The following is a 288358-nucleotide window of genomic DNA, read 5'->3' on the forward strand; positions in this document are numbered from 1 at the left end:
GTCACATCCACATTTGGATTTATGATCAACTATATGGGATACTCTTCCGAATATTCAAATGAGACTGCTAATGTATGAAAGCAAGATACCAACAAAAGTGAGCAGCAAGGCGTATAGAAGTATTCTCAGACCAAAATGAAGATAAGAAGTCAAACATGTAACAGATGTCTCCTAGGACTCTGGAATAAGATGCCAGTCAAAGAATCATGCAACGTCCATTTCCTTCGACGAAGAATATCACTGTCATATATATCCATGTGTATCTAGTACTGATTGGGGAGGAAGGTTAATAGAATCAGATGGAGATGGTAATGGAATAAGAGGGAAACATTGCAAAGAAAGGTGGATAAGACAAATCATAAAATGAAAGTAAGTGAAGGGATAAGGAAGATGGAAAAGACGGGAATTCATAAAAAACGTTTGAAGTGATTCTGCTGAGAAAACAAAAGGAATAGGAGGAACTATATGAGGGAGGTGACAATATAGGATCAGCAATAAAAGGACATAGAGTAAAAACAGGAATATGAGGAGATTCAAAAGGAGTAAATGATAAAAGAGGAATAGTATCAGGGCTAGAAGAAAGAAGGGAAACATATAAAGGAAAGCAATAGGACATGAGAGAATAGGAAAGAAGATCAGTAGGATCCAATGGATAAATAGAACAATGAAAATTAAGAGCCTGGAAAAAGGAATCAATAAACAATGAATGATCAACAATATAGCTCAACAATTGAGTTTGCAATGGTTGGATATTAGACTTATAAAATACACTTTGTAAACGACTATGTTCTAAAGCATCATCCTCCAAAGGCAGATGCCAAGCATGCACTTGACACCAAAACGCCTATGCTGATGATAAGTTTTCAAGCTTTCTCCTAAGAGTTCCACTGAATGAACATACAAGACTGCTTGCAAAATCACACCCCCCATAAAAATATTCAGATCCTCCTCATTAGGAATTTGCAAATGTCCTTTGAGATACATAAAAGAAAATAACTGGGTTTCATGTGAAAGTAGCTCATCCGCAAATCTATTAAAGACAGCTCTAAGGAAATCTGCAGACCATAGATTTGACCACCCATCCACTGGAGGTTCCAAATCCACATTGCTTAAGGAAATGTACAAGGCAAACCTCTGCTGATTATACTTAATCTAGAAGGAGGGGGGAGGTGACACCAACTTAGCATAGCGAGTAAAGTCATCCTGCACACAGTTCATTCGTTGTAGAAGGCTTTCTACCTTAGCAAAAAACCCATCACACATCATAGCCTTTTGCTGCAACTGATCAAGCTCCTCTTTAGAAGATAAGACAGAAGAAACTACCAGAGTTGGAGGAGGAATAGAGAGAGCATCAATTTTTTGATTAAGATCTTCAATAAGGTTCTTCTAGGATTCAATAGTGTCTTGGGAATGTTGCAATTCACCCTCATAAGTACCTAGCTTACGAGCTGGCTCTATCATGTCCTCAAGAGATGCATTCTTTTCTTGAGTTAAAGCCACATTCTCAGCTTTCAAAGTAGCTACTTTAGTTTCTAACTATTTGATTTGGGTTTGCTAGGAATCCATCAAAGCCGTAGCATCTTTGCAACACACCACAGAAGACAGCGCAGCGCCTCTTTGTGGCGGCACCCACCACAAGGCCCAGCAATAGCCCAAAATCACGCCAATAGCACCACAAAGGCCAAGGCACACTCCATCACACAAGAGAGGTCTCTCTCTTTTACTTGAGAGAATAACTATCTCCCTTTCACATTTTATCCTTAGTAAATTACTTGTGGCACTCTGCATGTGGGATAGAATCCCATTTTTACTAAGCTTGTGAGCCCTCCATCCCCTTGTAAAAAAAAAAGAGGGTGTTTTCTCCTCTTTCTGAGCACATTTTCTGAGATCTATAACTTCTTAGTACGACATCCAAATTACAAACCGATTTGTACTTTCAATCTTGTCCATGTCTACTCAAGATTGTGTTTATGAGTCCAAGTCAATTAATCTTGGAACCTAATTCACTCAAGTAATAGTCAGTGTGTCTAGTCTTAGTCATCATGCCTCATTGACTTTCATCCTCCATAGCTAAACCTTGCTCAAGGATTTGTGTTTCTTAACATGGTATCAGAGCCATGGTGAGCTCATTTTAGCTCAACTCAGTGTTCTTTGAGCTCCCTACAGCCTTTGGTCAACTCAACTTTATAAGATGACTTCATCTCTCACTCCATTTTTACTCTACCTCTCTTAACTGCCATATCTAGCCAATACCTTACTTTGTTGGAGCTCTTAGATCTTTCAATACAGGCTATATCTCTACATTATTCATTATGGAGACTCCTTCCACTACTTCTAGTGCAACTTCTTGGCACATCAATTCATGACATTAAGCTCTTAACAACCCTACATTTTGGTTTTTTCCATTTGCTGTCCAAATCTGTGCTAATAATGGTTGTATAGCTATCACCATGGATTCAGGTTTTGGGATCAGTCTTGTGACCATAGGACAATGGTAGGTTAGAATATAAGATCTCTCCTCATCCAATCTTTAATTGCTTCTATGAGCTTCTCTAAGTGAAAAATCAGGTCCCTATCTAGAAACCCTAAAGGCAGCCATAACCAATTTCACCCAAGCTCTTTTTTCATTCTAGGCATAGTGCCTCATCACACAAACATCCGAAAGCTCCCCTCGACTGATTGTCCCGGCTCCACTCTGCGACTCTCTTACACCTCGAGGATTAGCCCTAAGATGTGTCGCTCCAACATATAAGCAATAATGTAAAAACTCCACTCTTTTCTTGTTTTGTATGATCCAAGAATATATAAATCCTCACCAAACAGTCCCAAGGAAAGTGTACAATTGACCTACAGCAAAGGCTCCTTTCCACTCAGCGTATAAGTCATGTCCTAGGAAGAAAATTACTATGCAATCCTAAACTGATACCATGTCATGCATCATGCATAGTGCATATGATCCTAGTGCATAAACAATATTTAAACCATGCCACAACCATATCATCATTATTAATGTGAAAACAAAGTTGAAAGAAATTGCCTATTGACTATGGTACTACACATGGCCTTCTTAGCAACTCTGCAACCTTAAGCTAGACATCAACAAGAATCGGCAATCTATTTGTGTCTCAATCTTGCTTTATCTTGAATGGCTCCCTCTTAAGATTTCTTTGGTCCTCTTCAATCGTTCGCATCATATTACACATTTCATAAAATCCATTGGCTATCATACACGGAAAGCTAACTTTGGATTCTCTTTCTTTGACGTTGTTGTTTCCTTGACCCTTTGGCCTTTTGCTCCATCATCTTTTGTTGCTTTGTCCTTTCCTTTTGCTTGCGATCCACTCTCTACAACCACATCATCATCTACATCCGTGCTAGGAGGTGTCTACCCTATATCAATATCTACTGCACTTGGAACTTTAATAATTTTTTGTATGGCGCCTAGAATAGCATCCAATAGTATGGCCAACTTGACGGCATTGACCCCATCTCTCCTACTAGTTTCTTCTCATTCTTATATTGTTTTTTCAAAGTGTCAATTTTATTTTAGGCGGTCCATATTGCATCAGTCATCTGTTTTTGAATGTCACTGAGGGTAGCTTTTTCAAATGCAAAGTCCTCCAAAGCTTTGCTCATCTGACTAGTTAGGGAATCAACTTTGTCTTGCAATGAATTATAAACCCCAGTGTAAGGGAAGTTTCCAATGTAGACACGACACCAAGAATCAACTGGGAAAGTAAAGATCTAGCCAACATTGTCTGTAAAGAAGAGGGAATCTACTGATCTAGCTATCCATTCCTTTGGGCAATAAACAAGTTAGGACAAGACATGAATGAAGGGAGGGAACTGCTAGGAAGAGGAGGGGTAGTGTCTTGTACAGGAGGATCTACACCAAAACTGAAGCTGAAGAGGGAACTACTAGAAAGAGGAGGGGTAGTGTCTTGTACAGGAGGATCTACACCAACTGAAGCTGAAGAGGGACTAGGCAGCCCTGTGTTAAGTCAGTGTTTAGTTTGAAAAAACCTGGCAGGGGTACTCATTCTCCATATTTGAATTCGGTTGTAATGGAGGAGGAGATGGAACAGAAGGTGGAGGTTGCTTAGAAGAGGAGCAGGATCAGCCACTAGCACACCACCAAGAGGAGGGGCAAAAGTAATAAATTTTTGAAGCAAGACACCATAAGAAACATTACTATCTTGACCTTTTCGGACTCTCTAAAAATGTTGATCCATCTTGGCCAATATAAATGCAGTCCAATTAAACTTGGCTCCCTCAAGGATTCAAACAGATGCGGTAAAAAGCTCCTTGGATAGACATTTGCAAGCAGGCTTTTTGGACATGAATCTGTCTTGTAGGAACTCGCATAGTTGCTTCCACACCGGAGAGGAGATATGAGCAACAGAAACCCCAGAGCTAGTAATAACTTTGCTAGACACCAAAAGGGGAGATGTCTCCTTCTGAAGAAGTGAAAGGATCTCCTCGGCGGTCAATAACTGATTGCCACTAGGGACAAAGGAAACTGAAAGAGGCAGACATAATGCTTCACTGATTATTGGCACTGGATAGGCAGAAGCGTCGGTTATAGACCAAAACTAGATTGTTTTTTGTATGATGCCAGGAAAGAGTAGCAGAGCTTGTTGTCCACTGGCGGAAACGTAAGCGCTACAAATGAACGAAGACTAGCACAACGAATACAATCCACCTCCAAGAGAAGGGAATAGTCATGCACAGGCAATGGCACATGCTGGATCACATTCAGGGGAGTAGAGGAAGATGCCATTTAGACTACATAGGATATACACACACACAACCAAGAAAAATAGGAAAATTCCTACCAAACCCAAACAAGCCACCACTAAGAAAAATATCAGGAAAAAAAGAAGAAGAACAAACAAGACTGGACCCACATCCTACGTAAAAAAATCGATATGACCTACACACTCATGCAATCGAAAGCTTCATGCGATGCAAATAACAGTCATGCACCTTGAAACCCCGTGATCAAGCACTCCAAAGAATAAAAAGTCAAGCACACCGTATCCCAGACACTGACTACATTCAAAATAGAATCACAGATTCGGACCATAAGAATAAACTCAGACAAATACTACTGACAACTTTGATTAAGAAATCCCAATCCCCGTAATAATGTTGGCGGATACCTAAGGTGCGGTGAAGTGAGCGGGTGATCGCTATCAAATTCATTTTTTAAATGATCAATTAAGCTCGGGTTATTATTAAATTAATCCGTTAATGCAAGGTGAGTCGTTTGCGTAGCCCATCCCCACTCATTTTGACTTGACTGGACTAGGGGTCTCTGCTAATGCAATTCATTTTTAGAAATTACATTATCTTTGGCACAATGCGCATGCATGCGTGACTTTGGGAATTCATTTTTGATTACAATGATTAATTTTGTTTGAATAACCCATGTGCACGTGCATTGTGGAGTAATTTTAGAAGTTAGGTGGGTTATTGTGCCAAAGTGCACGTGCAATGGTAGGGATTCCTTTTACAATTAACGGTCGGGTTACTCATTTTAATTACAAATTTAAGAAAGTGCATTGTGTAAATTTTGTGGGTGCAACGATCGGGTTATTTTTAATTACAATTACTTGTGTGTTAACGTGTATGTGAAGGAGGGAAAGAGGAAAACCTGGCGGCATTTGGACACCTGCAAGGTTTGTCGTCCAAAATCCCACTTGTAAAGTATCCAAAAGACAAGAAAAATCCTTGTATACAACCAACAAGGCGACAAAGAACAATTGGCCTCCTGGCATTTACATAACACCACATCCGAATATTAAAAACGAACAGGGACAAAAGAGAGTTTGGCATTTAGGTAATTATGTGTTAGGTTTGTGGGTTTTGTTGTCTTTGTTATTATTTTGTTTTGTTTTGGTTTATTTTGAAATAAAGATATTTGTGTGTTTTTGTTCTCTTAATTTTATTTGATTTTGAAAGGGTTGTATGTATGTATTTGGAGTTGGGCTAGGCTTAAATCGGTTATAAGGTGACTGTGTGATTAATATATTGTGTATTTCTTTTTTGTTGTTATTTTTTTAAAAAAATTGTTTATTCATCCAGATATAGGTTGAAAGCTAAGCAAAGCGGTCCAATAAAATTTTAAAAAATTTCCAAACTTTTCCAACCATGTTTGAAGTGGAAAAAGATTTTTAAAAAGAATTTACATGAAAAATAAGAGTTTTTGTATTCAATTAATTATTTCTAATTAATTGTAATCATTTGAGCACATGTAAGTGATTCAAAAATATAAAGAAATTTTAATATGATTTTTTGAAATTTTATTGAATTTTTTGATTTTAAAAACCATTTTTCAATCATTTTTAGGTAAATTTTCATGAAAATAAAAGGTTTTTTATTATTTTCTATTTTTTGTTTACATTATCAGCTTAAATTTTTTTGAAAATTTTCAAAAAGTTGGTAAATTATTTCAAAAAAATTTCAAAAATTTTCCATAAATTTTGGCATTTTTATGAATTTTTAAGGTTTTTATAAAGTTGATTGGGTTTTAAATATTTTTTGACTTTTATTATGTGTTCAATGGGTTTTGAAAATTAAATATTGAATTTTCAAGAATTGAGTGGAAATATTTTGATTTTTATTGTCATTTTTAATATTTTAATGATTTTTTATTTTTATATATTTTACCAAAATTTTAATGAATTTTACAAGTTTTCTAATTTATGGGAATAAAATAATTAAAGTTGGGACAATAAGGTACCCGAAAGCAGCTACGTGCGAACGACAACACTGCAGCACGGACGAAACAAGACGCGTGTCCTCGTGCGTGAACGAGCGCTTGAATGTCACACGTACGCAACCACATATGCACAGCGCGTGAACAAGCGCAACCAACATGGAAAAATGTCCAGCACACCAATACGCAATCTAGCACGTGAAGAGCACAAAAAACGATCCAGCACATGAACAGGTAAAGGGTATAGTGGGTGGGTAGGGGAAGGGGGGGGCTTAGGAGGGGAGAAGGGTGGGTTTATGTGGGGGTGCGGGAAAGGGGTGAATGCGGGGGTAATTGGGTGGCCGTGGGAGGGGATAATGGGGGTGCGGTGGAAATGGGGGGGGTAGTGTGGGGAAGGGGGGTTTAATGTGGTGGGATGGGGGACTTGGGGGTGGAAGGGGAGGGAGGGAAAGGGGGCTTATGGGGGGGGGGGGGGGGGTGTTTGTGGGGTTGGGGGGGAAAGGGGTAAATGGGGGTGGTGGGGGAGTTATGAGGTGTCAGGTGACAGGAAGCCCAGAACGTGGGAGTAACTAGTGGGAGCCAGGAGCGGCGGGGGGCAGAAGTAACCAGTGGGTGGCAGGACGGAATAGGAGGAAGAGGAGGAGAATGAGGTGGAGAGGGAGGAGGAGGAGGATGAGAATGAGGCAGAGAAGGAGAAGGAGGAGGAGGAGAATGAGAAGAAGGAGAAAGAGAATGGCGGAGGAGGAGATTGGGAAGGAGGGGAGAGAGAGAGGGGGGTCGGGGAGAGAGGAAGAAAGAAAGAGAGAGAGAGAAAGAAAGGGAGAAAGAAGAGGGAAGAAGGAGAAGGGGTGAGGGGACACGGGAGGGTGGTTAGAGGGAGGGGAAAAAAAAGAATTAAGAAGAGAAACGGCCCCCTCCTCTCCTGCGTACAAGCGCAGGCAAGGGGTTAAAAAATTTTTGTGGTGTCGGGAAGAATGGGGAGCAAATGCATGGTGGATGACAGAACGAACACGACATGTGCATCGAAAGACGGAAATGAGGGCGTTTGCACACAAACCCGCACGACTTTGGGAAGCAAAAAGAGACAAAAATGAATTAATTGTGAAAAATCCATCCAGTTGAATGAAGTGTAGAAAAAAGGAAAAATATTTGGAACGACGTGCCAGACATGTCACTCACATCAGAATGCCATTCCGACAGAGAAAGGACTCGTTCACGTGAAAAAAACCAGAAAAACATTGCCGAAACGGAGAATAAAAATTAATACAAAAAAGATTCGACAGTAAAAACGCGATGAACTGAACACGAAAAAGGTCCGTAGGAATAGAGCGGACAGTATGGAAAAGGTCGAATGTGGTTCCGAGGATGGAAAGGTGCATTCACATGGGAAAAATGGTAAAAACACAAAGAAAAACGGAGTCAAAAATCAATACGAAGAAATTCGTGCATCGGAATAGAGGGCAACGAAAAGAAAAAATGTTAAGGGAAGGGAGTGGGACAGGCTTGTTTGGTCAAAACACAGTTTCGAGGGCATTAGGGAAGCGTTCACATGGAAAAAAACACACACAAAAAAATTAATAAAATAAAATCGGTAGGTTGGAACAAGAGGGAGAAAAAAGAAAAAGCAGGCAGGGGGCCAAGCTGAACAAGGCTTGCAATCAAAATTCAATTCGGAGGTAATTAAGGCAGGTTCACATGGAAAAATAGTAAAAAACACACACAAAAATACCCGAATTGACAGAAAAATTAATAATTGATAACCCATACATTGAAATGAGAGGAAATAAAAAGGAAAAATGTCCATGGGAAGGTGTACAACAAGGTTGGCTCATTAGATTGTAGTTTCGATGCAAAAAAGGTACATTTGCATGGAAACACATAAAATGGATAGAAAATTCTTCAAAAATTAATAACTCATGATCCGTGGCTTAGAACAAGGGGTTGTAAAAAGGAAAAGTAGCCAAGTCGAAGAAGGGACAAATAGGGCTATTAGGTTGGATAAGCATTCCGGTGAACGGAAAATACATTCACATGGAAGAACGTCAAAACAAGGAATAACGGGAACCAGAAAGGGAATGGCCGTAGGAAGGGGGTAAAAAAGGATGGGTGGGTCGAGAAGGGACCCCCATCAGAGTAAAATTGAGACATGGCAGACATGCATGAGCAGATCATGGTAGATGCAAAAGGGTATGCAACATAGACACACAGGGATGCGTCCCCATACTTAAGATCTTACCGGGAAGGGTAAACTAAACAACAAGGACCTAAGACCACACATCAGACCATACCGCGGATGTCCCCATACTCAAAACATGACCATTATTAAAAAATAGAAGGTGTAGGGTTAGGAAAACTCGGCCCATGTTGTCGAGAATTGAAGTTGATTGTGGATGTCACGTGATGTGTCATCGTTAGCGGGGTAGGAGGTACCAAAGTGTCTTCACAACACACATCTAGCGTGGCAGGGACCATGCAACAGCACCTAGGGAGGCAGCTCTATTGAGGGAATCGTGAGAAATTGTCGATGGCGAAGGATAGTGCATTCGACTCACAGTTATGCAAATTGGAATGAAAGAACAATACTCGCCCCACAATGGACATCACTCAATTTGAATACTGATGGAAACCCAGTCTCACACCCAGTTTAGAAATCAGCAAGGGAGATGATTTAGAGGGAGTATGCCAGTGTGCACAGTTGATGCTGCATGAGTGCGTCCAATCTCGTTTGGTATAAGTGCAAGCAAGAAGGCTAGGGAGCCTTGTAGTATAGTGTATAGAACAGGGTGACATGTCCTAGGGTGATGGTAGAGACCCATCTCGTATATATATAGAGAAACGAGAACATACCTTACGCTAAGTGTCATAACATCCCTCAATCCACACCTCTCAATTAATTATTTTAGGAAACATCATTCATGCTCAACCTCCCCTTTGTCTCATGCTCTGTTGATAGATACAGGAGGGTAGCCCATTCTTGAAACCCCTTGATATAATCCCCATTGTCACTTGTGTAGAGGGTGTATGCCTTATACACAATTGATGGTGCAACTTTGCATCCCGCCCTATGTCGGCATATGATGCAAGAACGAAGGCCAAGGAGACTTATAGTGCCGTGCACATGAATAATTTTGTGCTTTGTGCATTGAGAAGCCCATCCCATGCGTGCAACTCTCCATTCACACATCTCACCTCTCTATTGAATATAAAGGGCAAGGATTGGTCACTCACCCCACCCTCTGTCTCACACTCAGTCGATGAATATAGAGGGCAGCCCTTACTCACATCCCATCCAGTTAGGATGAAAGCTCACAATACTCTAGGTTTGTTGATGAGGATCAGCTTCATCGGGTTAATCATGTCAATGTGGATTGGTTGATGAAGAGGCATACCCATGGAGGTAGCCAACACGTCTGGTGCTTGGATTGCATAGGAGAAACAACGTTTGTTGGGGAATCAGAAGCGCTTGATGAAGTTACAGGATTCAGTGCACCAAGGGAGAAGGCGGCTTCGAAAACTTCTTCACTGCAAAGGTTATGCTAGTACTTCAGTTGTCCTGGACTATGGGGTGTTACCACCTTTTCCATAGCCAGCTTCTCGTCCAAGGGTGTGTGCCACCTTTTTTTTTGAAATGAGGGATGTTATGACATGGAATTTCTTCCTTGGAAAGGGGTTTGTCTTGTAGTAGTAGCCTTATGGGAGGTTCTATATACCCAGAGGGCCTCTGTAAGTTGATCATCCCAATCATGACGATGTGAGGCTATTATTCTTGTCAGAATCGAGCAAAGGATGTGACTGGTAACTTTGGCTTCCATGCATTGTAGGGCCATCCTACAAATCTCATCGAGATACTCCAAGCAAAGGAAGCTTCTTCTCACGACTCAAGATACCAGGGGTATATTGTTGGGTTGACAGGAGGTTGGCTATGTCTGCGTACCATGGGGTAACTGTTTCGACTAGAAAACAAGGAAGCATCAAGAAGGTCTGGATCATCTTGCTCCTCTTTTTCATTGCTTTAATGGATTCACAATAGATGATCAGTCTGAACATGAGAGCAATCAGGTTTGGTAATCACTTCAAAATCAAACTCTTGAAACAAAAGGAGCCATCTCCCTTCACATCGGCCATTAGGAAGGACAAGGCTTCATGGTCCAACGTAGAATTTGAAGTGTGTCGACAGCAGATAGTATTGGAATTTCTCCAAGGCAAACACCATTGCTAGACACTCAAGCTCCATCACTGTGTTGTTTCAGTTCCTGTCGGTTACTTTTTGGCTTACATAATAGATAGGTTGATCTAACTTAGAGGGGTCCCTTTGGCATAAGACTACACCTAGGCCTTCAATTGATGCATCAATGTGCACATGGAACTCCTTCATCCAATCAGGAGGCTGCAGGATGGGTGCTTTAATCAAACATTGCTGTAGGGTGTTGAATGCCTCGTCACAATCAGTGGTCCATGTGAACTCTGCATCTTTTTTTAGGAGTTTTTGCAAACGGTTGCCTTTGTCTCAAAATGTGCAATGAATCTTTTGTAATAGTCCACATGGCCAAGGAATCCCCTCAATTGTTTAAGGTTGGTCGGGGATGTCAAGGTGACAATCTTCTCAATCTTGGCAAGATCTGTTGCGATCCCTTGTGTAGAGACAATGTGACCTAGAAGAACTCCTAAGGAAACACTGAAGACACATTTGTCGAGGTTAAGAGAAATCCCATACTCTCGACATCTGTCAAAACACTGCTCTAAGTATTCCCAATGGTAACGGATTAGACTATAGACATAGAAGTCATTGAGGTACATCTCAATGAAATCATATAGATGGTTATAGAAGGCAGCCATCATCACTCGTCGGAAAGTAGCAGGAGCATTACAAAGCCCAAACGACATCACTCTATAAGCATAGGTTCCCCATTCTATTGTGAAGGTCATTTTGGATTGATCATCTTTTGCAATTATGTGTCCAATAGTTGGTTTGTAAAAGGGATAGGGAAATGATCCTTCTTTGTCTTGGAATTTAGCTTTCAGAATTCCACACATAATCACAGTTTTCCGTTCTTCTTGGGTACTACCACAATGGGCGAAACCCATTCACTGTTAGCCATTAGATAAATGAACTTAGCTTCAAGGAGGTTCAGTAATTTGGCCTTCACTAGGGCATAATAATTTGGATTCATGAGCCTTTGTCTTTGCCTCATAGGTTTCACATCAGGCTCTAGGTCGATGTGGTGTTGGCATACTGTGGGATCAATCCCCTTTAGATCTTTGTATGACCATGCAAACTCGTCTAAGTTCTCCTTTAGTAGGTCTTGCAAGACTAGTAGTTCTTCTTCTGGAAGATTTAGACCCACCTTTAGGTGACGTTCAGTACCATCAACATTCATGAATGTCAATTGCTTTTCACCTTCCACTTTGCAGATAAATGTCCCACGGACTGCTTCTGGGTAGAGATTTGACTCCTTCAAGGGAGTGGTCTTCTCTACTGATAATTCACTAGAATTGATGTCCTCTTTTAATGGAGGCTTAACTCGCTCTTTGGGAGGATGAAAGGGTATCATTGCGGTTTTGGGTTTGGGTTGGGGATGAGTTACTTCTTGGTTTGAGGATTCATATTCTGAGGATGCATTAAAAAACATCACATAACAGGAACCTTTTACGTTCTGTTTAAACTGCACGACTGGGGGTTGTTGGCAAGGTGTATTGTCATCATCTTCTCATAGGAAGGGTAACTTTGGGCAACAAGAGCCACTACTGAAGGAAAGCCTATTCTTCTTAATCCATTTCTTATGGAGGCTTTGCTTATGATGTGACTCATTAATCAGTCCAAAGGGTACCATAGTCATTCTGTCGATGAACAGAAAGGGATCTTTTGCTTCTGATGCTTCAGGAACTGCAGGAACTTCTTCCTCATCTCTACCTTTTGCAAGTAGGATAGAATCTTCTAGCTTGTTTTTATAATCTTCTTCTGCATTATCACTTTCATCCTCTTCAGATTCTGTTTTTGCTTCTATGGGGGCTTTGTAAGAGAAGAAAAGACTCTATGTTATGTCTTCTGCTTCAACTTCTACCGATGTCTCTGTCTCTGGCTCTCTCTTTGTGACTGCCATGTAACATAGATAACAATATATCCATGCTTCTATCTCACTATCGGAGATGATTTCAGAAGTCAATTCGGGTTCAGGTAGGAGGTAGACTTTACTTCTTTCGTTAGTTGGCTTACAATGCTTATTATTAGGGATTGTGCCTCTACTTTCTTGGGTTAACGACCTCTTCATCTCCTGATGTACCATCTATTACTTCATTGGAGGAGTCTGTTACGACTTCAATGGACATGGATCCATTGCCTTTTTGTGATCCATACAACTTCAACACCACTTTGCTGGGTTCTCTACCTAGGATTAGGGCTCTTTTAAATTAATCCGTCCTTGCTCTTGCTTCAAAAAGCCAAGGTCTTCCCAATAGCAGAGGGTATGAGGTCCTATAGGAATTTGGTTTGACCACTAGATATGTCAGCCAATACTCTCTTCTTGTGAGGGTTGTCTTTAAGTATGGGAGAATACCCAACAATTTGATTCTACTTTGATTTGGCAATATGATAAGGCAATGCATAGGCTACATTCCTGGCAAGCCTAGATCTTTCATTGTTACATCCGTCATTATATTCATTGACAAGCCTCCATCAATCAATGCGTCTGATATAAAGCATCCTTCAATCCACACGCCAAGCTCTGGGGTCCTTGGATCTAGGAAGGCATTAGCCACATCTACTTCCTTCACGAGTTCTGAGATTCTGTTGGACTTGGTTGCCACGGAGGGAGCAATCCTTAGGCCTCTTCTTCTTGTTAGTATACTTTTGAATTTCTTTCGATAGCTAGGAGACAACAATTGTCAGAATGTTAAGTTTGGTTTAAAAGTGTCTAGGTATTTGACTAAATCATATTCTTTGATAGGATCTACAGGCTTTTCCAATCGGTTGGGGAATGGAGCCACGCCCACTTTTATATTCCCTTTTTCTTCTAGGAACAGCAACATCTGCACTTCTTCTCCATGAGGAGGTACTTCAACATCATCTCGACCTCTGGTTCTGTATTTGCAACTGTCTCTGTGGCTCTGTAGGGCTCTATACTACATTGTTCTATGCTGCATTGTTCTGTTTCTCCTTAGGAAGGTTGAACTTCGTGGTCTTGGTAGAGGGAACGTTCTCTTTTGGAACTACAAGTCCTCCTTTCTTTACACGCGTTATTGTGGCCACTTCCAATTCCACCAAATTGGAAGCAGGTTCTTGGGTCTTCTGTTGGGTATTAATAGTAGATTTCACAGGAGCTGGACCTGGATAATCTTTTGCAGTGTGACCTTCTCCTTTGCATCAATTGCATAAGGGCTTGTAATCCATAGACCTTCTAGAGTTTGGATAGTTTGGTGAGATATAACCCTTTTCTCCACATCTGTAACACTCCACTTCTGATCTTTGGCCACTGCCAGACTGTCATCCTCTCTGTAACTCTAAGAGGGAAACCTCCTTGGACGAAAATTAGGACCGAACTCCCTAGGCTTTGGTCCAATGTCCTGTGTTCTCATTTTGGATTCCAGTGAGTTGAATCTTGCATCCTTATCTTTCTTTCTTCTTTTGTGTATCTCTTTCAGAGAGCATATATCTTTGTATGGTTCTTCCCCAAACAGTATGAACAGAAGGCTCCAGGAATTGTTGGTTTTCGGGTACATTCAGTGGCTAAATGTCCCGCTTGATGGCACTTTCCACACCATGTATTAGAACACATCACATCCCTCCCATCTCCTGCAGCAGTGGATATATTGGCGGTATTTATCTTCAGTGTCTGTAACTGTTCTGTAATCACATCCATAAGCTCTTTCTTGATACTTGTGACTGAGTTGTATATGCAATTCTTCAGATTTTCATCTCCTGGAGAACTTGTAGTAGGGTTTTCAGAAGCTTCTGTTATTACTGCATACACTGGTTGGGTTGATCCAGAGGGTCCTCTATTCTAGTTCTGATTCGGAACTCCTATTGAGACTTGGGGTTGTTGATTCTAGTGGGCAGGATTCCATAGTTGTTGAGTCGCCATTGGAGAAATTATTTGAGGCCACAATTGTTGTGGTTGAACCATCATTTGAGGCATTGTCATCTGCGGGGGCCACTGTGGATTAGATGCACTATATTGTAGCACTGTTTGCATCTTGGGGTAGGGGTAGGGAACTATCCCTGGGATTGCATTTGGTGGATATACCATTCCTGGCATGGGAGGAGGTAAGACTCCTCTTCTTGAGGTCATTGACAACCTTGCTTCAACTTTGTCATACAGTCTTGCACCTTTTACACTGTAGCTTGCAGATTGATTGGTCTTCTCAATTCCACGAACTTGCGAACTTTTGGTTGTAGGCCTCTGAGGAAAACTCCCTTTTGGATGCCTTCATCCAAGTGACGGTTGGTCCATCTCTTCAGTATAGATTCCATTCGTGAGACATAAGCTTCTACTCTTTCTCCAGAGAATTGACTTAGGTTCATGAACTCCTCTCACATCCGCTCTTCAAAACCTTCACACTTGAATTTAGTGATGAGGAAGGTCAACTTTGGGTCCCATGTGCTAAAAATTCATGCTACTTGTCTCTCATATCACTGAAATGCTGCCCCTTTGAAAGTGGCGGGGAATATTGCTAACCAATGCTTAGGGGTTCTGGCATTGTTAGCCACACATGTTACCATAAACACTGCTATATGAAGATCATGATCTTCATTGTACTCTCCCTTAAAAATGGGCAATGGGACTACATTCGTTGGCCTATCATCAATATTTCCAGGACAGATTTGACTAGAAAGAGGACCTTGAGTTGCCATGGGGACTTCTGTAAAGAGTGCTTTTAAGGCGTCAAAGGAGGCTTCTAGTGTTGCAAGCTCATTCTCGGCCTTGATTTTTGCCTTCTCTTTTCTCATGTACCTTTAGACTCATTCTAGTGCTTGCCTCTTGATTGCGTCATTCATCAGAGGGTTGGCTCCACCCAATTGGTATGTACTCAATAGAATAGAATCAGAGGGGGGCTTCAGTCTTTGGAGGACTCTCTGGCTAACATGTCTTCTACTTCTTACTTTTCTATGTCTCTAAATTTAGCTTTCAAACCACTACAGAGATGAAGGTATTCCATTCTAAAGGTATCAAAACTCATTCTTCTGAGGATTGTTGTTGTGCCATCATCATAGTAATGCCAACTTCTAATGGTTTCAATAGCATAAGTTGTGAAAAATACTCAGTCTACCAACTTTTAGTGGGTTGCTAATTGGACAAATAGGAGATTGTCAGTGCATCATGCGTCCCACGTGTCCTACTGTTGAGTATCGATGAACAAATTCCAACTCTTTTCTTTCTTGTTTTCGTGAACCTCCACTGACCACGACTCTTAAAGCTTCTTCACGATCTCCCACTTAATGATGATTGGAAACTTCTCAATGAATGCCAAATCTTCGATGGATGGTCATTCTCTTTGTTTTTGCACTTCAGTTTGTTTCCAAACAATTTGCCACCAAGATGCATGTCTCTATTGCTTCAACAGAAAGAGGAAATAGTCCACCACATAGAGCCTACATCATGATGGTAATATGTTTCCCCCATTGTGGGATGAACTTCTTGTGGAAAGTGACTTTGGCAAAAATGAGAATCTCCAATTCTTTCGTGGTAGAAGAAACTTTGCAAATATCCATCGAATTCTTCTTCTCTTGGCAATGCCATTCCTTCATTTTTAGCCTCTTCTGATGCTTGTTGATGGTAGTTTTCCTCAACTGTGCACAAAAAACATGGAGCCCCAAAAGGAACACCAAGAAAATAGGGCTTCTACTATAAGAAAATCTATCTTCTAACATCAACAACCATCTCTTTCATCTTTTATATGATCTCAATAAAGAAAACAACAATAGGAACAAGAAATCTTCACACAACATAAAAACAATTCTCCCACGGTTTTATCTTTAACAAAATCCATCATTCTCTTCATATTCTTCATAGGGTTGTTTGATAAATAGGAAATAAAAAAGAATACTCCACTTTGAATGGAAAAATATCACATATGATTCATTTTCAAAGATCTCATAGCTTTCTCTCACAATCTCTCATATGTAGATACATTATTTGACATAGAATTGGCTATTTTTGACTCTCTCTTTCTCTCTCCATCAATGGTACATCATCTCCTCACTAAGATACTCAATAATTGCTCATAATAACCCTTCTTTTGTTGTGGATACTCCTCCCAAGAGGTGTGTCTGATATGAAAGGTCACCAGAGCTACTATAGTGACTCCTCATAGCTCATTACTGTCACATCACTCTAGACTTCTCTTGAGTCTTCGACAGCTTCTTCTTCCACTTCCTTAAGCTCTTTTGAATTTACATTCACCTCTTTCCAAAGCTAGAAAACTTTTCCAAAGTCACACACACATTCCATAGAACACTTAGAGAAGAATATAGAACAAAACAGAACAGGGACAGAGGCTATATAGAAGCTCAACAGAGGATTTATAGAAAGTCAACAGAAAGCATCAAAATCACATAACTCATACTAAAACCATTCCAAACTATAAAAAACCATTCAATGGGCTTTCAAAAAACCTCAAACTTCATCAATCATTACTCCATTCCATACTTTCGTACAGAAGAAAAACATAACAAAAATCATTACTCCATGCATCCATACCGAAGAAAAAGAGAACAAAATAGAACCTAAACAAAAGCTATCAGAACCTCAATAGAACCTATCACAACATCATAGAGCCTCACATCTTTACTGAAAATCATCATGAGCTTCCAAAACATAACCAACCTCATCCAAAACACTCTCAAACACTTCTAAAACAACTAAACATAATTTAAAATCCATCAAAATTCAACCATTCAAACCTCAAAAACAACAAAAATCATCCAAAAAACCAAGTCATTTTAGCATTCAACACAAAGTAATGAGTTTTCCACGACCTATAAGCAGAGTTTGTACACATAGAAGTCTCTTCCTTCATGTGAAGGTCCATCAATTTTTTCAGCGAGTACATTTGAGATGCATGACTTTGCTTGTCATAAAGATTTTTAATTAGTGTCCAAAGCCCATATGCACTCTGATTATCAATTACAACATTGTAGTAAACATGCTTAGAGAGTGGTAAAATGATCATGGGCTTGCATAGTTCATCCCAATCCTCAGTTGCAATGTTTTCAAGTTTGGCACTCCCATTTTTGAGTGGTCGAAGTTGCAATTTCTACACTAAAACCTACCATACCTGGGTCTTCTAATAGCTATAATTGATCCCATCCAATTTCTCAATATTGAAGATAGATTATCATAAGAACCACTAGCTATAATGAGACCAAGCAAGTACATAGAAGGGCAAACATCAGGCTGATGTAAAACCTTGCAAATCAACCCCAAAACCACTACTAAATCAAGTGGGAGACAAGAGATATTACCAAAGTAATGAGCTGTCTATTCTTCCATTATTCTTCCATCATACTCACTGAAAGAGAGTTACTTATATAGGTATGACTAACCAAGACTAACTGTGGTTGAGTCACTAACTACACCGACTTATTGAATGTCACATGTGTACAACTGTATCCAACTAATGTCGGTCACACACATAAAGATAGACTGAGTGAAGAGTAATGGGAGATTCTAACACTCCCCCTCAAGCTCAAACCATATGATAAACTCCAAGTAGCTGTCTGAAGTATATGAACCTTTTTTTACTAAGAGACTTGGTAAATATATCTGCTACTTAGTCTTCAGTCTTCACATGAATCAAGTCAATCTGCCCTATTGCTTGATAGATATTCTCTTTATTGTTTCAAGGACTGCAAGCACACATCTCATACACCGCTTACCCAAATTTCTATACTACCCACTCTTATCTCTCTCACATTTCTATGTCTCTAAAATCCATAAAAGAACGATGCAAAAGAAAGAAAGTAAGAGATGAGATATAGATTCACCACTACCTCTTCCTTCTTTGGTGTAACTTATGTGATGAAGGAGATGATGGGGAGCCCAGCTTGAGGTGTGCAAACTATCAAAGCCCCTCTTGAATTTGTTAGCCATTAATCCATCACTAGCACTCCTGCAAGTGAATAAAGGAAGAATAAGAGAAGATGAAAAGTACAAGGTAGGAAGAAGTCTCTCTCTCTCTCTCTCTCTCTCTCCACACATGCACACATATAGAGCTATGTAGGTGGAAGAGAGAGGAGATAAGAAATAGGAATATCTCCAAAAATGCACACATAAGAATGAGTTATTTATCAATATTTGTGCTTAACCTTTCCTGTTATGTCCTACGCATTACAATGTTTGTAGGTCTTTGCACCTTGCCCATAGGCTGTAGATCTAGAGCACATGATTGCCCAAAGACTTACAAATATGCCCTACCCTTGGTGTGCCTAGATAGCCTATGGGATTAAAGAAAGGAAGCCAAGAGTTTAGAGATGGAGCTGATAGATTGAGGCCACCAAGCATATCTAAATAGAGATATCTAGAGTTGTGTAATGAATCTGCATGCAATTTTTTTGTCTTATGTTTGCCATTTACTTTTTTCAAAACTTGGAGTGCCATCCAACATCATACATCACGCCTTTAACTTTATTTACATGAATTTCAAGTACAAAAGCTAATAGAAATGATACCTTTCATTATTTGGCTTAGTATATACCAAAGATTGTGCACAAGAGAATGAGAGCTAAGATGACAACATCGTGACCTTAATTTCTATTTTAAATTCTTTGGATCCTGACCTTTTGTTATGTGAGCTTTCATTTTTCATAAGGCTTCTTATGACCTTTTTGTAGAGCTCCCTATGACCTTGTGTTATTTGAGCTTTCATCTTTTAGTTCCATAATCATGCATGCTTTTGTTATTCTAATCTAGACTAAACTAAAATATAACCTTGAACTTGTTCAATATTTCATAAATTATCGATCAAATCAATGCATGAAAAGAACTAACAGTTCCTTAACTATTGCTTTTGGGCCATCTAGATGCAAATTACATCTCATGATTGCCAACAAATGCTACTGGTAATGGCCAACTTAATAGGAGCTTTGGGATATCTATTGATTGGATAATAGTGCAGTAGATTATTTCATGAATGTGAATTATGATCTTAACGATTAGGAATATATCTTGTTTTGTGAGGAAGCAAGGTCAATTATTAAATGTGTTGGATGCCCAAGGAAGCTAGTGTCTGCTTGTGTAAGTTGGTCATCAATGTGGTGTCAAGCTATTCACACCATATGTAGAAAATAAATAATGTTGCATGGGCATGGATTGCGACATGAATAAGAGTTGCTAGAAATAAATCCCCATATATGAACCTCAAGCAATAAACCATAGAGATTTTTGTGAACCAAATATAAATTCAAGTATTTTTAAGCTTATGACTTGGATTATTTTGGGCATGTGTTCCACCTGCATCTTGATAAAGTCATCCTTAAGGTAGATAGGATCCCATGGAAGTTTGCGTAGCATGGCTTTCCTCATGAAGGCCATCTTCTCCATTTCATGTTGAAACCTCAAGATGAGTGAGTGCTTTTGTGGGTCCTTTCCAACTCTCTAGGCTTTTGTAAAGGGGTGTGCTTTGTACTCTTTGTATTCAAGGTGTATGCTCGTTTAGGCATCAAAATATGAGATGTCTTATCTTAGAGTTTTGTCAACAAAGGTGCATTATTTCAACAAAGGTGTATTATGGTGACACTCTACTAGTCCCCTTACCCTAGGGCCTCCCTAAGCCTAAATGTGTAGAAAAAGTGCCACACACACACACACACACACACATACACACTCTCTCTCTCTCACACACACACACACACACACACACACACACACACACACACACACACACACACACACACACACACACACACACACACACACACACACACACACACACACACACACACACACACACACACACACACACACACACACACACACACACACACACACACACACACACACACACACACACACACACACACTCTCTCTCTCTCTCTCTCTCTCTCTCTCTCTCTCTCTCTCTCTCTCTCATGCAAAGGAAACACTTAGGGGTGAGGGTTACACCTAAACTTTTGCCTTAATAGTGCGATGTACTTGCCCATAGACTTTCTCAATGATCTCAACATTATTGCCCATAGAATTTCTCAATGATCTCAACATTATTGCCCAAACCAAATCAAGAGTCAATCCCATTAGGAGGAACATTTGTAAGAGTTTGCAACTTGGACATAAAGAATGTGATTTTGAAAGACTCACTTGCCAAAGTGCTTGCACATTTGGCTAAGTTAGAGGGAAAATTGGCACAACTAAGGTAGCCAAAGCTAATAAGAAGATTGAAGATGAAGTCAATGAAATAACAACCAAAATATAACAGGAAGTACAGAAGAAAATCAAACAAGGAAGGGTGCAAATAAGCAAAATATGATAGACACTATCTTTAGAGTAGTAAGTAAATCTACATTGCACAAGAAGACTCTACTTTATGCATGTTTACGATGTCTCCTTGAGGAAGAGGTTGCCAATCTGGTTGCTTGGTGTCACATTCCTAGAAATCATAGGACTTGTGCCAATTGATTTTAAGCTGCTAATGCTTTTTTGAAAATCTTAGAGGTGCTAGAAAGGCTCTAAAGTTGCTCTCATCCTTGTCTACATAAACTGCTATGTCATTTGCAAACTCCACATCCATGAGCTACTCTAACTTAGGAATGACCTCTAAGAAATCCCAACTCGGACCTCCATGTGCCTTCTCAAAACTGAGAATAAGCATGACGAGTTCTTGGTTCCTAGAGTAGGCAAGAGTAGTGGAGATTTGGAATACAAGATGTTACACTCTTTTGACAAAGTCAGTCTAAGTCGGATGAATAATTTTTGGCATCAAGGGGCCAATCTAAGATGGTATGATTTGCAAGGATCTTGTAGGTAGTTCCAATCAAAGTGATTGGACTCCATTGTATAATCTCCAAGTTTTCCCCACAATCTTGAGGAGGAGATGGAATAAATCCCTAAGATAGTCTCTATGACATATCTTTTGATGCCAAAATCTCCTAAAAATCTATGGTGAGATTTTTATTGATAAGATCCCAATAGCTGAAGAACTTATCCAATCATCTTCTCTTAGACAATTGTAAGGGGAGTTGTGCTTGGAGTGCCTGCTGTGATGATCCACCACTTAATGCTTTACCATACTCTATATATTTCTCCTTTTGTAAGAGGTCCATTCGTGAATCCTTACAAAGATGTAAGGCCCTTGTGTTATGTATATGTTGACTCTATTGAGTCCGTGCTTGCAATCCCTATTTGGGATATCTAGGCCACATAATAGAAAGATTGTCCATTAAAATTGTGTCCTAATTGAGTCTGTAAGGAAGATCATAGGTGAAACATGCTCTAATGATCCTTTACTTCTCTAGAAGGCTTCTATGTCCTCTCATCAAAAGTCTCTAGCTACCCATCTAGTCGAGAAAGTTCTAGACCCTAATCGACGAGGCTGCTTCTCTTGCAAGCTAGTCATCCATATAAAATTGATCAAGCTTGAAGACACTCCTAGCTTGTGCTGTCCTTTCTCTGTTGGCAAACTAGAGCAAGCATGTGGATCTGCTAGACTTTGTTTTGAACCACGGAGCATGTCCTCTAAAATGAAGTATGAGATCCTCCCACATAGTTTGCTCTCATCCTTTAATGATCTCTCTAGATTTCCCTCTCCTATACTCCAATGCCTCCACCATATTAAAGTCATCATCTATTACCCAATGATCAACTTGAGATAGGACCAGTCCAAAACTCTCATCTCACTGGCCATTCAAGGCATTGATGACCAGTGGATCAATAATTGCATCATCCACTCTCACAAAGGCCCCTATGGCTCTTCTTAGAATTAAAACACCTACCTATATCTCCGTGGTGGCACCCATGACCATGTATAGCTTTGCCTTGGTGGATCCTTTTTGCTAGGATAGGGTGCTCTTATAACATGAGAAAATTCGCTGATCTTGCCACTAGTACTCTACATGTCTTGTTTCATGAGGAGAGCCCTTAACTTTTTTTCCTTTGTAGCCTTGTAAACTCCATGAGAGGATCCTCATGGGATACATCAAAATCTCTTGGTTGGTGCGACTTTGTGGTCCATGCATCTTTCCATTATCTCTTGGTTGGTGCGACTCTCTCTTTTGGTACACCCTATCAAGCTTTCTCTCTGCTAGCTTTGTTATCTTAGACAAAGGGACAAAGTTCTTGAAGTATACACAATAGAGTCATTTGTCTCCTCACTCTCCTTTGGGATGGTTGCACCCCTCAAATGTTGAGTGTTAGGGACGTGATGGGATCAACTTAGAGGACTGATCTTAGTCACTTGAGGAGGCTACATAAATCAATCCATCAACCCTATTATCTCCATCTCCTAAAGGGATGCTGGTGCTTGGGCAGTCTTTATGTCAAATGGTTGCTTTACTTTGCTTAAGGGGTTGCTACTTTTTGGGATTGTGGCATCTCTAGCTCCTTAAGGGGTTGCAAGGGGGGGGGGGGGGGGGGGCAAGGGGTGGGGGTGGGTTTGGGGGAGGGGGAGAGGGGGTGAAGTGTCTTCATTTAGAGATCATAGGTGACTAAGGTGATGGTGCAAGGGCTATTGATTTGAGGTCTTTGACTACCCTCCATCATTGCTCAACTTCTCAGCTGCTCTAAGCCTGTGCCTTTATCTTTATTAGTATCAATACACTCTCATTGTCATTATTGTTGCCTCCTTTGCTTGACAATATGCTGCTATGGTCGACTACCTTGCTTTTGTGACATTGGGGCCTCTTGTCTCCCTCATCTTGAAAATAGTTTACCGCTAGCATGTCTTGGGATATGAGACCATCCTATAAGCACTAGCTTGGGGTAATACCTATATAATAAACTTGAACAAATAATTTGGCAAACCATTCAAGGCATAGATGACCAATAGAGCAATAAGTGCATCACCCACTCTCACAAAGATCCCCATGGCTCTCCCTAGAATTAGGATACCTACCTATATTTGTGTGGCACCCACATCTATTGCCCAATGAGTATATTGTTGCCTTGGCAAAAGCTTCCCATAACATCGGGATATCCTTACTACAAATATGTGGCACTCTTGTAAGATGAGCAAAACCATTGATCCTCCAAATAACTATATGCATATCTTGTTTCATGAGGCTCCAACCTTGTGTGAACATTTGTCATTTGAAACCCCTTAAACTCCATGAGAGGATCCTCATTAAATACATAGTGTTCTCTTGGTTGATGGGACTTTGTGGTCCATGCATGTCTTCATTGTCTCTTTTAGTTTTCCTTACCGAGCCTTCTCTCTACTAGCTCTCCTTTCTTCATCAAGGGGATGAAGTTCTTGGCATATGCAACATAGTCATTTGTCTCCTCACTCTATATGGGACAACTATACCCCTCATATGCTAAGTATTAGAGACCTGTCATAGGATCAACTTAGAGGACTCAACTTGCTGACTTGAGGAGGCTAGAGACGTCTATACATCAATTGTGGTAACTGCATCTCCTAATGGGATAGTGGTGTGTGGTCTCTACGTCAACAACTCCACTAGCTCTGTTGGTGGAGAGGTTGCTACTTTGTGGGGCTACAAGATCTCTAAGGGCGAAAATAGTCTTTGTTTAGAGGTTGTAGGTTACTAAGGTGATGTTGTATAAGGTACAATGATTTGAGGTTTCTAACTACTCTCCGTTTTCCCTTAACTTCTCTACTACTTTGAGCCTCTGCCCTTTTCGTGTCCAATAATTGTGTGCTATTGCTATCATTGTTGTTGCCTCATGTTCTTGACAATGTGCCAATTTGGCCCTTTGCTTTACTATTGTGAGACTGGGTCTACTTCATCCCTCATCTCAAAAGATAGTTTATTGCTAGCATGTCATAGGATATTTTGATGGTATATCATACCATCTAGTGAGTACTAACCAAGAAGAGTTGAACATGAAACCTATTGAACAAAGAATTCTCTATCAACAAAAGAAATCCTGATGGTTTGAGTGAGGGTGTCTCGAGACTATGGGGGCAAAACTTTGAGTGATAAGTATTGGTGGGGATACATTGTGAGAAAATTTCTCTTTGTATGACATGGCCAAAAGCGCTTCCTAGTAAATCACTCATGTACTATTTTTAAAATTTTATTAAATTGATTATATGTTTGAATTGCACTATTTGCATGTTATTAGAGTTACTTTGAATTACTTGGATAATTATCATCATTATGAAAATTCATTCTCAATTGAAATAAAATAATTCAAATGAATTTTATAATTTCCTCAAGTGAATGTAACTTGGCTTTTGTTATTGTGAATGGAAATAATGAGAATAATAGAAAATGGAAGGTAAAGTGAAAAGTCTAGGGGATAAATTAAGTGTGAAATGAATGAAAGCTTGAAAGTCATGGCAATTGAACATCAAGGGTCATGCTAAAGGAATGGTAGCAAGTCTTAAAATGGATTACGAGACTCTAGAGACATGATAACAATAAGGTTTAAAAGATATTTACCAAGGAATGGAGACAAAAGAAACATTAAGATATATAAACCATTAGATCATAAATTCCCTTTTGTACATAATGTACACATAATGCTAGTATCAATGCCCTTTTCTAATCATCTCCTCAGATATTTTTACTAGTCACTTTAAAGGTTATGCACACTTTCTTTTAAGGAAAAAAAAAAGATGCATTAATATGATGCTCTCCATCGCTTTGCCTTGAAAATTTGTTTAGTTGGGGCCCGTAAGCAATTTTTAGTGGAAAATGAAAACATGGAAACTAAAGCTATAAAATGTCTCAACGAATATAAACTCTATTCAAATAACTAAAAAGAGAATACAACTAGTACGATAGAGTCTACAATGCAACTATCAAGAACCCATATTTAATGAAACTCTCTAAGTTAATGCATTGTAACATTTCACCTTATAATATACCAAGGCACATGGACCAATCCGAACAACGTTATAAATGATTCGTTGGACCCAAAACTTGTTATTGTTATTGTATCGCTCAACTATAGTCATTGGACATGAAAATATGGAAAACTGCATGTGATATTTACAAAGTTCATTTGCAATTCTATTTCATCACCTTATTGTATGCCAAACATTTGATGAATTTGGATACACATGAGAGTGGATATTGCTAGTCAAATGCTTATTATGTAATAATGGCCAAACGTTTGTGGATTACAAGGCGACACTTGTTTGGCTACTAAGATTGGCAATTAGTAGCCACTTATATATGATGTATCACTTTCTTGGAAAGCGAAAAACTAGGGTCAACTCATAATGCATGCTATCACCAATCTCTTAATGTTGGTTAGAATCCTAAGTTGTACATATCTAAGAATGAAAAGTTGGTTATTAGTGGACTCTTTTATTTTATTGGCACATCTCATATCATCATGTTGTTGTGGTGGCAATGCTAGTTAACAATGAGTTGAGGATGTGAATGATCAAGCGAGCTTGATTAGCAATTATCTTGTTATTGGTAGTGGAGGCACTGGGGGACAAGAAGCAACGTTGGAGGTTGATGTAGAGATTCTCCAAGAGAGGGCGCATGTAGGTGGGATCCATTGCTAGTATGGTTTGCTCCATCCATAACAATTCATCCAACACATCGCTGTGTCCACCAAAGTTAAAATCTAAAGAACCAAGTTGTTGCAATAGGGCTACCAACACCCCTTGGCTTAAAGGTGGCCTTCTATTTGCGAATAAAACCTTGGGATCTACCTAGAAAAGCCAAAATATTATTAGTAAAAGACAACAACATAAAACTTGGGTCTATTATACATGTAACATGTTAAAATAAGAAATAGAAAATCATTATAATAGGAAATAAAATTATACCTAAAATGTTTTTAAAGACAAAGATTGTCACTACTAAAGCAAACCAATGGTTGAGGTTTTGTTGATCATAGCATAATAATGACTCTACACAGTAATGTGCTTTGAACAAAGAAAAAGCCAGTATCCCGTCCCACCCATCGAGGTTTTAACATAAGGGGTCTCAATGTGAGTAGGCAGGACCATATTTTCATTCTATCAATATCCTTTATGTATTGAACATTCATCCTACTAAGTTCAAAAGTAAGTAATGTGAGAAGTATAGCTCTCTATTAGAATACTTTCTATAACCTTGTATTTTCTAGTCAATGCAAGAAAATGTATTAATAAAAAGCACAATGGTATAAAATTAGAAGTAAACAAAGAATGATGTGTGAAGTATAGTCAATACAGGTTTGTGTAATAGATAAGTCAATATAGGTATGTGTGAAGTATAGTCAATATAGGTTTGTGTAATAGATGATAAGTGCTTATACATACTATATTAAAACCCTACAAAACACACCTTTAGATGTCAATTTCATCATGCAAATTAAAAACCACCGATGAGTTAGTCATTAATGTGCCCTAAATGACAAGTTATGTACATATGCATATACACAACCATATAGCATGTAAGGCACGCCATACATATGTGCTAACAAAAATGTGCATATATCTATGTATATAATATATACATAGTATGACCACATCTAGATAGGTATATATGTATGTATGCATGTACATGTATATGGTAAGGAAAAGCCACATCACAATGCCTATGACATATAGATTAAAAAAGGAAAATTCCATTTCAAATATAAAACAATTTAAACCACTCATAAAATACCCATAAAGTGATCTAATCTTCCTCCTGATCACATAAAATGTACAATTAAGCTAGTAGAAAGAATAATAATCTTGTCTTAGAATATACCCAGAATATTTATGATCCTATAAGTGCTTTGAGCAAAATCAATCCTAGACATTTCCAAAAATAAAAGAGTTACATAATTGCTAGTTCAAAGTTTCCTTTAAACATGTGTGCATTTATGTGTGAAAACATATGTTTGCATCTAACTTGCACTTATAAACATTTCCATCACCACTCATTACAACTATGCGTGTGTGTCTCGAGCACTAGATCATGAACAATAATGGAGGAAGATCATGAACAGTAAGGAAGAAAACATCTTGCTTGTAGACCATGACTAAAGAGTAGTAGAATTAATTGCTTTTCTTGAGAGGTGGAAAGGTTTTTGCATTCTTATTACTAATTTCATGAGCCACTTACACGTGTGGTAGCGCACGTGAATTAATTTCTTTTCTTGAGAGGTGGAAAGGTTTTTGCATTCTTATTACTAATTTCATGAGCCACTTACACGTGTGGTAGCGCGCCTGCGCGCGCACGCGCGCACACACATTCTCTCTCTGACATTTAAGTTTTAATGAGGGGTGAAGGATACACTTATATAGGCTCTAATATGCAAGTGTCTATGATAGGAACATTGTGATCCTAGTCAAATCAATAAAACACTAGCATATCCAATGATTTTGAACAATAAGTTCTTTCTAGGGTATAGAATCATCAAATGTAGATATTTAACCTTCCATTCAATATGCAACCTAGGGTAAATGGACCACTCTATTGGCCTCGGTACCGTATCACTTTTGTCCAATGCCTTTTTTTGCCAAAAACTCCCCTCTTCCTTCTCCTTCCCAAAAAGCCCCCTTAGACCCCAAAACATATGTGCATGTGCACACATTTCATGTGCATGACCACAAACATGCACCTTGTTGAGGATGCATAATGAAGTAGGTAGCTAATAGGAAAACTAGTATAGCACCACTTTGAATGTGGATGACCCAACCTCTCAAACTCTCATCTCTCTCTCATAACAAAGCACACTTGGCATGTGGGGCATGCGAACTAGAATGTTTAGTCAATGGGAAGCATGTAACAATGACATCATAAGGGCTACCATTTTTGCAAGCACTAGTGTATGATAACTTTACACCTTGGGTGAAGTTAAAGATTACAAAGAATATGGGGCAATAGTAAAGTTTGAAGCATTCAATAGTATGCAGTATAAATTGAAGGTTTTGACCTTCATTCAACAATTTGATACAGCCTACTTTGAGGGCAACTTTTCTGAGCATTCAAAAGTGTGAAAAGCAACCACTGAATGCACTTCAACAGTGGTGGAGAACCCTTTTGATGCAAAACAAAGGCACCAACTTGGATGCATTTTAAACATGTTTTCTCTTACCGACGACTCATAAATACTTTTAAAAATAGATGTGATAATAATTTGGAACAAATTGGATACAATTATTGTGTTGATTTGGAAGAGTATATAAACAAAATTTGGGCAACTTTGTTGTGAATTAGCTTTTTTCACGAGGTCACGATGGTTTGACCAAAGAGAGACCTATATATTGAACAAAGACAAAAGTGACTAACATAGCACAATGGATTGAAAAATGCAAACACAACTTATGCATTGATGAAATGCCATGTCTTTGGACTTTAGAGCAAGGAAGGTTGAAAATAAGGGTAGTAAGACAATTTTTTTGGGCAACAAGTTTAGATCCTCAAAAGAGGATCAATAAATTAAAATCAATCTAAGTCCTTCCTTGTAAAAGGTAAACAAGGTAATAGATAATTTACTAGTGCCCAAAAAATGTTGAAAGGAAGGCATTATATGATGCATATAAATGTTATTTTAGTGAACAAAAGGGGGATATATCATGTGAATGCCTAGAATGCAAGTGAAAAAACCATAGAGATGACAATAAGGACTAGAAAGGCAAGAAACATAAAACTACAATTGGATTGATATAGAATGTTTTTTGATGAACAACCAAATATAGATGCTTTAGAGCTATACCATTTATGGAGCAACATGCTTTAGTTTTCTTTGACATAGGTGTCCATACCAACTTCATTTCTCTAGAATTGGTAGCAAGTTGGACATGAGAGATGATGAGATGTGTCCCATGTGTAAGGCTAGTTTTGCATGACTTGGATATGTGGAGCCAATCACCCCTCTCATTTGGAAACTTCTATTCATTTGCAATCATTTGGATAATGAGGATTTTCACATTATGCTATTAGAGGATTATAATATATTACTAGGTATTCCATGGTGTCATAGAGTGCATGCTACAATTGATATATATAAAGGAAAACCACTCACTCACAAAGGAAGGCAACATGTTCTTGGTGTAAGTATTCATCTTGTGTCTACTTCAACAATTTCTTTAGAAATGAAATGCGTACTTGGTTTTTGCAAAAGATGTTAGTAAAGAAGTTGCTAAGTCTAATGTTTCAATGTTGAATAATGAGTGGACAAATATCTTAAATGAATTCCAAGCTTGTTTTTTTGATTCATTGCATGAAAAATTACTACTTGAAAGGCCAGAGGATAATTCCATTGACCCAATGCCTGGTAGTAGGCCTCCAAAAAATTCACTCTATAGAGTGAGGGCTACCTCATAATAGGACATAATGAGTCAAGTTAATGGGATGTTGGCAAAAGGATCGATTCAACCCAGATAATCACTCTTTTGCTCATCTATACTCGTCGTGTAGAAAAATAATGGCTCATGGTAAATGTGTATGGATTACTACACCTTAAACAAGAACACCATGACAAATAGATTCCCTATCCCAAGGATTGATATCCTTGACCTGTTAGAGAAAAGTGCCAAGTTCAACATGATAGACTTTATGGTGCGTATCATAAGATACATATAAAGAAAAAAGATATGCACAAGTTAGATTTTAGGACTACTTTTGAGTTATATAATTTCTTAGTCATGCCATTTGGGCTTACAAATCCACTTGTGATGTTTAATTGCGTAATTAGATGATAAAAGAATTGCTATATTTAATAAGTTGGAGAAAAGCTTACTTCATATCTAATGTTGATCTTGCCACATCTTCAAAAAGCTTTCATTGTTCAATGTGAGGTCATGTAGAAAAAACATTGGAGTAGTCCTTTGCAGAAAGGCTATGTGACATATAAGAGTAGAATTTTACAAGTTGCTAAGAAAAATTTGAAAATACATGAGAAATAATTTGTTGTTGTAATTCATGCTCTTTCCACCTTGAAACACTACATGCTAGGGGGGGCCTTCTCGTTTACTTCTTTAGAGCGGCATTGGTAGAGGCACGCGCTTGTATAGTGATCATAGAGACAACGTACGCATGTTTTAGAGATTGCAGAGGAGATAAACGTGGATCCACAAGCGCATCCATGGTTTTGTCGCTTTGGTACATCAGGCCTACAAGTCACTAAGATGCTATGCAGATCAGAGAGGGCATGTGGCTTTTGCTTCTCCCACTTGCTGGAGGAGTCACTTGTGAAGCCTTTATTTTGGTGGCAAAACTTTGGATATGCATTGGAGACCCTTTAGCCCTTAACCGTGAGGGTTCTTACCCAGGATTGCTCTTCGAGCGCATGTGAGAGAAACTAGGAGTGCCATTCATACAAAGATTCATAATTGGCTTAACACACAACAGTTAGAGCGGCTAGTCTATTGCCACACTAACTTACACATGATGAGGGCTATGATGAGCATGGGTAGTCCGAACATTTAAAATTTATTGTTTTAACTTTTAAACTTTGAAGTTTAAAGTTTAAAGTTTATACTTTACAATTTAGACTTTAGCATTTACAATGATCAATCTTACATGCATCACTGCATTGTGTAGGTGAATGTTGATACATTCAAGTTCACGGGCGACACTCTTTCGAGTATACATAAGGAGGTGGACGAGGAGGAGATGATTTTTGCAGAGCTCTATAGAGAGCTTATAGCAATAGATACTCATGACACTCGCAGTAAGCATGCTCGTGGGCGAGGAGTTCGAGTAAGTGGTAGCACGGACATGGTCATTCGATGCCCTCCATCATCAAGGAGGGGTGGTTCGTGTGGCTTGCAGACATATGTGAGGCGGGGCTCCAATAGCTCACATCCTATGCCTCATGATGACATCCCCCCCCTTGCCTACACAGCCGCCACCTAGGGAGCCATCATTTTGATGATGATGGTAACCTCATCAACAAGGATGAGTATGAGTGTGTCTCATGATAGGATGTCGAGGAGTCATCTTCAGACTCTCTTGATGAGCACTCAGATGGTTTTGATGATGATGATGATGATGATGATAGTGATGCCTCATCATAGATTCATGACATAGGTCTCTTTTTTTTTTGTATCAGATATACTAGACTGTAGTTGTATCGCATGTTTTGGATAGCCCATGCGATTGCAATGGTCACCCTCATGTATTCATCTTATTCTGTAACGAAATGGCTATTTCCACTTTAAACATGTATTCTATGATCTATCATTTAATGATTTATGATTTTTGTTATTTAAAAAATCATCTTAATTTTTTTTCGTACTAATATCATACCGTCCTTATAAAATCATAAGGTACCAATTAGTACCGTATTTTATCGTACTGTACCGTAATGTACCTTTCGTACCTGACAACTATGATTTGTATAGGCTCTGCCTCAAAATACTCAATAGGTAAGAGAAACAATAGGAGGGTTATTTTGCTCTGTGTTGTTAATGGCATATGCAATGCATCAAATGTTTCTCATCAATTGGAGAAGGGAAATGAGAGCGTTGGCCATGGAAGGCTTGGTATGTTGTAAAAATCATGTATTGTTGTTGTTGAAGGATCAATATACAACTTGAGCTAATAGAAACTTTGAAGGATTCATAATAGCACAAGCAATGAAATTGCAAGTTTCTTGGGAAATGAAAAGATGCTTTCATGTGGCTATGTTTCATGATCGCATAATCCAAGGTTTGTGCAGCTCCTGAGGTTCTACAGGTCTTGATAGTTTTGTGGTGTTTTACCAGAGAAGTGTATGCTAAAATACATGCTTCTCCATGTTGGTACATGGATCTAAAATAAAAAACTGTTTGTTACTGGCAATTCCGCAGTTGCACAGTCCTTGAAGTGGCATTCACCATTCTGCAGCAGGTTCTGAAGCTTCATAGTGTGTATCCGGGAAGAGCAAGCTGAAATATATGTATTTTCATGCTGAATACATATCTAAAATGAAAAGAAATAGTTTGCTGCCAGCAATCTTGTGTCTTTTGCAGTCTTGCAATACCTGCAATGGACCTTGAAGCTTTGTAGTTTCATCCGGGGAAAATCTGCTGAAATATATGTTTTTATAATGGAATACATGCATATGACTAAAAGAGGCAATTTGCTGCCTACAGCTCTATAAACTTCGCAGCACTCCGTGTTACCTAGCAGTGCAGTAACCTGCAGTGGTGCAATCACCTCCTGTAGAGGCAGTTACCTACAGTGGGTCTACTCCTAAAAAAAAAGGAGACTAGTAAATCTGAATATTTGGGCTGTTATAAGGCTGAATTGAGCTCTCGGTTGAAAGAAATTGGTGTAGGGAACCTTGTTTAGCCTTATGCGGCATCGATCCAAAAACTTTTGTTAAGAGAGATTGTTGGCTTTTGTCTTGTGGTGTTGTCTTAGGAGTTGATAGAGGCTGACCACTCAATTCACCTACCAACGTCTTTCTTGTCTTCTCTCAAATAGGTGGTTGTCACATTCAATTGCTTAAGAGAGAAATTCAATAAGTGTATGCAGATTTGACATAGTGAGCAAAAGATCTTTAACATCGTCTATCAATCCCCAATCGAATTGACTAATAAAATAAACATAGTACCATGTTAAATCGCATGTGAGTTGCCAAAATTTTGATGCATATATTGAGGCAAGTCTTGACCCTTGGCGTAGATTTCTAATCTTTGTTTCAGCTACTTTTGCTTTGTCTACTTTTTCAAATGTGGCAAAGAACTTTGTACAAAGGCCTCAAAATTATATAGCAATGGGGATTCCTTCTCAAGCAAGGGGAGAGAGAGCTGTACTTGAGAGAAGAGTTCCTATGAGGTCGACCCAAGAAGCATCATTTCAACAATGATCTGGTTTCATATGTATAAACAATCGTGCCTGCTAGAGGAAACCTCTGAATTTTGACCTCATGCCATCAAATTTCTCTGGAAGACTAACCTTTGGTTCTTTCTTACATTGATCCTGAAGGATACTAGTAGCAGATAGATCTCTTGGTTGATGTAGGTTTGTCTCTTAAATTTCTTGAAGTTGTTATTGTAGGTCTTGCATAGCTAAGCCCAAAGCTTGTGGTTGCTCACCTTGTAGCCTTGCATTACTTTCTTGAAGCTCTTGGATTTGCTATTGGACGCTTTGTAAAGAAGCAACAATTACTTTCATCATGGACTCCACAACAACTAGGCAAGATCGTGGTAGGAGTATTGCCAAACTGCTATTCGAGAGCGAGAAGATTTCTCTCACAACTTGTAATAGAAAAACTTGAAAGAGAAATTGAACTAGAACTTGATTGCAAGATAACTTCACAAGAGAATACTTACAAGAGCGTGGCTTGATTACAAGATAAGACTTGATACAAGCATAGTAGCAAGGAAATAGGAATGAGAGGTCTTGGGGGGATGGGAATGGGATCCTAGGGGGAACAAGAACGTGAGGGCAATGATTTCTATTGTATACATAATACATATATGCCTAAATTTATTTATTCATATATATCTTACAAAAGCTCCTAAAAGAAACATGTACAATTTGCATAACATGATAGTCTACTTCATACATCAATTATATCCAAAAGGAACATAAGACCCAAAATAAATGGTAATCTAAGAACGAACTAGATGAGAGAGTCAAGAAATCAAGATAGCTGAAAGTGGCACAAGTTTGTTGGGGGAGGCGGGGCACAGAGAGAGAGAGAGAGAGTTGCATACTGATTTGAGTGCAACAATTGGTCCATGCATATGACTATGGAGGGGGGGCAAAAGAAATGGTGCACGGATATCCAACACATCTGAGATTTTTTTCTCTTTCCCAATAATTAACAATTAAGTCCCACATTCCCCTTTGGTGGAACGCCTACTTGGACATTCCCCCCATTCCCAAGTCATTTTTAGGGGGTGGAGCGCGTTCACTCGTTCCCAAGGGGGTGGAACGGTGTTCCCTTGCTACTATGGATACAAGACAAGACTATAACACGACAAGAATTGCAAGAGAATTTACCTCACTAGACCCTCAACTACTGTTGGTGAGATTGAAGGGCTTGTAACCCATGACCCTATTTATACTATAGCCTGAGGCTAAGGGAAATACATGTTGTTACAAGAGGATGCCACATGGCATGACATACACAGACGTCGACACATGGCGTGATTGCATACTGACCCATGGCATATTGACATCAGCGAATGACATAAGCGATGATGTAGATATTGTAGAATCTTCTAGAAACTTCTTGGAGCCAGAGGTCCATCTCTTCCATACAAACCAAACACTGTCCTTACTTGAGCGTCCATTACACATTGGATGCTTGTTCTTCTCCTTTCAATATAGGATCCAGGTCATTGTCTTGCTATCTTCATTCCTTTGTATTGTGCTTGGAAAAGTGAGCGATTCCTCGATGAGGGAATAGCTTACGTGGTACCATTGCATTGTGTATAACATTCCTTGGCTATACTTCTTCACCCTAGCCTTGCCGTACACTAATTCTATTTATGGAGAATACTACAACCTCCCCTTTTGTCATTTGATAGCCATTAAAAACAAACCTTGGACCCATTACATTGGGTTACTTGAAAGAACATACATTCGTCGCCTATGCAATCATGGTAGTCCCTTGGGGAGCCCATTGCGGCACCCTTGGTTGCTTTGGGGTAAGACCTTTCATGTAAAAAGATGAGAGTGGAGACATTGCCTAAGCACCCTCTTGGACACAATCCTTTTTGGACCTAGAGAGGGGGTGTTGAGCCACTAATATTAGGGCTTGCGCACAATCATAATCATCGTAAATTAACCCCTAATTTACTCTCCTTAAAGTGGTCCCAAGAAGCAAATAATGCTAAATTCCCAAAAATAAATGACTTTTGAAACAAGGACAAATGCACCCCCATTCTTTTATACATATGATTCTAAGTTACTACATCCTCAATCCCTCATTACACCAGACAGCCTTCAGCTGTCTCTTCCTCACACTGCTGCCCATACCCCTTCTCAAGGACATTGCTCGTTTGAGGAGGTTCACTCGAGTACAGCCCGTCTCTCATGAGGATGTAGGTGACCTGATTGGGAGCTATCCTATTGCTACATCTTCATTATCAGCTGCTGCCTTGCTGCAAATGAAATTATGCCATCTTGGAGACCTGTTTCAGACTTTTCTACTCTTATGTTTGCTGATCAGACCAGCCACCCAGCTGCCAGGCATCATTCAGGAGTGGTTGACACCACTCCAACTGTTGCATTTTGCTGTAATACATCTGTCACAACTGTGTTTTTTCACCAGGCAGGCCGCCCTATTGTTCACCCAGCCGGCTGCCTCATCTCAGACCACAAATGTCAGCACCTTGTGAGCCAGGTCTGCATTTTGCTATCTTTGGACTGCACACACTGCTGCCACCTTCATATGAAATCATCAGACATCTATGGACTACTGCTGTTGCATTTTTGGGTCTTGGGTACAACACACTCAACTTCATCTTCAGGCACCTCTTTACTAATGCTACAGACACTGAGGTTCAAGGCTCCCTGTTGTATCATCTTCATTATCATTCAACATTCTACAGATTGTGTTCATCGTGCTATTGTATACCTTTGGATTTTCTGTATTTGCTATACCATTTCTTTACACCCTTGACTCAAGACAAGAGACTAATTCCTTTCCAGTTGAGGTTCTGGTCACATCCAGATTTCTTGATTGGCTTGATTCATTTCTGCACATGTTTGCAATTCCAAACAGCCTGTGCATGTGTTGCACACAATGCGTCCATGGACCCAACAGCCTGTGGGGCGAGATAATCATAGAAGCTCGTGCATTTAGAGCAAGAACAATAAGTTATCACTTTACCATGTTGTATGTAGTACAACGTGCTACAAAGTAACATACTAACTAATGAGACATAAAACATACATTGCTTGAAACTTCTCACCTCCCACTAGCTACTGCCCTAATGGGTAATGCCAATCAGGGTTCCTTAATAAAGGGCTTTTGATTGTAATTAATAGGCCCCTGTATTTGATGTTCCAAAAGCTTCCACGTACCCATCTCAGACTTAGAACCAATCAAATTTCTTATTTGTGTGCGGAAACAATAAGCATACATTTTTTTAAATCTAGCAAATTCCCCTTTGCAAAGAGTTTGAGGTGGTGGTGGATGCCATCAAGATCAGCACAAGTGCACTTTCAATTTGGAGCACCCCATTTGAGTATGTCTTACTCTTTCTATAATCTCGTCTTAAGGTTACTGTCAAATTTTACTTAGCATAGATGTTTTTTCCATATTAATGTACACCACATTATTTTTTACTTGTAAGTGGAATGGTAAATAAGCTGACACACACATGGAGCACAGCCTACCATGCAGTGTTAGTTTCTTTGATAAGACTGGCCAGTTGAATGTTGAATTGGTGAAAAGTGAAGCACTAACCTGTTTACATATCCAAGAAACGACATCTCTACTTCCTAGTGATAAAGCAAGACTGAAGGCCTCTTCAAAATGTCCTTGCTGCAATAATCTGGTTAACTCTACCATAATGCTGATTGATTTATCAGAATGGTTGAAGGAAAATTGCTGCATTGCAATATTTAGAAACTGTCAGGTCTTCTGTACAATAAAATAGGTCACAATGTATGTATTGATGTTCCAGTTGAATTACTCCACTCAAGGCATTTACAAAAGCATTAGCATGTCTTATAAATGTGTTAGAATTGCATATGGAAAACATTAAGGACACTTTCCTTTTATCATTAGCTTTCTTCCACTCATATCTCTCTCTCTCTCTCTCATGCATGGGGAATGGACAAAAGTAGGGGATAGGGTCGGGGCATCAGGATGACAGCAAAGTATACAAAACACATTTCAAAATACAAAAAATTTAACATTAAGCTCTGAAATTAATAATGTTGATAATCAACATATCACATCAATTTTCCAAGTATCATGCCATGATGATGATAAATGGCTGCATGGTGTACACAGAGAGAGAGAGAGAGAGAGAGAGAGAGAGAGAGAGAGGTGAAACAGGTGTAGCTCAGTTGGTTAAGTTGAACAGGGTGGTGACTAGAGGGTCTTTCGTTCAACTCCTGCATTCTACATGGTCATTTAGTATAGGCCTTACAAAAAGGAAGAATTGAACCTCGGTTAGTGGGTTAATAAAACAAGTGACTTGCCACTAGGGTAGCCACATGATTATGAAAAAGAGAGAGAGAAGGGGGGGGGGGGGGGGGGAAGAATCTTACAATACTATGGCTTCAAGCTCTTTTATGCTGGTGTTTCAAATAAGAACCCATTTCAATGTGTTGCTAGTTGTTAGAGAGAAATTTCAACCAATAATGATCAAGAGAGGTGGGTGCACGTACAACAGAAATTGCAGCTAAATTTTGGAACTTCTCACGTAATGTGATGTATTTGCCCTTGAAACAGCTATAATCAGTTGTAGAGTGCTGTAGCACAAGGTTTAGTGCTTCTGCAAATTTATTTGCAGGTCTGAAATTTCTGCTTTTACGTGGTTATTTATTGCTGGTTGGTACTTGTTTGTACCTTGGTCACTTGTGTGACAATTTAGGCCTGCATTTGCTGAATTTTTTGGTCACATTTGGATTGAAAATCATGGCTGGCAGCAGTGACAACAATCATCTCATGCACATTAAGAAGCTTGAAGGAGCACATAACTTTGCAATCTGGCAAAAACAGTGCTATAATATCTTGTTGCAGAAGAAGCAAGCAAAGCCGATTAAGACCAAAGGGGCAAAGCCCGCAGATATAGAACAGGAAGACTGGGATGAATTAAACGAGCTTGGACGCTCAACCATCGAGCTATCGATTTCTGATGCCTTGCTATTTAACATTTAAGGTTTGGATTTTGCCTTTGCTATTTGGACTCGACTGGAAGATTTATATGCCCAGAAAAGTGCCGCAAGAAAAGTTTATTGGCTGCACAAACAGCCCGAAAGAAGAGAGGAAGTCCGTAGGGTTGTATTCTGGGAGGAACAAATACCTTTTGGAAAGTAAAATGTGCCCGTTGTATAGCAGCAAATACCTGATGTAAATGAACCTCCAAATGCAGAAAATAATGCTGGAAATTATCAGCCAGTCATTGCCCACAATGATGAGCCATTGGATGTGCACGAACAGCCAGGACAGCAAGCTGTTAATGCTGATTTACATGCTGAAATGCCAGGATAGCAAGCTGAAAATGGAAATTTGCAAGCTCAACAACCAACAAACAATGATCATTGGATTAGGAGATCATCTAGGGCTACTAGACAACCTGATAGATTCATTCTTGGTGCAAACAATATTGCTGATTATGTCATGTTGACAGACTGTGGTGAACCATCTTGCTTCCAAGAAACAATGGACAGATAGGATAGCAAGAAATGGTATAAAGCCATGTTGTTAGAGATGGAATCTGTTGAGAAAAATGGCACTTGGGACTTGGTGCAGTTGCCTAAAGGGCGGAAAACCCTTCCATGCAAATGGGTTTACAAGATGAAAGTCACTTCTGGTTTCTCGCCAAAGTACAAAGCAAAATTGGTTGTGAAGGGGTACAAGCAAGAACATGGAGTTGACTTTGACGACTACATTGAGAACCACTGTGGGCTTGGGTGCAGTTGAAGATATGGAGCTCATACAGATGGATGTAAAGATTGCATTCTTATATGGTGATCTACATGAAGATATATATATGTAGCAGCCTGAAGGGTTTGCGGCAAAAGGAAAAGAAAAGATGGTATGTAAACTCAAAAGAAGTTTGTATGGGCTGAAACAAGCACCAAGAGAATGGTATCATAAGTTTGATACATTTATGCAGTCTCAAGGTTTTCATAGAAGTCAAGTGGATCACTCCTTGTACACCAAGGAGGCAGCAGATGGCAACTTGATTATCTTGGTTCTGTATGTTGATGACATGCTGAGTGCTGGTAGAAATACTCATGCCTTGGACTCACTGAAGTAAAGTCTTCATGGCACATTTGACATGAAGGATCTTCGTGATGCAAATCACATTCTTGGTATGCGAATACTCAGAGATAGGTCAAAAGGATTACTCTATCTATCTCAACAGGAGTATATCTCCAAGTTTTTGCAGTGTTTCAATATGGAGGGGGGGAAAACAATTGGGGTTCCATTACCTCTATATGTGAAACCCAGTGCAGAGGACAGCCCTACATCTAATGATGAGAAGGCTGAAATGGCCAATATACCATATGCTTCAGTTGTTGGCACTTTGATGTATGCTATGGTTGCTACATGTCCTGACATTGCCTTTGCAGTGGGAGTTGTAAGCAGATACATGGGAAACCCTGGTAAAAAGCATTGGGAAGCAGTGAAAGCTATTATGAGATACCTCAAAGGCACAAAGGATTTGTGCATCTTCTTTGGAAAGCAGAGGGCATCTGTCGTTGGCTTTATGGATGCAGACTATGCTAATCATGCGGACTGCAGAAAGTACACTTCTAGGTATGTGTTTACCTTCACAGGAGGAGCAGTCTCTTGGATCTCCGGGCTACAAAAGTGTATTGCATTGTCTACTACAAAGGCAGAGTATGTGGCTGAAATTGAGGCATGCAAGGAGGCTTTATGGCTTTCACATCCGGTGGGAGAGCTTGGCATTACAAAGTTACCTATTCTCCAATGTGATAGTCAGAGTGCTATCATGCTAACACGGAATCCTGTCTTTCATACAAAGACGAAGCACATACAGGTGAAGTATCACTTCATTAGAGATGTAGTTTACAGCAAGAGCATTGAGCTTGTCAAAGTGCATACAGATGATAATCCTGCACATCTTCTCATGAAGAGTCTTCCAGCAAAGCGGTTTGCTCATTGCTGACAGATGATTGAAGTTGGATAGGTATATGTATTTCAGCTTTGTACATACCTAGATTTAGTTGATTCTTTTCTCCTCTTAAGATACATTGCCTTTAGATGGGAGGTTGTTGGGAATAAAGGGCCATCGTGCCTTTTATATGTGTATGGGTGTGAACACACCCTTAACACATTTATATTTTCATATATATCTATCTAAAACCTAAAGAGGTACTGTCGTCATTGTATCAAACAAGAAAGGTGTCGTGCTCACTCTCCTCTCTACTCTGCACACACACACACACACACACACACACACACACACACACACTCTCTCTCTCTCTCTCTCTCTCTCTCTCTCTCTCTCTCTCTCTCTATACCATGAGAAAGCATTGCGTGTCTCGATCCTCGCGCTCTCTACCATAACACGTTTCAACTCCTCCTTCCTCAAGCATCAGATATTTAATGGCTATATGCAACAATTGCTACATTAATTTTCATTGGACCTTCCATCTCAAGGGGCAACTTCCCTCTATCAGTTGATACACAATGTGCAAATAGTTGCTATACAATATGGAATACATCATGCTATTCTATGCAGGCAATGCTTGCAAGCTACCAAGCAACTCTTGGCTCTGACACACACTATTTTGATGAATTTGTCCCCAAATAGCCAAAATCAAGTTTCTAATATAGTAACCCGTTGCCCCTTAATCAAATCACGTTTTTTATGAATAACTAATTAACGACCTGATCATTAATCATAAGTGAGTTGCTCACTAGACCAAACTTAAGCTCAAGGCCTGTTTAATAGCTCAAGTGCCCTAAGTGAGTTGCTTATTACTGGGCGAAACTTTCAATGTAACTTGATTCTAAAATGCAAGCTAAACATTGCATCTTGTTCATTTTGCCCTATTCTTGTACTACATAGCCTCTACACTTATCCATAGTATGGCTTGCTATTATTCTCCTCCTACTAGTGCAATGGTTACTAGGCCAAGAGCTAGGGGTACCAGAATTGAAGTTCATTTTAATTAAATCATTAAGCCCATTTGCCATTCTGGTTACATGGCAACCTATGGGGAGCTAATCTCGATTGGTTAGAGGTCAAAAATAATATGAGGATTCCCTTTGTTCTAGTGTGGAAGATTTAGAAAGCAAGATGCACCTAATTTAATGAGAATCCCTGGATTTATATTGCACACATTGTTAGGAAGATATGAACAACTATTGGAACAACTGTACATACCCCTAAAAGGGGACAACTTGGTACCATCATATCCCTAAATTGCTTAGAAATCCTTCCTAATTCTAAAGAATAATATCGTGGCTCAAGTTGACCATTGTGAATAGCTTCTCTGGATGCTTACTTCCTTTCACTTGAGATTACAAGAGGCATAAAGACCTGCAGAAGGGGCCAGAAGGGTTATTCCTTGCTTGCAGAAGCAACCAGTCGTTGGCAACAGCTGAAAGCATTTATATCCGACAATGGTGACACAATTGCTTGGTTAACTCAACTAGGCCCTCTACTTTTGGAGGAACCAATTAGGATGCGGCTTATGTGGGGCATGACGGAAGAGCTAGAAGATGCTCTCTCCAGGAGAGCTCCTGCTAGTCTTTATCCCAGCCCTCTTGGTAGATCATTGCAAACATTACTGAATAGAAGATTGGCAAAGCATGATGCATCCAAGTCAGATCATTGCCAGCATTACTGCCTCAGAAACCTTAATTGTTTTAAAGGTTTTGTATGTAAACTTTGTTTTGTCAATAGAAGTCTTTATTGAAAGGGAGAAAGGACTTATTATTTTCGGCCATGTACATATTCAGTGGTGATTCAAGCTGCAGATCCATTGAAAGGTCTGGAACAGTTTTGGCTTGCTTGTAGGCCATTTAAGCCATACCTTGCAGCCCACCTCTCTGAAACGGCAGATCATGTGTTTTCTTTTAACTCTTAGGGAAGTTCCTGGTTTTTGTGAAATTTTAAATGGCATGAGTTTTCTACAAAGAAGGCTATTGAATAGTAACTTGTGATGTAGAAGTCTGGAAAGTTTTCCAGGTGAAAGGCAACATAAAGAGGAAGAACAGATAATTTGAACATAAATTGCATGAAATAGTAAGGTGTAGCCAGGAGATTAGAGAAGCAGTCCACAAACAGATTGAATTGGTATTGCTGTCTTTTAAGAATGCTTAACTTGCTCATATCAAATTTACAGTTTCTGGTTTGTGAATGGTTTCAAAAAATGACATGTAAATAGAAGATTAGATTACCAACTTACATGTTCAATAGTCTTGTGTAATTGTCCCTCTATTTCCTGAACATTTTCCTTGAGAGATGCTATTGTCGACGACAATGAGACCAGATTTTCCTGAAAGCAATCCAGTAAACAATATGACTCATTTCATCTCCAACAACCCTATCTTTACACTAGCATAACAGCTAATTAAAAATTAACTCTTTCCTGAAAATTCACTTTATAAGGTTCACTGCTGGGTCACAAATCTTTTGTACGTAATTTGTATGCAACCATTGGGGCACCGGGGATATGATATCTTTTTTCTTTTTTTTTTGCAAGTAAAATGTGGCTAATTATATTACTCAAAAAAACCTGATTACAACGGAATCCTCATGCTCGACACACTAGCTCGAGCTGGTGCAAGGTCATAAATACATCATGTGTACAAGCCTCTCAAGGCGGTTTGGGGGGGATGGGGGAAGAAGCCTTTTTATTTATTTATTTATTTATTTTTTTTGGGGGGGGGGGGGGGGGGGTATATATCACCATTTGGGGCTGCCTACTGCCTGCATCATCAAGAATAGGTCTTGGCCGCCCAAGATGCGCATGAAGTGAAAACAGAGCTCCTGACGAGCTCAAGACTCACCCTGCACCTGGTCCCATCCACCACGGAGGGAGTGGATGATGGAGGTCCAGAGCTCTACCAAAGTCGCATGTACTAAAAGACACTCCCCGCCAAAAACCTCTTGACAGCATGCCTTCCAGATGTGCCATCCAGTAAGACTCCCTACGATCTCCCATACCTTCGAGCGGTCTGCTGTGGGCTCCAGTACCTGGCGGATGGCTGACTGCCTCCTAGCAGAAAGCTCCCCATGAGATATATCCAAGGCTGCGTGCTAGATGGCGGAGAATGTGGCATGCTCCTCTCCACATGAGTTGCGCCGCTTCACATGACCAAAGGCAGTGCTTTGGAGTTTCCAGAAACTGCTGTGTGCGGCGTTTACACCCTCCATCCTTCTGCATCTAGGCTAGCCAACTCCCCACCGCCAGGCCTCCATGTGCCAAAAGCCATAAGAAATACGATACCCTCCTCGCCCTCTAGCTGTCCCATAAGTGGCACCAGAAAGTCTGACGGAAAGCGTCCCTGATGTTGTGCTCCGCCCAGTATCTGCTAGGCGAAGGCGCCCAATCCATGTCCTCTTGCATCAGTACGTGTCTGCCAATCCTGGTTGTGTACTCCAAGAACCTCAGTGGCTTCTTGGTAACCGCAGTGGCCGGCCATAGCTACTCTCCAGGGTCCCACTCTAGCTCATCGAGTGGCCTGCTCTCCCATATCCAAAGACGCCACTCCCAGAACTCCTAGAACACAAACGGGTCCAGACGCCATGTGTTCCCCTGAAGGTCAACCACACAAATCCTCCTCCACAGAAGGACAACGATCCCCTCATCTTGCTGCCCTCTGTCAAGGACAAGACGCCCCTGCTCCTGCATGGTGAAGAAAGTCCGGTGTGGGGCACCACCCACTCTACCCACCACCTATAGGGGGATACCTGTTGGTGAAAATCTAGCAGCCCATACCTCACCAGGCTCTATCGGCTCTCGTATCGGGGGGTCAGGCCACACCTAAGGTATCGCTCTGTCAATCTCCCTTCTCCCAAGCTCAACTCCTCTTTGACAACCTCATGCTTGCTGCAACACCTCCTCGTCCACCATCCTGCACACCTCCCACCATGTCTTGATGGTACGAGCAAGGCTGGCCTCCCAACTAGCCTACTGGATGCGGGGGTGCTTGCCAATCTGTATCCCATCCCGATCTCTGACCTAGGGGTTTCACATCACTGGTTGTCGGTCTATCTCCTCCTGGCAACCTGGGGGGCTCTGAATTAGGGCCTTACGGAGGCCTTGCCACCCACAAAGTAGGCTGCGGAGGAAGAAGGATCTTTGGGGGGTGATCTGGGCCATCGTGAAGATTCATCTCAAGGACGGCCTTCAATCACCACCAAGCCTCGGCCTACACTCCTAGAGACCCTCGTGGAGTAGGACCTTTCAAGTCTGCCCTTCTGGTGTGAGACTGCGGACTACTAGCTTGCTGAAAAGGGCCAGGCTCTGATACTCTGAGTCTATGATCCCAAGCCCTCCCTCTAACCGATACCGGATGATGGTTGCCCACGCCACCTTGGCATGAGAGTCCCTGGAACTGTCTGACCTGGCCCAGAGAAAATTCCGCACTAGGTGGTGAAGTTGAACTACACAAGACAAGGAAAAGCACCAACACGAGGCAATGTACCAAGCCGTCGCAAGGAGGACCTACTTGACCACCAAGAATTGGCCCGCTAAGGAAAGGCGAGCAGTACTCCAGTAGGCCAACTTCTGCAAAATAGAGTTAAGGACTGGAAGAAACTGCTAGGCAGGAGTGATGTCGAGTCCCCCCTGGAACCCTAGCCCACTCTATCGCCTCAAAGAAGGTGAAGACATTGTTTAGGATGCTCCTATCCTGGAGAAAACCTATCTATGGGTCATGAATGATGTCTGGAAACACAAGGCAGAGTCGCCTACCAATCATCTTGGCCAGAGCCTTATAGACCGCTGACAACAGGGTGATCGGTCTCCACTTGGATAGCTCCAACCAGTCTCCCCCTTTCGAACCGATCTGCCCCTTTGGGGAGGAGACTAATAAGACCTGCCGATAGACTCCTTGGCATCTGTCTTGAGCTGAAAATCTCTTGAAAGGCCAGCAGCAAGGGGTTCTTCACCACCTCCCAGTAGGTAGTGAAGAAGGCCTTAGAAAGACTGTCCTCTCTTGGGCATTTCTGCCCGTCTTGTGCATGGAAAGCCTCCTTTAGTTCCTTCTCTATGAAGGGGTCTTGGAGGGAGCATCCCATCTCCTCTGTGACAAGGGACGAGATGTGGTCCCACACTTGCTGTCTATATCGTTGTTCTCTGGTTGAGGCTGTCTCCTGCTGGAAAAGATGTCTGTAGTACTTAGTGGCAATCTCCATCACCTCATCTGAACTAGATAGAATCCTCCCATACTGATCCCGGATGCTCCGTATTTGCTCTCTTGAGGTGCGGGGCTGATACACCTGGAAAAACTCCTTGCACATCATGTCCCCCTTCCACACCCAAAAGGTTGCTAAGGTGCGGAAGGAAAACTTAGAGCGCCTGTCCTCTAGGCCGGCGAGGGCTGCTCGTGTGCGCACCTTCTGTGCGTGGAGAGTGGGATCCCTTGGTGCCTCTTGGAGTAGTCTTTGCGTGGCTGCTAGGCCCCGACACAATGCTCTCTCCTCCTCCCAGCTCTGCTGCTTGGCCTGTAGGGCTGTCTCCTGGCAGATACTGCTCGACTCGGCTAGGACCTCTACAACCTCCCTTGCGATCCAGTCCCTTCTATCCCACTCCCTAGTCCAAAGCTGCTCAATCTATCTCTTCACCTCCTCCCTCCTGTAGATCGAGTCAAGGATCCGACAAGATTGTGTGTCTAGGGCAAAGGCTGAGGGATCAAGTGTCACGAGAAGCGGGCAGTGATCAGACAAACTGGTGCCAACCAACTGTCCTACCTAGCCTCCACAAGAGCATCCCCACTCTCCCACATAAAACCTGTCCAGCCGCTCTAGCAAAGCTTTGCCTAGCTGCCTGTATCCCCAAGAGAAGTTCAACGACCTCTCCCTCCTGTGGAAAGCTCGGTCTCTCCAAGCATCACGTGCTCCTATTGCGAGTAGGAAGACCTCTCATGCCTCCTACTCCTCCCTAGCCATACCCTAGTAGTTTCTGCCTCTACCTTGTTGGTCCTCTAAGGCCTCCAAGTTGTTGAAGTCTCCTCCAACAATCCACGAGTCCACCTCTGGGAGTCTTGCTACGATCTCCACCCAAAACCTACTGTGTGCCCTAACCTCAAAGGGGCATAGACATTGAGGACTCCAAGGCACGAGTCCCCAATATCCGGTCTGATCCATAGAACCCTCCTTGCCACAATTTTCTCATGTTCACGTACACAAGCAGTGAGGCTTGGGCCAATAGAGGTGCATATGCCTCCACTCCTGTCGTGGGCACCGATGGCGTGCTCCTAGTAAGTGTGTGAACTGCCTGGGAGTACCTTCCCTACCTGATGGGCCTAGGCGGAAGTGAGCTTGTGCTTCTGCAAAAGTAATATGTCAATCCGTTCGGCAAGGGCAATCTGCAACTCCTGCCGAACAATCAACTTCCTGGAACCATGTGCCCCACTGTAGTGGAGATTGTTTACATTCCAGGATGCAAGATGTAAACTCATGGGGAAACTTGTGACTGACCGAACAGATATCTATTCGGTGTGGAATCTGCTAATGAATAAGAAGAGCTATGAAGCATGTAGATAAGCTTTGTTGCAGGCCTCGACGGTAAACTCCATTCCCCCATGGTAGCTCTCGGGCGGTGGACCATGGGAGTGATAGATGCTCCTAGTGGTACCACTAGGGCATCTATCAACCAAGCTGAAAAGCGTGACTCTGTACACTGGTAGAAACGGGCCGCTTATGCCAGGGGCCACTCAATCACATCCATCGGTGCTCTCCACTGCGGAGGGGATCGAAAGATAAAGCTCAAATATGGGACCTCGTCACCAGCCCACCAGTTAATGTCCATAATGCAACCTGGCCACTGCTACGAAAAGAGTGCTAGCCCTTCTCCTCCCATCCACTCGGAGATGTGGCATGGCATTTGACTCTTCACCTTCTCCTCTATCTGTGTCATCGCCAAGTCTCCTGTATGAGAGATCTAAAGGAAGAAAGCATAGTTTGTTCCATCCAGTGGTGCTAATAGATGGACCTTGCCGCTCCTTGACTTGCATACCACGAAGATCCCCACCTCCAGAAGTAGTGGGAACTCTCCGCGCTCCGCAACTCTCAGGTAGGACCATGGCTCACTGTGAAAGAACTCCTGTGGTAGCAACCACACCTTTCTCAGGAAAGTGTGATGGGCGGTGGGGGCAGATGAGCTAGTGGTTGTGTGTGTTGGGGGCGGGGGGCTAGGCTGTTGGTGAGTGGAGGATGTCGGCGTATGGGGCTCCTCACCTCCTGTGGGTAGGGGGAGGATGGGGGGGAGGTCACCTGTGCTGGGTGGGGATCAGGGAGATTGATCGGTAGGGGAGATGGTGGGGAGGAGGAAGATCGAGGGATGGTGGGGTGGTCGCACACATGAGGCGGGTGTTGGAGGGGAAACCATGGGGGGGCAGCGAGGTGCTCTGCCGAGGGGCGATGCTCGCCCTCCTGCTCCTTGCTGACGTGGTTGTTTGCGGGGCTGATTGAGGCCCCCCTTGCCGTCTCCCTCTCTGTCGTTTCTAAACCCGTGTAAACTGTCAGCATCCACCTGTGGGCCTGTCGGCGAAGCCGCCTTGGTTCAAAGTGCGTGCAATTTGCTGCCTGATGCCCAAAGTCACGGCAACGTAGGCACTGCCCTAGCTGCCCCGTCACAATAACCTGCTGTCTGAAAGAGTGCTCGCCTGCCTCAATCTCCAGAAACTGTGGTATATTCTTTGTATCTTTCACTGCCACCCGTAACTTTGGGACTCCTACAATTGTCACTATGCCCGTTTAGGAGGCGCGAAGGACAGTGCTGAAGAGCCGTCCAAAGTCCTCCACTAACTGGTGATACTCTACTGCCAATCCAGGAAAGAGTAGGCTGACTGGATGCCTAAGAAACCTATTATGGAGCGCGAATGCCTTCACCGTGAAGCCATTGTACCAAGGAACCATGTAGATGATCCCCTTCGTAGAAGCATAGGGTGAGCTATCCACTAGTTCACGGGTTGCATCTGCCGAGGTAAGTCGTACCATGAAGATCCCTTGACCCATGAGAACCGCCTCCGCAATCTGCACTGTGCCAATGCGCAGTGTGGAGTGAAGCCAACCCCAAAGCTGTGCCCTAGATGGGGAGTGTCCTACAACCCGACCAAAGATCGCGATGTTTCTTTCAGCTCCAATTTGTGGCATGAATGGCTAAGAGTTGTTCCTCAGAGAGAACGATGTGCAAGGTGTTTGACTGGGGGCACTCGCAGAATGCACCAACATCTGCCCAGAGGTTTCCATTGCACGTCCCTAGTGAGAATCTACCAATCACATTGCTGTGCTACCGGGAGGGGGGGGGGGGGGGGGCGTGCAGGGCCTTGCCTGGCGGGGGGGGGGGGACAACAAGGCAGGGTTGGGTAAGACGGGGGTGGTGTGGGGGGTTGGCAGCGCAAGGGGGCTGGGTAGGAGCAAGTGGGACGGGCCGGCACGAGCAAGAGCAGGTCGGGCAGGAGCAGGATCAAGAGCAGGCGGGGCAGGAGTAGAAGTAGACGGAGTGGGCAGAAGCAGATAGGGCGGGCGCAAGGGAGCAGACGGGGGTTGGCATGGGGGAGCGGGGGGGTTGGCGCGAGGGTACAGACGTGGGCAAGGGCAGCATGCACATCGCGACGGGCAAGGAGCCGTTTCTTCGAGTGGCAACAATGTCAAAAACCTCAGGCTGAATAGATTCAGGGATATGATATCATTAAAATTCAATCTGCACGGTACCAGCTGCTAATCATCATGATTCGTATGTGAAAATTGGGACCTATGATTCATATGTGATTCGTGTGTGAGCATTGGGGCCTATGATAGGCACCCAAGAATTCGAGGCCGTTGGAAATCATCATATATTAATATGTCTAGGAGAACATCCCACATGTGTAATGATGTGTAGGATGGCTATTGTGAAAGATGACTTGTATATCTAGGCTAATACAAGAAACCTCACTATACAACAGAGACCAACAGAGATACAAAATATACTATGCTTCTTGTAGCTGCTTCAATTGAAATTGTTCACACAATCGCAGTGTAACTGTAACTTTGTAGAAAACATTTGCTGAGGCTGAGGTCACAGACACATTCGAGCACTCTGAGTGCCCAAATATCTCCTTTAGTATGAAGAAACAATTTGACACTCACCAAACTTCCACGAATAAAATTGTATCTGCAACGTGTGTCAATTTTGGAGAATTAATAATTTTCGCCTTATAGAACCCAAGGCAAGGCAGTCAGAGTTTCTCTACTGCACTTCATTAAGGCAAGTTGTCCAACGACAGTCGTAATCCTTACGAAAGTTGTCATAACTTCGGATCCCTATTTTGAATACTATGGACAGGATCACTAAGAGAAACATGTGATAGCTCAGTTGCATTGCAAAAAAAACTAACACCACAAGAAGTGTAGACTAGACTTCGAATAACAAAGGGCAGCAATTAAATAACATGTAATCCTTTTAAAGATACCATGCCTCCTTTCCCTGCTCCATGGCTCTATCACCTAATATGTAGAAACTGCAGGGACGACATTGTAGGATACATATCCCATTATTACAGAGAGACCAATCTTGTACTCAATCTTGATCCTATATAGGAGAGAGAGAAGGAGAGAGAGAGAGTGTGTGTGTGTGAGGGGGGAGAGAGAGAGAGAGAGAGAGAGAGAGAGAGAGAGAGAGAGAGCGATGGCGGCTTTGCTCGTGACGGGACGTTTCCTGCTGCCGCGATCTTCCCTGCGCCTCCTGCTCGTCTAGGGCAGCGCCTCGACCCAGGTTCGAACGACAAATGTGCACACAGAGCGAGAGAGAGAGAGAGAGAGAGAGCGAGCGAGGCGGACGGTGCTGTTTCCCTGCTCGACGTCGCCCGTCTGCATCCGTCTGCCTTGCCGTCTGCAGTCCCGTCGCCCTGTGGTACCTCGGACGCCAGCCTGCGAGTCGCCTGCCCCGTCGATTGCTCTTGACGCCTCTCGCCTGTCCCGTCGCGTGCCCCAGAGCCTGCCCCGCCGCCTGCACTGTCGCCTGTCTCTGAAGCCCCGTGGGCTCTGCGCCTGCGTTTCGCTTGCGCTCCGTCCTTTTGCCCTGTGCGTTAGGGTTTCGGCTGACGCCTGGCCCCTGCCCTGCGCCCCAGACTATTCCCCTTTGCTATTGACTGCCCGCCCTGTGCTCCACCCTCCTGCCCTTGCACTGTTAGGGTTGTGCCCTGCCGCGAGCCCTCTTGGGACAGGTCGCGACTGCGGAGGTCAAGGTTGCGTTTCCCGCTCTCCACCGCGCGTCAGTCCTCCCTCGAGATCCAATCGTGATACAAGATGGCTGGTCTGGATCTGGATTTCATAGACCAAACGGTGGCAGCACTTGGCCCGGATTCTGATACTGAGGAACCTGAGGATATGGTTCCGTGCACCGAAGAGATGCTCCTTGGTCCTGACATCCAGCCTGCGGGTAAACATACCAAGCATACTTCGGAAGAGACAGGGGTTCATTAGGATCGTTCCTATGCTCAGGTTGCTTCGGATTCTGTGGACTCTCAGGATGTTGACTAGGAGCATTTGCTGGAATTTGCTAATACTCTGCTTGGCGATTATGTTCAACATAATCAGGAAGTCTTTTCTGACTCTGCACCTGATGATGTTCTGGAAGCCACTGTGGACCCAAAAACTGTCCTACGCTCCTTTTCGGTGTTTTATGATCGCGCTATGATACTCTTCTTCACTGGTCGAATCCCGCTGCTTTCCCGTATTCGCCAGTGGCTGCACAGTCTGCTACAAGGGGAATGTGTTGAAGAGATTTTTGTTGGGCCCCGAGGTTTCTTTGAGGTCCTGTTGAAATCTGAGACGCACCGTGCTGCTCTCTTGTCTAAACTGCCTTTGTTTTTTGATCGCCGGTTGGTTCATGTTGTTCCATGGCGCCCAATGGCCGATTTTTAGCGTCTGCTACAACGTGAATGCCCTGTGTGGGTAGAAGTGGAAAATTGTCCGGCTGTTTATTGGCCACTATTGAAGGATGCTATGGCCGCTGTGGGCACTGTTCTGGTCCCTCCAAGTCTCAGGGCTGTGAATCGCAACCGCTTGTGTATGTTATGGGACACTGCAAGGAAAAGGCCTGCTTGGTTACGTCTCAATTGCTCTGGCATGCATCCGTTACACTTTTGTTTGAAATGGGGCAATTTTGTAGGACATTGCTTTTCCTGTGGACAATTGGGGCATTTTATGGCCGAATGCCCGGAGCAGCAACACACTTCAGATGTTGGCCATGTTGCGCCGCCCATGGAAGATATGGTGTGTGATGCTCCGTCGCTGGATACTATCCACCCACCTCAAGTTTTGGACAAAGGTAAACAACAGGTTTCGGGTTTGGATTCTCGTGCCACTGATTGGGTTGAAGTACGTGCAAAAAAAGGCAACAGGGTTGTTGCTGGCATGGAGAATACTATGCCTACTACCTCACAAGATTCCATGCGTACATATATGCGCAGGAAGGAAATGTTGTCTTCCAAGCGCTCTGCTCCTGCTATGGTTTCCTCTGCCCCCCGTCCTCAGCCCGCCCGGAAATGTATTCGGATCGTCCAAAGGGTCCACCTGCTAAGCTGGCTTTTAATACCAGAGGCAACGTCATTACCCCATGGGACCGTCGTTATCCCCGTTCCAACCCTAAGCCAGCAGATATGCCGTCTACTTCCAAATCTGGTCCTCAGAACTCTTTTGCTGTGTTGGCGGATTACTTGGACGAGGGAGTCCTGGACATTCTCGCAGAAAAAGTCAAATCGAGGCAAGTTGTGCCTCGTACCTGATTTTGTTTTGAATACACATGAAAATAGCCACGTGGAATGTGCGAGGAATTTGTTATTGACACAAGCAACATGCCATGTGGACTGTATTGCATGAGAATCAGTGGGATGTCCTGTGCGCTGTTGAGCACAAGAGTCATGGAGAAGCCCGAAAAGTTGTGGATTGCATGGCTTTCGTTTGTTCTATGCAGGGACACAGGCCATGCATTATTCGGGTGTGCTCATGATTGTACATGACAAATACCATCCTGTTCTTATTAAAAATGATGTACATGGCCGCTTTCTGGTGATTGAAATTTTATTCGAAGGGGAGATCTTATGGTTACTTGGCCTCTATGCTCCGAATGATCCGTTATCTCGTCGGGAGCTTTGGCAGACTTTGCAGACCTCCTCGTCACTTGGTAGACGGGGCTTCTTCATGGGGGATTTCAATATGTGTGTTGATTCTTCCCAGTCCACATCGGAGCATTCGGTAATGGATGCGCCGGAAAGTTGTATGTGGCATGAGTTGGCTCTTGCCGTTCTTAAGCAAGATCTCTGGTCCTGGCTACGCCCGTCTTCTACAAGGTTTACTTTCCATTCTGCCCAGTATGCAACAACATGGTCACGGTTGGACCGCATATATATCATGCAGAATGATGATTTTCTTCCCGAGATGCTCGAAATAAAAGTGTTGCAGCAATATGCCTTGTCGGACCATTTCCCTCTGCAGCTTGAGCTGCTTGCACAACCCATAGCACCTTTCAAGCAATTTCTGGAGAGACTCCCTTTGCGTTTCAACTCGTCTTACTTGAAGCATGCAATCTTTCAGGGCTATATGCAGCAATTGATTGACAGATTCTTCTTGGACTTCTCCTCTCAGGGCACTGCTTCATTTGAAAGATTGCTCTCTAATGTGCAGCGGGTTGCTCGGCAGTATGGGATCTATCATGCCTCTCTTTGTCGGCGGCGTCGACAGGCAGCGGAGGACCTGCTGGTTTTGGTTCGTTCTCTGTTGGTGGACACTCCGGATGATGCATTTCTGCTAGCACTGGCAATGCGGGTGGCTGATCTTATTAAAGAGTTCTAGTTGAAATCGTATCATCAGGCCAAATTGCAACATCTGACGGAGACTTTGCAAGATAGTGCGTGTCAGAACCATAAGTTCTTTTGAGCTCTCCATGCCTCGCCTGCTTGAGAGAATATGACCAGACTCGAGGATGCAGAAGGCCACCTTATCTTGGATCCGCAGACTATTGTGCATATGTGCAGGAATTATTTCAGAGACCCTCTCGGTTCCACTTCTCCACCTTCAGCCCAAATTACTCAGGCCCGTTCGGTTTTTTATGACCTGGTCCGCAATCAGCTTCCGCAGGACATGCAAGCTACTATGGAGTCAGATATTTGTGAGGCAGAGGTTATGGACGTTTTGTTACACTTGCCCAAGGATAAAAGTCCGGGTTGGGATGGTCTCACCAATGAGTTCTTTGAAGCTTTTGCTACCCAACTGTCGAAACCATTGCAGGCTTTGTTTCAGCAGGTGTGGGAAACAGGGATCATGCCTTCCTCATGGAAAGAAGGACTTATTAAACTGCTTCCAAAGGTTCCTTCGCCATCTACGTTGACACAGTGGCGCCCAATTTCTTTGATGGGTTCTATGTACAAAATCTTTTCCAAAGTAATGGCGAATCGGCTACATAAGCATCTCCCTGCCATTGTGCACCCTCTCCAGTATGGTTTCATTAAGGGCCGAAATATTCTGCACAATGTATTGAATGCACAACTGGCAATTGATTATGCAAGGCATTCTAATCAGGAGGTCGTACTGATTCAACTAGACCTGCAAAAGGCTTTTGACTATCTGGACTGGTCTTTCGTTGCTGAACTTATGTCTGCTATGGGCTTTGGTGCTCGGATGTCTCGTCTAATCTACACCATTAGCGCTGCGGCGTCTTCGCGAGTCATGCTGAATGGAGGTGTTACTGAGCCATTTGTCCTTGCCCGCTCTGTCAGACAAGGGTGCCCTTTGAGTCCTCTCTTCTTTGCCCTTGCAACACATCCAGTTCTTTCGATGTTATCTCATATGGCAGCCTCTACTCAGTTGGCCGGATTGTCGCTTCCTACAGGACAACACTTCATTAGCCAATCCCTGGCAGATGATAGCTTTATGATTTTGCGTGCGGACAAGGATAACCTTCGAAAAGCATTGGATGTTTGGGGTCTCTTTGGTCAGGCGTCCGGCCTCATCAATGCGCTCAAATCAGCTATTCTCAGCTGCACGGAGTCGGATTTGCAGTCCTTGGACTGGCAGGGTCTGGTTGTTCCTCGTGGCTCCATTGTCAGGCATCTTGGGTACCCTTTGGGTGTTGATGTTCCCCCAAAGCAGCTTCTGCAGTGGATTTCTCAGAAAATGGTGGCTAAGTTTCTGTATTGGAAGTCTCAGGCCTGGCCCTTCCATGCTCGCCTCAAAGTAGCTCAGACAATTATGTTGCCAATGCTCACATATTTCTTGCCATTGTTGCCCTGGACTACTACGACCCTGAATGCTCTTACTCAGTCTATTCGTTTCATGCTATGGAAGAAGGACTCATTGCATGCAGGTATTTCCTAGATTTCTTGGTCGCATGCGTGCACCCCCAAACGCATGGGTGAAGGAGCTATTTTAGATGCCCAAACACACATGCTGGCACTCCGTTGGTCTCTTTTCCGCGCCATGTGCTCGGATCATCATCCGTGGGTCGTTATAGCTCGTTCTTTCCTTGAGAACCATGGGCTTCTGCATGGCAATACCCAAATCCGGAGTTCGTGGTCGCATGTTCTTAATGCTGATTCGCGGTTCTCCAGTTCTTCTTCATCGCTGCTTACTCATTTGGTATGTTCCTGGAAACTGGTCCTCCAGAAGGCTCACTGGCATCCAGCGGAGGATCGCTTAGCTACTAACTCTTTTCAATTGGAATTGCTGGCAGTCTCGCGTTTACTTTCATGGGAAGGTAAACACGAGCTTAGACCACAATTCAACCGGATGGCACGTTTGAGCTTGTCTTCAGTCATGGATGCCACCCTTGCCAGTCGCAATGTGCTAATAGCGTTTCGTACAGCTAGGAGGCTTTTCAGGATCCCTCGTGGATATAGGCATTTATGGGAACAACTTTTGATGGTGCTCCAGAGCAGACAACCCTTTCCTGCCCTTGCTTCGGATCATCCCTGGCAGGATTGGGACTTGGAAGGCCGGCTGAACTTAAGCAAAGCTTCTGCTAACCAAGTGTATCATCTTCTGATTAAGGATCATCAATGGCTAGTTACTAAAGCGAATGCTTTATGGGGATTGCGTAAATCCCAGTCATGGTGGAGGGCAACTGTGATGGAGGGCTGGTTGAACAAGACCCCCTTCAAATATAAGGTCTTTCTTTGGAGAGTGATGATTGGTGGTCTTCCGCTTGCTTCAGCTCTTTCCAAGCGACGAATCTCCAATGGCAACTGTTTCTTTTGCACCACTACTGTCGAATCCGCCCGGCACCGATTTATTTCTTGCCCCCTCGCTGAGAAAGTCTGGTTCTTTTTGTCGGGTGTTTGGCGAGGGGTAGTTGGTTTCACCTTGCGCCCCTTTGATTGGGTTTTTGGGCAGCCCAAATACCCCACTCCGGCACAGCCACATATGAAGCTCATGTATCACTTTCTTCGATATTGGGGATGTTGGCATAACTGGACCATTCGGAATGCCTTTCTTTTTTATTCCGCCTATAATGTTCAGCGGCATATTGCGAGGCTTAAGGGCCTCTTGTATTGGCAGTTAGATCTTCTCCAGCATTCTGACTTGCTCTCTAGGGAGGACTTACGTCCCTGGCATCTGGCAATTTCCTCCGCGTCTTTGCCATGACTTTGGAACTTGTAGTACTTGGAACCTCTTCACATGATGGCTTAGATTGTCATCATGTATCTTGTAATCAAGTAATCTTGTAATTTTTTCGTAATTAATACAATTACCTTTTACGAAAAAAAAGAAGAAGAGAGAGTGTGTGTGTGTGTGTGTGTTCTTTATAGGATCTGAAAAGGCAAGCTTTCTCTCAAATGAACAATTTTCATGCGGCATTGTCTGCTTGGTGCACGGGGAGATAGGGTTGTGTAATGAGCTAATGAAGGTTTAATGCCTAATGCACCTTTTCAAGCCTAACACCCCCTCTCAAGCCTAAAACTAGAACCAAGAGGGATTGCCAAGCAAAGCTCACCCCAGTTTTCTTTTAGAGGTCCCGCCCCAAAGCAACCAAGGTATCAATCAAACCTACCAAGACTACAGAGGCGATGGTTATCTTGACTAATGGTTCCAAAGGGCCACCCCAAAGAGGCCAAGGCATCAAACAAAGGGTGCTCATTGGCTTTAGAATCTTTGCTAAAGTGGGAAAAAGAATTATTCATCTAAGTGTAGGTGCAGAAAAAGTGAAAGAAAAAGCAAGTGAATAAGTGTGCTATGGAGGACTAATAGAAAAGATACAAAAGAGCAATTGAGCCTATGGTAGCCTAAAGTGGCCTAGGTATGCTATGTACCTTGACTTATGTATCCTAGCTAGCCTAAGGATTCTAAGGGTAATCTAGGAATCCTATGAAGCTAGCTTAATTAGAGATGATGACCAAACTAGTTAGACAAGACATTAGGTAATGATTGAGGGGGGGAGAAAAAATCCACCGCACCAGTGGCCAAAAACACGAATACTAGGCAGTGGAGAAATTGCGCTACCTCCTTGGGAAAGAACCTCTATTAACCTCCTTTGAGTGTCTCTACTAAAAAGATTGAGGTTGGTTTTGGGACAAGTAATAGGTTAATCTTTGTGTGAGTAGAACGCTCACAAATGTGCATGGTTTAATTTTCAATGTGGGTCTAATATTATTGGCCTTTAATAAAAAATTGTCATCTACATGGGTGTAGGTAGAGCAAAATGTGCAAAACGTATTCTTTTCAAGCAAGTAATGTCCATAGTCACCAAAAATGTTTTGTCTTGTTTCATTATTCATTAAATCTAAAATTATTGTATATTAGAAATATTAGAGGAAGAAATAGATCCATAAAATAAAATGTCTCATTCCATCTAAATCCTCAAGTCAAAAAATTGGAGCCTAAAATAAAAACATCAATTTCGCCTACTCATTTAGAAATTAGCATTCACAATTCACAAATCACAACACATAGACTACAACATATGCACAATACCTAATGGTCGAGCATCCATTGCTATAGCCATATAATCACTCATCATCACTAATAACCACAGAAATATCACAAATGTGTTGCGCTTCCATTATTGCAAGGCATATCCCTTTCCGAGGTCCTAGAAGCTATTTGTATCATGCATCTAACTCAAGGAATGGAAGGCATTGGTCTTTGAAGAGATCACCCAAAAAAAAAAAAAAAACGAGCATATGTTGTCACGCAAATCCCGAGCTAGAAGTGAAAACTCATAAGTGGTGTCCTTGTGGGGAGGCATTTGTTGCTTGACAAGGTGGAAGCCCAAGGAAGAGGAGTGTGTGAAAGAGATGGAGAAGGAAGAGAAAGAGATGAGGTCATAGTTGCATCTGTACATCACACAAAACCGCCTATACGATATGATCCATATTGTACAGTTCAGTACGTATCTACATAATTCCATACGAAAAAACTCGCACGGTTTGGCCGCTACGTCTAGGTGCATTCCCACATGAATGTTTCGTGTTTTGGCTGCACGCTTTTTGCTTGTTGTTCCCTCTTTGGCACTTTTTGGACTTGGTTCCCCTTGGATAGCATAGCCCACCACCTTTTCCAAATGTGCACACCTCCCCCATGCCCCTTGGATTCCAGCCAGCTTTTCGTCACTTGACCCTTCTTTCACAATTTGACTTCACAAACTTCAAGCTCCAGCATTGGCCCTTGAATTTCATCATTCTAGCCCTTCAACCTTGGATTCCAACCATGATCCTGTTAGAAGTAGTGCAGCAATGGAAACATAGACAAGTGATGAAATAAACTGCTAAACACAAGACAAAAGAACACTACAAAGGAAGAGAACTTAGAGATGTGCTCGGGAAATGGAATCCATACTGCGCTGCAGAATCGGAGTCGAAGTTTAAGGAAGAGGATGACACGTCGAAGAAGTCCGTATCTCGCCGCTACTTCTTCTTTCGTGAGGCTGCTAACTCCTTGCAGTCCTTTCGCAAGTGACCCTTCTTACCACACTGATAACACTGGGCCTCGACTTCTTCCTGTCACCCCCTCTCTGAAGATGTAAAGGCCTCATTGGATTGGCCATAATGAGATGAGAGCCTACCTTGTAAACGCAAAGATGCCTCATACTCGAGCAACATCAAGGACATGTGTGTAAAGCTCACAAGAGTAGAGAATGTCTACGCCCTCAAAGTATTTGCCACTCCATCAAACTTCGAGAGGAGCTTGTAGAGTACCATACCCATGAGATGTGCCTCTCGAAGGGCAGAGTACGTGTGTCGAAGTTGCTCCTGTACTTGTGTAACACGGAGCAAAAATGACTGAATGGTATCCTTAGACTCAAACTTCATCTGGTAAAGTTGTCCATAAAGGGTCATAGCAAGTAGGGGGAAGGTGCCTCATACAACATCTGAAGCTTTGACCATATTTCTGGTGATGTCCAACAAGAGAAAATTGCCGGTAGAACTTCTTTAGAAATACAATGAAGTAGTACAAAATATGCACGGGTATCGTCCGAATCCCATGTAAGCATAGCTTCCTCATGATTGTCCTCATCAAAATCATCGAGAAGAGGAAAAGGACCTTGAGGCCGAGGAATAGCTCCACACACAATGTACCAAATCCGCTTCTACACAAACCAAGCTTTTATCATAGCTCTCCATGTAAGATAGTCAGGTCCATGTAGCTTATCCTCTGTAGAAGTCCACAGAGGAGCCATCTGGAGAGGAGAAGAAGAGAAGATAGAGGCTATACAGAGGGGATATAGCCAAACCAACAACAAAGACTTCACAAAATGAGAGTTCACATGCAATGTGACCAAAAATCTGATAAGAAACGAAGATCAAGCCACGGTAAGGGGCAGAAAACCAAAAATGCAAGCTGGTGGAGATTGACTGAAATCCAGGCGCAGGCTGAAAACCCAGGTTGCTGGTCTGAAAAATGCCGGCCTGATCAGCAAGGGAAAGAAAAACCTATAATCAGCAAAAAAATTGCAGCAAGAATTGAGATCCTGCAATTTGATACCATGTCAGAAGTGGTGCAACAATGGAAGCATAGACAAGTGCTGAAATAAACTGCTGAACACAAGACAAAAGAACAAGAGAACATTGCAAAGGAAGAGAATTCAAAGATGTGCTAGGAAATGGAATCCATATACCAAACATGAGAATGACGCGTAGAACAGTGAGTCATTGGCTGTGTGGGCACCGGCACTGGCTCCTCTCTCCAACAGGAAGACCACCTGAAGAATGATGATGACTAAATAAGAAGAGGAAGAGCCACTGAATAAATAGGCCCAAACTATGCCAAATATGGCAGCTCGCAGCCATGCCTAAATCATCACTCATATGACCACTAAAAAATGCCTAAATAACCCAATAATATCGGGCCTAAATAACCAAACTGCTGGGAACACACAACAACGCACCCTCCAAGAGTTCTACAAACCCTTAGCCACCCCCTCTACAACGAGGACTGCAGCCAACCAACCACCGGCCCCACCCCAAGGAGTCACCTTGGATAGAGCTACAAAGAGAGGCAAAGCTCGCCGCCCACACCTAGCAAGCCCACGCCCCACAGGAGACATCACCTGTAGATACAGCTGATACTACAGCGCCACCAAGAAGCCATACCCCGCTGCTTCAGCCTCTCCATGCTAGACATGCCCATGCGGAACATCTTAAGACGACCATGCTCCATGAGTAGTTCCACACTGCACTTGAAGTGCATCTAGATTGTATCGAGTCTGTATACCATTTTGTACCTACTAAGTTGGTTCACCATAACACTACATACTAGCTTTACTAGGACTTGGAAAACTTCCCAAACATTTTGCATGTAACCCTTTGGTCTCATAGGCCAACTTGGCCATTTGTAGACGTTAATATAACTCTCTCTCTCTCTCACTCTCTCTCTCTCTTTTCGTGAAGATAATTGAATTAAGTAGTAAATATTTACAGCAGACCATCAGGTCAGCATTCTCTTTGTATCTCTTACTTTCTGTTACATCAAACCATTAGGAGCATACCCTAGCAGAGGATAGGACTTGCCAGCTTTGTGGTCGAGAGCCTGAGACGGAGGAGCGCTACATATGCAGATGCACAGTATACTATGACATACGAGGACGGTACCACTACCTCTTCCGTGATGGATTTGGACCTCTTCGTCGTGTCATGGAGTATGAGGACCAAAGATGCCTAGGTCTTTTCCTCCTGGAGCTCGAGAGACACCCAACTGCACTACTCTGAGACAGGAGGCCAGCTCATCCAAAAGGACGCACACACAGAGCAGTGACAGACTTTTTCTACAGAGCCAACCCTACTGACACTACTAGCCTAGCAGAGACAGTGCCATCCTGCCAGACACCTTACAAGCCACACCGTGGAGTCACATTGGATAGAGCCATTTCCCTTCGTCGAGCATGACGACCCCGTCTACCAGGACCCTGTCCGAGGAGGCCACACCACCGTCGGATTAGAGCCATTATCACAAGACACCAAAGACTCACCACCAGGCATATCAGTGAAGTAGCTAGGGAACGCATCAGAGCTGAGATCATGTGCAGATCTTGAGATCAACTACAGCCCATAGTCTCCACCACACTTTTGTACATGGCTCTATCAGATCTAGTTCTCCTTTCCTTTCCTTTTCTTTTCTATCAATGAAACAACACTACACATGGTTCAACCCTAGTATAGTCCCATCGTATAGTTATTTTCAGTATATTTTCAATATTGTTTCATAGGCCACCCACTTATTTGTAATGTTATCTTTACCTTATTGATGAGATGACTTTAGGCATGTATGTACTCTGGATTTTGTCTCATAGGCCACATTGGCCTTATGTAGACGTTAATATCTCTCTCTCTCTCTCTCTCTCTCTCTCTCTCTCTCTCTCTCTCTCTCTCTCTATGTGTTTACATTCTATTGCATCAGACCATCAAGTCCTCAAAGAAAGTGACGAAAGACTATTAGGACTAAGTCACAAAGAGAAAATCACACTACTAGTGTAGAGCGAACAATGACCAGCCAGTGGGCAGCAATGTCAGGAAGAACCAGGTCAGCTCATATCATGGAAGAAATCTACCATAGCACTAAACCTCGAATACGGGCCACATGACCATGGATGCCTAAGACTGAATAAAAAAGAAAGGCATTCCGAGTTCGCCAAATATGCCACAAGGCAGTCCATCTAAGGAACTGGAACAGACACAAATAAACAAAATGCAAAGAAGGCAAGGAGGGCAGCTTTCCCATAATCCATGACCGGGCTGTTATACGGAGCTGAGTTATCGAGAGCCAGATACAAGAAATAAAACACTAGATCTATCGCGCTACTAGACAAGAGACAAAAAGATGAAGCCATGTTTCATCACATGTAGTGCAAAATACACTACGACCAGCACAGATCTTTCGGGCACGCAGCACCTCTCCAGTTGGAAGACCACCAATCAACAATCTCCACAAGAAAACTTTCCCCTGATAGGGAACCTTAGACTTCCAAAGCTGAAGGAATCTTTCCTACCACTTCTTTTTGCCATCCCTAACATGCCATAATTTATTCACCTTTGTAGTAACCCATCTCTTGGCCTCCACCATCTAATGGTATATCTCGTTAGTAGACCTCTTCTCAAAATCATCCGAAATCACAAACTTCCAATCACACCATGGATACAATGGCTGTAGCACTGGTAAAGGAGAAAACCTCTGAAGTGTGGCCTGTATGGATGACCAGATATCACAATATCCACGCGGTACCCGAAAGTGTTGACGAATATGCCGAAAAGAGTAAAGACGGTACTGCCCAGGAATAACACCATCACAAACTGTTTGCAATCCCAAACGAGCAATCCGATTAAACTTGAGTCTATGCACATCTTTGTCCGGCCAATCCAACATCTAACAGGGCTGCTCCCCCCCATTCATTTAGGTGTAGTCACATGTTGCCCCCCCATTCGTTTAGGTGTAGTCCAATGTCGCCATGAAATCCAAACTTGACCCAACCGATTCCCTTCTTTTTCCACCACATAAACCTGATAGGCTGAACAAGTTCCAAAAAGACTTCTTAGTCTAGGGAAGGAGTGGCAAAAAGAACGATATCATACTGATCGTAATACTTCGAGCAACTTTCAATCTGACATGTAAAGGCCAATCTTGAGATTTCCAGTACATGAACATGTCATGAATCTGAGAGGCCATCCAATCCAGTAAGGCCCAGGGTGCTACCTCCACCCCAATAGGATATCCCAAGTGTTTGGTTATATTTCCCTTTGGGATAACAATTCCATGCCAGCCCAAGGCCTGCAAATCAGTCTCCGTACAGGAGACAAGTGTAGATTTCTGCGTATTAATATGAAGACTAGATGCCAAAGCAAAAAGATTCCATGCCACCATTGCCCGATTAACATTAGTGTCATCGGCCTTAAGGAACATAAAAGAATCATCTGCCAAAGATTGACCCACAAGTTGAGTACCACTGGGAAGAGTCAAGCCAACTATCTCGCCTTGATCAGCCAACTTGTCCAACAATGAGACCATCAGGTGAGTGACCAAAGCAAACAGCAAAGGGCTGAGAGGGTAGCCTTGCCTAAGAGATCGAGATAAGGCAATATCTTCCGTGATCCCTCCATTAAGAGCAATACGAGCGACAACTCCTTGAATAATAGTGTCAACAAGAGAAACCATGCGAGGGCCAAATCCCATTGTAGACAATAATTGCTGCAAAAAAGGCCAGCTAACATGATCAAATGCCTTCTCAATATCGAGCTGAAGCATTACTACTTGCTATCCTGAAGCTTTAGCATAGTGAATTCCCAGTTGAACATTCAAGTTGTTATGCATGATATTCCGACCTTTAATGAAACCATATCGACGTGGATGAACTAGGTGCGAAAAAACTTTCTGCAATTTGTTCGAAATGATTTTGGTGGAGATTTTATATAACGAACCCATAACGGAAATAGGTCTCCATTGTTTCAAAGAGGTAGGGGAGGGAACCTAGGCCAACAACTTCTTTCACTTCATCTTCTGAAATATCCGCCTCCATTAAGTCCACCCATTCTAGTTTGACCTGGTTGCTTACCAACTCGCAAATCTAGCAGCAAGCAGAGAGGAGGAGATCAGAAGAATTCTCTTGCGGACCCAACAAGGACTTATAAAAGTCGACACACATACGAATGATGGAGGCTGGATCCATCACCATAACACCCTGTTCATCCACTAAGCGCACAATATTTTCCCTAGCATATTTTTTGTTCAAGCGAGCAAAGAATTGATGGGATTGGCAGTTATTATTGTATAAACCTTCTGCTCTAGCCAACAGTTTGTATTTTGCATATTCCTGTTCTTGAAGAGAATGAACCCTGCCTTTCAACCATTCAATGCATGTGATCAATTCATCATTAGAATCCCCTGATTGACTTAAAGACAAGGAGTGGGCCAATAAAGATTGGGCATTTTGCAATTCAGCTCGTAAAGAGGAAGCCTACTGAATACCATACTAACGGGACAATTGTCAAGCATTGTCCCTAAAAACAGCTCATGCATCCCTCCCTCCAGATAGGACCTTCAAGCTAAAGGAAGCGATCAGTTGCTGAACATATTCCAAAAACTGATTCTACTGCAAAAAAGATTGATTAAAACAAAGTGGCAACCGAGTAAGAAGAGCCTTAAATACATGAACAGGTCTATAGGTCATGACCAAGACCAAAGGGTAGTGATCTGATAAGACATGCTATCGTTCCACCCACATGTCAATAATTGCAGGAAGAAAGGAATCACTCTGACAAATATATATCTGATCGAGTCTGGCCCAGGTGTTAGGATGTTGCAAAGATCAATAGGTATAACCACATTGTGATGGATACATCCAAGACCGCATGTCCTGCTTCAAAGTTCCAACTGCAAGGGCATCCCAAGCCTGTCGCTTAGGATCATCCATAACTAAGTGCAGAGAAGTAGCCTGATCCCCAGATAGACATGCATTAAAGTCGCCCATGACAAAACCTTGGAGAGCCATGGAAAGGCAGCGCAGGTCATCCCAAAGTTGACAACACTCCCTTGCCGTGGAAGGAGCATACACGCCTACCAACCACAAAACCTCTCCCTCATAAACTATCTCCAGAATTACAAATCAACCTCGAGGGTCTTGAGAAACCATCGATGGCTGCAGACAGGATTTCACAACCAACATAACTCCAGATTTATATGGAGCTCGACCACTGAATAAAACAACATAATCCTTAAAAACATAGAAGGATCCAGCCAAAGCATGCTGTTTATGCTCCACCGCACAAAATACATCCCACTTTCTAGCAAACACAACTTTCCACAACCAATACTGCTTGCTACGCGAAGAGATACCTTTCACATTCAACAAAGCAATTCTCATAATAAATAGGAAATGAGAAAACTATTGAACCAACCAACGAGAAGCAATTCTCATAACAAATAGGAAATGGGTGGGCAGGAGCCGAACGAGAAGCTTGTCTTGCATTACGTCTAACCACCGATACCCAAGATTCTTCCCGAGAAGACACATTCCGGTCAACCGGAAGGGGAGTACGCTCACTTGAGGAACCTCTTTTTTACCTTCATCACGACCATGTTGGGGAGGTATCTCACGATCAGCTTCAAGCTGCTGATGTATGTGGGGAGGATGGTGATCTTGCATATCCATGTCTAAATCTATAGATTGCTGCAAAACCTCAGGATTTTCATCACATTCCGAAATAAAATGGCCCAATTGGTCTCATCGGAAACAATGTCCTGCAAAAGTACCCCATTTCAACTCACAAACCAAGGTTTGCAGTCCTGGAATCTGAGAACAAATTTTGGGCGGCGGGGTTTTCCTGTGTCCCAAAGCATGCATGCCCTATTCTGATTGCGGGAAGCCAGCCGAGGCTCTACCAACACGTCGCCTAAGGTTCTCAAGACCAAAGGGAGGAGTCTCCAAAGATGCGCCGGGAAATCAACCACCTCCACCCAAATAGGGCATGCCTTCCTCAACACCTCCTGAAACTCGGCCATGGGCCTCCAAGGGACCATGTGAACCATCTACCCATCCAAAAACACAGGGATGCGTTGCATGATGAATGACTGCACTTCCGAGGAGCGAAAAAGCACCTCAAAAAAACCCTTGGGACCATCATAAATCTCTTCAACAAGAGGAGCCTGCACATGCCATGGAGCATCTTCTTGGCACTGTTGAACATTTACAAGCATAGACAGTAGTTAGGTACGAATCCTTGTGATCAAGGGAGTCCTTCCTGTAAAATAAAAGATGGCTGCCCTCTCATGGAAGGCAGCAATCTGCTGTAGAACCAGTTCCGTTCCCATGATTGCATCTACATGATCCCCTTTTGGAAAAGAGTTAGCTTTACTCTCATTAGGATGAACATAATCGGACATAAGATGATTGCCACTGGCCATCATGAACTGAAGAGACCCATCAGCCTGGACCTCTGGCTGAGGCAAATTTAGGGGGCCTAATAGCAGATCTTCAACCAACATCTTCTGACGTTTACCTGTCTCATCCCCTTCTGCCAATTGACCGGAATCCTCCGCCAATGAATCACTGTCTAAATCCAACAGAAGTTGGTCATTCCCATTCCCTAAATGTTGGTCGAGAAAGGCCACATCGATACCATTTGTCTCCTGTAGATTCTCCATCACTGATCTAGATGCTAAGCATGAACTGCTTTCTCTCCCTTATTGCAGGCTTGAAGACCACAAGTCTCTGTGTGTGTGTGTGTGTGTCTGTGTGTGTGTGTGTGCGCGCAAGCAGTGAGCACTCTGATCCGTGTAGGGACGCAATCACGTCCTGCCAAATAATGTCTCTCTCTCACTTCTCGGCACAGCAGCGTGCACACTGTGGTGCCCAGGGGCAAAGACGCAGGGCTGATGTGTAGTGGGGCAATAGGTGCAGAATACGTGGCCATGACCTGGCGCTTGCTGTCGTTGTCAAAAACAAGTGAGAATAGGGTTCGCAACGCCTGTGCAGATCAAGAGCAGCACGAATAGGAGGACCACAAGCCAATAGGGTGGTCGAATCAGATGAGTGTCTGCAACGTGGCGCGAAGAAACGGGGCAAGCGACTGACACAGGTCTGTTCTCACAGGGCGCGCACAGGTCCAAGCGACAACAGAGACGCGTAGGCCCAGACGATGGCAGGTGACGGCAGCGACGCACAGGTCCATGATGGCAGGGACACGCGGGTCAAACAAGCGGCTGAAGGGCTTCCATCTCTGTCGCATTCTCTTCTCCTCTCTCTCTCTCTCTCTCTAAGTAATTGTATTAATTATGAAAAAAGTACAAGATTACATGACTACAAGATGCAAGATGGCTCTAGGCCATCGTACATAAACACGCTTTACAAGAGACAAGATAACTAAAAGAGTACAAAAGTCACGGCAAAGAAGCAACAAAGATTGTCATATGCCAAGAGACCAAGTCTTCCCTCGAAAGGAGATCAATGTTGAATAAGGTCAAGCTACCAATGTAGAACACCTTATAACTTGGCAAAGTGAGTATGCACCCCAAATGTGGAATAAAAAACAAATGCATTATGGATTGTCCAATTGTGCAAGCAGCCCTAGAAACAGAGAAATGGAAACCAAATCTTCATATATGGTTGTGCTAGAGAAGGATTTTGGGCCGACCAAAGACCCAACCAAAGGGGCACAATGACATGCCAACCATTTCCTGCCAAATAGTAGATAACATCTCTCTCTCTCTCTCTCTTTCTCTCTCTCTCTCTCTCTCTCTCTCTCTCCATGAAGATAATTGAATTAAGTAGTAAATATTTACATTAGACCATCAGGTCAACAAAGAAAAAACAGACACAAATGAAAGTCTACCAAGACACTAACACATAAATATCACAGAGAAAGAACTGCTAGTGGGGAACAAACTATATCCAGCCAAGGAGCAGCAATGTCAAGAAGAACTAGATCAGCTAACACCATAGACGAGATCTGCCATAACACTAAACCACGAATGCGCGCGACATGACCATGGATGCCCGATACTGAATCAAAAATAAAGGCATTCTGAGAATGCCAAATATGCCACAGGGCTGTCCATCTAAGGAAATGGAAGAGGCAAGAATAATTTGAATGCAAAGTAGACATAGAGGTCATCTTTTCCATAATCCATGAATGAGCTGATATCCGGTGCTGAGTCGCCGAGGACCACACACGGGAAACAAAACTCCAAATCTGTCGAGCAACAAGGCAAGACACAAAGAGATGAAGCAATGTCTCATCACATGCAATGCAAAATACACGACGACTAGCAGAGATCTTGCAGGCACGCAACACATCCCCAGTTGGAAGACCCCCAATAAGCAACCTCCACGTGAACACTTTACCCTAATAAGGAACCTTAGACTTCCAGAGTTGGATGAATCTTTCTTGCCACTTCTTTTTGCTATCCTGAATACACCATAATTTATTAGCCTTTCCAGTGACCCATCTCTTGGCCTCCACCATTTGATGATATATCTGGTTGGCTGATCTTTTCTCAAAATCATCAAGAAACAAAAACATCCAATCATGCCAAGGAGACAACGGTTGTAATGCAAGCAAAGGAGAGAACCTCAGAAGCCTGTCCTGTATGGAGGACGAAATGTCGTGATATCCTCGAGGCATCCGAAAGTGCTGATGAATATGCCGGAAAGAATAAAGATAGGGCTGGCCAGGAATGACACCATCAAGGACTGTCTACAACCCCAAATGAGCCATCTGCTTAAACTTGTCTCACTGCCAATCTTTATCAGGCCAATCGAACAATTTGGAGGTAGCCAATACTTCTCCTTGCAGCAAATTCTCATCATTACGAAAATCAGGAGGGCGCCAAACTGCCAAACATAACATCTCTTGCCAAGTTGCAATCAAATGAGAAAGGAGAAAAGATTGGGAGACCTTAAAACGCCTCATGGAATTAAGCACATGCTACCAAGAAGCATGAATAACTGTGCTACCATGAGAGATGCCAGTCCATTCTATGAAAAATTTTGCAATATCTAACCAGGGATGACTCTCTACACATAGTGCCTACAAAAGAGCTAGCCTCAAAGCAGCTATATGCAAATTAACATCCAATAAAGCTGCTCCCCCCAATCCTTTTAGGAGTAGTCACATGCTGCCATGAAACCCACACCTGGCCCAAAAGATTCCCTTTCTTTTTCCACAACATGAATCGGATCGGCTAAACCAATTCCAAAAGAGACTTCTTAGTCCAAGGAAGCAATGGTAGAAAAAACGAAATCATATTGATCATGATACATTGAGCAACTTTAAGTCTCACACGAAGAGGCCAGCCTTGAGATTTCCAGTACATGAACTGATCATGAATACCGGATGACTTCCAATCAAGCAAGGCACGGGAAGCTACATCCACACCAATTGGATAACCCAAGTGTTTGGTTATATCTCCCTTAGGAATCACAACTCCATGCCAGCCCAAGGCTTGCAAATCATTCTCTGTACAAGAGAGTAGTGTAGATTTCCGAGCATTAATATGAAGTCTCGATGCCATACCAAAAAGATTCCACGCAACCATTGCCCGATTAACATTAGAGCGACCAGTCTTAAGGAACATGAAGAAATCATCTACCAAAGATTGACCCAAAAGTTGGGCACCACTGGGAAGAGACAAACCAACAATCTCAACTTAATTAGCCAACTTATCCAACAAGGAGAGCATCAGGTGAGTGACTAAAGCAAACAACAAAGGGCTGAGATGGCAGCCTTGCTAAAGAGACCGAGACAAGGCAATTTCATCAGTGATCCCTCCATTAAGTGCAATATGAGCCATAGCACCCTAACTAATGGTATCGACAAGAGAAATCATGCGAGGACCAAATCCCATGGTGGACATTAGTTGCCGCAAAAAAGACCAGCTAACATGATCAAATGCCTTTTCAATGTCAAGCCGAAGCATAACAACATGTTAGCCTAAAGCTTTGGCATAATCAATCCCCAGTTGAACATTCAAAATGTTATGCATTTTCAAAATCTTATGCATTTTGACCTCATAGTGAACCTTGGGAAGACCGGAACCATGGTTTTCAATACTTTAGCAGCATGGGTGACTAGATCTATGTACCAGTTCACATTTGGAGGAGACATACTGGAGCATGTGAGGGAATATGTCTATTTGGGAGTCACCTTCTTTGGCCCACGTTTTTTGTTGAGAGGGGCATCAGAGACACGTCTGGCACGTGGATACACAGCACTAGGGGCACTCGAGAGTCAATGTCCTCGCATACAGTTCTAGGAGCCCCGTACCAAACTTTGCTTGTTTGAAACCCTAGTCACACCTACATTACTATATGGAGCAGAGGTATGCAGTTGCAACTTGTACCACAAGCATCTTAGCCCACTCACTGATCAGATTGGAGTAAAGAGGGATTATTATGATGGTTGGGATAGCATGGAAAGGCCATTGATCATGATGATAGCATGCATAATTAGGAGTAAGCCCTCCCCCCACATCCCATTGTTAGAGCAGAGCTAGGGGCAACAGCTATAGTTACGGAGGCACTCTTCAGGACAGTGACCTTTTGGCACAGACTATGGGAACTTCTACACCATAGATACTCTAGATTGGCACTAACCTCATCTAGACAACTAGCAGGCAGGAGCCAAGAAGAACTGTTGGTTTTCACAGATGGCTATTTGGATGAGCCTACATGTTTTGGATATTGATCATCTCCCACAAATGGATTATAGCCTTGACTGCCCTACACTTTCTCTCAACCAATCAGAGTTCAAACAGGTGATCAGAGCTGATATCTTGAGGATTGAGACAGCAAGGACATGGATCCATCCACCACTCCTTCTAGGATCGAGGATGGAGTTCTATAGGAGTCATTTCTTGTGTCTCTCTGATGATGGTTTCACTATTAGGTCAGCATATATGGACACCCATCTCTCCCATAGTGTACGGATTGCTATCGGACAGATTTACACCTCCTCACTTAGGCTTTAGATGGAGACAGGCAGATGGACAAATACCCTAGCAGAGGATAGGACTTGCCAGCTTTGTGGTCGAGAGCGTAAGACGGAGAAGCACTACATATGCAAATGCACAGTATACTATGACATACAAGGACGATACCACTGCCTCTTCTGTGATGGATTTGGACCCCTTCCTAGTGTCATGGATTACGAGGAGATGCCTAGGTCTTTTCCTCTTGGAGCTCAAGAGGCGCCGAACTGCACTACTACAAGACAGGAGGCCAGCTCACCCAGAGGAACACACACAGAGAGCAGTGACAGACTTCTTCTACAAAGCCGACCCTACTAACACTATCAACCTAGCAGAGACAAAGCCACCCTGCTAGACACCTTACAGGCCACACCGTGGAGTCACATTGGATAGAGCCATTTCCATTCGTCGAGCACGATGACCCCATCTACCAGGACCGCGTCTAAGGAGGCCACACCACAGTCGGATTAGAGCCATTATCACGAGACATCGAAGACTCACCACCAGGCATATCAGTGAAGCAGCTAGGGACCGCATCATAGTTGAGATCATATGCAGATCTTGAGATCAACTACAGCCCATAGTCTTCACCACACTTTTGTACATGGTTCTATCAAATCTGGTTTTCCTTTCCTTTCTTTTTTCTTTTCTATCGATGGAACAACACTACGTATGGTTCAACCCTAGTATAGTCCCATCGTATAGTTATTTTCAATATTGTTCCATAGGCCATCCACTTATTTGTAATGTTATCTTTACCTTACTGATGAGATGCCATTAGACATGGATGTACTCTAGATTTTTTCTCATAGGCCACATTGGCCTTATGTAGACGATAATCTCTCTCTCTCTCTCTCTCTCTCTCTCTCTCTCTCTCTCTCTCTCTCTCTCTCTCTCTCTCTCAACCTAAACTTCCAGGCTTGAAGCCTCCATTGGCATCATGATACGTGAGAAACATGAGGCCTTCAATTTGGGCATCATTCATGTGGAGAGGGATGCAAAGAAGTACAACTCCCACTATTGGACATGTAAGTATTGCGGGAAGCAATACACAACTGGTGCGGTCCGCCTTCTCCAACATCTTTCCAAGTTAGGGGGCAAGTTGCTTCATGTAAGGAAATTCCTCAAAACATTGCAGATTAGATTCTTGCCAAAATGAGAAGGGGATCTAGTAGGAAGGAGGAGGAAGTGGCGCATCAGTACCAACACCTATGGCTACTTATAAGGAAACCTCCAATGTAGTCTTATCTTTCACCGGTATCTCCACCATTGGTGATCTTGACTTCACATCCATGTCCCACTCTAGCAAAAAGAAAAGAGTGGAGACTCATGCAGCACTAGCGAGGCAATCCCTTCTCTCCCAAGCCCCCAGTCATGTGCATGGGTCGCAAAGTTGCAAGGAAACGTGTTTCCTACAAGTAGGAAACGTTAGAAACATCGAGGTGTTTTTAAAACATAGCAAAGCCTTGAATTTAAATTTTGGTCCATCAAGATTATAGCTAGTCTAGTTTTGCACATGGAATAAAATTGTATTTTTTGCCTAGTCAAAGCTAGGCTATAGAGAGATAGATTTCAAGTTTAAACATGTTTAATAGAATGTTTTATGGTTCATGTGACATGCAACATGCGACATGGTCCATGGATTCATTTTGAGTCTTACAAATGCATGGATCATTATTGATTGATTACAGTTTGAATATTTAAGTAATTTTTAATCTATGATATTAAGTTTTGATTTATCGAAGGCAATGACTTGTAGACATTGAGATTGCATACATCCTGATTGAGTGCAATCTTGCATTTAATGTCCTAAAGCAAGAGCAATGAAAGATTGCAAAAGCCAATGTGGGTCCATATGAAGAATGGATTGGTGTCATCTATAATAGCATGCGGACCAACAAAATTGATCAAGAGAAAGAGAGGATTGATGGAGAGATGGAGTGACCATAAAAAATTGGACATCAATATTTTCATGTCATGTCCACTAAGCATCTTCTTTTTGGGAGCTATAGACATAGCAAGAGAGGGAGAAAAACAACGGGCACATTCACCTACCACTACATTTGACTAATCATCATCTAGATATACATTGAGATATATAAATTGGTGAAGAGAAGGAGAGGATTGATAAAGAGATGGAGTGACCATATCATGAGGATGTCAAAATTTTGAGATGCTTTAATCTTACCAATAACATTTCATTAAGTTATTAATCAAATGTACAAGGTTGTTTATCACATGGGATGCACATGGCAATTATTTCACAATAGCAAGCCAAGGACCCTTAAGATGCAATGGGTGCCAAAGGTAAAAGTTCTAATAAGTTATGCCTAATATGTACTAGGTCGTACTCGGTGCCAGATTTTGGCCTACACCAATTTATTAGCCACTGATATCAGTGGTGACATTAGAAACTAAGCATTAATTAATGCAGGTCTAAGGGCTAATAACTCCTCAAGGATACTTGAAAGATGAATTGGCCTAGCCAATTTAATTATTGGCTAATGAAATTAATTTTTTGAGAACTAGACTATTTAATTAATTAATTTTATAACTCAATATTTTGAAAATTAATTTAATAAGTTCGATAATACTTGAAAATGGGATTAGAAGGCTACCACTTGGTAAAACTTGCCCATGCAAGTGGAAAAAACGTTTTTAGGGGCTGATTGAAGTCTATTCCAGTCATTGTGACAAAGAAGGAGGTTGTTAGAGAGCAAGGAGAGACTACTGATGTGATTTACAACCACTAAGGATCAATCCTATAGTGTGTGACAACAATTTGACACCCTTCAGGAGCACGCCATAGCAGCCCAAGGTGCTTTTGGTGTAAAAGACAACATACAAGAGGGGGCAATAATCTTTTTGGTGGTCCTAAGTTGTACGTGATAGCTTCCATGGCTGTTTCAACAAGGCAACATCGGCTTTTCAATGTTTCTCGTGATGAAACTCTCAAATTTCTCTCTCTATAGCATTCTCTCTCATCCCCCAGCATTCTAACAGACGCCTCAAGATGCTACTCAAAATTGAGTGCCTAGGACTTAAATTCCAGCTAAAATCAAGGAATTTCAAGGAGACTCTGTCTTTCAAGAAGCAAGATGAAGGGCAATTCCCAAGTAAACCAAGGGGCAAAATCAGTTTGGAAGCTTGCTGGTCAATTTTGACAACAAGAGGCACTCGGATTAGCAGAGGAGATCAAAGTATCTCAATTGTACTCCTTTCATTTGCAATATAAAATAAAGAAATACCGCAAAGGGTGCCAATTTCAGGGCCAACAAGGTGTCCAATATCCAAGATTAAAGTGGTAAAGTATGCATTTTCAGTTTAAGCGAATTTTATACTTACTCTAATTAGTGCTTAATCAAGTTATTTACCTACCTATCCGAGTAGGAAGGCTAGTTTCACACCATAAGAAATTGGGCATCAATATATTCATACCATGTCCACTTAGCACATTGTTTTTGGGGCCCATCAATAATTTATTAAATAAGTATGATTTATGAACTCTCTCTCTCTCTCTCTCCACGCAAAGTATTTTGCATATAGATAGACTCCTCAAATATGATACAAATCATCACCAACAATGCATCCAATTCTTGGCAAATGAGGTGCTTGCTTGTTGAGGCCGAATTCCCATGATTGTATGGACTCCATGTCCAAGTCATTGTTTGGACTTCCTCATGGAGTATATCAAGAAGCTTAAGTGAGTAAAGAGGGTGTTGCATACAGCTACATTAGTTATCACATTATTCATGGTAAAGATAAAGGTGCCTGCAACGTACCACAACAAAGTACACTTGAGTTGAAGAAGCCTTGTTCAACTCGATTCGTTGTTTCTTGTTTTTGCTTTTGGGGCACCTTTATAAGGTGCGGTCCGCCAAGCAGTGGTGTCTATTCTATGTAATGAGTGGAATGAGAACGTGACAAAGAGGGCCAAAGCCATACAATGCTTGTGCCTTAATAGACATTTTTGGCAAAACATCCATGTTGTGAATCTTGTCACTCTCTTTGTTAGTGTTACGTAATGAGTGATTATTGTGACTCCCTTTTATAGAGTGTTGCATAGGAGTGATTGCGTGAGGCCTTCTCGTTCACTTCTTCAAAGCAGTATTAGTGCAGGTGCACGCTTGCACAATGATTAAAGAGACATAGCGTGTAAACCTTATAGAGGTGGCAAAGAGGAGATGGATATGGATGCATAAGCCTATCTATGGTTTTGCAGCTTTGCTATATCCACAGCCAACAAACTGATGGCCATCATGGATGATAGAAAGCTCCGACCACATCAACTTGCATATTTGACTCCTATGCATAGTACAAGAAAGTTTCAGAAATGGGGAAACGAAAACAAGAAAAACTAGAGTTTCGGAGTTTGGGCCAAATTTTGGAAAGAAGGAAATGGTGTCACGGGTACGTGAAATTTTGAGATGCTCTAATCTTGCCAATAATATTTCAATAAGATATTATTCAAATATACAAGGTTATTTAGCACATGTGATGCACATGGCAGTTATTTCATGGTAACAGGCCAAGAGTTCCAAGGATGCAGTGGGTGTCAAAGATAAAAGTTGTAATAAGTTAAGCCTAACAAGTACTAGGTCATACCTAGAGTCAAATTTGGGCCTAGACCAATTTATTGGGCAGTAATATCGCTGGTCACATTAGAGACTAAGCATTAATTAATTAGTTAATACCAGTCTAAGGGTCAATAACTGCTCAGGGATACTTGAAAGACAAACTGGTCTAGCCAATTTAATTATTGGCTAGTGAAATTACTTTTTTGAGCACTAGAATAATTATTAAATTAATTATGCTAAAAATTAATTTAATACGTTGGATAATACTGGAAAATAGAATTAGAAGGCTACCATTTGGCAAAACTTGCCCATGCAAGTGGGAAAAGCGTTTTTAGGGACTGGTGGAGTCTACTCCAACCATTGTTAGAAAGGAGAAGACCGTTAGAGAGCAAAGAGAGGCCGCTGATGTGATTTTAAGTCACTAGGGATCAATCCTATAGCATGTGAGAGCAGTTTGGAGCCCTCCAAGACCAAGTGACAACAACCCAAGGTCCTTCTAGTCCAAATGATAGCACACAGGAGGGGGGATACAAGAGGGAAAGAAAGCTATAGGTTGTAAGAGGGGTTGCAAAGTAAAACATAATAGACATGGAATTGTGAGTATGTACAAAGCAAGACTAGTTGCTAATGGTTATGCACATGCTTATAAGATTAATTATGAGAAGACACTTGCTCGAGTAGCAAAGATTGAAACAAATAGGTTTGGAGGCTTGTTGATCAGTTTTGACAACAAGAGGCACTTGGATTAGCGAAGAAGGTCAAAGGATCTCAGTTGCACTCATTCCATTTGCAATATAAGATAAAGAAATACCGCAAGGGGGCCCAACAATTTTGGGGCCAACCAGGTATCCAATCTCCAAGATTAAAGTGGAAAAAGTGTGCATTTTCAATTTATGTGAATTTTATTCTTGTTGTAATTAGTGTTAAATCAGCTTATCGGCTACCCTATTCAAGGAGAAAGATTGGTTGCAGGTTTTTTGGACAGTAGAGCATGCATGCAACTATCACGTAGCTAGGTTACTTTGGTGGTCGCACTAGTTTCCATGCTATGGTGGGTTAGGGACTGCATATAGGGATGTATGACACAACTCCTTATCATATGTAGCAACTAATGCGTGGTGTTTAAGGCCCAAGGTATCTAGGTATAACTAGTAATATACATAACCCCATGTATAGCAATGTTGGCATGATGTGGGGGCACAAAGTTGTAAGTTTGACATAATGTAGGGACACAAAGTCGTAAGTTTGGCAATGCATATATGCAGCCCACTATGTTTGGGACTCATGGTATTAATGTTGGTCATGCAAATGCTCCGTATAGTGTTAGTTATAAGGAAAAATGCTGCTAGTAATGCATACAATGTATGGAAAAATGTATCTTGATATGGTTGGTAGTATGCAAATTCTCATGCACAATCACATTGCAGAGGTCCAAAGTATGCAAACAATAATGTTTCCTTATGCATTTGGTGCTACTAGCATATCAGGCACACATGAGGGGCAACTGGATGCAATGTTGCATATTAGTTAAGTTGAAATTGCAACAATGTGAAAGTATAAAGCATCTCGACGCTTAAGGGGAAGAAAGGCCTAAAACTTAGTGGAGGTTTGAGGCATGTAAAGTTAAGAGGTAAAGTTTCCATATGCTTCTTGGTGAAGATTCAACATTGTTTTACCAATAGACGCAAATTGGATGGAAGAGGATGACTTGGCAGACGATCCTTAGTTGTTGCAACTTTATCGAGATGCCTTTTAGTTACAACGAACTCTAACTCGGGCTCAGTCAAGTTCAGTAGAGCAGGCACTCAAAGTATTACTTGATGCTCAAGGGGGAGATAGCACTTCCACTCCGCCCGTTGTGAAGAACAGCTCTCGTATGTAGTGGATCTCGGATGTATTGGATATGCATCCAAGGTACTATGCTAACAGTATATCTACCATGGGATCACTACTCAATGTACTAGTCACTATGAGATGTATGTATATGAGTATGGTTGTTACCGTGGCTCTGAGACTATATTTTGCATCAGTTTATGATCCGTTTGGCATGAGCTTTTGCCTCAGTTTTGAGGCAAAAATTCTGATCAGTTCAACTTAATTTTTTATCCGTTTGAAAACTATTTATGGTCACTTTTGCGATCAATTTTGCATCACTTTCTGATTGGATTTTGTAATCAGTCTGTGATAATTGCTTAGATCAAAAAGTGATCAATTTATAATCAATTGATACTCAATTTTCAGAGGTTTACAGCTGGTTCCATGGACAGTAGCATGTGAGTAAATGCCATTGAGAGTTTCAGCCACGGTTTATGCTAAAAATTATGCTTTACTATAGTTTTGAAGTCAAAACAATTAAGAAACATGAGTTATGAATGCATCCAATGGGTTTCTAGCAATAGTTCTGAACTGTTTTTCAATTTTATGTTATGTATTTATTGGCTTGAAATTTTCAGCAAATTTGAGGCATATGGCTTGGTTGGACAACAGTGGCCAATGTTATGATTGTGATGGCTTATGGAAATTCCAATGCAATTTGCTTTTCGTTTGGCACAATGCAGTACAATTAAGGACGATTGCAGGGATTTCAAGGGGAAGGTTTGTCACAAGGACGTGAAGTTTTGAGATGCTCTAATCTTGCTGATAACATTTAATTAAGATATTAATCAAATGTGCAAGGTTATTTAGCACATGTAATGCACATGGTAGTTATTTCATGGTAATGCGCGAAAGACCTCGAGGATATAGTGGGTGTCAAAGGCAAAAGTTGTAATAAGTTATGCTTGATAGGTACTAGGTGGTACCTAGTGTCTGAGGTCTAGACCAAATTATTGGCCACTAATGTCGGTGGTGACATTAGAGACTAGGTATTAATCAGTTAATTAATGCCAGACTAAGGGTCAATAACTACTGTGACATACTTGCAAGACAGATTGGCCTAGCCACTTTAATTATTGGCTGGTGGAATTAATTTTTGGGACATTAGAATAATTGTTAAATTAATTTTCAGAATGATTGTTCTAAAAATTAATTTAATAAGATGGATAATGCTAGAAAGTGAGATTAGAAGGCTACCACTTGGCAAAACTTGCCCATGCAAGTGGAAAAAACATTTCTAGTGGCTAATGGAGTCTATTTGGGCCATTGTGAGAGACAAGGAGACTCTTAGAGAGCAAAGAGAGGCTATTGATGTGATTTGCAGCCACCAAGGATCAATCCTACAACATGTGAGAGCAGTTTGGAGCCCTCCAAGAGTAGGTGACAGCAACCCAAGGTCCTTCTGGTGCATGATGACAACATACATAAGGGGGTACTTGTCTTTCTAATGGTCCATAGTTGTAGATGTGAGCTTCCATGGCTGTTTGAGCAAGGCAACAACAGTTATTCACTCCTGATGAAACTTTGAAAGAGCCATCAGAGGAAGAGATTTCAATCAATCTTTGCTGTAAACCCTAATTTATAGTAAAAATTAGGGTTTTGATAGCTCCCTCGGGATGTATACTTAAAATTAAGGGCCTAGGACTTGAATTTCAACAGTTGAAATTGGGGAATTTAAGAGAAATTCAAAAGGCTAGCCAGTTAAAATCAAATTTAGGGCTGAATTTGTCTTTCAAGAAGTAACATGAATGACAATTCCTAAGCAAACCAAGGGGCAAATTGGTTTGGAGGCTTGCTAGTCAGTTTTGACAGCAAGAGGCACTTAGATTAGTGAAGGAGATCACAGAATCTCAATTATACTCCTTCCATTTGCAATACAGAATTAAAAAAATACTGCAAGGGGCGCCAGTTTTGGGACCAACCGGATGTCCAATCTCCAAGATGAAAATAGTAAAATGTGCATTTTCAATTTATATGACTTTTATGATTGCTATAATTAGTGTTAAATCAGGTTATCTACCACCCTATCCGAGGAGCAAAGCTAGTTTCAAGTGGCATTCCAAATGTACACTTAAAAAAATATGTTATTAGATGGATATGTAAATATATCAATCCTACGACGTGTATCCAAATTTATACAAAACTTTTGAGTCTTCATGTCATATGATCAAAATCATGATTGATTATACATGTCACGAGTGAAGACTCAATGGTTAAGATAGTTTAACATAGTTAAGACGCAATTTTCAAAACTTTAAACAATAAAATAAATCATAATTTATGACTCATGAATCATCTAAAGACTGATATCAAGAACAGTGAAACCAAGATGCATAATAAGCAAAATCAAAATACATGTAACTGTGTGATGTAAATAATCTGCCCAAAGTTCAGTTGGCACTAAGTACGAATATCTTTTCCTACGTAATAACTATCAACATCAACAAACAATCATGATATCATCATGTGCATGTGATATGTATAATGCCACTGGTGAAAACATGTAACTAGCAACTCCAATGCAAAACTGACTCTTGACTTCTGAGGTATCATGAGTCTAGTCTATAGAGTCTAGGAGTCATAGCTCGTCCGGATTTTTTGATCCATGCACTATCTTCTCATGTGACTTTGAGGACCCATGTATCCCTTGATTACATTGGCGTGCCTCCAAAAGAGATCTAGCACCATGATAAGGTAATGCCAAATAGGAATTCGCAAAGAAGTTAAGAAATAAAAGAAGATTGATGAGAAGGAGGAGGGAAAAAAATAAAAAAGAAGAAGAGTGGAATAAGAAAAAGAACTTAGGAAAAAGGAAGGAAGGAGAAAAAACCTAAAAGGAAAAGGGAAAAAAAAAAAGAAGAATGAAATTTTTTAAAAAAAGGAGGAGGTGGCAGTGGAGTCCAGAGCTAAAGAAGGTAATGTGCTACAGAAGACAGGGTGCCAAAACGGTGTTTTCCTACTTATGTTTTCGTCTGAAACGACTGTTTCGTTTCGCAGTCCCTTGAAACGCCGTTTCAAGATACTATGCCCTATGGTGCCTATGGATGACCACAATGTACTGCTAAAAGAGCTTTTGGTACTATGTAGATCAAAGAGGACATGTAGCATTTGCTTCTCCCACTTGTTGGACGAGAGAGTCACTTGTGAAGTCTTTTGATGACATAAGTTCAATAACACACTCGAGACTTTTTAGCCATTAGCAATGAGAGTTCTTGCCCAAGATTGTTGTTCGAGTGCATGTGAGAGAAACTAGAGTACCTATTCTCTCAAACACACACGAAAATTCGCAATTCACTTAGCATAAGATAGTTAGAGTAGCTAGTCTTTTACCACACTAACTTATATATGATGACTGTCGTGCTTAATATGAGTAGTCCAAAGTAGATAAATACTGAACCATAAATCATGACTCATAAATTTAAAATGATAAGTTAAGTTTTGACTTGTTATTTTCAACTTTATGCTTTACAATTTAGTATTTACAATCTTTATATGCCTTGTTTAGGTGAATGTTAATACCTTCAAGTTGATGGGTGACACTCTTACGAGTGTGCATCACGAGATTGATCATAAGAAGTTGATCTTTGCAAACCTCTACAAAGAGCTAATGGCAGCTAACACTCATAACACTCACAACTAGCATGCTCGTGGGCAAGGAGTTCAAGTAGGTAGCAACATGGTTGTGGTCATTCGGTGCCCTTCGATATCAACGAGGAGTGGTTCAAGTGGTTTGCAAACATATGTGAGGTAGGCTCTAGGAGTTCCAATCACATGCCTCATGATGACATTGCCTAGGGAGCCATCATTACCATCCGATCCCAACAATCAACTTCAGACTCTCTTGATAAGCACTCCAATGGTCCTAATGATGATGATGATGATGATGATGATGATACCTCATTCTAGACCTCTCTTTTTTATATCCATTGAGCACTCCTACGTATAATCTATCCATATATGATGTACTACTACACGTTGCACATGTGACTGCCAAGGCCTAGCATATGCCAATTTTGGCTTGTAACCTCATGTATCCATCTTATTTTATAATGGCACTTGTATTTGTCTTTAAACATGTGTTCTATAATTTGTAGTTTTAAAATTAAGTTTTTTTTTTCCGATTTTTGGGAAAAAAGAAATGCAAGCTGAAAAAGAAAAACAGTCCAAATGTTCTCTTTTTTAAGAAACCATTCAAACAAAATTCATTTGACGCAAAGAAAAAAAGTTTTGCAAAAAGAAATGGAACCTTTCATATTCTGGGGGTTTCACATTTTGTAAGGCTGAAATGAATTTTTGGCCAATATAGTACTAATGCCAAGAGGATCTTTGTGATGTTTTGACTTTACCACTTTCTTTTTCCTTCATTAACGAGGCTAATTATCAACATAAGATCATGTTTCATACTTAGGATCAGCTGAAAAGGCTGGGACTAGGGATCAAAGTGCCCAAGGGATTCCTTTCCACTTCCTATTTCTGTCAATGCATGAAGAGACTCATAAACACAAGAGAGGGGTCTATGCATTTGAGCAATTGGAAAGGATTTGCTATCACAAGGACGTGAAATTTTATTACTTTGCTTAGCATTTGTGCTAATGTGACATGTACATGTGAGGTGCAAGTCAATTATTTCATGGTGTGGGACCTAGGACCCTAAGATATCAATTGGTACCAAAGACAAAAGTTGGAGGTACCCGATGTCAGATTTGGGCCTAGACCAATTTATTGGTCACTATGTCAGTGGTGACATTAGAGGTTAGATAATGCTAGTCTAAGAGTCAATAACTGCTCAAGGATACTTGGAACACGAATTGTTCTAGCCAATTTAATTATTGGCTAGTGGAATTAATTTTTGAGCACTGGAATAGTTATTAAATTAACTTTTAAAATCAATATTCTGAAAATTAATTTAATAAGCTAGATAATACTAAAAAATGAAATTAAAAGGCTATCACTTGGCAAAACTTGCCCATGCAAGTGAAAAAAACGTTTTTAGAGGCTAGTAAAAGTCTATTCCAGTCATTGTAAGAGAGAAGAAGGCTATTAGAAGGCAAGGAGAGGTTGCTAGTGTGATTTGAAATCACTAGGGATCAATCCTACAGCATGTGATAGCATTTTGGAGCCCTCTAAGAGCACATGATAGCAGCCCAAGGTCCTTCTCGAGCAGATGACGGCATACAAGAGGGGGTAGCTATCTTTCTGGTGGTCCTAAGCTGTAGGTGAAAACTTCCATGGTTGTTTGAGTAGGGCAGCAACAATTCTTTAGTGTTTCTCACAATGAAACTGTGAAATTTCTCTCTTTACAACATTCTCTCTCGAGTGTCATCCCCCAGTCATCTCTCAAGTTATCTCAACATTTTTCAATAATTTGAGCCATCAAACGAAGAGATTTCAATCAATCTCTGTTTTAAAGCCTAATTTACAGCAGAAATTAGGATTTTGACAACTGTCTCTGGATGGTGCTCAGAATTGAGGGTCAAAGACTTAAATTCCAGCAACATAAATTATTTCAAGAAGATTTAAGAGGCAAGCTAGCCAACATCAAATTTGGAGCTAAATTTGTCTTTCAAGGAGCAAGGTAAACGCCAATCCCCTAGAAAATCAAGGGGCACAATGGTTTGGAGCCTTGCTGGTCAATTTGGTACCAAGAGCCACTTGAATTAGCAGAGAAGATCAAAGAATCTCACTTATACTCCTTCCATTTGCAAAATAAGATAAAGAAATACCACAAAGGGCACCAATTTTGGGGCCAACAAGCTATCCAATGTCCAAGATTGTATGGTAAAGTGTGTATTTCAGTTTTATGAACTTGTTAGTTCTTGTAACTAAGTGTTTAATTAGAATATTTACCACCCTATCCAAGGAAGGAAGGCTGGTTTCAGTTACAGTGTGCTTGAGGGGGATGTACCACATGACGAGACCAAAGAACAAAATGTTACTCACTCACGAATATGTGAAAGGTGCATAGTGCACAAATGGCATTCCCGGTAACAAAGCACCAAGGTGCAAACTGATACACATTGGAGTATCTCATGATGGCCTAAATACTGTATATGAATCAAAGACAATGTGTACTAAGACTTGATACCCTATAGTAGGTCTAAAAGAAGGGCCTAAAGTTAATGGGTATGAATTAAAAGATGGACTTAAAGTAGTAGGGTAAGGCAAACATTGTGAATATGAACCACCAAACTCATACTCAAATGAAACAAAAGATATAAAATTACCATTTGGAATATCTGTGATCATAGAGTATTCTTCAAATCTATACTAATATGGGTCTAGATATCCGTAGTGATTTAACACTCGGCTCCTCCATAACAAGAGGAGTAATATAGACATAATCAGGATCACACAAAAATGGATTGCATGAACTGGCCACCGGCCTTTTCTATGAAGACTTTGGACTTTCGATTGTCTCCCCAACAGAAATTATTTTCTCAATTTAGAGGTGATCTCATCAATGAAGTGTCCCAACTGAGAAGCCCTTTGTGAAGGAATATGAAATGAAGAAGAGTTGGGCTTTGGTGAATTATCCCTAGAAAAAAGAATAATAGATCATGATCATGGAGCGTTGTCCTTCACATCAAGACTATAATGCCTTAGCAAGGCCTCCATCGAAGTAGTGTCCTGAGAAAACAATAGAGGATCCCAAGATAGAATGGTCTAAGCCATTGTGAGTCAATACATGGCATATAGTGTAGTCAAGAATAAAATAAGCAATCCATAATAGTCTCAAGATACTCTTTGGAAAGCCAATCAAGAACAAACCAAGCACTCCACAATAGCCTGAAGATAATCTTCAGAAGAGCTCTAGCTATGATATCATGTGAAGATATGCTAGGGTTTTGCACTAATAAAACACAAAATATACCAACATAACTAAAACACAATACCTCAAACAAACACACATAAAACACAAAAAATGCAAAAGAGTATAATCTAATGATTGAATTAATGCTGAATGTAAATGAGTGAATGTCACAATGCTCAAGGGTAGAGCACTCCAACAACCAATGACTCTCGTGGGAGTGCTCTCGTGGGAGTGGATTGAGGGAGATGTCAATGTATGTTGTCCACTAGAGACAGATCCTTAGTGCAGTACCCACCAATCCAAGTAGAGGATGACGTAGAAAAGTGCCCAAAACTCAAAAATGACCTGTTGCAAACAATGACCAGTAGTCACATGTCAGCTAGAACAGCCAAAACATGGGTGGTGTTGATGGTGACAAGGGATGGAGGACCTGGAAATACCAAGGCAGACTAGGCAGCAGCTGCTGGAGGATATGGCAGAGAAAACACACATACAGCAGTGTGAAAACTCCATCAAATCATGTCCACAGCAAATGGGCAGCTGCAACAGCAGCAAACTAATAGCATCAGCAAGATGGAACAAATGCAGTCCACCACATGATGAAGGGCAGCTATAGGATGTCCACGGCAGCAAGTGGAGATGGAGGGCAGCAGCCGGTTGAAGAAGATGCCAGCCACTAAAGGGGGAAGAGTGAGGATGCAAGGGATGCAACTAAGGTAGAAGTGTTGATAAGGGATGCAATTGGTCTAGCACAATCTCTATTTATGAAGATGGAACCAACCAAAGGTGGGGGAGTTTGCTTATGGGACACTGAAAGACACGAGTGCATCTGAGTTTTGGGGCTGTTTTATGAGCTAATGAAGGTTTACTAGGTAATGCACCTTTTTTGCTTAGCAATGCCTTGCCAGTGGAAAGCTTCCTTGAAAAGCATAGTGTAGAGGATCGACTTGTGTATGCTGTGTAGCACCTTAGTAAAACCATGAAACATTTTTCTGAGGCTGCCCCATCTCACACTCCCTCCCACCTTAGTAAAACCATGAAACATTTTCCCGTCAGCTCCTTTAGGGAACTTCTAGCTCTTGGGCATTGTTTCTGTTGCCTTGTGACCCCACTTATACCTCATTGACTAGGTAAGATATTAGGATTTATGGGCAGTTTGGGAACCTCTCAAACATGTTTTGAGTTTTTGTCTTTCATGAAATTGAAATTCACCCTCTTGGAGCTTTTGATGTGTGTTGTGCTGACACTGAATACAACATCTACTATACATTGACATAATATATCCTTTCATAACAAAACATTTATGTCTGTGAGTGCCCCATTTTTGGACTGGTCTTTGGGCTCTTTTCAAGAATCCTATGATCTCAAAGAGCTTTCCCTCCAGCATCTAAGGTGCTTTCTTACTGTTTTTAGCTGCTTCTACTAGATCCATCAACTCTTGGTGGCTAATATTAATAGTTATTCCAGAAAGCAAAGAGTGCATATCTGAGTGTATATGAGTGATAAAGAACACTGGTTTCATTTTAAGAAAAGTAGCTGGGTCTGTAGCACACACACACACAAACATACGCTCAAGTGTGTGTATGGGAAGTTGGCAACAAACAAAGAAAACCCTCTTCAAAACTTCAAATATTAGTGAAGAGGCTTACCTTCAAATTCAAAGCAAGAGACAAACTTGTAGAAAGATGACCTTGCTCCTCAAATGTAAGAGAACCTAGTATTTGATCAACAAGTAGCCATGCTTGCTCTGACATGTTATTTAAATATTTTTGAAGTGCAAGAAAGGCTTGCTGTTGAACACAAGTATAAATATGATCCTGCCACCAAACATGAAACAAAAGGAAATGAAACTATCACTTTTATACTAAGAAACTTAAGAAATTTAAGAAATAGATTACAAAACCATATGCTTTCTCTCAAGTAAGAAAAGTTGAAAATTTTGTACATGTGCATTTGTCTGTGTGCATGTGTTCAACGGTGCCTATATCCATGCATTGTTAGGAATACTAGATCATAAGACTTTTCTTACTAAGCACAACTGTACAAACCATCTCTTCCTTCAATTCTAGTTTTTCTAGTATAATAGCCAGTTCATGGACATCAATCTACTCCCATAAAGGCGAAATTGTTATACTACTATTTCTAATGGATTCAAGTCCTTTAAGATAGGCTAATAGCTTAGTCAAGATTGTACTAGCTTTCTCTGGCACTAAAACAAGCATTAGAACTACAAATCCTATACCTTAGTCTATCCAAGCTAAGCTTGAGCTCAAAACCATAGATATGGATTGCTAACCTACAGAAGGGATAGAATAAAATAATATATATTCCATATGTCAAAACATGGTTGATTAGTCAACAACTATAATAAAGGTTAAGCTATAGAACAATGTACTCACCTATTGCTAATAAATCAAGCTCACATGTCCAACCCTTACATGTTTGATTCTCTTTTTTTAATGTATTGGCACAATGCCGCAAACACTCGACAATGAGACATTGGACAGACTCTTATCCTTCCAAGAGTTCAAACACACAACGACATGACCATCTCTTACATAGTCGGCCTCGAAGCCATTCACTCTCTCCTCACAATCCAATGCAAGCAAGAGAATCTTACCTTCATGAGTCATAGTTCAAATGCCTTTAAAGGTTCATCGGCGGCTTCACGATTCAAGTGGTGCTTCTCAAACGGCTTCTATTATGCCATTGTATCCGATGTGATCCATGAGCGGTCCATCAAAAAGAGGAAAAGTAGAGAAGTAGAAGTGTCTCACACTCTACTTCTCACCCTCCAAGCTATGGAAGAAAAAGGGGAAGAAGAGAACAAAGCAAATAGAGAGAAGAGCTTCACTGTCCAAGTCCTTCACTCACACTCTGACTCTCACTCTCAACAAGCTACACAAGAGGGTAAGATGGAAGCTCCCAAAGTTACACACGTAAGAATGAGCTCTTCAATTCACTTTTTAGCTTTAATACATTAGGATTAGGGTTAGGGTTTCCTCCAATAAGTTAGGAACCCTGCCCACTTTTATAGCTCTTTAAACCCTCCTTTTTAATTCATGCATACACCTTATGTTAACTTGACCATCACTACCTAAAGTGAATAGAAAATTTGTGCCCACAACCTCACATCCATTGCAAGTCTTCCTAACTAGTTTCAGGATAAGTTACAATTTGCATAGGAGCAAGCTCTGCTCTCACGTGATGTTACCAAAATAATAATGCGACCACAATAATATGTTGGAAGATATTACAATTGCGCATTGTGCATGATAGTGCCTAAATCAATATAACAAAACTAGACAAAATAATCATTTTCAAAATAATTCTGGCACATGCACACTTCCACTTCAGTCCCTTGGCACTCACTGTCATAGATAGCATGCTTTGGCTCGCGCCATAGACATCAAATAATTGGTATCTTTTTTAAGTGCCTCTTCGCCTTATTTTCATAGTTGATTGATGGCATTGGGTAAGGAAAAGTAGAGAGAGAAGAGTTTTGACTCGCACCATAGACATCGTAATTGTTATCTTCTTTAAGTGCCTTTTTGCCTTATTTTCATGGTTGATTGATGGTATTCGATAAGGAAAAGTAGAGAGAGAAGAGGGCAAGGGCTTAGGGAGACAAGACTAACCATAGGTGAGTTGAGCTCCCTAGGTGTGTTCTACCCTTGTGCATATTAATTCTTCTCTTTTTTAAAAAGAAAATATATAAAATATCATACATTGAGACTTTAACCTTCCATGGAGCAAATGGAACTAAAAGGGATTGGTAGGCTATTTTGTCAATAATTCTGACCTTGATATTGTTTGTGCATTGAATTGCATAAAGTGAATGTTGGGCCAAGATGATTGAAGCATGAGCTTTGATGTCGAAGCAAATATTGTTAATAAAGAACCACAATTGCACCTTGAGAGTTGTCTTGCATTCACTTGATGAAAATTTGAGAGCACATGCAGTTCAATCTAGCTCCTTAAAAAAAAAGAGAAATAAAAAAATCTTAGGTGCCAGTTGATAATTTTACACCTTTACCTTGTACTATAGTTTGTAGCTCTTTTCCTCCCCCACACAAGAAATGATGAATGCTTCTAAGCACTGCAGGGCTTCTTCTCTTGTGATGTGTGTAGATTTTCTTTTTTTGCTTAGAAATTATTCAAATGAATGCAATAAATTGTTTATTAAGTTAGTGGACTAGAGAACAATGTCACTCAGCCTTGGAATAAAACATTCATAGAATTCGGAATTACATTGTAGCACGACATGAGCATCAAGAAATAGTGGTACTTGTAAAGGAAAAATACATAGGCAATGACATTAAGTGCCACATTTCCTTGGCCCATTCTACTAGCAATAGACAACTCTTCTTCTATGAGGTTTGTCATGCAAATGGTGATGTTGGCTGGTTCAAGCAACTTGACATTTTGTACAATTGTGAGCACTCATAGGGAAGTGGAAACTATATACATTGAATCATTCTCAGAATTCTGTATAGCTCATATTTGCTCAGCAATAGTCATTATTCAACTCCAAGTCTTGCAACTGAAGCCCACATGGTGTATCATTTCTTGTTGAACTCACTTTATCCTCTTTTTAGGTCCATTGCCTGTACTTCATCCATGCTTTTCGCACAACTCTCAGTACAGAAAGAGGGAATCAAGTAAAGCTTCTCAAATTCATCTTTGGTCGTATGCTTCATGAGTACATCAATCGTACACATGCCATGCTCACAAATGCATTTTTGCTCTTTCAATATCAACAACCATTTTATGAACTTTTCATATTCTGTAGCCAGATATCTAAGGTGAACATTATCTTTTGCCATTTCCATGACAGATCTCTTGATCAGCTTAGGCTTTAAGTTTGATGGAGCCTTTGGTCAAGAAGAGCATGTCTTGTAAGTTGTTAAGTTGGTTATGCTCATTATTCTAGAGGTTGTATCCCTTTTGGTTGAAGCATAGGGAACTTGTTTCTTGGCTACAATGAGAGATTTCATCGCAACTGGAGGCTGTGATAGGTTGGGTTCCACTTCAGCTTAGGCAATAGTATCTGCAAATTCAATGGATGCAGCATGTGAGCTATCGAGGATGGTTGCTTACTCTAAACCTCGGATTGACCAAAAGTAGTCATGGTCTTAGAAGTTTTAGGCGTCTTTGTGACAACACTCCTAGAGGAAAAGCATCGGTCCTTTGGTGTTTCCATGGCTACTACTAGTGGGTTTCTCATTTATGCTTGGATGGCTAATGTTGCTTAGACTAGGGAGACTTTAAACGTTTGGGTGGACTAGCAACTACCTTTGGTTGTTGCTTGGCAATGCTCGATGGTTCTATTGTCCCTCTTTTTGGATTGTCTCATTCAGACTAAGCGATACCGCACAAATTCAACAATTCTGTTTCTTCTTTTGGGGAAGCAATTTCCTAGACCCCTTCAATTTCTCTTGCAAGTCAATATCTTTAAGTTGTTGCTCCTCTATAGTTGTAGGAGCTAAGGTCTTCTTCCAATAGATGAGCACTTGCTTTTCAACAATTGAGTTGGGTGGTTTCGATTCCTTGCTCCACTTATTTTTGACCCAAGTTTGTGTTTGAATCTAGTTCCCCTCTTCCTTGGATTAGATTGCGCCTCGGTTGAGGTTAATGGAGGTGGTCTTGTAGATAGTTTTAGTAACCATAATCATCGGCTACTCACATAGTACCCTGGAGCATACAGTAGGGCATTAGGAACCCATTGTTGCTTTGCACTTGCTCTCTATCGATACTTGCAATTATCGGCCCTAGGTCTCCTCTTCCATCTAGTTGGAGATTTTGGGTGCCTAGGCTCAACAACCTTGGTGGCTATTTTAGTTCTTAGCATTGTTGGTCATCTTCTTTGCTCTAAGAGGAGTTATGCTGAGTGGCTTTCTCTCTTCATCTTGTGTTTCAGTGAGCTCCTCAAGCCTTATATAATTATTAAATATTTGGACACTAGGTAAGCTTAAGTTTATCCATTGTAGTCAAGCATTGCATGTAGTCACATACTTGAAAGGTCTTACAAGTAGGACTTTTTCTCTAGCATCTTCGCAATTGGGTAGTATGTAAAACACGGTTAGCACACTTTCAATTCCAATGGACATGAGGATTTTGCATTTAATTAGGAGGAAATATGGAGCTCCTCCATAAGGATTAATTATTGAATTCATCAAGAGAAAATCCAATTGCCCGATCTCAGCCATGTATTGTAGGAAGTAGTATTAGATATCCATCTTCAAGCTCAAAATCGGTGACCTTGATCTTTCGAATTGAGATGTTACATCCCGTACCTGCACTTTGGGTACATGTGGATGCCTAGCCTTCAAGACAATCGCCATACATAAGAGTAATAACACACTCATTGCATCTTAGGTCTGCCTAATTTTCATCCCAAGGTTCTTTCTTTTTGGGGGACTTGTTTGACATGTGCCTTGGTTGGTCACAATTCCAACACTCAATTGTTTCTCATGGATAGTTCATGCCATATGTAGTGTAAGGACTTCTATATTCCTTCTCATCATATTGTGTGTCAATAAGATACACCAAGAGGTTGTTCGGAGGATGTGTTATGATTGGCCCTCGTGGTTTGGGCATTCTTGATGGATTAATCTCAGCCTTGATTGAAAAGGGCTGCCAATGCTAAGTAGGTGATCCTTTGATTGAAAGAGTCTCTACTAGATTGTTGGTATCCAATATATATTTGTGGAGTAGGATACAAGAGCCTCCTAGGGGCTCAACAATAAATTGCGTCATGGCTAAAGCGGCCACAATTGGAGCATACTCGATTGGGTCTAGGACATTCCAAAGGTAAGTGATCTCCATCCAATAGTGTGCAACATACATTGTGCCCTATAAACTCTGGGCTATCTTACCACTTCTATGAGCTTTGAGAGCCCAAGTTGTTGTTGTTGAAGGGCAGCAAGGAGTTTTTGTGTCCAACAAAGCTCTACACTACTTCGATTTAGTTGGATGTATTGGTTTCTCTTCTCTTTATATCTTTGCTCCTCTCTTTGAAAAGATCATCAACTCTAATCACCTCATTAAGTATCTCAGAAATATTGGATTGATTCATGCTTGAGTTATTGGCTATGGCCTCGTCAACTTTCTTGTCTTGGATGCCTTTAGTGAATCGTTTACTTACGACCTTCATGCTTAAGCTTCTACAAGAGGGATTCTTTTGAATAGACTTCATACTTTGGCCAAAAAAACTTTAATGTTCTCTCCTTCCTGTTGCTCTTCATTCATTAGCCACATAATGAAATTATCTCCATAACCACCTTCAACAAAGCATATTATGAAGAGGTTTTAAGAGTAGAAATGTGTGACTTCTTTGCACCATCCAAGACTATAAACCAAGTTTTCCCTTTTTAACCTAAGCACAATCTCAAGACCTACACTTTTCTCAAGTCTAACGTAAGGTCACTAGCCTCACATACCTACTAAAATTGTTCTATTAGTCCATATGGATCATCTCCTGCTCCATATTTCTCCACTTGTTTGGCAATGAGAGAAATTTTGGCTTGCTCTTACATCCCAATAATTCTTTCTAGACCCGTCTAAAATGTATTAGCTGTGGTTTCCTACTTGCAGCATGTTGGAGTTATCAAGAAGTCCATGTTGTAGTAAGACCAAGGGAAGCATTAGATGATCCTATTGCTCTTGAGTTCAGAATCAATCTCTTGATATTGTCAACCTCTCTTTGCATTTTAGTTTGTTCTTTCTGTGCAGTTGCATTTATTTCTAACAATTGATGGGGAGTATCCCTCTCTTGGGTTTGAAGATTTTGCGGTTTTTCTAGTTGCCACCAAAAATCAAAAATGGGCTTAATGACTAGTTAAAATGCACTCTTGTTCTGATACCCCTAGTTGTTGATACGATGACCATTGCACTAGCAATGAAGGATTTGATACTGAGGCATGTAGTGGACAAGCATACAAGCTATGTGGTACAAGAATAGGACAAAAGAAACAATGTGCAATGTGAAAATTTCATTAATTGAAAGTTTGCACCTTAGGCACAATAAGCAACTCACTTGAGTCAAAAAGCAAATCCTGAGCTTAAGTTTGACCCGGTGAACGACTCACTTATAACTAGTGATCAAGTCATTAATTAGCTCTTAATCAAAAACGAAATTGGATTAAGAAGAGAAACTATCGACTCATTTAAAAAGTGGATCTTGGCTATTGGAGGTCTCTCTCTCTCTCTCTTTCTTTTTTCTTTTTCGTAAAAGGTAATTGTATTAATTACGAAAAAAATACAAGATTACTTGATTACAAGATACATGATGACACTAAGCCATCATGTGAAGAGGTTCCAGTACTACGAGTTACAAAGTCATGGCAAACACGCGGAGGAAATTGCCATATGCCAGGGACGTAGGTCCTCCCTCTAGAGCATGTCAGAATGCTGGAGAAGATCTAGCTGCCAATACAAGAGGCCCTTAAGCCTAGCAATATGCCGCTGAACATTATAGGCGGAATCAAAAAGAAAAGCATTCCGAATGGTCCAGTTATGCCAACAGCCCCAATATCGAAGAAAGCGATACATGAGCTTCATATGTGGCTGTGCCGGAGTGGGGTATTTGGGCTGCCCAAAAACCCAATCAAAGGGGCGTAGTGAGAAACCAACCACCGCTCGCCAAACGGCTGACAAGAATAACCAGACTTTCTTAGCGATGGGGCAAGAAATAAATCGGTGCCGGGCGGATTCCACAGTAGTGGTGCAAAAGAAACAGTTGCCGTTGGAGATTCGTCACTTGGAAAGAGCTGAAGCAAGCGGAAGACCACCAATCATCACTCTCCAAAGAAAGACCTTATATTTGAAGGGTGTCTTGTTCAACCAGCCCTCCATCACAGTTGCCCTCCACCATGACCGGGATTTACGCAATCCCCATAGAGTATTCGCTTTAGTAACCAGCCATTGATGATCTTTAATCAGAAGATGATACACCTGGTTAGCAGAAGCTTTGCTTAAATTCAGCCGGCCTTCGAAGTCCCAATCCTGCCAGGGATGATCCGAAGCAAGGGCAGGAAAGGGTTGTCTGCTCTGGAGCACCATCAAAAGTTGTTCCCATAAATGCCTATATCCACAAGGGATCCTGAAAAGCCTCCTAGCTGTACGAAACGATATTAGCACATTGCGACTGGCAAGGGTGGCATCCGCAACTGAAGATAAGCCCAAACGTGCCATCTGGTTGAATTGTGGTCTAAGCTCGTGTTTACCTTTCCATGAACGTAACCGCGAGACTGCCAGCAATTCCAATTGAAAAGAATTAGAGGTCTCTCTCTCTCTCTCTCTCTCTCTCTCTCTCTCTCTCTCTCTCTCTCTCTCTCTCTCTCTCTCTCTCCGTAAAAGGTAATTGTATTAATTACGAAAAAAATACAAGATTACTTGATTACAAGATACATGACGACAATCTATGCCATCATGTGAATAGGTTCTAAGTACTACAAGTTACAAGGTCATGGCAAACACGCGGAGGAAATTGCCATATGCCAGGGACGTAAGTCCTCTCTAGAGAGCAAATCAGAGTGCTGGAGAAGATCTAACTGCCAATACAAGAGGCCCTTAAGCCTCGCAATATGCCGCTGAACATTATAGGCGGAGTCAAAAAGAAAAGCATTCCGAATGGTCCAGTTATGCCAACAGCCCCAATATCGAAGAAAGTGATACATAAGCTTCATATGTGGCTGTGCCGGAGTGGGGTATTTGGGCTGCCCAAAAACCCAATCAAAGGGGCGCAAGGTGAAACCAACCACCCCTTGCCAAACAGCCGACAAAAATAACCAGACTTTCTTAGCGATGGGGCAAGAATAAATCGGTGGCGGGCGGATTCCACAGTAGTGGTGCAAAAGAAACAGTTGCCATTGCAGATTCGTCGCTTGGAAAAAGCTGAAGCAAGCAGAAGACCACCAATCATCACTCTCCAAAGAAAGACTTTATATTTGAAGGGTGTCTTGTTCAACCAGCCCTCCATCACACTTGCCCTCCACCATGACCTGGATTTACGCAATCCCCATAAAGCATTCGCTTTAGTAACTAGCCATTGATGATCTTTAATCAGAAGATGATACACTTGGTTAACAGAAGCTTTACTTAAATTCAGCCGGCCTTGCAGGTCCCAATCCTGCCAAGGATGATCCGAAGCAAGGGCAGGAAAGGGTTGTCTACTCTGGAGCACCCTCAAAAGCTGTTCCCATAAAGGCCTATATCCACGAGGGATCCTGAAAAGCCTCCTAGCTGTACGAAACGATATAAGCACATTGCGACTAGCAAGGGTGGCATCCGCAACTGAAGACAAGCCCAAACGTGCCATCCGGTTGAATTGTGGTCTGAGCTCATGTTTACCTTCCCATGAAAGTAAACGCGAGACTACCAACAATTCCAATTGAAAAGAGTTAGTAGCTAAGCCATCCTTCGTTGGATGCCACTGAGCCTTCTGGAGGACCAGCTTCCAGGAACATACCAAATGAGTAAGCAGCGATGAAGAAGAACTGGAGAACCGCGAATCAGCATTAAAAACATGCCACCAAGAACTCTAGATTTGGGTATTGCCATGCAGAAGCCCATGGTCTTCAAGGAAATAACGGGCTATATCGACCCATGGATGATGATCCGAGCACATGGCGCGGAAAAGAGACCAACGGAGTGCCTGCATGTGAGTTTGGGCATCTAAAATAGCTCCCCCACCCATGCGTTTGGGGGTACACGCATGCGACCAAGAGATCCAGGAAATACCTGCATGCAATGAGTCCTTCTTCCATAGCATGAAACGAATAGACTGGGTAAGAGCATTCAGAGTCGTAGTAGTTCAGGGCAACAATAGCAAGAAATATGTGAGCATTGGCAACATAATTGTCTGAGCTACTTTGAGGCGAACATGGAAGGGCCAGGCCTGAGACTTCCAGTACATAAACTTAGCCACCATTTTCTGAGAAATCCACTGCAGAAGCTGCTTTGGGGGAACATCAATACCAAAAGGGTACCCAAGATGCCTGAAAATGGAGCCACGAGGAACAACCAGACCCTGCCAGTCCAAGGACTGCAAATCCGACTCTGTGCAGCTCAGAATGGCTGATTTGAGCACATTGATACGAAGGCCAGACGCCTGACCAAAGAGACCCCAAACATCCAATGCTTTACGAAGGTTATCCTTGTCCGCACGCAAAATCATAAAGCTATCATCCGCCAGGGATTGGCTAATGAAGTGTTGTCCTGTAGAAAGCGACAGTCCGGCCAACTGAGAAGAGGCTGCCATATGAGATAGCATCGAAAGAACTGGATGTGTCGCAAGGACAAAGAATAGAGGGCTCAAAGGGCACCCTATCTGACAGAGCGGGCAAGGATAAATGGCTCAGTAACACCTCCGTTCAGCATGACTCGCGAAGACGCCGCAGCGCTAATGGTGTAGATTAGACGAGACATCCGAGCACCAAAGCCCATAGCAGACATAAGTTCAGCAACGAAAGACCAGTCCAGATAGTCAAAAGCCTTTTCCAGGTCCAGTTGAATCAGTACGACCTCCTGATTAGAATGCCTTGCATAATCAATTGCCAGTTGTGCATTCAATACATTGTGCAGAATATTTCGGCCCTTAATGAAACCATACTGGAGAGGGTGCACAATGGCAGGGAGATGCTTATGGAGCCGATTCGCCATTACTTTGGAAAAGATTTTGTACATAGAACCCATCAAAGAAATTGGGCGCCACTGTGTCAACGTAGATGGCGAAGGAACCTTTGGAAGCAGTTTAATAAGTCCTTCTTTCCATGAGGAAGGCATGATCCCCGTTTCCCACACCTGCTGAAACAAAGCCTGCAATGGTTTCGCCAGTTGGGTAGCAAAAGCTTCAAAGAACTCATTGGTGAGACCATCCCAACCCGGACTTTTATCCTTGGGCAAGTGTAACAAAACGTCCATAACCTCTGCCTCACAAATATCTGACTCCATAGTAGCTTGCATGTCCTGCGGAAGCTGATTCCGAACCAGGTCATAAAAAACAGAACGGGCCTGAGTAATTTGGGCTGAAGGTGGAGAAGTGGAACCGAGAAGGTCGCGGAAATAATTCCTGCACATATGCACAATAGTCTGCGGATCCAGGATAAGGTGGCCTGCATGTCCTGCGGAAGCTGATTCCGAACCAGGTCCTGCGGAAGCTGACTCCATAGTAGCTTGCATGTCCTGCGGAAGCTGATTCCGAACCAGGTCATAAAAAACAGAACGGGCCTGAGTAATTTGGGCTGAAGGTGGAGAAGTGGAACCGAGAAGGTCGCGGAAATAATTCCTGCACATATGCACAATAGTCTGCGGATCCAGGATAAGGTGGCCTTCTGCATCCTCGAGTCTGGTCATATTCTCTCGAGCAGGAGAGGCGTGGAGAGCTCGAAAGAACTTATGGGTCTGACAGGCACTATCTTGCAACGTCTCCGTCAGATGTTGCAATTTGGCCTGCTGATATGATTTCAACTGGAACTCTTTAATAAGATCAGCCACCCGCATGGCCAGTGCGAGCAGAAATGCATCATCCGGAGTGTCCACCAGCAGAGAACGAACCAAAACCAGCAGGTCCTCCGCTGCCTGTCGACGGCGCCGACAAAGAGAGGCATGATAGATCCCATACTGCCGAGCAACCCGCTGCACATTAGAGAGCAATCGTTCAAATGACGCAGTGCCCTGAGAGGGGAAGTCTAAGAAGAATCTGTCAATCAATTGCTGCATATAGCCCTGAAAGATGGCATGCTTCAAATAAGACGAGTTGAAACGCAAAGGGAGTCTCTCCAGAAATTGCTTGAAAGGTGCAATGGGTTGTGCAAGCAACTCAAGCTGCAGAGGGAAATGATCCGACAAGGCATATTGCTGCAACACTTTTATTTCGAGCATGTCGGGAAGAAAATCATCATTCTGCATGATATAAATACGGTCCAACCGCGACCATGTTGTTGCATACTAAGCAGAATGGAAAGTAAACCCTGTAGAAGAGGGGTGTAGCCAGCACCAGAGATCTTGCTTAAGAACAGCAAGAGCCAACTCATGCCACATACGACTTTCCGGCGCATCCATTACCGAATGCTCCGATGTGGACTAGGAAGAATCAACACACATATTGAAATCCCCCATGAAGAAGCCACGTCTGCCAAGTGACAAGGAGGTCTGCAAAGTCTGCCAAAGCTCCCGACGTGATAACGAATCATTCGGAGCATAGAGGCCAAGTAACCATAAGATTTCCCCTTCGAATAAAATTTCAATCACCAAAAAGCGGCCATGAACATCATTTTTAATAATAACAGGCTGAAATTTGTCATGTACAATCATGAGCACACCCGAATAATGCATGGCCTGTGTCCCTACATAGAACAAGCGAAAGCCATGGCAATCCACAACTTTTCCGGCTTCACCATGACTCTTGTGCTCAACAGCGCACAGGACATCCTAATTCTCATACAATACAGTCCACATGGCATGTTGCTTGTGTCGAGAACAAATTCCTCGTACATTCCACGTGGCTATTTTCATGTGTATTCAAGACAAAATCAGGTACGAGGCACAGCTTGCCTCGATTTGACTTTGTCGGCGAGAATGTCCAGGACTCCCTCGTCCAAGAAATCTGCCAACACCGCAAAAGAGTTCTGAGGACCAGATTTGGAAGTAGACGGCATATCTGCTGACTTGGGGTTGGAACGGGGATAACGACGATCCCACGGGGTAATGACGTTGCCTCTGGTATCAAAATCCAGCTTAGCAGGTGGACCCTTTGGACAATCCGAATACATTTTCCTGGCGGGCTAAGGACGGGGGGCAGAGGAAACCATAGCAGGAGCAGAGCGCTCGGAAGACAACATTTCCTTCCTGCGCATATATGTACGCATGGAATCTTGTGAAGTAGTAGGCACAGTATTCTCCATGCCAGCAGCAACCCTGTTGCCTCTTTTTGCACGTACTTCAACCCAGTCAATGGCACGGGAATCTAGACCCGAAACCTGTTGTTTACCTTTGGCCAGAACTTGAGGCGGATGAGTAGTATCAGCGATGGAGCATCACACACCATATCTTCCATGGGTGGCGCAACATGGCCAACATCTGAAGTGTGTTGCTGCTCCGGGCATTCGGCCATAAAATGCCCCAACTGTCCACAGGAAAAGCAATGTCCTGCAAAATTGCCCCATTTCAAACGAAAGTGTAACGAATGCATGCCAGAGCAATTGAGGCGTAACCAAGCAAGCCTTTTCCTTGCAGTGTCCCATAACATACACAAGCGGTTGCGATTCACAGCCCTGAGACTGGGAGGGACCAGAACAGTGCCTACAACGGCCATAGCATCCTTCAATAGTGGCCAATAAACAGCCGGACAATTTTCCACTTCTACCCACACAGGGCATTCATGTTGCAGCAGACGCTGAAAATCTGCCATTGGGCGCCATGGAACCACATGAACCAACCGGCGATAAAAAAAAAAAGGCAGTTTAGACAGGAGAGCAGCACGGTGCGTCTCAGATTTCAATAGAGCCTCAAAAAAACCTCAGGACCCAACAAAAATCTCTTCAACACATTCCCCTTGCAGCAGACTGTGCAGCCACTGGCGAATACGGGAAAGCAGCGGGATTCGACCAGTGAAGAAGAGTATCACAGCGCGATCATAAAACACCGAAAAGGAGCGTAGGACAGTTTTTGGATCCACGGTGGCTTCCAGAACATCGTCAGGTGCAGAGTCAGAAAAGACTTCCTGATTATGTTGAACATAATCGCCAAGCAGAGTGTTGGCAAATTCCAGCAAATGCTTCCAGTCAACGTCCTGAGAGTCCACAAAATCCGAAGCAACCTGAGCATAGGAACGATCCTGATGAACACCTATCTCTTCCGAAGTATGCTTGGTACGTTTACCTGCAGGATGGATGTCAGGACCAGGGGGCATCTCTTCGGTGCACGGAACCATATCCTCAGGTTCCTCAGCATCAGAATCCGGGCCAAGTGCGGCCACCGTTTGGTCTATGAAATCCAGATCCAAACCAGCCATCGTGTATCACGATCTGATCTTGAAGGAGGACTGACGCACGGTGGATAGCGGGAAATGCAACCTTGTCCTCCGCAGTCGCGACCTGTCCCAGGAGGGCGCGCGGCAGGACACAACCCTAACAGTGCAGGGGCAGGAGGGTGGAGCACAGGGCGGGCAGGCGATGACAGAGGGGACAGTCGGAGTCGCAGGGCAGGAGCCAGGCGGCAGCCGAAACCCTAACGCGCAGGGCGAAAGGACGAAGCGCAGGCGAAACGCAGGCGCAAAGCTATAGAGACCGGCGATAGTGCAGGCGGCGGGGCAGGCAACGGGGCAGGTGCTGGGGCACGCAACGTGACAGGCGAGGGGCGTCAGGGGCAGGCAACGGGCAGGCGAGGGACGTCAGGAACCGCGGGAGGACAAACGGGTAGGCGACGTGCAGGCGAGACTGCCGACGGGCAGGCAACGTGCAGGCGAGACTGCAGACGGGCAGGCGACAGGCAGACGAGGCGTCAGGAGCAGGCGACGAGCAGGCGACGGGCTCTCTCTCTCTCTCCCTCGCGCGCGCTGTGTGCACAGTCGAACCTGGGTGGAGACGCTGCCCTAGACGAGCAGGAGGTGCAGGGAAGATCGCGGCAGCAAGAAACGCCTCGTCAGGAGCAGAGTCGCCATCTCACCTCTCTTTTTTTTTTTTTTCGTAAAAGCCATCTCACCTCTCTCTCTCTCTCTCTCTCTCTCTCTCTCTCTCTCTCTCTCATAAGAGAAACACAAGTTTAAAGACAATCAGTATTCTCTTCTTAGCTGCAAAAACTGCAATTTTCAGCCATGGAACATAAGCTAACAGCGCATATAGAGTGAGGATTGTTGAGAAATCACATAATTTAGTACAGTTTGCCTCCTTCATTCCAATTTTTGGTTTCCATTTACAGCCCCAAAAAGACTTTCTAGGCACCTTTCGAGAGAGTTGAGGCACCACTCGAGAGACTTCAATGGACGACACTCCAAACAATCTGCGCTTGTGAGTATGGTGTTGAGAAACCCTTCACCCACAGTTTGCATTTTTTGTATTTCTGTGTTTTCATTTACGGTTTGCGTTTAGGGTTTACAGCCCCAAAAAGGGGCGCCACCCTAGACCGACCGTGCCTATTAATAGGCCACTCTCTCATTCATTCCTTACGACTGATTCATTCGGTCTGTCACCTCTTCTCTCCAGCCTCTCCACTACCCTCACACCCCTTCAGGAGGACATTGCAGTTCGTGGTTCGTAGCAGTCTTCATCATCTTCCTTATGCTATGGCACCCTTGTTCCCTTATATCACATTCATTCCATAAAACTTCATCATTCCATTCATCAAAGTTTCTTCTCTCCTCTTCTCTTCTCCATGTTTGCCAAGTTCACTCCGTGTTCCTCCCCGCAAACCCTACTGTCTCGCTACTATGTGATCTTTTGACATGGTATCAGAGCTGGATCTGTTCAAACAGCGGCAAAGATCCTCCATTCTAGTGAAGACAAAGACCGGTGGCGAATTCGACATCCACTTCTCTTCTGCCGTTGCATCAACATCCTAACTGGCAGTTGCTCGCTCTTGCGTTTGCTATTTTCCAACCTACGTTTTTAGTCTTTGTAGACGCAAGCTCACGCTCAACCGCCAAGACCCACGGACCGCTTATTGTTCAAGTGTTTCAAGCAAGCACTAATGGCTATCTCTAACATAGTCGACATGCTACCCTCTCTACGAGTGTAGTGAGCTTACCTTGATGCCTGATTGAGTTGCTTCCTCTCTCAAGCACTCCGATAGCTCCACAATTCTTGATGCAAGCCCAAGCATTCTCAAGCCTCCACCTCCATGCTCCATGCTCCATCCTCCATAGCCATGGGCGGAACAAGAGAAGAGAAAAGAAGAGAAGAGGAAGAGAGAAGATGGCGGAGAGCTTCATCTCCTTGAGCCCTCACCCTCACATTCTCACACTTCTCTCTCAAGCACACACAAGCAAGCAAGGAAGAGAAGAGAAGAGAAGAAGAAGAGTCCACTTTTCCACACACCAAAGAATGAGCTCTTATTCATTTTTTGAACTTTATATACATGCCCTAAAATTCCATGGGCATCCATCCCCTTTTTGCATGGCTGGCCATGGCCTAGACCCTTTTTTCCACTGTCCTATCTTCCTAGCTTTCTTCCTAACACCCATCTACCTTTACAATTTGCACGGATTCATGGGATACAGTCGCTACTTGACCGGTGTTGAGTCAAGTGTCACGAGTACGTTGTGAGTCACCACACTCGGGTCTACCCCTTTGAGCTCTTCTAGAGACCAAGCAAAGACGTCTATATATTCTCGCAAGAGAGTAATGAGACTTGCTTCATCTTGCTCAGTCAAGTCATCGACTATAAAGACAAGTCGTGGGATGTCTCCTTTCTTGGCTAAATTGACCTCTTTGACCTTGGCGGGTCCCTCGATCGGTTCACTTGCTTGCCCCTATCGTTTAGCTCCCAGCAAGATCACCACCCTATCTCCCTTTTTGAACTTTGTGAATCGCTTTGGCAGGTCTTGCGGTTTTCATTGCTCTTCTATCTGCGTTTCTTTAAGCAGCTTTCATCGTTTCTCCCTTAACCGCCCGCATCTTAGATGGATGGATATATCCCCCTTAGTGCATCTAGTCTTGGGAGGTCGAGGTATCTTAGGATCACTCTCCGTCTTCGCTAGAAGAGAGGCTCTCTCTTGATGGTTGTAGCTCAGAAGATGAGTCTATTCGCAGCAGTGGTGCAACACTCAGTTGGGTTAGGCCCGCCTGCTCGTAGTCGATTGCACTTGCGTGCTCCAACCATGTTCGATCACAGTCCTTGTGTCTGACTCCTTTCTCTACTCTAAAGATGTTCTGCTTGTGTGGTCTAGAGTCTACTCGTATTTATTCAATTATACGCCTCTCAGTGCCGTATTCTATAGTATCGATTTCCCTTTCGCTTTCATCACTGAAGGAACAACAGTCCTCGTATTCGTCGTCAAAACCATCTTTGTCCGGTTGCTCATCATTCTCCAAGTTCTGATATATCTCCTCTTGCTGGTCGAGGATTAGAGCCCAATTGTACCTCAAGTTTAAATCATGCACCTTGGACCATCACCATTCAGCTCATCTAAGAGATCTTGGAGAGGCTTGAGATTCATTGGATTGCCATCCTACTTGCCTGTCAGATATTTTAGAATCTCCAAGAACTCGTCTATTGTTTGGGACTCGAAATGTGAAGGGGTTGGGTCCTTCAAGTCGGCTTCCAACCATCATGCAGACTGATACTAAGGGTGTGTCCTTGGGCTTGCCAGTTGCCTTGATGGCTCGCTCGTACTTCTTATTGTCTGAGAACGGCAGGTCAATGGTAGCAAGAACATGCATCTAGTCTCGCTCGTCCTCCAGGCACGGGATATACTTGATAAGGGCCCAATAGGATCTCCTAATCTATCCATCACCCTTCAGCATGGTGGAGATGGTTCCTAGGTCAACCGGCGTAGTCTTCCAAGTGTCCACTCTACTCTTACAGCCTCCGTTCGATTGCCTAAGAAGATGAGACCATTGCCCCAATCTTTTAGGACTCGCGTTGCGCATCTAGGGTCGACCTAGCAAGATATCATAGTCCACTCCCTTCATGGCTATAAAGTCAACATAGAATTGGATTCATGCAATCTTCAATGGCCAATTTTTCAACACTCTGAATAGTCTCACCTTCATTCCGTTAGCCAGTGTGACGTTGAACCTAGCAATCTCAACCGGTGGGTTACCCCAAGTTTGGAGTACTGCATGGCTTCACACACTCGCTCCTGCCCCTGTGTCTAGGATCCCCTTTCTTGTGACATCCCCCAGAGCTAAGACTGGCAAGACTGCATATATTTCCATGCCTTCCCAAAAAGCATTGACATGCAAGGATTTAGGCATGGAGTGTAGCGTCAGCCTCGGTATTTGCATTTCTGCATCATGTTCAGGCAAGTCTGTGGTAACTAGCTCGTCTAATTCCTCGACCCACTGTTTCAGCTCCTACCAAAGCGGTGGATATTGCCTAAGCAGGTCATCTATGCTTAGAGTCACAAGGGTGGTCACCAGTGTATTAAGGAGGTTGCTAGCCGCTTGCCTTTCTCCCAATGTTGCGGTTCTTGGCGAATGGCCCTAACTGGTTTGCTGGCGCAGAGCATTTAGACTTTGTCTAGGCGGCCCTGCTTGTGGTGCCATCACCTCCCTTGATCTTGGTCGTGGGAGAGAGACTGGCGTGCTTATGCTTGAGAGATCATCGATCTCATCTTCTAGTATGGCTCAGCGTCTCTTAGATGCTCCTAGGCCTCCTTCACCCACTCTTTCACCTTCTTGATGGCTTCGAGTTGGCGCTTCAGGTTGGGGTACTCCCCAACCTTAGTACTTCAGGTTGGGGTACTCCCCGACCTTAGCGCTTCGAGTTGGCGCTTCAAGTTGGGGTACTCCCCGACCTTAACACTTTTCTTTTTGGCCGTCCATGGAGCTGACGTTTCTTCCTCTACGTCAATGACTTTTCTTTCAATAAGTAGTCTTGTGGCACTTTCGGTTTTGAGAATGACCTTAGCGTCTGGCCTTTTCTTTCTCTATCTTTGACTCTTCTTTCCAACTGAGGTTGCGTCAAGGTTACTCGGCCCTGGCAATGATATGCCAGCCTGCTTCGTCTGCGCGCACGTAATGACATGCAATGGGATAACTAGCAGGCCATCTTGTTGATCATCATCTTCCGAAGTAAAGTTCGTAGATGAGAGTCTTTTTCCTCAACTCCAATGGCATCTAAGGACTACATTCCGCTCCCTCAATAAAAGTCCTTCAACTTCAACATACATCTTTGCTATCCTACTGCCTGAGGACTGTGTTTGACTGCTTTTATTGTGCAGCTTCCCTACAAATACTGCCACCTGATTCAGATAGGACAATGCAGTCATCTTCAGAGCTTCGGCTCCAACGTATCAGCTTTGTTCAGTTAGCATGATTCAATTCTTCATCTTCTTCTTCTTCTTTTGTGTTTTCTGAGTTTCTCTTCTCTCTTAGTGTTTACCGTATACACTATGTTTCCTCCCACAAACCCTACTATTTCTCTAATTTGCTTTCACAGCAGTCATTTCTTAACATGGTATCATAGCATTCCTCATTTCCTCACATGATATCAAAGCCAAAGGCGCTTACAATCATTTCTTGACATGGTATCATAGCATTCCTCATTTCCTCACATGGTATCAAAGCCAAAGGTACTTATAGAGCCACAAAGAACCTCTTTAACGGAGAAAGAAAAAACAAGTTGCAAGTTCAGCATCATCTTCTAATTTTCCCTCTTATTTCCCCTACATCATCAAGGGATACCGTTCTCTTCTTCTCCCTCGCACCCTCCCTTTTCTAGGTTGACACATTGGTACCATGGCTTCTCTCCCGCTAGATGGAAATTCTATTGGGTGCTCCTACTGCAACAAGAATAGTCGTATCACCAAAGACTATTGACTTTGACCATTGCTCCCTACACCATCAGAGCACGCATCTACCACCATGCATTCTTTGTGCCACATCTCCCTTCCGAGCCATAAAGATTGTTCTACATTGGCTATCAGAGCATTACACTCAAGGTAATGAAACACATCTTATGTGCACTAAGTCCTTACAAGCAAAAGGAGAATCATCAGGCGCCATGACCTCCTAGAGACTGCCACAATGCGCTATGGAGGTTTCCCCCTGCCTATTTTCAAATCCAATGGCTTCCACGGCTACAACCTACGGTTCTGCAGTCTGCTCCACGGAGAGAGAATAATTGTTGGATAACATATTCTTGTCAGTCCGCTCATTTGAGAGGCAGAGACTATTCAACTCCTTCCTTTTCTTCGCGTCCACACTCCGCTCCATTGAGAGACAATGACTATTGTCCACCCATGGCTCCACAAGAGCTATCTATTGCCTCCCCTCCATTGGATTCCTCCATAGACAGTGATTCCTATTTTTGGTTTCCATTTAAAATCCCAAAAAGGCTTTCTAGGTGCCTTCCGAGAGAGTCGAGGAAGGCACCCGTGAGACTTCAGTGGACGACACTGGAGATAGTCTGTGCCTATAAATACAGCACTGACTCCACTCATTTCATCCCATTCCACATTCATTCCTTCCAATGTTATGTCACTCTCTCTCTCTCCATTGTTGCTCACACCCCCCCCTAGAGGATTGTGGTTCGTGCTCTACATCTCTCCCGGCACCAGGCACCCTATCTTCCACACCTTCCAAGCTGCATTTTGGGTTGTAGATTCTCCTCCTCCACTTGGCGACCATCATCTAACGCCATTAGCATCCGTACAAGCTTCTACTATAACTACCAAACAACAGTCCTCTCTCAAATTAAAGAGTCTATAGATGTCATACAATAGCAATTACTCATTGTCATTGATTGGACAGGTCCGCAAACAAGGTATAATAAGGGCTTAAGGATGACTCGGATATTTCACGCACCTCAACACTACTTTCTTCAATAATAGTCTGCACTTTAAAATGACCAGCATCTAAAGTCTTTGCAATAGATGCCTTCGTTTGAGGATCAACTTGCTCCTCTACATCCTTGTCAACCTCCATGTCCTTGTGCAGACAATAGTTAGAGGATCTCATTGTCTCCATCTATTGCTCATCAAAACTCACCGGATACATTACAAGGGAATACACAATGAATGCAACAGACTTCAACATAAGCCTACATTTTGCTGGGTGCAAAGAGCACACAACATCTAAACAACAAAACTTCTCCAAAGAATGCCTTGTACACTTTTTTTTACGAATGATGCCTTCTCTATGGATAACTTGCCAATAGGTTTATGTACAAGAAGTCCACTTGCATACTTGGCCCTACTAAATTTTCAAACTCTGCATAGACCTATATACAAAAGCCTTTGCAATAATTAACTACTTGATCAAGATCCCATTCAAGATTAAGTATGTCCTTGGCAAATGGAAAAAACGACAGGTCAATGTCATTCTCAATAAGGAAATCCAAAAGCCTCTCAGAGGGAGTTATTTCTATGATTTGAGAGAGGCTTGGGGTCCTCAATGGTGATTTTCCTTTGCTTGATGGAGTCCTCCTTGAAATTCTTGCACTGTTATGCAGTTGATTACAAAAGACAACCTATGTGTTCACAATCTTGCAAGCTTCAATCATAAATTTGTATTCAGGGCTTTTGCATATCTTGGTTGGCTACCTTTGTACACCCAACCTATTGATCACAATTTGAGCTCTGAAGATGATACACAACTAATATGGGAATGGGTGAATCTCTCGTAGTGGCAGCTTCATATGTTTAGACCTCTAGTAGGTAAAGCATATCCTATGCTGACTTTGATAGCTGAATCAGATGCATTCTTGAGAATGTATGGTTGCTTGCAGTCTATAATTGCAAAGCATCGACATATTCATGTTATTGAGAAAGTTGTCTTTCTTTGGCCAAATTTGAGACAACAAACGGATGCTTTTGTAAGAAATTGCATTGCCATGTGGCACTTGTGTTTCTACAACTCTGCTTGGTTATTCGATAGTACGATAAGCACCATTTTGATGGCCATGGATGTGAACAATTGTAATTGGTTGTTTGCTAGTGCACTAACTACCATCTTGCACAATTGTACATTGTAATGCCTGGAGTAGCAATAACACGCTTGGTTACTTGGAACCATATATAAACATTTATACATGTGCTAATATTGAAGTAACAAGAGTGTACTTTGTTACTTGGAACCATATATAGACATTTGTACATTGTCAATACATGGAGTAGCCACAATGTGCTCAATTACTTGGAAACATGTATGGACAACTATGTGTTGTGATTACATGCAATAACTACAATATGGGGTTATTGGGAAACATATATTAGTCATTTTGTATGTCATGTTGGATGTTAGGTGCGTGTAATTGGGGTTGCTTGTAAGTTCTCATCCATTGTTATGCCAAGGTATTTCTAGCCAACACAGTGTTTAACGACCTCACCACAAATGTTGAATTGTTTGGCCATCTATGTATGTGAAATTTAAATGCCCAATTGATGCCTCTTTTAAAATAATTTTTATGGTTTTCTTGAAGCCACGATTATATGTATACTTTGTAGTCACGTTATTTCATATTTAAGTACCTTGTAAATGTGGACAGAGCTCTCTCTCTCTCTCTCTCTCTCTCTCTCTCTCTCTCTCTCTCTCTCTCTCTATATATATATATATATATATATATATATATATATATATATATATATATATATATATATATATATGTACGTATGTGTGTGTGTGCGCATGCGGGTGTGCGTGCACACACACACACACGCACACATACACATAAAAGATAGTTCTCTAAGCAAATGCTCCTTGAAATTGGGCTCAAATGTTGGCTGTCATTTTTAGGGTTTTACACGCTTAAGTGTCCATGTGCATTAATGAACACATATAGTTGATTGACCAACATTGAAGATGACAAGGTCATAGTGCGCCTATGGATCAGTTGTGCCATGTGAAATGGCTTAAATACAACCATTCTATTGCGGGAAATGCATGGGAAAATTATTGAAATGCAAGGCAGTACCTAATGGAATATATTACCAAGATTAGAGCAACGGCCTTCGTTTTCGGAAATAAATTGAATGCTGGTTTGTTGTGGTAGCAATGTGGATCTAAAGTGTACATTTGAATTCACTCAGTTTGACAGTGAATGGGTGTGCACACATGCGAGGGCAAAGCACTAAAGATTGATGCATGAATAGAGTCGAGGCTTCGTACAACAAATTAGATTGATTTGGAACTAATATCTATGTGGTTTATACATTCTCTACAACGTGCAACAATGTGGTACTAGCTTTGCATCCTGAATGTCGATTTCGCACATCATTGGACTATGGACAGGATGTATCCTTATGCATTACACTTGTTGGAGTGCGGATGGATAGATTTGTTGGGCATTTTGTCAAGGTGAAAGCAGCTAAGGACCCCACACCGGATACAAGTCTGGGATGATTCAAGAGCAAGGCACATGGAATTAGTGGCATTAAGAGTCCTAGTTTGTGATAGCAAGTCACTTGTGATTTGGGCAAGCTTTGAATAATGATAAAGAAATATCGAAAGGGGCCCAATCTTTACCGTCTATTGTGTGCCACCTACCATGCAAGAGCATTCTAGCTCTCTTGTTCAGGGAGTCTTTTGATTATTTGCTGATTTATTCATGTGTACAAGTTAGTTTATTATCACTTCCCTTTAGATTATCTCCAAAGATCGATTTCACTAGTGCAACTTTAAAACAAATGCTCTACCACAAAAAACATAAAAACAATTGTATGACAAATGCACAGAATGGTAAAAAACAAAGTTAGGGTTAGGGTAACCCATAGACAATAAACACAGTGAATAATAAAGAATGAATATCGAATAGAATACAAAGCTCAATGCAGTGGAGACACTATGTAGTGAAGAATACCGATCCTCGAGCTCCCATGTCTTTAGGACCAAGTCAAACAATATGAGCTACAAAGGGTTATACTCTGTCGGATCCCGAAACGTAGCAAGCAGCCTCCGTGAGTCTCTTGCAGCAACAAATGCAACTGTGGATGCCAGATCACTAACAAATGGGCAAAAGAGAGACCAAAGACAATACTAGAGAGCTCCCATGGCTTGGTGGGAGTTGAACAATCAAAACGCAATAAGGATGGTGAGGTCTAGGGCTAGGTGGCAACTATATGTGCAAAGTGCAGCTGTCTTGGATCAAGTAGACAACAGCCACCTCATTGATTAACAGGTAGATGAAGTTTGGAAACAGTCCATATCTACCAGGAATGGCTAAGAAAGAGGCATCTGATGGTAGAAGACAATGGTGGAAAGCTTCCGTTGAGATATCCTTTGTGTATGGAGTGTCGACAACAAAGCTCTGGCACCTACAAGCTGCAAAAACAAGATTGTAGATGAGTGGAGGGCAACATGCGTATTTATAGAAAGTTTGGGTCCTCCCAATTAGGGATTCGGGTTTGTGCTTACCAGACAAAGACATTCTCTAGCAATGCATTTCTTTTTAATAAAATGTTTAATTCATTATTTAACTATGTTTTGGGGCTAATTCAATAAAGCTAATGCATCCGTAGCTCAACACCCCCTTAGACCCAAAATTGGAACTAAAAAGGGATTATACTAGACCAAGCCCAAATTTTCTTTTTTATTTCCCAAGGCATCCCACCCCAAAGCAACCAAAGCATCGAGCACAGGGTGCACGTCGGCTGCCCAATGACCTACCAAGACTATAGAGGCAATAGTAATCTTAGCAAGGAAGTCCAAGTGACCACCCTAGAGAGGTCAAGGCATCAAACAAAGGATGCTTGTCAGTTGCCCAATGGCCTACCAAGGCTTGCAAAGGTGGATGGATCATGGAACCACAATGGGCTTTGCTCTTTTTTTTTTTTTTTAAATCTATGCTTTTGATAGTTTTGAATAGATTTAACTATAAGTGAGGGTTTTCAATCAGTTTTCATCCTGTTCAGTAATATGTGCCCATTTAGGCAAATTAAAGGGATGGTCATTGTTATGAGAACGTGAAATTTTGATGCTTTGCTTAGCATTTGATTAAAAGTTAACCAAATGTGCAAATGTGACGTGCACATGTGAGGTGCAAGTTAAGTATTCCGCAATGTAGGACCCGGGACTCTAAGATATTAGTTGGTGCCAAAGATAAAAGTTGTAACAAGTTATGGCTAACAAGTACTAGGTGGTGCTCCGTGTCAAAACTTGGCCTAGAACATTTAAATAGCCAGTAATGTCAATAGTGTCACTAGGGGATTGCCATTAATTAATCAATTAATGCCAATTTGGGGCTAACGACTACTCAAGATCTTTTAGGTGATAAATTGGCCTAGCCAATTTTATTGTTGGCCTTTCTTAAAAGATTATAAATAATTATTAAATTACTTTTCATTGGTTTTCAAAATTAATATTCTAAAACTTAATTCAATAGAGCTGAAAATTGTTTTGGAAGGCTACCACTTGGCAAAACTTGCCCAAGTGGAAAAAACGTTTTTGAGGCTAGAAAAGAGTCATTCCAGATTTGTGCAAGTTGAGAGAGAGAGAGAGAGAGGGCTGCCTACAATTGCTACTGCAACAATTGGCATGCCATTTCCAACTAGCAAGAGACCCTTCAAGAGCTGGTGAGGTCCCAAAGAGACTATAACAGTAGGTGACACCAATTTGAGAGTTGTTTCAACCAACCAACATCATACTCGCAGTGTTTCATCAATGGAGACACCTTTCATGGCTACCTAGACACGACATCAACTGATTTCTTCCATTTTCTCACGATGTAAGTCTGAATTTTCCCTCTCCTTTGCATTCTCTCTCATCCTTGACCCTATTCTCATCCTTTCTCAACAATTTCTAGAAAAATCAGCCCTTGCAGGTAGAGATTTTGGACTAATCTCTACTATAAACCCTAATTTACAACAAAAATTAGGGATTGATAGCAACCTCGAGATAGGTGCTCAAAAATTGAAGGCCTAAAAATTAAATTTCGGTAACTAAAATTCAAGCAATTTCAAGAGATTGAATTGGCCATTCAGCCAACAAATTGGGGATGAATTTGTCACCCAACGAGCACAATTCAAGGCCAATCCCCGAGTAAACCAAGGGGCATAGTTAGTTTGAAGGCTTGCTGGCAATTTATAACAGCAGGAGGCAATTGGAGAGCAAAGGAGATTTAGAGAATCTCATTGTATTCCAACCAGATTGCAATTCAAGATAAAGAAATACTGCAAGGGGCGCTCAGTAACTAAAATTCAAGCAATTTCAAGAGATTGAATTGGCCATTCAGCCAACAAATTGGGGATGAATTTGTCACCCAACGAGCACAATTCAAGGCCAATCCCCGAGTAAACCAAGGGGCATAGTTAGTTTGAAGGCTTGCTGGCAATTTATAACAGCAGGAGGCAATTGGAGAGCAAAGGAGATTTAGAGAATCTCATTGTATTTCAACCAGATTGCAATTCAAGATAAAGAAATACTGCAAGGGGCGCCAGCTTTGGGGTGCAAGGGGAACCAGCTTTGGGGCAACCAAGCTATCCATTGTCCAAGATTAAGTGGTAATATTTGCATTTTCCGTTTATGTGAATTTTATGCTTGCTGTAATTATTGATTAATCAAGTCATTAATACCCTCTCCGAGGTTGGGTCTCATCTTGAGTAATCACTAAACCAATCTAAGAGTCTATGACCTCGACTATGGTCGCTATAAAGAAGACTGCTCACCTCAATCAGCGAAGGTGCTGAACAAACAATAAGCACACCAAGTTAAGGGACATAATATACATCATCCAAAGTGAGATTCTATAAGAGTACACAACGGGAGAAGAAACACGAACACAAAGACAATGAGACAGGAGAAGAAAGAAAGAAATCTGCACTGACTGAATAATAAATGTTGAATACAAAGAGAGGACTCATCAGCCCCTACACACAGCCCATAGTGTCAGTAAGGGCACCACATTAGGCTAATAATGATGACAACACCAAGCAGGGAGGAGACTCGAATGTCAAATTGGACACCTGCAATGGAAGAGAGAAGAATGTGTCTGCCAAGTGGGAGAAGTGCCAAATATATAAGCACAAATCATAAAAACAAGCCAACTGTAGCAAATGCACAAAAAAAATCTTGACAATAATGGACAATGTCCAACAGGTGTGTCAAAAGATGACGTACCAGCGAGACAATAGGGTTTGCAAGGAGGAACACGGAGTGAACTCGACAAACATGGAGAAGAGAAGAGAAGAGAGAAGAAACTCTGATGAATGGAATGATACAGTTCTGAATCATGGAGCGAATGTGATACAAGGGAACAAGGGTGTCGTAGCACAAGAAAGATGATGAAGACAGCCACGAACCACAAACCGCAATGTCCTCCTAAAGGGGTATGAGGGTAGTGGAAAGGCTGGAGAGAAGAGGTGATGGACTAAATGAATCAGCCGTGAGGAATGAATGAGAGCGTGGCCTATCAATAGGCACAGTCAGTCTAGGATGGCGCCCCTTTTTGGGGCTGCAAACCCTAAACACAAACCCTAAACGCAAAACACAGAACCACAAAAACACAACTACAGGTGAAGGGTGAAGGGTTTCTCAACATTCCATCTCAGGCCCAAAAAGGGGAAGAAGAGAAAAGTGAGGTGGAGATGCAACGCTATATGCTGAAGAATGCTCATTCAGCAGGTGCTACTTAGACAGTGTCCCTCGTGGAGAAATTGTTCACTTGTCCAAGTGCCCTACTACAAAGATGATGAAAACACGCAATGCAGAGGGAATGTCAAACTTTGTGTAGTGTCGAGAACCATAAGGATATGCTTGTACTCGATCTCGGGAGTTAGCTCCATGCTAACCAAGAGACCAAGGCAAGAAGAAAAGAGGAGGAAGAAGATGTAGAGGATCCCTAAGATCCAAGATTTCCATCGGAAAGGCAACCTGCAGTAAAGAACAATAGACAAAGTGAACTGGAGAACCCGAAACTCAACCTCGGGAGAGAAGCCACTAGCTCTATGCATCCATGTTGGAAGGAATACGAAGGCCTCATCACCAAGTCACAGTTGAACCTCCAAGATCCTAATCTAGGTGGTACCTGGATGCTGGAAGGAATACGAAGGCCTCATCACCAAGTCGCGGCTGAACCTCCAAAGTCCCAATATAGGTCGTACCTAAAGCTCCTGGGATCAGCAGAAGAGATGACTGGTCGAAGACAGCCACCCCAAGAAAGTAGAGGATAGGTGAAGAACTTCATGTGGAGTAGGTTCCCCCTCTGAGGTGGGAGGTAGAGGAGCCCCCGTTAAAGTCGAAGAAGAAGTAGATGCCCCCTCTGAGAGCAAAGAAATAACATCCTCCTCTGAAGTAGATAGGGAATCCAAAAACTCATGGATCACGGACTTCGAAATGTCTGATGATGAACGAAGTGCCGCCGGTGATGCCGAATAAGATATCTGGGGTGCCAAAGAGCTCCCAAAGGTAGCCTCTCGACCCTCAATAGGCGAGGGTGAAAGGTGGTGCTCTTACTGAGCAATGAGTTGGCAACAATCGTTGCTTCTCAATGGAGCGGACCGGGAAGCCGAAGAACAGGAAGGAGTTGAGTAGCCACTATCTCTCAAAGGAGCGGATTGATCAGGAGACAATATCAAACAATCATTGTCTCTCGATGGAGCAAACTGCAGATCCATAGATCGTGGAAGCCACTGTACCTAAAAATAAGTGGGAGAAGATTACCGTTGGCATTGCGACAATCTCGAGGAGCTCATAGCGCCAATCAATCCTCCATGTGCTTGAAAGGACTTAGTGCGCATCAGATGCGTCTTATTGCCTTGAGCATAGTACTTTTGGCAATGACAACTACCGCAGAGAAACCTGCATAAGAGAAGGGGAATGGAACTTGTAAACCCCGCTCTCCTGCCAACCTGTGGCTAAAACGGCTCCTAAAGAAGAATCCTCAATAAACACAACCTTCTCGATAAAGACAACCTGGGTACCACGTCTAGTCAGGCCAAAAACTGAGGAGTGGAAAGCCCAAGTCTGGAACATGTAGGACTTCCGAAAGGGAGCGCGAAGTACAATCTCACAATAAAAGGAAAATGCCAACACTACTAATACGCACCGACCAAATGTCACCAGCCGTGACTAGACCCTTAGACAATGGACCAAGTTCCTATAGCATAACTCCTCAGGAAGTCGTATGACTTGAAGAACCATTGTCAATGAGCCAAGAGCTCTCTAAAGACGAGTCAACCACTAAACAAGGCTCCTCCAACACATGGATATAAAGCAACACGGACTCATGGGTAAGAGCTAGTGTAGAGGTAGAGAAAGGCTCTAATAATTTAACTCCATCCTTCACTCTTGAATGAAGGTGAGGGTACTTCTTCCAACATTTTTTCTCTGGATGTGTCCCCTTCCCATAGGATAGGCATTTAGGCTTCTCCAAATCGGAGTCGCAGCCAGAAGAACTCTTTTGTTGTTTAGCGTTTGGCTTCCCTTTCTTCTTATTCCCCCCTCTCGAACTTGCAATAAAAGCTTTGGTGGACTTGGACCCATTGGCTACCTCTTTGGCTTGCTCATCATGCTCCAAAAAAAGCAGGGCAAGCTCCTCCCATAGAGACTTGTCGCAGCCAGAAGAACTCTTTTGTTGTTTAGCGTTTGGCTTCCCTTTCTTCTTATTCCCCCCTCTCGAACTTGCAATAAAAGCTTTGGTGGACTTGGACCCATTGGCTACCTCTTTGGCTTGCTCATCATGCTCCAAAAAAAGCAGGGCAAGCTCCTCCCATAGAGACTTCTCATGGGTCCTCAATGTAAGAAGGCCGATGTAGAAGACATCAAACCAAGTAGATGTCAACTGAGTCAAAAGAATCATGGCCATATCCTCTAAAGAAATCATCCGGCCAAGGGATACAAGCTCGTTCCTCATATCCTCCAACCTATTGATATAATCCTTCAGGGAGGTGAAACCAGTCTTCTTCCTCGGATAGGGCGATAAATAACCTGATTAAGCACTATTTACAGCAAATAACAAATTCACATACTGAAATGCACACTTTACCATACAATCTTAGACATTGGACAACCTATTGGCCCCAAAACTCGCGCCCGTTTCGGTATTTATTTAACTTCATTCAAGAATAAGTTGATATACACTGGGTAAATGACAAACTTTCTTCAGTTCTTTGCGAAGAAAGTTTGAGTTTTCTCTCTCCTTAGCATTCTCTCTCATCTCCCAGCCTTTTTACAGCCTTGCTCCAAAGATTACAACATTGAGATTGCCAGAGGCTAAGAAATTTCAAATTTCTTTGCTGAAAACCCTAATTTACAACAGAAATAAGGGTTTAGCAGTAGCCTCGGGAAGCGTGTCAAAAATTGGAAGGTCCAAGTCTTGGATCCAATAGGGCTGAAGCTGTTTTCAGTCAAATTCAGGTGGAGGGAGTGGAGTAGCAAATCAATGAATTTGGGGCATTTTCTATCTCCATCAAAGCGGGTGAAGGCCAACAGACTGCCCGAATCAAGGGGCAAATCGGATTGAAAACTTGCCGGTCATTTTGGACATCAAGGAAAGTTGGAAAACCAAAGGTGTTGGGAGAATCCCATTGTACATCAACTTCTTCTTCAATGAAGTTAAATAAATACTGAAAGAGGCGCGCGTTTTGGGGCCAACAGGGTGTCCAATGTCCAAGATTATATGGTAAAGTGTGCATTTCAGTATGTGAATTTGTTATTTGCTGTAAATAGTGCTTAATCAGGTTATTTACCACCCTATCCGAGGAGGAAGATTGGTTTCATGGTTAAAAATTAATATTTAATTATGGATAATACTGAAAAAACCATTTGGGAAGACTGCCACTTGTCAAAAATGCCCATGTGAGGCTGCAAAACGTCTTTAGAGGTTGGAGAGAGGCATTTGAGTGGATTCAGCCTGCAAGAGAAAGGGAGGAGATGCTGCTAGTCTAATTTGTAGCCATTGGAGGACCTTCTAAGGTAGCTAGGCGCAGGAGAAGACCAATCAACAGCAGGTTACAGCATCTACAGGCTGTTGAGACAAGGCAGCAATAGTAAATGACTGATTTTCTTCAGTTCTTTGCATCTACAAGTTGTTAAGACCGGGCAACAACAGTAAATGACAGATTTTCTTCAGTTCTTTGCGGAGAAAGTTTGAGTTTTCTCTCTCCTTAGCATTCTCTCTCATCTCCCAGCCTTTCTACAACCTTGCTCTAAAGATTACAGCATTGAGATTGCCAAAGGCTAAGAAATTCCAAATTTCCCTGCTGTAAACCCTAATGTACAGAGCAGAAATTAGGGTTTAGCAGCAGCCTCGAGAAGCATGCCAAAAATTGGAAGGTCCAAGTCTTGGATCCAATAGGGCTGAAGCTATTTTCAATCAAATTCAGGTGGAGGGACCAGCAAATCAATGAATTTGGGGCATTTACTATCTCCATTAAAGTGGATGAAGGCCAGAAAAAAATGTTAGATGTGCACAAAAATATCCTAACAAAAATGAACAATTCCCAGCAAATGGAGACAAACTTCAAAATGTAGAAACTGCCCTAGCACACAGAAACCCAACTACTCCTCCGTCAAAACAAGTGACTCGGTCAGATAGAGTGGACCTCTGCAGCGGTCACCTTGTCACAAGGTAACTCGTGAATGTGGATAAAACTTGAAACTTGCGATGTCTCCATGGAAACGAGGTGAGCCTCATGTCTGGCAAACCAATCTGACATGCCCTCTAGAGTTGAGAATGATACTGACTGTGATAGCTAACTAGTAGCACTGTGGATCTAGCCTTGCCACTATCCCTGATTTTGGTTGCCACCACCCAACCTCCCTTGCTAGGGATCACTTGATTGAGGGAAAGGGATCTAAGTCTTTTTGGGTTGCGTGCCTTTGGCCTTTGATCGACACTCATTATCAAAATGGCCTGCCTTCTAATAATGTTGGCAATATCGGTTCTCACTAGCTTGGTTTTGTTTTAGATTTAAGTTTTGGTTTTGATTTTGTCTTCGGTTTTGAGTTTGATTTTTCTTGCCTTGCACTTAATGCCCCTGAGAGAAAACAACAAGAGCCCCCTCTATGGAGAAAGCACTATCAAACTGACTGAACAATCGAGCATAACATAGTAGCTCATACACACATGTATACAAGTGTTCGACGTCATCTTCCCTTCTATAATTCTTGCTTCTAAGATGAGCTTTCCAATGAAGGACTAGCTTTCTTCAATCAGTATCTAGCTTTGATACCATGTAAAGAAATGCTCTACCACAAAAAACACAAAAATAATCATAAGATAAATGCACAGACTAATAAAGAACACAATTATGCTCAATGTAGCAAACACACTACCTATTGAAGAATATTAACCCCCCAACTCCCATGTCTCGAGGACCGACATAGAGAGTATGAGCTAAAGAGTATGTCGTACTTTGACAAATTTGGAAAATAGTAAGGCAAACTCCATGAGTATTTGCCAGCAACAACAATAGTGGATGCCGGATCAATGATGACAAATGGGCAAAAGAGAGACAGGAGACAACAAACACAACCCAAGATGATGACGTGGCAACTGGTCAACTAGTTGATCAGCAAAATGCAGCATTAGAGAGCTCCAAACAAGTCAAGAGATAACAGAATAGTCAAAATGCACGAGATATGCTGACATTTAGGGCTGGGCAGCAGCTGTATGTACAAAACATACCTGTTCCTAGCTGTCACCAGCAATGGTCCCTGCATATCTGACTGAAACGCAAGAAATATGGCAAAAGCATGATTGTTTGTGACCTTTCAACATTAGATTGAGTTTGTGTGTACTTGTGCATCTCCACCAATTCTTGCAACTTCCGTTTTGTCAATTTGTGGCTAACTTGGTTGGAAGGTTGTCACATGCGATGGTGTCCAATTAGTACCGTCCCATACTAGTATGGTACTAATCGGACTAATAAATCTTGGACCTATGTCCAATGCTAAGTCCGATGAAAAAAAATTGTACATAAAGTTCCAATGCCTAACCTTTTTTGTTGGGACTTAAAATAATACACTTCAAACATTTAGAGACCTTATACCAGGAGTTTACATATTAAGAGCTTGAGGATAGAGAGGATGGAGAGTTTGAAAGTGAAGGTAGGGTAGAGATAGGGCGGAGATAGGCACGCCAGTTGCTGCCCTGACCTACCCGCCAGGCACTGTACCCTGCCCTGTCAGCGGCTAGACCTAACCTGCACTCCAGTTGCTGCCCTGACCTGTGCGCCAGACACTGTACCCTGCCCTGCAACTCGTCAGCCCTGATCTGCATGCCAGTTGCTACACCCTGCCCTAACTGCTACATGCCCTCTTTCTACAGGCCTACGCAACCACAGAGAGAGAGAGAGAGAGAGAGAGAGACGTGGCAGACTGTTCCTGGCCTGCTCATGCCTGTCCTTCTGCCAGACAGATTGTTCCTGGCCCTGTGGCCTTGCCTTTTGGTGCGCCTTGCTTTGCCTTTTCTGTTCAGGGCTGATGAAGATTCAAGGACTGCATTGAATTACCTCCCACAGCCAGAGATCCAGCCATGGACGTCGAACATGGCACAGCAGAAGAAGATATGGTTCCTTGCCCTGATGAGCTGGCTTTGTCACCCTGTGACGCCCAACCTTCTATCAAACGCATGAAGAAATTTCAATTGCACCTGAGACCCCTGATCTGCATGATTCTCCACTCCACTCATTTGCACACATGGCCTCTCCCTCACAGGATTTGCAACAGCCAAATTGGAATATTCGTTATAGTTTGCTAACTCTCTTTTGGAACAGTATGTCAACCATAATCATTGAGATATTCTTGCCTGCACAGAGGAAGAGATCTTGGACACACGGGTGAATACTTAGGAGGTTCTCCGCTCCTTTTTTGCCTTTCATGAGCAAGGTATTATTCTCTTCTTCACCAGCCAAATTCCCATCCTCACCAAGATCTATCACTAGTTGGTATCTCTTCTCTAGACAGATGGCGTGGAGGAGATTTTCACTGGTCTGCATGGCTTCTATGAGGTTGTGCTTCATACTCCCTCCGCATGGGACTTTCTTCTCCACCAGCAACCCCTATTTTTTGATAAACAATTGGTGCGCATTGTTTCTTAGCATCCAATGGCAGATTTCCAATGTCTACGCAAGCAAACATGTCTGGTATGGGTGGAGGTTGAGCATTGCCTGCAATTTATTGGGCCCTCCTCAAGGATGCTATGGCTGCAGTGGGTCATGTATTGGTCCCCCCTAGTCTGAAGGCAACCAACAGAAATAGATTGCATGTCACTAAGACGTGAAATTTTAAGATGCTTTAATCTTGCTAGTAATATTTGATTAAGTTATTAATTAAATGTGCAAGGTTGTTAAGCACGTGTTGTACATGGCACATATTTCATGGTAAAATCCAAGGACCCTAAGGATGTAGTGGGCGCCAAAGGCAAAAGTTGTGATAAGTTATACTAGCCGAGCTTTGGTGGTCAATTGGTTTCACTTTGGACCCTATGACTATTTTTTGGCCATTAACTATCAGTGGTGACATTAGGAACTAGCATTAACTAATTAATTAATTAATATCGGACTAAGGGTAAACAAAGGTTGGGGACCACTCCATGTTGCAAATGACCTAGGTAATTTAATTATGGATAGGCACTCTAAAATTTGGGCAAGGTGACAAGGACTGAAATTAATTTTTAAAATTATTTATGTTACCGTGTTTCCGATCGCGTTACCGCAACACAAAGGAGCGGAAACTAGAAAGAAGGAAAAATAGCAAAAAAGGCGCAAAAGCAGAAAAAGGCGCCTTGACTGGCAACCAATCCCTGAAAAATTCAAATGTTCGGACACGACCCTCAAGAGGCTTCGATGTTGGGCTGTAAAAGAGGAAAAAGGGGATGACCGCCCAAAAGGGATTTAGGGTTTTGTATATAAAGTTGAAAAGTGAATGAGAAGCTCATTCTTTGGTGTGTGGCAAAAAGAGTCTTCTTCTTCCTCTCTTCTTCTCTCCTTCTTGCTTGTGTGTGCTCTTGAGAGAGGGAGTGTGAGAGTGTGAGGGAGTGAGAGTGTGTGAGAGTGAGGGATCAAGAGGGTGAAGCTCTTCACCATCTCCTCTTTTCTTCTTCCCTTCTCTTCTCTTCTCTTCTCTTGCGCGTGTGGCTATGGAGGATGGATCTTGGAGATGGAGGAGGCTTGAGGATGCTTGAGCTAGCGTCAAGAATCGTGGAGCTACCGGAGTGCAAGAGAGAGAAGGGTACTCGATCGGGCATCAAGGTAAGCTCACAACACTCGTAGCATCGACGACGCGTCGGCTAGGTGAGAGATAGCCATTAGACCTCGCTTGAAACGCTTGAAACAATAAGCGGTCCGTGGGTCTTGGCAGTTGAGCGAAAGCTCCCACATTTTGGTTCCGTTGCCGGGACTAACGGATTCAAGCTTGAGCACTTGCGCGCCTCACATCAAGCATCGAAGTAGGGTATTCATCCCCGAAACGGGGCTTGAGATAGGTAGGAAGTTGGGTGCTTTTAATCTTCGGAACAAGTAAGTATTTTGGGATATTTTGGTTGTTTGATGATTGGAAAGCATGGAGGATCTATTTCAGTTTTTTGCCTTTGGTTTTTGTTGCATTTAGCGTAGGTTAGAGTTAGGAAATCGAACCGGAAAAGGGTAGGGTTCACTGTTTCAAAACAGGGCAAAAATAGGGAGAAAATCGTGCAAAATGCGCAAAATGCTCGCTAATGAGGACTAAGATCGACAAGAGAGTGATTGGGGGCGTCAACGCCACAGCTGGGAAGGCATATAAGAGCTAGGAGGCCAAAAGAGAGCTCATTTGTGCCATTTCAGTGTAAGAAAGAGAGAGAGACAGAGAGAGCTACAGAGACCCAGGCCGTCTAATTCGATCGCATCACCGACGCACTCACCGACCCATTCAGGTAGATGAATCCCTCCCTCAATCCCCCTAGATAGGATCTGGAGGGTTGTGCTTGGTATGATTGTGTAAATCCCAAGAATCGATCGAAATCGACATCGCGATGTCTCCGTCGCGCCACATTCAGCCCGTCCGAGCGGTTGCCTCTGGGCCGAGTCCCAGAATCGGCCCTCGGCCCCTTGACATTCGGCCACTCGGTCCGGAACCCTAGTCGGCACTCGGACCGTCCGAGTCAACCCGTCCAAGTCAACCCATCTGAGTAACCCCACTCGGACCGTTCGAGAGAGAACTTTTTGACCACGTGGCACATTCGGCCTTGCGCCGTTCGGCTCGTCCGAGCGACCCGTCCGAGTTCCAAATTCGGAACTCGGCCATACCCGGGATTTGGCCCTCGGCCCTGTGCGGTTCAACCCGTCCGAATTATCCTGTCCGAACCTGCCGTTCGGCCCGTCCGAATAAAAATCGTCCTAGCCAGATCTGGAGATTCGGCCCTTGACCTTGTGCCATTCGGCCCGTCCGAGAGACCCACTCGGACCCTGCAATTCGGACCAGTTGGTCCGAATGCAACTTTTTGTCAAATTTGTCAGAAATTTGACCCAATCCGGCAAACACGCATTAGCGCAACTTGTCGAAACCCTTCGGGCGTTCAGAACGTGATTCTGGCACACGGGATAAGAGAAATTGTAGTACACAGCCGCTTAGCAGTGGGTAGTAGACAGTTGAGGGACCCAAGGATTAGAACGCGAGCCGCTGAACCACAAAGATCTGATCGATCGGAAGCAAACAAGAACACATACAAGGAACCCTGAACCTTGACTAAACGGCCGGAAAATGGACCTACAAGCCTATCAGGCCAGAAACGAGCGGGAGTGAGTGAGGCGCCGAGGAATTGCTAGCTACACTCACATTGAATTTTTGCACTTGAAGTACACTTAAGGAAACTGAAAGCCTTATTGGGCACAAGTGCACGAGGAACAACACACTCACCTAGTGACCATAAATTGAGGTTTGTATTCAATAATCGAAGGAACTCATTCAGATGAGTCTCTCAAGGAACCCACCAATAGAAGCAGACCCAAGACATAGACAAACACGCGAAGCCCAGGGTAGAACCAAGCAAGGAGCGCCAGCGACGAGGATCCGTCGCGACTCTTCGACCTAATTAACAGTACAGAGGGGCTCCAGAATTCAACCATGACAGAAGAAGGCTCAGACCATCGGTCTAATGAGGAGCTCGATTTGAGTGTATTCCCGGATGCTATACAGCAGATGGTGAGCAGCTACGACGCGCACGCCCGCTACAAGCACCGGGGCAGGACAGCAGATGCAATCATTGCAGACCTAGAGGAGGAGAGAAGGCTAGCCCGCAAGGCACTGCAAGGCATAGCTGATTACAATAGGGATCAACAGGCTAGGAGCCAAAGGCAAAGCATGGAGCTGCATGAGGTACAACGAGTGCTAAACTTGGCTGGCCGGAACCGAACGGACCATGAGAGAGCACTAGAGGAAGACTTGACGCTGAGCGAGCTCCTCATGAAATGGCTGCTCGATAATACCGCAGTAGAGCAGAGTGCCACTGCACTAGCGACATCTCTGCTTGCAGGATTAGGGGCAAACCAGGGCTCAAAGAGCCAGGCCAAAATATCGATTGTGGCCAAACAACTCGACAAGTACCAGCCGCATGATGACCCATACAGCTTTTGTCGAGCAGTTTGAGCAGGTCTGCGAAGCCAACGGCCTCAACGACCAGACCCAACGTTCGCAAGCATTCGGGCTTTGTTTACGCGACAAGGGTAGGACGTGGTACACAAGCCTGGATGCCGTGGAGCGAGCCAACTTCACTAATCTCAAGGATCTCTTCGTCAAGAGGTTCGCCGAGCCCGGATACTCCAATAACCTGCTAGTACGCTTGATGAATGTCAAGCAGAAAGAGAAGGAGGACATCCGCGACTACGTGACCCATGTGAGGAATCTCTTTAAGAGAATCCCTCTAGGCGAGTGACCGACTGACAGAGCAGTTTCAACTGTATTCATCAGCGGAATTAGAGACGAGGAGCTGTATAAGGCATTGGCAGGCAATTCAAGCTTGCAGCGAGACGTAGTGGCTAGAGATTTTGAGAAGGCCATCAGAGTCGATGACCAGCTGAGAGAGCGAAGCTCTAAGAGCTCAACTCTAGAAGAGACTAACCCGCAAGCTTGGAGAGAACGTCAGCCTCTAGTGAGCGGTCAAACCCATCACCCCAAGATATGGGGAAGGCTACCGAGACAGACCAAGGCTTGGCTGAGGTCAAGATGGAATTAGCCAAGATACACGACATACTGAGACGACCAACGCGCCCGCACATCCAATGCGTGTACTGTGGCGGAAACCACTTGCCAGCCGAGTGTCAAGACCCTAGGTCGAGACCTTGCGCTAACTGCGGTAGGTTCGGCCACGATGCCGCACATTGCAGACTACCACGAAGACTTCCATACTCGCAACCCTACGGCCAACCCTATCTAGCTACCAGGCCGCAGCCATTCTTCGGAAGGGGAGCCCCATTGGCTCTACCCGCGCCTAACGATATGAAACCAGCTGTCCCTAGAATGGACATAAATCCTACCGGCATTCCTAGACCGCCTGGTCCTTATGGTCACCCACCGAGCGACGTTCCAGTACACTACGTGGAGGAGCCTAGTGACGAAGAGACCTACATATGCCCTTACGTCTCGCATGACGACGAGGGCAACGCGGTCCTCATGGATTATTGACCCGTGCCGGTGATGGCGTTAGGACGAGGACGGGGTAAAGGCCTAGGAGGGCAGCCACAGGATCCGGTCACTTGTTGGACTTGCGGTCACCCCGGTCACGTCTCATCACCCTGCCCTGAAAGAGAGCAGCAAAACAGGGACAAGGCTGACCAAAGGTGCGCAGAGTGCGGAATCACCCATCTTTTCATAGATTGCCCAAAGCGGAAGCCGCCCTCTAGCTCAGCTAATGTGCCATCCGTCCCATTGGGGCTGTTTGGTGTCGAAAATCCCGACGAGGAAGCCACACCTATTCCCTTGCGAGTTATAACCTGAGCCCAAACGAAGCAGGCCGGCATCTCTCTGCCAGGACCTAGCAATATTGACGTTGCCTCAATAGGAAAGAAAAGCCGCAGGCGGAAAAAGAAGAGATCGGAAGCGAAGGTCGCATTGAAGACCGAGAGTGCGACGTCTTTACCTACTGGGAGGAAAGTCTCAGACGCGGAGGCAGCGACTTCAGCCCCTAAGACAGCTGAAAAGGGAAGCGCTAAGATAGGGGAATACCCTCATCCAAAGCGACAATTGGAGGCCATAGAAAAGGTGAGGGAGTGGATGAGGAAGGCTCAACAGCATCTCACAGACGCTGAACCTATCAGAGGATGAGATCGACGACCTCTCCAGTGTGAGCACGCCAATGTCATCGCCTCAACCTAAGTCGGTCGAAGCCACTAAGCCACGAGCAGTGCCCCTAAGACCAAATCTAGACGCAACACAGCCGCAGCCATTGCTCCGGGCAGCCAGGGCTAAAGGAAGGACGAGTGTCTAACCACCTCTTGACCACTCTAGTGACCACCCCTGTAACACTTAGCCTAGGAGATCTACTTAGGCAGCGCCCTACCCTATGGCAGGACCTTAAGCAGTGGGTAGAGGGATCGCAAGAGCAGGTCACGGCAGACCCTCAAGACCACGATGCAGAAACGCAATTGCCAAGTCTGACGCTGCACTCTGTGCCTAAATCCTTGCACGTCAACGCCTTTTGGGAAGGCTCTGAGATGCACGCAGTCCTGCCGGTCCTAGCCCTGGGTGACACAACAAGGAAGGGAATTGTAGACACAGGAGCCGGGGTTAGTGTGCTTAGCCACGCAGTGCTGCAGACTTGGGGGAACCCGCCTGTCGAGGCTGCTCGGTTTAATGTCACGCTAGCAAACGGTATGAGAGTGAAGCCATTCAGGGTCTTGAAGAATTGGCCAGTGAAGATCGCAGGTGTCCAGTTCTCTGTCGACTTTATAGTCATGAAGGGAGTGGACTACGATGTCCTATTAGGCCGACCCTGGATGCGCAATGCTAGAGTCATAGAAGATTGGGGCAACGGCTTAATCTTCCTTGGCAATAGAACTGACGCCGTAAGAATAGAGATGGACACTTGGAAGACCTCACCGGTCGACCTAGACGCCATCTCTGCCATGCTCAAAGGGAACACTCAGGTCAGGAAGCCCTATGGGCCCTTGACGAAGTATATCCCATGCCCAGATGATGAGCGGGATTGGATGCACGTTCTCGCTACGATTGACCTACCATTCTCTGACCATGAGGCGTATGAGCAGGTCATCAAAACAATCGGCAAGATAAACGAAGCACTCTCCACACCCGTCTACATGATGGTAGCAAGCCTCCATGGTAGGCCTAAGCCTGTTACCTTCCAAGTGCCATCCAACAAAAGGGAACTCCAAGGGGTACTGGAATACCTAGCGGACCAGCTAGCGGGCAACCCGGCTGCCAACTTCAAACCGCTCCAGGATCTTTTAGAGGATCCTAAGTGGTGATGGACCAGGGTGCACGAGTTGAACCTCATGTACAACTGGGCCCTGATTCCAGACCAACGACGCGGGGCATACCAAGCCCTAGGAGACGATGGGCAGTCAAATGACAAGGATTCCTGTGATGAATACGAAGACTGCCAATCCTTCAGTGATGGAAGGAGGGTGAAGTGGATATCATAGAGTATGACACTGAAGGACGAGAGATTGAGCAGATACGAGCAGACGCCAAGCCGCAGAAAAGGCAGACCCTTAGATTGGAGCAAGGAGTCATGCGCATGAAATGTGATCGTGCGTGGTTGGAATGTATGGGGGCCATAGACCTTGAGCAAGCAAGCCTAGCCCAATCAAGGACCATATCAATACTTAGAACCGAATCGCCATCCGAATTGTGGCACCAGGGGAGACCACCTCTTCCAGCGAAGATGAAAGGTTTGACTCTGAATCGGAAGTTACTTCAGATAGCGACCCAGAGATCCCTAGGCCGCCCATGACCAGACGCACCAAGGGGGACTTACCCGTCCACCTGAGACGCAGATGGTCAAAGCACGATAGCGCAAAGTACCCCAAGGATGCACGATCAGAAGAGCAACGAAAGCCGCATGACCTCCCTAAACACTTCACTAAATTTAAAAAAGGGGATAGAGTAGTGGTTCTGCCAGGTGCCAAGCGTCAAGGGCAGACGAGCGAACCAATCGAAGGACCAGCCAAGGTCAAGGAGGTGAACCTAGCCCTGGAAGGGGAGATACCCCGACCAGTGTTCATTGCCGATGACTTGACTGGTGAAGAAGAGTTGAGTCTTGTTGCTCTCTTGCGGGAGTACATAGACGTATTTGCATGGTCCTTAGAAGAGCTACGGGGGGTTAGACCCGAGTGTTGTGACTCACAACATACCCATGACGTCGGACGCAACGCCGGTCAACCAGCGACCGTACCCCATGAATTCAAAACACGCTCATGCTGTCAAAGAGGAAATCGACAAGCTGATGAGAGCTGGATTCATCTACGAAATTGAGCACACGGACTGGGTGTCACCCATAGTCATTGTGATGAAGAAGAATGGCAAAATTCGAGTGTGCGTCAATTACAAGAAGGTGAACACTGCTACAAAGAGAGACAACTATCCCTTGCCATATACCGAGCACATGCTTGAGAGGGTGGCAAGCAAGGAAGCTTACAATTTCCTGGATGGCTTCTCAGGGTACAACCAGGTGCAAGTACATCCTGCAGGCACAAGACCGCCTTTGCCACTGAGTGGGGTGTCTTTGCGTACATAGTCATGCCCTTCGGGTTGACCAATGCCCCTGCCACTTTCCAACGCCTCATGTGCACCATCTTTAAAGACATGCTTCACAAGGAGTTAGAGGTCTTTGTCGACGATCTGTGTATCCATTCGACCTGGATCGACCACTTAAACAAACTCCGGGCAGTCTTTGAACGGTGCCGCTTATATCGTCTCTCCTTGAACCCCTTAAAGTGCCAGTTCTGGGTGAAACACGGATGCATCTTAGGGCACGTAGTGTCAAAGAACGGCATTCCCACTGACTTTTCTAAAGTCAGAGTCATTGTGGATTTACCACCACCCGATAACTACAAGGGAGTTCAGTGCTTCTTAGGACACACGGGATATTATCGACGCTTTGTACTAAATTACGTACTAATTGCTAGACCATTGTACAAGCTGTTAATAGTGTTCGAGTGGACTGAGGAATGCCAGCGCGCATATGAGGAGTTGAAAAAGGCTCTCACTACTGCACCAATTTTACGAGCCCCAGACTGGAACATAGCGTTTCATGTACACATAGACGCCTCTAAGTTTGATATTGGAGCCGTGCTATGCCAGCCGGGCGAACATAATCTAGACTACCCGGTGAGTTTTGCCAGCAGGCAGCTCACAGAGACCGAGATGAACTATTCCACAACGGAAAGGGAAGGGTTGGCCATGGTGTTCGCGGTAAAGAAATTCAGGCATTACCTGTTGGCCACTCCCTTTGTCTTCTTTGTTGACCATCAGGCCTTGCTGTATCTTGTGAATAAGCCTTGCGCTACGGGACGCATAGCTAGGTGGTTACTCCTGCTACTGAAGTTCGACTTCTCTGTGGTTGTACGCAAAGGAAAGCAGCATTACATGGCTGACCATATGTCTCGCATACCCACAGGAGAAGCCGTTGGACAAGGCATACCTGACGATTTGCCGGATGCTCATCTCTTTAACCTGTCTAGCGAGAAAGAATTATTTAAAGCTGATCTGACGTCGTATTGGGCCGAAGACATAGTGCAAGTACTAGAAAGCGGACGACCTGAGCGACCCATTGAGAAGGCTAGGCTGAGAAGGCTTATCCTGAAAATTCAGCCTTACCAACTGATAGCAGGCCAACTCTACAGGTTGGGACAAGACGGTTTATTGCGCAGATGCATATGTGAGCACGAGATGCACGACGCATTGAACGAAGCACATGGCGGAATCGCTGGAGGACACTTTAGTGGGGACACAACAGCCCGAAAGGTGCTACAATCCCAACTATGGTGGCCCACCCTATTCCGCGATGCTAAATTTGTAAAGCAGTGCGATGAGTGCCAAAGGACCAAAGTGCTTGTGCGAAAGGACAAGATGGAGTTGACCCCTGTCATAGCCCAACAACCCTTTGAAAAATGGGGCATCGATTTTATTGGGCCTATCAGTCCTGCAGCACAGCATTCCCAAGCTCGCTACATCATCGTGGCAACCGACTATCTAACGAAGTGGGCAGAGGCACGAGCCACGAGGAAGAATGATGCTACGACCATTGCAAAGTTCTTGTGGGAGCAGGTCATTTCACAGTTTGGTTGTCCAATCGAGCTGGTAAGCGACCAAGGCACACACTTCATTAATGAGGTGATTGCCCACTTGCTCTCTACCTTCCTAATAATTCATCGGAAATCCTGTCCCTATTACCCTCAGGCTAATGGCCAAGCCGAATCCACAAAATCTTAGTCAATGTGCTTACAAAAGTCGTGTCTACTTCAAGAAGAGACTGGGACAACAAGCTAATGGCGGCCTTGTGGGCCTATCGCACAGCTTATAAAACGGCTGTAGGACAAACGCCTTTTAGACTGACGTACGGAACTGAAGCCATTTTACCCTTAGAATTCTTCATCCCTAGCTTGAGGCTAGCAGTCCAGGAGCATTGGGAGGGAAGAGAGGCTTGGACCAACCGCTTGGTAGAGCTAGAGCGCTTAACGGAGACTCCACTCCTCGCCACACACTCTCTGATTTGTGAAAAGGCTCGACGAAAGATGTGGTTTGACAAGCATGTCAAGCAACGAGACTTCGAACAAGGGGATCTTGTTCTGCTATACTCGGTAAAAGGACATAAATAGAAGATGAAGTTCCGGGGGCTAGGGCCCTTCAGAGTACGCATGATTGGTAGAACCGGGAATGTTGAGTTGGAGACACTTGACGGCGAGGGAATAGGCTTTTTTAACGGCAGCCACGTAAAGAAGTACTATCCTCCTTCCCATCCATTACATGAGCCACCCATGCTAGAACCCCCACTGAACGTCTGCATGGCTACTGTAACCGACCTTACAGATCAGGACGAAAAAGCAGTGGCACCAGCGTATCTACGAATCACAGTCGCAGCAGGAGCGGTGTATTCTTTCGATGCCTTGATTGATGAAGGGGCCGACTACAACATCTTGACGCATGACCATTGGACACGCACTGGTCAACCGACGCTACAGCCCACTAATACCAACCTCACCCCGTTTGGGGGTACTGCCTATCCACCCCTGGGGAAGTGCAAGATACTCGTTTCCATCGAGTCTGAAAGTTTTCCAGCTTTCTTCCATGTGTTGCCTGACACTAAAGAAGCCGGTAACGTGTCACTATTGGGTCGCACCTTCAAGAAGCTAACGCACTGTAATGTGGATTACAACCTAAACCGCATTCATCTTGCTATCGGCAATGTCCGTATAGTGACGACTTTCAGCAAGGGCTGTCATGATTCCTCCACCATCACGACGCCACCGGCAGAAATCCCTGGGACCACAATCCAGCCCAAGTCTAACCTAGAGAAACCTGCGGCCTCGTGCCAGGCTCTCGATCCCAGGCCCAAACCCACCAAGAGTGCTCACAAGGCCAAGGAGCCCAAACTTATGTGGGTGCCAAAACTGCAGAAACCACATCCGGGTACACCACCCAAACGCAATCCTAACCGCCAACATCATCAGCCGCCCCGGCCTAAGAGGCAGTCTAGACGCTATTGCCATAGATACACAACCACGCCGCGATGGATTCCCAAGGATCTCTTGCGGACACAAGGATACTACGAGGACAACCCCTGGATTTGGGTGTCTAAAAATGGCCAGCTAAAAAGCTCATCTACGAGTGATCTCGCCCTAGTGCGGAAGGCTTGCACACGTGGTGCCCAGAACATAGTCAGCACGCCATTGCCAGCTGTGGCTAGTAAGCCTCAGCTCATCTATCGACCAAAGCAAACGTCACAAGCCTTAAACCTGCCTAATCCAGAGGACTTAACAAGCCCTATGACTGCTCACTCAGAACCCAACACAACCCCCAGGCCCCCAGAGCTTCCTGCAGCGCCTCAACGTGCTTCGGAATGCACAGCCCAACCGGTGACGCCGATGAGGGAGTCACCACTATCCAGTCCAGTTGCACCATCCCCACCAGCAGGTCTTAAACCTTCATACGCGATACGACCTTTCCTCTCCTTGGCTAAGGACCTTGCCGCGACCTCTGGAGATGACTTAATAACATGCATCAAGATGTTGGACGAAACTTTCACCACATTCGCTAGAAGTTATGAGAGGCTAGACCTAGGCCTTCTTGACAGAACCCTTGCTTCGGAGGTTCGTGCATTACCATGCACTTGGGAAGAATACGAACTTATGACTACTAAATCCCCTAAAATCGCTGCCGAACTGATAGCAAATGACGAAATCTCAAAGGAGCAAGCGGCCCTCAGACACCTAGTCCCTTCATATCGAAAGCCTCCTCGTTCTGTTCCTGAACACGAGATGCACGAGCTCACGCAGATGGCAAGCTTCCCTTCCATATTCTTGCAGCAGTGGTTTGCTCTGAGAATCCAATGGGAGAAAAAAGGTTGCCGAATAATGACCAATGCTGAGCAACGCAGGGCAGTTAAAACCATTGAATATGACCCCACTTATGTGGCACCCATCTCGTTTAGGGTTTTGGCCATCACCCGCAATCACCATTTGGACGACCATGTGCTCGCCCACCCCTATATTGACCAATTCCTCACGGAAGAGGAATTACATGTCGCCAGCCGCCTTAATACTAGAGATCTATTTCATGATGTCCTGACCTACATTTCCCAAGTCTCTATCCAACCAGCTGCTCTTGATTGTCATGCTCAACTGGAATACAATCCAAAATTCTACGCGTGGCTTCTTCACACGTAAAGTCCTGCCCAAACAGGACCCACGCCTTTCACCTTTTAACCCCCAATCCTAGGAAGGATTCTTCTCTCAGCCGGAAGAGGAGGGGATATGTGGGTATGTATGTGGGGTATGTGGTGAAGGTGAAAAGAATCACATAGGAAATGAATAAAAAGGGGGCATGGTAAAGTAAAAGTAGTGAAAGGCATAAGCATTAGTATGAGAAATGGCTTCCAAAAATTCAGTCAAGAGTTTTTATTCTCGCATAAACAGCAAAGTGCTATGTGAAAAATACTAACGGAAGTTACGAATTATGGCAGGAGCAGAAAATGTCGCAGCAAGACCACGCCCATCGACTCCCGTTCATTGACGAGGAAAGGGAGCTATATTGCATCCAATTGGAGAACCGTGCCTTCGCCCAGCTCAAGTTCCGAACCATCCACAACATCGGAGTCGTGGTGGCGAAGGAGGAGGCAGCCAGGAGGGTAGTGGAATAGTGCAACCTTACAAAGTACATTGAAAAATTTTCGCAAGAGCCGGATCACTTTAAATGCGTAGAATTCCTCAGAACATACAATCCGGACCAGGAAGGTGGCATTGTAAAAGTGGGCCGAGGAGAGGGTGCAAAGCAGGTGCAAGTCCGGTTGGACCCAGCCTTGGTAGAAAAGGCTTTGGGATTGGTACCTAAGACAGAAAGGTGACAAAAAAGGGATGTTTATGCCTTGCTGAAAATGAAGAAGGAAGAGGTACTCACGAACGATGGCATAAGCATCCAGGACATCCTTGACACTGACGCCAAGCTGCAAGCCAAGTTGGTGCACGTGCTCTTCTCCAGCCAACGTTACAATTCCTTAATGCATCGGATTAGCGTGCAAATGCTGGAGAATGTAGCAACCCACACTCTAGACGAGGTGGATTGAAATGGCTACGTGCGGAAGACGATTGATCAAGCGGCCAAGGCACTAGCCCTGGGAAGTGCACCAACAAGAGGAGAATCTCCAGCTTCTAAGGTGACGAAAAGGAAGAAAGCCTCCTCCAAGGCCTCTTTCATCGGCTACGGAGGAGTCTTGACTGCACTCATTCAGGAGGCAATAAGGGCAGCATAGGAGCCGGAGGAGGGAGAAGGAGAAACGCCGGAGAAGTCGCCCCCTCAACAGGACAAAGACAGGTCCACCGACAGAACGGAAACAGAAGAAGAAGGGGAGGGACAAACTAGTAAGAAGACAATCACGACAACGAAGAAGAAGGCGGCGCAAGGGAAGAAGAAGAGTGATGAAGGCAGGAAGAAAGAAAGGGAAGACTTGGAAAGGGCGAAAAAGGAATCCCTGAAAGAAGCAAAGGAGAGAGAGAGAACAAAGAGGCAGGAGGAGCAGAGGGAAAAAGAGGAGTTACAGAAAGCCAAGGAGGCGTCAAAACAAGAAGCGGAGGAAAGGAGGGAAAAAATAGGAGGAGCAGAAGAAAAGGTAGGAGGAAAGGAAGAGAAAAGCGGAGGAAGAAGAGGAGGAGCTGCGAAGGGAGGAGGAGGAGGACCTAGCGGAGGCCACCCGACGGTCCATCGAACAACAATGCCGAGCAGACGAGCTAAGGAACCTGAGCCCATGCAGAGAAGAGGGGCCAGGATCCAGCACGCAAGTGCCAGAGTTCGTGCCACCTCCAGTCTCCGAGGGCAAAGGCAAGGCCCCGCTCCATCCGATCCCTACCCTCTTGGTACCTCCCGCGGAACTCACCACTGTCACCCCTAGCATCCCCACTAGCGCAGACGTGTCAAATTTCGTGGCGTGGATGCAGTATTTTATCAACAAAGAAATGGGCCAGGGGCAGAGCACGGAGACTACGGCCACAGGACAGAAAAGGCCAGCCACGGATGCAGAGTCCAGGCAAGAGCCCAAAAAGCAAAAAGTCGAAGCCTCCACCTCGCCCATTCACGCAACGATGATGCCACCGGCTAATTACGACGAATACATCGCCGAGCTGCTCTCCCAATTGGAGAGAGCGAAGGAGGAACGCAAAATAGCCGTGGCTGAGTTGGCAACCGAGAAGGAAACCGTGGCCGCCTTCCAGCTGGACAAAACAAAAATGATAGCCTTGCAGCGGTGCGAAATTGCAGACCTGAAACAGGAAGGGGCATGGAGGAGCAGGAGAAGGAGCTCAAGCGCCTAACAGATCAGCTAACCTCTAAACGAGAAGAACAAGAGAGGCTAGTTAGGGAACTAAAGGATTATGGACAGAAAATCATGATGCTGACCTTAAGACAGGGGGAGGGCCTGGAAGCAATGAACAAAAGGGCAGAGGAGTGGGTCGCGCACAACGAGAAGAGGGTGAAGACACTGGCGCGCCGCCTTGCTCTAACAGAAAAAGAGAAAATCATCGTAGAAAGCAAGGCGGAGGCAGCCCAAGTAGCCTTCAGCGCTCAACAGAAGGCCTTCCTCGATACCATCTTGGACGCCACCCACACAGCACAAGGAGAGCCACTGGAAGTGGTGCAAAGAAAGCTCGGCATGGCAAGAAGAGCCCTACACGCTGGACTACAGATGCCACCACTACCGGCGGAGGTTAGGCTGGGTTTGGAGGAACAGCGCAAATACCTGATGAGGGCCGGCCTGACCCCCCAGGAGATAGATGCCCTCGGGTTCGAGGAAGAAGCAGTACACGCAGAACGGCAGGGGGAGGAAGCAGAGCTGGAAATCGATGTGAATCAATTTAGGGAAGAAATGGTCCCGCAACCCCCCTCGCCACAGGTCCAAGATCCGCCACAAGAAGATCCAGCTGCAGAAAGAAAAGCCATCTCTAAAGAAAGGCGAAAAAAGCTGGTGGAGGAGCCCAGACAGAGACTGAGAGCCAAACCAGCCATGTTACCGTCCGCGCCTCTCCCTCCGTGCCCAGATGATCTTCCCGCGGGATTCCACGCAGAACTGGTGGTGTGGGAGGTGCAGGAACTAGCAAAGGAACCATTCTCCTTCAGTTTCCTCCTACCCAACAGTCTGCGGAGGGTCCTGCCTCTCAAAGTGATGGACGAGGTGATCGCGGTCGGTGGCCGGTTGGGGAAAAAAATGGCTGGAAGAGCGGGAAAAGACCCCAACCTCTTGGGGCACCGAAGCGGCCGACTACTGGCAAGACAAAATTTTTGAAATCCCCCACACTGTACAAAACTATAGGAGCCAACCCCTGTGGAGGAGGCGAGTATGCGACATAAGCATGCTCACCTGGATGGCTTTTTGTAATACCTTACCGTTCGAGCGGAACGACCCTACTTACATGGCGTACCCTCGAAGGGTAGATGTAGATTTTGACGCCACCCTCCACGGGCGGTATGACTTTCCCGTCATTTATAACTCCACTGTAGAATCCTTTGACAACGCCCTTCTTTTTACCGCAGAAAGCCTAGACGAGTCTATGATGCGCTTCCTTGCGGACTTTTCCTCATGTCCTGACCCCGCTTTTATAACCACGTGTAACTATCTTAGGCTACTTAGGCTACTTCTTAAGCAGGACCTGACTCCATAAGAGCGCGGCCTGCCTCTCTTATTCTTTGACCCTAATGCTATAGAAAATTGTGCCATGGCTCGTCTCATGATGAGGGCTAGTCTCCTTCCCTCTTTTTGCCTAGCCCTCCTAGAGGACATGAACTACAGCCAGTTCACTAGATGCAACCACCCCTTTCTCTCCACTACCTCCCTTCATGTCCGCATGAATCTAAAAAATTACATGCAGAGTCGCCAATTTTTGAGCAAATCTCTCCGCCCCCCTTCTCCTCCTCATTCCGACTAAGACACTTAGGCCTACGTATCCTCTCAAAAAAAAAAAAAAGCACCACAGTCACTGCACCTAGGGTTCTCCCTAGCCCCCTCCCCCACTTCACGCTTAGGGCACATCAAGGGCAGGACTTTCAGACCTGTCACCCTAAGGCTCGCACCGCACCACCAACGAAGCACAAGCTGGGTCCTCAAGTGTGGGACGTTACCAAGGGCTTGCCCAAGGTTAGACCCATCTCCCAGTTCCACTGCCACGAGCACAACACACTACACGGCAAGCAACACACCCCTTAGGGAGAGCGCAACATTTCTTGCAGGTTATGATCGACTCTCAAGAAATGGCTACCCGCGGAAGACCATCACCCATGGCACCCTTTAATGACCCAAAGCGTGCCGGCCTCCAGCCATCTGCCTGGTGCTGATGGCCACCATGATCAAACCAGGTCGAGGTAAAACTGCCATTGGCATAGATCTTGGAACTGCATCGTCCAATGATCCATGCCCAACGCCTCAAGATCCACGGATAGCTTATTGATTCCACCGGCCCGAGGACCTTCAAATCCAAGACATGGATCTTCAATCGAAGCCACGGTTTTCAAGCCAAACAGAGTTCGAGGGGTTTCCCCAGAATAAATCCCTCCAATATCATCATCGTATTGCTTCAAGCGCTTCTCATACTCACAAGACAACCGACTACAACCGTATGACAGATGCCGAGTGTCTTCCTGGAGCTTAACGCACGCCGGACTCTCTCCGGGTCATCATCCCTAACCATCCACCTACCTGTTCCGCCTACCAGCCGACCTAACTTGCCACCATGTCCCACCGTAGTGCCATGGGACTGGCACTTGGCTAGGAGGGGGGTAATGTTACCGTGTTTCCGACCGCATTACCGCAACACAAAGGAGCGGAAACTAGAAAGAATGAAAAATAGCAAAAAAGGCGCAAAAGCAAAAAAAGGCGCCTTGACTGGCAACCAATCCCTGAAAAATTCAAATGTACGAACACGACCCTCAAGAGGCTTCGGTGTTGGGCCACGGCAACGAAAGAGGAAAAGGCGCACCATTAAAATGCGGAAGCGCCCCCGAATCTGTGTAAAAGAGTGCCAGGCTCGCTCCTGTGCAAAGTGTATGCATTAGTGGGAATAGGATAAATTAGAATGGTGGGAAATGGGAAAAATGGCCTAGGCTACGGTCGGCCATGTAAAAGAGGAAAAAGGGGATGACCGCCCAAAAGGGATTTAGGGTTTTGTATATAAAGTTGAAAAGTGAATGAGAAACTCATTCTTTGATGTGTGGCAAAAAGAGTCTTCTTCTTCCTCTCTTCTTCTCTCCTTCTTGCTTGTGTGTACTCTTGAGAGAGGGAGTGTGAGAGTGTGAGGGAGTGAGAGTGTGTGAGAGTGAGGGATCAAGAGGGTGAAGCTCTTCACCATCTCCTCTTTTCTTCTTCCCTTCTCTTCTCTTCTCTTCTCTTGCGCGTGTGGCTATGGAGGATGGATCTTGGAGATGGAGGAGGCTTGAGGAGGCTTGAGCTAGCGTCAAGAATCGTGGAGCTACCGGAGTGCAAGAGAGAGAAGGGTACTCGATCGGGCATCAAGGTAAGCTCACAGCACTCGTAGCATTGACGGCGCGTCGGCTAGGTGAGAGATAGCCATTAGAACTCGCTTGGAACGCTTGAAACAATAAGCGGTCCGTGGATCTTGGCAGTTGAGCAAAAGCTCCCACAATTTAATTCTGAAAATTAATTTAATGGCTGGATAATGCAAAAAATTGGGTTTAGAATACCACCACTTGGCAAAAATACCCATGCAAACTCAAAAAACGTTTTTGGAGCTTGGTTTCAACCATTAGATCAATTTTCAACTAGACAAGGAGAGAGAGAAGGCTGTGATCCATTTTCTGAGCAGAAAACAGCAAGTTACAGCCATCTAGAGCCATCAACAGGCAGGCCACAGCAGGAGAAGGTCCATCAGAGGCTGGCAACATCATCAACTAGCTGACGACAGCAATTTTGGTGCTCCCAAGCTGCAAGCGACTACTTTTCTTGCTGGTTGAAGCAAGCAACAGCAAGCAAATTGGAGAGTTTCTCAATAAGAAATATCTTGATTTTCTCTCTGTCATTGGTATTCTCTCACCTCCTTCAATCAATTCTCAGAAGATCTCAACTTATCTCAGTCATTTGCAGCAGATCTCAGTCAAATTTGGTGGGCAGCAAAGGAATTCTGCCATAAACCCTAAATTTCAATGGAAATTAGGGTTTGGCAACCACCTTAGGACCCGTGCCATCAATAGAAGGCATCATACATTGAATTCAGTAGCTGAATCTGTGAAACTATTAGCAAATTTAGGTGCCAACCCATCCATTGTGAATGGGTACAGTATTTGGCCATTGGGGTCCAATTAAAGCAAGTCTTGGGTTAAATTCAAGGGGCAATTGGCCCATTTTGTGTGCTAATTGCATCTATAGCACGGGGCTTTCGGATCAGCCAAGGAGATTGTGGAATCTCAGCTTGTATCCAATCCATTAGTCAATAAACTTCAAGAAATACCGAAAGGGACACAAGTTTTGGGGCCAACAAGGTGTCTATTGTCCAATAATTCAAAGGTAACTTGTGCATTTTCAGTTTATGTTTGTTTATTGATTGTTGTGATTAAGTGGTTGATTAGGAATTACCACCCTATCCGAGAAGAAAGGCTGATTTCACTCTTCCATTGCCAGGATACCACTCGATCTTTGATTTGGTGGGCCCAAGGCACTTTGGTTGCAAGCCAAAGCTTTATGCTGGTGCTGATTTTTATACTTAGCTCAAAAATTACAACAAGATATCTTCATATAGTGAGACGGAATCAAAAAGTGATGATGCTTCTTAGTATGGACATTTACATGGGCAAGAAAGAAATGCAATGCCTACTCTTGGACAAGGCTCAAACCGCAGACAACAAGCTGAAAATATTGTTGTTGGGCGAGATGCAAGGCCTCCAAAGGCATAATGAAGCTAATGACCAATAAAGTAAAGAGGAATTTGATGACCAATTCAAGAATCAGATGAGGAGAGCAACAAATCTCTTTGCTGAATTGGCAAAGGATCCCTAGTTCACCTGATTTTTGAATGCTCCGAAGAAGGACAACAAGGGAAAGAAGAACAAGTCATCTCCTACACCTTCGTGACAGCAAAGTGTACCAAAGGCAAAGCCAAAGCCTTCACTTGAAGCTCCCAAGGAGATCAATGAAGCAAAACTGTCGGTACTTATAGGGCAAGAAATGCAAATGCAAATGCTCCATTTGGTGTTGGTTTTAATGTAAATCTAGTAACTGCACCCCTTTTGCAACAACCGATGTATGACATCTTGACACCCAAAGGGGTAGCAAAGGACTATGATGAGAGTGGAAAAGCAATGAAGTTTGAGTCCTTCAATAATGCACGAGATACATTGAAAGCTTTGACTTTCATTCAACAATTTCATATAAGCCCATTCAAGGCGAAACTTCACCGAATCCTCTAAGATTCGAAAGGCAACCACTTTGTAATGCATTGCGGCAATGGTCTACACTTTTGATGCAAGATAGAGCACCATCAACATGGATATAGTTCAAGCAAATGTTTGCATCGAATTGGTTTGAATTCTAACGTATGCAAGAATTTGGAGCAATACAATAAGAAGTTTTGGGATGCATTGCTGCTTGTTACTTCTTATCGCCCCGTACCCCTTCATGAGCAAGTGGAAAAATATATTTGTGGGCTACCTAAAGGAATCAAGGATTTTTGCATTAAATCTACCATCTCTAGCACGTCTGAGCTCATAGATATTGCTAGTATAGCAGATATTTTGCTTTGCGGTAAGGATTTAGGCTTCCTAAAGAGTGGCGAGAGACCAAATAAAAAGTTTTTTAAGGCTAAGAAAAAGGGCAGATATAAAAATCAGCCTAAAAAGATACCAAAACAACAAAGAAAGGGCTCAAAAACATTGGCACATCACAAAAATTTATGGCTGCAGATAAATGCTTTATTTGTGAATAGGAGGGTCACATTCCAAGAGAGTGTCCCAATAGGCAGTAAGCTAGAATTTCGGTTGCAGTCTAAGCGGCAAATGGTGTACCCTTTCGCCATTCTTTCGCTAAGGCTTGAGAGTCAAACCCTAAGGGAAAGAAGCTTAAAACATTAGTGGGATTGGTGCCCAATATTGTTACTGATCAGCCCAATGATGATGCCACTAAGTTATGCACAGCATAGGGCAAAGTTAGGGATTAGCATGCATAAATATTCTTTGATAATGATACACGAGCAACCTTTATCTTTGTAGACATGACAACCCATCTAGCCATTAGAGATCATGAGATGGGATCCATGGGAAAAGTTGGAATGGTATGTAAGGACCATGTAAAGCATGTCACACTATTCATTGAAAAACTTCAATTGCATATTCAAGGATATGTGGACAGCGAAGTTTTTTAGTGCTCCACTTGAGGGTTGTGATATGTTGCTTTGTATGCCATGGTGTCACAGTATGCATGCAATGATTGATTCATGTGCAAAAGAGATCACTATTCAGCATAAAGGAAAGGCACTCACATTGTAAAGTTGAAAGGGGAATCTGCCTTGTTGTATTTGCAATTGCCATTTCTAGAGGAATGAAAAATCATATTTCAATGTATTTGGTTTTAACCAAGGATAAGGATGATAGTGAAAATGTTGGAAATATGTCTAAGTTAGAGAGGGATCACATGTCATTTCTGAAAATGTACGTGGATTGCTTCTCTCATTCACTTCGAGGGCAGCTACCACCTAAATGGATTGAAGATCGTGGCATAGATCTTATCCTTGCAAGTAGCCACCCTACAAAGTCAATGCAATCCAGCAGGAGGAGATTATGAGTCAGGTGAACATCTCTGCCAGGCCTTGTGTCAGGTTTGTATAACCCTTTTGAGTCTCAACCATTCACATCAATTTTCAGCTAGAGCAGGAGAGAGAGAAGGCCAGTGGTCCATTTTCTGCAGAAAACAACAAATTACAGCAAGTGACAGCCATCTAGAGCCATCAACAAGCAGGCCACAACAGGACAAGGTCCATCAGGGGCTGGCAACATCATCACCTAGCTGACAACAGCAATTTTGGTGCTCCCAAGCTGCAAGCGACTACTTTTCTTGCTGGTTAAAGCAGGCAGCAGCAAGCAGATTGGAGAGTTTCTCAACAAAAAATCTCTCGATTTTCCCTCTCTCGCATTCTCTCACCTCCTTCAATTACCTCAAAAGATCTCAGCTTATCTCAGCTATTTGGGGTAGATCTCAGCCAGATTTGGTGGACAACAGAAGGAATTTTCCTGTAAACCCTAACTTTCTTCAGAAATTAGGGTTTACCAGCCACCTCAAGACTCATGCCATCAGTAGAAGGCATCGTACACTGAATTCAGCACCTAAAATTTGAGGAATTATCAAGGAATCCAAATGCCAACCCATCTATTGTGAATTTGGGGCAGTATTTGGCCAGTTGGGGTCTAGCTAAAGAAAGTCTTGGGTGAAATTCAAGGGGCAATTGGCCCATTTTGTGTGCTGATTGCATCTACAGCAAGAGGCTTTTGCATCAGCCAAGGAGATTGTGGAATCTCAACTTGTATCCAATCCATTAGTCAATAAAGTTAAAAAGATACCAAAAGGGGCACTAGCTTTGGGGCCAACAAGATGTCTACTATCCAAGAATTTTAAGGTAATTTGTGCATTTTCAGTTTATGTTTATTTATTGATTGTTCTGATTAAGTGCTTGATCACGAATTACCACCCTATCCACGAAGGAAGGTTGGTTTCATTGTGCATACTATGGAATACAACCAAAAAGGGACTCAAGTGGTTGTGCCTCAATGGCAATGGCATGCAGCCCCTTAGGTTTCACCTCAAGTGGGGTACTTTCGCTAGACATTGTTTCTCTTGGGGTCAACTGGGTCCCTTCTTCATAGAATGTCCAGATAGAAAGAATACCTTGGTGGACCATCCTATGGTTAAAGACCCAGGGTGCCTCTTGCACACTCATCCTTTTTGTTTGTTGAATCCACTATATTTGGTTTATATATGACGGCTAGAGCCACTCTAAAGTCTGAAATCTTGTTATCGTGTACTTTTTTCATAAGTAATATAATCAACCCATTACCCAAAAAAAAAAGATAGGGCGAAGGAGAGCTTGAGAAGAGAGAGTTTGAGAATAAAGAGCCTAAAAGTTGAGCTTAAATTTTGAATTTGAAATTAGAGAAGGAAAAAAGAGGGAGAGAGAGGATATATTGCCAGAAGGGAAGGGGAAGGGGGGGGTGTGGGGGGGAGAGAGAGAGAGAGAGAGAGAGAGAGAGAGAGAGAGAGAGAGAGGATATGTGCATGTGTGTTATGGAAGAGAAAGCCTAAACAACACCTACAAATTACCCCAAATGGTCACAAATAAGTACTTTAATACTATATGGTAATTTCCATCTGACACCATCAATGGAGCTTGTGACTCGACAATAGCCTAAAGCTACAAGTGAGGTGATCAAGAGGTTACATGATTCCATGTTTCAAGTGAGCTTTGAGCTCATGGAGACTTGCACATCACCTCATTTTAGTACTTTGACGGCAACCAGAAGAGAGAACCCATGTAGACAAGTACCTATGGCATAGCAACATGGAACCAGAAATGGGAACGGGGAATGGGAACGGGAAACACCATGATTTGCCATTCTATGTGGCTATATAGTTACATGGAGTAGGTATGGAGCAAGGAATAGGGACGAGGAACAAGGACATGGGACCCAAAACAAGGCAAAAATGTGTAGGGGTAGGAGTCTTCAAAGGCAAGATAGGGCAGCTAATTTCTTATGTAAATTTTTACATCCCCCTAGGATACAACCTGTGCACAAGACACAACACAAGGCATACCTATTACATCAAATATAAGCAGATGGAAATCAAACTTACTTTCTCGACAAAGAACTAGATGGACTCACACTCAAGCTTGGGACCAATAGCATCTCAAGCAACACTTGTGTCCCAAAAGTTGGCATCCTGTACCATCAACTCATACCGTCCCAATGTACAAATGTGATGGCCATTGGGGGTAGTGATCACACCATCCATGTGCACAAATGGCCTTGAGTCCTATTTATAGAACTTGGCTGTCCTATCCCTAAAGTGCCCTTAGGGTATTTGCACTAAGTCATAAGGTTGTAACCATGCTCGCGGGAGCACCCATCCTAGTAGGCCAATCATTAAAGTACCATATGGAATTTGAAAGATCTCCCAATAACCTCTATATACGTGAGCATAATTGTACGAAGGAAGTCGAAGCACCACCCCTCTTAAGCATTAGGCTATGCTCCAAATCTATGCTCTGCTGAGCTTGATTGAGCCCCATTGGCTCCAACTGAAAAACATCAAGGCAAAATTGTAACAAATGTGGTTACTCTACCAAATTGTCCTTCTCTATTCATTTTGCATAAAGCAGTACAAAGTTCTGAAACTTCACCAATTAACAACAGGAAACTTTACCCTTGACTGTCCTTTCCTTATGTGCAAAATCTGCTCGGAAAGCAAGATTTCATCAAGTTCCTCAACCTTTCGCTGCATCCTAACGCTGATATCCCAAGGTCTGTCTACGATTATTAGGGAGTGAAAGAGTGGTCGCACCTTAGATCTCTGCCATAGGACTTTTGAGCCATTGTCTTACCAAGAGAGCCAAAATAATTTAAGACTTAATTATAATTGAGTTTACCTTTTTAGCTAATGAGTTTAATTGTCTTATGAAAGGATTATCTAGAAAATGTTATGGGGTTGCATGAGAGCCAAAATAATTTAGGACTTTAATTGAGTTTACCTTTTTAGTTAATGAGTAGCTTAACCAGAGAGGTACAAGATCCCGCACAAGGCTACATTCAGCAGATTGAAATTGATTATAATGAGACATTTGCCTCACTACACGCATGTTATCTATCCGGTCTTTGCCAACTTTGAACTCTTCTATCTGATCATGCTTGGCCAATACATAGACAGGCATGAAGAGCACATTAGTAAATTGTGGAATTTGTGAGGACATCTGTATGGAATTACCAAAGGGATTCCTATCACAGATTATGAAGATCAATAAAAATGGCTTGCTGAAAGCCTTATATGGTCTACAGCAGGCTTGTCGTGCATGATATCACCTGATTCATTCTTTCTAAGTTTCACAAGGTTTCTCTTGCAGTAGTTGGACGCCAACCTATACCATTCTTCTACCAATTTATTTCATTGTTTTCTTGTCTTATATAACAGTGGTTGGGCTATCACTCGGTCTCACATAACCAAGGTTTTTAGATGGAGATTTCAACAAGATCACGACACCTTTCTTTCTCATCAAAAGTATTGTTTTGAGTTGTTATCTACCCTTGGCATGGTCAATTGTACTTGATTAACAACCATGCCTCCAAACAGCAAGTTGAATGCAGCTGATTGTTAGAATTGTGCCACTAGGCACACACAGGTTACTTGATTGTTAGAGTTTGCTCCGTTTGGCCAAAGCACACTCTGGTTTAGCATATGCAGTGAGCATGCTCAGTCAGGAGGGTTTGTCCACCAGAACCCATCTATGATTTTCCTCTCAGTGAAAAGTTGTCTTACTGCAATACTATGGAAGAAAGCAAATGTCATTTCTAATCTTTGATATTTAATCTTACAAACAAATGACATTTGTAATCTAATAGATCTTCAAATGCAACACTGCATGTTACTTTTTCAGTTACCTCCTCCGCTTATCAAGTGTGCAGACTTTACCTTCATGGGGGGTCTCTACCAAATATGAAGTGCCTTCTTAGTTTGTCAAGTAAGCAGGTTCTACCTCCACTGTGGGTTACCTACCAAGAATACAAAGTGCTGCCAAAAAATGTATGTGCATGCATGTGTGTAATATTGCCACCAAGAAAGTTGTAACCTATAAACTCGAAAATGCATGTGCATGTTTGCATGTGATGTCACAAATAGAAGTGTGTGCATGTCTATGTATGTATGCATGTGTGCACTCGCATGCATACATATAGAGCAACTTGCTGAACCTGCATTAATTGGTTCCCAGATGAAAGAAGATCAGCTTTCACTTGTTGTGTGATAGCAACATCCATCCAGTCTATAAGCAACTTCTCTAAGCCCTTAACATTCTTTTCATGATAAACCTGCATCAATAAAGCAATTAAACAAAACAAGACATGAAACAATTAGGAGAAACTCTCTCTCTCTCTCTCTCTCTCTCTCTCTCTCTCTCTCTCTCTCTCTCTCTGTGTGTGTGTGCCCCACACGGGCACACACACGTGTGCATGTGTGTGTGATGAGCCAGTTTCAAAACGCTTGTCATGCAAACTGAGCCAACATTATGCAATAGTTTGCACCCAGGGAATATGGTTTTATGCCTTGTAGACAAATCACGATAACATTGGGAACTTTTACATGGGCATTGGACATGTTAATTATATTGATCAATTGGATATTGACAAGGCAAGTTGTAGCATGTGGATGTTGTCTTGTGAAATGCAAAAATAGAGCATAGCAACGAGGATCTAGTGCTTGTTTTCCTATTCCCTAAGACACAATTTAAGCTCTACCATAAGAGTGACTATTGCATGCTTTCTACATGGCCCCTTCATGTTTGCCTCAGAATTGTTCAATACAATTATGCTTGTGTGCAATTTCATTTGCCTCTTCTTCCTTGGTCATCTTCTGATCTTGAATGTTTTATATCTAAGCAATAGAATGTCTTTGGTGGACCAAGACAGATCATAAGGCTGCCCACCTTTTTATGTGCAATCATAATTTGTTCACTAAAGATGCATGGGACGCTGAACATATCGAACATTGATATTCATGTGATTGCTAGAAAGGCCAAATTATTGATTACCTTTCTACAGCAAGATGCATGGGAAGCTGAACATATTGACCATTGATATTCATGTAATTGCTATAAAGGCCAAAATAGTGGTTCCCTTTCTAGAGCGAAGGCAGCCATATTGATGCTTTCTCATATGATATTCTGCCTTCACACAAATGCATACATTGATCACCAGCCATAGCTAATGTTATATTCGTGAGTTTAGAAGGCCGCATTCCTTATCCATTTGCTACATGACTAGTACAGGATTGGCACCTTTCATTGAAATATTTGTGTTGCACATGACATCCTGCTTATCCTGGCAATTTCTTGAGTATGCAAAGTATTCATTGGAGGAGGATATTTGATCCCCCTTTGGCTCACATTCGGCCTCATAAGTCATACTTTTTATATCGTTTGGGCATTTCACTGGTTGATGACATTGTTGATATAAGAGGCTATGTTTTATCATTCCCACAAGATATTCATCAACAAGGTTTGGGTTTGCATCATTATTTGGCATGCTATTGCTAATATATTGCAGCATTCAACAAGTGCCTCCTTGGTTTCACATCTTAAGTTGTGGTATCGGAAGTTGAATCACTAGTTGCTGACTTCTTAATCCTTTTCTTTAGCAAATATTTTTGCTGAAATCCACATCCTCTCTTTCTTCCAAGGTTGTCAAGTACAAAAAGTATGATACGGTATGGTGCGATAAAATACTATACTAAATGGTACCTCAAGATTGTTTAAGGTACGATATGATAAAAGTATGTTATTCTCTCATAAGAGCTACTTAAAACTTGATTGTTACCATAAGAATGAACAATGCCATGGGTCACAATCTATTTAGTAGATTCATAAATGAAATCAATTGTGTCTTTAGTGAAAAAGACAACTCATCCTAGCTAGCAAAGCTGACTTATTGAGAATAAATTTACCCCAAGCTATGAAACAAAGCAAACCTTGTTGACCTTGGCTTCATTTGGGCCTTGGTCAGTATCAAAAAGAACTAAACCAATATTATGAATTTTGGCATTAAAGTTATTACCACACTAAACAAGTCCACTCAAAGGTTTTTGTAAGATGAAAATGTCCCAAATGGAGGGTCGTGTGGTATAAGCACCACTATCGACAATCCACCAAAGCAGAGGGCCACAAGGGAGAGCAGGATGGGCCTCGACTTGGCTGCTCACGCAGCTCAATATTTAGGACCAAGCCAGAATCCCTTGCGCTCTCAATGGAGGCCTAATGGGATTGAGAACCAAGGCCCATCAACTAGCTTACCAATTAGACAACCTCAAGAATGTGAAAGGGTGCTGATTGAGAAGGATTGCCTTGGACTACATTACCAACAAGGCTACCATTTTACAATTGGTTGTTACAAGCACCTTGATTCTGATTTTGAGGTCCGCTAGTTTCCCCTAGGCCCTCTCTACCCTTGTGAAGTAGAGGCCTCTTCAAAAGTCCTAGGGATGATCCCTTTGACCTTGGCACAACATTCTCAGTCTATCACAAGACTATGACAACTATTACATTTTTGTTGATTTCTTTATTACATATTTTATTTGGTTTTTCTTTTTGGAAGGATCCCTCTTGAAATCTAAATGCCTGAGTTGCATGGCCAGTTTGTGAAACAGACAAGAATGTCTAGTGAGTCAAGACTGGACAGTTAAGGTCCAGTATAAGTCTGGAAGAGACTGATGGCACTGTAGATTGACAAGCCTGGAAGAGACTTGTGAAAGTGTATATGGACAAGTGTGTTGAAGAACTAGCCTGGAAGAGACTAGTTCAAAGTGAAGATGGACAAATCTCCGAAAGATTAGTCCATGTGGGGTCATCAGTGGAAATTCACTTTCAGTTGAGCTACATTGCAAATTTGGATGTAGCCATAGTCTGCAAAGATGGTCAGAAGACTAGTGGGGATGCAATGGAAGCAACTCCTAAAATTTAGGGAGTTACTATTTTTGGACCCCAGAATCTGTTCGCATCATTATCTTCGTTTTTGTACGAGGATTAATCCTCTGGTCTGTGCCAAGGTCAAATTTTGAACCGAGGATGGAGAATTTTAGATCGAAAGGTTTAAACAGGAAAATTATTACATGTATGCCATGTGTCACAATTTGGGCATAAATTCCCAAAAGAGAGAGAGAGGGCAGCACAAAAACGAGTTTCAATGCATGGGGGGCGTATTTTTTGTGAAAGGGAGATGGATTGCTGCAGATGGAGAGCTCTTGAGAGCTGGCCTACCCTGTCTATGATGCACAAAAGGCTAAGCTTGCTTCCTACTCTCTCTCTCTTTCTCTCCCTGACAGTACAGTTATGCTGCAAAATCAAGGGCTTTTCTTTTGATTCAGGTACAGCTGTGTGGAATATGCTATTTTTGCATGAGGCAAGAGCCTCCTTTCTCCAGGAACAGGAGCAGTTGTATGCTGTCCCAGCAGGGACAGGTGAGGGTGGTAACCTCACCAAGCAAGTGCCTGAAACAGCACTAAACCAGAACTGATTCTAGACTATTCAAAGGGTATTTTAGAGCCCAACTGATGTCAAAATCAAGAGGCACTTGGCCCAGATGATGCAGGACAGTGCAGGGAACAATATGAGCTAAGAACAGGTGTCAGAACAGGTCTGAACCAGTAATTACAGTGGGCTGAACAGTACAGGGAACAGTATGAGTTGTAAACAGGTTTCAGAACAGGTCTCAACCAGTAAATACAGCAGGTTGAAATGGTCAATTCTGCACTCCAACCAGAAGATTCAGACTTGAGCAGAGTTTCCCCTCCTGGTCAACTTGATTTGGGTCAGTAATTGTACTGTTATGCTGTCAAATTTCACCCAGAATAGGTGAAAGACAGCCCATTCTACTTTCTCTTTTTAAAAATAAAGAAATACCGCAAGGGGCGCCTAACTTAGGGGCCAACAGGGTGTCTTTGTCACAACAGGAGCATTCTAGCTTCCTGTATGTCTTCTTGATTCTGTGCCTTTAAGTTCAGGTAAAGTGGACGACTGTAATTTGGGTGAAGCATTTATGTATTTTGGTTGTACACTACTGCCCTTTCCAGTGAACAGGCCGGTTACATGGTTCCGTTGCCGAGACCGAATCACTTTTTCCCTAAAGAGTGAGCCAGGGTTTGTTTGGGGTGTAAGACACAAAATTGTGCATTATGGCTGATAGAAAGGAAGACACCAGAGAGAAAGCGTCTTCATCATAGGAGATCCCTGTTGTTCATGAGGTGGGAGAGTCTTCTAGACCTCCACAGTTTGTTGCTCCTCCTGTTATGGTTGAGCCACAAGTTCTTACGGCTTCTTCTATGGATGAAGACACTTTCAAGACTCAGTCAGTTGCTGCTGTGAGTATGTTTACTCAAGTGATGCAGAATCCAAGGTTTTTGGCATTTTTGCAGCCCTCCCTTCCTTTACAGCAAGTTGGGCAATCTGCAAAGATTTCGGATCCAGTAGAGGTCCAGGATAAGGGTAAGCATGCTGCAGATTCAGTGGAAACACCAAGGCAGCTTGCGGAGTCAATGGAGACTCCAAGATTGGTTCCGACTGTCCAAGAATAGGTGGCGGAAACGCTAGTTACACAGGCATTGCCAGTTCAGCTCGCCACTTTACAGCAGCCAAATGTTGGCTTAAATGGACAGGGAAACAGTTTTCAGGCTTTACCACAGGTTTTCCCACCGACCTCTGTACATCCTGGGTACTTTGGAGGTGGATCTGTATTTCAGAGTATGGCTGGTTCTGCACCTCGAAACCAGATGTATGTACCAGGAACAGTGTTTGGGGGTACACAGGGTTTTATGCCAAACCCCATGTATGGTAATATAGGCATGCAGCCTGGATTTCAGGGTGTTCAAGGCAGTTTTGGCATGCCACATGGCACTTTTGGTATGGCTGGTTATCAAAATCAGCAAGCAAGTATTGTGTCTACAAGCCCTGTAGTCAGTGGTCCGGCAACTCCCATGCCACATGTTAGTGTTCCTATGTTTCAGGCATATCCTACGGACCCTTTGATGGCTCATGAGAAGCCAAAGCCATACAAGGAAGGTGGTGCAGCCGTACAATTTGACATCTTTCGAGGATTTGAAGATAGGACTAAGGCTCTCTCTTTCTTACAGCAGTTTGATGCCGCATTTGCAGGAGGGAACTTTACAGAGCCTTCTAAGGTTCGGAAAGCTGCCACTTTTCTTAAAGACAATGCTAGTCAGTGGTGGAGTACTCTGTTGATGCAAGGACAGGCTCCTGCCACTTGGACTTACTTTAAGCAAGTATTTGCTTCTGCTTGGTTGACCAATGAATTTGAGATCGATGTTATGTCAGCTTGGCACAATTTGGATGCATCTAAATGCAAGAATCTGAAAGACTATAACAAGAAGTTTTGGGAGGCTTTGCTTCCAGTCACTTCTTACAGGGTTGTGCCATTGACCGAGCAGATAGAGACATATTGCTATGGGCTGCCCAAGGAACTTCGGAATTATTATACAAAGACAAAGGTCACCACTTTGACTCAGTTAATTGAGAATGCTACCACAGGAAATGCATTATTGTTGGGACAGTCAAGTGGTTTTGGGGGCAGCATTAAACAGAACAAATCTGAAAATTTTTCAGCAAAGAAGCCATTTGGTAAACAGGTTTCTCAGATATTTCAAAGCACAGGTAAATCTTGGCAGTTCAACAAGAAGCCAACCAAGTTCTTTGGACAGCAGTCAAAGGACTAGAAGAAACCTTTTGTGCGCAAGTCTCTTGAAGAGAGAAAGGCTTTAATGGCTGAGAGGAAATGCTTTATCTGTGAGCAGACTGGTCATATTGCGCCTAATTGTCCGGACAAGAATAAGAGATCAGCTGATGATGATAAAGAGGACAGGAAAGGAAAGAAGCCCAAACCTTCAACAAGTTTAGTGCCAGATATGCTGGGAGACAAGCCACACTCGGATGCTAATGAGCTTTGTAGAGCTTGGGGTAAAGTTAGGGATCAACATGTACTCATTTTCTTTGATCTTGGAGCTAAGGCAAACTTTATCTCACCAGAGTTGGCTTCTACTTTGGGCATCAGAGCAGATGAGATGGGCTATACAGCAGAGGCAGGGTTGGCATGTCCTGGCCACTCAGAGTCTGTGACACCCATTCTTGGAAAGTTGCATCTTCATATACAGTCTTATGTTGATGCAGAAGAATTTTATATCATGCCACTTGAAGGCTGTGATGTCTTGTTGGGAATGCCATGGATGTTCAGAAAGCATGGTGTGTTGGATGCCTTTAACAAGACACTGACTTTGAAACATAGGGGAAAGACTCATGTGCTTGATGTGAAGCTTAAAGGAGAGTCAGTACCTGTTGTATCGGCTTCTGCCATTACATCTGTAATAAAGAATCATCTTTCTGCATACTTGATTTTTGCATGTGATGTCAAGGATAATGATGAGTCAAATTTATCTATGTTAGATAGAGACAGGTCTGCTTTCTTGTCTCAGTTCAGTGATTGTTTTTCTGACTCATTACCATCACAGTTGCCACCAGAAAGATCTGAGGATCATGCAATAGATTTAGTGCCAGGCAGTAGCCCACCAAATAGACCTCCGTATAGGGTTAGTGCAGCCCAACAGAAAGAGATATTGAGCCAGGTGAATGAGCTCTTAGAAAAAAGGCTGATTCAGCCAGGTTCATCTCCTTTTTGCTCACCAGTGCTCTTAGTGCAGAAGAAGGATGGCTCTTGGCGCATGTGCATAGATTATCGAGCGTTGAACAAGAGTACCATCAAGAACAGGTTCCCTATTCCAAGAATTGACGATATCCTTGACCGTTTGGAAGGAGCGTCAATTTTCAGCAGGATAGAGTTGAAGAGTGGATACCATCAGATCAGGATTAAGCAAGAGGATGTGCATAAGATTGCATTTAGGACCACGTTTGGTCTCTATGAGTTCTTGGTAATGCCGTTTGGACTTACTAATGCTCCTGCTACGTTTAATCGAATGATGGACAGGATTTTTCGTCCATACAAGCAGTTTGTTGGTACATTCTTTGATGGCATGATTGTCTTTTCAAAGAATGAATAGGAGCATAGAGAACACTTGAAAGCAGTCTTTGATGAGCTTTGCAGTAATAGGTTGCTTATCAATGGCAAGAAGAGTGAGTCCTTCTTGGAAGAAATCCAGTTCCTGGGGCACATAGTGTCAAAGGATGGTGTCCGAATGGATCCTGCTAAGGTTGAAGCAATTAGAACATGGCCAGATTTGAGGACTGTCCATGATGTTAGAAGCTTCTTGGGTTTGTGTTCGTACTACAGGAGGTTCATCCACAATTTTGCAAAGATTGCTTCACCTTTACATGCTTTACAAAAGAAAGGAATCCCTTTCCAGTGGACACAGAAAGAGATTTCAGCTTTTAACCTTCTTAAAGAAAAGATGACTTCTAGTCCAGTGATCATTCTGCCAGATCTTAGGAAGTCATTTGTTGTACAGTGTGATGCCTGTGGCAATAGCATTGGTGCAGTGTTAATGCAAGATGGCCGGGTAGTAGCTTATGAAATCAAAATCCTGCGAGGGCCAGAGAAGATTATGCATGTCTATGAGAAAGAATTGTTGGTTGTGATTCATGCACTTTCTTGTTGGAAACACTACCTACTTGGGGCAGATTTTGTTGTCCAGACAGATCATCAGACATTGCGTTATTTCTTAACTCAGACTAAGCTGTCAGAAAAGCATATGCGTTGGGCAAACTTTTTGTCAATGTTCCATTTTCAGATTGTGCATGTGGAAGGCAAAAAGAATGTTGGGGCTGATGCTTTGTCAAGGAAGCCACAAATTTCAGCTGTGTCAATTCCTTATCATCATGAGCTTGATGATATGAAGGAACAGTATGCTGATGATGCAGATTTTGCAAGGATCTTTGATCAGCTTGTTAATGGACAACATCAGAAGCATTATCTTCTCAAGGATGGTTTCATGTTGATGCATGGTAGACTATGTGTGACTATGCCATTGAGACGGAAAGTTATGACAGAGAGTCATTCTCCACCGTATGCAGGGCATCATGGTATTGATGCAACAGTCAAAGCAGTAGAGACATTCTTTTATTGGCCTACTTTGAGAAGAGACGTGGATGCTTTTGTGCGGCAGTGTTTGATTTGCCAGAAGGTCAAGTTTGACCGGCAAAAAGCACCAGGGCTTTTACAGCCATTGCCTATTCCGGATAAACCATGGGAAAGCATAGCTATGGATTTTATCTTTGATCTTCCAAGGACACAGACAGGAAATGATGGGATATGGACTATTATTTGCAGGTTTAGCAAACAGGCTCATTTCATTCCTATCAGGAAGAAGATAAAACCAGATCAGATGGCACGTTAGTTTATGTGCAATGTCTTCAAGTATCATGGTATGGCACAGTCTATTGTCAGTGACCGTGATCCACGGATGACAAGTCTATTCTGGAGAGGCATATTTGAGAACATGGGCACAACGCTTAAGTTCTCATCGTCATTTCATCCATAGACTGATGGACAGTCAGAAGAGGCAAATTCTACTGTCTTGGATCTGCTTAAGTGCTATGTGTCAGAGCACAAGTCAAAGTGGGAGCAGTATTTGCCTTTGGTCGAGTATGCATACAATAATACTGTGCATTCATCAACAGGCAAAGCCCCTTTTGAAATTGTTGAAGGTGGTAAAAAGGTTCCTCCCATTTTGCATACAAAGGATAAGATCTTTCAGGCAGATCAGTATGTGCAGAGTATGGGTGAAATGTATCAGAAAGTTAAGCATGCTCTTGAAAGGACTCGAACAAAGCAAAAGAAAGCTGTTGATCATTACCGTCGTGAATTGTTGTTTTCACTTGGTGATTGGGTACTGTTGCGGTTTGAAAAGGCATGCTTAAAGAAGCGAAAAGGCAAGGAAAGTCTTTTCACTAAGCTTAGTATGCGATACTATGGGCCTTTTCAAGTAACAGAGAAGATTAGTGATGCCAGCTATAGACTGAAATTGCCTGACAATTGGAAGATTCATAATGCTTTCCATGTAAGTCTTCTTAGACCTTATGTGGGTGATGTGCCAGAAGATATGCCAGCTGAGGAACAGCCCGAAGTTGAGGAACTTGATGAAATTCTTGTTCCAGAACAGGTATTGGCACACAAGGAAAGGAAAGTGAAAGGCAAGGTTGCTAGAAGGTATTTGGTTAAGTTCAAGAATTATCCAGCTATAGATGCTAAGTGGATGGATGAAGGTAAACTTGCAGAGTCACCTAATGTGTTGGAACTTTACCTTGAAGCATTCCGCTTGCAACCTACCTTGACCCCTTGTATCTCTAAGCTGAAATAAATTGTCAAAGTGACAATTGCTCAAGAAAGAAATTATGTACAGAAACAGATTTTGTACAGGTTAACACTTATTGTGTCCATATGGTTTTCTCAATGCTAAAGAAGTAAGTATTGCTTGCAAGAATACAGTTTTTACTTCTATTGAATTGAATACATGTTGTAACAATTGTTACTCGATCGGGCATGTATTCTGTGAATTGACTCAGTGGGGATATCATTTTGATGTACCGGTCACTAGATCTCTAGTCAGGGTGATGTGGAGTAATCAAATGAGAATCTGCCACTATGGGGATATCATTGTGGTATACTGGCCACTATATCTGGAAACAGTGATGTGGAATCACATGATGATAGTCTGCCATGTTTCACAGTTAGAACATACATGTGTTAACAGTGTGTTCAGTACACAATGTTGACTGATAGCATGTATGTGTTGTACATGTGCTGCCAGGTGTAAGTTCACTGGGTTAGCTGGAAGCATGTATGACATTCATGCAAACGAGAACGTTTGCGATTTCGAGAGGGAGCTATGTCACAAGACTGTGACAACTATTACCTTTTTGTTGATTTCTTTATTACATATTTTATTTGGTTTTTCTTTTTGGAAGGATCCCTCTTGAAATCTAAATGCCTGAGTTGCATGGCCAGTTTGTGAGACAGACAGGAATGTCTAGTGAGTCAAGACTGGACAGTTAAGGTCCAGTATAAGTCTGGAAGAGACTGATGGCACTGTAGATTGACAAGCCTGGAAGAGACTTGTGAAAGTGTATATGGACAAGTGTGTTGAAGAACTAGCCTGGAAGAGACTAGTTCAAAGTGAAGATGGACAAATCTCCAAAAGATTAGTCCATGTGGGGTCATCAGTGGAAATTCACTTTCAGTTGAGCTACATTGCAAATTTGGATGTAGCCATAGTCTGCAAAGATGGTCAGAAGACTAGTGGGGATGCAATGGAAGCAACTCCTAAAATTTAGGAAGTTACTATTTTTGGACCCCAGAATCTGTTCACGTCATTATCTTCATTTTTGTACGAGAATTAATCCTCTGGTCTGTGCCAAGGTCAAATTTTGAACCGAGGATGGAGAATTTTAGACCGAAATGTTTAAACAGGAAAATTGTTACATGTATGCCATGTGTCACAATTTGGGCATAAATTCCCAAAAGAGAGAGAGAGGGCAGCACAAAAACGAGTTTCAATGCATAGGGGGCTCATTTTTTGTGAAAGGGAGATGGATTGCTGCAGATGGAGAGCTCTTGAGAGCTGGCCTACCCTATCTATGACGCACAAAAGGCTAAGCTTGCTTCCTACTCTTCTCTTTCTCTTCCTGACAGTACGGTTATGCTGCAAAATCAAGGGCTTTTCTTCTGATTCAGGTACAGCTGTGTGGAATATGCTGTTGTTGCATGAGGCAAGAGCCTCCTTTCTCCAGGAACAGGAGCAGTTGTATGCTGTCCCAGCAGGGACAGGTGAGGGTGGTAACCTCACCAAGCAAGTGCCTGAAACAACACTAAACCAGAACTGATTCTGGACTGTTCAGAGGGTATTTCAGAGCCCAACTGATGTCAGAATCAAGGGGCACTTGGCCCAGATGATGCAGGACAGTGCAGGGAACAATATGAGCTAAGAACAGGTGTCAGAACAGGTCTGAACCAGTAATTACAGTGGGCTGAACAGTACAGGGAACAGTATGAGTTGTAAACAGGTTTCAGAACAGGTCTGAACCAGTAAATACAGCAGGTTAAAATGGTCAATTCTGCACTCCAACCAGAAGATTCAGACTTGGGCAGAGTTTCCCCTCCTGGTCAACTTGATTTGGGTCAGTAATTGTACTGTTATGCTGTCAAATTTCACCCAGAATAGGTGAAAGACAGCCCATTCTACTTTCTCTTTTTAAAAATAAAGAAATACCGCAAGGGGCGCCTAACTTAGGGGCCAACAGGGTGTCTTTGTCACAACAGGAGCATTCTAGCTTCCTGTATGTCTTCTTGATTCTGTGCCTTTAAGTTCAGGTAAAGTGGACGACTGTAATTTGGGTGAAAGCATTTATGTATTTTGGTTGTACACTACCGCCCTTTCCAATGAACAGGCCGGTTACACAATCCACATGGCATGCCTTCAAAAAATGGGTACAATTCTTAAGCACATTGCGCCACCACTTCTTGAAGTCTGCTTGAGGGAAATTATTTTGTGGAGCATCATCTTTTCCTTTAGACTTAGATCCATTGCTTGATTTTCCCTTCTGTGAGGTAGAATCAAGGCACCTTCCAAAGAAAGTACAATTTTCTTATGGATCTGATCATGCAGCCTTACAAAGCATAAGAGTTGGCATTCAAAGTCATAAAAGGCATGCATTCTGGGCAAGGAAATAATTTGCTGAAAGCAAGTAAAGTACTTTTGAGGAAACTTGTTTAAAATAAAGAAACTTGATCGTCTTCTAGTTTTGGTGCTCTACTATTGGAGAATTTGGCAAGTAGCCGCCAATATTTAGCCATGTTGACTTTCAAGCTATTCCCCTTTGTCATGGAAAACTGTTGTAGATCATGGTCAAGGTTAATTATGTGTATTCTATCCCAATCCCCATAGTGGTCGAATAGGTGAGCCCATAGGTCTAATGCAAGAGAGAGATGCTAGAGCTGAGAGTGAAACTCAAGCATTAACCCCTACATAAGCTCAACAACTGTCGTAGAAATGCTAAAGCTAAGAGTAAAACTCAAGCATCCAACCCTACATAAACTCAACAACTGTCGTACGTTGCGAACTTTCCATAAACAGGCTAAATTAAGATAATTGGGAGAAGGACAAGACTCAAATCCATGAATTAAGTCCCAAAGTCCTTAACACTCAAGCACATTGCTTATGGTTGAACCAAGTCGTGTAATTTGACCAATTAAACCTTGTCTTGTTAGTGAAAGCATTTTTAGCAATAGCAACAAGAGTACCACTGCTCATGAATAAGAAAGAATGCCCTATGAGCCCCTAGTAGAAGGAAGAGTGGTCCCCAAGGCTCTTAGGGATCTTGAAAGAGGGATACTACAACTAGAAGTTCTAAGGAACCCCAAAGAAGTGAAGATATTGACACCTGTGAATCCAAAGGTGGGTGAAACCTAAACCAAATAGTCTTGGGATCTCATAACATAACAAAGAAAGAATTTCTATCCTTTCTATTATTTTACAAATTTAGCTATTTATTAAATTTGTTTCCTTTGTAGTTACTAGATATAAAGAAAAGTGCATAAAAGTTGGCCATTGATGAGTAGTCACAAGTTATAGTGGACCCATGCAGTGGGTTAAAAAAGATAATACACAATTCCACCTATATGATCCGATTCAACACCTATGACCAAAACTCAAGCGTATCAGGGTCAAGTTTGCACACAAAAAGAATTGATACCTTGAAGTGTGGGAGAGATCCCCCCCAAACAAACAATTACAATCAACAAGATGGCATGATCATTAAATGTTTGTACAATGTATATGTGTAGGTTGAAAACTTAAAATACACATATCATTGCATGGGAAACTCGTATAAAGGCTTGAACATTGTTTTTGTAATGTACTTGTAAAGAGCTTTCACATAACATCCATATTAGAGGGACCGTAAATCTTAGGAGATCCCTAAATTTTAGGAGTCTTGGATTGGCCTAGAAATTCTAATTTTAAAAATAGAGATAACATGCTAAAAATAGTAAGTCTTGTATTCTAGCCATACTTAATAAATTTGGTTGTTTCTATTTTTAATAGTACTTAACCAAAAGAAAAAAGGCCATATAGAAGAGACAAGTGTCGGGACACTTGTTACACGGGCTTCCAAGTGTCCTACCACTTATACACCTCATGATATGTAGTTGGACCCCTCTCTTGCGCTACTCCACTTGTCACATCTCATGATATGTAGTTGACGCTTGTCTTGTCACATAGGCTTCCAACTATCCTACCACAAATCACATCTCATGATATATAGCTGGACAATTGTCTTGTGTTTTTTTTGTAGTAACTCTCCTATTTCTCCTACAAAGAGAGCTAATTTTTCCTTATTCTACATCAGTTTTCTTAGTTGTAAACTCTTCTACAACAGTTGAAGATAGCCTAAAGTTGACCCTATCCATGTATATCGTCATCCTCCACTACTCCATCAAATACCCCCATGTTCCCTCTTCTTTCGCTGTTGTTTTGCAGGACAGCAAACATATCAATTCATTACAACTTTTTCTTCTCGAGCTCTTCTTTCATTTTAAAAACAAAAAGCAAGCCATATCAATATATTGTTGATCAATGATCAAGAAAGGCTAATTTTTCCTCTTTCTACTTACATCTTGTAAAGAAATCTCTTGTTTTTATTACATAGTAAATTACACACACACACACATTTATATCTTTTTACATGATCTTGTGAGAGTGAAAACTACTCCTCCTCACTCTCATATTGATTGTAATTCAGCTCTTCCCTAAGGAACTTGGGTTGAGCAGAAATACATTCCTTTGGGAGGGAGGTTTTATCCATCTTAAACCCTCAATCTTGTCTCCATTACTTTTACATTTTCATAGCTATAATTTTTTAAGTAATTGTCACATTTAGCTTTAAGTATTTATTTTCTTCATTTCTTGAAATATTAAGTCTTGAAAACAAATTATTACTATCATTAGGGGCCCTTTTGACATAGAACAGCACCTAGCCCTTCAACTGATGCATCTGTGTGCACATGGAACTCCTCCGTCCAGTCAGGAGGCTGTAAGATAGGTGCTTGGATAAGGCACTATTTTAGGGTATTAAAGGCTCCTTCGCAATCATTAGTCCAAAGGAAATCCGCATCTTTTTTTAGGAGCTTGTGCAGATTGGCTGCCTTGGTTGCAAAATGTCCAATAAATCTTATGTAATAGCCCACATGGCCAAGAAATCTTCTCAATTGCTTGAGGTTTATTGGTGCTATCAAGGCGGCAATCTTCTCAATCTTCACCGGGTCTATTGCAATCCCCTGTGCAGAGACAAGTGATAGATAATTGGCTAGGACATGGGAACGGCCAGGCTTAGTGACCACTTCAAAATCGAACTCCTGAAATAACAGCAACCATCTCATCATTCGTCCTTTAACATCTGCTTTGTTCATCATGAAGGACAAGGCTTCATTATCCACATAGAACCTGAAATGTGTTGACAGTAGGTAGTGTCTAAACTTCTCTAGTGCAAACACCATTGCCAAGCACTCAAGCTCTGCCACTGTATAGTTCCGTTCCCTATCAGTGACCTATGTGCCCATTTTTGCACCTTGGTCTCACCTATAGCAACATATGGCATACCCCATTCAGGATTAATCATCTATCAACTGGCTTGCCTGTAGTATGACAGGTTTGGGTCACTTAGGTTGCCTTTCTTGTCTTGGTGTGAGCTCCGATCTGCATGAAGGTGTAAATCTAGACCCATTTAAGCTGTTGATCATTTCCATTAAGCAAGGGCTTTCAGAATTCTCCAAGCTTTATCTTCCTTGTATGCACTTTAAGTGAAAATCGTATGCAAAGTCCAATCTAGATTCTAGATTTTTCATGGGCCAGCCTATGTGCAGAGTCTTTCTACACCTGTCAACTAGTTCTAGAGATATGTATGAGTTCTTGTGGATCAACTGATTCTCTCATGTTGCTACGGTCTTTCTGTACCCTTTGATGATGCATATAGCAATATTATATGCAGTATATCACGACCAACAAAGAAGTACTCACTAAAGAAGATGGTAACTAGCCAACAAGACAAAGTTGCAGGATACCAATCCAAAGAAAACTGGAATCTCAAAAGCAAACAAGAAGCACTTTTTGCTGACCTCTAAACTTTGAACTAGTGCTGTTGATATAGAAACATCAGAGTACATAGAACTCAATTCGCAAATCTTCGACTCAAATAAAGGAGCCTGTGTTTTGAGCACATGATTGAATAGTGTCACTGCTGCCTTATCCAAGGAGTCTGTTACCACCTCCACCAATTGGTGAAAACACTCTTGCTGAAAAGCCTCCATGGTTTTCACATTGCTGTCAAAATCATTCCAAAAAGACATCATGGAATCTTTCAAACACCTCCCTAAGCCTTGTCCAAAAACAGTATCCATACGTCTTGTTTCTATAGACAAACGACTCACAACCGATTCTGAAACATGCCTTTCTAGTTCCTTATATGATCCTAAGAGCTGCAAAAAAAAACCAACATCACAAGGTTATATATATGAGACAAGGATAGAAAAGAGAGTGTGAAAGGACATGATAACAATTCAAGACAAAAGAAGCAAACAACTGTGGATGCCCAGACTTGAATAAGTCTAGCCAGTACTTACCTGGTCTGCTGATTTCTGCATTAGTGTCATCTGTTCAACCAAGTTCCCAAATGCTAAGCCAGAATGTTTTACATTATCCTCAATTTTACACTCAAATGCCTGGTTTGTGTCTTCGAATGATGAGGCCTGCATTTGAGTAGTATGACAAAGCACTGGGGCCACAGTGGCTACAGTGTTTTTATCTCTGCTTTTGTTTCTATTTTTTTTCTTGGAATTATTTGTAGAGAGAGCTGTTTCTGGATGTTTGGAAATGTTAGCACCTTCCTTGATGAACTGATCTGGCAATGCTTTCAAGATCCCACCACCCCCTAAAAACCTGCAAGGCATTTGCTCCCTAGAAATCATTAAGGTGTTTTCATTGTCAACACCTAATTCTTCAGAGCTAGGAATTACACAATGTCCAATCTCTGACTCTCTTTCTTCCTGCTCTCCAAATGTAGCACAGATCATCCCTTGTTTATCTAATGCAGAGGATTCTTCACCTGTGGCCTCTTTATTCTTGACAGAAAGTGTGACTTCCTGACCTGTTCTAATGCTTACCTTGTCTGCAACACCTGCAGCATGTTCAAAACATGCTGTGTTGCGGAGGTCAGTAGGCAAGATAGGCTGTGAGCTTTTACTTCCAATAAGTGTAGTGACTCGACTGGGACCCCTATCACCCGAATTTAATTCCCTTTCCTCTTCACCTGATGACAAAGGTCGCAGTGACAGGTTTACAACAGAAATCTCAGAAGTATCACAGCTTGAAGCCATTGTGCTCTGATCTGCTGACACTGAACCTTCTGAAACAGATGCTAAAGGACTCAAACAGCGTGCTCCAACTAAATCGGGTGCTTCTTTTGTAGATCCAATCTTAACAGCCTTCTTTAAAGTTGCTGCTACCCAGTTTGGCACCTCTACCCAGCTTCCAAATCCAGATCCTGAATCAGATATGAGATTGTGTTCAGATAACACACTCTGAACACCTGAAATAGAATCATCCCTTCGATCTAAAGAAGATTGATTGCCTTTATGTGATGGATCCTCTTTCAATTCAACATTGTCACAAACAAATCTTTTGCAAAGGTCCACATTATTAAGTGCAGGTGTTGCAGAGGACGATGGTAAAATACATGATTCCGCTGAACAAGGAGGAAGGCACAATGATACATTCATAAAATACTCCTGAATGGCTTGAGTTTGAACACAGAAAACCTGAATAATGCCCTTGAAATTCACCCCAATGTCGGCCATTGCTGTGAGACTTAGTATTGGCATAGACATGCTGAATTCAGCCAGGTAATCCATTCGTGTTGCACATATGCTTTTTGCAAGATTCAAATGTATAGAGTACATGGCATGTTTCTTTGAGTTTCCAAGCAAGATAATCCCTGACTGTGGTACGACACACAGTTGATTACAAAACACTTCATCCGTATTACCCTGAGAAGAGCTCTTTAACTCCAATGTCTGGACAGAACACCACATGCTACAATCAAAGGACTTTTTGGACTTTGAAGGTACCCAAAGTGTCAAGCTGTGATTTGAAGGACCCTGCATCAAAATTGTTACATAACATAAAAACCCAATGCAACAAAACTGAAAAAAAGGAAATTGACAGCGCTCAAATCCAAGTAATAGGGAATGCTTCTTTAACTTTGTTCTGCATCAATGATGTACTTACCTTACTTGTCAAGCACACACAAAAGGAATGCAAGAAAAAAAAATGAAAAGAAATTGACAGCACTCAAAGCTGAGCCATGGGGAATGCTCCCTTCCTTTTGTTTGGCATGGATGATGTGCTATTTACCTTAAGTTGTTCAGCTAAGTATATTTGATATAGATTCTTTTCTTGGTGGAAAAATAATAGAGACTCACAAGGCCAAAAATAATCATTAGCTGTCACTGCTGGAGCAAGTTTGTATAATACATAGCATATCCCTAGTTGAACACGCAACTGTTACCCAGCTAAATCTTTGAATAATAAACATCACTAGAGGGAACCACATTCAAGGCCTGCACTCAAAGGCTAAGAAGACCTAGAGGATTCCCTTAGCTGATTCATGATAAGGCTGAGGGAGAAAGGTAAAATGAGTTGATGGCTCACCTTTGAGTTTCTGCAAACATGAGAACCCTTTTACAGTCTTTATTCAGTTATGGAGGCTTTTCAAAACCAATTAAAAAAACAACAGTACTCGTATTCTCAAGCTTTAATCAGAATTTCTCCCCTAAGAGTCATGGCTATTTGAAAGTAATGAACTCTACTATTATGATGCATTAAGGTAATAATACATGTCACATCTCTTCAGCCCTAGACCATCATGCTTTGCCTCCTTATAAAAACTTAAGTTTGGAATTTGGAATTAAACAGATAAAGAGTGGTTGTGGCCAAAATTTAGAGGCAAAAATCCTTGGCCATCTTTAATTTACAGCACCACCCAGCCTACCCACTGCATTGCCAGTCCTGGAGGTCTGCCCCTGCTATCTCCTGGCCTCAGCCTGCATCCAGCCTTGGGAGATGCCGCCCTCCTTCTTGTCAGAGATCATAGCCTGGTTTCAGGCAGGCAGCAGCTGCACAGTCCAGCTGCACAGTCGGACTGTGCAGTCGGACTGCCACGTGGCAGTCCGACTGCCTGCAGCTGATTTTTATCAGGCTGCGCCCTATTTTGGCGCCCCATCCTAGGCAGATTTTCGCCTATTTATTGCTGACGTTTTCAGCAATCTGGCATTCATTCTCTGTCGCAGATTACAGACCGGTGCCGTGCAGATCTCTGTCTCTGTTCGCAGATTTCAGACAGCAGACAGTGCAGATTGCAGCAGACTTCGAGGTGGACAGCAGGTCGCATTGTCGAGGTGGAGACACGCAGTCCAGCGCACTGCGCCCGTGTATATCTTTGTATTCAGCATTCTTTATACAGCAGATCTTCAGTGTACACTGTCTCTTTCTCTCCCTTCTCTCTCTGCGTTCTCTCACTCTCAGTCCTACACTTCCGCACCGCTGCACTCTGACATGGTATCAGAGCAGTGTTTGAGGGCTGACTGAGCGCAGAATCAACCTGAAGAGGAGTTTCCATCGCGACACAAATTTGCGTTTTTTGCGTTTAAGGGCAGACAGGAGGGCTGCGCCTTGGAACAAGGCTGAAACGAGTGTGGGCGCACAGGAAAGGAGTACAGGTGGTGGATTTGCTGCTGTTTACTGCTGTTTGTCGCAGAGAAAGTTTGAGTTTTCAACCTAAAAGTGCAGGTTTTGCTTTTTCATCGCCTCCGGCGGGTGAAGAAGCTTCGGGACGCGGAAGAGCCTTAGCAGGCTGAGTTTACCCAGTCAGAGGGGGCTGCTTTTGCGTTTGAGAAGGCATTGCAGGTGAAGATGTCTACAGAGATGGACTTGGAGTTCCAGGCGATTATGGACCGGAAGGTGCCTGTCCTACCGGCTCTTCCTACAGATCAGAAGCTCGACGGCGACAACTACCGCATTTGGCGCGTTATGATGTTGGCCATTCTGGAGTCCTATGATTTGGCGGAGTTGGTACAGGAAGATATTGACCGGCCTTCGGTAAGAGATGAGTCCAAACTCTCTTCCGATGCTCGTGCGGAGTTGGCCAGGGCCCAGTCTCATTGGGACAAACTAAATGCCAGGATTCGATCCTTTCTCTTTCTATCATGCACTACAGCCGTGATTGCTCACATCGAGCACTTGACGGTGGCTCGTGAGATATGGCTGGAGCTTGATCAAATGTACAATCGGATGACCCTGATGAAGAGGGTTTCTTTGGAGGTACAGATGCGGACCTTGTCTGTCAATAAGTCTTCTTCGCTAAGGGAACACATTAACAAGCTAAGGCAGCTACAGATGCAGGTTCAGAATGCGGGGAAGCCGATCTCCTCCGAAGACATGGCGATTACACTCTTGTCCCCGTTGCCGCCACGATTCGGTACATTCTACTCTGCCCTTATTGCTTCGGGGCGAGAGTCTACTCTTCGGTGGGAGGAGTTGGTTCCTATGGTCTTGGACCAAGAGGAACAGTTAAAGGGACAGAATGCTTCCAAGACGGAGACGTTGACAGGTCAAGCCTCTCAGAAGAAGGGGAAGGACCAAAAGAAGAAGAAGGGGGATAACAAGTCCAAGAAGGACAAGGAGAAGGACAAGGACAAAGACTCCACATGCCATATTTGTGGAAAGACTGGCCATTGGAAGAAGGATTGCCCTGATAAAGACTCGAAGGACACCAAGAAGAAGGAAACCAAGGATTCTGGAGCGGTGGCTGCACCCTCATCAGCTGCATTTCTTCACTTAGTTGTCATTGAGGACGCTTCACCGAATGCTTCTGATGCTGCGATGGCGGCTTCCCAATCTCGAGAGTGGATTATTGATAGTGGTGCCTCACGGCACATGACTCCTTCATCAGATGGTGTTGCCCAGCTGCGACCTTCGCGTGGGCAGGTTCTCATTGGAGACAGCTCTTCAGTTTCTATTGCAGGTCGGGGTAAGATGCAGCTTATTCCGGATGGACGAGGTGGCACCCATACTTCAGAGGTTTTGCATGTACCAGGCTTGGGGTACCATCTCCTTTCAGTCCATAAGATTTGTTCCCTTGGTCTTCTGGTGGAGTTTGACAGTTCTACAGTGCGAGTCCTTGATCGTGAATCGAGGAAGGTTCTATCATCTGGATATGAGGAGAACGGCATTTACAAACTGAAGTCTTCCACTGCCCTCTCTACTCTTCTTCTTACCTCACAGTCACAGTCTGAATTATGGCATGCTAGGTTTGGTCACCTGAACTATGACTATCTTCGGAAGGCGTCACGGGGACAGCTTGTTCGAGGGTTGCCGGATATAGTGGTGAGCCAGCAGCCATGTGTCTCCTGCATAAGGGGGAAGCAGCATAGGGATGTCATTCCCCACACCGCTTCGCGGCGGTCTACTTCACTGATGGAGTTAGTATCTACGGATCTATGTGGCCCTATGAGGAATGAGTCTCTGCGTGGGAGCTCGTACTTCATGCTGATCGTGGATGACTATAGCAGGATGACGTGGGCCTACTTTTTGGCACTAAAATCAGAAGCTTTCTCGCACTTCAAGGATTGGCTTCTCTTTGAGGAGAACCGATCAGGCCGGAAGTTGAAGACCTTGCGATCCGACAAGGGAGGTGAATTTGTCTCTAATGAATTTGCTCGGTTTTGTGCAGATAGAGGAATTCACCAGGAGTTTGCCAATACGAATACTCCACAAGAAAATGGTATTCTCGAACGGAAGAACCGTAGTGTGATCGAGATGGCGCGCACCATGATGGAGCACCGACAGGCCCCCCAGGTTCTGTGGGCCGAGGCTGTGGCTACTGCAGTCCACATCCTTAACCGATCTCCTACTTCGGCCGTGGAAGGGATGACTCCATTTGAGGCGTATTTTGGGTCAAAGCCAGATGTTTCTTACTTTCGGGTCTTTGGGTGTGATGCTATGTTCACATCCCCAAAGCTCACCGTGACAAATTCGAAGCGGCTTCCCGCAAACAGGTATTTGTTGGCTACAGCTCCCAGTCCCAAGGCTACCGACTCTATGATCCCGTTAAGCGGGATGTATATACTAGCCGTGATGTGCGGTTTGTGGAGGTTCCGGCTTCTTCAACGGGTGAGGAGCATCCCGTTCTTGGAGATCCAGGGGAGAGTTTGGCTCCTTCTACAGTTCCACTGGAGCCTGTGCCGTTTGATTATGATTCTGTTTCTGACACAGAGTCTACTGTTCCACCGGATCCTTCTGAGGAGTTACCACCGGTGGACATTCCAGAGTCTTCTACTGATGGAGAACGACGAGGGGAGGTTCGGCCTCCTCCTCGCTGGGCCCGTGACACACTCCGTGATTCAGGGATCGAGGGGGTTCCTGAGGAGTGGGGACCGCAGGATGGTCCGCGGCGGTCACGGAGGCACCAGGCGCATTCTTCGGAGCTTGTGTGCTCCAATTATTGTTTGATGTCCCGAGTTATGCAGGATCGAGAGCCCACCTCCGTGAAGGAGGCTTTACAGTCCGCCCCATGGAAGAAAGCTATGGAAGCTGAGTTGGAGGCTATTGAGAGAAATGGCACTTGGTCACTTGTGCCACGCCCCCCGAAGAAGAAGGTGATTGGAGTCAAGTGGGTCTTCAAGACCAAATATCTCAGTGATGGTACTTTGGATAAGCACAAGGCTCGCCTTGTTGCTAAGGGTTTTGCCCAGAGCCCAGGGATTGACTGTCATGACACCTTTGCCCCTACAGCTCGAATGGCAACCATTAGAGCTGTTCTTGCTTTGGCTGGCCATAGGAGATGGCCTGTTTATCAGCTAGATGTGAAGTCGGCCTTCCTGAATGGTGATTTGAAGGAGGAGATCTACGTTGAGCAGCCTCCTGGCTTTGATTCTTCAGATGGGAAAGTCTACAGGTTGAAGAAGGCCCTGTATGGTCTCAAGCAGGCCCCGCGAGCTTGGAACGAGAAGATTGATTCGTTCCTCCAGACTCAGTTGGGATATCGGCGGTCCAAGGCCGATCCGCAGCTGTATGTTCACACTTCCGAGGATGGTTGTGTGCTGTTTGTATTATATGTTGATGATTTGATTGTCACAGGTGATGATGCACAGCAGGTCCAGGAGACAAAGTCAGCTTTACATCGGACGTTCGAGATGACGGATTTAGGGCTACTCCATTTCTTTTTAGGCCATGAGATTTATCAGTCTCAGAGGGGGATCTTTCTCTCCCAACAGAGATATGTACAGGAGCTCTTGGTGTCTTTTGAGATGGAAGATTGTCGGGCCCTCTCTACTCCTATGGATCCGAACTGGAAGGCCACTTTCCACTCAGCTTCTCCTTTGGCGGATGCTTCCCGCTATCGACAGTTGATAGGGTCTTTGATATGGCTTCTCAACACCAGGGTTGATCTATGTTTTGCTGTTGGGCTCTTGGCAAGGTTCATGAGTGAACCTAAGACGGTGCATTGGCAGGCTGCTCAGAGGATACTTCGGTATCTGAGGGGGACGTCTGATTTGGGGATTCATTACCCCGCAGGGACAGATGGGTCAGATCTTGTACTTGCAGGTTGGAGCGACTCGGATTGGGCCGGTGACGTGGACCACAGGCGGTCTACAACAGGTTACTGCTTTACTTTGGGTGCAGGTGTTATTTCTTGGAGTAGCAAGAAGCAGCCCACGGTAGCCCTTTCGTCTACTGAGGCGGAGTATCGGGCCGCGTCTTCCACCACATGCGAGGTTGTGTGGCTTCGGAGACTGTTGGAGGAGCTTGGGTGCCCCCAGACTCGTCCTACATTGCTGCGATGTGACAATGAGAGTTGCATTGCCTTGGTGAGGAATCCTGTTTTTCATGCCCGGACGAAGCACATTGAGATCCAGTACCACTTCATCCGAGAAAAGCTTTTGGATGAGACCATCACTGTGGAGTATTGCAAGACGGAGGATAATCTTGCGGATTTGTTTACGAAGGCGCTTCCTCAGGCTCTACTTCGGCAACATTCCAGATCCCTCAGGCTTCTGCCCTGTCCAGGCTCTGAGAGGGGGTGTCAGAGATCATAGCCTGGTTTCAGGCAGGCAGCAGCTGCACAGTCCAGCTGCACAGTCGGACTGTGCAGTCGGACTGCCACGTGGCAGTCCGACTGCCTGCAGCTGATTTTTATCAGGCTGCGCCCTATTTTGGCGCCCCATCCTAGGCAGATTTTCGCCTATTTATTGCTGACGTTTTCAGCAGTCTGGCATTCATTCTCTGTCGCAGATTACAGACCGGTGCCGTGCAGATCTCTGTCTCTGTTCGCAGATTTCAGACAGCAGACAGTGCAGACTGCAGCAGACTTCGAGGTGGACAGCAGGTCGCATTGTCGAGGTGGAGACACGCAGTCCAGCGCACTGCGCCCGTGTATATCTTTGTATTCAGCATTCTTTATACAGCAGATCTTCAGTGTACACTGTCTCTTTCTCTCCCTTCTCTCTCTGCGTTCTCTCACTCTCAGTCCTACGCTTCCGCACCGCTGCACTCTGACACTTCTACCATCTCTGCCAGCTGATCAGGAGGTTCACAAGCTGCTGCCACCCTTCTCAGATGCTGTGGACACTAATTCACTACTTAGTACTGCCACAGCCTGCATTCTATTGATGTTCATGGCCAGCCTGTTGTCGTCATCATTCCTCCTATTAAGGTTATCAATATTAGATATGTCAATAGTTATGTATGGCATTCATAGTTTAACTACATATTTGTAGGATATTTATTTATAATTATATTATAGTTATAATCATATTCATACATAATATAAATATATTACATATGATTGTTGATATTTTATTGTCAAATTATAATTACATATCAAATATGATATGATTCTTATGGTCATTAGTATGAAGTACATTAATAATATATATAAGTACAATAATATAGTATAATAAAGTAATTATGATTTCGTATAATATATTAATATGAAATATTTTATTGAATTATAATGGCACATGATATATGCTATTATTATGCATGTAAAATGACCGATCATGGAGCTGCCATCTCGGCCAGCAAACCTGCATTTATACTGCCTGAAGTCTCCTACGACATCCTGCTGCTTGGAGGACTACATTTCACTCAAAGTGGTACTGCTGCATGTTATTTTCCATCTTGTTTTGCATGACACCTTGTATTACCCCTTGCATCTCCCATGCATTGGCATTGGAAGGAATGAAAAACATTGTGTAAGCATACTCCCCTTTTATCTCATCAAAAAGTGGCGGACTTGGATCCACCATATTTGTAGCAATTATCATTGGTAGTCTCACTTGGCAGTTCCATGGCAGGTTTACCCCCATCATCACCTCATCTACCTCCTTGTGTACCTCTTCTACACCTCTACACCAAGACCCTTGCCACACAATGGTTTGTTATGGGGGAAAGAAAAGAAAAAGAAAAACCTAAGATCCATTAACTTGGGCTACTAAAAAGAAGATAACCATTGCATTGTGATCATGGTAGGCCCTTGGGCAGCCCATCACCACACCCTTAGTCCAATGCCTCCATCTCTCTAATGTGGGACTTTTTGGGTAAAAAGAGGGTGAAGTGACTCTCTCTCCATCTCGGGACATTTCAGGGCCTAAGAGAGGGTGTTGAGCCACTAAAATTAAGGCATGCATTAATGCCTAATATAATTACCAAAAACAAGAGGCTTTACTTTGTAGCAATGGAACAAATGCCCAAAAATCCTCTGTAAAAGAGGATTTTGTGGGCATCCCACATGCCTCCTTGATCATTCCTAACAACCATCCTTCATCCTCTTGTTGCCCACACCCACCCAAAGGTCATCACCAACTTAAAGGAAGTTTTTCCAACCTATCTGTTCAATATTTCATTGCCTAGCCTGCCCACTACATTGCCAGCCCTCCTGCGTTGGGGGTAAAGGCGCCTGTGCCTAACTGCCTGTGCTTGATGAGGGAGAAGCTCTTCTAGTGAGCTTTCATTGCCCTATAGTTGCAGAACAGATCACGGCCTGTGCGTGGAGATCCAAACGTACGACAGAGACATGCACAAATTTCAACTAGCGAGCTGCAATATTCGAAATGCTGGTGCATAGAGTGGCTAATTTCCTGCTATTATATGCCAGGGTGAAGTAACCTAAGCATGGGAAGAGATGTCTAGAAGGAAGCTTGTGAAGATTCAACATGGATGAAGAGATTTAAGTGCTCAAACGGAGGTGGGTGTAACCTGGCTATGGCAGCCATGAAAGCATTACACTGGCAGTACTTGCATACCTGTACACTACAAGTGGTGGGCGGCCATCACTGTCACTTCATTCTTTATTCTTTCAATGACATTTGAATAAGGGAAGGCCAGTCACACATTGTGATTGTTCAAGTTCCTATATCCTATGTATCTTGCTCTTGCTCTCTTGCTTCTTCCACCATAGCTCTTGCTTTCGCTTGCATGCTTCCACTCAAGGCTTCTCCCTTCAACTGGTATCACTGCCCTTGCACTCGGGAGCTTCCTCAACATTTGCTTCAGCCCGTGACAATACCTCTAGCAGTTCACTCATAACAGCCATGGTTTCTTAACCCGGAGGTATGCATTGAGTTCTATCTTCAACCCAGCTTGTTCTCACCTGTTGAGGCTTGCTCTCGGCATCAAATACACATCTTTGAGCTTCAGAAAACTCTCCATAGTGGGCAGCAATAGTAGAAAAACCCTCAGCCCCATCAGCATGGACTGCACCTGTTTTTTCGCAGCACTTCCCCTGCTTTATAGCAGCCTACTTTCACGTGTCCCTTCACTTGGACACTTGGCCAATCACTTAGCAACTTCCCTGGGCATCTTTGGTTGCATTGGAGTACACTACACTTTTGAGCAGCATTTGCTCTGACATTGGCTGAATGTTCAAACAGCTTGCTGTTTACAGATCTAGACAGCACGTAACCCATTCTCACCCACTTCTATGATGCTCCTGGTGCTTGGTTTTAATGCCCGGATGATTATCTAATGCTTGGGAGTCTCTTGCGGATTGGATTGGGCTTGAATAGCTCAGTTTTAACAGAGATTTACTGTTGTACACAATTTTGGACAGCAAGCTTTGACAGGGAAAACTTTATGCCTATCATGTATTGATGCCATTCGGCTATGCCACATGCTTATCTGATGCTAGGATCATTGGAGGATGCTTACCCAATGTCTTGTGATGTTTTTTTAGTTGATCTTGAGCTCCGTTTGGGTTGTGTAAGGTCAGCCATTGCTGGTTATTGCAGACAATTTGCTGTAATACCTCTGGAACAGCCTCTCTCAAAGTTTTGGAGCTCTACTGATGATCACATGCCTATGCATTAGTACTGAGTCATTCGAGGATGTATTGGCATGCTTTTGGGATCCATTCGAGCTCTCACTGACTTGATTTTGACAGTTATTCATGTCTATTGCAGGTCCATACTTCTTGGGCACTTCAGTAGTTGTTCTGATGTATGACATGATTCTACATGTCTTGATATGCTAATCGGATGCTATTGAACTGTGATTTGACCTTGGTTACATGTATTGGAGCATTGGATTTATACTTTGGTTGCTTTCGTACTCTTACATAAGGGCTTGAGGATTATTGAGGCCTTATACTTTGGTTGCTTTCGTACTCTTACATAAGGGCTTGAGGATTATTGAGGCCTTATGCTCCCAGATATATGCCACATGTATCTTGGATGCTTGAATGCTACACCTCTAATGTATTGAGCTTCTTCTGCTCATTTCTTGATATGTATTGGATGCAGTTACCCTACAGTGGGCTAATTTGATCTCTTACTGAAACCAATCTTCCTTCTTGGAAAGGGTGGTAATTCCATGATTAAGCACTTAATTACAACATTTGGCAAATAAACATAAATTGATATGCACAATTTACCTTAAAAATCTTGGACATTAGACACCCTGTTTGCCCCAAAACTAGCACCCCTTTTGGTATTTCTTTAACTTTGATTGCTAATGGAATGAGTACAGGCTGAGATTGCACAATCTCCTTAGCTGATCCAAAAGCCCCTGGCTGTAATAAGAATCAACAAGAGATTTAGGCCATTTGTCCCTTGACCTTTCACCCAAGATTTGTACAACTAGAACCACAAATTGGTCAAATGCTACCCCAATTTATAATGAATGGGCTAGCATTTGAATTCCCTAACAATTACACAAAGTTCAAGTGCTAAACTCAGTGTATGATGCCTTCTCCTATTGGCATGCATCCCAAGGTGGCTATCAAACCCTAATCTCTGCAAAAATTTAGGGTTTATAACAGAGATCTCTCTGCTGTCCACCAAATTTGGCTGAGATCTATGATCCAATGGCTGAGAAATGCTGAGAATGACCGAGCACAAGCTAGAGAAGGTGAGAGAATGCCAAAAGATAGAGAAGTTTCCTATTTTCGCACAAGAAAAGCCTGATATCTAGCTGCTGACTGTACTAGAGAGTATTTAGTGCTATCGCTAGCTACTCAAGAGGCCCCAAATTGTTGTCACTAGCTACTAGGAAAAAAAGAACTGTTGTATCCTGCTCCAGTTTGGCCTTCTCTTGCCCTTGGCTACCTCAAAAGGTCTTCCAATGGCTGCAAATCAGACCAACAGCATCTCCTTCCTCTCTCTTGCAAGCTAAATGAACTGAATTCCCCTCTCCAGTCCCAAAAACGTTTTTTCAGTCTTGCATGGGCATTTTTGCCAAGTGGCAGCCTTTCAAATCCATTTTTCAGCATTATTCAGCTATTTAATTATTTTTTAAAATTAAATAATTTTCGAATTTAATTTCGACCCTTTTGGCCCTGCCCAAAATTAAATGTATCCATTCATAATTAAATTGGCTAGGCCATTTGCAACTTGGAGTGGTCCCTAACCTCTATTAACCCTTAGACTAGCATTAATTAATTAATTAATGCTAGTCCCTAGTGTCACCACTAACACATTGGACAAATAGTTGTCCTAGGGTCAAAACTAACACCAACTGACCCCCAAATCCCAACTGGTATAACTTATCACAACTTTTTCCTTTGACACCCATTGCATCCTCAGGGTCCTTGGCTGGTTATCATGAAATAACTGCCATGTGCATCACATGTGCTAAACAACCTTGCACACTTGATTAATAACTGAAATCGAATGTTATCGACAAGATTAAAGCATCTCAAAATTTCACATCCTTGTGACACTTACTTTGGACCTGGAAATTATGTTTGCCAGTGTGTCATCAATGATATTTATATGCTTCTAGGTTATGTATTGAGTTTTGCTCAATGGGTTATGTATTTGGCAATTCTCCTCTTTACCATGAGATCTCCTACATACATGATGTCTATGTCCACTGCATGTATGGTTACTGACACACTACAGTTGTGACAACCTTCACTGCCGATTGTTCCTACTCTTTCTTTCTTAGATACTCACAGTTGGTTCTTAGCATACTGCTGCAATTTATTACAACAGCCTGTCATCTCAATTTTATGAATTCTATCTATGGATAGTCACTTGGATTTGACTGTTACTTGATTACAGTTTGTGGAAAGCTAACCATTTTGGCAATTCCTCTTGCTTAGCCCTTGTTTTGTTGGGGGTAAAGGCACCTGTGCCTAGCTGCCCGTGTATTAGTTACACTCCCAGTAACAGCACACCTGTACACTGCAGGTGGCAAACACCCATCACTATCACTTCATTCTTTATTCTTTCAGTGACATTTAAATAAGGGAAGGCCGGCCGCACATTGTGATTGTTGGAGTTCCCACATCCAGTGTGTGTTTCTCTCTCTTGCTCTTGCTCCTTCCACCATAGCTCTTGCTTCCATTTATGGCTCATTCCCTTCAACTAGTATCAAAGCCATCTTCACTGAGAGCTTGGACCCAAACCGGCATTGCTTCAACTTCCATTCGAATACCTACAACAAGGTTTCTCCATTGGCAGCCATAGCTTCAACCTTCGAGGTTCATATTGATCTTCCATTGCTCCAGTACTCTTCAAGACCTATTGAGGCTTCAAGTGTGGATTCTTTGACACCTATCGGAGCTTGGGTTGCAGCTCATTTGTCACAGCATTGAGGGCAGCAAGTAAAAACGTTTTTCCCTGTGAGCTTCCAACACTTGTGCCTCTTCAACCACACCTCCATTGGATTTAAACTTAAAGGACCTTATCCCAAGCCTTCTTGAGAAGGCATTGCTCATTGTCAAAGTGAGAATTTGGTTCAATTGGTTCAGCAGCCCCTCAGCCCAGGTCTGCAGTGTTTGTGCTTGATGTTGTCCTAATGTCCCTGATTACCATCTACACCTCCTACTCATAATTTGTAGCGAGTGAATGCTTCTAACACTTGGTTAGTACTCTTGGGCATCGGGTCACGGGCTTCCGTTATTGTATGCATTGACTTTGAGCTCCTAAGCTTCAGTTCACCGGTGTATACAGCAGTCGTTTACTGTAATTTATCTGGGGCAACACACTTATTAGTGTTTTGGAGCTTGTATTGATGCTTACTGATGCTCATTTGATGCTGCCACACTGGTAGATGTTCGGTTGTCACTTGGAGATGCTTTGTGGGCCGCATTGAGCTCATTTTTTGGATCAGTTTTTGCAGAGGTTGTTTCATTGCTGGCATAAGAAGGCAACACACTATTCTATCAGTGATATTGTATGCCTACTGCCATTGGATGCTTCCCGAGCACTTTAGATGCTACACTTGTGTATACCATTGATGTGACATGCTTGGTTGTGCTCATAACATGCTATTGAGTTGAGATTGGAGCTTGGTTTTATTGACATTGGCTGTCATTCACTATTATGGATGCTACTATCCTCCTTTAAGGGATTCAAAAAGTGTATGAACTGATGATAATTTCCCAATTACACAAATATTTTAGTTGCTATCATCAGCTGATCTTTAAGATGGTCATCAAATTCCTCTTGCTCTTGCTCTTGCTGGTCATCAACTTCTGAAGGCCTAGAAGGACCCAACTCTTGTCTGATTCCCTCATTCTCAGCCAAGGCATACCTAAAATAATATCACTGGATTGTAATGGTACAACTAGAAAATTCTTTCTTTCAGTATATTCATCAATTTGAATTTCTAGATCATGCACCTATTGTGTTCCATTATACCTTGTGCCTAAGAATGCTACTTTAATGCAATAATGCGTAGGAGCAGTTTGTAATTTCAATTCTTTCACTAACTTTGCAGAAATAAAATCATGTGTACTACCATCATCATGCAAAATGATATTTTCTTTTCCATGTACTAAACACTTCATTGTCAACAAAGAATGTGGAGTTGGCATACCTGGTAAAGTATCCGAAGGAGTAGTAATGTCATCTTCATCTTCCGTGAAGTCAGGCATTTCTTCATGTTCTTCCTTACTACCCATACTTCGTACCTTGTCCAAGATCAAGCATTGCATTTTCCCCAACACTTTGTGAATTTTCAAATTGAGAGGCATCATCCTTGCTTGATCCCATCTCAATATCTAAAGACATTCTTGGTGTAATGCTCAGCTGAATATAATCTGAGCACTAGGGCAAAGCTTTTGACCTTCAATCAAGTGCCTCCGGCCCACCAATTCAAGGGAATTGATGGTATCCCGACGATGGAACCATGAAAACAACCTTCCTCCTCGAATAGGGTGGTAAAAAACCTGATTAAGCAGTAAGTATAGTAACAATAAAATTCACATAAACTGAAAATTACACTACCAAATTAATCTTGCACATTGGACACCCTATTGGCCCCAAAACTGGTACCCCTTTCAGTATTTATTTATCTTATATTGCAAATGGAAGGAGTACGATTGAGATCCTCTAATCTCCTCCACTAATCCAAGTGCCTCTTGCTGTCAAAACTTACCAGCAAGCCTCCAAACCAAGTTACCCCTTGGTTTGCTCGGGGATTGGCTTCACCTTACTCCTTCAAAGACAAATTCAACCCCAAATCTGATATTGGCTGGCTGGCCTCTTGAATCTCTCTAAAATTCCTCAATTTCAGCTATTGGAATTCAAGTATTAGGCCCCCAATTCTAAGCAAGCATCCCAAGGCGACTATCAAAACCCTAATTTTTGCCATAAATTAGGATTTACAGCAAAAATTGATTGAAACCTCTTCCTTTGATAGCCCAAACTGCTGGAAAATGCTGAGATAACTTGAGAAATGACTAGGGAATGAGAGAGACTGCTATAGAGAGAGAAATTTCAAAGTTTCATCACAAGAAACACTAAAAAACTGCTATTGCCCCGCTCAAACAGCCATGGAACCTATCATATACAACTTAGGACCACCAGAAAGATTGTTGCCCCCTCCTGCATGCTGTCACCTGCACCAGAAGGACCTTGGGCTACTAACATCTGCCCCTGGACGGCTCCAAATTGCCCTCACTTGCTATAGGATTGATACCTGGTGGCTGCAAATCACGTCAATAGCCTCTCCTTGCTCTCTAACAACCTCCTCCTCTCTCACAATGGCTGGAATAGACTCCACCAGCACCTAAAAATATATTTTCCACTTGCATGGGCAAGTTTTGCTTGGTGACAGCCTTCTAATCCCATTTTCCAGCATTATCCAGCTTATTAAATTAATTTTCAATGTATTCTGAAGATTAATTTAATAATTATTCTAGTGCTCAAAAAATTAATTTTATCAACCAATAATTAAATTGGCTAGGCACATTTGTCTTCCAAGTATCCCTGAGCAGTTATTAGCCCTTAGACCGGTATTAATTAATTAATTAATGCCTAATCTCTAATGCTACCACCGACATTAGTGGCCAATAAATTGGTCTAGCCCAAAATCTGACACTAGATACCACCTAGTACCTATCAAACATAACTTATTATATAATAACTTTTGCATTTGCCACCTGCTACATTCTTAGGGTCCTTGGTCTGTTACCATGAAATAACTATCATGTGCATCACATGTGTTAAACAATCTTGCACATTTGATCAATATCTTAATCAAATGTTATCAGCAAGGTTAGAGCATCTTAAAATTTCACGTCCTCATGACACGGGTCCCATGCTTCCGGATGTTTGTCACATGGATCTGGCATGTTTAGATGCTACACACACAACATTTTGAGCGTCTTATGCTTATCTAGCATTCGACCTTTGTTCCAATGGAAGCCGCTACTTGACACTTGGATGTTACATAGAGCACTTGATATTTGCAGTTGAGCTTAAGTGTATTACAGTGAGACAATGGGACTCATTGTGACATGTACATGCTCTCTTGATATATATTGGATTGGATGCAATTAGCCTATCGTGGGCTAATTTGATCTCTTGACTTGGACCTAGCACTTATGTCTATCAAAGTGTTGTCAATGGTATTTATATGCTTCTCAGTTATGTATTGAGCTTTGCTCAATGGGTTATGCATCTAGGAGTTCTCTTCATTTACCCTTGAGAACTACCCTGTGCATGATGTCTATGCCTATTGCATGTATGGTTACTGACAAACTATAGTTGTGATAGTCTTCAATGCCGGTTGTTCCTGGCTTTTTCATCTTGATTACTCACAGTGGGTTGTTGACCTATTGCTGCAATTTATTACAGCAGCCTGTCAATTTTGACCTATGCATTCTTTATGAGGGTCGTCACTTGTAGTTGACAGTTTCTTGATTGTAGTTTGTGGACAGCTCATTACCTTGGCAATCTTTCTTGTTTACAGCTTGATTTAGCAGTGGTTTGGGGCTGGTTTGCAGGAAATTACAGCAGCTTGTTTTGCCCTTCTATGCACTTGCTTGGTCTCATTATGGCTGGTGTTTCTCAGGACAATGCTATCTTCAATATTGGAAAACTGGATGGAACCAACTATAGCTATTGGAACACACAGATATGGCAGGTTTTAGTGCAGAAATTGCAGGTTAGAGCACTAAAAAATAAGGGTGCTAGACCCGAAAACATTAATGCCGAGGATTGGGCTGAACTAGATAAGCTATGCAGGTCCATAATCATTTTATCACTCTCTCAGCAAGTTCACCACAATGTTGTGACTAAAAATCAGACTGCATATCAGCTTTGGACACAGATTAAGAATCTTTATAACAAGCAAAGTCCTGGATCTCAAATATATTGGCTGAAACAGTTAATGGACCTTCGCGTGAAGGAAGGGACATCTATGTCTACACATTTGAATGAGTTTCATTCCATCATCAGCCATCTAACTTCGTAGGAGATTGAGTTCAAGGATACTTTGCATCCGTTGTTTCTACTTGGTACATTACTTGAGTCGTGGAACACTTTCCATATAGCTTTATGTGCTAACACTTCAAAGGATGGGCTAAAAGTGCAGGATGTTAAGAGTGCCCTCTTGACAAAAAAGGTGCAAAAAATAATGTGGATGCTTCCCATACATCATATGCATTGGCCAGGGTAGACTCTCAAAGGTCTCAATCTAGGACACATGGACAGTCTCGTAGTAAGTCCTGTGGCCGTTAAGTCCAGTCTTACTTGTCATTATTGTGGGAAAGCAAATCATATTCAGCCACACTACCATAAAATGCGCAAAGACACATGCAAAGAAAAGGGTAAAGAGAAAGTGCAAGAGAAGAATAATGGTTGCAGCATTGTGCCTAACAAGCCTAACATCAAGATTCAAAAGATTAATGTGGTGCAACCAAACGTGTCTAATGATCTCATATTGGCAGCTTCTTCCTTGGATACTTCACAGTTGGCTGATACTTTGTCAAGATATACTCGGTATTGGTTGATAGATTCTAGGGCTTCTTTTCATGTGACCCCTCATAGAGAGTGGTTTCACTCCTATCCCAATATGACTGGATCTCTCTCTCTCTCTAGATAATGACATGGCATTGGAGATAGTTGGTATTGGTGATGTCCAGCTATAGTTTGGTTCAGGTAGTATGTTCACTCTTCATCATGTACATCATGTACCAGCTCTCACAAAGAGCCTTAGCTCTATTGGCACCTTGAATGATGCAGGTTATTTTCTCTTTTGGTGATTCCTCAAAGAAGATTACCCGTAGGAATCTTGTTATTGCACGTGGTGCCAAGTCTAGTACCCTCTATCCCTTGCTTGTATCTCGGTCACTTAACATGTTATCGCAGTAGCTACAGTTCTAGATGTCTCTTTTGCATCGTCGCCTTGGACACGTCTTTTTAGGGCTCGATATGTGTAACCAATAAGGACTGGGGTTTGTATGGTGGTGTTGGAATGTCTAGATACATATCTCAGTAATTCAAAGGAGATTCATGTAAATTCAAACAATGAACAGTAGAATAGGTGAGATTCTAATCTATTGGTGGGTTGATTTGCATGCAATAGCCAGCAAAGGGGCAATTTGGGACTTGATGCTACTAGTCATTTAGCACCTGCATGCAAGTGTTCAAGACTCAATTTGTGTTTGCATGTACTTGTAATCCAAGGGCAATTTGGGGTTTGATGCGACTAGTCATTAGAGACCTAAATGCAAGTGTTCTTGACCCAATTTGTGCCCAGATGCATGTCAAATCAAGAGGTAAATTAAACTTGGTGGTTGCTAGTTACAAAGGACAGCTTATTATTCCAAATGTTCTTGGACGATTTGCTCGGTCAATTCTGAGCTGTACAGCACATGTTTTGCAATTAAGGTAAAAAGCCACCAGGGACACCAATGTTTTGGGACCAATCATGTGTCATCTTGTCTCAATTCCTTGAGGATGATCTAGCCCAAAGTGTTTAATTCTTTTATTTTCAATGTGTTATTTGTTTTATAATTTATTGACTATTGTAAATTGTCATATATCAGTGCATTTTAGGGTTCCACCAGCGTTCAATAAAAAGGAAGGATGGTTTCAATACTAATCCCTTGGCATAGACTCTGAGGGAGATTGCTTCAATAAAAATGTGGAAGACATCTCACAAGGTGTTCTCATCGCTTTGGATTGGCAAGCTTTTTGGATGGTTGCAAGATGCTCGCACAAAGTATACAACACCACATAGAACACTATATGTAGAACATTAAATAAGAGTGAATGAACTAGTATAAATCATACAATCAAGGGGTCTCGAAACCTTCATATCTGAAGGACCAGGAGAGGGATAACTAAGTCAGGTGTCAAAGTGTGTCATACTCAAGACGCATCCCGAAATGCAAAAGTATCAGTCCTCCGGAGTCTAAGTGGCAACTTTATAGAAACACCAGCTCTAATAAAATGTAAAGAAATGGCATAGCAAACACAAAGTGTACCATGACATGTACAACACTTTCTATAGAATGGGAAATGAGAATGAATGAATCATAATATGAACCATACAGTCAGGGATCTTCAAACTTCCATGTCTCAAGGACTCAGGCGGAGGTGACTGAGAGTGATGTCAGAGACTGTCACAACTCAAGATGGATCCTGAAACACAGCAGCAGCAGTCCTTCGGAGTCTAATACATGTCTAGCTGGCAGGTGACAGCAAAATGCGTGTCTGCCCAAACAGAGATGTGGATCAGATCACTAATATCAACAGCAGGTCATACAGCTCTAATGATGACATCAGCAGCTGGGCAGCCAGTTAGACAAAAAAACACTGCAGAACACCTCCAATCTGATGGAAAGTCACCTAATGCATTAACTGATGTCACCAACTGGGGCAGCCAGCGAATGATGAGAGCGCAACAATAGAACAGCTCCGGGCAGGAAGAAAACAGGTTGCCTGATGATATGGCAACAGGGAAGCCTCCTCCAACAGCAGGTCATACAGCTCTAATGATTACATCAGCAGCTGAACAGACAGTTAGACGAACAAACATAGCAGGACACCTCCAATCTGATGAAAAGCCGCCTAATGTATTAACTGATGTCACCAGCAGGGGCAGCCAGTGAATGATGAGAATGCAGCAATAGAACAGCTCTGGGCCGGAAGAAAACAGGTTGCCCGATGATGTGGCAACAGGGCAGCCTCCTCCAACAGCAAACCAACAGCAAAAGGCAGCAGTAGCAGCCCATCCATGCAGCAGGGACCTCTCTGAATGCTGAACAATGATGGGCATCAATTCGCTGAAGAAGTCATCCACTAATGGCAATGTCCTCCAACTGAACAGCAGGCTGATATGGACTGGAGCAATTGATGTCACCAGCAGGGGCAGCCAGTGAATGATGAGAACGCAGCAATAGAACAGCTCTGGGCAGGAAGAAAACAGGTTGCCCGATGATGTGGCAACAGGGCAGCCTCCTCCAACAGCAAAACAATGGCAAAAGGCAGCAGTAGCAGCCCGTCCACGCAAGCAGGGACCTCTCTGAATGCTGAACAATGATGAGCATCAATTCGCTGGAGAAGTCATCCACTAATGGCGATGTCCTCTAACTGAACAGCAGGCTGATATGGACAGGAGCAGCAGCAGCTCCAGATGGGGTGCGGGCAGCAATGTGACGTAGAAGGCTGATGGCTGAGGCTAAAGTGTGATAATAATCATGGATGAAGGGATGCCTGCATTAACTGACTCTATTTATTTATAGAGGATTTTGGTGCATTTGTCCTAGTGTTCAAAAATAAGCCTCTCTTTTTTTTGCTAATCAGCATTAATTACTTTATGGGGCTGTTTTAAGAAGACATGATTAGAAATTACTGCATTGTAACTTATGGTTAGTGCAAACCCTAATATTAGTGGCTCAACAGCAAATCCCCGTATGATCTTCAACATGGCAATACAATCATCTCTACATCCCAACACATCACATTTGCCAAAAAGACCATTAGAGATATTTCGAAACTTCTTTCCAATCCATAAGGGCACAGAGTAATATATAGACATCCAGGAATTCTATTCTTGGCATAACCAGACAATATCTCCCAAAATGTAAGCTACCATTCACTGAAGGACCACTTGACAACCAAGACACGTGAGCACCCACTTGATAAGTCTTTTGCTATTTCCTCATCTACTTGAAAAGCACACATGAATGTAATCCTTATGTCCTATGGGCTCTCTTTCAAAAACTTCCTATGAAAGGAACAAAAAACAAAAAACTTCCTATGGGCTCTCTTTCAAAGAAGTGCTGATTTTGCTGCTAATACCATCTGTAATCATTTGAGTTCCATAATATTTATCCTGGCTACAAATTCGCACGTGATAGAAATTCCATATTGCTGTGAAATAAAACAGATGTTACCCCAGTGAGTAGAACAGCTTCATCAGCCTGATTGGGAGCAGAAATGAAAGCAATTGAAGCAACAGGTTGTCCATCATGTGGAATAAAAACAGCAACTGGATTGGTCATGCCATCTTGCCAAACACGCACCTATAAGGTCAACCAGGTCTACTTAACATCAATCAACCTTTGCAAAGATCAAGAGCAGTGTCAAGCAGAGCCAGACAAATCAGCATCACTAACCGTCCCATCTTTAGATGCTGACGCAATACAAAGTATGTCTCTTGATAACACAGATAAATCTGTCACATCGTCATCATGCATGCCTAATAACTGCACCCCAGTCATCAAGTTTGTGATGTGACAATTTATAAAACTGTCTGCTGAAAACCTGACAGAGGCAGCTTTAAGCCTTATCTCATTTAAATCTAGTTTCAGTATGTATTTGCTTATGCAAACCAGTAGACACTCCTGCAGTGACAAAGGAGATGAGAGTTAGCAGAACACCAGAAAAGACAGCTCACCTCATTGCACAAGTTCAAAAGGTTGAACTTTTTCTATGGAGCTGGAGCAAAGTAACGAAAATATTGCAAACAAGGAAAAGGTTTTATACCTGAGAATGGGGATGCCAACACACACGAGGATGAATGTCCTTCCATTCTCCCTCAAACTGTATGCCTAACAAAATAAGCTCTGAAAGTTGACATTTACCATCTACATCAAGATCGTCCAAAATTCTCCAGACAAAAAGGCGTCCATCTGAACTGGTGCTGCACCAAGATTAAAATCCTGTTGAATATTCTGGTGCAACAACAACAGTAAAATCGTGTTGAATAATCCTAAACCCTGTAGCTTGGCTTATATCAGCCTTTTCATTGTCATAGACACTTCACAGTCCTCCTAGCATGAGTCTTCTCCATTGATGAACTGCGTTGAGAATTCTTATTGATATGAGAGATTTTACCTAGCTACCAGGTGTACGCTTTCCCCGAAAAAACTGATGTCTGTCACTTTCTACAGCCAACAAAACACTTGAAACAAGTTAAATTGCAAAACTCGGCAACACTTCCATCATACAATGGCATCTTACTGCAATTTTATGGACGAATAGTGAACAGAGGTGATTTACCACCTGTGAATGACCTTGGAAAAGACCCCATGCAACCACGTTTCTGCTCAGTATGCGGATAGAACCAGGGCGAAGACAATAGCAGATATACCTTCGATTTACAGCAATCTGTCGTCCAGCAACAAGTGCAGGGTCCCAGCCGTAAACGGATATAGGGAGAACTTCTAAATTCTGCGAAGAGTCGCTAGGGAGCTGTTTATCTACATCGTATACTGAATGTGTTCCTGAAAGAAATTGGCCTTTCAGCGTTTTACGGCAGATATCCCTCGCAGCAGGTGGAGGACTGGCAAGCATTGAAGGGGAAACTGGTCTCGCTGAAGGGGAGAACCCCGGTTGAGTATCATCGTCATCCTGCGTCTCCGCGGAAGGATGCTGAGACTGCCACAGCTGCGGTTGAGGTCTCATGACGAGACTTCGGAGGGATGGAGGAGGGGAAAGGGCCGGGAGGAGGCCTTTGGTCAATAATCCGAGACATCTACCATACCTGCCTGCTACTGCTCTTGTACGAGGTTCGCGTCAAGAGTAAGGAATACTGACCGGTTTGTTTATTAGTTTATATCATGATCGTTCTAATAAGCATTCGCACGCATGGGATGGGTGGTCAACACAAATCTCTTTCATCGCGGTGTTGCTCGCCACGTCAACCTTAGTGTGCAGAGTCCGGAGAAAAACATATTGCTTCGCAGGCTAAGTTTTAGACAATTTACAAGATCACGATTCACCATAGCGCATATATTGATTCTCTCTTCTCCTCGTGGTTGATTTGACGGTGGGTAGGGTAGGTAAAGGCCTCAAATTTGTCGGTTGCCCTACTTTTCTTTTCGAAGGGAGTCCCCTTTTTCTTTGTAAGAAGTTGGAAGGGTTAATTACCTTTCCTTTGAATAGTAATACATCTGTGACCGCTTTTGAGAAGGATAAAACCCCCTTCGAAGGGACCCAAGTATTTGCTTCGAAACTTCCCAGTTTGAATCCATAAGGTTCCAAACGCAAGGGTTGGGCATTCATGTAACACCTTTAAGATGCAAGTGATGGCATAAAAGCATCTCAAGATTGTTCGTCCATACAGGGAACGCCCTCTTCCTCTTTTCCCTTAACTATGTATCCATAGTGGATTATGTGATTCATATAATTAGCGCTAAGAAAGTTGGTATGGAATCAATTAGTGGAGAGGTTATACACTATGGAAATTGCTCCAGCAATCTTAGCCAACTCTACCATCAACATGGGAACTTGGAAGGACATGCATGTAATTTATACTAGAGATTGGGTATTTGGACACATTAAAAGTTGAACAATTTCTCTAATATTAAGGGAAGCACAAGTGGTTGCATTTATACCGAATAGAATATATGTTTGGACCTGCCGAAAGTTGAACAGGTTAAAGGATATCTCATTTAATTACTTAAGTATGTACAAACTAATAGACCTCAATATGGTAAAATAAATTATTGTTCACCAAGGTCTTAGCATAAGATGAAGACACTCTTCAAAGAAGCTATCGGGATATATAATAGTTTTACCCCTAAAGACAAAGTAACTTGGGGTTGTTGCCTTTTAAGCAATTTGTCCACAACATAAAAAGAGATTCAACAATCAATTATTGGGGGAGAGGCACACGTACACATGCATGCATGCATGTCGTAGACACAAATATGCAAATGTGTTTCTGTATGCATAAATGCAAGCATATATTTGGGAAAATTAACAAAATGACTACGGAATATCATACAATTTCAAAAATGACTTAGCGATTTCAAAATCCCCAAATTGGCCATGTGAAATTTTCATTACAACTTTAATATAGAAATGATGACATGTACTTTGGTTTTAGTTACCCATGATATAGATTGCACACATTTATGGCAAGACATGAGTTCTCAACCTCCACATGAAGTCAATGTTGGAACCACAACCAATTTATTTAGTCAAAGGCCTAACATTGATAACATAAGCATTCGAGTTTTTAGTAGCAATAGTAAACTATATAACCATGGATTTAGAGATTTAGAGCAAAAGACTCACAATCACTTTCTAAGCCCATCCAAAACATCCCCTTAATGACTAAGGTGACAATTAAATTAAATACAACAAACACTTTGTTGATTATATAAAACTTAAGCAAGGTTGGCCTTTGTTTAAGGATATATTAGCATTCTCAAAAAGAGAGCTTTTCAAAATAGTGCTTTGAAGGAGAACATATGAAACATTCAAATCTTTGTAGAAAATCTTTCTCCTCCCATCCAATGATCTTAAGTAAATCCTTGAAGCCAAGTACTTATGAGTTTTTCGCTTCTATAATATCATATGATTTAGTTAGTATATGGTTGAGGCCTTTGGCTCCAAAATTTTAAAGTGGAAAGCTAAAAATGTTGCACATGCTTTATACATGAAGGATTTGATGGGATGTAATAATTTCTATCCAAAAACTACCAAAGAATACATGTAGAGGCAATGGATGCCCTATCAAATAGAAAACTTGCTTAGAACATTATTTGGGAAAAAATTTATACGGTTATTATTAACGAGGCAGACTTTACTAATTCTTTGCTACTTAGCAACATACACCTATTGTAATGGGATTTACAAAGCAATCCATTATAAAAAGATGGATAATTGGATGAGAGGATTTTTCTTCAACTAGCCTAATGTGCCCATATTGTTGATGTACACACACTTGTATACATTAGTTAAAAAGCAAATTCTTAACCATTGAGCTATAATCATCAAGATTGACACCTTTGCTCTTGAGATTTGGAAATGTAGATCTACTGGAAGCTTGATAGAAAAAGTGGTAGATCTATTGCAAAAGTTCTTCAATTTGTAGTGCCCTTGTGGGGGTATGCTACCCCCTTAAGGTAGTGTTAGAACCCCAGATAGCTACTTCATGCCTTCACCCTTCTTATTACTAAGCATGTTCACACCATTCATTGATACTATGAGATTTTTAGCAATTGTAAGTACCATGTTTCTATAGTAGGAGAAGACCAATCATACCTTTATTTCTTGATAGGACTCCTTGGCAATTAGTTGAAGAATAGCATCATGGAGTCTTTGTAAACTTTTGGCTAAGAAGACTAAGTGAACTTTATGCATATTGCATCAAAGTGTATGGTCAAACCATAATATGGTATTAATTCTAGCTTTTGCAAGATGCCTTGCAATATCACAACAACATTTGATGAAGGGCGCAAGAAATGTGAGTGCCTCGTGCAAAAATTTAATATTATGCCTATTCTCATTGGGTTTCGTGGGATTGGTAGTGAGGCAAATACAATGCAAGGAGGGGTATCTATTTGGCTCAAACATTGACATGCTGAGTGGTCTATTTAGTATGGTGGTCTTTGAGAGTGACAAAGAAGCCTTCAATACAAGTAACAAATATTATTTTTTGTGAATAGCAACATCATCTCCCCAAGCAATAATAACCACATTTTCATGGGTATGCAGTTGCATGCTTACAAATAAATTTCTAGAAGTCTAAGTTAGATGAAAGTGTCCATGTATGAATCTTGACGTTGCTTCTTCAACCATTTGGGAGTTTTCCAAGTGCTATTGAGGAATTCAGCCTCTTCTTGTAAAAATTGAAGAGGTGTACAAGTTTTCCATTTGGTCCTATTAGAAGGGGAGTGTGTATCAAAGTCGATATTCCTTTTCGACCTTGGATTTTCTTCCTAAAATGGATGTTGACATGTTGGAATAAGTTTTTAGTGATGGATTCTGAGGAGTTTAGCTAGTTTTACTAAGAAGCTTTTAATGATGGACTTTGATGAGTCTAGCCAGTTACCAAGTTCGTCTCATCTACTTTTACATGACTTTTCATATTATCGATTAGTGTTGTTATCTTTGAAATAGCGTGACTAGGATTAATGAATGAAATATGATAAATCTTTAATTAGCATGTTTAGTCCAATTATAGAAAAAGTAGGTTTTTAGACTGGGGTCATTGTTCATGCTTGCTAGATCATTCTCAATAAGGGCTTGATACTACATGTACGAGGTCCTTGCACAAAGATTAAGGGTGGGAGAGAGTGGATCAACATACTCTAGGGACCAACAATTCAGGGGTGCCAACCTACATTAGCATTGTCCTCATAGGTGTGTGTTTCAATAGTTTAGAATAGCAGTAGGCAAGTTTTCTAAGTAAACAAAAAGTAAATATTACACAATATACATTGGACCTTAAATACTATAGCAAACATTAATAATAGAAAGCTAAACATTAAGCTTATGCAAGATGATAACTAGAACACAACAATTTAAACAAAATCAAGAGGGAAGGACACCACTTGTTACCTACAAAATCAAACGTGTAGATTATTAGCGAGAACTAAATAATTTGACCTATGCTATATGTGTCAAGGGAAGTGTCTAGTTGCTATCCAAGACACCCTTAACAAGGTAATTTCACCTTGCTTGTGTCATCTAGGCTATCATGGAAAGGTGCCAATTTTGATTCTAGTATACAAAGAATTTGAACATGTAGTTGGACCCCATTAAGGGCTAAGGGGGAGCTTAAGTAGTTAGAAGGCCCCAAGTTTTAGAGTTGCTAGAGTGGACACCCATAGATTGTTATTTTGTGGATTTATGGTGGATGTTATTAAAGTGGTAACGGAGAGTTTTCTCGGCCAAATTTATTACTTGTAGGATTGAGCACCAATATGTATGGGATTAAGTTAAAGATTATTATCAAAGTATTGTGATAAAAAACATGACTAAGATAATTAAAGCTAATAGTAAGCCACGAATCCATGTAAAAAGTTGTAGTTATGTATAGGAGTTTTATCAACAGTTGATTATAGGATATGTGGCCTATTTTGGTTAAGGTATCAATGATAGAGGCCCTAAAAAGGCAAAATATACCTTTACCACTTGTTAAACTAGGTCATAAATTTATACAAACAATTGTAACAAAAAACTTAATCCTTTCAAATGTTTAAATAGCAAAAGACAAGTAGCATATTTTGGCTAAGTTACTAATGATAGTGGCCTTAAAACCAAACATTTGCAGGTATCCTTAGCGGGTATCTGCATGTGCTTATTACCTAATGTAGTATAATCAAAATTAGTGCCCATTATAGAGTAAGATGTACACATATTTGGCTATTGTTTGACAAGGTGCACAAAAAATAATAACTTTTTAACTATGGCAAATGCAAGAATTAATTAGTCTAGTACTGAATCATGATCACTTTGGGATGCTCAATGAGGGTTAACTACAATATGAAAATCAACAATCCAATAAAGACTAGAGTGGTATCCATATTTTACTTGATACAAGTTGTTAATTAGTGTGGTATGCACAAACAATAACAAAACCTTTTAATAAAATAGTACCTCCACATGAATTTATCGGTTTCTTGTCATATTATAGATCAATTTCATATACACAACCATGAAATTGACTTTTAATCATGATGGAGTCATTAAAAGGTATAGTCCATATAGAAAAATCATTTCATAACTATGATAAACCCCAAAAGCATTGTGCACAAGTTAACCACTACCATGAAATCTAGCTAACCTTACAATCCTAACCATATTAGTTGTTCCATTGGAATTGAATTAGTGGCAATGCACAAAAATGGATTCAAGCTTCCCAAAAACATGCTAAAAAATTCAATGCATAAGCCATCTTACTTGGAGCGTAGAAGTAGCCCGATATAACTTTACTATTGTCTTTCTTATTGAATTTTTAAAAGTGATATCTATAGTAGTTAATTAGTTTTTTGTGTACCATGAGAAACCTCAAGTATACACAACCTTGAAATTAGATTTTAATCCTTATATAAATCCATTAAAAGACATGGTCCATAAAGGGAAATCATCATTTCATAACTATTCATGACTTTGAAAACCCCCCTCTCCCAAAAAAACAAAAAACAAAAAAAACCACTATCAAGTAATGTAGTTGACATTATATATTATGCCCATGTATTTGGGTTTCTCAAAACAATGATAATAGATTGTTGTGCTATATGAGCTCAACAATGGGACTTCAAACACCCTCTTATTCATTCAGGAAGCTCGCTCATAAAGTACAACAATTATCTCTCACCTAGCCTCTTCCACAATCCATAAACACAATGATTCCCTTGTAGTGAGCTTGCTAGGCATTCCATCGAGTATGATGGTAGCACATGGCAAACTCCACAATCCAAGTGAGTGCCCTTTAGTTCTTGACCCTCTATGCCCTCCACATGCATGAGAGAAAGCATGGATATGGCAAGAGAGAGTATGGAGAGAAGATGAAGAGCTTCGTTCACTTAGTTCCTCTCTCTCTCTCTCTCTCTCTCTCTCTCTCTCTCTCTCTCTCTCTCTCTCTCTCTCTCTCTCTCTCTCTCTCTCTCTCTCTCTCTCTCTCTCTCTCTCTCTCTCTCTCTCTCTCTCTCTCTCTCTCTCTCTCTCTCATGCACAATGGAAGCAAGAAAGCAAGTACACCAAGTTTGTATACACATGAATAGCTTGTTCTATTCCTTCTTATCCTTTAAATATACCCATTTAGGGTTAGGGTTTTCTCCCTCCCTCTTGGGCATCTAGGCCTCTTTTTGGTCCAATGACCAGTCACCTCTTATTGCATCTTTTCCTATGGTGAGAATAAAATAGACTCTTTTTTTAGTTTTGCTTCGAGAGCTTATGCTAATATTACAAATTATACAGGATCGAGTCCTGATTGCCGATTTACATTGCAACTTAATACAACTAATGTATTTGCTTTGTGATTTAATTGTGCAACTACTTTGTGCACATTGCAAATTATAATGATATTTGTTCTAGCACAATCTGAAAGATCTCCCACACTTGTGCATGCTCTAGCATTACTTCTTGTAGTTAAGATTACCCCCCTCCTAGATGAGTGCAAGTCCCATTGCACTCACTATCGTAGGGGGATGATCTAGCTTGCACCGAAGATGTGGATGTTAGGGATAGTTAGTTGTGTTGTCCACGGTGGAGTCCTTCAAGTTGTTGATGATGGCAGAATGTTCTTGGTATAATGTAAGTTATGGTTGGAGTGGTGGCATAGTGACATGGCTACTAAAGTTTAAGATATTCTTGGGATTTTCTTAGTGCATTTTGATGGGTGGATCAATAGTCAAATGAGCATAAAAAGAAGAGTTGAGAGTGCACATATCCTTGGAACCTTCCATATCTACAATTGAAAAGATTCTCATGTAGTCTCTCCCTAGGGGGAAATGCTAATCTTCTTTCTGTGCATAGGACATACGTTGGTGGTTTGGGAGATGGGCAAACTCCAAGCAAGCATGGAGTGTTGTCCCACACTTGAGGACCCAAACTGTGTATAGATTTTGGTGCAAATATTACGTGTGTGTGTGCATATTGAGATAGTGTGTGTGTTAGCAAACAATCATTCTCATTCCTTATAATAGTATTTTCAATGAACCAAATGGGTACAATAGGTGGGGAAAATATTCAATGCCGAGGGAAAATGTACTTGAAGGGGATCCTGGAGACCCTATCATTATATTGGACAAGATGTATCATAACTAAATGGCTCGAGGATAATGATCTTCAATAGATATAGTTACTTGTAGTGATTGAAGAGAACTATTTCTCTTTCCAGTGTCTCTCCACCTTGCTTTTGTTATAATTGTGATGGCACTAAAGTGAAATTAACAAAGGGAATCACAAATGACTCAAGGTGACATGTCTAACTATAGGCAAGACATGTGCTCTAGGTATGTCCTGTCTGATGTGCCTTGAGCAAGTGCGGGGGAATGTATAGAATAGCTAGGGGATTAGGGATGGAGCTGGTTGATCAAGGCCACCAAATGTACCTCATTTGAAGACCCCTAGGTGTGATGGTGAGATCATGCACGCATTTTTACTTTGTTTTGTTTTCTTTATTTCTTTTTCTCTTTTTTCAGTTTTCTCCTTTTTTTTCCCTTTTTTTTGTGAATATAGAGATGCCATACAATGAGCCTTCCAATCTTGCACGAGGGAAAAAAATTTGGATTTGAAAGACTTAAGAATGATGATACTCTGTTAAAAGTTTCAATATGTATGTCTCGATGTTGGAGAAGTTGTTGCTTATAAAGAACTGCAATAGTTTGAGAGATGATTTTGAAATTCTAGGCTAGTCATCGTCCTTCTTATTAGGATAGGAGAGAGCTTGAGTTGGTAATTGAAGTGAGTTTTGCTTAATGTAGTTAGCTCCCTGGTGTCGAATGCCTTTTTGCATGCCCTTGAGGTAGATTAAGGATCCATGCATTCTCATCTTCAGTCTTTTAGAGCTTCAATAATTTTCAACTTGGTGTTTCAATGTTGCTGCCTTGAGCATACCACTTGCCACCTACTTTGCCTATATTCACTAGATAAAATTTGAGAGCACATGCAATCAAGTTCAAGAGAATTGAAATCTTGGAAAATAAAAATCAACCTTAGCTTTTCACCACTTTTACCAGCTTGTCCATTTGTTAGCATAGTAGTCAATAATTGCCCCCTTCCAGCACTAAAAAATGTTGCAATGCTTTTTAGCGTTGTAGTGATACTGATCTAGTGGTGTGCATGGTTTTTTGCTTTTTGTTTTATCTCTTTGAAAATGACATCGAACTCTTCTTCTATGAGGATTTTGTCGAGCAAGGGAAGGTCCAAGAGTGCTCTAGCTAGATTTATATCTCGTAAAGTGGTGAGTACTCAAAGAGAAGTCACCAACTATGTATGTTGGGTCAATTTTAGACTTCCACATAGCGAGTCATATTTGATCTAAAATAGTCATTAGTTGACTTTCGATTTTAGTCATTGAGGCTCCATAGTATACCAAACTTTATTGAATAGGATGCAATCCTCTCATTTCTATTTTAGAGCTAATAATTTAGCAATGCTATGGTGGCACAATGTGTTCTAAAATGTGGGGACCAAATGACACTCCTCTGTTTTTTTGTAAGGAACGAGTCTTAGAAGGTTGTCTAAGTGCTCAGTGCATTGCTCACTAAGGTATTATTCTTTTCATAACAATGGTCATTCTAGGAATTCCTTATGTTATTCAACTAAGGATTCCCTCATCAACTTGTGTGTATATGTGAGAAAGTAAAATTAGTTTATCATTCAATTATTTAAGCCATGTAGTCATTGGTTGGTTTTCATTCTGAGTAGTTTTGCTTGCCATTTCCTTCAAATTTCTAAGCTTCAAGTTAGGTTTCAATTGAGATGGAGGCTTTGATCGAGTTGAGCATGACTTGAGAGTTGCTAAGTCACTTGGACTCATTGTTTTAGAACTAGTATCTTACTTTATTAAAACATTAGGGTCATGCACCTTGGTAGAGTTGGTGGGATTAGTCACAACTACTAGGAAGTGTGATTGTTGTGTTTCCACATCTAGAGGGGTAGTAACTATCAGGTCAATGGATTTAACTATGGTAGGAGTTGTGGGCAACTACTCGATGGGATCTTGGGGTTGTTTGGGAGTACACGGGCTTTCGAGCTTTGTGCATGTTTTGATCAATGTCTTTGGTCTCTTGGAACCATGTATTCTAAGGCTTTCCCCCATCACCTTTAGGATCCATTCTAGCATGTTCGTCGAGAGATGTTGACTTATGTCCTAGAAGCTCATGCCTATCACTCTTCTCTTCTACATTCTAGTTAGGGGAGGTTTTGGATAATTCACTTTGCCTCATATCATTGGATGATGAAGTGGGTTGTGCAAGAGCAAAATTAGAAAATGGATTAAGGTTCATGTCACTTAGCCTTGGATTAAACAACTCGAAGAAGTTAGGCTTCTACTAAAGCAAAGCATAGCTATTAAGAAAATTTGGGTCTTGGGTAAGGCAAAAAACATTGGCAATGATATCAAGTACCATGCTTCCTTATTCTAACCTACTAGTCACATTTAGCTCTTCCTACAAAAGGAGTTTATTATATAAGGGATGTTGACTGGAAGGTGTAGAAAGCTTGACACCATGGATAGTTGATAGCACTCATAGGGAGGTAGGCGCCACATACGTGGGATCATGTATCAAGGTCCAAAGAGCCTTTCTTTGTTGCTTTGCAACAATCATTAGTTAGAAACCAAGTTTTGTTGCTAAACTTCGGTTAGAATATTATCTTTGTTTAAACACACTTTGTCATTTTTATTTTTGTTCTAACACTTCTAGTTTTCCTTTGTTCATCTCACAAAGGATAATATAGAATGAGGGAATTAGGCGTAGCTTTCTAGATGTAGCTTTTGACATACCTTTCATGACTTCCCTGAAAATAGCCCTGTAATGAGAGGAGATGTATTGTTACTCATCCCATGTTCCAACACCCTGTCTCCCCCCTCCCCCACTCTCTTTTCATACCTTACTTGTCTCTCTCTCTCTCTCTCTCTCTCTCTCTCTCTCTCTCTCTCTCTCTCTCTCTCTCTCTCTCTCTCTCTCTCTCTCTCTCTCTCTCTCTCTCTCTCTCTCTCTCTCTCTCTCTCACATGCATTTAGTGCTCCATTATCTCAAAGTGGTTATATGAGGCCACAACTCTCCTATGACCCCCCAAGTTGTGGACTATCTACATTAGGACAAAAGATCTCTAGTTTCCTCTCCTTAATCGTTCTTGTAGGTATGTGCCTTACTCTTGCTCTCACTCTCCCTCTCTCACTCTTACACACGCACACTCTCTCCCTCTCTCTCCCTCCCTTTGCTCCCCCTCTTTGTATGCTCTTGAGTTAGATTTCCAATATCAATGTGTATATATGCATGCACAAGTGATATCAGCTTGTTATCCAGCTTTACATGACATGTCATTTCTAGTTCATTAGTTTGTTGCACTATCACCTGTGCCATATCCATGAGAGATTTCTTATCATGTCTAGGCTTCAAGTACTCTTGAGGTTCTAGATGTGATGAAGACATTTTTTAGGCATCGAACTCATTATGCTCTTAGTTGTATAGCTGATAGTATCTTCTGGTAGTGAACTAATAGGGGCTTGTTCCTTTGTTGATGAGGTAAGTTTTGTCACTACCAAAGGTTGTGATTGTTGGGATCCCATCTTAGTCTTGGAAGGTTGTGACTATTGGGATCCCATCTTAGGCTTGGAAGTAGCAATAGCTAAGTCAATGAAGTGTGTACTTGTGGTAATCAAGGATGACTGCTTGCTCGAATGTATAGACTGATTGGGAGTGGATATATTATTGGTTGTCTTTTGTGGATTTAGTTGCTTAGGTCAAGCAAGTACATTGTTGGATTTCTTGTTTTTACTTGGGTGAAGAAGATTTAGGACACTTTGGACTTCTAAATGGGCTACTAGCCCCTCAAGTAGCTGCCTTTCTTTCTTGGATGGCTCTATTTTCTCCTCCACTGAGCATTCCTTCTCGGCTTGACTAGCACCATGTGAATGTCACTTTGCCCCCTTCTCTGAAGTTGATGGCTTGTCTTGCTACTATCAATCTCTTCTTGGACTTGGCAAGTACATCAAGCAGTTGTGACTCAATCACATTGAGCTCTGTTTCCTATTTTTGGTAGGTAAGTGTTGGCTTCTAGGTTTCTAACTTAGATGGCTCAATCTTTCTAGTGGTTTGGGTCCTTGGCCTTGATCTATGTTTAAGTTTTTTCACTTGATTTCCTTGCCGTGGGTGTGTTTTGGGCTTTGACTAACTAAGGTGGTGATGCAGGTGATTTAGGTAACCAAATCCATCATTTTCCCATGTAATACCCTTGAGCACATATCCACTAGAGGGGGTTTCCACAATTTTTATGCTGGTGTCAAACAAAAACCCCGGGCACCCCGGCCTCTTTTATGCGCTTCGCTACCCTCCCATAGCCCACCACACCACCATATCCAGGGAGGCGGGCGATAGCGCCGTGCCAACAGCACCCTCTCTGGCCCTATATCAGAGCGAATAGTTCTCTACATGCTCCTCGGAAGCATCCGATCTTTGCCCTTCGAAGGTGAGCTTCCCCAAATGTAATTACCTGTTAAATTATCCAGATTCCACTTCCTTGGCAGCTCTTTTCTGTGCTCATAGCTCGTGGTCTTCCATTCTTCTGTCATTGCAAAATTGGAACTCGCTGCATGATAGTCACAATTACAGGTCGAAGGCTTCACTCTTACGGTAAGTTTGTTGGATCGTACGCTTGGGAACTTCGATCGCCAATTTCTTTGCTTTTTCCTTCGCATACATTACCCTTTCTCGTTCCTACAAATTTTTTGCTCTGTTGAAGGTGCAGCAGCACAAGAGAGCTCGAACCAGCAAAGTAAAGGAGGAGCCTCATCGACCGTGCAAATACGAACAGAAGAGGAACTTCTTTGCGCACACACATACACAATGTTCGACGTCAGTTGCGTCCTGGTGTGCCTTCTCTTTCCATTTCTTGCATTGAATTTGTGTTGTTCTAATTTAATGACAGCTGCATGTTTACTGCAATCTGCCAATTACACTTGCCTGCCTCACGAGTTTCTCAAATTCCATTTGAATTGATTCCTCTTCCCTCCACAGAATTGTCACTGTTATGGTCGTGCGGGTTCTCAGTTGACCTACCTGTGGTTTTGTGTTGCACCTTGGCTTGGCTGTCTCGTGGCTTTCTGTTACACCTTCAAAGACTTGGGAATTTCTAAAATTTGAAATGCTCGATGTTGAGGATTTGCCAAGATTCTGTCCCAAAGTTCTGAATTACAGCTCATGCAGGGATTGCATTGCAGATTTACAGCATCGCTGATACATGCTTTTCCCCTGAACTATCACTTCTTTCTTACATTGTTGCATCGTTGTTCGTACTTGCTGTCATGCTTCTGTACATGCTTTGCAATTGCATCTACAATGCAGTTCTTTTACATCCATGCGAGTGTTTTTTTAAACTGCTCTATGTCAAAATAGTGCCTGTACATCATATGAACCTGTCCTCAATTAGTTACGTACGTATATCTTGCATCATGGATGATTGTCAAACTGAAGACTAAGACAAGATCCATGGAGTGTACTTTGGCTCCATCAGGTTGGCATTGACCAAGCATAAAGTGTAGATGATTGTTTGCGAATTATTTTGTTCTCCTAGTGATGGTTGCGCCTTTGACCGTGTGCCCAGATTCCAAAATTTCTCTCTTTTTCTAAACAGATTGCAGGAGGATATAAAATCTATGTAATAATTCGCATTCTGAATTTTGTCCATATTACAGAATACGAAATCAAGCAAACATTTCCCCTTTTTTCCATTTTGAAATTGCGTCTCTATCCAATTGTAGATGTGCTGCTCACGCTTTGAATTATATTTTGGCTTTGATAGATCACTAAACGCTCAAATATGAACACACTGATAGTGACAATTATCTATCTCATTATAGTTGTTGCGTTTTTTGCCTGTTCTATTGCAAAATAATAGAGGATGTCTTCACAAGATTAGTCATGGAGAGACGAGGTGGATGGCTTGGATGACTCCTTTATCCCTTCCTCTCAATTGGAGAATGACAGACACACCTCTTCACACACCATTGCTGGGTTGCAAAGTACTTTGTGTCCATTGTCTTCACACTCTACAAATATTGCTTTCTCGGCACTCAGGCCGCTTAGGATTGGGCTTTTGGAGCGTAAGTGAAAGCACAAGTGGAAGTAAGAAGAGAATAAGAGCTATGGAGGTTCAAGCAAGAAGAGAGAGACAGGTATGTGGGAACTCCAACAGTCACAATGTGTGACCTACCTTCTCTTATTCTATTGCCATTAAAAGAATAAAGAATAAAGTGAAAGTGATGGGCTCCCGCCACCTATATTGTACAAGCGTGCAGATACTATATACAAGTAAATGTAGGTGGCTAGGCATAGGTGGTCTTTAACTCCTAACACGTCCTCAGCAACGAATGTAAGTATTGTATGAAGGGTAGAAATTTTGACTATTGGTGATAATATCGTGTCAAAGGCAATTCCCTTTTCTCACACAAATCCCTTGGCCACTAATCTTGCCTTGTACTTCGGCAATGCATCAAATTGAGATACCTTCAACTTATAGACAACTTACATGGCAATGCATATTTGCCATGAGGCAAAGGAAGTAGCAATTCTCTCCAAAGAATCCATCCTTGATTGCATAATCTTATTCCACTTATAATTGTTCCTAGTCATAGCATAAGCATAACAAGAAGGCTCATTGCAGTTTGTAACCATGGCATAGTCTAAGAGATTGAGTGTATCTCTATGCAGTTTAAAAACCATCATAAGCCCCCATAAAACTAGCTCAATAGCCTTTGGCTACCCTAGCTGTCTATTCTATAAAACATGAGTCTATCCAATTACTTGTGGTGCTTCCACCTTAGCATTAGCTAGCTATCCAAGCCCTGCATTATATGAAATAGGCTGTACATATGGTTGTCCATCCTTCTAGAACACTACTCGATGGGTCTTGAGTGTTTTAATGGGATGTCTGTGCATCTTATCCTCATTAAAAATGATATCATGGTTGTGTACTACCTTCTTAGACTTGGGATCCCATTAAAATCACATGGCATCATAATTTTTATCCAATATCTAGAATAGGATCTTCCAATGCCTCTAGACATTGGGCTCAAGCAGCATACAGCTCTGTTCCGGACTCGATAAGGGGTGTCTAGAGCTCCACTGACCCCAAGTATCCTAAGAGTGAGACATAACATCCATGGTTGGCCTTTTCACCACTGGACCTTCGGCCCATGAATCGAGTAGTGCCCTCTCGGGTTGAAACGCGGTGTGACCTGGGAGATGATCCACCCGCGTACAAAATATCCTTCCTTAATTAATCCCATTAGGAACCAAACACAATTAAGGTGATCAGCCTAATATCATTTTCCAAGAAAACATTCCTTTACTCCTCATGGCAATTTGTTATTACAGACCCTTGCCATGCATTTACTATCAAACACAAGCGCTTGGAATAATCATCCAATTCACATATCATTATCAGTTTAATGCAAAAGCATTAAGAGCATTATCGAATCAATCCACAAAACAATGGTATCCTTTTCCAAACATTACTGGAATGGTCGTGATAACCTTCCATCGCGTGTTTGCTCTCCCCCTTGGGATCTGAGCGACTCCATGCAAAAATTACTCAACTCTTTCTCCATTCAGCTAGGACATTGCTCAAGACATGAGTTCTGATAATCGAAACTTCTTTCTAATGAGTACAAAAGCATCGGTCTTCCCTTTGACTTAGGGTTTCCTAATCCTTGAGCTCTTCACTTGCCCTAGAGTTGTTGTCGCATCTAGCCCAACCCCGAATAGGATTAATAGGAATAGTCACTATCGGCGAATCTTGGGGCATCATAGTCTTAATCCCAATGATTGTTTTTTGTACTAGCTATGCATGACTTCAAAATCCCAATGAACTAATAGTTCGAGATACTAGCAAGAATTTAATGCAAGATCAATTTTTGTGACCTTTCCAATGCATGTGGTAAAATAAATAATCATCATAAATAACATCTCCCATGCATAACTAATTTCCTTCCAACTCTGTGAACATCCTTTATGGTTCTACTACATGGGAGCTACTCACAAATAGGAGTTGCGCGATGAGAGCTTACCCCTCAAGTTCGTACTCTTGTAATTACATTAACTAAATGAATGCATCAAGTAGATGGGTATGATGTTTTAGAAATAGAATTATGGAAGATCGTTAAAGTTATTACAACCATCTTTCTCTTTCCCCCCTGCCGTCATCCTCTCATCCTTTTTCCCTTTCCCCCCCCCCCCCCCCCCCCCCCCCCCCCCCCCCCCCCCCATTTGTCGTCAATGATGACATGGGGAATATTTTTTTCGATTAATTTTTAAGAGGGGTGGGGGGGGGGGGGGATTTCCTTGCTGAACATTACAACTAACCATGATGCCACGCAATCTAGATGCGAGTCTTTCCCAAGACGATGATGCGATGCGGAGCTTGTACTCTTGGGAATTCATTTCAATGCACTTATGCAAAACATAAATAGGCCTAATGCAAATGCAAGCTACTTCTCTTTAAAGGTTTACAGGAGCCTAATACTCGGCTTAGTATTGTAACAATCCAGCCATACTTAACTATTTTCGTGGCAACCCATGATCATCATGAACTTGATTCAAGCCCTTACACTACCTTTCCAATTTTGCAAATTTCATGATGCAAAAAGTATGATTTCTACCTAATGATGACTATACTTTATTGTTTCGATAACCCAAATTTCAGTTTCTTTTATCTCTCAAGCATGCCAATGCTAGTGCATAAATCTAATGCACTACGAACACAATCAATAAAGTCCTTGATTTCAGTGTGGATCCATGCGTAATCTTTTGTGCAAGTTGTTTGTTCTAAAACATGCCAGAGTGCAATAAAACACAATAACCTAATTGGTGGTTGGTTATCATAAATTTTTACCAGAATCATTCTCCCTTCCCAATGAAGTCGATCTACGTATTTAAGGGTTCCCATCAAAGTAGGATTTATGGGATGCACCTGGTTACCACGTATCATGATTCCTTGACCCGCAGCTCCATCGGTTGAAGTGGGATTCGCACTCGATTGGACCTTACTTTGCTTGGGAGGCATCGTATAGTTTGGCTTTTTTCTCGCATACGCACCTGCGCTACAAGAGAGTTGACTCCTTGTGGAAGAAAATCGACTGTGAGAACCCTCTCAAAGAGGGGGAAAAAAGAAAGGTGAAGCTTGAAAGCCTCTAAGGGAAATTTCCCTTTCTCTCTCCTCTCTCTCTCTCTCTCTTCTCTTACTCTCTCTCTCTCTCTCTAGATCGACGGCAAGGGAGGGTAGTGGTAGTAATTCCCCTCCTTCTTATTATGCCTAATGGCTTTTATAGTGGTATTGGGGGGGGGGGGGGGGGGAAGATAGTCTGGTATGGAGCCCCGCCTTATCCCCATCAAGGCAGCCAGGTGTATGGCTGCCATGTAGTCGATGCCTCCTTGCTCCACGTAAGCATTTTGGAAGGCCTTGATGCGCTCCGTCCACACATAAATCCTACCCCCCTCTGACCTCAATCGACAGCAGCAAGCCATCCTCAACTAGAGATCCCCCATGCCCATTCGTCATCACACAGTAGCCCCCCTCTGTCTGCCAGCAGCTAGTGGCATGAGTAAGAGGGGTGTTTACTCTTTTTTTAATAAAAAATTTGTTACTTAAAAGGGGGGTCAAAATAAGTTTATTGAAGAACTTAATCAAAAAGTTGCTACTCTTTCTATTCCTCCTCCAGCCTCGATGATGTCTTCTTTGTTGTCTAAGAAAGAGCTAGATCATTTGCAACAAAAGGCTAAAGCACCTTCAGCAACACATGAATTGTGTTCACGAAGATTTTGTCCACTATGCTAAATTGGTATCACCTCCATCATCCTTCTGGATTTAGTATCAACAACAGTGCTTTGCATTGTACATTTCCTTAAGTAATGTGGACTTCGAACATGTGGTCTTACTCAAAGCAATGTTTTATAGATTTGTTGATGAGTTAATCTCTCACGAGGCTTAGTTATTATCTTTTATGTATCTTCAAGGAGATCTGCACATCCCTGATGAGGAGGACATGAATCTTTATGTAGGAGATGTGATTTTGCAGGCAGTCATGTATGCCCATTCTGTTGAAATGACTTTGGTTGATAATGGCATGCTCTGAAGAATTATCATCAAAGAGCAGACGTTGTGGTGTAAAGGCTATGCTTGACATCCTCCTTCGGAGGATGATGTTCTAGATCCACGCTGTTCGATGGAGTGTCTTTCATAAGTCAGATATTCAGTCATTGAGATTCCAAGTGTTAAACTATATTGCTAACAATCCTTTATTCCCCAGGATTTCTTTTCGGGTTTTGATTTTCGATGTTCCATCTATCCATCAGATCCTCTCATGATATCCTAACTTATTCCTTAATTTTTTATTGATTACCCTTGTATATTTCCATCCTCACATCTAATCCAGATAGTATCCCTCTCTTATCTTTTACCCATGTAGCTTCCCCTCAAATTTTGATTTTTACTACTTGTCCATTTATTGTTGATCCTATATCCTCGCCTACTCCTATTGAACTTACTCATGTTGTTCCACCTATTCCTTCTATTTTTCTAGTAGAATCCCTTCAAAAAATTTTACTTTATTTTTCCTCTTTCCCATCATCATTATCCCTTTGAATATCTTCATTTTATTATTTATCTTACCCATCTCTTCATTGTTTTCCTATTATTTCCTTACCATCTCCATCTAATTTTATCAACCTTCCTTCATAATCAGTGATGGATAATCTTGGGTATAACAATGATATCCTCCATCGTTGACAGTGGACATTGAACGATTCTTTGATAAGACTTGGCCTATCATTCCTAGTTCCTAGGATATTCCTGCATAATGTTCTACTTCTTATCTTCAATTTGCTAGAGCACATGTACTGAGGATACTTAGGTACGCTTGGCAACTCATTTTTGTTGGTATCTTTCTTTTATGCATCAGTAATCTCACCTGAATACTCGAAAGAGTATTCTGAACTTGATGATTAATCCTAATGAGGATGTGACTGTTGCTCGGATAAATGTCCTATATTATTTTGCACAACATTTTCCTACTAGGTTTATTATCTTGTTGGAAAGGATGTGTTGTTTACAGTTTCTCCAGAATATGCCTCTACATTTTGTAGATGAGAATAAGAGTTTGGAACGTCTCAAGCTGAGTATGAAGTTCAAGTAAAAATATCTTCATCCTACCATAGCTTGTGGACACTCTCTTGGATGTACTGATCCTTTTAATAAAAATGTTTCTCTTTGCTCTTCATTTTTGGGAGCATGTGCCATTTAGACTCCATTGTCTTTGTGTCTATGTGAGTTTTGTATATGTTCTATGGTATATATGTGGTGTTTTATCCTTCTCTTGCGTAGAGTTAAAGATGAAGATGAAGTTGATTGAGAAGTTAATTGATGGTGGTTCATGATTCTATTTGATGGGTGGATGCTTATGGGGCGAAAATAAACATCTTATATCCTTTAAAAGTTTGTCATGCTTTTCTATTTTAAACTCTATTAATGGATAAAGGTGTTTCCCTTTCATTGTAATTGTTTATTAGATACATGTTATAAGTTGGGGTCAGCTTGGATGGTGTTTCTTAAAGATGTTGTGGAAGATCAAGTTGAGTAATGTTTTGAACTTTCTATTCTCTTTTTCTAAGGTCATGAGGACGTTCCATTATTAAGTTGGGGATACGTTGAGGGTTGAAATGACTTGATTTTTTGGCTAATTTTTGTTGTCTTTGTAGACTAAATGGTTAATTTTTGATTGATTTTGTATAATGATTAGTTGCTTTGGAAGTGTTTAAGAGTATTTTGGATAAGGTTGAATAGGTTTGAGAAGCTCATTATGTTTTTCAGTGGAGATGTGAGATTATGTTGATGTCTTGATTGTGTCTGATTGAGTCTATTGAGCTTCTATTTTGGTTTGTTTTCTTTCTATATGAGAGGATGAAATGATGATTGATGGAGTTTGAGAGTGTTTGGAAGCTTATTGAATGATTTTTGATAGTTTTAAATGGTTTTAGTTGAGTTAAAGGCTTTTTTATCACCTTCTGTATGGTACTATAGATCCTCTGTTGACCATCTGTAGAGCCTTTGTTTCTGTTCTGTATGTCTCTATAAGTGTTATGTGGAATGAATGTGTAGCTTGGGGAAGTTTTCTAACCTTTGTAAGAGATGAATACAAGTTTAAAATAGCTCAAAGAAGTGGAAGAAGCAGTTGCTAAAGACTCAAGTGAATACTGAAGTGATAGTGACATTGCTGAGTTGCGAAAGGACATTGTAGTGGCTCTAGTGGCCTTTCATAATAGACATACCTCTTGGGAGGGATATCCACTACTAGAGGGGTTATGGATGGTTATTCTTGATGATTCCATGGTACTATATATATATATATATATATAGTAATTTTTCATGTAAAATAATGTATCTATGAGTGAGAGATCATAAGAGAGATTATGAAGATTATGAAACTTTTAAAGATGAATATTATGTGATGATTTCCATTCAAAATGGAGCATTCCTTTGTGTTCTCTTATTCTTTTGATGAATAATATAAAGAATGTGTTGAAGTTTTGTCGTAATAAATTCGTGGAGAATTGTTATATGATGCTACATGAAGATTTGAGAAGATTGGTGTTGTTTTTCTTCTTGTGGTTGATTAAAATATAAAAAACATGCTTGCTGATGATACAAGATAGATTTTCTTGGAGTAGATTCCTCATTTTCTTGGTGTTCCTCTTGGGGCTCTAGAAAGTGGTCTGGGTCAAGGAGTCTTTCCACTCAAATGTTTGAGTTGCAGTTTTTTGTTTGTCTGAGTCCCAAATTCGACCGTCTTCTGAGTGGTGAGTTTACTTGTTTGAATAATCGGGTCTGGGTTGCTCATCTGAGTTGGGTCCAAGTCTAAAAAAATGTATCCAAGGTGCATAAGCGATGTAGCCAGCCTGGTTGATTTTTCATCTCATGCCTTGCTAGCCAGGCTAGCCTGCTGCCATTTCCTACACTTTTTATTATCCTTGAAAGTAGGCAATTGGTGGCGAACCTATTGTTCCACGATAATACTATAGAGCCCGGCTTGCCGATGCGTAGAACAGAAAGAAAAAGGGCATCGAATTTTTCTAATGATCTTGTCGGGCCATCCTAACCATTCCCCTCACCAATTTGGTCATTGGAAATCGGGTCTGGAGGGGAGAGATTTAGATCCAACGGTGTTTCAATGCCAGATTGTCACTCCCAACAAAAATTAACCAATTCTTCTGCCCCTTAGTGGACCAAAGTGACTCGACTGTTCAAGTTCGAGTGGGATAGTCTGAGTCCATGTGGGGGATGTTTAAGTGGACTAAAGTGACTCGATCATCTGAGAGCCAATTAGGATTTGGGCGTTTGAGGCCTAGGGACACCATTTGAGTGGTAGAAAAAACACACTGAATGATAAAAAATCAATGACAATGAATCACTTAATCATATGCACTTTCAACTATGATCATGTCCTTATTGTTTGGTCAGCAAGGAGAGTTTTGAGAATACATGGAATCACTGACAGAGATGCTACAATGCATTTTTGCTATCATTGCTCTCCTAGCCCCTCTCTCTCTCTCTCTCTCTCTCTCTCTCTCTCTCTCTCTCTCTCTCAACTCAAATGAGCTCTTCCCTCTTTCTTTCCTTTTAATGCTCTCTCTTTCTTCCCTTAACTATGTGTTTTCCTTCCCATATATTCAGAAACTATTTTCTTTTCTATCTCTGCTCCCTTATTTCTTGGTTGTTATAGAGACTTATCTTTTCATTCTTTTTTCCTCATTTCCCAAATCTTAATGTATCCTACTAATGAAAAACAACATATCACTGATCTAACTAGCGCTTCTAAATCTTCCAACACCTAAACTATCAAGTAAAGGAGATTGAACACCCTTTGACTCCCTCGCTTCTTACCTAAACCAAGCATAAATTTGGAGACAAACTCCGATTCCGTCGCTTGATTTGGAGCACACAAGCACTCAATCTTGAATCTTTTGGTCTCACAAAAATGGAACCAAAATGTCGTTGCTTTTGCTAGCAATCACCAGACCCTACTATGGACTACTTATCAAGTCAAGCATTTCAAGTGAATGGCAATGGCTACCTCTCACATAGTCGTGTAGAGTCAAGCTCACACAAGGATGTAGTGAGCTTACCATTGAATCTGATTGTTGTAGTCCTCTTCCTCAAATCCTTTGATGGCTCCTCGATTCAAGGCACTCGCTCAAGCAAGCTCCATCTCCAAGCCCCAACCTTCATACCTACACATGCAAGAAAAGAGTCTAGAAGAAGGAGAAGAAGAGAGGAGAGGAAGAGCTTCCCCACAGTCCCTCACACTCACACACCCATACTCTTCCTCTCTCACACACTCTCTCTCTCCCTCTCTCATGCACAAGAAGAATGCAAGAGCAAGAACAAGAAGAGAGCTAGTTTGCACAAATACCAAGAATGAGCTTATTCATTCATATTTTAACTTTTATACATGCCTTTCTCCCCTTCGGCACCCAACCCTTTTCTATGACCGACCATCCAACCTTGGTTCTCTTTTCCACTTTCTTTCCTATTCTTTTCCTATTCTCATGGCTCTTTTACATACATCTTTTCATTTACAACTTGCATAGGAGGGAGCTTGATACTCTTTTACAAGGGGCAAAAATGTACTTTATTTATTGCGTGTCTTGTTCTTGATTTTTAATATTTTTCCCATGCTTCTTGGTCTTCTTTTTCCAGCAAGTTATCTTTTCATGCTCCTTCATAATTCTCTTTGTGCCTTGTGTTATTTTGTGCCTTGGCGCCTTGTATCTAAGAGTTAATAGTCTCAAGCTCAATATTGCTCATCCTGCTAACTCAATGAATGTGATACGGTCCTAGGTCTCGAAGTTTCAATTTATGTTTATGGACTTTAAGAGAATACAAGAGTACCATGTCACCTTTATTAAAGGAATGCTATTGCAAATGCCTATCAAACCAGGCCTTAGTCTTTTCAGCAAGGAGGCATGTATGGCCAAAAGGAAAGTTTTAATGAGGCATTCCAACTCCACAAGGTGGTTGGGTGGTCCAAGCAACGCCTTTCCAAATCTCCTATATTGCAATGCAAAGATTGGGGATTAGAAACTCAAATAGCATAATAGCATTAGTGCCATAGGTGAGTCAAAATGGAGTCTAGGGAGTTACAGTCTTGAAAGCTGTATGGTAGGCCCAAAGGGCAATCATAATCTTGTTATCCCAATTAGAGTGCAAAGTAGAAACAATCTTGGTCAAAACATTAAGCAAAATCTTATTGGTGACTCACCCTAGCCATTAGCCTAAGGATAGTATGGAGATGATTTGCAATGGATAATTAGAAAGGTAGAGAGCAGATGCTCAATAATCTCATTTAGAAAGTGAATCCCCTAATCATAACCAAATCAATCTAGCAGCCAAAGTGAAAAATCACTTATTCCCACAAGAACTTAGCCATCATAGTACATGTGTCATTCATATAGGTGACTTGTGTCTCAGCCCATTTAGTTAGATAGTCGGTTGCCACAATGATGTAGCATGCTTGTGAATATTGGGCAGTTAGAGTGATAGGTCCTACAAAGTCAATCCCCCACTTTTCAAAAGGTTGTCAAGCAATGACAGGTGATAGCTCCATCTTATCCTTGTAAATAGTAAGTTTGGTGTGTTGGCACTCATCACAATGCTTAACAAAATGTGTCACATCCTTGAACAAGTTGGGCCACCATAATTGGGCTTGCAAAACCTTATGTGCTATGATCAAACCATCAAAATGGTCACCCCAACAATGCCTCCATGGGCTTCTTGGACCACATGCTCCATGTCATGTTCACACATATCGTTGAAGGAGACTGTCCTCCCCTAGTTGATAGAGTTGACTAGCAATCATTTGGTAGGGTCTTAATCAACAAGCGAGTGAGAGTAGCCTTCTCAATGGGGCATAAAAAATTCCATTCTCTAAAATAACAACAATATCCTCTGCCCAATGGGATGTGAGGCCAACCTTGAACAACTGGGCCTCTTGTTGAAGTCGAAGCAAATGGGCATTGAGTAAATTATCATGAATGCATGTTGCCTTTTCTTCAGTAGTCAATTGAGACATGTGATAAACCATGTAATGTTGATTCCTTTCCACATAACCATAGAGAAATCAAACTCAAGAAAAAGCAATAACCAGTTGGCAATCCTACCTATAGTACATGGCTTGTTCACAAAATAAAGTAGAGCTTGATGATCAATAAAAAAATGTGAAGGGAGTGGCAATAAAATAATATAAAAAATTCTTAATTGCATAAACCATTGCTAAACCTTCCTATCCAATGGTGTAATAATTCATCTTAGTCTCAATGAGTTGCATGCTTGCAAAGCTCATCAAAAAGTCCATGTTTGCCAGGTTGGCATAAAACAACTCCAATTGCAATTTTGGATGCATCAATGTGAACATGGAATGTGATTGTCCAATCTTAGGCTCGTGAAATGGGTGCAAAGACAATAGCCTTCTTCATGGCCTCATAGGCATCCTGACATTCAAAAATGCATTTCCACATAATCAAAAGCTTATAAAGTGGCATGGCAATAGCATCATAGTTTAGCACAAAGCGGTGATAATAGCCAGTATGCCCAAGAAAGCATTGAATACCCTTCAGATTAGTGTGGATAGGAAGCTCCACAATAATCTTGATCTTAGTTGTATCAGTTTGGCAATGCCATTCATGGACACAACATATCCTAGAATAATTCCATGGTTTATCCAAAATTGGCATTTCAAGGAATTTAGGAAAATCTGATACTACCAACATATTTCAAAAACCGTGAAGCTTGGCTAAGTACTCATCCCAACTAGTATGGACACAAAGGTTTTCAACAAAGACCTCAAGCCACTCATGCAACATTTCTTTAAAGATACTCCATGGCAAAACCGATCATCTAGGTGAATTAGAACCTAATTCTATCCAGAGAAGCTATCAAGGAAGCTATAAGCCTCCTTCCCAAGCACCCTCTCAATCATATAATATGTGTAAGGCAACGGATAGTGATCACATTTGGTCACTGTATTGGCCTTCTTATAGTTGACACATATTCAAAATTTTCCATTCTTTTTAGTACCACAACAATGGGTGATATCCTATTGCAATTTATCCAATTCCTCCTTCCCATGATGCTGGGCACAGTAGGGATTCATGGGATAGGGCATGTGCTTGATGGACTTGGCATTTAGATGCATGGGAATAATGTGAGTAGATACTTGAGGTGGCACTCCTTTGAGATTTGTGTTATTCTAGGAAAACACATCACAAAACTCCTTGAGTAACCGGACGAGTGCCTCCCAATCTTTCTTGCTTAAATCCTCGGCAACAATAAAGGCTATTTTAGGTGTTTCTCCCTCCTCAACAAGGTTAAATTCCTTTACTTGAGTTTCCCCCTCCTCAACAAGGTCAAATTCCTTTACTTTAGTTGGGCCTTCAATAGATTTGCTAGTTGTACCCTAATGTTTGGCACTAAGCATAATGACAATCCAATCCCCTTTCTTGAAGCTAGTAAAGTGTTTAGGGAGATCCTATGGCTTACGTTGAGAGCCTTAGGGTTCTTCTGAGCTCTTTTAAGATTCTTCCTTCTTAAGTGAACCAACAAGGTAATCTAGAAATGGGTAGTTGGGGTAGGCCAAGGTATTTTAGGATCCGAGTTAGTGCTAGCATCTGACTCCAAATCAGACTTCTCTAATGTTAGTGGAGCATCAAAGGGTAGGTATTTTGAGGGTTATGTAGTGAATAAATCAGGGTTGTAAGTGGGGTTAGAAGTATAGGATTCTAGCCTATTGTAATCCATGACTTTTAGATACTCCAATCATTCTAGGTCTGATTTAACATGCACAAGGCCAACATCAATGAGCAATGTGGGGCATTTGGAGGGTTTTTGGTCAACTGTGATTTGCTAAATTGTTCTTCCATTGGAGTCATAGTTTGTGTCAAAATTTGTATTTCTTTCATACTCAGTCGGTTCATCTTTAGAGTCATTGTCCTCCTCTATATATCAGATTCATCAGGGGCATCATGGCGACAAAAAGGTTATCATGATAATCAAACAAAGCTTGATGGAGTTCACTCCAGTACCATATAGGACATGTTAAGAGCTCTTCAAAGATAAGTAGGTTAGCCTCAACCATGTTCTTGAAGGCTAGTCTCCATAATGAGAGGAGTTTATGAAGTTCAAGTCTATTAGTGGGTTTATGGAAGTTGTTTGGCTTACATGTTCGTGATGGGCTAGTATGCATCATCAACATCAACACAAAAGGAAGCTCATTAGGAATACCTAGCTTCTTTACTAGGGCTTCTTTAAGTCCTTGTTACCTTAGACGTTCGTTGGTTTCTTTGTATTCTTCTTCCTCAATGAATGGAAAATCCAAGGTGGCAAGAATATGAAGTCAATCTTGCTCATCCTTGGGGCATGGAACATATATGTTCAAGGGCTTTTGTGATGGGGGACAAATGGTGTCACCCCATGACAAGCTAGAAGATAGTCTTCCAATTAACCATTTTAATGAGTGCAACCTTAGTATGATTTTCCAAACAGAGGAGACCATTGCCCTAATCTTCAATAAGTTGTGTATGGTACATCCAGTGTTGGCCGAGCAATCGTAGTCGACTCCTTTCATGACCACAAATTTGATAGAGAACTTTACACCAACAATCTTCATTAGCCAATCCTTCAACACACTCTGAGGGGACGTACCTTAGAATCATCAATGATAGTGAGATTAAGTGGGCATGCTCAATCGGGGGGTTTCCCCATGACTTAAGCAGCACTGCTTGATTCATAGTGTTGACACTAGCTCCTATATTGATAATGCCTCATCTTTTAGAGTCAACTAGAGCTTCCATATGCAGAATGGCATGTTGTTCAAGACCCTCAAAAAATGTAGCAACTCCGAGAGTGCCAAGTATAGGGGTAGGTGGAAAGCAAGGCAATGGATTTGTGGGTTATTCTCAATAGGCCAAGTCTCATTACTTTCATCAATCCAAGTATTGAAAGTGGTCCAAATGGCATGATTGTTCTTGAACAACATACCCAATGGTATTGAGAGACTTGTACAAGCTAAGAAAGCTAAAATCCTAGGGTCTACTTCTTGATACCACAACTTCCTTGGCTGGGCAGTTGTGCTTCGTCCAAAGGTGTTAGGTCCAATGGTGGAGGCCAAGGGAAATCTGCTAGCAATGCCATATGGTTGCAAATTGTCATTGGCTTCTTTAGCCCTAACTTCAGCTTGAGCCTCTTCCATCCAGTTCTTCACCTTGCTAATCTAATTAAGTTGATGCTTGGGGTCAAGGTATTCTCCAACTTTGGTTGACGTAGCCATTTTAGTGTATAGAGCAAATGTAGCATACTTAGCACTAGAAGCAATAGCAGGAACTGAAGTCTCCCCACCATTCTTAAGCTTGCAAGTAGTGCACTTAGCTTTCTTCTTTCCAATGAAAGAACTTGTAGCCATAGGATTATTGACTCTATCTCTTGCTTAGCTTGTGCTCGAGTAATGGCATTAATTGGAATGGGAATCAGATCCTCATCTTTTAGAATTTTGACTACAAAGAGAGTCAAGGAGAACAGTGGGTACTATTGCTTTACTAGAGTTAGCTTTCTACTTTGGGAAATTAGGATACATGTGGGTGAGTCCACATTTAGGACACCTTTGGTCAACTTCATTCTCCTTTGGTTGTTCTTGTTTCAAAGGGCACTGTGTGGAGATGTGACCAAGTTGCCAGCAAGAAAATGTCTCATGAGGTCGTAGCATGATGTGCTCTTGACTTGGTTGCCCTAGCATCATGATTGGGACCGATCTATAGTCCATTATCACCACATTTTCTTCTTCGACATATGGGTTGGTATAATTGTTATCCTCCATGGGCTCTTCAACAAAGTGGATTGGGGCATCACTAGGTGGGTGAGTTATGATCAGCAGGCCTAGAGGCCATGGGATGTAAGATGGGTTAATGTCAACTCAAGGAGTTGTAGGTCTTTGATTTGGAGGAGCACAAAGAGCCATATGTTGTGGTCTTGGATATGAGATCCCACAATTTGCATGTGGTGTAGCACAAGGAAGTCACCTAGGGGCTCTACATGTAAAAACCTTGACCAAACCGCCTACAATTTATGCAAGTCCTGCTCTATCGAGAGCATTCAAATGCCAACTGATCACCACCGCGATGTATACATTGCACATTCTATCAATATGGTTGAGTATGCCTAAATGAGTTGATCATTTTCAAGAGTTCTTGTTGTTGTTTCATCACATCACCTACCTCTACGAAACACTTAATGAAGAGAGTCTTAAGGGTTGCAAAGGAAGCCTTCTCAGCTGCATCAAGACTAGTAAACCAAGTACGACCCTTCTTGCCCATGCAAAGCCAAAAGTCTTGAGCTTTCTTGGCATCTCCTATAAGGTTATTTGCCTCACAAACTTGTTTGAATTTCTCTATGAAGTTTCATGGATCATCTTTAGCATGATACTTGTCAATGTACTTGGCCACTAGGGGTACTTTGGCTTGATGTCACTGGGTAGGTGTGTTACCCATCTCAATTAGTAATGCTTGAGTCATGTGAGCTCCTACAATTGTGCAAATTTGTGTGATCTAAGAGCCTACATTGAATGAGGTCTATTAGGGTGTCAGTGGTTGATTTAGACATTCATGCATTCAATAGCATGGTCTTGATCCCATCCAATTCAAATTTCACGTTAAAAAGTTCTTACTTTGTGTCCATGATGTGTTTGAGGATCTTGCTAAATGTACTAGTTCCTTGTTCTTTGAGAGCCAAAAGTTTTTCCTCGAGGTCTTAGGGGAGAGTTGAGCACAATCAAAGCATGTAGCTTGTTGGTAGCTATCTAAGGACTCTCAAACATCTCATGGGAGAGAATCAAGAAATGTTGCCTCATACATTATGAATTTTATTGGAATAGTAAGATTTTTGGGCACAAGCGCATACAAAAAAAATCAATGTGAGAGGTTAGCCTTAGTCTTGTGTGATATTTGGCTATGGTCCTTAGTAAGCAATGGGTCACGTGTTTCAAAAATTCCTTGTTTGTTGTTTTTTTTAGTTGTCATGTGGGATTGCCAAGTGCCTTAAGTTCTCTCAATGTTCATCAAATGCAACACATTCTCATTTCCATTTTCAAATTAAAAAGAAGCGAGAAGTGGAAAATTAGGCTTTCTTCTTTTCAAATGCAAGAAGTGTGGGTGCAAACAATTCCTCAAAATATAACAATCATGTCAAGCTAACAATATGGCAAGTAAGGAATTGACTCAGAGAACATAAGTATGGATGCGTCCAAGAGGTAGGTCCTTATGATGCAAGTGAAGAAGCACTTCGATGCAAATACTTAAAGTAAGAGGTCCACATTTAGAATGTGAGTAAAGCAAGTATGAGTGAACTTTGAAGCATAATGTGAGTGATTGTTGGTGTGAGTGTGAGTATGAGTGATCTATGAGTGAAGTGTGAGTGTGAGTGATTGGTGAGTGTGAGTGTGAGTGATTGGTGAGTGTGAGTGTGAGTGAATGGTGAGTACGAGTATGAGTGATCTATGAGTGTTAGTGTTAGGGTTTATGGGTTTGTGAGTGTGAGTGTGAATATGAGTGATCTATGATTGTGAATGTATGGTAGGCACATGTGATGAGGGTATATGGATGTGAGGCTTGAGTGTGAGTAAAGGGTATTGTGAGTGATTTATGAGTGTGAGTTGTGAAAGAGCAGAGTTGCAGCAAGAAAAAGTGTGCATAAGAGGAAGATAGGAGCTCAAAGTACAAGAGAAAAATCTTGTTTACTAAGTTGCTCAAGGTACAACTTGGGTAAACTCTATCTCTACCTTGATAGTGATCCATAGGCTGTTTATATAGCCTCTGCCTAGCTAGGGTTAGGCTTTCCCCTATCCTTCAAGCTATTCACACCCATCTGCCCTCATACACCATTGCTTACGATGGGTTCCTATGCCTATCTTCTAACACCCCCCTTAATGCCAAGGTGGCATTGAATTACAAAGCATGTAAGATGTCCCCCCCAAACAAAATGGGATGCCTTTATAGATCAGACTACAAGAGTGTTTATAGGTAGATGGTTTAGAGGCTCAAAAAAGTTGATCATCAGATGGATTGGAAGCATAGTTGGCCACCAGTTCTTTGGGTACTTCAGGAATGTTGGGGCATTTACTAGTGATATGCCCAACAGTTCTTTACAATATACACTTTTTTCTTACAAAAAGAGCATTTAGTGAAAAAAATTAATTTTCCAATACTTGATCACAGAAAGTTGAAGATGCATGACTGGTACTTCCTTCTTTGTGGTTTCTCTTTTCTTCATCCAAACAGGATTGGATGGTACTTTTCAAGGTAGGATTTGGAATGTTGGTAAGAGTGGTTACAAGGGTAGGAAACACCTTATTCATAGCTTTTAGGAGAATAGCAATAGTATCCTCTTCATGGATTGGAGCTTGTATTGATGCAAACTGTGCCATGAAACCCTTCATGTGAAAAATGAAATTTTCCAAGTCTTCTCCTGATTTATATTCCAAGCTAAAGAATTCAATTTTAAGGAAGATTTGAGTATTTTTACCAGTGGCTCCATAGATCTTTTCAAGCTCATCCCATTTTTCTTTAGCAATATTTAGTTGATCAAAATGATGAATCAAGGACTCATCTAAGTATAGCATGATAATTGCTTCGGCACGTTGGTCATCCTCTACATCAACCAGATTTGCAAAATTTACAGCTCTAGTGCCTTGAATGAGGCCAATACCCTCTCTCCATGTACTTAATAAGTACCTGCCATGGGTTGAAATCTTTGCCATCAAATTTACGAATTTGAGGGCAGACATCAGCATATGTTGTGGCCATTGGGAAGGTCTTACCACTTGCTAAGACAAGGGCAATGTCTAGTCCCTTACAAACTTGCCAATGAATGCAGAAGCAAATCAAGGACACCCTTACAAACAATTGATATTCAAAATTGCAATGAAGAGAAAGGCTAAAAATCATACATATATAGGACTTCAAAATATGACTTTGGTGGTCCTTTCTTCCGAGGTTTGATGGTCTTTTTAGGCTTCAATGATGTGAACCTGGACTTGATTTCTGGCTCCTCCTTGTGGTATGGTTTAGTAGATGAACCTTGTGTTGGACAATGGCAGTCTATGATTTCAACACTTGTTGCTGACGACTTACTTTGAGCAAAGTCAATCATTCAAGAACTTAGATCTGACAATTGTGACAAAGATGATTCTCAAGATCAGGATAAGAGATGCCACACGTGCGAAGAGATAGGGAACATCTGTAGGAGATGTTCCTAGTGTTAATGCTTCTAGCAATGAGCTAGGGCACGTCCAAGCAGATTGCCTTGACTTAGGTTCAGAAGATATTGAGCTTTCAAGAAAATGAAGCTACACAAGTGCAACCTTTGGATATATGGAGGAATTAGATAAAACGAAGACCTAGAACCTACTACACCTCTTCAGGATGATTGGAAATCCTACAAATTTTATCAACATGTAATACAACTAGTATTGGAATAAAGTTTACTCTTGACTCGAGTAATATGAGCTACATCAATTTTGGGCCTAGAGATTACAAGTGATGAAAGATACCTTAGCAAGAAATGACAATTATAACTTGCAATGAATTTCTCTTGAGTTGTTCTTCTCGACTAATATAGATTGGATCTTACTAGAATGTCAAAGCTTGGGAGTATTTTTTGGTATTATAAGCAAAGCCAACCGTCCATGGACCTCAGTCTAGATTTAAAAAAAAGGAAAATCCAGAAACAAAGTTTCCGAGGTAAAGGACCACTTCGGTCCGCAAAAAGGATCCTAGAACAATTTGGTCTGAAGAAGAAAATCCTGTCAAAGACAACTAGGAATCTTATGACCCCAGGTGATAAAAGTTGTGCGTTGTTTTTATTGCAATGAGTTAGTTCGTTTTAAAAGGGAATGTCCAAAGCACCCTAAATATCGATGCTCCAAGTACCACAACATTGGACATATCCACGTCAATTATCCCAACAAGACTCAAAGAGAACTTAAGCTTACAAGAAATGAAGTTGTATACGCTTCAGTGATCCAGAATCTACCAGGTACTTAGGAAAAACCTAGAAGATATTCATGAGATGCAACTACAATAAACTTTTCTCTTGTAATCCAAACTTGGTTATATCTAATACAATAAGTAGTTTTTTTAAAAGACCATATTCTTATGAGTGAGCAATGAAAGTGTGATGAGTTCTACTCCACAAGCTCCAGAATGAAATTCCCAGTTCTCTCGAGATAAGGACATCTTGAGTTCTCTAAGGGGGAGAGGATGTAATATCCCCCTCCACTCGTGGGCCATAGGAACCCCCCCATTTTATTAAAGTTAAGATAAAATTTTTAAATCTCCCCCCCCTATCGTCGTCGAGCAGGTGGTGAGGGGGGGAAGGAGGATGACGATGACGAACATGGAGAAGAAGAAGATGGCGTTGATGTCAGGGAGGAGGAAGACGATGACGTGGAGAAGAAGAAAATGATGGCGAAGGGGGAGGCCACATTGCCTACCACCCCCCGTAACTATCAACTTCTCTGCCATGCCAATGGACAGTTGGTGGGTGGGGTGAATACCGCCACCACCACTACTCCACTTTTCCCCTCCCAAACATCTTTAACCCCCCTCCCCCCACCCCCATGGTAATGGAGAGAAGGAGGACGGCACGTCACACAGAGAGAGAGAGAGAGAGAGAGAGAGAGAGAGAGAGAGAGAGAGAGAGAGAGAGAGAGAGAGCATTTTATAAGGTTTCCCTTCTCTTCCGCTCCTTAGAGGGTGACCACATGCTACTTCCTTTCCCCTTGAACTTACTCCTTTTTCCTGCGAGGTTATCCGCAAGCTTGATTTCCTCCCTAAATTGGCCCCTGCTATATAAGTAAAAGGCCACTGAAGTCTTGTGCTAACTCCATCTAAAAGAGAAGAAGATCAAGGATGACCCCCAAGTGGAAAATGCGGTGCGCAAATGGCAATCTCTCAACAAGCAATGAAGCTTCGATCGAGGGCATCACTACCAATCCAACTACGGTACCGATCATAAGTAATGTATTTCCAAATTGATAGATGCTTGCTCGATTCCCGCATGCGATATATTAGGCCCCGAATTATACCACGTGAAAATAGTTTGTTTTTTTTAAAAAAACTTCATCTCGATTACTCGAAGGGTTGAGTTCTCAAATGCATGTATCAGGAGACATTAATTGCATTTAGATGCTATGCGATAAACTCATAAACAGCATATAAGGCCTCAAGCATTATTATCCTTTTATCTTTGCAATAGTAGATGTGTTTTCATCACTTTGAGGGTATTTGCTGCAACTTGCACGCTTGATGAATTGCATGGCAAGCAACTTAGTCTAAAAGAGAATCGTTTTCGAAGCTCTAGACATTTATCCAAGCTCTCGCTAATACCATGAACTGATAGCTCATGTTTGATAGATTGGGAATCTTGTTGTTGTGCTTAGCTAGTACAGACAATGATCATAAGGACTAAAAACTAAGATGCCTTGAGACCTGTCTGATAACCGCTATGTTTATCAATCCAATTTGGGGTGAGACTAGATACAAACAATAACTCTAGACCCCAAAAGGCAAGTGGAGAGCTCAAGGACTAGGAAACTCTGAGACAAAGTAAAGACCGATACTTTTTATGCTTGTTGGAAAGAAGGTTGGGTTATCGATCAATGTAAGTGATCTATAGAACTTACACATCGTGTATAGTGTTTGAACCCTGAACTTATGGCTTAGGTGAGTGTTAAGTAAAATTTTGCATAGTGTTGCTCCTAGATCCCAAAGGGGAGAGCGAACATGCGATGGAAATGTTATCGCATCTACTCTTGCAATGTTTGGAGAAGAATGCTATTGTTTTTGTTGGTTGATCAAACAACACCCTAAATGCTTTTACATTCAACTGATTGTTGGATTGTTGTTTAGATGATTATTCCAAGTGCTTACGATTGATGGTAAATGCATGGTAGGGGGTCTGTGATGACAAGTTGACATGGGGATAAATGAATGTTTTCTAAAAGATGATATTACGGCTGATTGCCTTGATTGTGCTTGATTCTTAAGTGGATTAATTAAGAAATTGATATTTTGTGCGAGTGGATTATCTCCAAGAATGACGCACGCTTCAACCGGAGAGAGCATTGGTTGATTCACGGGCCGAATATCAATTGATAAAAAGGCCAACCACGAAAACAGTGTCTCACTCCTAGGTCGCTTGTGGGTCAGGAGGAGCTCTGGATACCCCTTGCCTAGTCAGGAATGGAGTTGAAGACTACCGTGGCACCAACATCTATGGTGTTGGAATATCCTATTCTAGATAAAGGATAAAAATTATGGTGCCATGTGATTTGGACTAATTACTTTTGCAGGGTAGAAGGAAAATGTAAATTCTCTTATATGGGCAGGAGACAAAGATTAACGTGAAAATAAGTTAAGAAAATTGTTTGAACTTGTTTGTCAAAGGATTGCTTACTCTGTATTTGTATTTGTACTGTAAATTACACGAACGAACCCTGTTCCTTAAAAGTATTAATTAAGGAAGCTAATTTTAAATGTCACACATAAATGTAATAGGACCTAATTAGTTATTTAAAGAATGCCTACTAAGAGAAGGGTGGGCGGAACCCTATCCTACTGTAGGGTGGTCCCAAAAAACTGGGAGGCTTCTCACAAGGTTTTCTTGATGACCAACCCTTAGGAATTGTTAGATTAGAACCCCGATTCATGCCGTTTTAGGGGTGTGAAATGGGACTATGTCCTACAGGTAGGGAGGTTGAGTGATGTATCCTTCTCGTTTTCCATTCTCTTTGAAATAAGTGTGGCATGGGTCTACTTCGGCTTGGGTATCTTTGCGTAAAGTAGGATGCCCAAGATCCGATGCTAGAATGTTGTCAGGAGACCTTGACCACTAGAAGCCCAGATTTCATGTCAATCCGAGTAGGTTTGGTCACGAACATTCCATTGCGAGGTGGACTCGAGAATTCGTAAGCGATAAACCTCGTAACATTCTATAGGAGTGTCGGGCGATGACGCTTAGATTCGTCTCTCAATGGAACCATAAAAATGTGCCTAGACAGTCAATAGGGCATATTACAAATGGATAGCTAATAGGCTTCACATCCTACATATGGAAGTGCTCAAGGGATTTATGGATATACTTGTTTTGTGATAGATAGAGTAGTCCTTAAGACCCGTCATATGTAATGCACATACCAAGTATATGAGAGGCATATCCCAGATATTTCATCTCTAAGCTTTTCTTGAGCTGAGCCTTAAGAGCATCTAGCTCATCATGAGCTTTTCCTACTAAAAGCATGTCATCCCATAGAGTACCAAAATCAGTGATGAACCATCACGACCTTTCTTCATGTATAAGAATGAATCCATAGCACTATCGTTGTAGCCCTATAACTGCATAAATGCATCAAATTTTTGGTACCATTCCTTAGGTATCTGCTTCAAGCCATAAAGACTCTTCCTCAATCGACACACTAGATGTTCTCTGCCATGCTCTATAAAGCCGTTAGGCTATTCCGTGTATATCTCATCATGCAAGTCTCCATGTAAGAAAGCCGTCTTGACATCCAACTAATAAAAGTCCAAGTCAAGCTATGCAACTAAAGCCAATACTAAGCATAGGGTGGTCATCTTAACCACTGGAGAGAAAACCTAATCAAAGTCAACACCATGCTCTTGCTTAAAACCCTTTGCTACTAGTCTGGCCTTGTATACTAGCATGGGGTGTCTAGGGGCACTTTTGAACTTGTATATCCACTTGGAAGGCAAAGCCCTCTTGCCACTAGGCAAGGAAACCAAATCCCATGTATGATTCATATGCAATGAGTCAATTTCAAACTCCATAGCCCTCTCCTAAGAGTAATTATCATCCCTACGCATAGCCTCATCATAGGTGAGAGGCTCTCCTGCACTATATGTTACCAAGACATAATTTATGGAGGGCTCCTAACGGCCAGGAGGTCATCTATCTCTAGTAGAACACCTCAATACAGGCTGTGTTGCCTGTCCAACATCCTGGCCATGAGCATCGGCTATTGGTGCAGGTTGTCTAGCTAGCTATGTGGGAGTAGGGGGCTTCTCTTGAAAGATAACCCTGCATATCTCAACAACTTTCTCAGGACGCATATGCATTTTGTCCCAATGGAACACAACGTCATGGCTGTGGATCACTTTCCACGCATACAGATCCCAAAGACGATATCCCATCTCACATGCATCTCCATAGCCAAGAAAAATGCAATTCACACTTTTAGAATCCAACTTATTGTGTTTGTCCTTAGGCACATGGAAAAAGGCTTCACATCCAAAGACACGCAAATGAGCATATGAGGGAGGCTTTCATGTCTATATCTCCTCTGCAATTTGGAAGTCAATGCCATTGCAAGACGACCTACTATAATGATATATACTACAGTAATAACTACCTCACCCCAAAAATGCTACAGTAAGCTAGTCTAGCTAAGCATGTTACAGACCCTCTCTTGGATAGTCCTATTCATGTGCTTAGCTACCATACTATTCTAGGGAGGGGTGTAAGGGGTGGCCAACTGACACTTAATGCTCCGCTCATTACAAAATTGCTCAAAATCAAGTGAGACATACTCACCCTCATTATGTATCCATAGGCATTTCATCCTATGCCTAGATTGATTCTCTACTAGAGCAAGCCAACATTGAAAGAATGCCAAGACATCAAATTTTTGCTTTATGGGATAAGCCCAAACCTTATGTGAATAATCATTAATAAATGTAACAAAGTACTTTGCACCCCCTAAGGAGGACTGAGAGGGCATGGATCCACATACATGTGAATGCACAAGAGCCAAACACTCACCCATGTGTGGAATACCATACTTTTTACGCAGATTCCTAGTTTTCTTGCCATATAAACAATGACCACATGACTCAGAATGTGAGTAGTCAAAAGGTGGAAGATACTACAATGCACTAAGAATTTTCATTCCTTTGAGAGACATATGCCCTAAACAAGCATGTCAAAGAGATACATGTGGGATAAAACCCATTGATAAAACATGGTCAATAGTACTAGATACAACTAAGGGATAGAGGCTGCTAGACTTGGTACCTCTTGCAAGAACAAGCATAGACTCATTCTTCGGTCAACATCTAAGAGACATCATATGAAGAGGCTGCTAAGATGTAGTCACCATCGAACTCCTCAGACTGCATGCCATTAATCTCCTCAATAATCTTTACGTTGGACTTTGCAAGTATAATACTATGATAATTGGATTTCTCCTGCACTTTCTCTTTTTCCTTTTCTTTGCACTTGTTATCGCGCATCTTATGACACTATGGCTACTTTCCCACAATAATGGCACGTAAGATCAAACTTACATCCATGGGACTTGCTGTGTTCACGTGACTTAGATTGGGACTTCTGAGAGTCCTTCATAGGATGCTCATTATCTTTCTTGCCACTTTTGCACCTCTAATGGATAGAGCATGTGAACTGCAAGAAGCATAATTGTTTTTCATGTTAATTTCTTCAGTCAAAAGAGCACTCTCTACATCTTTCAAGTTCAGCCCATCAAGTTTATTGGTATAGCTCGCAGTGCGAAATACATCCCAAGACTCAGGTAAAGTGCCAACAAGCAAAAACAAAGGATGTAGATTATCCTGAAACTCAATACCCTATTGAAGTAGATTCTTCATGATAGAATGAAACTAGCTAAAGTGAGTAGACAATGGGGTCCCATCCTTCATGCAAAGGTCCATCAACTGTTTTAGCCAATACATTGCTTTGCATAAAGTTCCTGAATCTTTTCCCATTGATTCCATGCACTCTGATCTTCATCTTCAACAACATTATTATGGACCTCTTCAGAGAGTGATAAAATAATAGTGGACTTGCAAAGTGCATCTAAATCAGCCCAATTATCACATTATCCATGTCCTTGGGTGTAATACCCTTATTTTGTAGTGGCTTAATTTGCAATTTTTGCATCAAAACTTGCCATATTTGAGACTTCCAGTAGCCATATTTGGTTCTATCCAACTTGGCAATTTAAACAAAGTTGTATCTTTGAGATGATCAACCATAATGAGTCAAATAGAGGTCTGCTATGCAGAAAATAAGTTGTTGTAATTAGCAGTAAACATGCCAAAACCATTGCAAAAAATAAGCTGAAAATAAGAGAAACTACTAAAATGACCAATTATCCACCAAATAGTACCAAAAGTACATCAAAATGACACATTATGTGTGTCTCTTTCTCTTTTGTTTGCTCCTTCCACTATAGCTCTTGCTCCCACTTGTGCTTTCACTTGAGGGCTCACTTCCCTTTAATATTCTTGTGTGTGATTTTTGGCTCTTTTTCCATGTAAACTTGCCCTATTCTCCTCAGACTTCAACTCTATTTAGATAGCCTTGTTAGGCTTATCCCCTGCAAAATTTTTATTTTTTCTCCATCATGTTCTGACCCATCGATTTTGTGTTATTAATGTTTACGTACATTTTTGTGCTCATTTTTATTATTATTTCCATGTAAACACGTCTTCTTGCACCAAAATTGCATTCTGATCCAAGAATACTATTGTTCACTATTCCTCATGTATTTTTTATTTTTATTTTCTCATATTATGACTTACGAATTGTTGGGAATTTTTGGGTGTGTTTTAACTCTTTTTTCCATATGAACTTGTCCTGTTCTCATCGGAAATGCATTCTGATATGATAGACCTATCCAAATCCTCATTATGGACAATTTTTCTTCTTTTCGCATTTCGTTTCAACTGATGGATTTTGCACAATTAATTTTTGTGTGACTTTTCATGGTTGGGTTTTCATATTTTTCCATGTGAACCCCCCTTTTTGTTTCCAAACACACCGGATGCATTGTCCATGCTATTTCCATTGTCACCTTTTCTAGTTTTACTTTTTACGGCATATTGATCTAATGCTCGGATCTCTCTGAATTAATTTTTTTGTTTAATTTTGAATTTTTCCTCCTGGTACACTTTAGCTTCAGCTCAATGCGTTCAATTTAGTCATTAGGTTTCATGATCATGGCCTAATTAGAGATGTGTCACATTGCCCTCATGTGCTTCTCAGGAGGTGTTTACAAGATATGTTGTTGGATGGCTATGCTCTTGAAGAAGATATGTTCATACTCTTCCCATGTGGTTTTGCATTGTGAGACTAGATTGACCATCTAATCCTAAGCTATTCTTAAATCAATCATCTCACATGTTTGAGTAAGCATTCCAAACATTACATCTAACTGGGCAAAGAAAAATAAAAAAATTCCAAACAAAGTTTCATCATGATTATGACCAACCAAAAATATATAAACATTAAAAAACATATTCGAAATTATTTATTAAAAAATAAGTTAAACAATTAGAAAATACTTGAAAAAGTTGAGAAAATGTAAAAAAATAGATGTTTAAATGCATAAAATTCCTACAAAATTCTTTTTTATATTCTCAATATTTATGTCACCATTTGGTTACTCACATTTATTTATTTATTTATTTAAGTAAAAAAACCCAAATTAAGCACATAAACACAAATATATGAACAACAAAACCCCAACACATAATCACCCAAGTGACAAACCCTTCCTTGTCTCCATTCTTTTATTTTGATATTAGTATTTGGTTTTTCGTACCTTACTTGACGTCGATTGCCACTTAGTCAACCTATTGTTTTTTTGTAGTACGAGGATTTTTCTGTTCTACAATTTGTTTGGAAGTGGGATTTTGCGCATCACACCTTGCAGGTGTCCACACATTGTTAGGTTCTTTTTTTTTATCCCTCATGCACATGCACCCTAATGCATATATAATTGTAATTAAAAATCAATTAATTGTTGCACCCACTAAACAAATAGAATGCACCTCATAAATTTTTAATTACAAAAGGAACTGACTGTTAATTTATAAAAGGAACCCCCCACTTACACGAGCACATAGCACCATAACCCATTGAATTTTGTAATTTAAAATCCATTCACAGTGCACGCGCACATATGCTATACACACATTTAATTTGTAAATAATAATGAACTCCCCGAAGTCACACATGCATACGTTTTGTACCACATATTATATAATTTTTAAAAGTAAATTGCATTTGTAGAGATCCCCTAATCCCTAGTCTAGTCAAGTTAGTCTAAGTAGGGGTTGGGATGTGAATATGACTCACCATGTATTAATGAAATAATTTACTAATGAACTGTGATTAATTGGTCATCTAATAAAAATGAGTCGTATAGTTTTCACCCACCCATTTCATTACACCATAGGTATACAACATATGCTTACGAGGATTGGGCTTTCTTGGTCAGAGACGTCGATCTTGTTTGTCTATATTTATTTTGATGGTCTAAGTCTATGGTTGTTTGAGAACTCTTCACGGCATCTATCAAGATCGTGGAGAGGGTTAAGCTTAATTGGACAATCTTTTTGTTGGCTAAAATGGATCAATATTTTCAAAGTGTCACGAAAGGTCAACTCAGTACTATTTCATATGGGGTTTTTCTACAAAAGATCATTCACTTGGCACCTCTCCCAAGTGGCATTCTTGTGCCTGATACAGATTCTAATACTTGAGGTGTCTGGTAGCTCCCTTCTCTCATTCTTGTCTTGTTTCAACCTCTTTGCAGTGCAATGGGAAGGACAATTAGAACTCCATATGCCTCATTCCTTGCAAACAGTACTTTCTAGATCTATGCTTTCGTAGCTAGTTTCTAGTTGAGGACTGGATGGTTGATTTTTTATTGATTTTATATGTTGATTAGTTGTTTTGGAAGTGTTTGAGAGTGTTTTAGATAAGGTTGATTAGGTTTTAGAAGCTCATGATGCTTTTTAGTGGAGATATGATGTTCTATTGATGTCTCAATAGTGTTTGATTGATTCTAATTGAGTCTATTGAGCTTCTATTTTATTCTATTTTCTTTTTGTATGAGAGGATGGAATGATGATTGACAGAGTTTAAGAGTGTTTGGAAGCTTGTTGAATGATTTTTTAAATGGTTTTGAATGATTTTAGTTGAGCTAAATACTTTCGGATGACCAAAAGCATAGTATTGTAGACCTCTGTTAAGCTTTTGTAGAGCCTATGTCTCTATTTTGTTTTATTTTGTTCTGTATTTTTAGAAGAGATGAATACAAGTTTAAAATAGCTCAAAGTGGAAGAAGTAGTTGTTGAAGACTTAAGTAAAGACTGAAGTGACATTGACAATGTTGAGCTACGAAAGGACATTGTAGTGGCTTTGGTGACCTTTCATATCAAACATACCTCTTGGGAGGGGTATCCATGATCAAAGAGGGGTTATGGATAATTATCCTTCATTATTCCAACATACTATGAAGAAAGAACATGTATGGAAGAGAAATAGAGTGAGAGATAGCCAAATCTATGCAAAGCAATGTATCTGTGAGTGAGAGATTGTGAGCGAGACTATGAGAGATTGTGAGAGAGACTATGAATATTATGAAACTATTGAAGATGAATACTATATGATTGACATCAACCCTCCCACGAACATAATCAACCACAAAACCAGGGACAAAGTACACAAAATCTATAGAACTGAAAAGAAACCATAAATCTTCCACTTAATAATGAACAAATTCATTATCTTCATCATCTTCATCCATAGCTTCAACCATTATGCAAGAACAAAAAGGAAAAAGATGAATTTCTGCACAAAAGACAGAGGAGAGAGGAGAGAGAACAACTTTTTGCACCACAAAAAATGAGAATATGCAATTGGACAAGAGAGGGAAGGGAAAGAGGCACATAACCATTCGTGCACTCCATCCCACCTCTTCTCCAAAAAGCACACCCCTTCATATTTTATTATTTCTTTGAAACTTTGATACATTTGATATCATAAGACCTTTGGTCTTTAATTTTGAGTATTCCTACCCTTCACCAATACATGCATGTAACACTTTTTTGTATATCATTTATTTATGATGGTGGATGTGGATGTGGCCCCCTCATATCTCTATCTCTTTTTGGTGATTTTGTAACAATGTAGTATTATTCTCTTGACAAAAAATAAAAATATGATGCATGCTTTGATTCTTTTGTGCCTTGTTTTTATGCTTCTTTTGGTGTCATCAATGATGATTTCCATTCAAAGTGGAGCATTCCTTTGTGTTCTCTTGTTCATTGGATGAAGAATACGAAGAATGTGTTGAGGTTTTGCTGTGATAAATCTGTGGGAGAATTGTTATATGATGCTGCGTGAAGATTTGATAAGATTGCCATTGTTTTCCTTGCTATGGTTGATTCAAATATGAAGAACATGCTTGTTGATGATACATGATAGATTTTCTTGTAGTAGATTCTCCATTTTCTTGGTGTTTCTCTTGGGCTCCAATAGGGTTTAAGACTCTTCCATTTTGATATTTCTTCCATCTATAAGCATCGAGATTGATCAATAAATGGACATTTGAGCATTGGATGCTGCGAAGTAATTTTGGGGCCATTTCTTGATCTTTATGGTGGGACTAATGGTTGATTCTTATTGTTCTATCAATCTTCATCAATCTCTATCTCTTTTTGGTGATTTTGTAACAATGTAGTATTATTCTCTTGACAAAAAATAAAAATATGATGCATGCTTTGATTCTTTTGTGCCTTGTTTTTATGCTGGACAGAAGAGAATACATAATTTATCGTGTATGGATAGGAGACAAAGATTAACTTGAAGATATAATTTAAAAAACTTATTTGAACTTGTTTATCAAAAGGAGTGCTTGCTTTGTTTTCGTGTCTATGCTGTAAATTATGCAAACGACCCTTGTTCCATAAAAGTTTAATTAAGGAAGATAATTTTAAATGTCATACATAAATGTGATAGGATCTAATTAGATAAGTAAAGAATGCTAATTGAGGGAAGCGGGTGGATGGAACCCCTCGACAGGTTTGTCTTACGGCAGGGTGGTCCCACAGATTTGGGAGGCTTCTCATAAGGATTTATCGCCATTCGATCTTAAGTATTGTTAAGTTAGAACCCGATTCATGCCATTTTAGGGGATTGGAATGGGACTATGCTCTACGAGCAGAGAGGTTGAGCGGCACATTCCTCTCATTTTGTGTTCTCTTTGAACCAAGTGCGGTATGGATTTGCTTCAGATTGGGTATCTCTACATAAAGTAGGATGTCTAAAACCTGACGCTAGAATGCTGTTAGGAGACCTTGACCCTAGGAACCTAGATTTCACGTCGATCCTAGTGGGTTTGGCCGTGAACGTTCCATTACAAGGCGAACTTAGGAAACCCTATGCAGCAGACCCTGGAATATTCCCTGCGAGTAGGGGGCGGTGACGCTTAGATTCATTTCTCGATGGACCGCTAAAACGTGTTTGGATAACCGATAGACAGGCACGTTACAGTTGGTATCAGAGTAAAACTTTGTGATAATATTTGATTGATTTATGTATGGTTCGTAGACATATCTTAAATAGAATAACCTAAATGGTATGGCTCGATTATCAATAACATTTTGCACCCACGAATGCTGACATGCAAGTGAAGAAATTGCTTCTCAAACAAATTAAGGCACCCGAGTTTGACGGGGAAGGAATAGACATCGCAATAGAGGCGGAGATATGGATTGAGTTGATAGATGACTATTTCTTTGCTTTGGAAACTACTTCTACCAATCAAGCAATGATAGCCAAACTTAAGTTAGTTGGCCAAGCTCGATTATGGTGGAAGCAATGGTGCAAAGATCAAGGTATTTTTAAAGCCGCTATTACCTGAGCTTAGCTGAAAGATCTCGTACGTGGATGATACCTTCCACCAACCTACCAAACCTTAAAGATGAATGAATTCTTCAATCTTAAGAAGTTGGAATTAAGCTTGGAAGCCTACTATTCAAAGTTTGTAACCCTACTAAAATACGCATTGCCTATGGATATTACACAGCAAGTATCCAAGTTTTATCATCGCCTGAACACTCCTCTAAACCACCGTCTTGAAGCAATGCACCCAACAGACTTGCAAGATACATTACTTCAAGTGAAACCAATTGTCCAAGAACTTAATTCAAGAAATTGTGACAAAGATGATTCTTGAGATCAGGGCAAAAGATGCTACACATGTGGAGAGATAGGGCACATCCGTAGGAAATGTCCCTACTGTCAATGCTTCCATTGCAATGAGCTAGGGCACATCCAAGAACTTAATTCAAGAAATTGTGACAAAGATGATTCTTGAGATCAGGGCAAAAGATGCCACACATGTGGAGAGATAGGGCACATCCGTAGGAGATGTCCCTACTGTCAATGCTTCCATTGTAATGAGCTAGGGCATATCCAAGTAGACTGCCTTGACTTAAGTCTAGAACACATTGAGCCTCCAAAAAAACGAAGCTACATAGGTACAGTCTATGAATATATAGAGGAATCAGATGAAGACGAAGACTTAGAACCCACTACACCTTATCAAGATGGCTAAAAATCCTAGAAGTTTTGTCGACATGAAATACAACTTGTATTGGAATAAACTTTACTCTTGTAACTACAGTTAATCTGAGTAATATGAGTTGTATCTATTTTGAGCCTAGAATATGCAAATGATTAGAGATACTCTAGCCAGGAATGACAGTTATAACTTGCAATGAATTTTTCTTAAGTGTTCTTCTTGACTAAAATAGATTGGATCTTGCCAAAATGTCAAAGTTTGGGAGTATTCTTTAATACTACAAGAAAAGCCAATTGACGATGGACCTCAGTCCAAGTCTAACAAGAAAGAAATTCAGAAACAAAGTTTCTGCAATAAAGGATCACTTCAGCCTACTGAAAGGATCCTAGGACAATTTGGTTTAAAGAAGAAAATCCTACCAAGGATGACCAGGAATCTTGTGACTCCAAGTGATAAAGCTTTGCATTGTTTCTATTGTAAAGAGCTAGGTCATTTAAAAAGGGAATGTCCAAAGCACCCTAAACACCGATGCTCTAAGTGCCATAGCAATGGGCACCACGTCCACTATCCCAACAAGACTCGAAGAGAACTCGAGCTTACAAGAAATGAAGTTGCACAAGCTTCATTGATCTAGAGTCCACAAGAAATTATCCGATACTTAGGATATACCTAGAAGATATTCATGAGATGTAACTACAATAAGCTTTTCTCTTATAACTCAGACTCGAATTAGATCTAATACAATAAGTTGTTATTTCAAATGACCACATGCTTATGAGTGATGAGAGTAGCGCAATAGACGCATGGTGGGTCCTAACCCATAGGCCTTAAGCCCCATTAATGCTTGTCTTCCCCAGTTCTTCCAAGATGAGGACATCTCGAGTTCTCTAAGGGGGAGTATTCAAAATTCTTAATTCCTTTCCTCCCTGCCGTTGCCGACAGGTGGTGAGGGGGAAGAATCCAACATGGACGAAGAGAAGATCGAAGATAGTGATGATGATTGCAAGGAGGGAAGGAAGTTAAAGACGGTGGGAGATGGTGACATGGAGGAGGCCGAGGTGACAGCGTGGACGATGACAATGATGTCAATGGAGGGGAGACCACGGGCCTACCACCCCTCCTTAACCTCCTCAACAAGTTCACCAGGTGAGCTGCCATGCAACAAATAGCAGCCCCACCCTGGCCAGCCACGTGGAGGAGAGGGCCTCCATCACACCCCCCATATTACCCCCCCTTCCACTATAAAAACCCCCCTAATCATAATAAGGGGGAGAAGGAGCTTAGTGGCCTGAACGGAGAGAGTGAGAGAGGAGAAGAAGAGAGGGGGAGAGAGAGGGGAGAAGAAGAAGAAGAAGAAGAGGAGGAGAGAAGGAAAGAAGGAGAAGAAGAAGAGAAGGAGAAGAAGAAGAAGAGAGAGAGTGAGGAGAAGACAGAGAGAGAGAGAGAAGAAGAAGAAGGAGAACAATAGGGAGAGAGAGAGAAGGAGAAAATGAGGAGAAGAAGAGAAGAGAGAGAGAGAGAGAGAGAGAGAGAGAGAGAGAGAGAGAGAGAGCCCATTTTTCTTCCCCTATTAGGAGAGTGGGCACCCTTTTTTTCCCTTTTTTCTTTGCCACAAATCACTATAACTTTTTCTACAAGATTATTGCCTACTTGCAAGCCTAATTCTTCCCCCCCAAATAAGCACTGCTGATCGAGCACAAGGTGTGAAAGTCTTGTGTGAGTCACAGCTAAGGGAACAAGGTTTGAGAATGGCCCCCGAGCAGAGATTCATGTGCTCAAATGGCAATCCCTCAACGAGCAACGGAGCCTTGAGCGAGGACATCACTGCCAATCCAATTGTGATACCAGTCGTAAGTGATGTATTTCCAAATTAGTAGAAGCTTGTTTTGATTCCTACATGAAGTACATTAGTGGAGCCCCAAGAGAAACACCAAGGAAAAGGGGTTCTACTACAAGAAAATCTATATTGTAACATCAATAAGCTTTTGCAAGGAAAATAACAAATCTTCACGCAACATCATAGTAGATATCTCCCACAGATTTGATAGAATTAACCATAATCTTCAACATCTTCACAGAATCCATCATAACAAACAAGAACACAAAGGAAAACACCGCTTTTGATTGGAAATCAATCACATAGTATTCAGCTTCATTGTCTTCATAGTTCTTTTTCTCAATCTCTCATAGTAGATACATTGTTTTTAGGCATAGAATTGAGTTTCTCTTACTTCTCTCTCTCACATACTCTTGCTCTCTCAATAATACATCATAGCCTCACTACAATACTCAGGAATGACACTTAATAATCATTCTTAGGTCATGGATGCTCCTCCAAAGAGGTATGGGAGGTATGAATTCTTCATAGCTCACTACTATCACTGTCACTCTAGTTTTCTCTTCAGCCTTTAGCAGTTGCTTCTTCCATTTGTTTTAGCTCTTTTAAACTTAGATTTATCCTTTCCAAAAGTTAGAAAAATTTTCCAAAGTCACACATACATTTTACAAAACACTTAAAGAAGATTTATAGAACAGGAACAGAATAGAGACAGAGGCTCTACAGAAGGTCTACAGAGGGTTACAGAAGGTCATCAGAGAACAGTAGATCCTCATAACTCATACTAAAACCATTCCAAACTATCAAAAACTATTCAATAAGCTTTCAAAAGACCTCAAACTTCATCAATCATCAATCCATGCTTCATATAGAAGAAAATTAGAACAAAATAGAAGCTAAACAAAAGGTACCAGAACCAATGAGAACCTCAACAGAATCTACCAGAATATCACAAAGCTTTATATTTCTACTAAGAATCATCATGAGCTTCGAAAACATAATGAATATAATCTAAAACACTCTCAAACACTTTCAAAAATAACCAAACATCACTCGAAACCCATCAAAATCAACCATTGAAGCCTAAAAAACAACAAAAATCAGTCAAAAATTCAGTCTTTTTTCACTCTCAACTTATCCTCACGCTTAAAAAGGAAGCATCCTCACGACCTAAGGAAAAGAAAAATGTAAGTTCAGCAAAGAGCTCAATTCGATCTTCTTTAGTATCTTCAATAATCACCCAAGCACGACTCCAACTCATCATATGTATCTAAGAAAGAATACTACTAAAGGAAAACATAGTTATGCATTAACACATCTTATAAATAATAGAAAGTCATAAAAAATTCGTAAATGATATAAGAGGTTCCTCAACTTTGCATCATAGGCTTGCCATCCACCATCACCATTAGTGTCAATAGTCGAAAAGAAAGTTCTCGAATAAATTATTCAACTAGCACGAACTCATTACATACAAATTAATACATCACAAACACAAAACAACCATTTGAATGGTACCTCCATATATATATATATATAATCAAGAAGCATAGAATATACATTCAGGGGTATCAGTGAAGATGATCCCTCTTGAAAGCTTGATGATTACGAAAGCGATCCATGAATAAAGACTCATCTACAAAAGATTTTGGAGGATTCTGAAAGAATTGAAGGCAGCACATCTGTTCTAGCAAAACAAGATATATGCTAGGTAAACAAAGGGCATGAAAATATAGGACATCCAATTGTTGGGAATCAATGTTCACATTGACATTCATACAAAGCTTGGGAATGGCCTTTTGATCATTATGGGAATGCCTATTATCCATTTTGATTCATTTTGGTACGCTTGACTAGCAGTTGTCTAGTCCCTTGGAATTGATGGCTAATTAATATGTAGTCCCCTGATAGAATTAGTTGAGCTCTATTCTTTTCTATCTGCTGATCAAATCCTTCATACCCACTAACCAACTGAGGGGGTTGAGAAATAGAAGTGGTAGGAGATGGAAGAGGAATGACTAAAAGATGATAAAGAGATGGATAGAAAAAATCATAAAATAAGGAATAAGCTAAAAAAGGATTAGTTAAAAATTTAGGCGAATCAATTAGGAAAGGTGTTAATTGATAAGTAAGAAAAGTATAAGGTATATGGATAGATGGAGAAGGACAAGGTGGAGAAGGGGAAAAGACTCGATCTTCGATGAAAGAATAATAGGTAAAGATTGGAATTTGAGAAAAACCCTGAGGTTGGAAAAGGAGAGGTAAGATGGTTGCTAAGTTGGATTGATAAAGGAAAAAATAAGCATCATAACGATGGGCCATTTGTTGATAATACAATAAGCTAGGAATAGAGGGACCTAAAATAGATCGTCGATGGTAGGCGTCAAAGAAGGATGAATCAAATTGATAGTTCTTGGAAAGATAAGCTAAAAGATCCATCCTCATTTGCTTAGTATTCTGCACATGAGTAGAGGCTGTATTCTGTTGTTGGTTCAGGACTACATAATCAATCATTGAATACCATAAAGTGTCAGGACAAGCAGCCACTTTAGAAGAATATCACTGGAACATTTCATCTATCCTCAACTCCAAATGGTTTACATATAAGGCAGCTTGTAAAACCACATTCCCTACATACCAAGCTAGATCTATATCATTTGAAATTAATAGATCACCTCATAGATACATATAAGATAGCAACATGGTATCCATCGTCATAGAATCTTCAAAGACCATATGTACAACTTTTGTTAGCAAATCAGAGGACCAAGCTCCACTTCAACCATCCTTTGGAAGAGGTAGATCCATCATTGAGAGCTTAATATAGAAGGCCAACTTTTGCAGCTGATAGTGGACAAAAAAGGAATGGTCAAGAGGAATATACTCCTGAAATTGCTAAAATGTAGACCATAATAAATCCATCCTGGACTTTAATCTTTCCACTTTAGCTTGAAACAACGGACATAATGTGGCCTATCTTTAGAGAACTGCCAAGTCCTGTTGAGATATGAAGGAATCATAGGGACACTAGGACTTGGAGGGATGGACCGTGACTGCGCCAGTTGGTCCTTCAACTGTTTAATCTGGGAAGCTTGGGATTCCATTGCATTGTGAGCAGTTTGCAAAGCTGACAGTTTTGTATCTAGAAGAGCCTTAAACTCTTGAGTTTCTTTGGACATTTTCTCTTTCTCTTCCAAAACTCTAGTGACCTTTGACTGAGATTATGCTAACTGAGTTTTCAAAGAAGATATTTCTTCTCTCTGGGTCTCAATCATTTGTATCTGCTGCTCCATCTACTTAAGCAAATCGAAAAGAGTGTCTTTAGTAGAGGCTAGCTCTGTGGTTGCCTTATGCATCTAGTCTTTGGATTGCATCAATTCTTCATAGAAAGAAGCATATAACTGTTGAACACAAGCTGTAATTGAGAGTTCAACAGAACTCTGGATGTCGTTACAAAGAAAAGGAATGACATCCCCTATCACTAAGTTGTTCAGCGAAGGAATTGATATATCCAAAGAACCCTCTCGATGTGCTCTGAATAAGTTGTTGCATGTGAGATAGGCAGGGAAGTCACTTCCAGAGGTAGCAGGAACTAACACTAAAGGAATGACTGGTGGAATTGTCTCTGCTACACGCTTCAAGAACTTCCGCTGAATGACCAACGGAGGAGGGGAGTCAGTATCCTCTATGTCTGAATCTTCTAAAGGTGGAGGGGGAGGGACTGGATTAGATGGAGGAGAAGGTTAAACGCCCTTCTTAAGGCCTGCATATGCCAAGAAAGCATATAAATATGAACCATAGGTTACATTGGTAACATTCCCTCTAGTCACCTTGACAAAATGCTGGTCCATCTTCATAAGAAGGTAAGTACTCCAGTCAATGGCAACCCCTTTTAAAACCATCCTGGAGGCTGTGAAGAGCTCTTAGACAAATAGTGAGATGGTGTCTTGGCAGGCATGAACATATCCTAGAGAAATTGGTAGACTAGCTTTCAGAGAGAATCAGTGATCATTGAGAAAGACACTCGTGAAGTGTTAATCACCTTCTTAACATCGAGGGCCTCTTTAGTATGCTTCTGTAACAGCTTGAGGATCTCTTCATTTGAGAATAACTGTCTGGCTGTGACAAAGGGTTCTCCTTTGCAGGGAAGAGACAAAGCCTTTCCTAACCCTCTAGGTGTCATGACTATGGAAGTACCATGAACCAAGCCCGATTTCTTACTGTATGCCATAAGAAACTCATCACAAAGGGCTGGATCGTCTAGAATCAGAGGGAGTGGAGCAGCCACAAAAGATGCAAGGCCAGATTCCGCAATAGGCTCAAAAGTCAATAGGAAAGAATAATCCCTATTGACTAATGAGACATACTGAACAGGAGGAGGAGCTTCAGACGCCATTCAGATGGAATGTACACACACAAATAATCACAGTGAATGCTTACAAAACAACAAAATATCTATAAAAAAGAAATCAACCAAAATAAGCATACACAGACGTGACTAACCGACTGACCACCCCAAACAATCCACATCCTAGAATAAATTCGACATGACCCCTACACATATGCGACCGAAAGCTTCATGCTATGTAACAAACATGCACCCAAGACCTCGTATCACGCAAAAAAAAACTTACAGACCGTACCTATAATCGTATCATACAATCAAACCATAATACCTCAATAACCTTCTCAAGATATAACCAGAACTTCAATAAGCAATAACAACTTGAAAGATTGCACGTATCCATCCTACGAAACATATTTATTGAAAAGGAGAAAAAGTGTAGTGAGGGAAATGATTTTAGTGAGGGGTTCATTTTAATAAATTATTAACAAACGGGTGAAATTTTATTAGATTGTAAACCTTAATAAGAAAACGGCGGTTCATTTTTAAATTGTTAGTTACAATTTATTAATGTGAAACGGTACTTTTAGCGAATCCCAGACTTCGATACCCAGACTTAGGTCTCTAAATGCATATTCATTGATTAAAAATTAAGTGTGTATTTAGCACTTTTTGTATAGTGCATGCATTGTGACGACGGTTTTATTTTAATTAAACTTAGATGTGTCTGCAGCGCACGAAGCACGTGTTAAGTGAATGGTGGATTTATTTTAATTTATTAGAAAAATGTGTGTTTGATGTGAGCGCACGTGCCATGGTGATGTTGAGGATTCATTTTAAAAATTAATAGTGAATTTTAGGGTAGAGAAAAATAAAAAATAGAAAGAAAAAAAGAAAAGTACTTGGAAGTGGGTATGTATGTATGCAATGAAATGGAATGTGCATGTCTCAATCCCAAGATGCAAGTCATCAGTCCAAAAAGGAAAAAACCACGAACTGAAAATGATGTGACACGTTAAGGCAAGGTTAGTGGAGGTATATTCATTTGATCTGCGCGATTTATTTTGTTTTTATTTTTATTGATTGTGTTGTTAGATTTTTAAAAAAAAATATTTTAAAAGTGATATCCAATGTTTATTTATTTTTTTTAAAAAATATGATTAAAATGGGATAAATGGAACACATGAATATGTTGTAAATTTTTCTGGTGAGGTTTCAACAGTCCACCATGAGTGAAAACTAGACCATCAAGTTTTAACAATGTTTTTGGATTTATCCAGTATTTTTTAGCTTATTTTTTTAATTGAAAATGATTTTTCCATGAATTTAGGTATTGATTTTAGCATTTTTGACTTAAAATAATAGTTGGACCATTTGGCAAAGCATTTTTAGCATATGAAATATTTTAGAAATATTCACATGAATTGGTGAAAATTTTTGAATTTTTTTTAAATTATTTCTTATTCTTATTGATTTTTAATGAATTTTGTGTAATTTTCAATGGATTTTGAAGGATTTTTAATATTTGTAATTTGTCTGCAATTGATTTTTTGCATTTGAACCAAGAAAATAAACAAAAAATTTCCCAATTTGGTAAAGGATTTTTCAACTATTTTCCTATTTTAATTAGATTTTTATGATTTTTAAGGGATTTTTAAGATTTTAGGTGTTTTCTCGGGTTTTTAATCGAGTTTTGAAATTAAAAATAAGTATCCGGGGCTACGTGTGAACAGCTGCGCGAAAACGACTAAGCACACACCACCGCATGGACAAGTCAATACACTCGTCCTCGTGTGTGAACGCTCACAAGCAGCTCACGAACACACCATCATGCCTCTGCGCTCGCACGTGATAACCCCGAGTTTCACATGTAGGGCCCGTGAACGGAGCGGGGTGGAAACGGGGGCTATGAGGCCACTAGGGGAGAAGGTGGGTTGAAAAGGGAGGATAGGAAGGGGGGCTTAGAAGAGGGGTAGGAACAAGGGTTTAGAAGGGGGGTAGGAGGGGGGGCTTAGAAGGGGGGTAGGAACAGGGGTTTAGAAGGGGGGGGGGTAGGAACAGGGGTTTAGAAGGGGGGGTAGGAGGGCCAAATTTAGGGGAGCTCAATGTTGGGGGGATGGCCAAATTTGGGGGGGAGGGGGTCAATGTTAAGGGGGGGTCAATTTTACGAGTGGGGAGGGCAAATATGGGAGGTGGGGAGGGTCAAATGGCATGCGGGGGGCGGGGAGGGGGGGGGGGGGGGGGGGGGAGGAAATGGTGGCGGGGGGCAATAATGACGAGGCCGCTAGGGGAGGTGGCAAAGGAGGGCGCAGAGGTTGCGGGCGAGGGAGTGGGGGAGGAGGCGCAGAGGTCGCGGGTCTAGAGGGAGAGAAGGGAGTGGAGGAGACGAGGAGGAGGGAGTGAAGGGAGAGCAGGGCGGTGGGGAGGAAGGCGAGTAGGAGGTGGAGGTGAAAGACGAAGAGAAAGAAGAAGAAAAAGAAGAAGAGGAGAAAGAAAGAAGAAGAGAAAGAGTAGGAGGATAGCGGTTGGCCGCAGGGCCAATCTTTTTTTTTTTTTTTTGTGATTGTTTTTGTTTTTTCTGTTTTTTGTTTAAAGGGTTGTGTTAAGGTTGTTAAGGTGGGGAGGGGTGTGTGGGGTTTGATGTTTTTTTTCTATTTATTTATTTTTTTACTTAGGTTTTCGTTTTCGTTTATTCGTTGGTTTTTATTTGTGTTTGTTTTTGTTTGGTTTTTTTTTGTGTTTTTTTTTTGTTGTGTTGTTTGTGTTGGGTTTTTTGTTTATTGTTTTATTTATTGTTGTTCTTTTTTTGTGTTTTTTTTTGTTTAGTTTGTGTTGAATGATGTTTTGTGTATTGTGAGGATTGGGTGGGTGGGTGGGGATTTTTTTTTGGTTTTTGTTTTTCTTTTATTTATTTTTTAAAAGGAAAAGGAAAATAAAAGAAAAGCCCGAAAAAAGGGAGTGCGCCCACGTCTCGTGCATATGCAGGGGGGGGGGGGGGGGATTTTGCAGTGACGGGATTGAAGATGGCCGGGACATTGGGACGGAAGGGCGCAAAGACAACGGGGTGTCTCGAGGCTCGTAAATTCAAAAATGTGCACGTTCACGCGCGAGGCAAAGCATGCGGGAACACAACAAAACAAAGAAAATTTAATAACGCACAAACCGTTCACTGGAATGCAATGCCATAAAAAAGAAAAGTGGGCCGGAAGGCAAGGGGGAGACTACGGAAAACTATAACGGTGTGTCCGAGATCAAATCAGGGCGTTCCCATGGGGCAAAAAGTAGGCCCAAAAACCCATATGACAATTAATATCAAAGAATCCATTCGCCAAAATGAAATACATAAAAAAGGAAAATTGTGAGAAAAGTTATACCGGACAGGCCTATCATGTTAGAACACAGTTTCGACGGAGATAAGACCCGTTCACATGAAAAAAACCCAAAAATCATATCCAAAATGAGATTCAGAAATTAATAGCGAACGATCCGTGCACCAGAAGGGAGGGTGGGAAAAATAAAAAATGTTAGGACATATGGAATCTTCAGGGCTGTCACATCACATTGCAGTTCGGATGGGGTTAGGAGGTGTTCACATGGAAAAAATAATAAAAGAGAGCTTGATAACAAAAAACAAAAAAAAAACAAAAAATCAAGAGGTCGAAACAGGGCGGAGGAAAAAGGAGAATTGGGCAGAAAGGGTGGCCAGACAAGTTAATCTAGTCAAAATTGAATTCGAAGGAGAAAACATACATGAAAAAGGCACAAAACCACACAAAAATTAATTATGGATAAACTGTACATCAAAATGACAGGTGATTAAAAGAAAAAATATCCAAGGAAAAGCATAAGACAAGGCTGGTATATTAGATCACTATTCTAAAGCGATAAGGGCACGTTCGCATGAAAATACATCCAATTAGGTAGGAACAACTTCAAAAATTAATAATGCAAAAATGGTAAACCGAAACAGGGGGATATAAAAAGGAAAAGTGTGGCATTTGAAGGAACAAACTGGGCTATAAGGTTGGATTAAGAGTTTGGTGAATGTAGGGGATGCTCACATAGAAAATGAAAAATTTGCGTAATAAAATCAACCACAAGGGAAACGGCCTCGACGATAGGGGGTATGAGGGTGGGTGGGTAAGAAAGGGACCCCACCAGTACAAAACTAGTACGGGGTAGACACACATGATTGGGCAATGACATATGTAGGGGGTATGCACATAAGACGCGTAGGGACGTGTCCCCATACTTAAGACCTTACCGGTTAGAGTAGATTGATCGACACGGCCACAGACTTGTCAATTGACTGGACGCTGGCATCCCCACACTTAAGCTATAACATACACTTGCAAACAGAAAAGTAGGGTTAGAAACACTTGGCCCATTTTATAGATGGTTAAAGGGAACCGCCGTTGTTGATGTAGAAAGATTGAAGCTGTCGTCGGACGGCAAAAGGGACCAGGGCACGCCACGGAACACGTCCAGCATGGCAGGGACCATGCAACAACACTCAGGGAGGTAGTTTTGTCAATAAAGTCCGTCAATTCAAGTGTCGATGACAAAGAATAGAACTCTTAGCTCACGGGTACTCAAGAGAATGATAGAACAGTCGCTCACCCCATGACGTACATCGCTCAATGATTAAGTATGAAATCCCATAACTCACGACCGGTTTAGAGTTGAACAAGGGAAAAGTGATTGGGAGGGAGTATGCCAGTGTGCAGAATTGATAGTGTATTTGTGTGTTCCACCCATCTGGCATAGGTCTAAGGAGGAAGGCCAAGGAGCCTTGTAGTGCAGTGCACAGAACAGGATGACGTGTCTTGTGCTGATAGCAGAAACCCGTCCCGTGTATGCATAGGGAAACGAAAACTTATCTGACTCCAACTGTCGTAACGTCCCTCAATCTTACCTCTCGGAATTGATTGAGGAGAAACACCAATCACACTTGACCCACTCTCTGTCTCACACTCTATTGAAAGATACAGAGGGCAGTCTATTCCTAAAACCCATTGATGTAATCCTCACATTCACTTGTGTAAAGGTTGTATGCCTTGTGTGCATTTGATGGTGCAACTGTGCATCCCACCTTGTGTCGATATACGGTGCGAGAAGGAAGGCCAAGGAGCGTTGTGGTGCAGTGCACAGGAACAAATCGTGCATTGTGCATTGAGAGGCCTAACCCATGCGTGCAACACTCCATTCACACATCTTGCCTCTCATTTGATTTGAAAGAAAAGACTTGTCACTCACATCACCCTTTGTCTCACACTCTTTTGACAGATACAAAGGGCAACCCATACTCACGTCCCCATCCTATTAGGATGAAAGCTCGCTTCACTCAAGGGGTTGATGATAAAGATCGCGTTGGCTGTTGTTGTCACCAGAGTGTTGAAGATGATATGTACGCAGGGAGATAGCTGGCATTTCTGGTACTTCAATGATTTGTATGAAAGGTCATGGAGCCCCAAGAGGAACACCAAGGAAAAGGGAATTCTCTTGCAAGAAAATCTATCTTGTAACATCAACAAGCTTGTTTATTATGTTTTATATGATCACAATGAAGAAAAGAACACCATGCACAACAAATCTTCATGCAGCATCATGTAGGCCTCCCACAGATTTGATAGAATCAACCATATTCTTCAATATCTTCACAAAATCCATCAATGTAACAAAGAAAGCAAAGAAATAAACCATCTTTGAATGGAAATACATCACATAATATTCATCTTCAATATCTTCATAGTCTTCTATCTCAATCTCTCACATACAATCACTCTGTTTTTATAGAATTGACTATCTCTGACTCTCTCTCTCTCTCTCCATCAATAATACATCATATCCTCACTATAATCTCTCAAAATCATTCTCAATAATCCTTCTTAGGTCGTGGATACCCCTCCCAAGAGGTATGTCTGATATGAAGAGTCACCAGAGCCACTACAGTGTCCTTTCATAGCTCACTACTGTCACTTCACTTCAGTCTTCACTTGAGTCTTCAGCAGCTACTTCTTTCACTTCTTTCAGCTCCTTTGCACTTGTATTCACCTCTTTCCAAGGCTAGAAAACTTTCCCAAGCTACACATACATTCTACAGAACACATACAGAAGCATACAGAACAGTCTATAGAACAGTACCAGAACAGCTACAGTACAGAACAGAGACAGAAGCTCTACAGAAGACCTACAGAAGGTTACAGAAGGTCATCAAAACCTCATAACTCATACTCAAACCATTTCAAACTCTCAAAAACCATTCAATAAGCTTTCACAAGATCTCAATCTTCATCAATCAATACTCCATCCCTCCTTACAGAAGACAATCAGAACAAAATAGAAACTATACATAAGGTATACAGAACCAATCAGAACCTATCAGAACATCACAGAACTACTGATAAATATCATAAACTTCCAAAACACAATCAATATCATCCAAAACACTCTCAAACCACTTCCAAACCAATCAACCATTCAACTCTCAAAAACAACAAAAAGCAGCAAAAAAACAAGTCATTTCAACACTCAACAGTTATTGTGTATTCTTCTTTTTGAGGTTCCAGCTATTAGGAATACACAGCTTATGTTGATAGTATAAGAGCTCTTTTGAGACTATAAAACCCAACTAATCAATTGTTCTCCTTTGTGCTTAGTCTTCTTGGCAAAGAGTTTGCTTGCACAGAGAATCTCCAAGACAATCCGAGATGTTCTAGATGATCTTCCTCTTTTTTGGAATAGGTTAGAATATGATCAAAGAAGGCGAAGGAAAATTCATCAAGATAAGAGCACCCTAGGCTGAGTTGCTAGGATGTATGAATCCCTAGTCCAATAGTTGCTTCAATTGTTCCTTTAATATGATTCCTTTGGGAATAAACATCTTGTACAGTCTTTTTGCGATTTGTTCTTTCCCAAGTGTAAGCTTAATTTTATGGTCCACTTCTCATTTAGGTGGCAACTCAATTAACCCTTCAGGGAGGACATCAACATATTCACTTAACCATGAAGATTCTACCTCATCCTTAATGTTCAATGAATATATAATTGGTTTAGGCAATTGTCACTGCTTTAGGCTATGACCAAAAAACTTTCCAATTTCTAGCATCAAACAAAGGCACTTTTTGAGTATGCTTTAAAATAAGAGATGCAGGGTAAGAATGATGGAATTGCATCATCTTGCTATAAAAAATTTATCACTACTTCATATAGAAAATTCAAAATTCTGCCATCAAACGATGTCATTTTTGCTGGTGCTTTAATCGAGAGATACAGAGAAGCAATAGCCGAGTATACACACAAAAAACCCTTCGAAATATATGTGGCAAATCATTTTTTGTCCATTTAAAAGAATTATTTTTCGCAAAGCTTCACATCAGAGGTTTAGGATGACAATAGGAGGATCACCAAAGTGTTGTAGCCCCTTAATAGGACTGCAGTGTCTCATATGGGAACTGCATTTCACTGCTCTAGACAGTGTGGAGAACACCTAATACCGCATCAAACAACTTATAGGAAACTCAGAAAATAATGACATAGAGACATGGAAATGCATATTATAGCACTAATAATCAACAAATCAAAAACATAGATAAGAGAATATGTTGAAAATAGATAGAAACATAGGGAATAATTGTGCCAATTGTCAAATCTCATATATCATAATGAAAATCCATCATACAATAGGTTGTGAGTATCAAGAATGATAAGAAATGGGATGGACACCATAAATACCTCAAGTCATGCTTGAAAATTGCCTACATAACTAAAATTCATGAGGTATACAACTTTATGAGACATCTAAAGTTTGCTTCACATGTAGAACTACTATGACTAAGGTTCTAGCCATGCTAAGGGCAAACATACATCTTGAAAGTATTTTTTATGTTTGATTTATGTAATGAGTTTGATGATCATGAATGGCATGATGATCATGAAGGCAAGAAAGTCAAGTCTTGTTCAAGTGTTAAGCATGTTGGAAGTTTGCTTATAGCAATTAAAAAGCTCAACAAAAGATATGTTTTGGATTTTGATTCTTATTCAAGTTCAAGTGATGATAATTATGATTGGTGCTATTTATGCATGGTCTTGCAAAAGATTGAGGTAAAAGAGCAAGAGACGATAAAATCCAAAGAAACAAGAATCCTCGAGTACCCCAAACCCAATAGAGCAACTTGCCAATGGAAGAGTGGATCATTACACACTTTACATCAATAGTCTCAAGGTGATTTTCATATTTTGGTATTTTGAAAACTGTCATAATCAATCTCCAATCAACTTTAATCAAGAAGAAAACAAGCTAAAAGTTATGAACAATGAAGACGATCGGATTGGTGATCAAGAAGATGAGTTATGTATTTAAGAAGATGATGTTATTATGGATTATAAGTTTGAGGATTATTATTAGTTTAATGAGAATATAATTTTGGATGATTTTCTTGGTTCTCTTATTGATGTTAAGAAAGATAATATAGCTATTAAGTTGGATTTCAATGAAGAAACTTTGCAAGAACTTGAAGAAGCACCACTACTCATAATGCAAAATGCACCATCTTTGGATGTATTTATTCAGAATACCCATGTTTCCAGCATGCAAGATAATATTTCAAGTTATTTCATTGCTCAATCTAAGGACCAAGTCAGTGTTTCGCTACAAGAATTGTGGAATTGCAAGATTGGCACTATAATTCATATGCAAGAAGAGTAGGATTACCATGTGGTGGACACTTCGTAGAAGAAGCAACAACCAGAAAGGCTCTACTTGCAGGATATTGGTGGCCTTGCTCCACAAGGATGCATATGACTACTGTAAGAGATGTGATGCTTGTCAGCGAATGGGGAAACCCACCAAAATAAGTCCCATGCCACTGCAACCTATTCTTCCCCTAAAGCCGTTCGAGAAGCGGGGGATTGATTTCGCGGGTCCCATTGATCCATCTACCAAAAGGAAGCAGAATAGATACATCCCGATATGTACAGATTATGTCACAAAGTGCTGTGAATCTAAAGCTCTGAAATCGGGACGATGATAACACCATAGCCCTGTTCATGTATGAGAATATTATCACTCGTTTTGGCAGTCCTCTCAAGCTGGTAAGTGACAGAGGTACTCATTTTCTTAATAAGATCATGGAAGAGTTGACAGAACTGTATAAAATCTGCCATCGCAAGCCCACTCCTTACTACCCTAGAGCCAACAGTGAAGTCGAAGTCACCAATCGCATCCTCTACTCGATCCTGACAAGGATGATTGCCGCACATCGTCATGATTGGGATGATCAACTTACAGAAGCCCTTTGGTCATACAGAACCTCCCACAAAGCAGCTACAGGACAGACACTTTTCCAGCTAGTGTATGGCACAGAAGCCATCTTCCCTATCAAACTAGAGTTACCCTCTCTTTGAGTGGCTACCAAAGAGCATTTGGGGGATGATGAGTCTCTGCAGCAATGCCGTCTCCTGCACTTGGAATGTTTAGACGAGACTCACAGGATGGCTCTGCAGTGCATGGAAACCACTCAAGCGCGACGTAAGGCCTATCATGATAGGTTTACACAAGGAGTTCAAAGAAGGTGATATTGTCTTGGCCTATGATTCACGATTTGGCAAGTTTTCTGGCAAGCTTCAACAACGGTGGATGGGCCCATACAAGGTACTTGATGTCAATCATAATGGCTATGTTCAGGTGCAAACCATTGATGCCTCTGATGATCCCTTTTTGATCAATGGCTATCGTCTGAAAAAGTACTTTCCTCCTTGGTGATCCTAACAATCACAGTCGACGCACCCTTTTCATTGTGGGCATTGCACTGTCCTTCTCCTTATGCTTCTGATAGCCGTTATGATCTTCCTCATGAGATTCTACTAACCCCTCCTAAACACCTCCCATTCTTACTCTGTTCTCCTCTCATCTGATCCAATAGTGGTAATGTGGATGGTTCTGCTACCTGGTATTCCTACCATTCTCTTTATTTTTATTTTTATTTTTTAAAACAAACAAACAAACCATTATGGGAGAAAATGAAGAAATTCCCTGTCATAGCAGGCATCGTTCCAAGAAAAGGTGAAAACACCCTTGGGTGGGAAGCTGACTGTGGAAAATGTGGTAACACCCTGTAATTCACGATAGCTGATTTATCAGCATAAGCTTTCCGCAAGCAATTTAAAGCCACCTCCCTTGGTGCACTGTCTTTGCAATATTAGTTCGTTTACTCTCCTTTTAATAGATGACCTGTTGAGTGTTGAAATGACTTGTTTTTTGGCTGATTTTTGTTGTTTTTGAGAGTTGAATGGTTGATTTTATGAGATGATTGATTGGTTTGGAAGTGGTTTGAGAGTGTTTTGGATGATATTGATTGTGTTTTGGAAGTTTATGATGTTTATCAGTGGTTCTGTGATGTTCTGATAGGTTCTGATTGGTTCTGTATACCTTTTGTATAGTTTCTATTTTGTTATGTTTTGTTCTGATTGTCTTCTGTAAGGAGGGATGGAGTATTGATTGATGAAGATTGAGATCTTGTGAAAGCTTATTGAATGGTTTTTGAGAGTTTGAAATGGTTTGAGTATGAGTTATGAGGTTTTAATGACCTTTTGTAACCTTCTGTAGGTCTTCTGTAGAGCTTCTGTCTCTGTTTTGTACTGTAGCTGTTCTGGTACTGTTCTGTAGACTGTTCTGTATGCTTCTGTATGTGTTCTATAGAATGTATGTGTAGCTTGGGAAAGTTTTCTAGCCTTGGAAAGAGGTGAATACAAGTGCAAAGGAGCTGAAAGAAGTGAAAGAAGTAGTTGTTAAAGACTCAAGTGAAGACTGAAGTGAAGTGACAGTAGTGAGCTATGAAAGGACACTGTAGTGGCTCTGGTGACTCTTCATATCAGACATACCTCTTGGGAGGGGTATCCACGACCTAAGAAGGATTATTGAGAGTGATTTTGAGAGATTATAGTGAGGATATGATGTATTATTGATGGAGAAAGAGAGAGAGAGTCAGAGATAGTCAATTCTACAAAAACAGAGTGATTGTATGTGAGAGATTGAGAGAGAAGACTATGAAGATATTGAAGATGAATATTATGTGATGTATTTCCATTCAAAGATGGTGTATTCCTTTGCTTTCTTTGTTACATTGATGGATTTTGTGAAGATATTGAAGAATATGGTTGATTCTATCAAATCTGTGGGAGACCTACATGATGCTGCATGAAGATTTGTTGTGCCTGGTGTTCTTTTCTTCATTGTGATCATATAAAACATAATAAACAAGCTTGTTGATGTTACAAGATAGATTTTCTTGCAAGAGAATTCCCTTTTCCTTGGTGTTCCTCTTGGGGCTCCATGTTTTTGGTGCGCAGCCGGGGAAACTTGCCATCAACAAGCACCAGAAGAGGCTGAAAATGAAGGAAATGGCATTGCTAAGAAGAGAAGAATTCAATGGATGTTTGTACAGTTCCTTCTTCCACTGAAGAGTTGGAATTTCTTATAATCAAAGCCACTTTCCACAAGAAGTTCATCCCACAATGGCGGAAACACTTCACCATCATGATGCGTGCTCTATGTGGTGGATAGTTTCCTCTTCTTGTTGAAGTAGCAGAAACTTGCATCTTGGTGGCAAACTGTTTGGGAACAAACTGAAGAGCAGAAACAGAGAGAATGACCATACATGGAAGATTTGGCATTCATTGAGAAGTTTCCAGACATCATCAAGTGGGAGATTGTGAAGAAGCTTCAGGAGTCTTGGTCTGTGGAGGTTCACAAAGACAATAAGAAAAAGAGTTGGAATTTGTTCATGGATGCTCAAAAGCAAGATACATGGGATGCTTGGTGTACTGATAATCTTCTGTTTGTTCAATTAGCAACCCATTGGAAGTTGGTAGACAGAGTGCTCTTTACAACATACACTGTTGAAACCATCAGAAGCTAGCATTACTATGATGATGGCACCACCACAATGCTCAGACGTATGCATTTTGACACCTTCAGAACTGAATACCTTCCTCTGTGTAGTGGCATGAAAGCAGAATTCAGAGACATTGAAAAGGAAGAAGTAGAAGAAATGTTGGCAAGAGAGTCCTCCAGAGACTGAAGCCTTCTGTTACCCCTCTGTGGAGCACTAACAACATAGTGGAACCAGCCCCCTGATGAATGACGCAATAAAGAGGCAAGCGTTAGAACGAGTCCAGAGGTACGTGAGAAGAGAGAAAGCAAAAATCAGAGCCGAGAACGAGCTCGCTACAGAAGCCGCCTTTGACGCCCTTGCAAAACTATTTACAGAAGTCCCAATGGCACATCAAGCCCTTCCTCCTCCTGCTGGAGGTCCACCTCCAAGCCAGATCCGTCCTAGAAATATTGATGATAGGCTAGCGAATGTAGTTCCATTGCCAGTTTTTAAGGGAGAGTACAATGAAGACCCCGATCTTCATGTAGCAGAGTTTATGGTAGCATGCATGGCTAACAATGCCAAAACCCCTGAGCATTGGTTAGCAATATTTCTCGCCACTTTTAAGGGCGTGGTGTTTCAGTGGTATGAGAGACAAGCAGCAGGAACTTTTGGCACATGGGACGACCTGAAGTTGGCCTTCCTCACTAAATTCAAGCGTGAAGGTTTTGAAGAGTGGATGCGAGAGGAATTTATGAACCTAAGTCAGTCCTCTGGAGAAAGAGTTTGTGGAGCTGCAAAGACCAGCCACACTGCAAGCTGTAACAGAAGGTGCAAGACTGTACGATGAAGTGAAAGCTAGATTGGCGATGAATCCAGGAAGAGGAGTCCTACCTCCTCTGATGCCAAGAATGATGTACCCACCAAATGCAGTCCCAGGGACTGTCCCCTACCCTTACCAACAGATGCCCCCAGTATCACAGTACAGTGCACCAAATCCACAGTGGCCACAATCAATGCCTCAAATGATGGTTCAACCACAACAACAATGGTTCCAACCAATTTTCCCAATGCCAAATCAGCAGCAACAGTGGAATCCTACCAACTGGAGCCAACAGCCAACAGTTCAAATAGGAGCTCTGAATCAGAATCAGAACAGAGATCCCTCTGCACCAGCCCAACCTGTTTATGCAGTGATTACAGAGACTCCTCAAAACCCTCCTGTCAGTGTCTCAAGAGGAGAAAGCTTGAAGGATTACTTATCCAACTCAGTTGCCAACATAAAAAAGGAGTTGATGGATGTGATTACAGAGCAGCTACAGACGCTGAAAGTGAATACCGCTAGCATATCCAACGTTGCAGGAGCAGGAAGAGATGTGATGCAATCAAATACTTGGTGTGGTAAGTGTCATCAAGCAGGCCATTTAGCCACTGAATGTACACGAAAACCAACCATTCCTGGAGCCTTCTGTTCCTACTGTTTGCGAAGAACCATATAGAGGACATTTACTCTCTGAAGGAGATGCATGATAGGAGAAGAAAGGAAGAAGACGCAAGATTCAACTTGCTGGAATCCAAAATGACAATACATGATATTGGACCCAAGCCTAGAGAGTTTGGTCCTAATTTCGGACCCAGAAGGTTTCCCTCCTAAAGTTACAGAGGAAGACAGTCTAGCGGTGGTTAGAGATCAAAAGTGGAGTGTTACAGATACGGAGAAAAGTGACACATTTCACCAAATTGTCCAAATCCCAGAAGGTCAGTGGATTACAAGCCCTTATGCAGTCGATGCAAAGGAGAAGGCCACACTGCAAAAGACCGTCCAAGCCCAGCCCCAGTGAAGAACAGTGCTACTGATAGTCCGGCTAAGGCCCAAGAGCCTACCTCCAATTTAGTGGAATTGGAAGTTGCTGCCATCACACGTGCAAAGAAGAAGGAACCACCTATCCAGAAAGAAAATAATCCTCCTGCCAGAACAATGAAGTTCAATCTTTCACCAGAAGAACAGAACAGAACAGAGCTTGACAGCGCCATACAGAGCACTACAGTGCCACAGACAGTTACAGAGACAGTTCCAGAGACAGGACCAGAGGTCCAGGAGATAGAAGAGGAGGAGGTGCCACAAGTGGTAGAAGAAGTTCCCATGATACCTCTGTTGGAAGAAAAAGGAAAAATGAAAATGGGTGTTGCCCCATTCCCTAACCGATTAGAGAAGCCAGTGGATCCTGTTAAGGAATACGATCTGGTCAGAGATCTAGATACCTTTAAACCAAACCTCACATTCTGACAATTATTGATGTTATCTCCCAGTTGCCGAAAACGGTTCAAAAGTATACTGACAAGAAGACGTGGATTAAGGATTGCTTCCTTAACAACAACAAAATCCAATAAAGCTCCAGAGCCTGTAAAAGAAGTGGATGTAGCTAACGCCTTCCTAGATCCGGGTACCCCAGAGACTGGCGTGTGGATAGAAGGCTGCTTCATTGCAAATGCACTGATTGATGGTGGTTCATCAGTGAACATTATGACGGATGTGACAATGAAGGATCTAGGCCTACAAGGTGTGCAACCAACCCAATGGCTCATCAGACTAGCGGATCAGAGCAGAATCAAGCCTTTGGGCATTCTCCCATATGTGAAGACTACAGTGGCTGGAAAAGCTAACCTATCTGGTGGTGAAGCCAAACTCTTATGGTACATCCTACCCTCTGTTATTGAGTAGACCATGGCTTTTTGAAGCCCAAGCAAGGACGGATTGGTTCAAAGGAACCTTGACCTTGGGTAAAGGACCCAATAAAGTGGTGCTGAAGCTATATGGTTTTCAAAAAGGACATGGATCCACCTCCTTGGAATTATCTTCTGACTCGCCTAATGAGGCTACAGATGGAACATCAGCAGACGAAGATGGTGTCAAACAGATCCTTCCCAAGAAAACAGTGGCACGTTCCTTAACAGTGGATACTATAAGCCGACTCCCAAAAGATGCGAAGCCATTATCAATGGGTGAATACTTCCTGCCTGAACCAGGAACGATTTCTGAAATCACTTTTGACAGTGAGATAGAAGCATGGATGTACTGTTCTCCCTGTTACATGGCCATAACAGAGCCAGAGACAGAGACAGAAGAGGAAACAGAGAACCTGTTTTTCTCTTACAGAGCTCCTGTAGAGATAGAGACAGAGACAGAAACAAAGACAAAGACAGAGACATAAGCAGAGACAAACGTGGATGGATATGATATGGACGAAGAAGGTTATGAAAGCGAGACGGAAGAGTCTATCCCACCCGAAGAGGTGATATATGAAGAAAAAGTTCCAAAAGCATTAGAAGCAGACGAGCTCATGCTATGGGATAGAATGGCGATGGTACCATTTGGTCTGGTAAATGGATCTTCTCATATGCAAAATCTTTATAAGAAATGGATTAAGAAGAATAAGCCGTCTTTCAGCAGTGGCTCTTGTCGTCCTCACCCATCCTTGCTAAGAAAAGATGATGATGATACACCGTGCCAACAAGCACTAGTCTCACCAACCCAACAGAAATCAGAGGGTCCCTGTTATGTGACATTCCTGGATGTGTCATCAGAAGAGGAGTTTTCAAGCCAAGAGGTAACTAATCTTGAAACCAAACCCGAAACAGCTCTAATCCCATTTCAACATCTCAAGGAGTACCCTAAGTCTCCACCAAAAGAAGAAGTTGGTTCTAGCGGGACATCAGAAGAGGACATCACTCCCTTGAAGGAGTCAGATCTGTACCCAGAAGCAGTCCGTGGGACCTTCATCCGTGAAGTAGAAGGTGAAAGGCAGTTAACCTTTGTGAATGCAGATGGCACTGAACGCCACTTGAAGGTGGGTAGCAGCCTACCAAAAGAGGAGTTGTCAACCTTGTACAACTTGTTGAAAGAAAATTTGGACGTGTTTGCATGGTCCTACAAAGACCTAAAGGGGATTGATCCCACAATATGTCAGCATCATATTAACTTGGAGCCCCATGCCAAGCCAGTACGGCAACGACAGAGGCGAATGAACCCGAATTATTCCATATTGGTGAAAGCAGAGCTGCTGAAGCTTCTGGAAGCCGAGTTCATTTATCCAGTGGCAAATAGTGAATGGGTTTCACCCATCGTGGTTGTACCCAAGAAGAATGGCAAGCTTCGTATATGTGTGGATTTCCGAAAGCTCAATTCTAAGACGAAGAAGGATCATTTTCCTATTCCTTTCACAGACCAACTGTTGGACACAGTGGCAGGACATGAGCTTTATTCCCTTCTGGATGGATTCAGTGGATATAACCAAGTCCAAATCGCAGAAGAAGACCAATCCAAAACAGCCTTCACCACAGAATGGGGGACCTACGCTTACCGAGTGATGCCGTTTGGGCTCTGCAATGCCCCTGCTACTTTCCAGCGAGTCATGATGGCCACATTCCAAAATCATCTGCACGACTTTATTGAGGTATATTTGGATGACTTCTGTGTCTATAGTTTGATCAGTGAACACTGGGGACATTTGGAACAATGCTTTGACCGATGCCGGGAGTATGGGATTTCCCTCAATCCCGACAAATGCATCTTTGGGGTCTCTTTTGGAGTTCTGCTGGGCCACATTGTCTCTGCATAAGGGATATCAGCAGACCCTGCAAAGATTGAAAAGATCACAGCTTTGATAGCAGCCACCAACCTCAAACAGTTAAGGGGATTCCTAGGCCATGTGGGTTACTACAGAAGGTTCATAGCTCATTTTGCAACAAAGGCAACCTCCTTGCACAAGCTTCTGAGGAAAGATATAGAGTTTACTTGGACCGAAGAATGTGACAAAGCCTTCCACACTCTGAAGCAGTGTCTGATTGAGGCACCCATTTTGCAGCCTCCTGATTGGACGAAGGAGTTCCATGTACATACTGATACATCTATTGAAGGCTTAGGCGCAGTCTTATGCCAGAAGGGCTCCTCAAAGCTGGATCAACCAATCTATTACGCAAGCAGAAAAGTCACTGATAGAGAACGGAACTATACAGTGACAGAGCTTGAGTGCTTGGCAATGGTGTTTGCACTGGAGAAGTTTCGCCACTACCTCCTATCCACCCACTTTAAATTTTATGTGGATCATGAGGCCTTGTCCTTCTTGATGAACAAAGCAGATGTGAAAGGACGAATGATGAGATGGCTCCTTCTATTTCAGGAGTTCGACTTTGAGGTGATTACTAAGCCTGGTCGTTCCCATGTTCTGGCTGATCATCTGTCGCGTATCCCACAAACTGCAGACGAGGAGCAGGATGATCCAGACCTCCCTGATGCTTCCCTATTCTTGGTAGAAACTGTAACTCCCTGGTATGCAGACATTGCCAATCTACTGGCAACCCAACAGTATCCTCCTGGCATTTCTAGTCGGGAAAGGAAGAAGCTTACGCTAGAATCAGCCCCCTACACCTTGTTAGGCGGTGCACTATACAAGAAAGGCAAAGATGAAGTGCTCCGAAGATGTGTTGCAGGAGATGAGATTGGGATTGTTTTGAAGGCTTCCCATGACGAGCCATGTGGAGGCCACTTTGCAGGAGAAGCCACAGCCAGGAAGGCTCTGCTAGCAGGATACTAGTGGCCTACCCTTCATAAGGATGCCTATGATTACTGTAAAAGATGTGATGCTTGTCAGCGAATGGGGAAACCCACGAAGACAAGTGCCATGCCACTGCAACCTATCCTTCCCTTAAAGCTGTTTGAGAAGTGGGGCATCGACTTCGTAGGTCCGATCGATCCTCTCATCAGAAGGAAACAGAACCGATACATCCTCGTATGTACGGATTATGTTACAAAGTGGTGTGAAGCTAAAGCCCTAAAGCGGGACGATGGTAACAGCGTGGCCCTGTTCATGTACGAGAATATTATCACCCGTTTTGGCAATCCCTTAGAGCTGGTAAGTGACAGATGCACTTATTTCATTAACAAAGTCATGGAAGAGTTGACAGAGTTGTATAAGATCCGCCATCGCAAGTCCACTCCTTATTACCCCAGAGCCAACGGCCAAGTCGAAGTCACCAATCGCATCCTCTTCTCGATTCTGATAAGAATGATTGCCGCACATCGTCATGATTGGGATGATCGACTTACAAAGGCCCTCTGGGCGTACAGAACCTCTCATAAAGCAGCAACATGACAGACACCCTTCCAGCTGGTGTATGGTACAGAAGCTGTTTTCCCTGTTGAACTGGAATTACCCTCTTTGAGAGTGGCTATCAAAGAGCGTTTGGGGGACGATGATTCACTGCAACGCCATCTCTTGCACTTGGAATGTTTGGACGAAATTCACAGGATGGCTCTACAGTGCATGGAAGCCACACAAGCTCGACGTAAGGCTTACCATGACAGCTTCATCAAGCACAAGGAGTTCAAAGAAGGTGATTTGGTCCTAGCCTATGATTCACGATTTGGCAAGTTTCCTGGCAAGCTCCAACAGTGGTGGATGGACCCATATAAGGTACTTGCCGTCAACCCTAATGGCTCTGTCCAAGTGCAGACCGTTGATGCCTCTGATGATCCCTTCCTGATCAATGGATATCGCTTGAAGAAGTACTTCCTTCTTTGGGGATCTTGACAATCATGGTCATCTGATCCTTTCCCTCGTTGGCGCGGCACTGTACTTCTTATGATGCTACTTCTGATAGCCGTTCTTCCGCCACTCCTGATGAGGTGGACACAACCCTCTGTCCCCTCAACCCCCCCTTCCAGCCTTGATCTCTTATCCTCTATTTTTCACTAGCGACAGTGGCGAGGTTGGTTCTGATACATGGTCTTTCTACCATTCCCTTACTTAATTCGAAGAGAAAGAAAAGAAAAGAAAAGAAAAAAAAAGGGCAAAAATACATATCGATCATGGGAGAAAAGGACTTAGGTCCCTATCATGCTGACCTATTCTTCGAGAAAAGGTGGAAACACCCTCGGGAATAGGGGAAAAAAAAAGAACAAGAAAAAAAAGAAAAAGAAAAACAAATCTGTTATGGGAGAAAAGGAAGCAATTCCCTGTCATAGCAGGCCTCGTTCCAAGAAAAGGTGTTTAACACCCTTGGTTGGGAAGCTGGCTGTGGAAAAGGTGGCAATACCCAGCAATCCAGAAAGTGGATTCATCACTTGAAATTTCCAGGATCCAATTCCGAAGCTGCCTCCCTTGGTATGCTGTGTCCTGGGTCTCTCTGCAGAGTATCTAACTGTCCTCTAGCAGACGACATGTCCTATCCAACACAACGTTCGATTTGATGGCTACCTCCCTGGGTACGCCTCTTCAGCAAACTGATGACGCGATCTTCATCGACAAACAATCGAGTGACGTGAGCTTTCATCCTAACCGGATGGGGAAGTGAGTATGGATTGCCCTCTGTAACTATCAACCATGAGTGAGACAGAGGGTGGGCCGAGAGACCAATCTTTTCCCTTCAAATCAAATGAGAGGTACGTAGTGTGAATGAAGTGTTGCACGCACGGGATGGGCCTCTCAATGCACAAAGCACAATTTGTTTCTGTGCACTGCACTATAAGGCTCCATGGCCTTCCTTCTCGCACCGTATGCCGGCACAGGGCGGGATGCACAGTTGCACCATCAAATGCGCACAAGGCATACAACCTTTGCACAAGTGACCGTGAGGATTACATCAACGGGTTTCAGGACATGGTTGCCCTCCTGTATCTATCAACAGAGCGTGAGACAGAGGGTGGCCTGAGTGTGACTGGAGTTTCTTCAATCAATTACCGAGAGGTGAGATTGAGGGACGTTACGACACTTGGAGTCAGGTATGTTCCCGTTTCCCTATGCACCCACGGGATGGGTCTCTACCGTCAACACAGGACACGTCACCCGGTTCTGTACACTGCACTGTAAGGCTCCCTTGCCTTCCTCCTTGCACTTATGCTAGATGGGTTCGACGCACTAATGCACCATCAACTGTGCACCTTGGCATACTCCTTCTGCACCATTCCCCCTTGTCGATTCCTCAACCGGGTACGAGATATGGGTTTCAATCATTCTTCCTCGAGTGCTATTAGTCATGGGGCGAGTGACTGTTCTTTTATTCCATTTGAGTGACTGTGAGTTGAGTGTAATATCCCTCATCATCGTCGAATTTTTTGCGATTCCTTCAACCAGCTACCTTCCTGGGTGCTGCCGCGTAGTCCCTTCCATGACGGACGTGTGCCGAGAAGATGCCTTGGTACCTCCAGCAGCCGACAACGACACCGGATGTGCCATCGACAATCAACCGTGATCCTCAACAAAATGGGCCAAGTTTTTCTAACCCTACAACTTCTGTTTCTCAGTAACGTTCATGTTTTAAGTGTGGGGACGTTAGTGGATGGTCTGTGGCGTGGTCCTAGGTCCCTGTTGCTCGGTTCACCCTATCCGTTAAGGTCTTAAGTGTAGGGACGCGTCCCTGCGCGTCTATATTGCATACCCCTCTGCATATGCCTCAACCTGCTAATGCCTCTATGCCATGCCTTGCTGTTACCCTAATGGGGTCCCTTCCCACCCGACCGTTCATGTTCCACCCACCCTTGGGGCTGTTCCCTTGCAGTTTTCCTTCATTCCCTGATTTTGAGGTCCTGCCATGTGAATGCATCCTACGTTCACCGAAGTCCAAATCCAACCCTATAGCCCTGTTCCTCCCTCTAAACTGACCATTTTTTCTTTTTACCTACCCTTGTTTTGGTACACGGTTTTCGAGTTATTAATTTTTGAAGTATTTTACACAAATTAGCCGGTTTTCCCATGTGAACGTGCTTTTCTTACTTCGGAACCGTGATCTGATATCATAGCCCTGACAAGCACTTTTCCTCTGATATTTTTCCTTTTTACTCCGCGTCCTTCCGATGCACGGTTTGTCCATGATTAATTTTTTGGTTTTTTAAGACTTTTTCGTGCGTCTTTTTGACATTTTTCCATGTGAACCTGCCCTGTTTGCATCGGAATTCCAGTTTGATTTGACAACCGTGTCCTCCGCGCCTTCCCCCACCTTTTTCCTTTTTCCTCCACCCTCTTTCGACTTCTGGATTTTTACTTATTAATTTTTAAATGAGTTTTCGGGTGTATTTTTTGTGTCTTTTGCATATGAACCCCTCCTACTTCCACCGGAACTGCATTTTGCCATCCCTTCCTCGGACATTTTTCCTTCTTACTGCTTGACAAACTATTGAAGCCCTTGCCCACTACTAATTATAAATCCTTTTAGATCCTCAATGTTCCCCTAAAGTTGAGAAAAGCTACAGAGCCTGTCAATGAATATGTTAGTCATTTATATCCCACAAGAACTACATCTCAAAGAAAGACTACCATGGAGGAGAAAATCAAAGAGAAGATTGAAAGTGAGGATGTGATTTGCAAGAGAAAACATGATTCTCTTGGCCTAGTTAGCTATGAGAGGATGGGCAAAGTATTTGGCGGTTGTGAATATTTATTGAGATGCAAATAAAGAGGATTACCTTAAACACCATATTGGGGAATATGGGAATTTTCCATAAGTTTGGGACACGTGGTCAAATATTTGGATTTGTCATAACTTGAACACTATGACTCCAAATCGAGCGCTATATAGCTCAATAGATTTAATTTTTCAAGCGCTTTCCAATGATAGGTCATATCATATGGTTTTGAGAAACTTATGGGCATGTTATCTATGTGCCACCTTTTGTAGTATTTGAAAAATGGGAATTGGGAGATTCCCAAACTCACTAATATTGCATTCTTAGCATATCTCTGGAAGACAAGATTATCTTAGAGAATAAAGAAATTCAACTATTAGATTCTATTGTTTATTATTGTTTGAGGTGAGGCTTGTCGTTGGTTTTATCAACTTTTTCAAAGCTCCTTGCATCTTTATTCTCTTATATTACACTTTATTCCTATAATGGCACACATTACTTCACTTTATAATGAAATTGCTAATAATATATTTTCATTGTTGATCCACTTCTCTCATTAATCTTTTTTCAAAGTTTGATTCAAATATTATATGATTTTTTTAAAATTTTATAGTGCCACACAAGCACATCTTTTTTCATATGTTAGAAGGTAAATCACTTATACATAGTTACTTTTTGTGATTTTTTTCCCATATTTATTGCTGAATAATGTTTTCTTTATCTCAATCATTGGAGTGCGATCTACTTCGATATTCTTATCAAGAGGTCATCCTTATGAATTCTCTTTTAGAAATTCATGGCATGGTAAAAATGTATCATCAATAGTGTTCTCTTTTTTTTAGATTTGTTGTAAGTAGTCTGTATTGTTTCCTAATAAGTTTTCATTTCCAAGGCTATTAGACTTGTTACTATCCACTTGGATGCCAATTCTAAAGATATTGTTGACTTTGAGAAACCTTTCAACTTCCTCCTTCAAGAGGTCCCACTACAAAGTGATGTATAGAGTTGTGGAGAAAGATTTATCTTGAATGTTTGCAAGACTATAGATTCATTGTTGAAAATAGATGGGGTGAATGTAAATCTTTTGTTCTTTTCTTTTAACTTAAAGTTCTCTTGTGTTCTTAACTGAGTTATTGTGTGCTTTTTTTAAGTGCAAAGATTACCCTAAGTCATATATGTGGTAGATAAGGGAGATATATATTTAGATAATTTTGGACAGGAGGGCAATCACACCGGTGGCCCCTCTTCCTCCTAAATCTTCTAAGGCCAAAGCCAAGAGACAAGTGAAAGATACAAGCAATAAGTAAACTACCAAGGCAACCACCAAAAAGACTTTTGTTGTCTCTACAAACAAAGGTAAGGGCACACCCAAGTCAACCATAAAAAATACTTACATTGGCTCCATAAAGAAAGATATATCAAAGCTTTATCCTTTGAAGTTTGATCCATCTCCTCTGAAGCCTTAAGAGAAAAGGATACATGTGAATTCAAATTCTTCCAACAAGAAAAGAAATAACATGTAGTAAGGAAACTAGTGATGATGAATAAAACTGATGAAGATGAACATGTGCCAAAGAAGGAGAAAAGTTCAAAGGAAGGAGAAACTGAAGATTAAAAAACTCACTAGCCTTATATCTAAACCTTTGTATTTAAACCACGACAAGTGTATTCTTCTAGATATCCTTTTAGGAGTCATGGCCTTTTGAATATCTTTGGCTATTCTAATTTTGAAGCTCTTTATTGTTACTTCATTAAGAGTCTCCCAATTCATGGATGCAAGGCTTGGCAATGGTAAATCTTCAATATGTTCATATAAACCTTCTCTTGACAAAATCACATATTGTGCATAATGAACAAAAATCCTACCTTTACTAAAAAGATTTGAACAACATATATAATGTGTGCAAATTCTTTATGAATTACATAGAACGTGCTACTAAGACTCTCCACCCCACAAGTTGCCATTCAAAACTTTTTGGTGATGAAAAGATATCTAACACCAATAATCCAGAGTTAAGATATCTAACACCAATAATCCAGAGTTTACTTAGTGCTTTAATTTTAAAAAATATTAGCATACAATATTCAACTCAAAACCAAACTTACAATGGCTTTGTTGAGAAAAAATTTTATTTGGAGGCAAGTACATCTCCTTTGCTAATGTAAACATGTTGCACCTGAGCAAACTACCCTTGGGCTATGATTTTCTTCACCTTGTGAGAACCCTTGCAAGATAGTAACATGGTAACCCAATTGTTTACACTAAACATTTTGGGCTCCTATTTTTCATATAGAATTTTGTTAAAGACAGTTCAAGAGTTTATCAAGTGAGAAGGATGCCTTGTGGAAGCCATGAAAAAACGGGTGCATAACTAATGTATAAATAAGGAAACTCCGAGATAAAAGGTCGATGAACTCAAAATGAATGTCAATGAGGCTATGAAAATACACTGGGTACGAAGAAGAATATTCAAATGTGTCTGGAAAGTTACAAAACCAATAGCATTAATTGCATCTCACTTTTATCTCTGCTTTTATTAGCTTTATGAGCTTTGGAACTACTAAAAAATGTCAAATTTCAAATATTTTGATTAAAAAGAATGAGAAATCTCAGAAATGGTCTCTAGTATCTCCAAAGCGCAGGAGACAATAACATATTCTTGCACATGTAGCAAACTCTCATTGATCCTTTTCGTAATCCATTCATTTGTAAAAGTATCTTTTTTTTTTGCAATTTAGTCCTAATGTGGTAGCTTTATATTTTTACTTATCTTTTCTTTATAGGTATTCTTCTCCTCCTTTGTTGGATGCCAATGAAGTTCAAGACATACATACTCACTTGTAATGAAATTCCAAAGACGTCTTCCCATAAGAAAATTCTTTGGCATGCAATAGAACGAAACACTTTAGTTATTCTTTGTGGCAACTTACTCCCAATAATCTATGTTATTTACATAGTCTCTAATATTATAACTACTAAAATTTCAGAAAACTAGCAATATATAGTGTGTCAAAACACTGCTCAAGAAGGTTATATGAGACCTAAATTTTAGAGCCGATTTTAGAGCGCAAAAGTGGACCGAGATCGATAAAAGAGATAGTTTTTTGCAAAAAATTGATCAATCATGGATCAAGGAGCTGGATTTTTCCTAGATGTATTTTGACATCAGAAATCCAACGCAAGTGTCCATTCGTTGACAATCAAAATCCGTTTGACCCCCCATTTCATGGCCACAAGGTTTTGCGTTATGAAGCTAGAAGAAGCTACTTGATTTAAAAGGCAAAAAGAAAGTGACAAAAATCAAGATAATAGATTTCAATGCCAAAATGCGGCCTATCCAGTCGGATCACAAATTCGAGGTTGTTTCCCCATCCATCCTCCCAGACCGAACCACTTATGGAATAGCGTAAACACACTGGAGTGAATCTATTTTTTTGCAACTTAAAGCTTAATCAAGCTTAAGAAGCCCCAAACCACAAAAAACATGATGCATAGGGGGAAGCACACCATTTTTTGGTGCCTCTCCAACTCATTAAAAATTTACATTTTATGACTCTTCGCATTAGGCTTCATGCTCTTGGCCATGTAATCCCTGAATTATTCACTCCCCATGGTGAAAAATAGCAAGCAATTTGATGCATTGAATGAAAAGATGGAAATTCAGTATTTCTCTCTCCTCTTTTTCTCTCATCGTAAATGGTGTTCTCATGGCTGAGAGGATGAGGGGGAATGGGTGTTGGTTCATGACAAGATGTGAGTAATAAATTAAGGAAGCACAAAGGAGGTGTTAGGGGCTATAAAAGAGTGTCAAAAGCTTCTCTTTTTGAAATGCGATGCGTGTATATGCAAATTCTATCATAATCTATCTTTTATTGAATTTTATGATAAATCTTTCGTTCTTATCATGGAAAATGATAGAAAATGGTTGAATATGTTTGAAGTCATAGAATAATCAATAATTTCTAGTATTTCACTTAATGGAAATAAAAATTATAGAACCCAAAATGTGGGTTATTAATGGAAAAATGATAATTTCATTGATTTTTATGGTTTAAATTGTATTCCTATTTATGGAGTTATATTAAATATAATGCTAGATCATGATTCACATAAGCTTCATATATCTTAAAATAAAAAATAAATAAGTAATATTAAAATAAATAATATATAATATATAATATATAATATTAATAAAAATTACTTTAAGAATAAGAAAATTTATTAAAATTTAGAAAAAGATTTGTGAGTGTATAATGGCTATACAACATGAGATTTGTCTCCATTTACATCCATTTGTGTGTTAAATGATCATTTAGAGAATGTTTTTATAGAAAAAATATCATGAAACATAGAAACACCCTACATAATAAATGAATACATAAAGAAGTTGAAAGGTCAATAACTTTATATAGAAATATAACTACTTTCGTATTGAAATGAAGCATATAGGACTAGCTTCATTTAAGTCTAAGGGAACAATAGTGTGGATTAGTCCGGTGTTGTATCTAAGCAATGCAATAATACATTAGAAAGAAAATCATTGAAAAAACGTTTGTCATACAACATGTTGGATGATTTGTGGTTAATTTTTTTTATCACTATATGGTACTACACCTTGCAATTTCATTTTATACATGGTATCAAGAAAAAGGAAGTCTCTTGGATACATTGCAATTAGTTGCTTAAAATATTGACCAATGATGAGAGTGTGAGAATCCCTTTACTATAGGATAGTACGATTTTTTTTTAGGACTCTTATGTGAAGAAATAAAATTATCTCCTAGAGCGCTTTATCAAAGAGTAGACAATATTACAATTGTGTTTTATATTTAGATGACGCATCCTGGGGCTTATCCTTGGGGTGTAGGAGAGCTATAGGAAGCCACCATGATCGGCTGGGGGATGCTTTGTACGTGTGTGCAATGAGATATTAGTCACCTATATATGTAATATACTTGCTCTATTGGAGTTGGGAGAAGGGGAAAAATAATTAGACTACAAATCGATACAAATGCACACTGCAAGATACAGGCCTCATACCGACATTCAAAGTGATGAAAATGTTTATAAAAAAGCTATCCCCTGTCATCGCTAAAAACGTTAGTATTAGCAATGCCATAAAACCGTCATTATGGGCGTCACTATTTATTTGCGACGCTGAGAACGATACAAATAGCGACGGTTTGCTACGCAAACTGCGATACTAATAGCAATGAGTGCAGTAAATTTGCGATGCTAATAGCGATGGTTACAGAGAAAAAAAACTTTTGTAGCAGGGTAGCCCTGCCACAAATAGCACTATGTGCTTTATTTGGGCCATACAAAAGAGTTACCGTAAAGTGTACAATGCTCGTCAAAATGAAGGCAAAGTGTACTTGATTCCATAAGATTGATACATAAAATAAATACAAGATCGTGTAATGAAAGTGACAATAGAATCATGGCAAGATACAAAGGATGATAATAACATAGTGTATAGAAAATACCTATATAAATCACATGACCAAAAAGGAAGAGGATGTGCACTCCACGGATCCAAGGGCGAGCTATAGATCCTCACCATCCGAAAGCTCACCCCACCGCAAAGGAGTATAGAATAGACTCTGCAAAGAAAAAACAACTATACATCAGTCCACTATGCAATAATGCATTTTAATTAAATTTAATAATTACGAATAATAAAGATGAGTGACTTACTGGGCTGTCGCGTGCATATAATCGGTCGATCAATGCAGTGAGACCGTGTCTCTCTGCATATCGAGTCTCTAGGTCGGTGGGATTGCGGTTTGTAATGGAGTGTTGCAAAGAAAACAAAATGCAACTGTTAGAAACAGATTGTTAGTGCAAGGGATATTACAAAAAAAATAAGCGAGAAGAACAAAAGAAAAACTTACAAAGTCCTCCAAATAAGTCATATGGCCGCCACTCCCAAGATGATGAACCACTCCTATCATGCCCTCACTGCCTCATGCTGCTATCTCCAATGTCCTGGAGAATCTGTAGCCTCCTTCTTGAGTCAGTTCCAGTCATCTACGTCTAGCTACTCGGGGCATGCGTTCGATCATTTGTGTGACATGTACGCACGCATGCACTCCATTATCCAGCACGTAAAAAACCTATCTGTTGCGATGGGTACTGGAAACTCCTCATGCAAGAATGCTACTATGTAGTCCTTACTTCCCTCCGATGTGTTCTTCCAATGATCCAAGACGTTGTGCCAAAAAACTTGTTGGCATAACGCTCTCATACAAGCCATCACCCTCCTCCCCTCGTCATTCATGATGACGGCTCCTGTCCTATCATCTACAAGGTATCCATACCCCTCTAGGGTATATCTAAGATGTATCCTCTTCCTCATGTAACCATGCTCCTAGGCATATCCAGGAGACCCTTGTACATATAGTGTACATACGCGGGTAGTATCTCTTGGAGTAGCACCCATAGGGGTGCAACTTGTGAAAGGCTAAGCAAAAGTTGGAGTGATTGGAATAGACATTCCCATAGGTGTGACAAACCCCATAGGTGACACAACTCTAGCAGACAACGAGACAGAGACACTGCGTCGATACCTCCACAACAACCACATGAGCCATACTCTCTCAAACTTGCACAAGAGCAAGGAGAAGCACATGTATCCCGAGCTGACCATGGACTCACTGCATCCACATCTCTGCAGCATCCCCAAGAACCACTCCTGGTGAAGTAGATCTAGCAGAACGGCCTGATGGTATCCAAGATAACTCCTGGTCTGTCATATCTCTAAATTGAGCCATTTGATCTAGAGACATACATGTGACTGCACAGACAAAAATTGATGTTAGTATAATCAATATAAATCAAGCAAAGCACAATAATATAAATCTTTAAAAAATTATCTTACTTAAAACACATATTTTATATACCCTTATAAGTGATTCATCAACGAATTGAGTAGTTAGATGCTCCAAGTATGACGTACCCTATGGTTCCATGTCAATTTCCTAACACAACTCCACATACACTGGAAGGTCGATAGAAAGGTCACCATAAAAGGATGAGTCCACCTCATTCTCAAAGAATTCTTGGTCTCTTATCTTTCCATCATTGTTACCCGATTCTGGTTCCTCTCCATGCTCCAAGCTTTCGGCGGCCTCCACCCCTTGCAATATCGACCCCTCTATTTGTATACTATCCTCATCTATGTTGGAAACATACTTTCGCACTTTGGAGAGCTGAAGGTACAACATACCAACATAGAGGTTGTTGGGGATTTGAATAGAAAATTACATGTTTAAAATCATGTACAAGAGAGATTTAACTTTTTTAATATGTACCATATTGTAATAAAATTTAAAAAAACATGAGGTCATGTACATAATTACAATGGGACGACAATACAAACGTGACACGCAAATTCATCCATCTTTTTTCAGAATCTATTTTGAGAAATCCAGATGCACCTCATCAAATTATTGCCCCAACTCCTTCAAGTATCACTTTGAACCACTGCACATCGAATAGGATCATGGAGAAGCTATGGTAATCCACCGTGATAATACTTTGCAAGTTCCCAAAATACTTCGTCTCATCTATAACGATGTTTGGATCCATTGATTGTCGTCGGATCTCTTACTCAAACTTTGTCATGATACCATAATCCATTGTGGAGTGCATTTTGTCGATACGCTCCACGCGAAAATATTGTCTGTGTGACCACGCTGCACTGTATATTTTGTAATGTACATTGAAACAACTAATTATTTGTCACATATAAAATCTAGATATGACAAACCCTAAACACGTCATCACCTTTGGACTACATCCCCTCGAGAATTCCCCCTCCTAAGTTGAGACCTCTACACCTTCACGAGACGCTGCGGTCAAAACTCCATGTAACCATCGTGTTGACATAAACCACGACATCTCCTCCATGCCCTCAGGATATGGAATCGATCAATGGCACATACTATGTCAAAATTCATCTTCTTTCTAATCTTTCCTAGCTTTCTTATACCTAGCGAGCCACGTTTCTATTGGCGAATGGTGCAACATACAAAAATGATTCACTTTCTCCTCCATTGCAGCATCCATCATTTTTTCTACCCCATTTATAACCACCACATTTCCGGTCAATCTATCATCGTCCTTCAGCGACCATAGTATACTATTGTTTGAATCCATTGTTAGTAGCCACTATAAAATATGCACTAATGCCTCAAACACTAACCAACCTTCAATCATGCTACCTTCTGGCTGAGCTCATTATCGCACAAAGCCTTTCAGGGTTTTCATAAAGCGCTCCAAGAAGAACATCCATCGCATATGAACATGTCCCGCAATCTCCACTTCCTTTACAAGATGCAGCAAGAGGTGGGTTTGTATCGTGAGCATACTGGTGGGCAGATACTTCTCAAAGAGACTCATAGTCTCCACTACTCCCCACCTTAAAATTAAATAGAAGATGTCTTGATCTCCTTCTGTGAGATCCATTACACTAAATTTGACAATATGTAAATTGTTCCGTGTATTTTTGAAGTAAGGCATCTCGCAATCACAATCGGTAGTACAAAATAAGGCATCCCACAATCGCAACGGTAGTACAAACTGCCACAAATGAAGAAGCATTACAAACAATGACTAGAATCCAAATAGCAAAATATGCAGGTCACTTACAATCCATTCGTAGTACAAACTTGACATATCTTATGCCAATCATGGGATTTTAGTCCTGATAATTGATCGTCTTTAGAAAATGCAGACCTGAGAGAACGCATCATATCCATCGGAGTGTGAATAAACTTGATAACTTTCTTTACAATGCACTCTTCTTTAGTGAAAAAAACCCAAGGAGCGTGAGGTAGTTGCAAGCGACAATCAGTACTCGACTGGGGTCAAAGCGCCTCCATCTTGCCTACCTCATTCAAATCCATTTGTGCCCCTATAATGTTTCTCTTTTTCCTGTGATGTGGTCTCATAGTAAGCTGCCCACATCTTTTAAAATATGCATGAGATCCAGCAAGTGGTTGATCTATAAATGGGTCCAATACGAAAACTCGTAAAAATTTGAGAACCCTCGCATTCCGTTTGGATGTGACTCCGTATGGACCATTTTCAGCTCGTACCAACTTTGGGCGTCATTTGTATTGGAGGTCGTCCAAGAAAACCTTCCCTCGGTTCATGACCCTCCAGCAAGAAAGCGGCATGTCCTTGATATACCATCTTCTTCATGGTTCATGACCTTCGGGAGTCTAATTATGGCCCACACAATGGACATGTATGATAACCTGAGTAACCAAACCTATCCCAACACCTCTATCCAGTGAATACAAACTTGAACGAGTTATAATAGATATTACCAACGAGAACAGAAGCCTACTTACTTAAGCACTTCTCAAATCTCAGAAAGTCATGCATGGTCCACATGATAATGGCTCGTATATTGGCGGACCGTCGACCATTGCGCTTGCTCGTATCTTCCATGGCAACCCCCTCCTCCCACAAAATCTTAAGCTCATCGACTAATGGACAAAGGTACACTTCCATATTCTTGACTTTGTAACGACCAGGAATGTGCAAGCTAAGGATGAGGTGTCCTTTCTTCATAGAAAGCCATGGAGAGATGTTGTAGTTAACAAGGACTACAGGCCACACACTGTAAGAAGTTGAGTACAGACCGAATGGGTTCACACCATCCATAGCAATACTGAGCCAAAGATTCCTTAGCTCTCCGACAAAGCTTAAAAAGGTAGAGTCGATGTGGCTCCATGCACGTGAATCCATTGATATTCGTTGGACTCCATCTGTGGATCTATTCTGCACATGGCACATTTTCAAGCTCACCATGCTAGACATACGAAACATGTGATGTATACGGGGGATAACCAAAAAGTATCTAAGAACTTTTTGAGGGATGGTTTGCCCTTGTAAGTCATGTCGATACCTATGAGAACCACACTTTTGACATGTCTCCATAGTCTTGTATTCTCCTCGAAACAAAACGCAAATGTTGACACATGCATGGGTGATGTTATATTCCATGCCAAGCTTTCATAAAATATGTCGCGTCATCACGAGACTCAAACATGATATTTGCAAGTGGTAATATATGATACTTTAGTAACTTAAAAAGAAATCATAAAATACCTTGAAAAAGTATAATTTTTTTAAATGATGATGCTGAAAAGAAATCAATGAAGCGTACATAGAAGGTACTTGAACAACTCGGTCACACTTGCATCTCTCCACCCATATTTTGCTTGCGCACTTAGGAGTGCAAGCAGTGTCTTCAAGCAAGACACCGGTACCCATCATATAATGGTATAGATGCTTCCTCTCTAAGCAGACCAAATATCTCAACATCCATGGATATCAATGCATCGATCATTGCCTCCATCTCAGGCTCCAAGATTGTAGGAAAGTCTGAAAGACTGCGTGTCTCCTCTTATATTGACGGTATAGATTGCGTAGTGCTTTCCAAGTAGTGGATTGGCTCAGGCACTCCATCCATCACACGCCAACAAACTCTTCTAACTAGCCACAAAGGGTGCACTCCTCCTTGGGATCAGACTCCCTGGATAGAAAATTTCCCAACCACACCCAATGTTTTTGTATATGGTATTCAATTAGCTTGCAAATATGATGCATGATTGATATACACTTTTCTTACCGTTTGCTCAAAATCTGAGATCGCCTGATCAATGATCTCTAATTAAAACTCACTAAAGTGTCGTACATGTTCTATAGACAATTGATGTTTTCATCTAATTATGAGCTTATATTGCAAGCAAGGACATGGGACATGCTGATTAAGATACGCCTCACGATCTTGAATATCATGGCCTTCATCGTTTTCCATTTGGTCTACATTATGACAAAAATTTTATTTTTGTTATCATTATTTTTTTCTTTCTTAAATTGTTTGAGAATGGATTTCTTCTCTTGTAACTCAACAAAATTAATGTACGTAATATCTTGATCCACCTAAGGACAGACCTATAGTATGTAAAGTCTAATATGCTATATATGGGGACGAGGGACTAGCTAACCCATGTTGGAGTGTTCCACGTCTCGTGGTATTGCACTGGACCTTTCTATCTTTTTTTCTTTGTGTGTGACTCGATATGCAAAGCGTAGGAGGAGGTAGCGCAAAGCATGCCAATAAAACCATCCATTCACCTCCAAGTCCAATCTCTCTTTCACTTTACCGGGCCTGGAGACACAGGCTTTCCACGCCTTCCCGAAACGTCGAACACACCTAAGGTACATCCTTAACTATATATATATATATATATATATATACTATTACTACTACTATTACTCACCTTCTTGAAGTGTCGAACACACCCAAGGTGCATCTTTAACAAAACCTCTCTCTCTCTCTCTCTCTCTCTCTTCTACTACTACTACTACTATTCACCTTCCCAAAGCATCGAATACACCCAAGGTGCACCTTTAATAAAATCTCTCTCTCTCTCTCTCTCTACTACTACTACTACTACTACTACTACTACTACTACTACTCGCCTTCCTGAAGTGTCGAACATACCCAAGGTGCACCTTTAACAAAATATCTCTTTCTCTCTCTCTACTACTACTACAAACAAGAAAAAAAGAAATTAAAGAACAAGATTTTACCCTCTCTTTGTTTTTCATCCATTCCTTCTCCTCTCTCCCTCCCTCTCTCTCTCTTTCTTTATTATGTTTCATGTTTATTCTCTCTCTCTCTCTCTCTCTCTCTCTCTCTCTCTCTCTCTCTCTCTCTCTCTCTCTCTCTTTCTTTATTTTTCTCTATTTCTCTTCCCCTCTCATTTTCTCTCTTTCTCCCTCAATACACATCATTCTTAATAAAAACAAACAAAAGAAAATGAGAAAAAACCAAGAATAAACCAAGAGGGAGCAATGCACTTGATAAGATTCCAAGGGACACTATAGCGGCACTAGTGACCCTTTATATCAAGCATACATTTTGGGAGGGGTATCCATGGCTAAGAGAGAATTTTTTAGAGTTATTTTTTTTTAATTGCAATGTACTATTGAGAGAAAGCATATGTGAGACAAATAGTGTACGAGAAATAGCCAATTTTCTATGAAAAATAATATATCTATATGAAAGAGGTGAAAAAAAAGACTATGAAATACCATATTAGAGATTTTAGTAATATTCCAAGTCCCACTTTTAATGAATGTCTTATTTTTGTGAATGAAATAATAAACTATGTTTATTTTTATCTTTAAAATGTACTTTGTATGTTATAAATATGAGATCACACATCTTGAGAGCTCAAGTGATGAAGTGTAAGCTATGTGGCTATTAGAAGATTTGAATTTCACTCTATCTTTTCTAGTATACTAACAAAATGCAATGTTGTATGGTGGTGGAAACATTAGGGAGGCTTAGTTAGGATATACCTAAGAGATTTCCAAGTTTGATGTAAGAATACAAAAGTTTGAAGGAGTGTTGAGAGAATATAAGAGCCTAAAACATTAGTTATCATGGCCAAATTTTATAATATTATGGATTTGAAGATATTATAATATAAATTTTTTTTTTAGATAAAGTATAACTTAAAGTGACATGTATAAGTTTCATGAAGTAAGACCTTAAAAGAGTCACCACTGATTAGGTGTGGTTTAATAACTTAATTTGATACCATAGAGTAATAAGTTTGGATAACTTATAATGTGATTATTCTTTTTTTTTTTGTAAACCAATAGACACAATTATATTAAATAATTACTCATCCCATTTAAATTATATATATATATATATATATATATATATATATATATATATATATATATATATATATATATATCAAAAGTTCCATCTATCTTAACAATATGTGGACAAGATAGATATTGGTTTTGGCTAAAATAAACTAATTTAACACTTTAAATAGCTAAATGAAATTTTATATCATAAAATGAAGATTTATATACCAAGCTAAAAGTTTCTGATTTTTCTAAGACCAAAGATTTAACCTTTGACCAATGCTTTGTGTTTCCAAAAAAATAAACATAAACTTTATTATTAATTATAAGAATTAGTTATTAGCTAAGTACAAAATTAGACTTAAACCACTTTATAAGAAATTTCAACACAATTAACTAATGTTATTGAAAGAATAAAAAACATTAAGTAGATTCTTCCATTGATAATGGTGGTGTTTTAAAATACCAATGTAACTATATAAAACACTTTAAATATCTCACAATTATATATTTCATAGCCATGCAGAAGCCCTTAATATAAGAGATAAGATTAGTCCATATAGAGTCACTACCTTGTTACATCATATATATTGGAAAAATACAACTTTTGTAGTGTTTGTAGAAACCGTTTAGCTACACTACCATTTATGAAATATTTGTGATATCCTAACCAATGAGCAAGTTGCATTGCTTTCATATCTTTCAAAGTGGAGACTAAAGGAGTCTGCTTCAACTTAGATAATTGTGAGCTATTCAATGTAAGAGACAGATGACGTGAGGTATTTGTTGAGGATGTTTGTATAATAGATGGTCTCTTGAAGCAAGAAGTGATTGAAGGTTGCATATATCTTCTGTGTTTATCAATCATGGTCTCGTGTAGTGCTGATGATGATGATGAAATATCATCATTATTTGCTCTAGTCCATTCATCAATGACAACCTCGAATTGTGCACACAATTCATGTCCATATTGAACTGGCTCCTATCCATATTGATCAAACTTGATGACTTCACATGCATCATGGTATTTGCTTAAGCAAGTCATGGTAGAAGTTCTTTGATCAAGAAAGAGTCTTCACGATCAATATCAAATATTTTTGGACAAATGCAATTCTCAATAGGATTTGGACATCCTTTGTAAGGGTTGTCATCTATGAGAATATTCTTGGTATGTTGACAAACATCTCCATATTGATCCCACACATACTTTTAGAGGCTTGAACATTGCTTCTACTCCCATCTTATCTGGTCTATATATGATTTTGAGTGGTTGTCTATGACATTGTTCTTGGCCCCAAACTATGAAGAACATACACTTTCTTTTTGCATGGATCTCCAAGCACTTAATAATTTCCATGACATTCTTATGTAAAGCCGTTGACCAAACTCCCACTTGGAATATTGCAAATAAGGCTTCAAAACACTATACATCCTGGTCAAAGAACAAGCCATTACTTTTCCATTTGAAAAATTTGGAACTTTTTAGACTTAGCAAAGCATCGTTGTAAAAGAAGACCATTGAGATCAAGTATTACACATAATTGTGCTACATTTCTTATCAAGGACACATCAATCACACCATCATACTCTACTATTTTTTAATATGTTAGATATTCAACCATAGATGTCTTAGTTGAAGTTACGAAAGAAGAAGAAGAAGAAGCATGTTAGATTCATTTACTTCCTCTACTTAATGTTTGAGCTATAAGGTAGTATGGAACACTAAAGGAATTTAACTTCATATTGACAAATGCATGCATAGATACTAGTTAATAAATGATGTCTTAAGAAAAGAGACATTTGACCATGTGGAAAAATCTAACTAAGAGTAATATCATGAGGTGAACAAAATATATATAATGATTTTTTTGAAGTAAAATCTATTCTAATAAAGTCATTTTCCATATCTATTTTTTATCACTAATTATAAGTATGCTTGGGCTACTAACAATAGAGAATTGTAATTAGCTACAAAAATTATCTTATCATTATAATATTAAATATACTCAAATTCTAAAAAGGCCTTCAAAACGGCATATACAAAGAAGGTGTTTATTAGTCCTAATTATTTAAAAAAAATTTAAACATGTTACATTTGACCATGTGACCAAAACTACTATCACGTATAAGTGACACATGCCAATTTAATTGAGATACTGTATACTCTATTTGGATAAAGTTTTCATAGTTTCTTCTTAAGGACTACCCATTCTATTTTTGTACTAGTTATATCCCATAGATATTTAAATTTATGAATTGTAACAAGCATTTTATCTTAATATTCCATATACATATCTCAAAAGACACATTAGAGGTGAAATATTTGTTGTAATATTTTCTAGTGAGGTAAAACTCCTTTGGGGGGTGCAGTGAAACTTTTTTGGAGTGTGCAATATATTATTGGCTCTATCCTAAGGTATATGCATAGACATAGACTAATGATGTAGTAAAATAGATTATAAGAGATAAGAGATGTGACCATATGGACAAATCTAACCAAAACTAACATGACAAGATCATTACACAACACATATGAGAGTTTTATTGAAATTTCGCAAAGCTAGACATAGACTAATGATATAGTAAAAGAGATTATACGAGATAAGAGATGTGACCATGTGGATAAATCTAACCAAAACTAACACGACAAGATCATTACACAACACATATGAGAGTTTTATTGAAATTTCGCATAGCTAGCTCAAACTTTTCATTATGATAAGTGTTCTTATACACTAGATTACAATATCTCCTTCAAATAGTTATCCTTACAAAGGATGATAAATTTTAATGAGCTCTTTAATACTATTTTAGCAAAATATTTACTTAAATAGGTTTTTTAAACTAAACAAGCTTGGTACCTTTTGCAAAAAATTAAAAAAACTAAAGACATAGTTTCTTTAAGCAATATCACCAAAGAAAGAAAATATCACAAATGCTAATGGAGGTGACTTTTCAAGAAAAAAACTAAAATTACATCAATGTGTCTTCTTTGATGAAAGGAGAAGGAACAAAGTTTAAACACTTGAAGTAGTCTTTAATTTCTCTTTCATAATTAGACTTGCTATATCTTGGCTTGATTCTTCTATGCCCTGGGGTGGTACTTCAAGAACTTGAACTTCAGTAGGAGGAACCTCTTAGGCATTTGAATTTTGTTTGGCACTCTCATGGACTCTCCACAATTGTCCTTCAACCTCTCTTTGCTCTTAAGTGTTGCAAACCATTGCAATAGTCTTCATGTGATTTACCAATGCCACCTTAGATGCAAGTCCACTTGCATATACATTAGATATAACCTCATGAGTATCATTGAGGATATCAAATTTACTCATGATGCCACCGAGGATGATGCGGTTGATGCCATGATTTGCGTTGATGCTAGCTAGTGATAATCAAGTATCTCTTGCATCAAGCCGTCTGATACAATGTTGGTGGAAGTAAAGATTGAGTTGTGTTTTTCATTTATTGTTTAGATGATGACGGCTATGATGGAGCTAACTATTGGCTATGATTGCTTCTTTGATGTTGGTTGGATAGTTGGGACTGTGAATCTTGCTAGAAGTGCAGCTGATGATGATACTATTATTGAATGGTTGCCATTGAGTAGGCTGTAGGTGGAGCTGAGTATGCTACAACAATGATAACTGGAACTGTTGAAGTTGCTAGATGTCTGCTGATGGCAGACGTGTCATGAAGTACACCAAATGAGGGCACTAATTGCCGTCCAGCGGATTTAAAGCTCATTGATTTTATTTAAAAAAATGATATCATTTGATGCACTGGATGAGCCCGTGATTGTTGCTAATGAGCCTTCTAAGGTTTTGAGAACAAACCTTAATAAAGTAAGGCTTCTTAAAAACCTTATGTAAAGGCTAGGTGAAGGCTTCTTGAAATCCTCCTTTTGAGCTAGGAATAAAGCTAAATAAGGAAGCTCTCTCTCTCTCTAAAGTAAGTGAATAGGTGAGAGGATAATATTCAAGATGGGTAGCTAGAGGCCAAGAAGATGCCAATGATAATAAAGAGGTGATAAACACATAATCTCTTCTTAATAAGGAATGAGACAATATAAAATTAAGAAGGTAGGTGGAAGGGAGATAAGATGAGATAAGGATGACAATAATGATAAACAAGACAAATATCTTTCTCTCTCTTAAGGAGAGGTGATCATGAAGAAGATAAGAGTAGGTGAAGATAATAAGAATAGACAAAAAGTAGGTGGATAAGATAAGATGAGTAAAAGATAATAAGGATAAGGTGCATGTGGACAAGGTTAGTTTACCTTGACATGGATTCAAATCCTACTAATCTACACACAAAGCAAATCATTTGGATTGCATGCAAAAAATAAATCTAAGGATTAATTGAATAGACAAAAGGTGGAAGCTAATAACCTAAGCCCTCAGAAGCTTGGTGTGCTCTGATACCATGTAGTGAAAGTGATGGTGAGAGAAAGAGAGAGAGACAATGAGATGGAGAATGAACCATACACTTGTAATGCACACTTGCTTACACTCTCGCATTGCAATAGTTGAGAGTACACACACATATATATATATAATAAAGGTGTGGATATGGTAGGTTCTCTTAGTGAAGTATCCTCCACATGTTCTAGATCCATCTTATCTAGTTTCCCTAAATATCTAGATATTGTCTTCTTAGATATTCTCTAAGCACATGTTCATATGAGTACATTCTAATATTCTAACAGCTTATACCTGGAAAGAAAATAAGGTGCACTACTTGGGGGTGTGTTTGCCTTGCCGTGGAGTGCGGTGCTGGTGCTTGTGGGACTCCCACCCTTCAAGGATATGGTAGATAGATTGGGTCATATCGGCCATGGATGTCTGGGTCAAAATCTACTCCCACCCTTCAAGGATATGGTAGATAGATTGGGTCATTCCATTCGAAGGGTAGAGAGCCACAAAACGACATCCACACGTCCATGTTGCCATTCCAGACTCTTCTCCTCCACTTAGGTTAGGATTCATAGCCTTTCACTGTGTGGGGTATCTCCTCAATCTTGTTTTTCCAATAATCTGGGGACTTTGTCCCCCAAGCTATTGGATTTTCCTCTCTTTCAATGAGCCATCTTTCATCAAGTCTTTTCCCCATGGTGATTACCTTTGTTATTGCTTCGATGGATAGTACTTTGCTCAAACCCATTGGATATCAGAAGATGAAGTCCAAGGGTTGGTGATGATTTTTCCATTGTTTTCACATCGATAGCTTTGTATTCTAGTTCATGGGTAAGTAGTCCCTTTCTAGTGGGATGGGAGGCTATGGAATTTGCAAGTGGTTGTGCTTGAGCTCTTTTGCGTGCTTGATCTAACATTTTGGCCATCTTCTCTTTTTCTTTTGCCTTCCTTTCCGCTGTGGCATCTTGTTCTTGAGGGGGCTCTAGTTGTGGTGAGGGGGTGGTGGGATCCACTCATCTTGTTGCTTTCCTTCATGACTTGACCCTACCTCTGCCTCCTGGGATTGTCGTTCTTGAAGTTCCAAGGCGTCAATCTCCTCTGGTGTGTCAATTTGCTCCTAACTATTTCTCTTGCTAATCTTGACAGATCGGGTCGAGGCTTGCATCTTGGACCTGGGAGCACAGCCCTTTTTTGATCGCCTTTCGAGCTATTTCTAATTTCCTTTTAAGTACATCAACTGCCTCCTCCTCCTTAGAGAGTGTGATGTTTAAGATTGTGCTGAGGAAGGCATGTTGTTGGATTTTGAGGCTAGCTTGAGCGGTGCCTCCCTTGCCTTCTGCTAATATTAGGCCTCCCTTTTCAAGGGCCAAGCGACTCGCTAGATCCTTCACTTGCTTTTCACTCTTGGCTTCCCATTCCCTTGCCTTCTTTTTTATTTCTTCCAGGCCCTCGCTTTGCCTTTGTGACAATGCAACTATCACCAACTCATGCCTTTTCCTTTTTTGTACAAGGTCCTTTTTTTCTTCTGTTAGGTGGTGCCCGATCTTCTCCTCTAGTGTTGCTCGTTCTTCCCTTTGTCGTTGTGTTCCACATTCTACTTCTTCTCTCTCTTTTTTCCATTCTTCCTGATCTTATGCTCTCTCTACTTCCAGTGCAATGAGCTCATCCATGCCCTCTTGAAGTTTTCTCACCTGTGCTTTGAACTCCGCCTGCTGTAGAACCGGGAGCTTGTATTCCCTTTGCATTGCAACCAGCTCCTGGTTCTCTTCCTCCAATCTTTTTTGCCAATGTTCTTCGTCGTCTTCCTTGGCCGTTAGCTCTCCTTTCAACACATGAATTTCTTTGTATTGTAAGGCCACTTAGCAGGTCTTTTCTAGTTGGTAGGCATTTTCCATTTCCCTTTCTATTTCCAACGTCACAATTGCTGCTCTCTTCTCCTCCTTTGCCCTTTCCAATTGAGCATAGAGCTCCCTGACATGCTCGTCCTGGTCTATGGCTTGCAGCTCTGTGGTGATAGCATCTACCTTTGGTCGCTTGGGTCCTGTGGAGATTTGGTGTCTGCAATAGCCGATCTTTTCACTCCTGTAGTTGGGATTCCCGCACTGCAGGTGTGCATTGGGGTATGTGCCTTATTGACTAAGAACTGTATCCATGCCATGAAGTTGATGGTGTCCACTGTGGATGGGGTGCCTAGAATTGCTGTGATGGTTGGGGTGGTGGGAAAGAGGGTAGGCGAGGTTGGGATAGTGGACAAGAGGGTAGGTGAGGTTGAGTGGAGCGTGGCTTTGCCCTTTTCTTCAGGGATGGATGGAGCCAAGTCTTCTATTACTTAGGCATTAGTTCTTGGCCTTTGTCTTGCCTAGACGGGCTCATTGTTGCTAGTTCCTCCTCCCTACACTACAGTTCAATGGACATGTGCACAGCTTGTGCCAGGTCCCCCTCTTCTTTCCTTCTCAACTCCTCTTCTTGTTCCGCAACTCTTTTTGACTCAGCCTTGGCTTTAAGTAGGACTGCTTCCTCTTTTTTCTTCCTCTCTTCCTCATGCTTCTTCTTCGTTACCTTCTTTTTAACTCAGCCTTGGCTTTAAGTAGGTTTGTTTCCCCTTTTTTCTTCCTCTCTTCTTCCTGCTTCTTCTTCATTGCCTTCTTTTTAGGCGTCTTCACCTTCTATTTGCTGGATTGAGCTTCTTGCTCCCCCTCTTCTTCACTAATCATCCTCTCACTTGATGGTTCTTTGTCATTGATGAGGAGGTGACTTCTCAAATGTTTCATCTAATCCCTCTTCTTCATCTTGTGCCTCTTTTATAGCCTCTCAGATAAGGGCAGTCAAGACTCCTCCATACCCTATGAATGCAGCCTTAGCCGAGGGCTTCTTCCTAACAGTTCCCTTTGATGTTGGGGATTCTCCACTTGCCTTTAAGGTCGAGTGTCTTGGCTAATTGGTCTATGGTTTTCCTAACATAGCCGTTCCAATCCACTTCATGCAATGAATGAGCCACCATGCTCTCCAGCATGGGCACGATGATCCTATGCATGAGCAAATTATACCTTAGGTTGGAGAAAAGGGTGTGGATCACCTTTGCTTGCAATCTGATTTCTGCGTCAGGAATGTCCTAGATACTTATGCCATCGTTTGTTAAGACTCTTTCCTTCTTCATTCCCAGCATGGCATTAACGTCTCTTTTGTGCCTTTTCTTCACCTTTTGTTCCAATCCTAGTGCCTTTTCCACCAACGCCTTGTTGAGTGGGACCTGTACCTTCTTGGTTCCTTTCCTACTTGCCAAGGACACTGTCCCACTGTCCTTATTAGGGTCATATGTCCTCAAGAATTCTCCACACTTAGTGTGGTCAAGCTCTTGTCCGAACTTTTGGATATACGTGGCGAGGTTGCACTGATCCACAATCTTTCTAACGGCTTCCTCACTAGTCACCACCCCTTCGACATTGTGGATGCTCCTAAACTTGAGCTGGTTATATGCCCAATTTTCAAGGGTTAGGCCGTACTTCGCTCTTTCCTCTTCCGTGAAGGGTAGGCAATGGGCTCAGTCTTGTTGCGACATCTTTAGCTCCAGTCATAAGCCATGGTTTGCCATTAATGATTTTCCACCTAGCTATTTATTGAAAGAAAAGACTTTATGCTTGGCAGATAAACTCATTTTTAGTACATAATTAGACTTTTTCCTCCAAATAGTCTAAGTACATTGTTTCCAAGTTTTATTGTCAATTACTCAGTCACAAGTTGCTTTGTCCCTTCCTAGGATTAAAGGGTTAGAGGATGACAGTCGTTCAAGACATAATGTGAGAGCTTTACCTTTGCATGAGCCAAGCATAGAAATTCGGATTATATTCGAGATTGGCATAGTTATCCATGTCGAAAGGATGAATGCCTATGTGCATAATATAAGTGAGGACATCAAGCAAGAAGTCACCAAAGTCTTTTCGACTAGCGACATGCAACTTCTCCTCTGTGATGATGCGATCTAAAAACGGATGTCCCTCAATGTGTTCTTCTAGGAGTCGGTTACGAATAGAAGTCAACACCCTATAGGAAGTTAGAGTGACATAGGTTGGGTCATATTCAAATACCTTGATTACGCGTCGTTGTTCAGCATTGGTCATTATTTGGTATTCCACTTGCTCCCATTGCAATTGTAGAGTATACCATTTCCACAAAAAGGAGTCATGGTCAATTAGTTGTTCCAACTCCGCGATTTCTTGATTTGTGGCCAGGGTTACAGTCTTGTTATATGACGTAATGAGACGTTGCTTGATGGCTTTTTCGTGGGATATCTCAGTTGCAATTAATTCTTGAGCTGCTTCGGAAGCATTGACGAATACAAATTCTGACTCTAGTGGTCCCAAGAGCAAGAGAGTGTTTATACTTCTGTTGCTATAGATTCGTCCACAAGGCCTAAGTCTAGTCATTCGTAGCTTCTAGCCAAGGTCACGAAAGTAGCATCCAAGCAACAAAGGCAAGCAACCAAGTTGTCCCCCGTATTTTCAGCTAAGTCCGCGGCCAAGGTTAAGATTGATCATCGCTTATAAGAGGGTCAAAGGTCGGTGAGGGTTGAGGCTTAACAAGACTAGAGAGTTCAACAACCAATAGTCGTAGTTTGGGTTATTCTTTAGGTTGGAGTTTGGCCTCACATTCGATGGGTTTAGTGGGAGTTATGGTTGTCGTGCCACTAGATGCATTCGAGATGTGAAAGGTATCATTAGCACTAGAGCTAGGCATTTTGCTAGTAGCGGGCTACGATTTTGGGCGGTAGATTGGTTCAAGCCCTGCTGAGCTAGACTTTGGAGGTTCTATGGACTTAGCAGCCTGATTCTCTTGTGCTATGAGTATCTCTGGTATGATGTTTTATGTGGTCAAGTTTGAGGGTGGTATTTGAGTAAGGCCTTTGGTTTTTTTGGCTTTAGGCAGCCAAATCTAGGTGTTACCCGCATACTAGCCTTGTGCTTGCAATAAGGTCTTGGGGACCCATCACATCTTGACCGTACGTCGATGTTTATGGCAAAGCCTTGGCTTCTAAGGTTTTGGATGCGGATGATGAGCCTTGCGAGGTGGATGCGTTGCGACTCGTAGTCAATATTGCAATGAGCTTGCTTCTTGAAAGTTCGTCCTACCAACGATTCTGTGCTTGCATTCTTAGTGTTGGGCAACACATAGAAAATTATCAGCATGCTTTCAGACTCGATAGAAATTGCAACCTTGCACTTTCCTAGAAGTTTGTAGGATTGGCCTCCATAAGGAGTGAGACTAGCATTAGTGGGCTGCAATTGCAGTTTGCCAATTTGGATCCAATGGTCATGAGTCAAAATATTAAAATTAGCTTCCTTATCGATCAATATGCTGATGGTGCATGTGTGTTTGACAATGACCGTCATGCATAGGTAAGCTAGTGGTACTACTATCTCATTCTCATTGTCTATCTCAGTGATAGTGGCTACTTGTACATTGACAAGTAGCATTGGCATTGGGGGCTCATGCAATGGGTGTATGGGGGAAAAGTACTTCTTTATGCGGCTGCCATTGAAGAAGCCTATGACCTCGCCCTCTAGGGTTTCAAGTTCTATGTTGCCAATTTGGCTAATGGTTCAAACCTTGAAAGGTCCTAGCCCCCGGAATGTCAATTTTTTCTTATGTCCTTTGACTGAGTATAGTAGTACTAAGTCCCCCTATTTGAAGTTGCGTTGCGTGACATGCTTGTCGAACTAGCTTTTACGCCTTGCCTTCTCGCATATGAGCGCATGGGTGGCTAGAAGCCTAGTTTTCATTAAGCGTTCAAGTTCAAAATCAAGTGTTCTTTCTACGCCCCCTTCCCATCCCATCTTTCTTGAATGGCAATCCTGAGTCTTGGTACAAAGAATTCCAAGGGAAGGATTGCCTCTGTACCATATATCAATCTAAAGGGGGTCTGTCCTACCGCCGTCTTGTAAGCCATGCGATAGACCCATAAGGCCGCCATCAATTTGTTATCCCAATCACTGTGTGATGTGGAGACGACCTTGGTCGTCAAGACATTCACTAGGATTTTATTTGTTGATTCAGCTTGATCCTTTTCCTGTGGGTAATATGATGAAGATTTTTGATGGATGATTAGAAAGGAGGACAAGAGGTGAGCTATCACTTTGTTGATGAAGTGGGTGCCTTGGTCGCTAACTAGTTTGATGGGGCAGTCGAATTGTGAGATCATCTGCTCCCATAGAAACTTAGCGGTGGTCTGAGCATCATTCTTTCTTGTAGCTCGCGCTTCTGCCCATTTGGTTAGATAGTCGGTGGCCACAATGATGTATTTAGCCTGCAAATATTGTGCCATGGAACTAATGGGTCTGATGAAGCCAATCTCCCATTTCTTGAAAGGTTGTCGTGCAATAGTTGGGGTTAGATGTATGCGATCTTTACGAATAGGTACTTTAGTTTGTTGGCACTTATCACAATACTTCACAAATCGTGTCGCATCTCGAAAGAGGGTAGGCCACCATAGCTGGGATTGCAACACTTTGCAAGCTATCATGTCTTCATTGAAATGTCCTCCTACGACTCCGTCGTGTGGCTCTGTCAATACGTCATGCATCTCATGCTCACACACACATCTACGTAATAACCCATCTTATCCCAGCCTGTAAAGTTGGCCAACTATCGACTGATAGGGTTGGATTTTTAGGATAAGCCACCTAAGGCAAGCCTTTTCTATCAGTCGTTTCGATAGTCCATGTTCAAGCACTTGAACTATGTCATCTACCCAATAAGATGTCATGTCAGCTCTAAATAAATCTTTTTCACTGGACAAGCAAAATGGATGCGCATCTGACAATTCATCCACAATGCCTTGTCCAGCCAGTTCTCCCATGGGGATGTGAGATAGATGGTCAGCTATGTAATGTTGTTTCCCCTTACACAGCGTCACAGAGAAATCAAACTCCAAAAGCAGAAGAAGCCATCAAGCAATGCATCCTATATAGCAGACGGTTTGTTAACCAAGTACAACAAGGCTTGATGGCCAACAAAGAAAGTAAAAGGTATAGCTAGAAGGTAATGCTGAAATTTCTTTATAGCAAACGCCATGGCCAAGCCCTCTCGCTCCATTGTCGAGTAATTCATTTAGATCTTAGTGAGTTGCCTGCTAGCAAAGCTCACCGGGTAATCCAGGTTGTGTTCACCAAGTTGGCACAACACCACTCCTATGGCAAATTTCGAAGCATCGATGTGCAAATGAAATGTGAGTGTTCAATCTAGGGCTTGTAGAATTGGTGCTATGGTCAGAGCCTTTTTCAGTTCCTCATACAAGCGTTGGCATTCCTCAATCCATTCGAATATGATCAACAGCTTGTATAGAGGTATAGCAATTAATGCATAATTCAATACGAACCGCCGATAATACCCTATGTGTCCTAAGAAGCATTGAACACCCTCAAAATCAGTTGGGAGTGGAAGATCGATAATGGCCCTGATCTTTGAAAAATCTGTGGTAATGCCATTTTTCAATACCATGTGTCCTAGGATACATCCATGTTTCACCCAAAACTGGCACTTCAAGGGGTTGAATGAGAGACGGTATAGTCGACACCTTTCAAAAACTGCTTAGAGTCTATCCAGGTGTTCTCACCAAGTGGAGTGAACACACAAGTTGTCCACGAAGACTTCTAACTCCTTCCTCATCATGTCTTTGAATATTGTACACATCAATCGTTGGAAAGTGGCTGGTGCGTTAGTCAATCCAAAAGACATGACTATATAGCCAAAGATTCCCCATTCAGTGGTGAATGCAGTCTTATGCCTATCGTTAGGATGCACTTGCACCTAATTGTATCTAGAGAAACCATCTAGAAAACTGTAGGTCTCCTTGCCAGCTACTCTCTGGAGCATGTGCTCGATGTATGGCAGTGGGTAGTTATCTCTCTTGGTAGCTACGTTTACCTTCTTGTAATTGACACACACTCTAATCTTCCCATTCTTCTTTGGTACGATGACTATGGGCGAGACCCAGTCTGTGTGTTTAATTTTGTAGATGAATCTTGCTCTCATCAATTTGTCAATTTTCTCCTTAATAGCGTGAGTATGCTTTGGATTCATGGGATACGATCGCTGTTTGGGAAGCATTGCGTCAAGCGTCATGGATATGTTGTGAGCTACCATGCTTAGGTCTACTCCTTTGAGCTCTTCTAGGAACCAAGCAAAGATGTATATATACTCTCATAGGAGAGTAACAAGACTTGCTTCATCTTGCTTAGCCAAGTCATCTGCCATAAAGATAGGTTGTGGGGTCTCCCCTTTCTAGGCCAAATTGACCTCCTTGATCTTAGCGGGTCCCTCGATTGATTCGCTTTGCCTGCCCTGTCGTTTGGATCCTAGAAAGATCACCACCCTATCTCCCTTTTTAAACTTTGTGAATCGCTTTGGCAGGTCTTGCGATTTTTGTTGTTCATTTGTCCACGTTTCTTTGTTCTGCACATGTCGTTCCTCCTCTAATTGTTGGCGTCGTAGGTGGACAGGTATGTCCCCCTTAGTGCATCTAGTCTCAGGTGGTCAAGATATTTCATGGTCACTAAGCTAACTTCTGATTTGGAATCGAACTCTCCATTTTTGCTAAAAGAGGACTCCCTCTTGGTGGTCATAGCTCAAAGGGTGAGTTCGTTTGTAGCAATGGCGCATCACTCAATTGGGCTAGGTCTGCCTGCTCGTAATCGATTGCTCCCGTGTGCTCCAACCAAGTTCAATCGCACTCCTTGTGTCTAACTCCTTTCTCTACTCTAAGGCCACTTTGTTTGCGTGGTCTGGAGTCTAATCGTATTTGTTCAATTACACATCCCCCAATGTCGTATTCTATGATATCGATTTCCCTTTTGCTCTCGTCACTGAAGAAACAGTAGTCCTCATTTTTGTCATTAGAGCTGTCTTTGTTTGGTTGCTCATCATTTTTCTGGTTTTGTGAATTTTTTTCTTGTTGGTCGAGAATTAAGGCCCAATTGTACTTCAAGTTTAAATCATGTACCTTGAACCATCGCCATTCAGGCTTGTCCAAGAGGTCTTGGAGTGGCTTAAGATTAGTTGTTGGATTGCTAGCCAACTTGTTGGTCAAGTACCCAAGGATCTCCAAGAGTTCTCATCTATTATTTGGAACTTAGGATGCATTAGGGTTGGGTCTTCCACGTAAGCTTCCAATCATCATACAAATCGGCACTGAAGGTGTGTCCTTGAGTTTGTGAGTTGCCTTGATGGCTTCTTCATACTTCTCAGTGTCTGAGAACGGTAGGTCGATGGTAGCAAGAACATACATCCAATCTCGCTCATCCTCAGGGCACGGGATATACTTGGTAAGAGCTCCATTGGATCCCCTAGTCTATCCATCACCCTTCAGCATGGTGGAGATGGCGTCTAGGTTGACTGGTGTGGTCTTCCAAGTGTCCATCTCCACTCTCACACTTCTATTTGATTGCCTAAGAAGATAAGACAATTGCCGCAGTCTTCTATGACTCTTGCATTGCGCATCCAAGGTCGGTCTAGCAGGATGTCGTAGTCCACTCCCCTCATGACAATGAAGTCAATAGAGAATTGGATCCCTGCGATCTTTACTGGACAATTCTTCAACACTCTAAATGGCTTCATCTTCATTCCATTTGCCAATGTGACATTAAACCTAGCAATCTTGACTGGTGGGTTACCCCAAGTTTGGAGCACCACATGGCTTAGCATACTCACTCTTGCCCCTGTTTTCACAATTCCCTTTCTTGTGGCATCCCCCAAACTTGGCAGGACTACATGCATTTCTTTGCCTTTCCAAAAGGCATTGACATGCAAGGATTTAGGCATGGAGTGTAGTGTCAAATTCGATATTTGAGTTTCTGCGTCATACTCAGACAAGTGCGTGATAATCGACTCCTTTGATTCTTCAAACCACTGCTTCAACTCCAGCCATAGCATTGGGTGCTGCCTAAGCAGGTCGCATAAGCTTAGAGTTACAGGGGTGGTCACCAGTGTATTGAGGAGGTTGCTAGCCACTTTCCCCTCTTCTAACTCTGCGGTTCTTGGCCAATGGCCTTGACTGGCTTGGTGGCCCGAAGCATTTAGAATTTGTTTGGGTGGCCCAGCTTGTGGTGCCATCGCCTCCCTTGATCTCAGTTGTTGTGAGGGAGAGATTGACATGCTTATAATTGAGAGATCATCGATCTCATCCTCTAGTATAGGTTCAACGTCCTTTAGGTGTTCCTGGGCCTCCTTCACCTTCTTGATGGCTTTGAGTTAGTGCTTCAGATTGGAGTAATCCCAGACCTTAGCACTTACCTTTTTAGCTATTCGTGGAGCCGACGTTTCTTCCTCTGCACCAATGACTGCCCTTCCAACTAGTAGTGTTGTGGCAACTCTGGTTTTGAGAGTGACCTTGATATCTGGTATTTTCTTCATTCATCTCCGGCTCTTCTTTCCAACTGAGGTTGTGTCAAGGTTGCTAGGCCGTGGCAATGATATGCCAGCCTGCTTCGTCTGTGCTCGGGTTATGACGTGCAACAAGATAGGTATGGCCTCCTTGTCAAGTGTCTCGACACCGAATAACCCCAATGGAACTGATGGCTCAGTTGTCGAACTAGAGGATGGCATTTGTCTAGGGAAATCGACAATGAGATGAGTGATTCCAACTCAACGCATCTCAAGTCAACCTTATCTCTATTTTCTTGCTCCCTCTCGGGGCAGTGCGAAGAAATATGTCTAAGGATCACAAGTTCAACATCGGTTCTTGGGCTTGCCCTCCTAGGCCTCTGCCTCTTCCTCTACCTAATGTCATCACCGGTACTAGTCAATAGTCCATGAGGATAGCGTGGCCTTCCTCATCGTACGAAACATAGTGGACTAGAGTATCACTCGGTGGGTGGGTCATATAGGGTCCCGATAGTTTAGAGATGCCTATCGGATTTATTTCCATTCTAGGGATGGTTGGTTTAGCATCATTAGGTGCTAGGAGAGCCAATGGGGCTTCCCTTCCAAAGAGGTTTGGTGGCATGTTCACAAGGTAGGGTTGACCGTAAGGCTATGGGTATGGGAGCCTCCGAGGAAATCGACAATGCATGGTGTCATGGTCAAACCTACCACAATTAGCACAAGGTTGTGACCTAGGATCTTGAGACTTAGCTGGCAAGTGGTTTCCGCCACAATGCACACATTGAACATGTGGGTACCTTGGCCGTCTCATCATCTTTTGTAGTTTGGCTATGTCCATCTTGCTAGCTCTTGTCTCCAATCAGTACTCTTTCCTTTATCCAACCTGCTTGGGTCTACTCTTTCACTTGATGTTGAGGTTCTCTCGAAACTTCTGTCACTGGACTCTTCTTGATTCAAGCCTTTGGAGCCTCTTTTGTTGACCTAGTTATCCACTCTAATAGCTTTTTCAAAGACCCTTGCCAGTGTGTCTCGTTGTAAGCTTGAGTTGTCGACCAAGGCTTTGTAGAGCATTTCACTTTGTATTTCGTTGAGGAATACTGTGGATGCCGCCCTTTCAGTTGGCCTCTCACCCATGGGAATTCTTTTGAAGAGGCTCCTCACATGGGTCACATAATCTTGAGTATCCTCTCTCTCTCTTTCTGCTTAACATTCATAAGTCGTACTAACAGGTTATTGGAGTATCCAAGTTTGGAAAATATCTTAATGAAGAGATTTTTCAAGCCATTGAAATCAGCACACTCTGCACCATCTAGACTTGTGTACTAGGTTCGACCCTTGTCACCTAAGCACAGTCCAAAGGCTTGGGAGCGTTCAATAGGATCAGTGAGACCGTGTCATCTAGCAGCCGCTTTGTCAGGAGCTAGCTTAGTGTGAGATCTCCTTCTAGTGCTCTCTTGCTCTCTGATTGATTCCTGCCTGCTAGGGCTAGTACCCTTTGGATCTCTTGCATTTCTAAACTCTAGCGTAAGTTCCTAGTTTGTTGATCCTGGTTGTATGCAGTTAGGCCTTGCAGATGTCTTCGACTGGTTTGTTGATCCTGGTTGTATGCAGTTAGACCAGTTTTCTTTCCTCCTTCAGGTCTGCTAAGATGTCTTCGACTGGTTTACCGCGATGTTCTAGCCATATTTGAGTGTTGTATTTGTACACTAATTGTTGGACAACCTCAGGAAAGTCTCCTAGGTTAAGCTCCTTGTCGCTTCTACAGCCTCTAAGCTGGCCTCTTCCATGTCTAGGACTTCCTGTACTGCCAAGTCGTTGATCCATTCAATAAGCCCAGGTAGATCCACCTCCACAATAGTATGCATTTGGTTTTTAGATGTATTCATCGCTTGGTTCTTCCTTCGGGGATTCAATCACTCGCATCTGTCCCTGGGTCTTCTCCTAGTGGTGGGTTCCCTCAAGTCTTATGTCTAGGTGAGTTTCTTATTAATTACAACCAATCCTCAACTTACCCTCACCTTGTACATGTGTGTGCTCTTTTCCGTGCACTGTGCAAAGGCAAGCTTTTAACTTTTCTCAATTGTGCTTAGAGAACTGGAATTTAGAGTGAGTGAGAAGACAAGTGCCTAGATGACTCTATTAATCTCGTCATGGGTTTAGTCTGATAAGCTCGTATGCCCAGTTTTTGGACGTGGTTTTTGGCCATCCCCGCTGGTTTATAGGATTCTCTGCTAGTCTATCTACCAAGTCATGATTTGGTAGCTCTTTGAGACTCCACTCGATGCTGCTATTGGGCAAAAATCGCTAGATGGTTGGCTAGTGTTGCCTCTATACTCCAATCTCGCTAATCCCCTTGTTCCTTGTGCCAGAAAGGCTTCTCTAGCATTTGAATGGTCTTCAAATGTCTAGACAACCGGTGTCTAGGTGGTCTAGTCTAATGTTCAAAAGATTCTAAAATTCAAACTCAGCCCAACAGGTTTGAATTGTAGCGCCCAAATATTTGATTCGACCTGTCTGAATGGCCGAGGGCCAAATGCAATCGGTTTGAGTGTCGAATTCGGTCAATCCAAACAAGGTTGTCCGAGGGCCGAGTAGATCGGGCCGAGGGCTGAACTTTCGAGTACCTAAGTAAGATGGGCCAAATGTCAACTTGTCTAAGTGGGGTTGGGTCGAGGGCCGAATATCAAGTTGGTCCGAATGGTTAACTCGGACGGGCCGAGTGGTGAGTGTCCGAGTCAAGTGGACTGAGGGCCAATTTTGGGACTCGGCCCCGAATCGCCGTCACTCGAATAGGCCGAACGCAATGCGTTTTCGCCGAGCTAACACAAAATTTATCGCATTGAGTGATTGAAGCCTTTGCAATACTCGACACCTCCAGATCCTAACTACACATATAGCAGAAGATATGGGAATACCTGTAGTGGGCAATGAACTCATCGGTGATTAGATTGAAGCAAGTCCATCCAATGAAGCTCTCTCTCTCTCTCTCTCTCTCTCTCTCTCTCTCTCTCTCTCTCTCTCTCTCTCTCTCAAGCAACTAGGGTTTCAAATGAGCTTCCCCTTGGTCTCTTGGTTGTTAAACCCCTCCTCCCTTGCTTTTTGGTCTCAACCCCCTTTAGCTCTCCTTTCTCCCATTTTTCACATATCTATGCCCTGTTTGGCCTATTTTACAACAGCAAACCCTACACTTTTCCAACCGATTTTCTAACCTTAACCTACTCTAAATGCAACAAGAATAGAAAGCAAGGTAGTAAACTAATTTCTCCTACTAAAATAACTATCAAAGATAAAAAATGCTTACTTGTAGTATGGATTAACGACCCAAAACATCCTATCTATCTCAAGCTCTGGTTCAGGGATGGAACCCTTACTTCGATGCTCGATTTGAAGCGTACAAGTGCTCAAGCTTGAATTCGTTGATCCCGACAACGGAACCAAAATGTAGAGGTGAGTACAACCTCAACCACCAAGACCCACTAACCGCTTATTGTTCAAGCGTTTCAAGCGAGCACTAATGGCTACCTCTCACATAGCCGACGCGCTATCCCTCTCTACGAGTATAGTGAGCTTACCTTGATGCCCGATTCAGTTGCTTCCTCTCTCAAGCACTTTGATAGCTCCATGATTCGTGATGTAGGCTTAAGGATCCTCAAGCCTCTTCCTCCAAGCTCCATCGTCCATAGCCACGTGCGAGATAAGAGAAGAGAAGAAGAAGAGAGGAGAAGGTGGAGAGCTTTGCCTCCAAGATCCCTCACTCTCACAAGCTCACTCCCTCACTTTCTCACACTCCCTCCCTCAAGCACTCACAAGCCAGCAAGAGAAGAAAATGAGAGAAGAAGAAGAGTCCACTTTGCCACACACCGAAGAATGAGCTCTCATTTACTTTTTGAACTTTATATACAAAGCCCTAAATCCCTTTTGGATGGTCATCCCCTTATCCCATTTTTTACATGGCCAGTCGTAGCCTAAGCCCTTTTTTCCATTGTTCTCCTATCTTCTTAACTTCCTTCTTATCGCCTATCTATCTTTACAATTTGCACGCCATCGCTCTTAGAATAAATCATGATGCGCCTTGCACTCTTTTACAAAAGTATTGACTTGCACATTTTCTTGTACGCCTTTCTCCTTGATTTATGATTTTTTCGTACTTCTTATGTTTCCATATTTTTCTTGTCTTGCCTTTGTCTTCCATTCCACTTTTTCCTTGGCCTTGTCTTTTGCTTTATATTTTCTGGATTTTTCACCTTGTTCATCTAAGAGTTAACACAGTCTTAGCAAGAGGATGGCACTATAGACAACAGGTCTCGTCCCTCGTCACAAAGGAGATGGGACGTCCCTCCTAGACCCCTTCGCAGAGACGGAATTCGAGAAGGCTTTTTATGCAAAGGATGAGCAGAAATTTCGAGGATGGTCTTTCTAAGGCCTTCTTCACTACCCACTGGGAGGTGGTAAAGGATCTCCTATTGCTGGCCTTTCAGGAGATTTTCAGCTCAAGATGGATGCTAAGGAGTCTATCGGCGAGTCTTATCAGTCTCCTCCCCAAAGGGGGAGATCTGTTGGAGCTATCCAAGCAGAGATCGATCATCCGGTTGTCGGTGGTCTATAAGGCATTGGCCAAGATGATCAATAGATGACTTTTCCTTGTGCTTCCAGGCTTCATTTATGACACACAAATAGGTTTTGTCCAAGATAGAACCATCCTAGACGATATCTTCACCTTCTTTGAGGCGACTGACTGGACCCAACACAATGGTCAGGGATTGGATGTATTCTCCTAGACTTCAAGAAAGCCTATAATAGGGTTGACTGGTGGGAGGAATTTCGGCTAGAGAGATCGGTCCGCCGATAAGGCTGTCATATGGCCTCGTATCTGTTCCTACTCTTTGTAGAGGCAATGTCTTACTTTCTCCAATTACATGTCAGTGGGCTACGTGGCCTTCGACTTCCGATGAGGGAGGAGATGAAGTTGTTAGATTCAGAGTATCCAGATGATACCACACTTTATATAAAGGATGATGCGCTAATGCTGGAGAGTGTGAGGCTAGCTCTGGAGGTGTTTTGCACTGTAGCGAGAGCGAAAATCAAGTGGCAAAAGTCTGTTTGTTTTCTTACGAACCCAGACTTTAGTACAAAGTGGGGCATCCACTTGGGATTCAGATGGGTGTGCAGAGGGCAATCATCTGATACTTAGGGTTCCACGTGGGACTCGACATCACCCTTACCTAGCAATTTCTTCCAGTTCTCAACTCTATCAGACAAAAGCTAATCTACTGGAGTACTATCCGCCTTCCCTTAGCGGGCCGAGCCCTGGTGGTCAACCAGGTCCTCCTAGGAATGGCTTGGTACATCACCCTGTATTGGTGCTTTTCCTTGTCTTGTGTAGTTTAGCTTTGTTGCCTAGTGCAGAATTTTCTCTGGGCCAACTCAAATGGTTCCAAGGATTCTTAGGTCAAGGTGGCATAGGTGACCATTACTCGACATTGATCTGAGGGAGGGCTTGGGATCATAGACCCAGAGTTCCAAAACTAGGCCCTTTTGTGCAAGCTAGTAGTCCGCGGGCTCACACCAAGAGGGCAAACCTGGAAGGTCCTATTGCATGAGGGTTTCTCGGAGTGCAAACCGAGACTATGTGGTGATGATTGGAGGCCATCCTTGAGATGATATTCACGACAGCCCAAATCATGCCCCCAAATCCTCCTTCCTCTGCAACCTACTTCGTGTGTGGCAAGGCCTCCGTAAGGCCCTAATTCAGAGCCCCTAGGATGCCAGAAGGAGGTAGACTGCCATTTGATGGTTTGGAATCCCCAGGTCAGAGATCAGGACGCGATATAGATTGGTGAGCACCCCCACATCCAGTGGGCCGGCCTTGCTTGTACTATCAGGACGTGGCGGGAGGTGTACACGATGGTGGACTCCTATAGGAGGTGTTGCAACAAGAATCGAGTTATTAAAGAGGAGCTGAGCTAAGGAGAAGAGATATTGACGTAGTGATACCTTAGGAGTGGCTTGACCCCCCAATCCAAGAGCTGATAGAGCCTGGCGAGGTATGGGCTGTTAGATTTTCACCAATAGTAGGTATCCCCTACAGAGGCCAATGAGGTTCTTGGAGTACACAACCATGATTGGCAGACATGTACTAATGCAGGAGGACATGGATTGGGTGCCTTCGCATAGCAAATACTGGGTGGAGCACAACAACACGGATGCCTTCCGTTGGACTTTTTGGCACTGCCTATGGGACAGCTGGTTTGTATTTCCTATGGCTTTTGGTGCATGGAGATCTAGCGATGGGGAGTTGGCTAGCCTAGATATAGCAGAATGAAGGATGTAAATGTTTCCCACAACAGCTTTTGGAAACTCCAAAGCATTACCTATGGTCGTGCGAGGTGGCATAGCTCATGTGGAGAGGAGCCTGCCACCCAGCCTTGGATATATCTCATGGGGAGGTTTCTGCTGGTAGGTAGTTAGCGAGGGTTATCACCTTTTGTATGAGGCTAGGATGCAAGACATAATTTTCATCATTGAGGTTGGGTCTTGTGTAGTGGTTGGCTTAGAGGCTTTACCCAGCCGCCAGGTGTACTGGAGCCCACAACAGACCACTTTGAGGTATGGGAGATCATAGGGAGTCTTACTGGATAGCACATCTAAAAGGTACGCTGTCATGAGGTTTTTAGCGATGAGTGCCTTTCAATTAAGCGACTTTGGCAGAGCTTTGGACTTCCATCATCCACTCCCTGTACGACCGGTGGGACAAGCTATAGGGCTAGTCATTAGGAGCTCTGTTTTCACTTCTTGTGTACCTGGGGCGGCTAGGACTTGTTCTTCATGATGTAGGGAGGTAGCCCTAGATGGCGATACACTCCCCCCCCCCCCCCCCTCCATGGCTTCTTGCCCCCATCCCCCCGAGACTGCCTTGAGAGGCTTGTATCCATTATGTATTTGTGAATTTGCATAAGCTCCAATTAGTTTGTTGAGCATAAGCACTTTGTTGTAATCAGTTTTTTAAGTAATATAATTAGCCACAGTTTACTTGTAAAAAAAATGTAATGAATCAAAGCATTTCTCGGTTGATGGGTCACGATGGGTCCAAATGGTCTAGTTATCCCTATCAAGTTGATATCCATCCTAGGGAGATGGCTAGCTTTGAATCATTGGATACTAAGAGAGCTAATGGAGCCCCCCTAGGTATTCATGTCGAGTTAATATCCATCCTAGGGTTGATTTCCATCCTAGGGATGGCTAACTTGGTGGATGGGTCATGATGTCTGGTTGATATCCATCCTAGGGATGGCTAGCTTTGAATCATTGGGTGCTGAGAGAGCTAGTGGAGCCATCCGAGGTATCCCTGTCGAGTTAGCTTTGAATCATTGGGTGCTGAGAGAGCTAGTGGAGTCCCCCCTTCTGAAAGGTTGCAATCTATTCCCTAGGTAGTAAGGTTGATTGTATGCCTGTGGGTACAGCAATCACCTCAGTAATTGGCAATGCATTGCATCAAGGGCAAACCTATTGTAATTGGCACACGGTCTGGATATAGGATCCATTCACTCGATTGGAATGCGGTTTTCTCCGCAATGTACATATCACACTTGAGGTCATGCGGGTCTTCTCATCATCTCTTGAAGCCTAGCCAACTCTAGCTTTACATTTGCCAACTAAAGGCTTTGGTCAATACTCTTTTCCTTGTGTTGGGTGCTTTGGTTGGATCTTTCACTAACAATTGTAGCTATTTTTGAGATTCTAGAGGTGGTGGTGTCTTGGGTTGTGGGTCTTGAGCTCCTCTCCTTGAGTAGGTCATTCACTCATAAGATGGCTTCTTCAAATACCCTAGATAGCACATCCCTTTACAGGGTTGAGTTGCTCACTAAGGCCTTGTAAAACTCTTCAGTTCAGATCCCGCTTATGAACACATTGAAGATCGCTCATTCGCTAGGTTGCTCTACACAACTAGGATTCTCTTAAAGAGACTTTGCATGTGGGTGACGTAGTCTCAAATATTCTTCTTGTCCTTTTGACTGACATTCATCAACTTGAAAATGAGGTTGTGAGAGTATCCCACCTCCCACCTCAAAGAATCTCTTAATGAAGATACTCTTGAGGTTATTAAATTCATTAAATTTTGTATTGTTTAGACTAGTGTACCATGTCCATCCTTTGTCTCCTAGGCAAAGTCTGAAAGCTTGTGCGTGGCGAGCAAGGTCCGTGAGGCCATTAGGCTCGCATACTTGCTCAAATAGCTCCACAGAGCTATACAAGTCATTGTTGAGTTGATACTTGTCAAGTTGCTTAGCAACCATATGTATCTTGGTCTAGCTCCTAGAATTTGGGGTGATTCCTAGTCCTGCTAGTAATGAAGTTGCTAGGGCTGCTCTGCTTTATTTTGCAACCGTGTTGTCTAAGAGTCACTTGGTGAGAAGCTCTCTCAGTGTAAGATTGGCTTCTAGTGCTATCTCCCTCTAAGCATTTGGTCATGTCCTATTTTGGTTGG

At 41.9% G+C, this 288358-nt stretch overlaps 3 protein-coding genes and 1 pseudogene across 15 annotated transcripts; 3 read left to right on the plus strand and 1 right to left on the minus strand.

Annotated features, from left to right (window-relative positions):
• Positions 1 to 18718: 18718 nt before the first annotated feature.
• On the minus strand, positions 18719 to 181632 carry LOC148025193 (varicose-related protein-like). Of its 9 annotated transcripts, none has more exons than XM_087694986.1 (12): positions 181033 to 181628; positions 180865 to 180914; positions 180514 to 180670; positions 180144 to 180371; positions 179922 to 180050; positions 158353 to 159885; positions 157849 to 158208; positions 142924 to 143040; positions 85387 to 85554; positions 42783 to 42872; positions 37126 to 37269; positions 18719 to 18826 (listed from the first exon to the last, which is right to left on the minus strand). In XM_087694986.1, the coding sequence occupies exons 1-12, from the start codon at positions 181432 to 181434 to the stop codon at positions 18818 to 18820; spliced, it is 3387 nt and encodes a 1128-aa protein (XP_087551112.1). In that variant the 5' UTR covers positions 181435 to 181628; the 3' UTR covers positions 18719 to 18817. The 9 variants fall into 9 exon arrangements, with proteins under 9 accessions (XP_087551112.1, XP_087551107.1, XP_087551105.1 ...); XM_087694979.1 differs by lacking the exon at positions 18719 to 18826 and adding an exon at positions 25802 to 26500 and having other exon boundaries at positions 181033 to 181624; XM_087694985.1 differs by lacking the exon at positions 18719 to 18826 and adding an exon at positions 26322 to 26496.
• On the plus strand, positions 147008 to 148692 carry LOC148025194 (uncharacterized; annotated as a pseudogene).
• LOC148025195 (uncharacterized) lies at positions 148778 to 152038 on the plus strand. The gene is made up of 4 exons (XM_087695053.1): positions 148778 to 149738; positions 150600 to 150862; positions 151436 to 151610; positions 151917 to 152038. The coding sequence occupies exons 1-4, from the start codon at positions 148793 to 148795 to the stop codon at positions 152036 to 152038; spliced, it is 1506 nt and encodes a 501-aa protein (XP_087551179.1). The 5' UTR covers positions 148778 to 148792.
• An 11099-nt stretch (positions 181633 to 192731) lies between the features above and the next one.
• Positions 192732 to 196661, plus strand: LOC148025196 (uncharacterized). Of its 5 annotated transcripts, none has more exons than XM_087694993.1 (4): positions 192732 to 192906; positions 193038 to 193070; positions 193180 to 193307; positions 194335 to 196661. In XM_087694993.1, exons 1-4 carry the CDS (start codon positions 192870 to 192872, stop codon positions 194353 to 194355), a joined length of 219 nt encoding a protein of 72 aa, XP_087551119.1. In that variant the 5' UTR covers positions 192732 to 192869; the 3' UTR covers positions 194356 to 196661. The 5 variants fall into 5 exon arrangements, with proteins under 5 accessions (XP_087551119.1, XP_087551114.1, XP_087551116.1 ...); XM_087694988.1 differs by lacking the exon at positions 194335 to 196661 and adding an exon at positions 193455 to 194324; XM_087694990.1 differs by lacking the exon at positions 194335 to 196661 and adding an exon at positions 193455 to 194324 and having other exon boundaries at positions 193186 to 193307.
• Positions 196662 to 288358: the final 91697 nt, after the last annotated feature.

This window comes from Lygodium microphyllum, chromosome 15, assembly GCF_053477565.2.
Source record: "Lygodium microphyllum isolate KBCC chromosome 15, Lygodium_microphyllum_v1.1.10, whole genome shotgun sequence".
Taxonomy (NCBI): Eukaryota; Viridiplantae; Streptophyta; class Polypodiopsida; order Schizaeales; family Lygodiaceae; genus Lygodium; species Lygodium microphyllum.

What these genes read in the sequence shown, in the direction of transcription:
- LOC148025196 (XM_087694988.1), top strand. Translation starts at nt 192,870, where the DNA reads ATGCTCCTCGGAAGCATCCGATCTTTGCCCTTCGAAG. An exon ending in CCGATCTTTGCCCTTCGAAG is followed by an intron (nt 192,907 to 193,037) that starts GTGAGCTTCCCC and finishes GCTGCATGATAG; the next exon opens with TCACAATTACAGGTCGAAGG. An exon ending in TCGACGTCAGTTGCGTCCTG is followed by an intron (nt 193,308 to 193,454) that starts GTGTGCCTTCTC and finishes TTCCCTCCACAG; the next exon opens with AATTGTCACTGTTATGGTCG.
- LOC148025195 (XM_087695053.1), top strand. Translation starts at nt 148,793, where the DNA reads ATGGGCTATACAGCAGAGGCAGGGTTGGCATGTCCTGGCCACTCAGAG. An exon ending in TCCATACAAGCAGTTTGTTG is followed by an intron (nt 149,739 to 150,599) that starts GTACATTCTTTG and finishes CTGATGATGCAG; the next exon opens with ATTTTGCAAGGATCTTTGAT. An exon ending in AGTGTTTGATTTGCCAGAAG is followed by an intron (nt 150,863 to 151,435) that starts GTCAAGTTTGAC and finishes AAGATCTTTCAG; the next exon opens with GCAGATCAGTATGTGCAGAG.
- LOC148025193 (XM_087694979.1), bottom strand. Translation starts at nt 181,434, where the DNA reads ATGAGACCTCAACCGCAGCTGTGGCAGTCTCAGCATCCTTCCGCGGAG. An exon ending in AGCGTACACCTGGTAGCTAG is followed by an intron (nt 180,671 to 180,864) that starts GTAAAATCTCTC and finishes ATCTTGGTGCAG; the next exon opens with CACCAGTTCAGATGGACGCC. An exon ending in CACTAGTTCAAAGTTTAGAG is followed by an intron (nt 143,041 to 157,848) that starts GTCAGCAAAAAG and finishes TTATTGATGCAG; the next exon opens with GTTTATCATGAAAAGAATGT.